Source organism: Oncorhynchus kisutch, linkage group LG10, assembly GCF_002021735.2.
Source record: "Oncorhynchus kisutch isolate 150728-3 linkage group LG10, Okis_V2, whole genome shotgun sequence".
NCBI classification, from domain to species: Eukaryota; Metazoa; Chordata; class Actinopteri; order Salmoniformes; family Salmonidae; genus Oncorhynchus; species Oncorhynchus kisutch.
The window spans coordinates 38,345,049-38,593,696 of record NC_034183.2 but is presented as its reverse complement, the minus strand read 5'-3'; the positions used below and the strand labels follow the sequence as shown (position 1 = coordinate 38,593,696).

Below are 248,648 nucleotides of genomic sequence, written 5' to 3'. Positions count from 1 at the left end.
AATGTACATGCAAAAACAGATATTGAAACAACCAAGTCTAAAAATCTAACTGCAATAGAGCATGCTGGGTAATTTGATAATGATGGGTGTGGTTTGACCATGCTGATCCACAATTCTTTTTTTTTTTAAAGGTTATTGAGGGATCTTTGTAAGAGTGAAATGCTTTGTAAGTGCGAAATGTGTAAAAAAAAAATAATAATTTGCATATCAGGAAGGATTCTTATGAAGAACCATCCTGTTCTTTCCTTCTCCACATTTTCCTTTTATGCCATAAAATGCTACACTGTTAAAACGTTCCTGTAATTTCATGGTACACTACAGGCTACTGGTTGCGGTTGAAAATAAGGTAAACAACAAGTTACTGAATTTTTCAGCTCAATTAAGTTGTTGTTGATGTAAAAGGACACCATACTGCTGAATGCTGGTTACTTGAGACTACAGTATAGCTCACTTGGGATTTTAACTCACAACCTCTTGGTTGCTAATGACCTGAATTTCCTGCTATGCCACCAGGTCTGTGGGCATGACTGCAATTGACACAGATTTAATGGCAAGAATCCAATTTCTGCACTTTGCTAAAAGTTGCCCAGAATCAAGTCAATAATACCAACATAAAAATAGCAGTGCTCAGGGACCTGGGGACTAATTTATGAACCTTGAGTAAAATGGCATTTATGAACCTTGCGTATATTGGCATGCGACATTTCATACATACACATGTTTCCTGTTATATATCAGACCCTCCATTCACCTTTTATCACGACAATAACAGACTGTGTCTGTTTTCAAAAGAGAAAACAATGGCAAACTGTTGTGGACCTGTCAGCAGAACATTTCAATTCAGCAATGTCTTGCATCAACTTTTCCCCCAACCTAAATATGATGGACTTCTCATGAATTCTGAAACATTGTCTAAGGCAGGCTACAAAAAAAATGATGCAATTAAACTTACAGTAGCTTACTTCAATGTAAATGATCAACTGTCCTACTGGGTTCAATTAAATGAGGGATGCGGATTATAATTTGTTGTAGCCTTTGGCTCCTTTGGGAATATGAACCTATCACGGCCAGAAAAGGTGAGGAAATAAAACAGATTTTCTCTCCTCAGTAATGGCAAATGGCCGCATTCTTGTTCATGTTGAGTTTTTTTACGAATACGCTTTTCACCATATCCCTGATTTGCTCAAAGTGCTTACTTGCCAGCTTTGAAATACAATTTTGCAACCACTAGCAGATGTGTGTACGCAAGTTAGCAGGGAGGTGAGCACATTCTCATGTCAAGTTACATTTGTTTATAAATGCCAACTTTTGTATGCACATTTTGGGGTATATTTTGTACATACGCACAGTTTATAAATGAGGCCCCGGGGCTGGGTAGGTTACTTTCTAAATGTAATCTATTACAGTTACTAGTCACCTGTCCAAAATTGTAATCAGTAATGTAACTTTTGTTAAATAAATGCTTTGGGGATTTGAACTTACAAGATTTTGGGTGGAAATGCATTAATGTTTCAGTGCCTCCAGGTACATCTTTATTACCAAGAACATATATCCACACTCATTTAGCATTTGACATTTTAGTCATTTAGCAGACACACTTATCCAGAGCGACTTACAGTTAGTGCAATCATCTTAAGATACCTAGGTGGGACAACCACATATCTCAGGCATAGTAAGTACACTTTTCCCCAAAGTAGTTATTAGCAAAGTCAGAGCAAGAAAGGGTGGGGTGGGGGGGGGTCATCAAGTGCAAATATTGGTTTAAGAAGGTTATGTAAAAATAAAAAATTGGAGGAGGAAGCCAAGAGACCAGAGGTGGCAGAACGGAGCGCTTGGGTTGGGTTGTAGGGTTTGAGCATAGCCTGAAGGTAGGGAGAGGCAGTTCCTCTTGTTGCTTCGTAGGCATGTACCATGGTGTTGTAGTGGATGCGAGCTTCGACTGGAAGCCAGTGGAGTGTGCGGAGGAGCGGGATGACATTGGAGAACTTGGGAAGGTTGAAAACCAAGTGGGCTGCAGCATTCTGATAAATTGCAGGAGTCTGATGGCACAAGCCGGGAGCCCGGCCAACATCGAGTTGCAGTAGTCCAGACGGGAGATGACAATCGCCTGGATTAGGACCTGTGCCGCTTCCTGTGTGAGATAGGGTCGTACTCTACGAATGTTGTACAGCATGAACATGCAGGAGCGAGTCACTGCTTTGATATTTGTAGAGAACTACAGGGTGTTCTCCAGGGTCACGCCAAGGTTCTTTGCACTCTGGGAGGGAGACAATAGAGTTGTCAACCATGATGGAAAGGTCTTTGAACAGGTGGTGGGCCAACATCAAGCTGAGACGTGTGTCGCCACCTGGTAGTCAGAATGGGGGAAGGAGAAAAGAAGTTGAGTGTCATCTGCATAGCAATGATAGGAGAGAGGATATGACTGAGCCGAGTGACTTGGTGTATAGAGAGAAAAGGAGGGGGATTTAGAACCAAGCCCTGGAGGACAACAGTAGTGAGAGTATGTGGCGCAGATACAGATCTTCTCCACGTCACCTGGTAGGGTACAGTTAGGGAACAGTGTAATTCCCTGGGGTACAAAAAGGACAAAGTTACGTACCTTCAGAGGAAGGCCTACACATAGGATGGTACATGTACTGATAATCTATACTGAACGTAAATATATGCAACATGCCACAATTTCTATGATTTTAATTAGTTACTTTCATACAAGGAAATCAGTTGATTTAAATAAATGAATTAGGCCTTAATCTATGGATTTCACATGATTGGGCAGGGGCACAGCCATGGGGAGGCGGGCCCAGCCAATCAGAATGAGTTTTTCCACACAAAAGGCCTTTATAACAGACAAAAACATCAGTTTCATCAGCTGTCCAGGTGCCGGGTCTCAGACGATCCCGCAGGTGAAGAAGCCGGATGTGGAGGTCCTGGGCTGGCGTATTTATACATGGTCTGTGGTTGTGAGGCAGGTTGGACGTACTACCAAATTCTCTAAAATGACATTGGAGGCGGATTATGGTAGAGATATTAACATTCAATTATCTGGCAACAGCTCTGTTGGACATTCCTGTAGTCAGCATGTGTCACGACTTCCGCCGAGGTTTGCTCTCCTGCCCGTTCGGGCGGTGCTCGGCGTTCGTCGTCACCGTCCTACTAGCCACTACCGATCCCTTTTCGTGTATCTGTTGGTTTTGTCTGATTGGTTTCACATGTGTGTTGTTTAGTTAATTAGTGTCTGTATTTAATGTAGGTTGTCCCACCCTTGTTTTGTGCGGGATTGTTTATTTTGTCATTCATTTTCGTCTGTCGTGGTTTTCTTATTCTCCGGTTTGTTTGTATTCCTATGTTGGATAATTTCACCCTGTGTTTGTTTGGGTTGACCGTGTTTGTTTGTCTACCGGAGAATAAACTTCAAGATCGCATTCTGCTCTCTGTGCCTGATTCCACCCACCTTGATTAGACGTGACAGCATGCCAATTGCACGCTCCCTCAAAGCTTGTTACATCTGTGGTATTTCGTTGTGTGACAAAGCTGCACATTTTAGAGTGGCCTTTTATTTTGCCAGCACAAGGTGCACCTGTGTAATGATCATGCTGTTCAATCAGCTTCTTGATATGCCACACCTGTCAGGTGGATGGATTACTTTGGCAAAGAAAAAATTCTCACTAACAGGGATGTAAACAAATGTGTGTACCACATTTTAGAGAAATAAGATTTTTGTGCATACAGATAATTTCTGGGATCTTTTATTTCAGCTTATGAAACATGGGAACAACACTTTACATGTTGCATTTTATATATTTGTTCAGTATAGTATAATGTTACATTTCTCATCAATATTTTGAATATTTTTGTCTCTGTCAATTTTGCTATTTTTATAAGTATGTGTGATATTAAGGAGATGCATTGTTAAAAGGTTACTGTGCATTTCATATTAACTTAATGGAAGTTAATTGTTTGGAAGTTACTGTGAATTTTGTTTGAATTTTGTTACTTAATTAACAACTACCTGTCATGAAGTTATTGTAAAATTCAGTTACTTTAAAGAACAACACAAAACGAACAAACATAACGTGATGCTAATATAATGCTCACAGGCAACTATACATAGACAAGATCCCACAAAGCACAATGGGAAACTGGCTACCTAAATATGATCCCCAATCAGAGACAACGATAAACAGCTGCCTCTGATTGGGGCCCATACGAGGCCAACATAGAAATACTATTCACCTAGATAACCCACCCTTAAATCACACCCTGACCTAACCAACATAGAGAATAAAAGCTCTCTATGGTCAGGGCCAGCTTAACTGGCAACCAGATGTCATTAAGTTATTGTAAAAACCTAGCGATAGGGAAATGACACTTCCTGAAGCATTGTTATTTCTTTTATCATCATTATTTTTCCTTTTTCTCCCCAATTGGTAGTTATAGTCTTGTCTCACCGCTGCAACTCCCTTACGGAATCAGGAGAAGCGAAGGTGGAGAGCCATGTGTCCTCTGAAACACCGCCCTTCTCAGGCACACTGCTTCTTGATACACTGCTCACTTAACCCAGAAGCCAGCTGAACCAATGTGGCAGAGGAAGCACCATCCAACTGACAACCAAAGTCAGATTGCAGCCGCCCGGCCAGCAACAAGGAAATCCTGGCCAGCCAAACACTCCCCTAACCCGGATGACGCTGGGCCAATTGTGCACCGTCTCATGGGTCTCCTGGTCACAGGCGGGCTGTTCTGATGCAGTGCCTTAGACTGCTGCGCCACTCGGGAGGCCCAAGCATTTATGTTTTAAAGACAATTGTATCAAATAGGTTCATTAACTAAGGATTTGATCAACAAAGTGTACTGTACACTAGTGGCGCTTGCTGGTGAAAAGATTTTAAAGCAGCCAAATTATTATAGATGACGTCCAACATGTCTTCTACTAAACCTATACCAAACCAATCAGGTGGTTGTTTGACGAAACGAAGCTTCGAACATCATTGATCACATGCTTCTGATAAAGTGATACAGGCATCGGCACATTGCTTCGAAGTACATTGCTTAGCGATTTCAGCGCATGCCTCGGAGCTCCGGTATCAAACGTAACCTAACTACTAGCTGCCAGTAGCTCACTGTCCGTCACACCTACTAGGCATTCCTTGTGGTAAGCACACTTGGGACCCAGCCTCACCTGGCCTCAATATCTCAGTTGGCAGCAAACAGACCTTCCTGCCACACCAGCAGGTCAGTGAGCATGACAGAGATCAGTCACAGTAAGTTATTGTGAATTTTACAATAACTGCTTGCAGCTAGCTGACAGTACGTTAGTGAAAATGTGAGCTATTTCTATGCTTCCCCGTCTTAAGTTTAGGTTTTGCGTCTTACTTTCCGTTTTGTACACCAGTTGTCATTTAAACACATCCGTCAGTGCTGCTGTGCGTCACAAGAGACTTGACAAATGGGACTTGTATAAAACATTTTTTACATCATTGATGCAATTTCAATGTTGATTTGTGTATCGCCAAATTTGCTTGATATGATATTATTGCAAAACTGCTCACTGCATCCAAGTTTCTTGACATATGCGTTTCAAAGAGCTGTCAGTCAAGGCAAGCTCATGGATATAAGCTTCTTGCCCACTCAGCCTGTCTTTTCAAACTACCTGGTATTTAGCCATGAGAGAAAGTACTTTTTCAAAGATGTTGAGCATTTTTATCCCCCTAAAGATATTATGGGTGCTATTTTAGTAACTTAAAAATCTATTTTAAATGGGAATCAGACTGACTTTTTCAGCACCTTCTTAAGTTACTAGAAAATGCACAGTAATCGCTTAACAGTGCAGCTCTCGACCACAACACGCTGTTACGAAGATTGTAGAACTGGGAGTAGACAAATTAGATGCTCAACTTTTGTCAACATAACGATTAAACCACCTCAACTGGTACAACACTTCAAGTAACGGTAGGCAAAATTCAACATATTAGACTTGGCCCTCAAATATGCTAAGGTGCCCCTGCAGGCACATTGCTCCCATCTACATTTCAAAGTTAAAGTTAGATAAATAAGTAATATTACAACAATAACACCTTAATTCAACTGTAAAAAATACTGTATTTGTACTGTCAAATTACAGGTAATTTTTAATAGTGTGTACATAAGCACGTCAGATGTGTTCTATAAGTATAACTGGAGACCTGTCATTGGTTCTACCTTGACCAGAGGGTTCTTCATGAAAGGGTTTTAAATGGAACTCAAACGGGTTCCCATACAGAGGGATTCCCCAAGGGGTGCACGTTTTGGGTTTTGTCCTAACACTACACAGCTGATTCAGATAATCAACTAAAATTATCAAAGCGAGATGATTAATCAGCTGTGTAGTGTTAGGGGGAAACCCAAAACGTGCACCCCTTGGCGTCCCGAGAACTGAGTTTGGAAAACGCTGCTCTACAGGGACAAATCAAAGGGTTCTTACGTGGCACCCAAAAGGGTTCCCCCATAGCGACAAATAACAGAATGTCTATTTGGGCAAATCTTTTAACAAGTCTTATCATACCGAGAGATCCTGTGGTGTAGCAGGAAATTAGCTTTGCAACCGAGAGGTTGTGAGTTCAAATCCCAAGTGAGGTTGACTCTCAAGTAATCAGAATTTTGCTGGTCTGCAAAATCTAGCCCATCATTATCATATTTCGCAGCATGCGTTATTGCGGTTAGATTTTTAGAATTGTTTGTTTCAATATCTGTGCTTTTACATGTACATTCATTGAATAATTCATCAATACATTTCGTATACTACACAAAGATAAATAACATTCTAATACAATCTGCTAGTTGGATTTATTGCACCCATTTACTGAAATGGTTGTTCCAGATTAGATGGTTTAGATAGTCTTATTCATTCATCTTTCTTACCCCGACAGTCATTTTGAATGCACATTGTGGGAATCGATTGGCTGGATTTGAATAGGACTTAAACATAATTTTGCAAGACAACATAATGTGACTTGATGCTGGTTTTTCTTTAGCTTGTGCTGATCACCAGTGTCCAAAACACAGCGAATGCTGGTCTGCCAGCTAGACCATGATGGTCAGCCAGCAGAACCAGTTAGACAATGCTGGTCAGACCAGCTTGATGCTGACTAGCAAAGACCAGCACAAAGCATCATAAACCATCTTGAAATATATGCTGGTCTAAACTGTGGAGTTGTTTTATTCCAGAAGGGTTATTAACCGTGTTAGACGATTATCCTGTGGGATTAGCTGACCTTTACACAGAAATACAAGTACACAGCATTAATTACTCCCACGCTAACAGTTTCACCGGAGATTTAGGAAGAACATGCCTGCCCTTTCAAACATTTCTCTCATGCCTCTCGTGAAATTAAACAGGGATTTTGAAGGAGGGGAATTTTAGTTAGCAAGCATAAAGGTTCTCTCTGTTCCAAGGCGAGCTCAGCTCCACACAGACTTTATGCTAGACAAATGATCTGCTTCAAAGATGAAAGTCAGGTCAAAGTCAGTTTCTGTTCTCAGTCTTGGTCATGCAGCTTCTACCACAGCTACTACACCTCTCCGTTCCTCTTCTCCACCCACAATTCATCACTGGGAAACAAAGCGTGTCCAGGGATATGTTGTAGAGTTATCCAACTACTTCACAGCCTAACTATAACTCTGGCCAGCTTTTCTCTATAAAGTCATTTTGTTTGAATTGTGGCAGGTACATCACTTGTGTTCGTGATGCATGAAAAGTCTGTCCTATTTTGGCTAACATAGTGATAGAATCGTACCATTACATTGCACTTTATTCAACCCATCTGGCATTAATTCAGATATATTGTATGTGCACCTGTGTTAAGATTCCCATATACAAAGCACAGCAACATTTCATTACGCTCTGGCTCCTTAGTCTCGAAAAGCCGACCCTAGGCTACACAGTGACTAGGGTCTGGTTTCAATGCTGGACTCTTTTGGCAGAGAGGAACTAGGTTACTCTCTACTTCACAACTTTATCCGCTTGAATAAAATACAAAATAGTAGCTAGCAAGATGGAGATCAGAGGTTATTTTTAACGAGTGCTAGTTTGCCTCAACTACAGTACCGTAACTATATAAAACATTTATATTTAACATTTTAGTAATTTAGCAGATGCTCTCATCAAGAGCGACTTACAGTTAGTGCATTCATTCTTGCTTTTTAGCCTTCATATTTTAAAAGCCTAGAGTCGATGCCCGCGTGAAAATCTAAATCCCCAGGAAAATCTGTCTGTTTAAGCTAAATAAATGTTTGTTTTTTGCATGGACTGCGTCTCAATCCACCACATCCTCCAATGTCGGCCTTCCACATTTGCGGTGGAAGGTTGCTGAGCTACAGCGGTGTTTGTCAGACCAGGAGACATCCCGTAAATTGGTCTTCGCACGAAAGGGTTTGGCCTAGAAACTAATTTGACAACTCTATGGAAAGATGAGACCCTCACTTCTGTCTGTAGCGTCCAAACAGTTTGGCTACACACTGTGACCCCTCTATAGAAAGGCCTCACAAGACTAGTCTGAAGGTAGTTCGCTACCCATTTAAAAAATGAATGGAAGTATACAGTGTATGGAGGTAGTTCGGTACCCGGTTAAAAAAATGAATGGAAGTATACAGTGTATGGAGGTAGTTTGGTACCCGTTTAAAAAATGAATGGAAGTATACAGTGTATGGAGGTAGTTCGCTACCCGTTTAAAAAATGAATGGAAGTATACAGTGTATGGAGGTAGTTCGCTACCCGTTTAAAAAATGAATGGAAGTATACAGTATATGGAGCTAGTTTGCTGCCAAAAAAGGGTTAAATATGGGTCAAATGTTTTTATAATAACTTCCTGATATTTCTTATGTCTCTCAGATATAGGACAGACACTTTAAAACAAACTTCCTTTGGATTTATTTTTTGACTCTCTGATTTTGCATGTATGAGTCTGTTATTCAGTGTGTTTCTATGGGCTAAAATCAGTAAGATGGGCAAATATAGTTTACATATACAGTGCCAGTCAGACGTTTGGACACACCTACTCATTCAAGGGTTTTTCTTAAAAAAACAACAACTATTTTCTACATTGTAGAATAATAGTGAAGACATCAAAACTATGTAATAACACATATGGAATCATGTCGTAACCACAAAAGTGTTAAACAAATCAAAATATATTTTAGATTCTTTAAAGTAGCCAACCTTTGTCTTGATGACAGCTTTGCACAATCTCTACTCCGACAATTAATCCGCAGATAAAAAGGGTAACCTAGTTAGTTTCTAGGAATCTCTCCCTGTTCAGTCTTCTTCTAATGTGGATTTTAAGGTAAGTGTACATATATTTTGCATCGCCTGCACACACAATGAGGCCGGTGTAGTCAACATGTTAGACTTTCAAACACAAAAGAAGAAAATTGACTACTTTAAAATGGAGATAGCCTCAATGGTGTTGTCCTGTCCATGCTGTCACCGATGCCATAATGGCACAGATACAAAGATGAGACCTCTTTCCATCTCTATGACTAAAACCTACTTCTGTCTCTTCCTCAGAACTTTCATGATCTACCTACATCCTTCCAGCGCTCACTGATTGTCAATTCTCCATATAAGTTTTGGCACCCTATTAGAGTTTGTATGATGGTCATAAGTACATACAGATGAAGACATCTATCTATCGCTGGACACATTTGGCACCCAGCAAGTGCATCAATAGACCTACTATACTAAATTATCCCCTCAGAAATACAGGGCATGTCTTCAGTTAAATTGTTGCAAAGAAAGGATGGCTGTAAAAGAGTGAATTTTCCTGGGTTGACATTGTTTATGTTGGAGAACACAGGTTTTTCCTCTCTCCTCCTCGGTAACAGAGAGAAGGGCATGTCATCAGTGAGGGTTTGGGGTGGGGGCCTCATTGAACACTATGTGATAGCAGAGAAAACCCACCAGGAAAAAGCACAGGAGGGAAATAAAAATGTGGAAAAAGTATTTCCAATTCAAATGGAAAGTGCACAGGGCAAAAAGTCTAATTTACTGACGGATTTGATTTCCCTTTCTCTTTTTTTCCCCCTTCCCTTTAGCTTTTTTTCTCAGGTAGACTACAGTTAAGTGTAAGCACAGACACATACAATGCTCTGTTCCCTGCTCTGTGTTTTCCAGAACTGCTAATTGAGCATGTTCAGGAAACCATAAATGTTCAACACCGGTCGTTGGCGGTCGGAGACGTGAATGTGATGGGGGAGGGTTGGGTATCAGTGTGTTCGGAAAGTTGACAGACTTGTTTTTCTGCACTACATGTGGAAAACAAATTATAGATGAAAAAGAAAAACACATTTAATTCACTTGTTTCAAAAGAGGTATCTCTCTCTCTCTGCCAGGTTGAACAATGACACTGTTCAGGGAACAAATAAATAGTGTTTTTATGTGACATTCAAATCCAGCCTGAAATCCATTTATGTAATCCAGTCCAAAATCATCCATTGAAAAAGATGAATAATGCTCTACTAGAGGTTTAAAGGCCCTTTCAACACAACCATTATCATTCCATTGTGGTTTTAGAAGTCAGAGGTGCATCCAGGGTTTAATTTGGCTACACAATCCAGGAGTGTCAATGTCTCCCTGTCTGTTTCTCTCTTTGGTCTGGGAATGTGTTGTCTCATGCTGCAAGTCCATTCTTACCTTCCAACAGCCCAAACCACCCCTCCACCACAGTGGACCCAAGAGGGTTACCTTCCCCTGTTCCCAAAATCCCTCTCTCCCTTTGGTCCCAGACACCCCCTTGTCCCTATGCTCCCCTAGTTCCTCTCTTCTGTTCCTTCTCTCCTTCTACCTCTTTTTTTCCTCCTCCCATGGTTCTTGTGGACTACACATCCATCTACCAGCCCCGGTACACTCTGACTACCCTCGTGTCTTGTTTCGGCTCTACGCGGCTCCCTAACCCAACTTCTCTACCCAACCATCTGTTCAACACTCCCCCAACTGTTGTTCACACTCTCCCTCGTCCCCGCTCAGTGAAATCCCAGGCCTGTGTGATGGGTAGCAACTCACAAAACTGGACAGAAATTACACAGCTTCTCTGCCTCTACCCCTCCTCTAATTGGAGACGGTGGAAAGTGTTGTGTCAGGTAGTAAGTGCTGTGTTCCAAATGGCACCCTATTCATTTTATAGTGCACTGCTTTTGACTGGCGACCATAGAGCTCTGTTCAAAAGTAGTGCACTATATATTGAATAGGGTGACATTTGGCACCCAGCCAAGGTAACGGTATCAGGTAGGTATAGGACTGTCTACCTGAACTTTCTACACATCACTTTCTCTGTCTGCTTGCCGACTACCGCTTGTCAGCCCAGTGACCGATAAGGTGTGAGGTCTGTTTATCTAATTATATAGTGTCCACAGATACGTCTTCATCATGATGTTTTGAAAAAATACGTTGCTTACATTTGAGGTTTCCTGGTAGTATGCTGTGTACATGCTTGTGGAATTCCACTCCAAATCAAAGTCAATCGAGTCCAATCTACTACTCTTTCCTCCTTTTTCTATTTACCCAGCCGGGATTGACTTTGGCTAGTCCTTTGAGGAAGAGAGAGTTTCCACACACACCACATTTACAAGCTTTTACAGTGAAATGTGCAGCTGAAAGAAAGACAATATGAGACTGACTGAACCACATGGTGTTTGGACCCAATCTGCAGTAGGAAGTCAACTTTCTGCTGTTCAGATTACAGTAGAAGGGTGGAGTGGTAGAGGAGAGTTGGAGGGGTTGGAGAGGGGGAAGACGCTAGAGCTGTGCTCGAATACCCATACTAACATACTGTATACTACATACTTAAATAAGCATGCCCCATTCAAAAAATGGAGAACCAGGAACAGATATATCCCTTAGTTCACTCCAAACCTGACTGCCCTTGACCAGCACAAAAACATCCTGTGGCGTACTGCATTAGCATCAAAAAGCCCCCGTGATATTCAACTTTTTAGGGAAATTAGGAACCAATATACACAAGCAGTTAGGAAAGCTAAGGCTAGCTTCTTCAAACAGAAATGTGCATCCTGTAGCACAAACTCAAAAATATTCTGGGACACTGGAGTATGGAGCAAGTCCATGGAGTATAAGAGCACCTCCTCCCAGCTGCCCACTGCACTGAGGCTAGGAAACACTGTCACCACTGATAAATCCATGATCATTGAGAATTTCAATAAGCATTTTTCTAAGGCTGGCCATGCTTTCCACCTGGCTACCCCTACTCCGGTCAACTGCCCTGCACCCCCCACAGCAACTTGCCCAAGCCTCCCCATTTGTCCTTCACCCAAATTCAGATAGCTGATGTTCTGAAATAGCTGCAAAATCTGGACCCCTACAAATGAGCCGGGCTAGACAATCTGGACCCTCTCTTTCTAAAATTATCTGACGAAATTGTTGCAACCCCAATTACTAGCCTGTTCAACCTCTCTTTTGTATCGTCTGAGATCCCCAAAGATTGCAAAGCTGCCGCGGTCATTCCCCTCTTCAAAGGGGGAGACACTATAGACCCAAACTTCTACAGACCTATATCTATCCTACCCTGCCTTTCTAAGATCTTCGAAAGCCAAGCTAACAAACAGATCACCGACCATTTCGAATCCCACCGTACCTTCTCCGCTATGCAATCGGGCTTACGATCTGGTCATGGGTGCACCTCAGCCATGCTCAAGGTCCTAAACCTTGAGCATATCATAACTGCCATCGATAAGAGACAATACTGTGCAGCCGTATTCATCGACCTGTCCAAGGCTTTCGACTCGCAATCACCACATTCTTATCAGCAGACTCAACCATCTTCGTTTCTCAAATGACTGCCTCGCCTGGTTCACCAACTACTTCTCTGATAGAGTTCATTGTGTCAAATCGGGGGGCCTGTTGTCCAGAACTCTGGCAGTCTCTATGGGGGTGCCACAGGGTTCAATTCTTGGGCCGACACTCTTCTCTGTATACATCAATGATGTCGCTCTTGCTGCTGCTGATTTTCCGATCCACCTCTACGCAGATGACACCATTCTGTATACTTATGGCCCTTCTTTGGACACTGTGCTAACTAACCTCCAGACAAGCTTCAATGCCATACAACTCTCCTTCCCTGGCCTCCAACTGCTCTTAAATGCAAGTAAAACTAAATGCATGCTCTTCAACCGATCGCTGCCCGCACCAGCCCGCCCTTCCAGCATCACTACTCTGGACGCTTCTGACCTAGGATATGTGGACAACTACAAATACATAGGTATCTTAGACTGTAAACTCTCCTTCCAGACCCACATTAAGCATCTCCAATCCAAAATTAAATCTAGAATCGGCTTCCTATATTGCAAAAAAAGCATCCTTCCCTCATGCTGCCAATCGTAAAACTGACTATCCTACCGATCCTCGACTTCGGCGATGTCATTTACAAAATAGCCTCCAACACTCTACTCAACAAATTGGATGCAGTCTATCACAGTGCCATCCGTTTTGTCACCATAGCCCCATATACTACCCATCACTGCGACCTGTACGCTCTCGTTGGCTCGCCCTCGCTTCATATTTGTCTCCAAACCCACCCGCTCCAGGTCATCTACAAGTTTTTGCTAGGTAAAGCCCCCCCTTATCTCAGTTCACTGGTCACCATAGCAGCACGCGCTCCAGCAGGTATATTTCACTGGTCACCCCCAAAGCCAATTACTGCTTTGTCCGCCTTTTCTTCCAGTTCTCTGCTGCCAATGACTGGAACGAACTACAAAAATCGCTGAAGCTGGAGACTCATATCTCCCTCGCTAGCTTCAAGCACCAGCTCTCAGAGCAGCTCACAGATCATTGCACCTGTACATAGCCCATCCAACTACCTCATCCCCATACTATATTTATTTATTTATTTTCCTCCTTTGCACCCCAGTATCTCTACTTGCACATTCATACTTCTGTACATCTATCACTCCAGTGTTTAATTGCTATATTGTAATTACCTCGCCACTATGGCCTATTTTATTGCCTTTACCTCCCTTATCTTACCTCATTTGCACACACTGTATATATACTTTTTTTCCTACTATATTATTGACTGTATGTTTGTTTATTCCACGTGTAACTCTGTGTTGTTGTATGTGTCAAACTGCTTTGCATTATCTTGGCCAGGTCGCAGTTGTAAATGAGAACTTGTTCTCAACTAGCCTACCTGGTTAAATAAAGGTTAAATAAAAATAAATAAATAAAAATGAGTATATGCTACAAACTATATACTATTAGTTAATTTTAGTATACTGTAAACAAACAGTATCCTTTAACATGAGCGTACTAGCCCTTCACCTGTCTACTGGAAGTTGATGCTGTTGCTATGCAACCTCTTGCTAGCTAGTTAGCATAACAAATTACTAGTTAGACATTTTATGACTTCGGGTGTGTTCTTAAATTCAACCTGGAGTGCCAGACTGCGCTCGTAAATTCAGAGCGTTGTCAGATTGTCCGTTTTGTGACAATAGGGACGCAGGTCTGTTGCGACATGCAGTGTGTGTGACGTTTGGTGTCGCGTTATTTTATGTTTTTAATTTGTACACTTAGCTTACAAACAATCTGCCAACCATGCATTTACAGTGGTGGAGTGTTGGACTGATCTTGTTGATCGTGTACATACCCGCTACGAACGGACTAAATTATGAAAACACTGCTGGCAGTGGAATCCAATACAGCAGGGAGTTCTTACTACAATGCAACACAAATACAAACGTGATGGATATCCCAATGGCCCATCTAATACCTGATTGTCTGCGAGTGGATTACAAACCCAAATGCAAACGTGGAAATGCGGGGGAATCAGACAAAGACTTACATTTTTTAAGAACATACTTCCCTTACCCACCACCTTGCTGATTAATGCCCAGTCACTGAGGGGGAAAGCGGATGAGTTGTCAGCGAATCTGCGCTTCCAACATGAATATCGGGAGGCCTGTTTGCTGGCATTTACTGAGACTTGGCTGGATGACAGAGTCCAGGACAGAGAAGTGGAGCCGGCTGGCTTCACTCTGGTCAGAGCGGACCGAGATCTGACAGTCACAGGGAAACATCATGGCGGGGGCGTCTGCCTGCTTGTCAGGGACCAGTGGTGTAAATCCTGGTAAGAGAGAGACTCTGTACCCTGTACATTGAACTGTTTTCTGTGTCACTGCGACCTTACTATCTGTCCCGTGAGTTCCCCCAATTGTTTGTTACCGTTGTGTACATTCAACCTAAAGCTAATATAACAAAGGCATCAGAGATGATTTATAATCTGTCACAGAAGCTGGAATCCATCTCCCCCGACGCACCCACATTTATTTGAGGGGATTTGAACAACTCTACCTTGCACAAAGTTTTGCGCACATACCATCAGTATGTGAAATTTCACACTAGGGAAAATAGGACTCTTGATTTGTGCTATGGGACAATACCAAAGGTGTTCTCTGTCACCACGAGACCTCCCCTGGGGACATCAGACCACAATGTGGTCTACCTCAGGCCAACCTACTGCTGGCTCCTGGAGAGGGAGAAACCCACAGTTAAAACTGTCCAGACCTGGAATGACAACAGTATCACTTGTCTCCAGGGGTGTTTTGACTGTACAATGTGGAAGGTATTTGGTCTCCAGGGGTGTTTTGACTGTACTATGTGGGAGGTATTTGAGGACAGCAGCTCTGATCTTGATGAACTCACAGATGTTATTTCAGACTATGTGAACTTATGTGTTGAGTCAGTTGTGCCTACTAAGTCCTGTAAAATCTTCCCTAACAACAAGCCTTGGGTATCAAAACATCTAAAATCACTACTTGATCGGAAGAAGGCAGTTTATACTGGGGGTGATAGACAGGCTTTGAGAGACGTACAACGTGAGCTCAAAAGACAGATACTGGTGGACAAGGAGGCATACAAGCAAAGGGTGGAGAGGACCCTCTCCTCAGGAAACGCAACGGTGGCCTGGCAAGGGATTAAATCCATGGCTAGCGCCCCCCACATAGGCAGGGGAAAAACCAGTGCTGACCTTGGGGGATATGAGGGCCAGAACATGGCTAATGAAATGAATGTTTTCTTCTCAAGATTTGAATCAGACAACTTCGTGTCGGAGGTAAAACAAATGGAAGCATCATTACAAATGTTTGAGAGAGTTGTTGTTCAACAGTCTGATGTTCTAAAGTTGTTCAGGGGAAAAAGCCCAGGCCCAGACAAAATAAGTGGACATGTGTTAAAGCACTGTGCTGAACAACTGGCTGGTGTTTTTCCAGACATTTTCCAATCCTCACTCAACCAGCAACACGTTCCAGTATTGTGGAAAAAATCTATAATTATACCAATTCCTAAAGCATCTAATCCCTCTGTGCTGAATGACTACCGCCCTGTCGCCTTGACATCCTTAGTAATGAAATGCCTTGAGAAAATTGTGAAAAGTCATATTCTCAGTGTCACCCAGAAGCTCCTCGACCCATTTCAGTTTGCCTATCAGCCTAGCAGAGGAGTTGATGATGCCATGCTTACCCTCCTTTACATGGTCTATAGACATCTAGAGGGTGCCAAATCCCATGTCAGGGTTCTGTTTGTTGACTTTTCTTCTGCCTTCAACACAATCCAGCCTTACATTCTGGCACAGAGACTCATTTGGGACTTCTCCTTAGATGGGGGGCTGGTTTTGTGGCTGTTGGACTTACTGAGCCAACGCTCACAGCGAGTCAAAATAGGTCCCCACGTGTCGGATATACGCAATACCAACACAGGCTCTCCTCAGGGATGTGTTTTGTCCCCACTTCTGTACATTAATAGTTGTACTAGTTCCCATAATGACAGACACCTCGTTAAGTTCGCTGATGACACTGCCTTGATCAGCCTGTTGCATGATGACGAGGAACATCATGGCCCGGTCCTAGATGACTTTGTAGAGGGGTGTGAGGAATCACACTTCGTCCTAAATACCAACAAGACCAAAGAGATGTGCATAGACTTCAGGAAGCGTACAACACCAACCTCTGCAACATCTATCAGAGGTCAGAATATAGAAATTGTAGAGGAATATAAATATCTGGGTGTCCTTTTGGACAATAAGATTCAGTGGAGTAAATGTACAGACCTGATCTACAAAAAGAGCCAACAGAGACTGTACTTTCTCAAAAGGTTGGGATCTTTTAATGTAGACTGTACTATATTGACTCTGTTTTACAAATCCTTTATTGAGAGTATTTTAACTTTTTGTAATGTTTGTTGGTTTGGCAATGCCACTGTCAGCCAGGGAAATATGCTGAGAAGGATTATTACCACAGCAAGCAAGGTACTTGGAGTCAAACAGACAGGCCTGGATGAGATCTTTAAGGTCAGGGCCATTCCGTAAGGCTAACAAAATAATTTTAGACCCCAAAAAAACGTTCTATTTCTTCTTCTTAATATTGGTACGTAACTGTTATGAAAGTTGTATTGTCAATTTTGTTTTGTATTTAAACGCCACTTTAAATGTGTACATGACACTGCAACAAAATTTCCCCATGGGAACAATAAAGTCAGTAAGTATGTAAGTTTGTAAATTCAGAGCGTTTCGCTCTCGGAGCACACACTGGAGGCTTGGGCCGAGGAGTATGGTTGATCTGAGTGTTCTGACCTTACAACGGCAGTCAAGCACCCAAACTAACGTTGGCTAGCTACTTCCAGACACAAATGAGACCACTCTGACCATTTTACTCGCCCTAGCAGAGCTGGTTAGGCAGTTTTCATGTTGGCGTTGGTGACTTTAACTTTGCTGCTGGAAACAATTTTATTATATATTTTTGCCAATGTTTACTGGTACCGGCCATTTTCAACGGGTGTTGAGCGCTCGTAAATTCATTATTCTGCGCTCTGGTACACTCAGACGAGAGTGCTCTGAAATTGGAGTAGATAGCCAGAGTGAATTTACGAAAGCACCAGAATGTTCATTGGGAACACACAACGACTATACCATTTAGCTAAGCTAAGAATGACGGGAAGAATCAAGTCAATAAATGTTGGGTAGTAAGCCTATAGTTAATGTACTGGCAAGTTTGATGTATAAGTAGCCAATTAATGTTAGGGAATGTTAGCTAGCTAACACCATACCGGTACATACTGCTGTTATGATATGCTAAGTGGTTCGTAAGGACAGCGTAGCTAACAAATTGTCAGCCAACATAACGTGTAAGGTAACTTATTTGAAAAGTCATTACTTTATTACATTTTCTTAATATTTGTCATAATTAGTTAAAGCAATGAATTTGTATCCGCTCTTGTTGTACTTCGGCTGCATATTTTCCATAATTTTCTTCAAATCTGAAGATGATGTGAAGCCACGCCCATTTCCTGACATCCTGGAACTTTTAGCATACTAACTATATCCATACTATGACCAATAAGCATACTATATACTCGATTCACGTCACAAATAGTATGGGTAGTGCGTTTAGTATGAGTATTCGAACACAGTTTAGGTCTTTGAGGTTTTGGACCATTGCCACCTCCTGCACACATATGTAGGATGCATTGACAAAATGTATTTATTGACAAAATGTATATACACAATACATCATCTTGATGCAAAAATCATGGAAGCATGAATCAAATAAGTGTAAAATGTATTTGAGAACTTAATCATCAGTTGAGATATGCATGTGTGTATCTCACTTAAATTAAGCAAGTGAGCGTATATAAAAGTTAGGATTATCGACGGGGGGATTTCTGATCATGTATCTTTGATGTTCTGTCAGGCTTTTGTCTTTTTTCTTTCTTTCTCACACACTCCACATGCTACTCTCATCAGCATCCCCGGGCCTGCATGTTCCTCCAGCTCTTCTTAGTCATTTTCCAGGAACACTGTCCCATTGACAGCCGTTGTGGCTCAATCTGGCTCAGTTTCGGCAGATGTATTATTTGTATAATGGATGAGTAATGAAACTGTAAGAAACGGCAACTCCGTATGTTTCAGAGGGGTCAATGAACAAGCGGAACAGACGTGGGTTCAAATACTATTTGAAATCATTGCAAACACTGAAGCTGTTTGTTTGAGCTTGCCTGGTTAAATGGAAAAGTCCCAAAACTTGTAAACCCCATCCATCTAGGCACTTCGGGTAGAATAAAGCAAACACTAAAAGCATTTGTACGATTCCAAATAGTATTTGAACCCTGGCCCTGTACTAACAAAGTCTGTGTCTGTCTGTGGAATGGATAGAGGAGGTATAATCGTCTGAGTAGTGGATACCACTTGGTCCTCTCTGCTGTTTCTCACTGCCTAAAATTGTATCGTTTTTTAATACACAATGGACTCATTAATACACATCTGGACATGTGAAAAAATTACACCGTCTGTTTTTTCCCGATTCAAAAGAAGACGTCGACTGCTGTTGATTTCTTAAGTGTCATAAGATCAAACTGAATAATCTGACAGGCCGCCTTCTTTCGAGGCCATACTTTGCATTCATAAATTCTACAGTACACAACAATAAGAAGTTTAAAGTGGAACTGACAGCATTTGAACTACTTTGCAGATATGAAACAAACAGACAAAACCAACTTCATAAGGTTTTAAAAATAGGTTATATTTAAGTCAACATTCAATGACGTACACTAAGGCATTGTTGGCAGAATAGATGGATGCAGTTCAAAACATGATTAATATAATTCATCAATATATTTCCTGGTAGTCTGAAAAATATTGCTATCAGATTGTAAATCACAGTTGGCCTGGTACATTGTTTGCTGCTTCCATTCGGAATGCTCTGTTTTAGTTTCAATGACTCAATATCTTGGACAAAAACAGTCAAGTGTAACTAAGGCTGGGAATGTCAGTACAATCCAACTAGCAAGGGCAGTGAACACAAGTCAATCATAATGTGACTAATATGCTAGCGTATCTATGTAGCAAGCTAAAAACACAGAGCCTAATGTTAGCTAGATAGCTAGCTAGCTAGTTACCTAGGAGGACGTCATGTCATTGGAGTAGTGGGTGAGTGACTGACTTTTTTCCCCCGGTGGCTATACAGCTAGAAATGCACGTGAATCGCCTTGCTAACTAGCTAGCTATGCTGAACGACTGTAATCCGCACATACATCTTGCGTTCGCAAATTCACTCTGGCTAGCTATCTACTCCAATTTCAGAGAACTCTTGTGTGCCAGACCGCAGAAGAATGGATGAATTTACGAAAGCGCAAGACCTGCTTAATATGACCGGTGAACGTAGGCAAAAAAAGTCAGTTAGTCACAAGCCTTCTATATAACATGTAAAAAGTCTAACCAGCTCTCCTAACGCGAGTAAAATAGTCGGTGAGGTGATCTCTAATTTGTCTGGAAGTAGCTAGCTTGCAAGCTAGCCAAATTTAGCCAGTTAGCTTGGGTGCATGGTTGGGACAACGCATGCAACGGCAGGCAAGCTGCAAAAGGACTAGCAGTACAATTTTAACGGCCAACTAGTTGAAAAAGTATCTAATGTTCCTTTTGTTAAATTTGAGCTCATCTTGCTCTGGCTAGCATTAGTTGTTGATCTTGTTGTTGTTGATGTGCGTTTACGGAAAGATAGCCTACCTTTATGGTTGTTTGATTAATAGGACTGTAAAATTCCCAAATGTAAGAGGACTCGCGTGTTATTTAGCTAAATATTTGAAGTGTATTTTGTGGCTTTTGCCAAATGCGTTCCAATGATCTAAAGTCGTGCTATTGCAACTACATGTAAACACACAGTCCAGTTCAAAGTGAATGATTGCAGGCCCTTGTGGCAAATGGCTTGTTTGCATATAGGCCTACTATACCTGATTGGCTATGGCGCACTGTTCTGTATCGACTCCGGACTTAGACAAGGTTTAATTTACTGCAGTGTCTATTAATTGTCCAAACGCACGGCCGCTTTCCCACTCTGTATTGCTATAGTTTTTACAAATGCCTTAGTATACGTAATTCCCAAACATTCTAATAATTTATGGAAATGTGAAAATGACCATATCTAAGTGCTCTCCTGTCAGAAAATGTTTTAAAAAAAAGTGTCATTCTTTCTGGGGGTGTATATGAACAGATTTGAATAAGATTTCATGTTGCTAAAATGCTGTGTGTTCCACTTTACCTATGTCCAAGTCATAGAGTGAATGAAAAAAGCTAATATTAAAGTAGCTCTTGCCATTCATAGTTGATGTTGGATAGGCAGCACTTCAACACTTGTTTTCATGGAGGTAGAAAGGAAAACATCTGGCAAAGGCATTACTATCCTGAGATCCTCACTGATGGCAAATACAGTCACATCCAAGTCCATGATCTTTTGTCCTCGGAGAGACTCCCTTTGATGGAGAAAGAGTGCTTGACTTGACCCACTGCTGCAGGATAGCTCCGGTTCGCTCCATGGTACAACGGCCATCAAACGCACCACAGTTCTTAAGGCTCCATAAGAATAATGTAATCCGCTATCATTAATAATGCCAATTGCTATGCCCAACAGACTCTAGTCTCGCAATTGATATGATCAAGAGCCATGTGCTGTTCTCAGTCGGTCCTAGATTGAAATTTTAACATGCTACACATTTTTAGATGGCGATGGCTAGATGTTTTGCATTTATGCTTCTTTCAAAGAGCCTGCCAGGCTCGCTGAGCTGCTCCCTCTGTTCCAACTGGGGATTTGAGGGAGAGAGAGAGAGGACGCTCAGCCCAGCCACAAATGTCAAATGAATCACTTATCACATATCACACTCAAGTTTAAAGTTTTATTGCTACGTTCTCCAGTATAGTGAAATGCCTTTTTTGCAAGCTCTATAAAGTAAAGTAGAACACAAACACATGAGAAATAGAAATAAGAGGAACAAGAGAAAGTAAGGAAGCTACAGTATATACAGGGTCATATTTACAATTTGCAGGGATACTGGAGTGGTGGATATGCGTTTTCTCTCTGGTGTTGTTTCTACATCCTTAGCTAAATAACATTCACTTTTTACTACCACTTCAAAGAGAGTCCCATACTGTAGCAGATTGACAGAACTCCCCTCTCATACTGTAAGACTCCCTCAATAGTGATGCTAAGTCTGTGGAGTCCAGAGATATTGTATAGTCCCTTCAGTTATTTAGACATAGAATAGACACATGCTCAGATTTCCCCTTTTTTTATTTTACCAGGATTGGAGTATATGTTGGTTTTTCCCTCTCCCTCCCTCCCCTCCAGTGGTCTTTGTTTGCAGGCTTGGTCTGTAAGTAATGTTACTATATGTCCGGATGAGCAGAAACCTTAGTTAATCTTTAGAGGAGTTGTCATCCCCACTAAGGTCTTCACTAAAACCTGATCGGGCACTAAAGCCTGTCGGGCTGACTATGTGCCATGGACATGAAGCTGGGTTCATCTACACCAGACTGGCCAAGGGTATGAGGAGATAATCTAATTAATTTATCTCCAGGTTTCTATAGAAGTAGTTGCATCACCTCAGTCCCTGCTTTGTCTGCTTCCTCCATTAAAATAGAAGCCATGGCATAGCCCATTCTATTCTTATGTTCCTAAGTAGAGGTAAGGAACGGTTAAAATATGACTGGGGGAGGGGTGGTCCAAAATAGGGGAGGGTTGTGTGGATTTTTACTGGGCACAGGGGAGGTTAGTGCATTTTTTTCCCTGGTTTACATTAGCTGTTTTGCAGGTTTTCCTATATAATTTATTCCATCTTAACCAACTTTCCCCATCTGCTTGCATGTACCTCCCCTATCACGGGGTTTGGTACTTTCCTTATACACTACATTCTTAAAATAGAAAGACTCAAAACACCATTGTGTAGTGAAACCATGAAAATTAGTGCACCTAAGATGATATCTGGGGTTTGGAGGGTGTTTGAATGTAAAGCCAATGTAAGTGCTTTGGTACACTGAATGTGTTTCAAAAAAATAGAGTGGAATTTCTCTGAAACACCCAAAGGGATCATTTAATCTAAATAAGTTTGCAGGGACCCCCCTGGGTGATGCACAAACTCAGACAGGTGAGAGCACTCCAAACGCTTAGGTGAAACTCTCCAAAACAATCCCAAAAAAGAATGTGTCAATTAAAATGTTATCACATTGAAGCAGGAAAGAGAAAAGTCATTGACTCAACAAGAACCTTTTGCTTTTTTTTGTAACATTTTTACATCTAATGGCCGCTACATCGTATGGTCCAAGTTTATGCTACATGACAATTTAGCCTGCTCTTCACTTTGGCCTACAATACCGCATGTTTGTGCATCCCACTTTTATTCATTTATTATTTTAATTTATTTAAAAACAGGGAATCATTGAGACCAAGGCCTCTTTTTCAAGGGAGCACTGCACACAATCTTACAAATTCACAATATTACATTTCCAATGCAATAAAAACATGCAATATTTACAAGCAATGCAGTTAAGAAAAATAACTTACAAAACACAAAAAACAAACTAATTCCTCAGTAAAAAAGTTATCAACCACATTGACATTTTCATGCACAGTGCCTTTGGGAAGTATTCAGACCCCTTTACTTTTTCTAAATTTTGTTAGGTTACAGCCTTACTCTAAAATTGATTCCCCAAAAAATAAATCCCCTTATCAATCTACACACAATACCTCATAATGACAAAGCAAAAATAGGTTTGAGAACATTTGCCAATTTATTAAATTAACACAGTGTCCAAAGAAGGGCCAGAAGTATACAGAATGGTGTCGTCTGCGTAGAGGTGGATCAGAGACTCACCAGCAGCAAGAGCGACATCATTGATGTATACAGAGAAGAGAATGTCCTGGTAGAAGGTAGAAGGTGAACCTTCTCCCCAGTCTGAGGTCCTGAGTGCTCTGGGGCAGGTTTTCATCAAGGACCTCTCTGCTCCGTTCAGCTTTGTCTCGATCCTGACTAGTCTCCCAGTCCCTGCCGCTGAAAAACATCCCCACGGCATGATGCTGCCACCACCATGCTTCATCGTAGGGATGGTGCCAGGTTTCCTCCAGAAGTGATGCTTGGCATTCAGGCCAAAGAGTTGGATCTTGGTTTCATCAGACCAGAGAATCTTGTTTCTCATGGACTGAGAGTCATTAGGTGACTTTTGGCAAGTAGCTTCCGTCTGGCCACTAACATAAAGGCCTAATTGGTGGAGTACTGCAGAGATTGTTGTCTTTCTGGAAGGTTCTCAAGAGTGTGCAAAACTGTCATCAAGGCAAAGGGTGGCTACTTTGAAGAATCTAAAATATATTTTGATTTGAACACTTTTTCGGGTTATGATTCCATATGTGTTATTTCATAGTTTATGTCTTTAACTATTATTCTACATTGTAGAAAATAGTACAAATAAAGAAAAACCCTTGAATGAGTAGGTGTGTCCAAACGTTTGACTGGTACTGTACATACATACTACATTACCCACCGGCTGGCCAATCCTAACCAAAGCCAATCAAGACAAGGATCACAGACTAAATGGCAACTGAACTGTCAATCATGTCATCTCAACTGTACTGTGATTCAATCGATCTGAACAACCTTCCATGCCATGTACCATAATCTAAGTATAAAGACTGAGATCAAATATATTAGCATAATGTATGACTGATCGATCACATTGAGCCCTCCCTCATGAAAACGTATTACTGAACTACTACTCATCAGTACTACACAAGATACACACAAAACCTACTGGTTTTACTACTTGATTGCTATTGAGCTGTTTAGTAAAAAAGTAGTAGTGATTTATGTCGTAATTTAAGTAGTAATGAGTGGTAAATTGGGACATTTCTGTGAACACTACATATTTCCAATTCGAATCACTACATAATTCTTCCTGAATGACAACTGTGTAACTACTGAGCTTTTGGGTCTATGTAAAATCTACAAATTCCTACAGTACATGTTCACTATTGAATTACTACACAATGCCTACTACACATTACTGCTGTATGCCTACTCAATCTCTACTGAATTAATACTGCAACCTGTGCATGTAGTGTTGTCACTACTGAATTGTTCCGAATCCTTTTTCATTTCCTACATAAACCATTTTGAAGTACTATTGAAAACTGACACATGTACTATTGTTTGCCTTTTCAAAATCACTATTGGCATCATATTTTCAGTACTATTACTACTAGACTAGTGCACATGTTATTTCTTCAAGTTTCTAACTGTACATATATCAAACAATTAATAAATCTTCATTCAACTTTTACTTCAGTATCTAAAGATCCTCATCTTTGTTGCAGCCACATTTCTCCACCGCATAACCTTTACCTTTTAGAAAATAAAGTCAAGCACAAGAGACAACCAATTATAAGCCATTATCAATCAGAGGTTGCCTTAAGTCATCACAGAAAAAAACATTTGATAAACAATTTTGATGTTACCTACAATGGCCTCCAGTCATCTTTTGTCAAGGGCCTCCTTGGCAACCACGTCAAAATAGGTATGTAGAATGGGTAAGTATACTAATATGAACATACTGTACAATTGGATGCAAACACACATACGCATTACCTACTGCAGCATGACGAAAACAAAGGCTACATAGTTACATTTCAATGGGGCTAGCAAACAGCTAGGCTAAACACAATACATCTCTATGACAATGGCGAAGACCATTTTGGCAAGCAATCTTTTTGATGTTGTAAAAAGTTATATAAGCGGATTAACAATGACATTAAAGTATTCATTAAACATAAAGAAAAGTTAAACGTACAGATGGTGCCAGCATAAGGGCTATGAAAGACAGGATGATGAAGGATGTAAAATGACTTCATTCGGGATAGTCAAACAGTAGCTTGCTAACAACAATCAACTACTTTCTGTTTTTGTCTTCTGCGGTCACGAGCACAGGAAGTGCAGCCACTAGATGCAATATAAATAACGTCCACTAGATGGGAGTAAAGCGTCTGGCTGAGGTTTTGCAGTTTGTTCGCTAACATTAGCAGTCATTACATTCATTTTTTCTTCTATGAATGTTAAATTGAAGGCCATATCTCACGTTATTTTTGAACTGTCTTACTTTATCAATATAAAATGTGAAAGATGTGTTAATGTCTTGTTGTCGTTAGATAATTTGCAAAGAAAAGATAAAGCATTTGAAGTAGGTTTGTACTCATGAATTATTATCTTGGACAAAACTTTATTTTCTTATGTCCTTTGATCGAGAATAAAGGCATACACAGGTTCGGTTTGCTCCTAGCAGAACTCGGCTAAGCGACGTGAACGTCTGCGCTCGCATACTCCCTTAAAATACCTTTGCTTGAAAAACGACAAGAAAGCAATATTACTGTTTGTCCCTCTTGAGACGCCGTAAGCCAGTACAAGTTCTCCAAATAGTCAGAATGAATCTATGATAATTCAAGATATATGTCATGTTTTTGTTGAGGTGGTCTTAATTGAGCAATTTTACATCTAAGATTTTGGGTGCAGTATTTCTGAAGTGAAAAAAATTTGTATGAAAACTAGTCATCTGTCATAGAATGACAACAAACACTTCATTGAAGAATCCCTATTGTTGACCAATCATCAAAGAAGGGGCTTCGGAACTTCATCAAGACTGTTTTTGATTGTTATTTTTATTTTGCTGGAACAGCTGAAAAAAAAAAGCATGCCGAATGCTACCGAACACCAAAATGAACAAAACAACACAAAATGTCATCATAATTGACGTGAAAACTGTTTTGACAGGGAAGCATACAGTAAACGTAATGTACATTTGACCTTTTGGAATAATCCATTTTTGTCAACACACCATATAAGAGCAGGGATTATAGGCCTACAATAAGAGGGACACCCATTTACAATATTTGGAAACTCCAAAAGAAGGGATGTAATTCTGCACTTAGACAGGATTGGAAACGACATAATAGTGTTTAGGCGCTTTAAAGAGAGGAAGCAACACCAAAAGAGAAGGGATCGAATTTTGCCCTACACAGAACTCGAAACACCATAATACTGTTTTCAACCTTTTCCGGGTAAATGTTTTTATTTTTTATTATTTCACCTTTATTTAACCAGCTAGGCTAGTAGAGATACTGGGGTGCAAAGGAGCAAAATAAATAACAGTATGGGGGATGAGGTAGTTGGATGGGCTATTTACAGATGGGATGGGCTATGTACAGGTGCAGTGATCTGTGAGCTGCTCTGACAGCTGGTGCTTAAAGTTAGTGAGGGAGATATGAGTCTCAAGCTTCAGTCATTTTTGCAGTTCGTTCCAGTCATTGGCAGCAGAGAACTGGACGGAAAGGTGGCCAAAGGAAGAATTGGCTTTGGGTGACCAGTGAGATATACCTGCTGGAGCGCGTGCTACGGTTGGGTGGTGCTATGGTGACCAGTGAGCTGAGATAAGGCAGGGCTTTACCTAGCAAAGACTTACAGATGACCTGGGGCTCCAGGTCATCCAGTTACAGTCTAACCAGACACCTAGGTATTTGTAGTTGTCCACATATTCTAGGTCCGAACCATCCAGAGTAGTTATGCTGGATGGGCGGGCAGCGATCGGTTGAAGAGCATGCATTTAGTTTTATTTGCATTTAAGAGCAGTTGGAGGCCACGGACGGAGAGTTGTATGTCATTGAAGCTCGTCTGGAGGTTAGTCATCCTGGGATAGGCCGGACGGTTGCTGTCTTGATGGGAGGTACTGGTGGCCCACTTTAGCTAAGGACGTGAGGAAGAAACTAAAATGGATTCTGATTATATAAAGCGATCTATAACCATGCTTCATCCGTGACGCTTTATGCTAGAATCGAAATGCACCAGAAAGACATCTCTAATGCAAATGGGGATATCTTTGGGTCGTCTCTATGACATTCAGAGGTTAAGCTATAAAGTTATATAGCCGAGAAGTTAAAAAATATATACTTTGCTTGGGAAGTAATCTAATAGGCCTACAATGTGTAACTCTGCTATCAATTGAGCTATTCACTTTCTGTAAAAGAGATGTTTAAAACCAGGCCACTTTTAGGAACGCACTCATAATATCAGTACAAAATATCAAATTCCCAGTTCATGCTACATAACCAACTTTAGGTTTTAAAAATGTGTTCTTTTTAACTCAAAATTCCATGACGCACAGTAAGGCCTCGTTGGCAGAATAGATGGATGCATTTCAATGCATAATTCATATTATTTCACAAATACATTTCTTAGTAGTCAAGAAATATTGCTTTCAGATTGTAAATCACAGCTGGCCTGGTACATCGTTTGCTGCCTCCACCCATTCAGAATGCTCTGTTATAGTTTCAATTACTCAATATTTTGGATCATAAACAGCTGAATATAACTAAGGCTGGAAATGTGAATACAGTCAAACTAGCAAGGGCAATGATCAGCAGTCAGTCATGTGGCAAATAGGCTAGCGTATCTTTATGTAACTATTAATTTAGCAAGATAAAAACACAGAGCCTAAAGTTAGCTAGCTGCTGGGAGGGTGACATGTCATTCAAGGAGTGGGTGACTGATCTACTTTTTGTGAATCGCTTTGCCAGATAGCTAGCTATGCATAACTTGAACGACTGTTATCCAGTTTTCATATTTTGTATTCGTAAATTCAGTCTGGCTATCTACTCCGATTTCAGAGCGCTCTCGTCTGTGTGCCAGAGCGCGCAATAAATGATACATGTACGAATGAGCAACACCCGCTGAATATGACCAGTGTCAGTAAATGTTGGCTAAAAAGTATCTAATTAAATTGTTGCCAGCAACACAGTTAGTCACTAATGCTCTAGATAAGCAGTCTAACCAGCTCTGCTTGGGCGAGTAAAATGGCCAGAGTGAGGTGTTCTCTCATTTGTGATTGGAAGTAGCTAGCAAGCTAGCTTGTGCGCTTGACTGCAGTTGTGAGGAACGCTCAGATCAACCCTACTCCTCAACCAGAGCGTCCAGTATCAACAGTGCAGTGTGCGCTCTGAATTTATGATTAGACAATCTGACAACAACGCTCTGAATGTACAAACACGCTCTGACACACTAGAGGCAATTTAGGACCGCACCCTTTGTGGTCAATCAAATGTATTTTGGCATCGATCAAATGGGTGGATAGGCAGGCAAGTTCCCATTCCGTTGTCAAAACGTGGGTTGGGACCAGCATGCATTGGCAGGCAAGCTGCAGATCGAGCAGGCTACTAATCCCCATCTTTATCAGTACAATTTTTGACGAACAACTAGTTGAAAAAGTTAGAGAAAGTTAGAGGGTTTATCTAATGTTCCCTCATTAGATTTGAGCTAATCTCGCTCTGGATAGCATTAGTTGTTGATCGTGTTGTTGTTGATGTGCATAACTGAAGGAGAGAACTTACCTTTTCATGTTTTTTTGATCAATAGGACCATGAAGATCCCAAATGTAAGAGGACTCCCGTGATAAATGTGTAGAAATCCATTCATGTGTATTTTGTGGCTTTTGGAGAATGCATTCTAATGGCTGTAAATACAGTACAGTTCAAATGAATGATGGCAAGCCCATGTAGCAAATGGCTTATTTGCATATAGGCCTACTGTAGCTCTGCTCTGCTACGGCACCCCGGTCAGAGTAGACTCTGGTCCTGGACAAGACAATGGTTTTATTAACTGCAGTGTCTATTCATTGTCCAAACGCACAGGCTTTTCCCCGCTCTACATTGCTATGTAATTTTCACAAATACCTTACTTTACATCATCATGAACGTGATATATGACCATATAATATGTACGTGAAAATGACCATATCTAGCTTAGCAGAACATGTACAAATAAATACAAATAAGTGAAATATTATTCCTATGGGTGTATATGAACGGATTTTAACAAGATTACACGCTGCTAAAATGCTGTCAGTTCCACTTAAAAATGTCCAGCATCGGGACTCTGGGGTGGAAGGGTACATTTTGAAAGTATGCTAATGATTAGAATCATATGTCTTAGGTTGAATTATTTGCAAATGGTGACCGTTTCGTTGCAAACAAGACACTGGGTTGGCATCCGAAAAATGTGGCAAGATGAACGCATAGGCCTCTCTCTCTCTGTCTGTTCTTCCCTGAAACGTATGTTTTCATTATCCGACTTTCTTTTGGGACTTTTTGAGAGCGACATTTTTCATTGGAAGGAAGCTGATTGTTTTGAGCTAATAAAATGTAGGGTACGCTTATCTGTTTTTCCCTAATCAACGCACAGAGAAATAGACATAGGCTACAAAACTAATTTACGAGCGACATTATGTTATTGTCATTGATTTGATTATGTACTACCAGATGTGTTAAAAAAGAATGTTCAAAATAGTGTAGATCTATGATTTAGGCAGCTATTATATTTGCTAGCCTATGTTCTGGCCACCCAATTATTAGCTTAGAAAAAGTGTGGTATTAAAAAGTATAATAATGTAATGTAGCCTTGTCACAATGTAATATCACAACTTCCACTTCACTTCAATATATACTAGTATTAAAGGTTGGCTTATCGCCTTTGTGAGAGCATAGAGTTTAAATTGCATTTGTGTTACATTTAGGCTCTAACATTGATCATCAATTACATAAATGGACGGGGCATTAATCAGATCTGTGATGTCACAAGTCAGTATTGGTGAAATCTAACACTAGCTGCTACTTGGGATGAATACGGACGGCTCCTCATGTATCAGTGCAAGTCAAGGCAAATGCAGAAACGACAGCCTGGAGGTTAATAAGAAGCTCTCTACTCTCTCTGTTAGTTGGAAACCACTCAATAGAAAACATCAGAATCGGAAAGCTCTTATGCGCACTGTAAATACCACATTTAATATTGTAATTATTTGGCGCACTGCTCTGCTCTTCATACATTGATTAACATTTACAGTCACTACCAGCGTGCGCACCTCTTTGGTAGGTGGAGAGGAAATAATAATTACTCTCCGCGAACCCCAAAGCAAAGGAGTTGGGAGAAACTTTGAGTGAGTGGGAAAGCCGTGCTTGCTCGTTGGACTACATACAATGAAGAAATTCTAAGGTGGCAGTCTTTGTTCATTTACGCTTCCTTTGGTTGTATGTAACCAAGGACTATCTCATGAACAGGTATCCTCTTGCGTGAAATTCTGTTTTCACTTAGAACTCTGCTTCCTGGACAAATGCATACAAATGCATTTAGGAGCCCAACGGACAAGGAGTGGACACGTTTCTCCCACAGCAATAACGTGAGTAAGAAATGAGCCTCACGGAAAAATGCATAGCCTAATGTAAAACTATTCGATTGTAAAATGCAAATAGAAATATAAGTAATGCAACATAAATGGATATGTAGTATGAAAAGTGCAAGTTAACCAATTATCCTTGACCAAACAGAGGTTACACTTGCCTGTTCTGACAGGTCTGTGAGAGGAATCAGCTGAGTTTATTTAGCTTGTTGGCATTTTTCCATAAACTGTAGAGAGTGCGCTGACCAGCACCAGCCTATAATAGCAAGTAGGCTTATGTGAAGCAGAGATTGTAACTTGGTCGACACAAAAGTGAAACAATCGTTTCGGCTCAATTGGTTGTTAAATCGAATCGTAGGCTACATTCATTAATTGGGTGATACATTCAGCGTTTATCTTGTTGCGAACTAGCATTCAGCCAGCAGTCGTGGCTTTGACCTCTCCAACAGTCATGTTGCATGCACAATTGATCTACCAGGTAATCCTGTAAACCCGGTTCTGGCTGCAACCCAGTTTCATCCTTCCCTCATTGCAAAGCGTAGTTTTGTTTGTTGGTCTTTTGTCACATAGGCTACAAGTAGTTTATTAACAGTTTTGTAAACTTTGGAGACCAAGTTGCCTTGCGCAACAATGATGGTGCGATTATCCGAGGCTTTTTTCAACAACCGGTCTTAACAAAAAGGTTGACCTCCTTGGTATGGGCTAAACAAACATAAGGACATAATGCTTTATTATGTTCATATTTACATATAGACATGCTGTTTTTGTAGTGCTGTATCATTTGTCTAGGACTGTGGAGTGGTGTAGAAATTCACATGCTCTTGGAAGACCACAGAGCATGCAGGACAGAGGAAGTAACGTTGGCAAGACGTCTGTTGCCAATGAGTCTTTTTTAAATTAAAATGGAACGCTATATGATTTAAAAGAGTAAAGCCAGATACAAAACACATTTACAAACAGTGAGTGTATGTGTATTGTTCATTTGCCTTTACAAAAGTATGTATGGTTCTTATTCTCCCTGAGACAAGTAAAGTGTAATTTATAGTAAGGTAATTATAGTTTTGTTTTATACTATTTGTTATTTCTCTTTGTTGTTCGATTTTTATTTTGAATTCAGTTAAGTTTTTGTTCGTTTTCAGACCTGATTTGCTAGTTTCTATTTAGTTTTTGGGAGATACCCGATATTTTCCTTGCCCCCCCAAAATACGATACACACACACACACACACACACACACACACACACACACACACACACACACACACACACACACACACACACACACACACACACACACACACACACACACACACAGTCTTGTACAGCTAACCTTGTGAGGACACAATTCAGTCCCATTCAAAATACTATTTTTTTCGAACCCCTAACCCTAACCCGTACTCTTACTCTTACCCTAACCTTAAACCTAACCCGTACTCTTTCCCTAACCTTAACCTAAACCATACTTTTTCCCTAACCTTAACCCTAAACTGTACTCTTACCCTAACCTTAACCCAGAAACCTTAACCTTAACCCTAAGCCTAGCTCCTAACCCTTAACGTAATTCTAATTCTAAACTTAACCCTAAACCCCCTAGAAACAGCATTTGACCTCGTGGGGACTAACAAAAGGTCCCCAGTAAGTCACATTTTTGTTTGTTTACTATTCTTGTGGTGACTTCAGGTCCCCACAATAATAGTAAAACATGTACACACACACACACACACACACACACACACGTCTAAGGCACTGCATTTCAGTGAAAGAGGCATCACTACAGTCCCTGGTTCGAATCCAGGCAGTATCACATACAGCCGTGATTGGTTGTCCCATGGGGAGGCGCACAATTGGCCGGGGTAGGCAGTCATCTTTACTGACTTGCCTAGGTAAATAAAGGTCACACACACACACACCACAAAGTTATTTTGTTGGAATTTAGTTATGTCCCCATATTTAAAACCTATTTCTTTAACTTGCTGTTTCATTGTTCATTTTTTTCAGTCCTTTCATTCTCAACCAGGATTTCATCTTACATTCAGCAGTGAGGTTTCAGCTCTGTCTGTCCGTGGCCTCTCTTCCTCGTTGCGCACTGTCACTGTGTCCATTTCCATCTTGTCCAGCTGTGTATGTAACATTTCACCTAAACCCTGTTTTTTGTCTGCATCGGAGTGGCGGTCCTTGTACCTAGCATCGAGCATGGTGGGGACACAATAAAGAGGCTCAGAGAGAATACCACCGAATCGCTTGTTTACATCCTCAAGTACATTTTTAAGTTAACCCCATGGTCTGTGTCGGCAATTTTGTTGAGCAGGCGTTTCAATGCCATGACAGAGGGTATCACGTCTGCTGCAGACGCAGTTGATGAACTTATTTCTCAAGTCAGTTGTTTGAATGGCGCTAGGAGTATGTTCATGTTTCAAACATGTTCTCAAATGCCATTGAAATGGCAGCAGCGGTATGAGAACCAGCACATTCTTGAGCATGCAATACGGCTTTCCTCAGTACGAAATCCTCGTCGACCCACTGTGCCATCATACAGTGCCTTGCGAAAGTATTCGGCCCCCTTGAACTTTGCGACCTTTTGCCACATTTCAGGCTTCAAACATAAAGATATAAAACTGTATTTTTTTGTGAAGAATCAACAACAAGTGGGACACAATCATGAAGTGGAACGACATTTATTGGATATTTCCAACTTTTTTAACAAATCAAAAACTGAAAAATTGGGCGTGCAAAATTATTCAGCCCCCTTAAGTTAATACTTTGTAGCGCCACCTTTTGCTGCGATTACAGCTGTAAGTCGCTTTGGGTATGTCTCTATCAGTTATGCACATCGAGAGACTGAAATTTTTTCCCATTCCTCCTTGCAAAACAGCTCGAGCTCAGTGAGGTTGGATGGAGAGCATTTGTGAACAGCAGTATTCAGTTCTTTCCACAGATTCTCGATTGGATTCAGGTCTGGACTTTGACTTGGCCATTCTAACACCTGGATATGTTTATTTTTGAAAAATTCCATTGTAGATTTTGCTTTATGTTTTGGATGATGTCTTGTTGGAAGACAAATCTCCGTCCCAGTCTGAGGTCTTTTGCAGACACCATCAGGTTTTCTTCCAGAATGGTCCTGTATTTTGCTCCTTCCATCTTCCCAGCAATTTTAACCATCTTCCCTGTCCCTGCTGAAGAAAAGCAGGCCCAAACCATGATGCTGCCACCACCATGTTTGACAGTGGGGATGGTGTGTTCAGGGTGATGCGCTGTGTTGCTTTTACGCCAAACATAACGTTTTGCATTGTTGCCAAAAAGTTCAATTTTGGTTTCATCTGACCAGAGCACCTTCTTCCACATGTTTGGTGTGTCTCCCAGGTGGCTTGTGGCAAACTTTAAACAACACTTTTTATGGATATCTTTAAGAAATGGCTTTCTTCTTGCCACTCTTCCATAAAGGCCAGATTTGTGCAATATACGACTGATTGTTGTCCTATGGACAGAGTCTCCCACCTCAGCTGTAGATCTCTGCAGTTCATCCAGAGTGATCATGGGCCTCTTGGCTGCATCTCTGATCAGTCTTCTCCTTGTATGAGCTGAAAGTTTAGAGGGACGGCCAGGTCTTGGTAGACTTGCAGTGGTCTGATACTCCTTCCATTTCAATATTATCGCTTGCACAGTGCTCCTTGGGATGTTTAAAGCTTGGGAAATCTTTTTGTATCCAAATCCGGCTTTAAACTTCACAACACCTGCCTGGTGTGTTCCTTGTTCTTCATGATGCTCTCTGCGCTTTTAACGGACCTCTGAGACTATCACAGTGCAGGTGCATTTATACGGAGACTTGATTACACACGGGTGGATTGTATTTATCATCATTAGTCATTTAGGTCAACATTGGATCATTCAGAGCTCCTCACTGAACTTCTGGAGAGAGTTTGCTGCACTGAAAGTAAAGGGGCTGAATAATTTTGCACGCCCAATTTAAGTTTTTGATTCGTTAAAAAAGTTTGAAATATCCAATAAATGTCGTTCCACTTCATGATTGTGCCCCACTTGTTGTTGATTCTTCACAAAAAAATACAGTTTTATATCTTTATGTTTGAAGCCTGAAATGTGGCAAAAGGTCGCAAAGTTCAAGGGGGCCGAATACTTTCGCAAGGCACTGTACTGAGCATGCTCATGGGGCTGACATCGCTGGTCCAAATGTCAGTCGTGACGCCCATAGCAAGTAGCGTAATGAATTCCATTATCTTGGCGTTATTGGATTTCGCTTTTGAGTTGTCTCGCTGAAATGTTCTTACTCTTTCAAATGACTGCTCAACTTTAACTTGTTTAGTTGATGGAAGTGTGCGCTTAGTATTTTTCCGCTTTTGTTCTGTGTAGCGCTGTATTTTTCATGGCGTCATTACATTATCTACTTATGTTAAATATGTATGCACGTCAGCTTTGACATCGGTTTTGCACATCAGCGTTAAACTAGACATCGGGCCAATGTTGCCACTTCTAGCTAATATTGGCCGATTCCGATATGCTCGCCGATATATTTTGCGTCCCTAGTTTTTTTTGTGCTTTTGGGATGTCACTAGCCTTTCTTATGACTCCACACCCTTTTTGATTAGCTGAGGTGATTTGGTCAAGAGTGAGATTCTCTATCTAGAAACAATTTATCCTTGATTGGGATTGGAAGTATTGGAAACCTTGAACACTCAACTTAATTATCATCCCCAAAAATGTCTCAAACACATTTTCTTGAAGAACAGTGTAGATGATGCAACGTTTGGTAATTGAACGACAGTTTGTGCTGTGTGTGCTGAAATTCTGTTACCAAACTTTGCATCTGCACTGTTCTTCAAGTAAATGTGTTTTTGTAAAGATTTCAGTGAAAATTGTTAAAAGTAGACCGTATGCATAGAGTTGTGTGGTTTGTTTAACTTTGCAATTATTGGTTTTTGTTTGACATCCATTTTAAGATAAAATCGAAGTCTCAGCATCACTTTATCGCTCACTCTATTACTGTGGAATTGCCCAAATACAAAATATACACTTACAGTTAGGTCCGTTATGGAATAAACAGATGGTTTTACATGTGGAAAATTGCATGTGAAAATGTGTTTTTGAAACACTTCACATGACATTTCTAACTAGCTCTCACAGTCTCACGTCAGAATTAGACATTCATCCATGTTTCTCTTTAGTCCAATTTCGAAGTTGTTGTAAACGCGTTTAAGGTTAAGGCATTAACTCAGAAAGGTTAAGGTTTGGGATAAGCTTAAAACAAAAATCGAGAAAACAACTTTCGGTCAGTGGACTTGAACATGTACCCTTTGAAATCAGAGGCAGATGCTCACGTGAAGTATGTGGCTCTGGAACACTACACGGAAACAAAAATAGTGTTTTCAACATTGCGTATGTTTAGTATGTTTTATTTCAACGTGTCCTCACCTGGAGTTTGAACGCACAACCTCTTGGTTCACAGCGTTCCGATCTTTCACCACCTTGCCTCTGTTAATACATTATTTCAGCTGGATCCTTACACTTTGGACTTCAAAGTGAAACTCAGCTTTGTGAAAAATAAACTCAAGAAAAACGATTATATTCATCATAGCTATTCAGGAGTAACATGGAAACAGAATAATATGGCCCACCGACATTAGACAACTACACAGGAAAACCTAAAATTGCTGAAATAAGTATATTAAAATCAATAATGAGAGAATAGTCAGATGAATGGATACTTAAAATAGCAGTGCAGGTGGCACACTCTTTTGCTAAGTGCAGAGATGTATTATAGGTGATGAATGTGTATGCAAATGCTACATACAGTGCATTCGGAAAGTATTCAGACCCTTTGACTTTTTCCACAATTTGTTACGTTACCACCTTTAAAAAAAAGATCAATCTACACACAATCTACACCCCATAATGACAAAGCAAACACAGGTTTTTAGAAATCTTACATTTACATTCAGTCCCTATACTCAATACTTTGTTGAAGCACCTTTGGCAGTGATTACAGAATCTAGTCTTCTTGAGTATGGCACTACAAGCTTGGCACACCTGTATTTGGGAAGGTTTTCACATTCTTCTGTGCAGAGCTTCTCAAGCTCTGTCAGGTTGGATGGGGCGCATCGCTGCACAGATATTTTCAGGTTTCTCCAGAGATGTTGAATCAGGTTCAATTCCAGGCTCTGGCTGGGCTACTCAAAGACTTTCAGAGACTTTTCCCGAAGCCACTCCTGCATTGCTTTGGCTGTGTGCTTAGGGTCGTTGTCCTGTTGGAAGGAGAACCTTTGCCGCAGTCTGCGGTCCTGAGTGCTCTGGAGCAGGTTTTCATCAAGGATCTCTCTCTACTTTGCTCTGTTCATCTTTCCCTCGATCTTGACTAGTCTCCCTGCCGCTGAAAACATCCCCACAGCATGATGCTGCCACCACCATGCTTCACCGTAGGTATTAGAGGTCGACCGATTAATCGGAATGGCCGATTTCAAGTTTTCATAACAAATTGGAAATCGGTATTTTTGGACGCCTTTTTTGCCGATAAAAAAAAAAAGTATTTTACTTTACATTTTACACACCTTTATTTAACTAGGCAAGTCAGTTAAGAACACATTCTTATTTTCAATGACTGCCTAGGAACGGTGGGTTAACTGCCTTGTTCAGGGGCAGAACGACAGATTTTTACCTTGTCAGCTCAGGGATTCAATCTTGCAACCTTACAGTTAACTAGTCCAACGCCCTAACCACCTGCCTCACGAGGATTCTGCCTGTTACGCGAATGCAGTAAGAAGCCAAGGTAAGTTGCTAACTAGCATTAAACTTATCTTATAAAAAACAATAAATTAATCAATCATAATCACTAGTTATAACTACACATGGTTGATAATATTACTAGTTTATTTAGCGTGTCCTGCTTTGCATTTATTCGATGTGGTGCGCATTCGCGAAAAAGGACTGTCGTTGCTCCAACGTGTACCTAACCATAAACATCAATGCCTTTCTTAAAATCAATACACAGAAGTATATATTTTTAAACCTGCATATTTAGCTAAAAGAAATCCAGGTTAGCAGGCAATATTAACCAGGTGAAATTGTGTCACTTCTCTTGCTTTCATTGCACGCAGAGTCAGGGTATATGCAACAGTTTGGGCCGACTGGCTCATTGCGATCTAATTTGCCAGAATTCTTCGTAATAATGACATAACATTGAAGGTTGTGCAATGTAACAGGAATATTTAGACTTATGGATGCCACCCGTTAGATAAAATACGGAACGGTTCGGTATTTCACTGAAAGAATAAACGTTTTGTTTTCGAGATGATAGTTTCCGGATTCGACCATATTAATGACCTAAGGCTCGTATTTCTGTGTCTATGATTTGATAGAGCAGTCTGACTGAGCGATGGTATGCACCAGCAGGCTCGTAAGCATTCATTCAAACAGCACTTTCGTGCGTTTTGCCAGCAGCTCTTCGCAATGCTCCAAGCATTGCGATGTTCATGACTTCAAGCCTATCAACTCCCGAGATTAGGCTGGTATAACCGATGTGAAATGGCTAGCTAGTTAGCGGGGTGCGCGCTAATAGCGTTTCAAACGTCACTCGCTCTGAGACTTGGAGGAGTAGTTCCCCTTGCTCTGCATGGGTAACGCTGCTTCGAGGGTGGCTGTTGTCAATGTGTTCCTGGTTCGAGCCCAGGTAGGAGCGAGGAGAGGGACGGAAGCTATACTATTACACTGGCAATACTAAAGTGCCTATAAGAACATCCAATAGTCAAAGGTATATGAAATCAAATCAAATATATTTGTCACATACACATGGTTAGCAGATGTTAATGCGAGTGTAGCGAAATGCTTGTGCTTCTAGTTCCGACATTGCAGTAATAACCAACGAGTAATCTAACCTAACAATTCCAAAACTACTACCTTATACACACAAGTGTAAAGGGATAAAGAATATGTACATAAAGATATATGAATGAGTGATGGTACAGAGCGGCATAGGCAAGATGCAGTAGATGGTATCGAGTACAGTATATACATATGAGATAAGTATGTAAACAAAGTGGCATAGTTTAAAGTGGCTAGTGATACATGTATTACATAAAGATGCAGTAGATGATAGAGTACAGTAAACATTATATTATATATAGAGTACAGTAAACATTATATTAAGTAGCATTGTTTAAAGTGGATAGTGATATATTTTACATCAATTCCCATTATTAAAGTGGTTGGAGTTGAGTCAGTGTGTTGGCAGCAGCCACTCAATGTTAGTCGTGGCTGTTTAACAGTCTGATGGCCTTGAGATAGAAGCTGTTTTTCAGTCTCTCGGTCCCAGCTTTGATGCACCTGTACTCACCTCGCCTTCTGGATGATAGCGGGGTGAACAGGCAGTGGCTTGGGTGGTTGTTGTCCTTGATGATCTTTATGGCCTTCCTGTGACATCGGGTGGTGTAGGTGTCCTGGAGGGCAGGTAGTTTGCCCCCGGTGATACGTTGTGCAGACCTCACTACCCTCTGGAGAGCCTTACGGTTGTGGGCGGAGCAGTTGCCGTACCAGGCGGTGATACAGCCCGACAGGATGCTCTCGATTGTGCATCTGTAAAAGTTTGTGAGTGCTTTTGGTGACAAGCCGAATTTCTTCAGCCTCCTGAGGTTGAAGAGGCGCTGCTGCGCCTTCTTCACGATGCTGTCTGTGTGGGTGGACCAATTCAGTTTGTCTGTGATGTGTATGCCGAGGAACTTAAAACTTACTACCCTCTCCACTACTGTCCCATCGGTGTGGATAGGGGGGTGTTCCCTCTGCTGTTTCCTGAAGTCCACAATCATCTCCTCAGTTTTGTTGACGTTGAGTGTGAGGTAATTTTCCTGACACCACACTCCGAGGGCCCTCACCTCCTCCCTGTAGGCCGTCTTGTCGTTGTTGGTAATCAAGCCTACCACTGTTGTGTCGTCTGCAAACTTGATGATTGAGTTGGAGGCGTGCGTGGCCACGCAGTAGTGGGTGAACAGGGAGTACAGGAGAGGGCTCAGAAGAGGGCTCAGAAATACAAATCGTATAGAGAGAAATAGTCCTATAATTCCTATAATATCTAAAACTTAAAACTTCTTACCTGGGAATATTGAAGACTCATGTTAAAAGGATCCACCAGCTTTCATATGTTCTCATGTTCTGAGCAAGGAACTTAAACGTTAGCTTTCTTACATGGCACATATTGCCCTTTCTTCTCCAACACTTTGTTTTTGCATTATTTAAACCAAATTGAACATGTTTCATAATTTTTTTAGGCTAAATTGATTTTATTGATGTATTATATTAAGTTAAAATAAGTGTTCATTCAGTATTGTTGTAATTGTCATTATTACATGAACCATTTTTTATTTGTAAAATATTTTTTATATAGAAATCGGCCGATTAATCGGTATCGGCTTTTTTTTGGTCCTCCAATAATCGGTCGACCTCTAGTAGGGATGGAATTGGCCAGGTGATGAGCGGTGCCGGGTTTCCTCCAGACGTGACGCTTGGCATTCAGGTCAAAGAGTTCAGTCTTGGTTTCATCAGACCAGAGAATCTTGTTTCTCATGGTTAGAGTCCTTTAGGTGCATATTGGCAAACTCCAAGCGGGCTGCCATGTGCCTTTTAATGAGGAGTGGCTTCCGTCTGACCACTCTACCATAAAGGCCTGATTGGTGAGTGCTCCAAAGATGGTTAGCCTTCTGGAAGGTTCTCACATCTCCACAGAGGAAGTCTGGAGCTCTGTCAGTGTGACCATTGGGTTCTTGATCATCTCCCTGACCAAGTCCTTTCTCCCCTGATTGCTCAGTTTGGCCGGGCGGCCAGCTCTAGGAAGAGTCTTGGTCGTTCCACATTTCTTCCAATTAATAATGATAGAGGCCACTATGTTCTTGGGGACTTTCAATGCTGCAGCAATTTTTCTGTACCTCAACACAATCCTGTCTCTGAGTTTTTGGTCTGGAGTGCATTAATTAATATCCGAGTAGTGCCAACATATACTTATTTTCTCCCAAGAACATATCCACACACTCAAAAATAAGAGTATGTATGTTGTGCCCTGGTTTACAAAAAGTTAAAAGGTACACATAAGGTACCTTTAGAGGTACACAGGAATTCACATGGTACTGGTCAGTGCCTTTTAGGGTACATGTGCAGACAATCTATTTTATGCCATGGCATTGTTGAAGACTTTCTGATTGACTTGTAGGGCATTCTAAAGCATTAACTCTTTCCCTATAAAGCATGGTATATTTGTACGGTAGAATTCAATGGCTATAGTTCATCCTTACATGTTCTATGTTTGTGCTGCTTTTGAAAGCAAAAGTCTAATTGAAAACATTATTGAATTTGATTTTCATAATGGCAAGCTGGTTTGATAACCTAGTACTTCTGTTTGGTTACCACAGCAAATACTGTAGTTACAGTGCCTTGTGAAAGTATTTGGCCCCCTTGAACTTTGCGACCTTTTGCCACATTTCAGGCTTCAAACATAAAGATATAAAACTGTATTTTTTTGTGAAGAATCAACAACAAGTGGGACACAATCATGAAGACATTTATTGGATATTTCAAACTTTTTTAACAAATCAAAAACTGAAAAATTGAGAGTGCAAAATTATTCAGCCCCCTTAAGTTAATACTTTGTAGCGCCACCTTTTGCTGCGATTACAGCTGTAAGTCGCTTGGGGTATGTCTATCAGTTTTGCACATCGAGAGACTGAAATTATACATTTATTTAAATTGTACCTTTATTTAACTAGGCAAGTCAGTTAAGAACAAATTCTTATTTTCAATGACGGCCTAGGAACAGTGGGTTAACTGCCTGTTCAGGGGCAGAACGACAGATTTGTACCTTGTCAGCTAAGGGATTTGAACTTGCAACCTTCCGGTTACTAGTCCAACACTCTAACCACTAGGCTACCCTAAATATTATGTCTCTTTGGTATCACATGTGCTTATGTCAGCCTTTAACAAGGCTGGAGAACTGACAGTGTACAAGTGTATGCTGATTTTAGATGAGGGATACAAAAACCATCATACCATCAGTCGGCATAGCGGGACAAGAAAGCAAGAAAGATGGTGACGCCAACAACAACCCAGCACTGTGGTATGCATTGCTATGGTGATTTCAGTAAACAAACGGTGCAACTCAACATCCAGTAGAAAACAACACTACGGCAGATAGTTTAAATATTTGAACTCTGTCAGCAAGTTCCGTCTAATGTGGGGTGATGACATTCACCGTTTTGCACTCATTGAAAACAATGACATCCGGTTTACCGTCTACCATCTACCTCATACCATGTAAACACAGCATTAGCGTTAATGAACAGAATACAACAGAGCATATTTGCTAGGATGACATTGCCTCTCGTTGGAGACCAAAAAGAGCTTGCTGAAAGCCACGCCTCCAATATTCTGATAGGCTGCCGTGGCTACAGTATGCTGCCAATTAACAAGTAATGTTTGTCAACAGAAGAGTCAGCGAAGCCATAGTACGTTACTAGCATGCATTGCTAGTGGCAGCCAGTTGCCTGTAAGTTGTGTGAATTTTACAATAACTTACAGTTAAGGAAATACAAATTCACAGCAACAAGTTGCCCTTAAATTACCAGAGAATTCACTTCTTACAGTGCAACCTATTAATGACACATGCTCTAACAATGTTGACACAACAGACGGCATCAAGAGGTGCTCAACTTGCATCGTCATAACCATCAAACACTTAAACTGCTACAACACTTCCACAAATACACATATATTTGACCATGTCCCCAAATATGCTAATGAGGCCCACCAGTACATTGCCCCCACCTGTGAGGGTGGGCCTTATATTGTACTCCACGGGAAAACACTATCCTAGCCATACACTTATTTTTTTAGAGTGTGTTAAAACCTGTTCCAAGCAAACCTGGTGGCGCTGCAGATACACTGATGCACTCAACCAAGAGGCTGCAAATCCAAATCCCTGAAGCATGTGTATACTCTGTCAAGTGAGCACTGCTAGTTTTACATTGACGTAATGTTGGTGGTGATAATTGGACAATTATTTACTTGATTCTGGGCAGCTTTTAGCTAAATGCAGGAATGTATTCCTGTCAATAAGTCTAAATCCATATTGTTATGTCTGCCTCCAACTCACACTGTCAAACACGTAGATCCCCTGAACGCGGCTCACTTTCCAGCCCACTCCCCAGCTCACACTCTCAAACACATAGATCCCCTGAATGCAGCTCACTCTCCAGATCCCAATCACCAGAATTCTGATCACCTGTTCACACACCTGTATGTCATTATCACACACTATTTAGTTCTGTTCTTCGCACCCCATCATTGTGAGGTATTGTTTGTTTTGTTGTTTTTATATTCGTAATTTAATCCTCCCGTGTATGATAGTTTTTGACTATTACCTGCCTGTACTTTAGCCTATCGGATATCCTGTTATCAACCTATTGCCTGATCTCCCGGATGACGTTACTAGCCTTTTCCCTGCCACTACTTTTCCCTTGTTGGTGTATGACCTTCTGCCTGCCAGCTACCTGCCTCCTCCTGCAGTCCTTTACAAATGAACACCTCTGCCCTTGAAACCAGCTCTTTGTCTCCCATCGTGTTCATAACACATATCTCCATATGCTCTCAGACCTGGTGTTGTAGCAGGATATGTGGCAGGACATTTCAGGTTGCTAGCGACCAAGAGGTTTTAAATCAAAATCCTAGATAAGGCTGAGGTCACAGTATGAAATAATATATATATATATATATATATATATATATATATATATATATATATTAACAGTAATTGAAATCAGAATAATTTTGCATACTGTCATTTAAAAAGAAATGACACAAAGTTATTGTAAACAGTATACATTGCAAAATGCAACAAAAATAAATGCAACATGCAACAATTTCAACGATTTTACTGAGTTACAGTTCATATAAGGAAACCGGTCAATTAAAATAATTCAATTAGGTCCTACTCTAGGGATTAAACATGACTGGGCAGGGGCGCAGCCATGGGCGTGCCTGGGAGGGCATAGGCCCACCCACTTGGGAGCCGGGGCCACCTACTGCGGAGCAATGCCTGCCAATCAGAATTAGTTTTTCCCCACAAATGGGCTTTATTACAGACAGAAATACTCCTCAGTTTCATCAGCTGTCCAGGTGGCTGGTCTCGGATGATCCTGCAGGTGAAGAAGACAGATGTGGAGGTCCTGGGCTGGCGTGGTTACACATGGTCTGCGGTTGTGAGGCCGATTGGACATATTGCCAAATTCTATAAAACAACATTGGAGGTGGCTTATGGTAGAGAAATTAACATTACATTCTCTGGCAACAGCTCTGGGTGACATTCCTGCCGTCAGCATGCAAATTGCACACTCCCTCAAAACTTGAGACATCTGTGGCGTTGTGTGCCAAAACTGCACATTTTAGAGTAACCTTTTGTCCCCCAGCACAAGGTACACCTGTGCAATGGTCATGCTGTTTAATCAGCTTCTTGATATGCCACACCTGGTCAGGTGGATGGATTATCTTGGCAAAGGAGAAATGCTCACTAACAGGGATGAAAACAAATTGGTGCACACAATTGGAGAGAAATAAGCTTTTTGTGCTTATGGAAAATGCCTGAGCTCTTTTATTTCAGCTCACGAAACATGGTACCAACACTTTACATGTTGCGCTTATATTTTTGTTCACTATAACCAGTTTTTGTATTGCCCTTGCTATAGCATCCATGTCTTACCTGAGGTGATTACCCTGCCATAGTAGATGACCACTACACTGTGTCTGTGATGGTTGAAGTGAAGTCTGAGAGTTTGTGAGAATAATGAAGTTACACCTTGGGTCATTTCATGCACTTCATGCACTTCATTCATCCATAGCTCCTCTTTGGTAATCAGCCTTCCTCAAAGGAATCTACTGTATGGTCAGCTAATGTCTATCCTAACACATTCCTAATATTGAGTTGCACCCCCTTTTGCCCTCAAGTCAGTTAAGCACAAATTCTTATTTTCAATGATGGCCTAGGAACAGTGGGTTAACTGCTTTGTTCAGGGGCAGAATCTTTACCTTGTCAGCTCAGGACAACTGGGTGAAAGTGTTGTGGTCAGATGAGACCAAAATGGAGCTCTTTGGCATCAACTCAACTCGCCGTGTTTGGAGGAGGAGGAATGCTGCCTATGAGCCCAAGAACACCATCCCCACCCGTCAAACATGGAGGTGGAAACATATTAGCTAATTTGTCCTGGGATATAAACATTGAGTTGTTATTTTACCTGAAATGCACAAGGACCGCTACTCCGACAATTAATCCACACATAAAACGGCCATCCGAATCGTTTCTAGTCATCTCTCCTCCTTCCAGGCCTTTTCATCATTGAACTCATATGGTGATCGCATCTAAACTTTCATTGTATTACCTCGACAACAGGCAACAATGTTCGTCTTTCAATCAACCGCGTGGGTATAACCAATGAGGAGATGGCACGTGGGTACCTGCTTCTATAAACCAATGAGGAGATGGGAGAGACAGGACTTGCAGCGCGTCTGCGTCACAAATAGGAATGACTTCTATTTTTGCTCTTGGCATTGCAGACGCTCGTTGGCGCTCGTGAGCAGTGTGGGTGCAATAATTGAATAACATGGATTTCTAAATGTATTTTGCGACGCACGCGACGTGTCTGGTCTGGTCAGCATGTTAGCGCTATGACAGACACAGTTAGTGATCCCTTCTAAATTCTGGAAAACTGTTAATTCAGTAAAGCGGGATCTAAGCAAGTATTTTAGACTCCGACATCATTACTGGAGAAGTTTATATTTGTGATGCCTTCAATCAGCATTTTATCTCAGCTGGTTTCAAATTTGAAATAAATCGTGGTCCTACTGTTCTTCCCACATTTGCCAGTTGCCTCGATGACTTTGGAAATGGTAGTCAGGGTTCATATTTTTGGAAACTCACAGAAACAGAAGTTATTGCTGCCTTTATCAGCTATTTACACCAAGAAGTCATTGGGGGGTGACAATTTGGACCCGTCTTTGCTTGCAGCGCCCCTCAATGCTAGCTCAGTAACTCTATTTAACTTTAGTATCAGGAAAAAAAGAGCAGCTTTTGTGCTGCAACTCAATAAGGGCAGGGATAGTAGTGACCTCAATAATTATCAACCAATTTCCAGCCTCCATTGTCTTGTAAATATCCTTGAATCATTGGTCAACAAACAGCTACGTTATTTTATATCTGTAAATAGTATTCTTAATGTTAATCAATCCAGATTCAGATCTAAACATAGTACCACTATGGCTACCATGCTTGTTATAAATTATATTTCAAATGCCTTAAATTATAGAAAGAATTGTGCTGCCATGTTTGTAGACTAGTCAAAAGCTTTTGTTACTGTAGACCATGTTATTCTGTTGAATAAGCTGTCCCCGATAGGGTTGGGTACTGATACTTGCCGATGGTTTCATAATTATCTCAATGACAGAAATCAGGCCATCAAGGTAGATGGAAGTCAAATCTGAGTTCCTTGAGTTGCATAAAGGGGTGCCCCAAGGTTCGATACTTAGGCCAATTCTGTTTACAATCTATATAAATAAAATTGGTAATGCTGTAATATATATACAATTGAAGTAGGATGTTTACATACACCTTAGCCAAATACATTTAAACTCAGTTTTTCACAATTCCTGACATTTAATCCAAGTACAAATTCCCTGTCTTAGGTCAGTTAGGATCACCACTTTATTTTAAGAATGTGAAATGTCAGAATTATAGTAGAGAGAATGATTTATTTCAGCTTTTATTTTCATCACATTCCCAGTGGGTCAGAAGTTTACATACACTCAATTAGTATTTGGTAGCATTGCCTTTAAATTGTTTAACTTGGGTCAAACGTTTCAAGTAGCCTTCCACAAGCATCCCACAATAAGTTGGGTGAATTTTGTCCCATTCCCCCTGACAGAGCAGGTGTCACTGAGTCAGGTTTGTAGGCCTTCTTGCTCGCACACACTTTTTCAGTTCTGCCCACAAATTTTCTATAGGATTGAAGTCAGGACTTTGTGATGGTCACTCCAATACCTTGACTTTGTTGTTCTTAAGCCATTTTGCCACAACTTTGGAAGTATGCTTGGGGTCATTGTCCATTTGGAAGACCCATTTGCGACCAAGCTTTAACTTCCTGGCTGAAGTCTTGAGATGTTGCTTCAATATATCCACATCATTTACCTCCCTCATGATGCCATCTATTTTGTGAAGTGCACCAGTCCCTCCTGCAGAAAAGCACCCACACAACATGATGCTGCCACCCCCGTGCTTCACGGTTGGGATGGTGTTCTTCGGCTTGCAAGCCTCCCCCTTTTTCCTCCAAACATAACGATGGTCATTATGGAGAAACAGTTCTATTTTTGTTTCATCAGACCAGAGGACATTTCTCCAAAAACGATGATCTTTGTCCCCATGTGCAGTTGCAAACCATAGTCTGGATTTTTTTTGTCGGTTTTGGAGCAGTGGTTTCTTCCTTGCTGAGTGGCCTTTCGGGTTATGTCGATATAGGACTCGTTTTACTGTGGATATAGACACTTTTGTACCGGTTTCCTCCAGCATCTTCACAGGGTCCTTTGCTGTTGTTCTGGGATTGATTTGCACTTTTCACTCCAAAGTACGTTCATCTCTAGGAGACAGAATGCAACTCCTTCCTGAGCGGTATGATGGCTGCTTGGTCCCATGTTGTTTATACTTGCGTACTATTGTTTGTACAGATGAATGTGGTACCTTCAGGCGTTTGGAAATTGCGCCCAAGGATGAACCAGACTTGTGGAGGTCTTCCATTTTTTTCTGAGGTACTGAGTTAGAAGGTAGGCCTTGAAATACATCCACAGGTACACCTCCAATTGACTCAAATTATGTCAATTAGCCTATCAGAAGCTTCTAAAGCCATTACATCATTTTTTAAAGGCACAGTCAACGTGTTTTTAAACTTCTGACCCACTGGAATTGTGATCCAGTGAATTATAAGTGAAATAATCTGTCTGTAAACAATTGTTGGAAAAATTACTTGTGTCATGCACAAAGTAGATGTCCTAACCGACTTGCTAAAACTATAGTTTGTTAATTAACAAGACATTAGTGGAGTGGCTGAAAATCAAGTTTGAATGACTCCAACCTAAGCGTATGTAAACTTCAAACTTCAACTGTATCATTCAGAGGATTTTCTTCCTTTTTAGCATAATGCTAGATAATAAAGGACAACGAAAGAAGGGATTTACTATTTTTCTCGAGTGTTGCCTATACACTGACTGGTCTTATGGCTGGCTGTTTCCCTATGTTGTATGTTTTCAGTTTGACATAAAGTACCATCCACTTTGGTACTCAACAAGGCTTTATAGTCTATAGCACGGGGTCAAGTCCCAGCATTAAACCCATTCACCTCTTTCCCTACTGAGCACAGATACATATGTTATACAGTGCAATTTATTTTTAATACATTTGCAAAAATGTCTAAACAGTTTTTGCTTTGTTTTTATGGGGTATTGTGTTTAGATTGATAAGCAATTTACTCAATTTTAGAATAAGGCTGTAATGTAACAAAATGTGGAAAAAGTCAAAAGGGTCGGAATACTTTCCGAATGCACTGTAGCTGCCAGTCATGTCCAGAAGACTAGAGGATGGCATCTCAGGCCACAGGTCCATAAAATGCTTCCAGGTCAAAGGTCAATAGAACATTTACTGAAAAATGTGCAGTTGTTTTGCTGGCTCACATTTGCCTGATGACTCCCACTTAATTTTTCCGCTGCTCTATCGATCACTATATACTTCTGTCTGAATCGTTCGTGGTAACAAGAGGCATTGTACAAAACCATGTAAGCAGTGATTGGATCGTCTATAAACAATAAAAGTATCAAAGGCAATGACACATTTTCTAAACGTTGCTTTACCCACGTGTGTTCGTTCTGGTTCTGGGCCAACCTATCGGTTTCTGGGACCAATCAGACGACCTGAATGTGTTCGCATTCTAGAACGGTCGGGGTGGGAGTCAAATCCAGACTCATTGCAGAGAATAAACCAACATTTGTGGGTGGGGTGTGGCGTTTGGCCCGGAGCAATGAGTCTATGTAGCCAGGCTTGGTTTACATGGTTTAGTCTTGATTTGTTATTATGTGTTAACAATAGACACTTTAGACAATGAAACTATCAAACTGACAGTCTACCTTTGTCTGTGCTTTTGTGATTTGTCTGCAGGCTTTTGGCGATTTGCTTTGTGTTGTTTTTCTACAGTAAGATCGTGATTTGTAAGGATCCAAATAGGCGTGGCACAATTACTGTATAACCATGTAAGCGATGGTTATGGAGGAAGTCCGACAGGAAAATAAAATAACCGTCATAACTGTTTAGATTTTTAACATTTAGATTTTTAACATTTATTTTGAATTTATTTGTGGAATGAACAGCTGACTGAAGTTGGGACTGCACGGCAAGGTGTTCAAATCAAATACCAGCACATGTGTTTAGCAGATGTTATTATGGGTGTAGTGAAATGCTTGTGTTTCTAGCTCTAGCTGTGCAGTAATATCTAACAGTAATATCTAACAATTTCACAACAATATACACAAATCAAAGTAAAGGAATTAAGAATATGCAAATATTTAGGCGAGCATTTGCGCGAGTAGGATAGAATACAGTATATACTTATGAGATGAGTAATGCAAAATATGTAAATATTATTAAAGCGACTAGTGTTCCATTATTAAAGTGTGTCTATGTCCAAGTCTATGTATATAGGGCAGCAGCCTCTTAGGTGCTAGTGATGGCTATTTAACATCATTTAACAGTCTGATGGCCTTGAGATAGAAGCTGTTCTTCAGTCTCACAGTCCCAGCTTTGATGCGCCTGTACTGACCTTGCCTTCCGGATGATAGCGGGGTGAACAGGCAGTGGCTCAGGTGGTTGTTGTCCTTGATGTCCTTCCTATAACATTGGGTGCTGTAGGTGTTCTGTAGGGCAGGTAGTTTGCTCCTGGTGATGCGTTGGGCAGACCACCTTCTGGAGAGCCCTGCGGTTGCGGGCGGTGCTGTTTCCATACAAGGCGGTGATATAGCCCAACAGGATGCCCTCTATTGTGCATCTGTAAAAGTTTGTGAGGGTTTTAGGTGCCAAGCCAAGTTTCTTCAGACTCCTGAGGTTGAAGAGGCACTGTTGCGAGATCTTCACCACACTGTCTGTGTGTGTGGACCATTTCAGTTTGTCATTGATGTGTACGCTGAGGAACTTCAAGCTGTCCACCTTCTCCACTGCTGTCCTGTCAATGTGGATAGGGGGGTGCTCCCTCTGCTGTTTCCTGAAGTCCACAATCAGCTCCTTTGTTTTGTTGACGTTGGGTGACAGGTTATTTTCCTGGCACCAAACTCCCAGGGCCCTCACCTCTTCACTGTAGGCTGTGTCATCATTGTTGGTAATCAGGCCTACTACTGTTGTGAGTGGCCACACAGTCATAGGCGAACAGGGAGTACAGGATGGGGTTGAGCACGCATCCTTCTGGGGCCCCAGTTTTGATTATCAGCTAAGTGGAGGTGTATTTTCCTACCTTCACCACCTGGGGGCGGCCCATCAGGAAGTCCAGGACCCAGTTGCACAGGGCGGGGTTCAGACCCAGAGCCTCAAGCTTAATAATGAGCGTGGAGGGTACTATGGTGTTGGATGCTGAGCTCTAGTCAATGAACAGCATTCTTACATATGTGTTCCTCTTGTCCAGGTGGGATAGGGCAGTGTGCTGTGCAATGGCGATTGCATCGTCTGTGGATCTATTGGGGCGGTAAGCAAATTGAAGTGGGTCTAGAGTATCAGGTAAGGTAGAGGTGATATGATCCTTGACTAGTCTCTCAAAGCACTTCATGATGACTGAAGTGAGTGCTATGGGGCGATAATCATTTAGTTCAGTTACCTTTGCTTTCTTGGGTACAGGAACAATGGTGGCCATCTTGAAGCATGTGGGAACAGTAGACTGACCATGACCATCACAGCCCTAGATTCAAAGCCTTAGCAGTCGTCATACCTTAGCAGTTGATACCAATGTATGATATGTTGTCAAATACATTTGTTCAGTTGTACTAGAGCCATTGGATTACCATGTTTGCACTGTGGTTGAGTTCAGTGTAGCCTATAGGAGGGAACATGATGCCAGGGTTGTTATGGAGGATCAACAGATTGAATAGATGCCTAAGACTGCGCCTGAAATGGCACCCAATTCAATATATAGTGCACTACTATACCTGTGGGCAGGGTTGGGTAGGTTACTTTCTAAATGTAATCCATTATAGTTACTAGTTACCTGTCCAAAATTGTAATCAGTAATGTAATCTGATTACTTTTCCCTTAAAAATGTATGTTACCAATTGAACGACATCTATTACAGGATAAATCAATGTTAAAGTTTACATAGCTGGCCATATATGGATGTTACATTTTACTTTATGGGTTGGTTATGTAGGCTTCTTCTAACCCATCGTTTTCTACTACATATAATAATACGATTAAATGATATCTTTACATTAAAAACCAAAGTCTATCAGAATTCCAGTCATTCCAATAAATGTTATAGCCCTTGATCTACATGAATAGGACTGGAAAAGTATAGCTAAGCCAAATTGTTTTACCTAAGAATGACCTTAGCCAGCCCTACTCTGTTGTTTATGATTTTGTTGTCATGGAGGACTGATTGGGCTCATTGATTAGAGTTGAAAATAAATGCTGCGCTCATGAAATGGCATGCTTAGAGCACTATTGAAAAGTGCTATTTACATGGGAAAAATGAAAGCCATATGCTGCATTTGCTATAGGCCTATTGTTTACCTTTTTGTTGGTGACACTTTGATATCTTGATAGTATGCAGCTGTTTAAAGGGCAAATCCACAGATGAAACAATAACAAAACGGTTTCCCCGTTTTTGTAAAAAGCTGAGGGATGGGTCTGGAGAAATGTAACCACTCTCAGATTAATAGACAGAGCTATGGATGCAAGGACTGACCATCCATGACATAAAGATTATTGTTTGTTTACATTTATAATATTTACAAATATTGAAGTAAAACAAACTTATATTTTGGGTTCTGAACTAACTTCATGAGTTACATTATTCTAGAATCCACGGATGTATAAATATATATAATTTATTAATCCAAAAATGGATGTAGCAACTACAGATTTAATTTAATTCTTTAATTCTATCAAAAGTGTGCAAGTTTGAGCATGTGTCCAATAGGCATATGGATTCATTTTTTTTATCAGCATGAATTGGATTGAGCAATAAAAGCCCCACTTTTATTCCATAGGCTTGGATCTGCACTACGAAGCTGTCCAAGAGCAGATTTTTCTCTGGCTGTCTACTGGTTTCAAAAACAATGATTGACAGGCAGTTAAAATTTATTGAATTCAAACATTGTTGTGTTCAAATACACATTTAAATTTGTGAACAGCCGTCCACAACAACCACAATCCGTAAAGCGCCAATAACTAAATGAGAGAGCAGCAGTGTGATTCACATCAATGCTCGATGTCGTTAACAAAAAATAAGTGATATCCGTATTGCCGTAGACGAAGAAGCATGATGAGCGAGTGCCTGTTTTTTTTTTTTCTCAAAATGTTTTCATGTGTGAGTTTTGTAAATAGTAGATCCTTGCTATGTTAGTCTTTAGGAATACACTGTTTGTACATATTTATAAATATTTCTTATTTTTTTCTTAATATTTCTTCAAACATGATTGTGCACAAAAGAACATTGGGTCAACTGACTGAAAATGAGAACTGATGAAAAACACGAACCACTGCTATCATCCTTTCCTCCAAGAATTTATTCAAGTTTGATAATCTTTGGATGCAGTCGCACCATTGGAAGACATGGCTTAGACTGTAGCCTACAAGAGCCTATTCCTGCTCTTTTCCCATGATCCATCAAACACATTTGGTGTGTCATCATAGTGGTCTCTGACTTGTGGTCAGACTCGCTCAGGTTGAACAAACTTACACTTGCACCTTTTTTCAATGCTGATTTGAATGTCGTTGTGAAAACAAAGTGTCCAAGATTTTATTTCTTAATTTAAAAGTAATCATCGAAGTAATCATCTAGTTTTACTTTTTTTTTTTACAACGAATTGAGGCTGTTCTGAGGGCAAAGGGGGGTGTAACTCAATATTAGGAATGTGTTCCTAAAGTTTTGTACACTCAGTGGAAGTGTTATATAATTTTCCACTTGCCAAGATGGCCTTATAAATGACAGATTAATAATTGTTTGCATATAGCCTATATGTTCCCCCTCTTTTTCAGTTTCTCGAGTGTGTGTGTGTGTGGGGGGGGGGGGGGGGGGGGGTTGTGTCTGTATTGCCAGTAGTGGAATGTTACTTCCAAGATGGCGTAGCAGTCAGACGTCTTTGTCCTGTCGTGTCCCTTGTATATATCTTTTTACATCTTTTTATTCGCATATCTTTGTAAAATATTTTCCTAAACCTCAACTTCAAAATACTCTCCTGCAACCCGCCTCACCCAATGTGGCGTGGATCTGCTTTTTTTCGAAAGTATTTCTATTTACTTCGGATGTGGAATCCCTCAACTGAAGCTAGCCGGCTAACTACCTACCAGCTATCAGTCAGCAAACCATTGCTAGTTGTCATCAGCTAAACTTTAGCTCGGAAAGCTCTCGCCAGTTCGAACAACGTGACTCAAACCAGAGCATAACGGACCTATTTCTCTCCATATCCCCAGATTCCTACCGCAAACTCTGAACATCTGGATCTTCGCAACTAGCTAACCGCAATCCCGGGTGACCACTCCTGGCTAGCGTTTCCATCCCGGAGCAAGCACCAATTAGCCTGAAGCTAGCCCGGCCAGCTCACTTCTGGGCTACAATATCCGGACCCCTTCTACTGCCGGTACGGGGCACGGAACCCCACTGATCCTCTACGACTGGAATACCGACATAATCTGCCCGAGGATTCCAACAGGCCCCTTAGGCGTGACGCCCGCTGAAGGCCCATTCTGCTAACCTGCTAGGCCTGCTAGCTACCTAGAGCTACTTGGAACCCTACTAATTCCACGACTGGTCTATCGACGTCACCGCACAGAGGCAAAAACAGACTTACCCCCCATCGCGACGTCCCCCAAAGGCTAACTTGCTAGCCCCGGTCTGCTAACTGCTAGCTTGCCTTCCCCGGTCTGCTAACTGCTAGCTTGCCTTCCCCGGTCTGCTAACTGCTAGCTTGCCTTCCCCGGTCTGCTAACTGCTAGTCCCTGCTAACTGCTTGCTTGCTAACCCGGTCTGCTAGCTTGCCAGCCCCGGTCTGCTAACTGCTAGCTTGTTTAGCCCCGCCTACTAACTGTTAGCCCGTTAGTATCAGCCTGCTAACTGTCTGAATTGCCGTGTCCCCAGTCAGCCCAACCACCCACTGGACCCACATGTTCACTTGGCTACGCATGCCTCTCTCTAATATCAGTTTGCCTCGTCCATTACTGTCCTGGTTAGTGATTACTATCTTATTTCACTGGAGAGCTTCTAGCCCTGCTCAGTATGCCTTAATCAACCACGTTGTCCCACCTCCTACATATATGATGACATCACCTGGTTTAAACGTCTCTCTATATCTCTCTCATCATTACTCAATGCCTAGGTTTACCTCCAATGTACTCACATCCTACCTTACCTTTGTCTGTACACTATGCCTCGAATCTATGCTATCATGCCCAGAAACCTGCTCTTTTTACTCTCTGTTCCCGAACATGCTAGACGGCCAGGTCGTATAGCATTTAGCCGTACCCTTATCCTACTTCTCCTGTGTTCCTCTGGTGATGTAGAGGTTAATCCAGGTCCTGCGGTGCCTAGCTCCACTCCCACTCCCTAGGTGCTCTCATTTGTTTACTTCTGTAACCGTAAAAGCCTTTGTTTCATGCATGTTAACATTTGAAGACTACTCCCTAAGTTTGTTTTACTTACTGCTTTAGCACACTCTGCCAATGTCTTAGTCGTGTCTGAATCCTGGCTTAGGAAAACCACCAAAAACCTTGAAATCTCCATCCCTAACTATAACATTTTCCGCCAAGATAGAACTGCCAAAGGGGGCAGTGTTGCAATCTACTGCAAAGATAGCCTGCAGAGTTCTGTATTACTATCCAAGTCTGTACCCAAACAATTCGAGCTTCTACTTCTAAAAATGCACCTTTCCATAAACAATTCTCTCACTGTTGCCGCTTGCTATAGACCCCTCTGTCCCCAGCTGTGCCCTCGATACCATATTTGAATGTATTGCCCCCATCTATCTTCTGAGCTCGTACTACTAGGTGACCTAAACTGGAACATGCTTAACACCCCGGCCATCCTACAATCCAAACTTGATGCCCTCAATCTCACACAAATTATCAATGAACCAACCAGGTACAACTCCAAATCCATAAACACGGGCACCCTCAGATGTCATCCTAACTAACTCACCCTCCAAATACACCTCTGCTGCTTTCAATCAAGATCTCAGCGATCACTGCCTCATTGCCTGCATCCGTAATGGGTCTGCGAACAAACGACCACCCCTCATCACTGTCAAACGCTCCCTAAAACACTTCTGCGAGCAGGCCTTTCTAATTGACCTGGCCGGGGTATCCTGTAATGACATTGACCTCATCCCCGTCAGTAGATGATGCCTGGCTATTCTTTAAAAGTGCCTTCCTCACCATCTTAAATAGGCATGCCCCATTCAAAAAATGTAGAACTAGGAATAGATATAATCCTTGGTTTACTCCAGACCTGTCTGCCCTTGACCAGCACAAAAACATCCTGTGGCGCTCTGCATTAGCATCGAATAGCCTCCGTGATATGCAACTTTCAGAGAAGTTGGGAACAAATATACACAGGCAGTTAGGAAAGCTAAGGCTAGCTTTTTCAAACAGAAATTTGCATCCTGTAGTACCAACTCATAAAAGTTCTGGGACACTGTAAAGTCCATGGAGAATAAAAGCACCTCCTCCCAGCTGCCCACCGCTCTGAGGCTAGGAAACACTGTCACCACCGATAAATCCAATATAATTGAGAATTTCAATAAGCATTTCTCTACGGCTGGCTATGCTTTCCACCTGGCTACCCCTACCCCGGTCAACTGCCCGGCACCCTCCAAGGCAACCCGGCAAAGCCCCCACCATTTCTCCTTTACCCAAATCCAGATAGCTGATGTTCTGAAAGAGCTGCAAAATCTGGACCCCTAAAATAATCAGCTGGGCTAGACAATCTGGACCCTCTCTGTTCAACCTCTCTTTCGTATCGTCTGAGATTCCCATAGATTGGAAAGCTCCTGCGGTCATCCCCCTCTTCAAAAGGGGGTGACACTCTAGACCCAAACTGCTACAGACCTATATCTATCCTACCCTGTCTTTTTATTAAGGTCTTCGAAAGCCAAGTTAACAAACAGATTACCGACCATTTTGAATCCCACCATACCTTCTCCGCTATGCAATCTGGTTTCAGAGCTGGTCATGGGTGCACCTCAGCCACACTCAAGGTCCTTAACGGCATCATAACCGCCATCGATAAGAGACATTACTGTGTAGCCGTATTCATCGACCTGGCCAAGGCTTTCGACTCTGTCAATCACCACATTCTTATTGGCAGACTCGACAGCCTTGGTTTCTAAAATTATTGCCTCGCCTGGTTTACCACCTACTTCTCTGATAGAGCTCAGTGTGTCAAATCGGAGGGCCTGTTGTCCGGACCTCTGGCAGTCTCTATGGGGGTGCCACAGGGTTCAATCCTCGGGCCGACTCTTCTCTGTATACATCAATGATGTTGCTCTTGCTGCTGGTGATTCTCTGGTACACCTCTACGCAGACGACACCATTCTGTATACTTATGGCCCCTCTTTGGACATTGTTAACTGACCTCCAGACAAGCTTCAATGCCATACAACTCTTCTTCCGTGGCCTCCAACTGCTCTTAAACGCAAGTAAAACTAAATGCATGCTATTCAACCGATCACTGCCCGCACCTGCTCGCCCGTCCAGCATCACTACTTTGGACGGCTCTGACTTAGAATACGTGGACAACTACAAATACCTAGTTGTCTGGCTAGACTGTAAACTCTCCTTCCAGACTCACATTAAGCATCTCCAATCCACAATTAAATCTAGAATTGGCTTCCTGTATCGCATTAAAGCATCCTTCACTCATGCTGCCAGACATACCCTCGGTGATGTCATCTATAAAATAGCCTCCAACACTCTACTCAACAAACTGGATGCAGTCTATCACAGTGCCATCGTTTTTTTTCACCAAATCCCCATACACTACCCACCATTGCGGCCTGAACACTCTCGTATGGTTGGCCCTCGCTTCATACTCGTCGCCAAACCCACTGGCTACAGGTTATCTACAAGTCTCTGCTAGGTAAAGCCCTGCCTTATCTCAGCTCACTGGTCACCATAGCAGCACCCACTCGTAGCACGCGCTCCAGCAGGTATATATCACTGGTCACCCCGAAAGCCAATTCCTCCTTTGGTCGTCTTTCCTTCCAGTTCTCTGCTGCCAACAGCCCATCTATCTACCTACCTCATCCCCATACTGAATTAATTAATTTATCTTTGCTCCTTTGCACCCTAGTATCTCTACTTGCACATTCATATTCTGCACATCTACCATTCCAGTGTTTAATTGCTATATTGTAATTACTTTGCCACCATGGCATATTTATTGCCTTAACTCTACCTCATTCGCACTCACTGTATATATATCTTTTGTTCTACTGTATTATTGACTATGTTTTGTTTATTCCATGTGTAACTCTGTTGTTGTATGTGTCGAATTGCTATGCTTTATCTTGGCCAGGTTGCAGTTGCAAATGAGAACTTGTTCTCAACTAGCCTACCTGGTTAAATAAAGGTGAAATAAGAAATAAAAAAACACCGGTATCTCGATGGGGAACAGGTGACAGGGTCTATTGGGTGTTCCTTCTATTTCCTCTCCCCTCACTCTCTCTTTCTTCTTTCACTCTTTTATTTATCCCTCTGTCTGTCTATCACTTTGTCTCTCTTTCTCTCTCTATGGTATTTATACAGTAATGTTGTGTATTATCAACAGTAAATGACTCTGAAATGTTTAACTGCAGCATACTGTAAATGGTGCATTGTGGGAAAATGTTTTGGCTGGGGAAAGAATTTCTGTATTTTGAATGGTACTGTAATTCCACCCCACAGAATACAGTTCCGTATTTTTGGAGCGCCAAAAACTTTTTGACCACTAGTGGGTTCAGGGTATTGTTGTTTCTGTCTCATTAACATATGTTGAGGCGTGCCTTTTCAGAGACTGTATTTGTTTCACCCGTGAGTGAGAATTCTGTACCAATTGAACTGCTATATGGTTATAGGTCTCCATTAATTTCTACAAGGAACAGATTGGAGTTACAGCTAATCTTAAACCTTAAATGGTTGAGCATTTGCCATGTCCTTTAGGTCTGTTTTGCCCAGTAGTTGCTGCCATTTTGGAAGCCTTTGTTAATTAAGGATCTTACCCGTATTTGACATTTTTGCCTGAAATGACATACCCAAATCTTAACTGCCTGTAGCTCAGGACCTGAAGCAAGGATAAGCATTTTCTTTATACCGTTTGAAAGGAAAGACTTTGACGTTTGTGGAAATTTGAAATTAATGTAGGAGAATATAACACATTAGATCTGGTAAAAGATACTACAAAGTAAAACATGCGTTTTCATTTTTTTGTCCCATCATCTTTGAAACGCAAGAGAAATTCCATAATGTACTATTCCAGGTTAGGTGCAATTTAGATTTAGGCCACTAGATGGCATCAGTGTATGTGCAATGTTTTAGACAGATTCAATGAACCATTGCTTTTCTGTTCAAAATGTTGTATCAAGACTGCCCAAATGTGTCTAATTGGTTTTATTAATACATTTTCAAGCTCATAACTGTGCACTCTCCTCAAACAATAGAATGGTATTCTTTCACTGTAATAGCTACTGTAAATTGGACAGTGCAGTTAGACTAACAAGAATGTAAGCTTTCTGCCCATATCAGATATGTCTGTGTCCTGTGAAATGTTCTTGTTACTTACAACCTCATGCTAATCATATTAACCTACGCGTTAGCTCAACCGGGGGGATCCCGTAGAGGTTAACAGCTTCTACCCCCCCCCAAGCCATAAGACGGCAGAACAATTAATCAAATTGCCATCTGTACTTTGTACATTGACCCCCCCCCCCAGTAAGCATTTCACAGTAAGGTCTACACCTTTATTTGTCACATGCGGTCTAAACGGCGCATGTGACAAATACAATTAGATTTTTGTTTGAACAATAGTTAAGATGGGGAGAGGTTTGTCCATAAATAAAGTGTTGCTCTGCCATCTTAACAACGCTGTAAACAGGGCATGTCCTACAGGGCAGGGCATGTCCTACAGGGCAGGGCATGTCCTACAGGGCAGGGCATGTCCTACAGGGCAGCGCATGTCCTACAAGTGAAGAGGGAGTTAGGAAAATTACAATTGACCCAGAACAGGGCAGCACGGCTGGCTCTTAGATGTGCATGGAGAGCTAACATTAAAAATATGCTTGTCAATCTCTCTTGGCTCAAAGTAGAGGAGAGATTGACTTCGTCACTACTTGTATTGACATGTTGAATGCACTGATCTGTCTGTTTAAACTACTAGCACACAGCTCAGACACCCATGCATAACCCACAAGACATGCCACCAGAGGTCTCTTCACAGTCCCCAAGTCAAGAACAGACGATGGGAGGTGCACAGTACTACATAAAGCCATGAATACATGGAACACTATTTCACATCAAGTAACTCATGAAAGCAGTAAAATCATATTTAAAAACAATTTGGATAAAAATACACCTAATTGTACAGCAGGGACTGTGAAGAGACACACAGGAACAGAAGTGCATACACACACATGATAACATACGCACTTTACACACACATGCACATAGATTTTGTGATGTAGATATGCGGTGTGAGATTTATTGTAATGTTTTTATGATTGTATATATATCTACCTTAATTTTGCTGGACCCCAGGAAGAATGGGGATCTATAATAAATACAAATACAATTAAATTACAATTACCAAAGAATGATGTAACAACATGCTAATAAAATGTTGCTCCAAAAGTAATGGCAGTTTTATTACACGGGCACAAGAACAGTTTAATGTTAAGTGTTGATAATGCTAACGGTAACAAAACTGTAACGGTAACAAAACATGGCTATTAAGTGTTGAAAGGAAACTAAATATCTAAAAACTGCCTTCTGGAATCAACTACAGCCAAGGTAGGTGAAAAATCATGTTAGTTTCTATTCCCGAAAAAACGACCCCTTTAAATATCTTATAGTGTGTGTTTGAAACCAGAACACTGGACAAAGAAGTTTGAAGTCGTTTTTTGCTAAGCATCCAACTTTTTTGTTGTTGTTTGCAAATGGCTTTGAATTCCTCTGCAATATTTTCAGGTATGATAAAATGAATAGCAGCTTTCAACCTTTTCAGTGGCATGCTGAAAGTGTCGTACAGTAGTTGAGCATTACCTTATGTATACCTAGCAGTACACAATTTCATTCAGGAGAATGGACATTTACAGAATGTTCAGATATACTGTAAATGTATAGGGTAGATCAATTACGACAGTCAGATAGATTGTAATAGTATAGGGGTTCTGTTCATTTCTATCTTTAACATGCAGTTCCAGATACAACCCCACCATTAGTTGAAGGCAGCTAATCATATAGTTTATGAAAACAGATCTGTATTCTAATAGTTAAATTGTTTTGTTACTTTTGGAGATCTTTATTCAAATAGTTTTAACAAGTAGTCATTTTTGGGGTATCTGTATTAAAATAGTTGTAGTCGCGTCCAAACTAACAATTTGGTCCCCTACCCACCAAAAAATACACAAAGCATAATTGAAACTATAGTTACCTCAGGTCTGGTACTTTCCCTTAGTTTCTTTCCCACAATTTCTCCAGCCAAATAGTATTCCCACAGTGCAGAGTATATCAGCTGTGACGGAACCATAATGTCCTCAATGTCAGTTGCATGAAATGTTTCGTTTGTTGCTGATTTATGACTTACGGTCTGATTGCAGTGTGGACAGACACTGCTTCCCAGTGGCCATAGCAGCACTGCAGATTGTGACCTATAGACTAACTATGATTAGATGTTTGGGTCGTAATGAAGACTCCGAGCGCAGTATCCATGCTGTATGGTTAGTATCTTACTTGGCTCTTTAGGTATGATTTGCGACTTGGATCCATTGACTCAAATCAAGGATATCTCGTATTTGTTTCCCATGTTCCTTTCCTTGACTAACTGTGTTGTTTGTCCCTGTAGGGGAACCCTCCTCCTGCTTCTGTCAATATGCACATTGTCTGCAGAAGAAGACTACCGAGCACAAGGTAAGCAGCCTCCACCTCCCCATCTCAACTCCATCTCTACATTGTAACAGTCTACACCAAACCTATGTCTCACTCGCATCCATTAGCCATTTCTGTTGCCATATATTTGTCGTCTGTTGTGGATGAGAGAGTGACCTTCTCTAGCTTTAAAGGGATGTCACTTTACAAAAGCCTGGTTTACGATGGCCTGTTCTTTCTTCCAAATGGAAACAGTTCAGCCATTCAACGTGTTGAGTGTTACAGGGGCCTTGTGTGGGTGTGATAGGCATGGGTCTTAGTTAGACCAAGTGACATTTCACTTGTTGGCACCAGGCAGTATCTGAGAGGGAGGGTGAATACTGACTCCTGGTTGTAGAGTTTGAGAATGCCAGCACTTCTAATTTGTTGTTGCCATTGCTTTAGGGTTCAAACTTGCCCAGAGAATGATACTACGTAAAATACGTGATTTATGACATTATTCTATCATCAAGGACAGGAAATCTTCTTTGTTATGTGTTATTATTGGTATGTGGAGCTACTCTCCTCTTCCCATTCTTTTTAAAAACCCTTCTTTACATGCTCTTGGTCCTCAGGTCCTAGAATACTGGCAGAGACAGCCTAAATAGTCAGTCTCTCTCTCTCGCTCCCTCTCAAAGGTTACAAAAGAATGACACATTTCACATATATTATTTGCAAATAGTTAAAGTACAAAAGGGAAAATAAAGAGACAAATATGGGTTGTATTTGTGGCAACAGGTCACAAATCTTGCTGCTGTGATGGGACACTGTGGTATTTCACCCAATAGATATGGGAGTTTATCACATATTTCGAATTCTTTATGGGTCTGTGTAATCTAAGGGAAATATGTGTCTCTGATATGGTCATACATTTGGCTCAGTTTCCATCTCATTTTGTGGGCAGTGTGCGCATATCCTGTCTTCTCTTGATAGCTAGGTCTGCCTATGGTGGCCTTTCTCAATGTTAATTTGTAATAATTTTTTAGGTCTCTCATGATTTGGTTGGGTCTAATTGTGTTGCTGTCCTGGGGCTCTGTGGGGTCTGTTTGTGTTTGTGAACAGAGCCCCAGAACCATCTTGTTTAGGGGACTCATCTCTCTGTAGGTGATGGCATTGTTATGAAAGGTTTGAAAATCTCTTCCTTTTTGGTGGTGGAAGAATTTAATGGCTCTTTTCTGGATTTTGACCATTAGTGGTTATCGGCCTAATTCTGCTCTGCATGCATTATTTGGTGTTTTACGTTGTACACTGAGGATATTTTTGCAGAATTCTGCATGCATAGTCTCAATTTGGTGTTTGTCCCGTTTAGTAAATTCTTGGTTGGTGAGCGGACTCCAGACCTCACAACCGTAAAGGGTAATGGGTTCTATAATTGATTAAAGTATTTTTAGCCAGATCTTAATTGGGATGTTGATTTTTATGTTCCTTTTGATGGCATAGAAGGCCCTTCTTGCCTTGTCTCGCAGATCGTTCACAGCTTTGTGGAAGTTACCTGTGGCGCTGGTGTTTAGGCCGAGGTATGTGTAGTTTTTTGTGTGCTCTAGGGCATGTAGTCCCAAACTGGGGTACCCCAGGTGTGCGCGCAATGCCGTCGGGGGTACGCAAAATTAAAATGTGATTCACATTTATTTTTTATAACTACATTTAATTGACTTTTTTTATTTTTATTCTTCACATTTTCAAACAGTCCATTTAGTAAGGCACGCATCCATTGAGACACATACCAGCTCAACTGGTAGTACCGCTGAAATACAGTTGAATTCAGAAGTTTACATACACTTAGGTTGGAGTCATTAAAACTAATTTTTCAACCACTCCACAAATGTCTTGTTAACAAACTATAGTTTTGGCAAGTTGGTTAGGACATCTACTTTGTGAATAATATTTCCAACAATTGTTTACAGACAGATTATTTCCCTGTATCACAATTCCAGTGGGTCAGAAGTTTACATACACTAAGTTGACTGTGCTTTTAAACAGCTTGGACAATTATGTCATGGCTTTAGAAGCTTCTGATAGGCTAATTGACATCATTTGAGTCAATTGGAGGTGTACCTGTGGATGTATTTCAAGGCCTACCTTCAAACTCAATGCCTCTTTGCTTGACATCATGGAAAAATCTAAAGAAATCAGACAAGACCTCAGAAAAGAATTGTAGACCTCCACAAGTCCGGTTCATCCTTTGGAGCAATTTCCTAATGCCTGAAGGTACCACGTTCATCTGTACAAACAATAGTATGCAAGTATAAACACTATGGGACCAGGCAGCCGTCATACCGCTCAGGAAGGAGGCGCGTTCTGGCTCCTAGAGATTAACGTACTTTGGTGCAAATAGTGCAAATCAATCCCAGAACAACAACCTTGTGAAGATGCTGGAGGAAACAGGTACAAAAGTATCTATATCCATAGTAAAACGAGTCCTATATCGACATAACATGAAAGGCCACTCAGCAATGAAGAAGCCACTGCTCCAAAACCTCCGTAAAAAAGCCAGACTACGGTTTGCAACTGCACATGGGGACAAAGATCGTACTTTGAGAAATGTCCTCTGGTCTGATGAAACAAAAATGAACTGTTTGGCCATAATGACCATCGTTATGTTAGGAGTAAAAAGTGGGAGGCTTGCAAGTCAAAGAACACCATCCCAACCGTGAAGCACGGGGGTGGCAGCAATTTGTTGTGTGGGTGCTTTGCTGCAGGAGGGACTGGTGCACTTCACAAAATAGATGGCATCGTGAGGAGAAGAATTATGTGGATATATTGAAGCAACATCTCAGACATCAGTTAAAGCTAAAGCTTGGTCGCCGAGGTATGTATAAAGCTAAAGTTAAAGCTTGGTCGCAAATGGATCTTCCAAATGGACAATGACCCTAAGCATACTTCCAAAGTTGTGGCAAAATGGCTTAAGGACAGTAAAGTCAAGGTATTGAAGTGGCCATCACAAAGCCCTGACCTCAATCCTATAGAATATTTATGGGCAGAACTGATAAAGCATGTGCGAGCAAGGAGGCCTACAGACCTGACTCAGTTACACCAGCTCTGTCAGGAGGAATGGGACATTCACATAACTTATTTTGGGAAGCTTGTGGAAGGCTACCCAAAAGGTTTAACCCAAGTTATTAAACAATTTAAAGGCAATGCTACCAAATACTAATTGAGTATGTAAACTTCTGACCCACTGGGAATGTGATGAAAGAAATAAAAGCTGAAATAAATAATTCTCTCTACTATTATTCTGACATTTCACATTCTTAAAATAAAGTGGTGATCCTAACTGACCTAAGACATACTTTTTTTTACTAGGATTACATATTAGGAATTGTGAAAAACTGAGTTTAAATATATTTGGCTGAGGTGTATGTAAACTTCCAACTTCAACTGTAGATAATAAACAAAAGTGTTAAGTCTGCTCCTGCCACGCCCCCTACTGCTCATCCTGTGTCTCCTTGACCTGCCGCCACTCCCCCAGTGCTCTCTCCCTCTGTGTGTGTGATTGTGTGGGTGGAGACAGGTGTGCTGGAGTTAGAGCCGATCCCCACCAGCTGCAACCTGTTCCATAATCAAGACCTCTACAAATACTCAGTCATGCCACTTCCAAACTGCCAAATCATAATCTCTGCTCACTCAGTCTACGTTTATAGTCATGTGTCACTATTTAGATCCTGTCCCAACCTCTCTCGCTCCAGCCTCAGCACCTGGTTTCCTGCAACTTGCCTGAGCTTCCATTGGCCTGCACTCCATCTTCCCCCTGTGTTTCAATAAATACCTTGGTTACTTCATCCCAGTCTCCTCGTCTGAGTCTGCTCTTGGATTTCCCTGTTCCACTCCACGTAACAAAAAGTGAAATAAGCAATACAAAAAAATAACAGTAAACATTGCTGTGAGACAGAGAGAGAATGTAGTTGTACTCCCAGGTCAGGCCCTTGTTTCCAGTACCACTGAAGGACAGTCTTTAGTCAGGCAGCTTGAATATGTGTTGCCATCCAGGCCCATGCCACAGCATGCAGTGGCCTGATAGGGAGATGACAACAAATGCATTGCATACTTTTCCTCACCAAAGCCATATTAGCATGTACTGCACATGTTGCTAAACAAGTCAACCATTTTGTTAGTTTAGCTGATAAATGGAAATTCATATGCAATATTCAGTTCATAAGCATTTACTAATACCTCTAAGGCAGGGTTTCCCAAACTTGGTCCCCCCCTCGGTGCACATTTCGTTTTTTGCCCTAGCACTTCACAGCTAATTCAATTAACCAACTCTTCATCAAGCTTTGATTATTTGAATTAGCTGTGTAGTGCTAGGGCAAAAAACTAAACATGCACAGGGGCGGGGGACCCTGCGCTAGGGCACAGGTAGGCATCCCTGGTCCGGGAGTGTCGCAGGCACGTCACATTTTTTATTTAACCAACCTGGAAGACCAGGTATGTTGAATTTAGGCAATCACTGATCAGTTGATCAGGGCTGCGTTCAGTACATAAAAACGTTATAGAATGTTCCATAGAACGGAAATGGTTTTCTACAGAATGACTAGTTGAAAAATAGGGAGGGGTTGGTTTGTGGTTTCAAAATGTACTGCTGCCCTTTAAATTCTTCACTCATTGCTTCAAGCCACACCGCGCACCCACCGAACAGAGCAAACACATTTTAAAGTATGTTTAAGAACATACAAGAATGTTTTGGGAAAACATGGCGTTCGGTACAAACCATTCCGAAATGTAGCAAACATTCAAGCGAACTGAATGCACCCCTGGTCTGATGCATGGTTTAAACAAAATCCTGCAATGCCTGTGGCACTCCAGGAACAGGGTTGCCTACCCCTGCTCTAGGGTCCAGTGGTGAAAGGACTGCTGTGCAAGGAATATGACAACAGCTTTCTTCCAGGGCCCATATTTACAAAGCGTCTCAGAGTAGGGCTAGTGATCTAGGATAACCTCCTCCTTGTAATTGTACTCGGTGTGAAACCTCTGTGTTGTGATAAGTATGTTGTTTGCTCTATAACCTGTTAATTCATATTCCTTGCGACCGTGATATATAGGCCAAAAAGACAGACAATCAGAATAAAATCTACCACACCTTTGTTTTATCACAAAATTAGATCGCAACCTCTGTCCAGTGAAGTCCACAAAGCATATTGCATGTACAGTAACAGACAGTTACATGACCTACAGCATGGTCAAGTAAGTTAATATTGCTGACATTTTCAGACCACTAAACAACTATTGATTTTGAACCACAGAGTTACCGCAAGTTGTAAAGAAAACAGGAGCTGCCTCCACTGTTCCAGCACCATTTCAACTTCAACATTTCAAAATCATCAAATCACCTCTGCTTAGTCTAATACAGTGACAACTAAAAGATACCAAAACAATTTAGTCCAATCAACATACAGTGGGGCAAAAAAAGTATTTAGTCAGCCACCAATTGTGCAAGTTCTCCCACTTAAAAAGATGAGAGAGGCCTGTAATTTATCATAGGTACACTTCAACTATGACAGACGAAATGAGAAAAAAATCCAGAAAATCACATCGTAGGATTTTTAATGAATTTATTTGCAAATTATGGTGGAAAATATGTATTTGGTCAATAACAAAAGTTTCTCAATACTTTGTTATATACCCTTTGTTGGCAATGATAGAGGTCAAACGTTTTCTGTAAGTCTTCACAAGGTTTTCACACTGTTGCTGGTATTTTGGCCCATTCCTCCATGCAGATCTCCTCTAGAGCAGTGATGTTTTGGGGCTGTTGCTGGGCAACACGGACTTTCAACTCCCTCCAAAGATTTTCTATGGGGTTGAGAACTAGAGACTGACAAGGCCACTCCAGGACCTTGAAATGCTTCTTACGAAGCCACTCCTTCGTTGCCCGGGTGGTGTGTTTGGGATCATTGTCATGCTGAAAGACCCAGCCACGGTTCATCTTCAATGCCCTTGCTGATGGAAGGAGGTTTTCACTCAAAATCTCACGATACATGGCCCCATTCATTCTTTCCTTTACACGGATCAGTCGTCCTGGTCCCTTTGCAGAAAAACCGCCCCAAAGCATGATGTTTCCACCCCCATGCTTCACAGTAGGTATGCTGTTCTTTGGATGCAACTCAGCATTCTTTGTCAACTAAACACGACGAATTGAGTTTTTACCAAAAAGTTCTAATTTGGTTTCATCTGACCATATGACATTCTCCCAATCTTCTTCTGGATCATCCAAATGCTCTCTAGCAAACTTCAGACGGGCCTGGACATGTACTGGCTTAAGCAGAGGGACATGTCCGGCACTGTAGGATTTGAGTCCCTGGCGGCATGTTACTGATGGTAGGCTTTGTTACTTTGGTCCCAGCTCTCTGCAGGTCATTCACTAGGTCCCCCCGTGTGGTTCTGGGATTTTTGCTCACCGTTCTTGTGATCATTTTGACCCCACGGGGTGAGATCTTACGTGGAGCCCCAGATCAAGGGAGATTATCAATGGTCTTGTATGTCTTCCATTTCCTAATAATTGCTCCCACGGTTGATTTCTTCAAACCAAGCTGCTTACCTACTGCAGATTCAGTCTTCCCAGCCTGGTGCAGGTCTACAATTTTGTTTCTGTTGCCCTTTGACAGCTCTTTGGTCTTGGCCATAGTGGAGTTTGGAGTGTGACTGTTTGAGGTTGTGGACAGGTGTCTTTTATACTGATAACAAGTTCAAACAGGTGTCATTAATACAGGTAATTAGTGGAGGACAGAGGAGCCTCTTAAAGAAGAAGTTACAGGTCTGTGAGAGCCAGAAATCTAGCTTGTTTGTAGGTGACCAAATACTTATTTTCCACCATAATTTGCAAATAAATTCATTAAAAATCCTACAATGTGATTTTCTGGATTTTTTTTCTTCTCATTTTGTCTGTCATAGTTGAAGTGTACCTATGATGATAATTACAGGCCTCTCTCATCTTTTTAAGTGGGAGAACTTGCACAATTGGTGGCTGACTAAATACTTTTTTGCCCCACTGTACATGTATTATACACCATTTTAAAGATAAACTTCTTGTTAATCCAACCACAATGTCAGATTTCAAAAAGGCTTTACGGCGAAAGCACACCATGCGATTATGTTAGGACGGCGCCTAGCCACAAAAAAAATACATACATTTTCCAGCCAAGGAGAGGTGTCACAAAATTCAGAAATAGCTTTAAAATTTAATCACTTACCTTTGATGATCTTCATCTGGTGGCACTCCCAGGACTCCATGTTACACAATACATGTTTGTTTTGTTCAATAAAGTTAATCTTTACGTCCAAAAACCTCCTTTTTGTTTGCGCGTTATGTTCAGTAATCCATATGCAGAAAGCATCTAGACGAAAAGTTAAAAAAGTTCCAATAAAGTTCGTAGAAACATGTCATATGATGTTTCTAATCAATCCTTACGGTGTTTTTATCATAAATACTCAATAATGTTTCAACCGGACAATACTGTTTTCATTAGAAAGGAAAGGGAACAAACGTCGCGCTCATGGCCACGCGCCATAAACAACTCATGGCTTTCAGCTGAGCCACTTACTCTGAGTGCTCTTATTCACTCCCCTTCACAATAGAAGCCTGAAACAACAACAATCTACTGGAAGCCTTGGGAAGTGCAATCTGACCCCACAGACACTGGATATTCGATAGGCATTCACTTGAAGACTACAAACCTCAGAATTCCCACTTCCTGGTTGGATTTTTCTCAGGTTTTCACCTGCCATATGAGTTCTGTTATACTCACAGACATTATTTTAACAGTTTTGAAAACTTTAGAGTGTTTAATTAACTTATTATATGCATATTCTAGCTTCTGGGCCTGAGTAATAGGCAGTTTACTCTGGGCACGCTTTTCATTCAAACCTCCCAATGCTGCCCCAAATCCCAAAGAGGTTTTAAGGGCTTGTGAGTAATCACAGTTGCATTCGGTGCATTTGACAAATATAATATGATTTGATTTGACCTATGTGTCCCTTATAGCGTCTAGCCGACCTAAGTCTTGGATGCATGCCTCCACACGAAAAAGCCAGAAATCAGTAGATACGTCATTTTCAACAGTGACCAGCACTGTATGTGAAGCTAGCCACAATAGTGGAATTTGCGGTTCGCCTTCAAAATAAAGGTCCCACATTGAAACAGATACAAATACTGTAATCATGTCATATTTGCACTAGATGATGCTTAACAAGTTTGGAATGTTGTTATATAAATTCAACAAAATAAATAATTTGTTAATTTGACAAGGGACAAATGAGTTTAAATCGCACTGTGGATGTATTAGACTTCATAATTGCATTGGGGGGCATACATATATTTCACTGTATAGCCTTGCCTATGGATTGTGAATCAATTAAATGGGGTATCAGCCAATTCAGTGACACCCACAGAACACAACTGTGAAGACTTTACACACATTATCATAGCAGCTCTTATTGGAGGACTTTGACAGTGGGAAATCACCTCCCCAGTCAGTCTATTGTGCGTGTTAGACATTCATATTGCAATGTACATTCTTACCTATGGGTCAATGAAATGGGGTATCAGCCTACTCAGTGACATCCACAGAAGACTTCACACCAGCGTTTCCCAAACTCGGTCCTGGGGACCCTAAGGGGTGCATGTTTAGTTTTTTGCCTGAGCAATAAATAGCTGATTCAAATAATCAAAACTTGATGATGATGAGTTATTTGAATCAGCTGTGTAGAGCTAGGGCAAAAAGCTAAATGTGCAACCAAAGGGGGCCCCAGGACTGAATTTAGGAAACGTTGGTTAACACAAATATTAACATCATAGCTCTTATTGCAGGACTTGTGAAATGAGCCACATTAGCTCACCAGTGAAACTACTATGTGTATCGAACATTTATATTCCAATGTACAGCCTTACCTACGGATCTTGGGTCCTTGAAATGTGGTATCAGCCTACTCAGTGACATCTAAAGAACACAACCGTGAAGAGTTTACACATAATAACATCATAGCTCTTATTGCAGGACTTTGACTGTGGGAAACTACTTCACTATTCAGCCTATTGACTGGTGAGCTAATGTCGCTCATTAAACAACATTTTTCGGAATACGTACAATGTTATGCTGTTTACAGTTCAGGCATAGATCTATTTCCAAAGATAATGGTCTCCAATGTCACTCTGTTTGAATATTCTCTGATCGCTGAATCCATAAGGCTTTTTGCTAAGTGTTTCCATGTGTACGTTTAGATTATACAAATTGGACTAAGGTAAATGTCAGCCACCATCTGTTACCCCTTCCTCCCCAAATTTCTGCTGTTAACATTTATACTACGCTTTTCTAAATAACTTATTAGCTGTTCCATTTGACCCGTTACCAAGATGAAAGGTCGCAAGGTCATATATGTGCAACTCGTTCTAAAATAGCTTACCGCTTTGATGTCTGATTATTTACCAGTCTCCATTCTTGACTCTTTTTTTTTTAACTGTGGTGAGTGAGGGTTTTGCATGCCCCCCAAAGAAGCTATTTCCTTTGCCATATATCTTATGCGTGCGTGCATGCAAACTGCTGGTTAAGTTCTCTTCACTCCTGTTCTGCCAAATCAATAAAACAGTCTTTGAAAAGCTCCCTGAGCAGCTCAATGAGCTTGGGGGGGATGAGCTGTTTCAAAGGAAACTAGTGTCTCTGGATTAGTAATGAAAATACCTTCCACTGCTCCTTCTCCTCCAACTCCTCCTCCTCCCTCCTACCCCTCCTCCTTCTTCTCCTCTCCTACTCTTCCCGGGATCTCCCCACTGACATTCTCCTATTTCCTGGATTCCACTGAGTGTACACATCAGTCTGCCAGTTTGTCCTCCCTCCCACACACACACACACACACACACACACACACAGAGTTGTGTCTTCTGTAAAGCCGCTGAGTTTTGATTCCTTTTGCTTCTTACGTCCATAATATATTTAATACCTATTTTTTTCTCATTTGTCATATCATATGCTTTTTCAAAAATATTGTGCCATGCTGTTGACATTTGTAATGCTTCCCTTTAGTCATGTTATACCCTGATTCAAAGCTTAGACAGCTACCGTGCTGAGAAAACGCTTCAGTACTTTTTAAACTACTTTGTAAACACGGTTCTCTTGCTGAACTTCAATTAAAGCAGGTCTGACCTGTCGTTCGAGGAATCACCTGGGAGAGAGGGAAATTCATGACTCAGCAGGAGATAACATCATGAATCTCTGGTGGCAGATTGATTCAAACAAGCTGTTTGAATCATACACACACACATATATTGCTGTGTGGTAGTACTGTACTGTATCTCTCTATAGTCTCCTGTCTGGAGATGATTGTGGACTACAGGAATAAGAGGACCGAGCACGCCCCCATTCTGCTGCAGTGGAGTAGGTTGAGAGCTTCATGTTCCTTGGTGTCCACATCACCAACAAACTAACATTGTCCAAGCACACCAATACAGTCGTGAAAAGACTGACTGAAAAGATTCGGCATGGGTCCTCAGATCTTTAAAAGGTTCTACAGCAGCACCATTGAGAGCACTGGTTGCATCACTTCCTGGTATGGCAACTGCTCGGCCTCCGACCGTAAGGCACTACAGAGGGTAGTGCGTATGGCCCAGTGCATCACTGGGGCCAAACGTCCTGCCATCCAAGATGGCACCACACCAGGTGGTGTCAGAGGAAGGCACAAAAAATTGTCAAAGACTCCAGCCACCCTAGCCATAGACTGTTCTCTCTGCTTCCGCACGGCAAGCGGTAACGGAGCGCCAAGTCTAGGTACAAAAGGCTTCTACACAGATTCTACCCCCAAGCCATGAGACTCCTGAACATCTAGTCAAATGGCTACCCAGACTATTTGCATTGCCCCCCCCCCCCATCCACACCACTGCCACTCTCTGTTGTCATCTTATGTATAGTCTCTTTAATAACTCTATCGACATGTAAATACTACCTCAACTAACCGGTGCCCCCGCACATTGATTCTGTACCCAGCACCCCCCTTTATATATTGTTAATTTAACTGCTACTCTTTAATTACTTGTTACTTTTATCTCTTATTCTTATCCGTATTTTTTTTTAAACTGCACTTTTGGTTAGGGGCTCGTAAGTAAGCAGTTAACTGGCCACAATGCCACGTCAAGTGTGTATTTGGCGCATGTGACTAATAAAATTGGATTTGATTTGGAACCCAGCTGCATGGCTCACTTGCCTGGCTGTCTGAGGAGGACTATGGGTAATCTGTGATGTCAGTGCGGCCGAGCCTTGATCAGACCTTCCACCTATATATTCACTTCATGGTCCTCTTCTACTTGCTTTCCTTTCTTTATTCATAATTTTCTTTCTTCTTCTTCCTTCATCTCCTTTCCTACCTCCTTTTCCACTAGCATTTGTATATACAGTGCATTGAGTAATCCCCTACTACCACCATGTTTCACTGGAGGTAGTGATGATGCTATTACTGTTTGTAAGATTTTAAGATGTTGCACGGGTCTGACTGTCTAACTTACAGCTCTCTCCTCCGCAGGTGTCGATATCCTCCATCAGCTGGGCCTCACCGGCAGCAGAGAGACTCTCTCCTCTGGGATCAGCTCGCCCTCTCCTCCATCCTCACCCCCAAGAGCCGGGGTCCTACTCAGCCTGGATGCCCACATTGAAGCCCCCACGGGAAGCCTGTTCCCGCCGGAGCTCGGTGAGGAGTTTTCTGTTGTGGTGAGCCTAAGCTCCTGGCGAGCGAACAATGCTTTCCTTTTCAGCGTGCGTGACAGCAGGAACAAGCTGCAGTTTGGTATCCAGCTGCTGCCCGGGAAGGTGGTCGTGTACACTGCCGAGAAGACCTCCGTCTACTTCACCTATGACGTGCATGACGGGCTCCAGCACTCTTTCGCAGTGGGCGTGAGGCCACGCTCTGTGTCGTTCCATGCGGACTGCGGGGCGGTGCAGCAGAGAGAGCAGACGCTGACCCGGTCACAGACCCTGGGGTCAGGATCCGGAGGCCTGCTCACCTTAGGAAGGATGAACTCCAAAGCAGCCCAATTCCAGGGCCTCATATGCCAGCTGGATATCTACCCCCTGGCCCAGGCTGCTGCGCGCTACTGCGACTACCTTAAAAGACAATGCCGGCTGGCCGACACTTTCCGATGGTCCCCCATCTCGGATATGGAGGTTTCCAGCTCCCTGGCTTTCTCTCCTATTCCTCTTTCTCTGGAGTCCCAGATGGTGGTGCCCCCATTGTTGACTGTAGACTCCCACACCCAGCAGACGTCCACCTCGGCCGGATCAGCCCCCATCCCCTCTCTGGAGAGGTCCGGAACAATGTATTTAAGCCCCTCAGAGCAGCCTCACCTGGGGGTCAGGATCCAGACCCAGAGCTCCCTGCTAGAGCATCTCAACTCCATCCATACCCCCGTCACTGCTGGCCACAACAGCCTGTCCTCAGGCACCCTCAGTGGGCTGGGAGCCCTGGGAATCACCCACAGAAGTACCACCCCCAGTTACAGATCCAGCCCAACAAGGGGCTCAACCAGGCACTCTCCCCAGTCTGAGAATGACATGGAGGAGAGGAGCCCCAGGAGGCCCCAACGGGTCACCATAGACACCCCAGGTATAAACTCTCCTGTCAAGCAGACTCACTTGAAGGATGGCTTGAGGAACAGCTCCAGCTCCAGGCCTAGGGACTCTAACCCCCAGCTCCAGCCCATTGACCACCTCCTGGACACCCAGTTCAGACCCAATGGCACCACCCTGTACCGGGAGAACCAGGTGGAAACCTCAGAGGAGCATGGCCAGGAAGAGGCCTACGATGTGGACATGGGAGGCTACGACTATGGTTATGAGGATCCAGACTACTTCTACGGAGACTATGACGAAGCTTTCCCCGGACCCAAAGGAGAACCAGGTCCTCCGGTAAGTGTTTGGAAATCATAAATAGATTGAGAGAATGTTGGAAACATTTCTTTAAAGTGTGTTTCCCGCAAGTCAGAGCAGAGGTGTGCATGAGCAATGGGGGACCATTAACAATTAAGCCTAATTTATTGTAATTATGCATTGAGTGTTCTATTGGCCCTCTTTCTCAAACACACTCAATAAAGCCCCCCCAAAAGAAAAAAAAAAGTAAATAATTTGGCAGGCCTTTGTATTGATTTAGAGGCAAGGTGATGGTGTCGAAGCACCTTTTTTCATGTATCAACAGGTGGTTAAAATAACATGTCATTCCTCTTGAAATACTGCCAGTGACTTGTCCTCACTCTTGTGAGAGTGGGGAGGGGTGTAATTTATAACTGGCGGTTGCTCCTATAGCCTACCGACAAAAGAGCATCCAACAGGCTGACATCCGCTAGCTAGCTGTAGAGGTATTTTTTCTTCTCTTCAGTGAGAACAACATTCTGACATTCTGTCATATCGGTGATGCCGATCTAATGCTTATGGCCCCATGGCAGCCTCAGAGGGACACAGCTGATTGAGGTGTTTCCAAGTCAGTGGTGTTGCTGCTCAACCTTTCTCCTCAAGGACTTAAAGCCACAATCTGTCATTTTTTTGATAATTGAAAAGCAGTCGCTATAATTATTACAGATTGCACCTTTACCGAGAGTAAGTCCGAGCCTAACTTCTGTTTCTCTAATTCAACTCCATGAGCCTAGAGCTGGTAGACAAATGTTTTTGGAGGCCAACCAAACCTGGTTACCAGGAGGTAATAAGTCAAGGAGTCAGATATCGACTTGTTTTTCCATCCTCCTTGACTAAGCTACTGTATGTGTTGTGAAAATGCAGCCATTTTCTTTAGCAACAGTCTCTGACAGGCTCCATATTTAGGATGTCAGGTCAGCGCAAGGACAATGGGTCAGTGTGTGATTGTGATGTCACCACATCCCATCCTGCACTCAGAGCTACAGATTGAGGATATTATTATTTATTTTTTTAACCTTTATTTTACTAGGCAAGTCAGTTAAGAACAAATTCTTATTTACAATGACAGCCTAGGAACCTTTGGGTGTTGAACTGCCTGTTCAGGGGCAGAACGACAGATTTGTACCTTGTCAGCTTGGGGGTTTGAACTTGCAACCTTCCGGTTACTAGTCCAACGCTCTAACCACTAGGCTATGCTGGCTATGTTCTGTTCAGCGTTCTCCTGTGCTCCATACTCTCCCATGTTCAGTGCTCCCTGCTCCGTGTTTCATTTGCCTGCTCCGGAGCATGGAAGTACAGTGAATGGAACACTGATTGTATCTCATCCTCACATTGGTTTTGGCTCTGGCTCCAGATAGTCAGTAGAGAAGCATACATTAAACACAGGGGATGCATATGAATAACCCTTTAAACCCTTTGTTTTACAGCCCATTATTTAGCAGATACCTAGCTAGCACATAACGTTCTGAGAACCATATGTTTCTTTGAGCTTGGTGAGCACCTGGTTGTCCTATGTTTATTTTGTATACAACCTTCCCACAACTTTCTGGGAACGTTGCAGGATAGATGCTTGGCTTTGGAACGTTCTCAGCTCATTTACGGAACTTGACAAAAACACGTTATTTTCTTGGAATTTCATTAGTCTAATAGAACGTTTCCTAAAAGTTCAGACATGGTAACATTTAATTGCAATTTTGGTAATGTTCAAGGAATGTTCTCCAATGGGTTTGACATTTGGAATGTTTTCAAATTGTTCTGAAAACATTAAGAAACAACGTTTTTCTGTGGGAATTTCAGTACTTCACCACAATGTTTCCTACAGGTTTCCTCATGGTTCTATTTAAAGTCATGTCCTCAAATTGTTCTGTACGTTAAGAAACAACTTTCTTCTGTAGGAATTTAAGTACTTCTACAGAAAATTACACACAAGTTCCCATGTGGATCTATTTAATGTCATATTTTTACTACATTCTGGGAAAGTTCTCAAAAATGGTGTGACTTAAGAGATGTTTTCCAAATATTCAGATAATGTATGGTTCTCTTTTATATCAGTTCTTGGCAATATTCTGTGAATGTATTTTTTAAAATTGTACACAACATCAGTAAGCTCAGTTACGTTCTCAGAAAATGAAGAAAACTTTCCATAAAAAAAACAATAAAATGTTTATACGTTCTAAGAATGTTATTTAAAAACATATACATACTGCTTTTAATCAACAAAACTCTATATCCTCTCTTGTTAAGTGTGTTCAGGTGTGTTGGCCATTGCAATTACCTACTACTTGGTGCATTAACATTTTTCTATTTTGTTTGAGAATTGTTGAGAATTGAGATCCAGTTTGACTCAATGCTGGGATGTGAGAAGAATGTACAGACACTTCAAATGCACTTTAAGAGGGAGGAAGTACAGATGACTCAATCGTCACCTTCATGATTTACTTCCTCTCTCTGAAATACCTTTCACTGCTGGTACTATTAGTGCTACCTAGACAGGTTCGACCATACTGAACAATAGTGAGTGCAGCGCTAAGTCTGGTTTATCCAGGCTAAGTGTTACCATTAGTAGACAGCAAATTAAAATATATAGTATGAAACATACTGTACAATAAATAGTTTTAAGGTTTTGTTGGGCCCAACACGCAGCCAGCAGCACAGCTGTCATGCTGCTAATATTATCAACAGATCTTTGTTTTTTTTTGCGTGAAGAAGCCTCATGGTCTCAATTGGCCCTGTTGTTATGGCGAGGAGAAGGCGGTAGTAGTGCACTCACTGTTTCCATCACTGTGTCTGTGTTGGAGTGTGGCTCCATGAGCAAGCAGCTGTTTCTGTCACTGAGACGTTCTCTCTTTGTCCCATTGATATCGACGGAGAGGAATAGAATGTGCAGGATTTCCCCATAACTGCTCGTACGCACACGTACAGTTGAAGTCGGAAGTTCACATACATCTTATCCAAATACATTTAAACTCAGTTTTTCACAATTCCTGACATTTAATCCTGGTAAAGATTCCCTGTCTTAGGTCAGTTAGGATCACCACTTTATTTTAAGAATGTGAAATGTCTGAATAATAATAGAGAGAATGATTTATTTCAGCTTTTATTTCTTTCATCACATTCCCAGTGGGTCAGAAATGTACCTACACTCAATTAGTATTTGGTAGCATTGCCTTTAAATTGCTTACCTTGGGTCAAACGTTTCAAGTGGCCTTTCACAAAAAGTTGGATGAAATTTGGCCCATTCCTCCTGACAGAGCTAGAGTAACTGAGTCAGGTTTGTAGGCATCCTTGCTCGCACACACCTTTTCAGTTCTGCCCATACATTTTCTATAGGATTAAGGTCAGGGCTTTATGATGGCCATTCCAATACCTTGACTTTGTTGTCCTTAAGCCATTTTGCCACAAATTTGGAAGTATGCTTGGGGTCATTGTCCATTTGGAAGACCCATTTGAGACCAAGCTTTAACTTCCTGACTGATGTCTGAGAAGTTTCTTCAATATATCCACATACATTTCTTCCCTCATGATGCCATCTATTTTGTGAAGTGCACCAGTCCCTCCTGCAGCAAAGCACCCCCACAATATGATGCTGACATCCCCGTGCTTCACGGCTGGGATTGTGTTTTTCGGCTTGCAAGCCTCCCCCTTTTCCAACATAACGATGGTCATTATGGCCAAACAGTTCTATTTTTGTTTCATCAGACCAGAGGACATTTCTCCAAAAATTATGATCTTTGGCCCCATATGCAGTTGCAAACCGTAGTCTGGCTTTTCTTATGGTGGTTTTGAAGCAGTGGCTTCTTCCTTGCTGAGCGGCCTTTCAAGTTATATTGATATAGGACTTGTTTTACTGTGGATATAGATACTTTTGTACCTGTTTCCTCCAGCATCTTCACAAGGTCCTTTGCTGTTGTTCAGGGATTGATTTGCACTTTTGGCACCAAAGTACGTTCATCTCTAGGAGACAGAATGCATCTCCTTCCTGAGCGGTATGACGGCTTCATGGTCCCATGGTGTTTATACTTGCGTACTATTGGTTGTACAGATGAACTGGTACCTTCAGGTGTTTGGAAATGTCTTTTTCTTCCATTTTTCTTTCTCAGGTCTTGGCTGATTTATTTTTCTTTTCCCATGATGTCAAGCAAATAGGCTCTGAGTTTGAAGGTAGGCCAAGAAATATATCCACAGGTACACCTCCAATTGACTCAAAGGATGTCCATAAGCCTTTCAGAAGCTTCTAAAGCCATGACATCATTTTGGGGAACTTTCCAAGCTGTTTAAAAGCACAGTCAACTTAGTGTATGCAAACTTCTGACCAACTGGAATTGTGATAGAGTTAATTATATGTGAAATAATCTGCCTGTAAACATTTGTTAAAAAAGTTACTTGTGTCATGCACAAAGTAGATGTCCTAACCGACTTGCCAAAACGTTAATTTGTTAACAAGAGATTTGTGGAGTGGTTTTAATGTCTCCAACCTAAGTGGATGTAAGCTTCTGACTTCAACTGTACACGCACATACAGACAAACATACACACATGTTTTTGTATCCCTTTGTTTATTATTGTGTATCATTCCAAAATAGTTTTTCCATGACTCTGTGTGTGTGTGCATTATGTCCTGACCGTCATACTATTTCATGCTGCTGTATAGCAGCTTGCTACATTGTGAACACAGTGTCATGGGAGTGTGATTCCTCACAAAACAAGGTTTTAGATTTTCATGACATTTATCCATAAAAGGATCCTTTGAAGGAAAGTGTTTTGACATATTTTTTAAAATTTTGAGTTGGAATATTTGTGACGTTTATATTTGGGATATTCTTTTTGATTTCAATAACAATTTTCTTACCTTAATTTATGAATCTTGAAAAATGTTAACATTGAATATTGATAATGTACCCTTTTTGATAAGGCAACGTTTTTGATATATTGTTGAACATAATATACTCTACGGGAATATCAAAGTTCCAGACTGGGATCTGTGCTACTTTTAGATCCAATTTGTAAGCATTACTAACAGAGTGAATGTGAAAATGGTTCAAAATGGTCACTGTTTGCTGTTGATTTGCAGGGTGATACAATGGAACAAGTAAAGGGAGGACTGTGATTGCTTACGTTGTCTACTACTGCAATTTGTATGTATGAAATGGGTAATAACTTTAAAACTAGCAAAGATCCCACTCTGGAACGTATTATATATATATATATATGTGTGTATTATGTTAACAACATATACAAATATTTGCCAAATACATTCTTTCTTTTTGTATATATTGATGTTTATACTTTTCAATATTGTGTGTATCAATTTGTCCTATTGGCAGAGGCTGGTGCTCTTGCCTTAGTTGAATTTTAAGTGGCAGCTGTGCAGAATTTTACGATTAATGATTGAGAAATGAAAACGTAATTATTGAAATGAAAATGTGCCTATATATCATGGCTTTCACTCAGATGGGTAGAAATGGTAGGATAAATTGTAAGCTTCCCCAAACTTGAAACTTACGAGCTGCTTATAGTCTTTACTATAACACCCATTAATGTTGTAAATGACTATTGTTGCTGGAAATGGCAGATTTTTTAATGGAATATCTACATATGCGTACAGAGGCCCATTATCAACAACCATAGCTCCTGTGTTCCAATGTTAGCTAATCCAAGTTTATCATTTTAAAAGGCAAATTGATCATTAGAAAACCATTTTGAAATTATGTTAGCACAGCTGAAAACTATTTGTCCTGATTAAAGAAGCAGTACAACTGTCCTTCTTTAGACTAGTTGAGTATCTGGAGCATCAGCATTTGTGGGTTCGATTACAGGCTCAAAATGGCCAGAAACAAAGAACTTTCTTCTGGAACTCATCAGTCTATTCTTGTTCTGAGAAATTAAGGCTAGTCCTTGTGAAAAATTGCCAAGAAACTGAAGTTCTCGTACAACGCTGTGTACTACTCCCTTCACAGAACAGTGCAAACAGACTCTAACTAGAATAGAAAGAGGAGTGGGAGGCCCCAGTGCACATCTGAGCAAGAGAACAAGTATATTAGTCTAGTTTGAGAAACAGATACCTCACAAGTTCTCAACTGGCAGCTTCATTAAATAGTACCCATAAAACACCAGTCTTAACGTCAACAGTGAAGAGGCGACTCAGATCCAGTCCAATTTTTGAAATGGACTGGATCTTTATATACACTATTCTTGCCTTGTAACTCTTAAAGGAGGCCTGGGTGAGGCCAACATATATTCATGATCCAACTTAAGGTAATTTCTTCTCAATTATGATTTAATATAAAGTATAAATATCAAATATATGTCAACAATCCTTCCTCGAAAGTACCCTTCTATGGATGAAATGCGGTGAAAATCCCCTAAATCATGGTCTAGTTTCGTGAGGAATCACCCAGCAGTTATATTGCTGTCAGTATTACTACTAGCATCCCATCCACAGCCAAGACACTCAGTGAAACCTCTTTCTGTAAGTCTCTCCAGTGATCCTCTCTTTCTTTTTGTTTGCCTTGGATTAGCACATCAGTCCATAGAGGATACATGATAACTGTTACTTTGAAAAGCCTCCAATTGTCAATCATACTTTAAAAGGTGCAATATGCAGAAATCGCTCAGCCTTTTCCTGGTTGCTAAAATTCTAATAGTTCACATAATTTCAGTTTGTGACAAAACAATCAGTCATTGTGTAGAGAATCATTGTACCATCTAAACCGCTGTGAAATATATTTCCCATAACCAAAAATATTGCATTTTCAGCTGTTTGAAGCTGGTGTACAAAACCGAAAGTAAAAGACGCAAAGTAAAAGACGCAAAGTAAAAGACCCACTGTAGCAAACTGGCTCAAATTAAGATCCTACATCTGTATCCCGTTTGAGAGAGCCAAGCTGAATTCTTACTTGTTTGCCAGTTAGCTCCTTACTCCACACCTCTGTGGATGTGTGCATTTGTGTAAGTTTGTTATTAATGCCTGGGATGGGGAAAAAAGCTACCACATAACATACCAGGTTTAATGTAATCAAAGTCACGTTTTACAAGTACTGTACTAGAGTCTTCAGTTCCAACTCTGGAATTTTATATGTTGGGTCGAAAAGAACATGAAGTGGAATCGTACCATGCTTTTCCTCCATGGTTGTTTTGCCATGACAAAGAGTTTATCTTAATCCCAGAACTGGTTTGAGGCATAGTACTTCACACTCATCCAGACAATGTAACATGATATCACCATCCTCTCAAAGCTTTGCTATTAGCGATTTGGAGTTTGTTGTTGCCTCCTTTGATTTGAAATTGTTTAGGCCTCTTACATAAATACAGTATCCACCTACCCACATCTAACTGTACATTAAACCGCATGATATCACTTCTCAATTAGCAAGTTATTTGTGTGTCTGTAACATCCCTCTCTCTCTCTATAACAGGGTCCTCCTGGTCCCCCTGGTCTACCTGGTCCTGCTGGGAAGAGAGGAGCTCGGGTGAGTACTGTAAACCATGTCACACCCATGGTCATGTGATGCCATTGTGCTTACACCCCTCCTTGAGGTGACACTGTAAACGGATTGAAAGGAGATCCCTTTCCCCAGATTTGTTTTAACCCTAACAGTCTCGTACAGTGCTATATGGTGCTATGAAAAGTGTTTTTTTAGAGGATCTTACAAGGTCGTGCTGGCTTTTGAAAAGGATTCTTCAGAGTTTATTTCAGGACAGGTCATGAAGTAGCTAGTTCTGGTCCTCCGTAAGTTGGGGTCAGGTTTATTGGTCTGATGAGGCACGTTCATACCCGAGAGTACTGATACACACAACGCTGACACACACACTCACAACACTGACACACACTTTGTGACTGAAAACACATCACTTACACGTACACTTTTCAAAGCACTCTCACTCCATCAACACACCCAACAGACATAGCAATGACACACGGTCTGCGAGTCGATACACTTCTCAATGCACTTCATCACCATTAATCCACAGACACAAGCTAGACACAAGCCAGTTGTCAAGACCAGTGACCCAGCACCATTACAGAGCTCCTGACATTCCAAAAAGAACCAGGGATGAGCTGTAATGGTGCGTAGGAATGAGATAGTCCTGTGAGAGGATAATGCATGCGTTTACTTTACTGTAGGGTTGGGCGGTATAAAGATTTTCATATTATCATACCGTCCTTCTCTCATTCCGGGATTTATAGTAGCCGGCTTAGTACACAAGGGGGCCTAGCACAAGTACTAGCGGATTTCCATAGTATTAGCTAAATATGCTAACGAGCACAATCTAAAATAAACTAATTGCAAAGACAGGCAATCCAGCTCATAAAGTTCTACCTCTATTAGGTAGCAGGTACAGAATGCAGTTTTTGGGGTGAGTTTGGACATTTACAACCAAATGTGAACGAGAGATATAGTGCAAATGAACAATGTTTGGATGCATGGTGGTCTGAACAGCACTGACTCTGGAGCAGCATGTATACATGCTGTGTCTGTGTGGTGTCTGGAGTCACTAGGGCAACGGGGCCTGCTTTCTCTGCTCTGAGAAGAGGGGCAGAGGAGCAGACTCAGGTGCCGAGAACCGAAAGGATATTTTTTGGGGGGATATCAAGATAGCAGTGGCAGCTGTACAGATAACTCTTCCAAAGCCCTTTGACTTCTCAAACATGGCAGAAAGCTAAGAATATACGATGCCCCATCTCCTCATTAATTCAGCCACATACCTAGCTAACTAGCAAGTTAAACCGAATACACATCTGGACTCACCGGCTCCCGCTTTCTCCCATTGTGCTCTTTACAAGCAAACGTGACTCGCTCAACTGTTCTGGGGTCTAGGGAACTACGCTAAGCTTCATAATGTAAAATAATGTGACAAGTGAAATGAAGAACGTCATCTCTTTTGTCTCCTATCGTACTGCACAACTTGGCTGCATGTATTCACTTAAATTGGCTACATATATTCAAATGTACCGTTTCAACGGTATTGAAAGTATTGAAAAACCATCCCGGTGCTATTTCCAAATACCCCAGTATACAGTATACAGTATATACTGTATACTGCCCAAGCCTTCTTTACTGGCTCTTGGAGCATCAAGAAATCAGCCCTTGCTGCTACAGCAGTAGAGTGCTGTTCAGTGCTGTTCAGTGCGTGTCTCTGTTCTGATGTTGTTGAGACTAAACTGTACCATAGTAGAGTTTGATCTCTGAAAGCTACCCTCTGATCACTGACCACACTGAGATCATTTAAATCAAATCACATCAAATTGTGTTGGTCACATGCGCCGAATGCAACAGGTGTAGTCTTTACCGTGAAGTGCTTCAAAAAAAGTGTGTGTTTTGTGTGTGAGCATATGTAGTGTGTGTGTGTGTGAGTGTCTAATGAGTGTGCATAGAGCCAGTGCAAGAGAATCACTGCAAAAAAAAGAAGAAAAAAAAGAATAATAAACGGGGAAAATGTAAATAGTCCAGGTGGCCATTTTATGAACTGTTCAGCAGTCTTATGGCTTGGGGGTAGATGCTGTTCAGGAGCTATTTGGTCCCAGACTTGGCACTCTGGTACTGCTTTCCGTGTGGTAGCAGAGAGAACAGTCTATGACTTGGGTGGCTGGAGTCTTAAAAAAAATGTTGGGCCTTCCTCTGGTATCGAGGTCCTGGATGGCAGGGAGTTTGGCCCCAGAGATGTACTGGGCCAAACGCACTACCCTCTGTACTGCCTTTTGGTTGGATGCCAAGCAGTTGCCATACCAAGAAGCAGTGATGCAGCCAGCAAGATTTTTTATTTATTCTTTATTCTGCCGGTGCGGCAGGGTAGCCTATTGGTTAGAGCGTTGGACTAGTAACTGGAAGGTTGACAAGGTACAAATCTGTTGTTCTGCCCCTGAACAGGCAGTTAACCCACTGTTCCTAGGCCGTCATTGAAAATAAGAATTTGTTCTTAACTGACTTGCCTGGTTAAATAAAGGTAAAAAAAAAAAAAAAAAAATCACCTTTATTTAACCAGGTAGGCCAATTGAGAACAAGCTTTCATTTACAACTGCGACCTGGCCGAGATAAAGCAAAGCAGTGCGACAAAAACAACAACACAGAGTTACACAAACAAAAGTACAGCCAATAACACAACAGAAAAATCTATGTACAGTGTGTGCAAATGTAGAAGAGTAGGGAGTAGGCAATAAATAGGCCATAGAGGCAGAAAAATTTCAATTTAGCATTAACACTGGAGTGATAGATGTGCAGATGATGATGTGCAAGTAGAGATACTGGGGTGCAAAAGAGGATAAGAGCAAGAGGACAAATAACAATATGGGGATGAGGTAGTTGGGTGTGCTATTTACAGATTGGCTGTGTACAGGTACAGTGATCGGTGAGCTGCTCTGACAGCTCATACTTAAAGTTAGAGAAGGAGATGTAAGACTCCAGCTTCAGTGAATTTTGCAGTTCGTTCCAGTCATCGGCGCAGCTGTAGAACTTTTTGAGCATCTTCAACATCACTAGACATGTTTTGCTCTTAATGTTCTGGCATTTCTGAACATTTTGCTATAGAGAATGATATATATATATATATATTTTATTTTTTATTTTATTTAACTAGGCAAGTCAGTTAAGAACAAATTCTCATTTACAATGACGGCCTACACCGACCAAATCCTAACCAAGACGACGCTGGGCCAATTGTGCGCCGCCCTATGGGACTCCCGATGACGGCCGGTTGTGATACAGCCTGGAATCGAACCAGGGTCTGTAGTGACGCTTCTAGCACTGAGATGCAGTGCCTATCACAGTTAGCCAGCTATACTCGGGAAGACCACAGGTGCACCTCTCTCTGTTTTTATCTTTGTAAAGTCTTCTTTATAACACATCAAGCCTCTTGGTTACGCGTGTTTAGTGTGTGTCAGACAGACAGGGACCCTCCAGCAGCCAGCCAGACAGGCAGTAAAAATTGTCTACAGGTAAACTACTGTATAATGGTAAACCCTCGTGGGACCCAACTGTGGAGACATATGGTTTACATACTGTGCGGTGACCTATAGAGGCATAGACAGAGGGAGGCTTTGTTATGGGGTGGAAAATGACTGTAATGGGGGGTTGTGTCTGTGTGGGCTGCGAACTCTGCTGCCTCAGCAAGATACAAACCTCCAGACCTCACTGTACTGTACTCACCTGTATTGTACCTTAGCTAAACCCCACACTCCACAGGTGGCAGCATTTTATACACACAGAACAGACCCCCACTTTAAATAATCTGCTCTGGGAGATAGGAGAGAAGGAAGCGATAGAGAAAGCGACTGAGAGAAGAAGGCTATAGAGAGAGATAGGAGGAGGGTGGGAGGAGAGAGTTGCAGAGATAGGGGGAGAGAGCGAGACGGGTAGTTAGATAAATGGGGAGAGGAGGGAGGGCGGGAGGCAGAGGGGGAGAGAGATCCTTTGTTATGGGGTTTTACTGGAGTCGCGGAAAGTAGAGCGCCAGGGGGAGAGGTTGGGGGCTGGGTGGTAGAACAAGACTGTGACACCACAACACAACCCAGTGTCAAGAGGACACACAGACACCTTTAAAACTAGGCGTGGGTCATCATTACCCCTACGTTAAGTCTCTGTCATCTCCTGATCACAGCCATTTATGGTGACTGATTACTGTTATGGGAGAGAGCAGAGTCTTACCTCATAGCTTTAGTTTGTAGTGGGTGTTATAGAGAGAATGCAGGTTAAGCCAGGCAACAGCAGGGGTGCAGATGTGTGTGTGTGTGTGTGTGTGTGTGTGTACATGAGCATGCACGTGTGGTTGTTCCCACGTGTGAGTTGTACTCAAAGTGAGTGCATGTATGTTATATGGTGTTCCCTTGAAAGTGCACTCTTGGACGGTTTAAAGGTAGGACATAGCTTGGCACATGAAGAAAAATGTGACATAAAATATGTGTAACTCAGAAAAGGTCTCACTATATCTCATCACAGCCTATAATCATTGACTCATTCAGCAGATGTATCTACCTTTAATCTTTGTGGCTAAAAGATGGGAACTGTTGCTGACATACAGTATGACTAATTCACTGTACCGTTTACACCTTCTGTAGAGACCCATCCACTTAGCAATAATGCTATGCTGTCGTTGTGATGTAGTAGATCTACAGTAAATTAATCTCTCTCTATCTCTCGCTGTCTCTCTAGGGTCCTACTGGTCCACATGGAAACCCCGGCCTGCCTGGTCTTCCTGGTCCCAAGGTGAGTGCCCTAATCCTGGGTTGGGGGGCACAGACATCCCCCTTGAGCTCCAGAGAGAGTCTTTTTAATGTTGTGGGATGTGGAGGCCCCCAGGGGTCAGCCAGGACCAGTTTTATTGTCAGGGCCCTGGCTGTAATGTTCAATGTCATACTCTGACTCCCAGACTCCTTGGCTGGGAGGGTACCAAAGGGTAAGGTCTAATCCTAGTGAGAGGGAAGCAGTACCTAACTAGCCTCGGAAATCCCAGACCTAGGGCAGCAACAGCACTCTGGGATTAATGACAGATTCTCATGGCAACTTCAAAAAGGGACAACAATTGTTCTGGGGAGGGTCCTCTTCAGACAGAAGACTACAGACAGAACGCTCTCAACAAATCACGAGGCAGACATGCCAGAACATCGTAATGCGAAACCTAAGTTTGCCGGCAAAATGTTAGCAGTGGTTTTTAGCAAAGGTAGTTAATGCAAACTAGCCACTTGGGAAATGTACTCCTTAAAAATATATTCAGTGATCTTCATCTTGACAGCTACTATTTTGTGTCCGGGGATGTTTACGCTTTTGGGCATCAAACGGTTAGTGCAGTGACGTAGGAAAGACGGATGTCCCAACTCTGCCCTTTCCTCTACACTGTAAAAATAGACTCAAAACACCACGATAGTGTAACGAAACCATGGAAAGTGGTGCTTCTAACCTGAGATCTGGTGGTGGAATGTAAAACCCCAATGTAAGTGTTATGATACACAGACAGTGTTATAAAACAATACAAGTACTCAAAAAGACACAAAGTGCTTTTTCAATCTGAATATGAGTGTTTTCAAGAAAGTGTTGTCAAAACACTGTTGGGGTTTCTCGGGGCATGTAAAAGGTGGGACAGGCGGAAGCTGTAATTGAATCCCACTTCCTATCTTGCCACGTGGCTCTGTTTTTAGAGGATTGTGGGTAATTCAAACATTTTTACACAATGTTATATGCATGTTTGAAGAAAGACAAGTATACTTCTACATTAGTATTAAGCAGCTTGTTGTACCACGAGGTGTAATGGTGAACAAATATCGAAATCCTCAGGCAAAAGGACATCAGTGATGAGACAACCCATTCCCACATATCCAACTTTTAATGACAGAGGCAAGTACGGAATCCTGCAATGCTTGCAGTAAAACCTCTAGTTACTACTGTGCTCAAAAATGCCTGTCAAAATGGATTAAACTGGCAAATGATCAGATACATAAATCAATGTTAAACAAAGTTCTCCAGAAGAAGTGATCTAATTTTGCAACAGACAGGATTTGAAACACCACAATAGTTTTAGAGGAAACGACACCAAAAGGAGAAGGTATCCAATTCTGCACTAAACAGAACTCTAAACATCATACTTGTGTTTTCAACCTTTTCCATTAGTGCTCCCAGTCCCTGGCAAGGTGTTGCGTAACACTTGACTAAATGACGCTACGACCCACCATGTAATGTTTCAAAACATCTCAGGATGATGTGTTTCAATACTCTAGTAAAGTTGAGGTTGTCTCCTACGCATTGGTGGCAGCTCAGTTGCCACTAGTTTTGGTGTTACAAAGCACTTTTAACAGTGTATACCAAACTGATGTTGGACACGTACAGAAGTGTTAAGCTGGTACATTGTGGGAGGCAACCCGTCTGTCTAGAGAAACTAGTATCTTACTCATCTTGGGGTTCAACGTTATGATTTTTGTTTCACTTCTGAGGAATAGTACTTAATTTCATATATTTTCATTATGGTTGGCAATTATGAATTATAAGCAACATTTACTCTCCCACAGAGTGGGTGGTAGGTGCTCAATATTGAGATAAATACGTATATCTCTATGGTGCTCAGATCAACGTGTCTTTGGAAGGGATAGACTCTTCTCAGGCTCCCGATGTAGCGCAGCTGTCTAAGGCACTGCATCTCAGTGCAAGAGGTGTCACTACATTCCCTGGTTCAAATCCAGGCTGCATCACAACTGGCTGTGATTGGGAGTCCCAATTGGCACAGTGTCTTCCGGCTTTGGCCGGGGTATGCCGTCATTGAAATAAGAATTTGTTCTTAACTGACTTGTCTAGTTAATTAAAGGTTACTTTTCCCAGCTATTGCCGTGGTGAATAGCAGCAGCAGAGTTTTTGGGTGGAAAGTGCCCCGTGGGCATGACAGAGGCCTTTGATTGGTTGTTATTTGCTGATGGAGGAGGGGAAAATACCTGTGTCTGTCATTTGATTGAGTAGGCAGTTAAAGGGGAGGGGTGGGACGAGACAAGAAGGGATGGTGGTTAAATAGATGCATGTAAAAAAAACAAACAGCTGTTGGTGAGGAGGAAGGAGTGTTGATTAATTTCATCTTGAAAGAGAAGGATACACATGTATTTTCCGAAAGAAAAAGATAACCTTGCTGTAATGTGAAGTCTCTGATGACTTTTAATGCAAGGGGTTGACTTGACCTCTGTCCTGAACTGGTGGGTCCTTAGTAACATTACATTGACTGGCTCAGGTTCACTCATACCGAATGAGGCTTACTAACAGTGATAGCATTGCATTAAAGGCTGACATCGGCAATATTTTCTGGATTATGTTTTAGTGATGGTAGCTTGATGTACCGGCTCTGTTGATAACTAATGTAGGAACAATTCTGAACCCTCTGATTGTAGATCTGTGCCTTCAGAGCAGTTTCCATATTTTCAAATTGAAATGTGGAGAATTGACTGCATATGCAAGACGTTGATATGTTTAAGACAATTTACCGTCGAAAATTCCCTTTCTACACTGAATTCGAATTGCTCCTGTAGCAAATGCTCTTCTCAGAAAACCTCTTTCCTGGACAGAGGAACAAAAGGTACCCAATTGTCATACTTGTGTAAAGATAATAGAAAATGACTCAAGTAAAAGTGAAAGTCAACCAGGAAAATACGACTTGAGTAAAAGTAACTGCTCAAATCTACTTAAATTAAATCTACTTATATTAAGCAAACCAGACTGCACCATTTTCTTGTTTTAATTTTTTTTAATGGATAGCCATGGGCACTCCAACACACATCATTTACAAATGAGTACTTTTGTGTGTCAGGAAAAATGTATGGAGTTAAAAGTACACCATTTAAAATGAGGAATGTAGTGAAGTAAAAGTAAAAGTTGTAAACAATATAAATAGTAAAGTACACCACTGCTATTTGCCATATATTTTTCAACTGTGCTGTTTCAAAAAAAGTTCTGAACCTTTCTATTCAGGTTCAAAAGATTGTAAATTAGCAAAAATATTTATCCATAAGAGTATTATTATATTATTGATCGATTTGACTATGACTTTTCAAATCACCCAGCAGTGCTATTTGCAGAATTAGCTTCAGGTAAATGTTGAAATTCTTCAGCCATTCCTGAACATGCGACCAAATACAAAATACATATGGACACTACCAAAACAAATGATTTAATAAATCTGTCTCTTGCAGCAAAATCTGCAGAGCTGGGATGGTTGTATCCCTATATATCCGAATGAAAAAAATATGGGCTGGCACACACCCAGAGATAATCATTTTATGTAGAGGTGCTGACTAACGGCGAATAAACTATAAGCTATAACAATAGACAGTCACACACTCCATATACAGTTGAAATGGGAGGTTTACATACACCTTAGCCAAATACATTTAAACTCAGTTTTTCATCATTCCTGACATTTATTCCTAGTAAGTATTCCCTGCCTTAGGTCAGTTAGGATCATCACTTTATTTTAAGAATGTGTAATGTCAGAATAATAGTAGAGAGAATGATTTATTTCAGCTTTTATTTCTTTCATCACATTCTCAGTGGGTCAGAAGTTTACATACACTCAATTAGTATTTGATAGCATTGCTTTTACATTGTTTAACCTGAGTCAAACTCTTCCGGTAGCCACAAGCTTCCCACAATAAGTTGGGTGAATTTTGGCCCATTCCTCCTCCTTTGGCCCATTCCTCCTCGGCCTCCTTGCTTGCACCCGCTTTTTCAGTTCTGCCCACACATTTTCTATGGGATTGAGGTCAGGGCTTTGTGATGACCACTCCAGTACCTTGACTTTGTTGTCCTCAAGCCATTTTGCCACAACTTTGGAAGTATGCTTGGGGTCATTGTCCATTGGGAAGACCCATTTGCAAACAAGCTTTAACTTCCTGACTGATGTCTGAGATGTTGCTTCAATATATCCACATAATTTTCCATCCTCATGATGCCATCTATTTTGTGAAGTGCACCAGTCCCTCCTGCAGCAAAGCACCCCCACAACATGATGCTGCCACCCCTCTGCTTCACGGTTGGGATGGTGTTCTTCGGGTTGCAAGCCTCCCCCCTTTTCCTCCAAACATAATGATGGTCATTATGGCCAAACAGTAATTCTATTTTTGCTTCATCAGACCAGAGGACATTTCTCCAAAAATTACGATCTTTGGCACCATGTACCGTTGCAAACCGTAGTCTGGCTTTTTTTTATGGCAGTTTTGGAGCAGTGGCTTCTTCCTTGCTGAGCGGCCTTTCAGGTTATGTCGATATAGGACTCAATTTAATGTGGATATAGATACTTTTGTACCTGTTTTCTCCAGCATCTTCACAAGGTCCTTTGCTGTTGTTCTGGGATTGATTTGCACTTTTGTCAAAAAGTACGTTCATCTCTAGGAGACAGAACACGTCGTCTTACTGAGTGGTATGGCGGCTGCGTCATCCCATGGTGTTTACACTTGCGTTCTATTGTTTGTACAGATGAACGTGGTAGCTTCAGGCATTTGAAAATTGCTCCCAAGGATGAACCAGAATTGCGGAGGTCTACCATTTTTGTATGAGTTCTTAGCTGATTTCTTTAGATTTTCCCATGATGTCAAGCAAAGAGGTACTGAGTTTGAAGGTAGGCCTTGAAATACATCCACAGGTACACCTCCAATTGACTCAAATTATGCAAATTAGCCTATCAGAAGCTTCTAAAGCCATGACATCATTTTCAGAAATTTTGAATTATAAGTGAAGTAATCTATCTATCTGTAAACAATTGTTGGAAAAATTAAAGTAGAACCGACTTCCCAAAACTGTAGTGTGTTAACAAGAAGTTTGTGGAGTGGTTGAAAAATTAGTTTTAATTTCTCCAATTTAGGTGTATGTAAACTTCCGACTTCAACTGTATCAACTCCCAGTAATTTATTAGGTGATTTACACAATCAATTACTAGGTGTTTATATATGGAGTGTGCGACTCTTTATTTTCATAAGCTTATTGTATATGCCCATATATAACATTCTATTGGTTGCAAGATTTTTGTATAATAATTTAAATTGAAAAAGTTTTGAAAAGGGCATTGTTTTGTGTATCAGTGAAATTGGTACATAAAAATTCTCTACCCGCTCTCCCTCTCCGCCAGGCTACCCTTCATTACGCACACCTGTCACAATCATTACGTTTATCAGGGCTCACTGGACTCACCTGGACTCCATCACTGTTGATTGCTCCATTTATCGGTCTGTTCTTCCATTGGTTCCCCGTGTCAGCATTAATGTATTCATGTCCAGATGCTGTCCTGTTCCTTGTCCATTGTTAATTAAATGTTCACTCCCTGTACTTGCTTCCTGTCTACCAGCGTTGGTCCTTACAATTTTATAATCTATATAGCACAGCTGTCAATTTTTTGGTCCTTAAATTAAACTGGTTCACAATTTTCCTTAACCAATTTTGGTCTTTAATTCAGGGCCGACAGACAAGTTCCTTACTTTCTCCCCCTTCCACTTTTGGGTAGAGCAGACATTTCCATATATTTTTGTTAGCCACATGTGTGACGTAACTCCACCAGTCCTATTTATGATCTAATTTACAAAGATTTTTTATTTTTTTATTCTCAATGAGTATATTTGAGTTTAACAATAATATTATATTTATTTAATGTTGGATCTGACATTTCGATGGCCATAATAAATAGACATTCCGATAGTGGACAACCTTGTTTTTCTTCACCACAGTATAATACTTTGAGATGTAGCCATTATTTACTATTTTACACCTAGGATTACTATACATAACTTTGACCAATTGTATAAGAGATTCTCCAAAACTGAAATATTCCAGGCATTTACATATAAATTCCAGTCGTACTTTATCAAAGCCTTTTCAAAGTCAGCTATGAATACCAGGCCTGGTTTCCCAGATTTTTCATAGTGTTCTATTGTTTCCAGTCCTTATCTTATATTATCTCCAATGTATCGTCCATGTAAAAACCTGTCTTATTAGGATGTATAATATCCAACAATACCTTTTAAATTCTATGTGCTATGCATTTTGCTCAAGTTTTTGCATCACAACACTGAAGTGTAAGGGGCCTCGACATTTTTTTCAATGGGCTGGATCTTTATATTTACCACTTGTGTCCTGTTTCAGTAATAATGAAATTAGACCTTCTGGTTGAGTATCTGATAATCTACCCTTTTTATATGAGTGGTTAAAACATGCTAGTAACGGTCCTCTGAGTACATCAAAAAAGGTTTGTTTTATCTCAACTGGTTTTCCAACCAGCCCTGGAGTTTTCCCAGACTTAAAGGCTTTAATTGCATCAAGAAGTTCCTCCTCTGAAAATGCCCATTTGGCAATGTCTGGTTGCCTTAACTCACCACGTCCACCACTAATAAGCTGAGCTTCTCAGTCATTTTTTCTTTGCCTCACACATTGTAAACAATGTCAGTTTTTTTCATACATCCATTGCAAATTATAGTTCCTCAGCATTTGAAAAATCTTTCCAACAGTCACGGCCTCGATAATCACCAAGCATCTGTGTGAATTAGTAAACTATCATGATCCGATGTTCCCATATATCCAGTGGAAACGTCCTTAAAAACAGCTGTCTGTCCCGAGCTCACTGGCGTGGGAAACTCTGAGAGCCTGGAATAGGATAGTTGATGCAATGTTGCAAGTGTGCTAGCAACGGCTTTGGGCCGATCCAGTTGATGATTTGATACAATGTTGCACTTCACTAGCAATAGCTCAAGTCAAGACAGATCGAAAGGGAGGCAGGAATTTTCATCAGGATATTTTCTACTGTTTTTATTTCTCGGCTTTAGGCCTATGTATTTTACTTAGTTAACGATGGAAGTTATAGGCTTACTGCTGCATTGGAATTTAGGTTCTATGCGCTAATTTCTTTAGCCGCCAATGGACCACAGTGTATCAATGTTTTCTAATGGCAGAGGCTGGCGCGCTCGCCTTAAAATTCAACTAACTTTCAGATATTTATCATTTTACTTCAGATTTTATGATTAACCATGTGACAATGATTCTGAGAAATTAAAAACGTAATTGTTGAAATGAAAATGTGCATATATCATAACTTTCACTCAGATAGGTAGAAATGGTAGGATAAATTGTAAGCCTCCCCAAACTTAAAACTCACGAGCTGCTTATGGTCTTTACTATAACACCCGTAAAAAAAATGTGAATGGACAAGCGCCTGCATGTGAAAAAACGTGCCAGCCCTATGGATATCAAAGGACCGTTGAACTGGTTTGTGCTGGTTCCGGCCATAAAAGGTTTACTGTTTCATGTAGGGGGTATGTGATTGTTTTGTTCTTTACCTGAAAATGACGATTGTGATAGATTTTTCCAAGAATATTGTGTAACTGTATAAGTGGTAGAACACACCTGCTTCCCAGGCCGCCTTCCCCAAACCTCTGGAATCCTGATGGTTAGGGGTTTATTTCTGTTGGTTCGCCTCATATGGGAATTGTATTGTGCTTGTCCTATTCAATGGGTATATAGAGACAGGACAGGGAGACTCGTTTAATGTTTTACATGAGATAATTTCTTTATTTATTAGCAATTTAATTACTTTAATAGCTTAAATTGCTATTCTTGTGTGACTTTCAAGATGGCCATCAATGTGGATGGATACATTGTAGGCTCGTCACCTTTCTCATCTGTATCACGAGTCGTCATATAAACCAGTAAAACAGCTGGAGTTTTTCAGACTCAGCTACCTCTGACAGGGATGTGGGATGTGGGCTGTGCTGTGCAGACGGCTGTGGGGTAGTGGCTGTGGCCAGGTCGTTTAACTAAGCTTGTCTGTGGTGAGAGTTGGTTGGGAGTTGGCACCAGACACCCCTGTAGTTGGTGGGTAAGCTCCAATTCAAACCCTATCCATTCACAATTTGGGAGTGTAAACAAAAACATTATACAATTTCATTATGCTGCCCCTTGTCAATTTAACTATCATTCTGATGTGAAAATTGTATTTATTTAAGTGGATAAGTGTAGGTTTCAGTTGTTTGTGCATAGTCGGACAGAAAATTGTACTTTATGTAAATCTCCCTTACTGAAAAACCACACGATTGGAGCAATTAATGTGAAATTTCACATGTGAAAATGTTCTTTAGGAACATTACACATCACATGTGAAAACAAAAATGAGTCATTATGATACACAGTGCTTTTAACAGTGTTTACAATTGACATGTTTGCATTCGGAAAGTATTCAGACCCCTTCCCCTTTTCCACATTGTTACATTACAGCCTTATTTTGAATCTAGTCAATATACACACACTACCCAATAATGACAAAGTGAAAACAGGTTTTTTAGAAAGTCACTCCTCAGTAAAAAGGCACATGACAGCCTGCTTGGAGTTTGCCAAAAGGCACCTAAAGGACTCTCAGACCATGAGAAATAAGATTCTCTGGTCTGGTGAAACCAAGATTGAATACTTTGGACTGAATGCCTTGACACAATCCTGTCTCGGAGCTCTACGGTCCATTCCTTTCACCTCATGGCTTGGTTTTTGCTCTGACATGCACTGTCAACTGTGGGACCTTATGTAGACAGTTGTGTGCCTTTCCAGATCATGTCCGATCAATTGAATTTATCACAGGTGGACTCCAATCAAGTTGTAGAAACATCTCAAGGATGATCAATGGGAACACCATGCACCTGAGCTCAATTTCGAGTCTCATCCGAAAGCACTGTAGTACACAAGATCATGTTTTCACATGTTCACATGTTGTCGCGTGTAGTTTCATGTTAGCACATGTGGAAATGTTGCATCCCCATGTTGTCACATTTATTTCACATGAGATCATGTTTTCACATGCTCACATGTTGTCACACGTTATCACATTAACTTCACATAAAATCACATGGATCATGTGAAATTCATGTGGTTTTTCCGTAAGGGCTTCCGGACCGCACACAGAGACAGCAATGTCCTGTTTTCCTCTCTGATTTGTCAGAAAGAGGGCTCAGACATTGATGGATGTGTTCTGGTGTGCCCTTTGACCCTGTTGTGGACACCATGGGAGGCCAGCGATGGCCCTTGAGGCTTCCCCATTGGGTTATTTTGAAACATCCTAAATCACTATAGCTAACACCACATACACACAATGACTCATCCTCAGACCCACACTGGAGGCGGGGTCGGAGAGAGGGGAACTCTTTGTCTTTGTTTGTAAATTGTGTTGTGAAGTCTAAGGGATGAAGGGAAGAAACAGAGGGATGAGAAAAGAAGAAAAAACAAGCAAACCTGTGTCTGTCTGAGGTCCCTGGTTGATGTGCCGAAAACTGAAAAGCTTCAGTTGACGGTTGTTTGAGCGCAGCATGAAATGTTATGACGAATGGCTCATGGGATCTGATAGAGGCTTTAAATGAACGCCATGCACTGTTGACATTTTTCAAACAGAGGAGAGAAGGAATCAAGGTTTCACTGCCAGTAACTTCTGCTGCGGTACAACACACACACACACACCCCTCCCTGCCCTTAACAGCTGAATGCTTGAATGGGCTGTCAGTCAAAACCAGTGAAATGTAATGCTTCAACCCCCGGAGAGAAATACCTGTTGAGAGCAGGTAATCAGTAGTGATGAACAGGTATTGTAGTATAGGCCTCTGAGGTGTCACCTGTACTCAGGCAGAGCATCCCTTGATCAGACAGGAGGACCCAAGTCTAAACGTAGACTTCTGTTAAGAGGGTACATAAAACACTGGCTTAACATTTGTCTCAGGCCCAGAAAATGTGGATTGAATGTAATGTCATGTTTAGGCGTACTGAAGTAAGAGTACTCAATGGCCTGGGAAATGTTTGGACTTTCATTGAGTGGAGGGTATAGAATAAACTTGAATTACTATGACATGTTATGGTTAAAAAGGGGAAAGTAGGTGTCTACAAAGCAGTCATCCTTTTGTAGCATTTTGTCCCTTTGTTAGTGTGTGTACGTTTCCACTGTCTGTATCTCCTCATCTGTGGGGTGGCTTTGTAACTCAAGAGAAGCTTAGGACCCGTTCCCCACCAATCACAGTTGTCAATAACTGAGTCAGGTCTCCAGTCATTGGCTGAGACTTGAAAGACACTTTGCAGAGAAAGCCATGTCAACCTTAACGGAGGAACAGCACAGATCTCTCAGTCATAAAGGAGATAAGACTCCGATAAGACTCCGATAAGAATGAGTCACTTTGTTGTTATTGGAAAAGACGGTACTGTTGAAACGGGTGGCGAACTTTGCCACAGTAAAGAGCATCACAGATTATTTTTTTTAACCTTTGCACTTTGATCTCCCCTGTACAGTATGTAGTGGAGGGGGTTCTGGCTGCTATAAATAAGTGCTGACCCTGACTCTCTGTGTCACTGTCAGGGCTCTAAGGGCGATCCAGGACTGTCCCCAGGTCAGGCCCCGCCAGGAGACAAGGTAAAGAATGATCTGACCTAGTCTACTCTGGCCAGCAGACAGGCAGACAGACAGACAGCATGGCTTTGTCTCTCTGTTTCTCTCTCTGTTTCTCTATCTCTCTCTCAACATCTAACTGTCCCTCAATCCCTCGCTACTGGTTTCTATTTCTGCTTTCCATCTTCTGCTCTCACTCTCAATCTCTTGCCTTTCCTGATTCTCCCGTTCAAAAACGAATACTTCACTCAACCACTCTTGCCCCATATCTTTCAACTTCACTTTAGCAACATCTGTTCTGACATCTGACTCCACAACTACACGTTTAGAGGTTTTCTAACCCTTCTTTCTGATCGGTATTTCCTCCTCTCCTCTCTCACTCTCAATTCAACTTCCTTTTATTATTCTCTTCATCTCTAATCACATCCTGTATTCCTCTGATATTTATCTTCTGATATCTTAGTGTCTCTCTGCAAAGCTTTGGCACAGTTGCTACCTATTATCAGTCAGTGAAACTTCCGTTGGCCTGTGTTCTAACCATTGCCAGCTGCAGCTCCCTGTTTCGTCTCTTTTAATCTGCCTTCTTATCCTTATCTGATATCTCTTAATAGTTGCAGTTCATTGACTTGCTAATAACTTATTTGATCAAGTCTAATGTTGTCATGGTTTTCTCCTTTTGTTTCCAGGGTGACAGAGGTCCACAAGGTCTTCCAGGTCCAGAAGGGTTTGCGGGTCCAACGGTAAGAGTTTAACGGTTATAACATCGGGGCTTTTTTTAACCTCTGGCTCTGACATACTGTAGACATATTATCTAAAGCAACTGTCATTCCATTGGCTCTTTGAAGGCATGAATGATGAGAACTGATCCGGATCCAATTAGATTATCATATTGTCATTTAATGAGTTCCCTGCATGAGCTTCTGTTCTGAATCTGAGCTATTTCTGCTCGTCTCACACATGATGTTCCCGCTGCATAAGCTTCATAAGTATTAGCCACACCTTAAGCAGAGGCCTCCAGTGGGCCCTGGCTATGTTCAGGAATCAGGATAATGTTACCCATTCACAGAGAGGGTCTGTCTCTCAGACAGGGGCCGGGGAGCTCCTAGTCCTAAGCCACCTCAGCCCACCCTGCTGTCGCTCCATAGGGCTGGACACACACGCACACAGATACACACGCACGCATGCACACACACACTCATGCGTGCGTCGCCCCGGGACCCGTCTGCGGCCAGGCTCCGGGACTCCTTGCCTGAATCTTTAAGAGTAAAGGCATTCTGAGGGAGGTTATGGCCCCTGATGACAGGCACACCATCCGATGCCTCTTCAAACGAGAAAATGGCATGAGGAAGCAGAGAAGGAAACCAATTAAATTCATACATCAGCACGCACAGCTCACACAACTCTCCTCAGTTTAGTCTCAGAGATGAGAGCCCTTATCTGTCTCCACATGCAGCAGCTGGCTGTGGACTGCTCCTTTAAGCCGCTAGCCCTCATCTTGTCTGAGGGAACTGGGTTCAAATACTATAATTTCAAATAATGTTGCTGTGCTTGATAGAGCTTGCCTGTTGCATGGAACCAATAGAAAACTCCAGTCAGGCTAAAGCAAACGCTCAATATATTTTAAAGATTTCAAATAGTATTTGTACCCAGGTCTGATCTCCGAAGGTTGGCCTTTACCTTGCCTCCCAGGAGGACACAGACCAATGTTTGCAGTAGCTGAACCTAATACCCAGGCCATCAACTGTGCCCTGGGAAGGTATTTTCAGAGGAAATGACTTCAGCCTAAGCCCCTTACCCCCGAGTGGGCTTTTTATTGAGTGTGAAGGTTCCTGTGTCACAACCTAGGAAACGGTGGAGGAGAGGAGCTACACGGAACGCAGGCCTGTTAAAAATGTTTTCGCTCTACTGTCCCCCCAAAATATGAGTTAGCTAACCTACTTTTAGCAACAACATTTGTTGTTGTTATGGCCGTCAATGACAAATTATAAAGTTGAAGATAAAAACAACAGGGTTTTAAATGAACTAAAAACTCATTACAGTTAGAAGGATTTGTTGTTTGTTAAACTTAGGATACTCTTTGATTGTACTACTGGTCTGCCCAATTCCGAAACATGCTAACGTGGATCACAAACAGACAAGATTCAATGTGGATTCAGATAGAAGCCCAATCCTGTGGTTCATTGCCTCTAAGCTCAATTATATTCATTAATAACTTTAGTGAAGTGGGCAACATAGCCAAAACCTTTGTGATTTACAGCACCCTACTAGCATGGAGGGATTGTAAGAAATACCTGGGCATTTCCTCCCAAATATGTTCTCACTCGCCTATAGTATGCAACCCAGACTTGCCAAAAGCCCTGAGTGATGCCAACTTTAATCTTTGGCATACTCTAGGGATCAGGACCTTTTCAGACCTGTTTCATCAGAGAACCACTATACTGAAATGTGCCGAGATCCATTTATTTTTATTTTTAATATCTACAAATTAGGCACGTCATTTCCTCATTTACTTCCAAGGGGAGGTTTAGAGCTCAGCTGAATGAAATTGAGTCCCTTCTTGCTACAGCACAATCCATCAAAGGCAAAATCTCATATATCTGTAGACTTCTTTCTGAGAAAGGAGGCTCCTCCTTTACTCCTTTGAAAATAATCTGGGAAAGGGACCTTTGTTTGACTATCAGTGATGAGTTATGGGTGGATGTTTGCGACAGAGTATACTGCACCTCTACTAATGTAAAAATGAAAGAATCGAATTAAATTTATTTTTTTTACAAATTGTATTACACCCCAGTGAGACTCCATAGAATGAATACATACATTTCTCCTGACCGTGAAAGGTGTACCTCTGAAAGTGGAACCGATATGAATGTATTTTGGAGTTGTAGAGAGATTACCAGATTTTGGCACTCTATACATACTGGGGCACAGAAAATACTAGATGTACAGTTTGGTATGACCCTGTGTATCAATCTTCTTAATGCCCAGCAGGACTTTGTTATTGATCATGACAGAGAAAATGTGTTTATGACTATCACATACTTTGCTAAGAAATGTATTCTTCTATTGTGGGCTTCCAATACTTTTCCTACATTTAAAATGTGGATTGACCAGATTGTTGACTTTCTTTCTCTTGGAAAGCTCACTTATGACCTCCACAAGAGACAGCCCAAGTTTGATAGACACTGGTCTCCACTATTCAACTATATTTCAAATGGACAGAGTGAAGGGGGGTGATTAGGGAAATGGATACATGTTGTGTAAGGTGCTGTAAATACTAATTCTTTGCTTGTCGTCTCAGCTAAGGCTGGAAATAGATCATAGGAACGCTGATAGTGCTGCTGGAAGTTTACTAGTTTTATTTTGTATTTTCTTTTCTTATATTATTTATGTCTTCCATGTCTGTGAATGTGGAATGGGTTTTGTTGGTTGATTGAAAACAAGTAAACTTAATAAAATGTTAAATTGAAAGAAAAAGCTGAGGCTAAGCACTAGTTTACCTAAATGCAGGATCTGGCTGTAATACAAAGACTGAGGATTATAAGCAAGCTGTCTAGGCTTTGAAGGAAATATCTCCTTTTTATTGAACCGTTTATACATTTTATATTAAATTATTACTTACGATTTCTCTCGTAATCCAGTTGTTTTCTGCCTTAGATGTTTCTCATCATGTTTTATGGTAAAGACTAGGAATACTCAGTTTCATGAAGCATCCATAAAGTTGTGTTTACGCTCATAGAATGTATCCTGGTTTGACTCTACCAGAGTACTTTTTTGGGCTACAGTGTCAAGGAATACTGATCACAGTCACTTGTATTATACATCCAACTGACCTACATTTAGACACAGTTTAGCATCAACTGTTCATTTATTTGACATCTGAAAGTTTTCTGACCAGTACAAAACCTTTCTTGACACTATCAAGTATGGTTGAATGGTGGGAACCCGGTTACCGAGATTTACAAAGATTTACCACCCACAACCACTCCATTTTCCTGGGATAAATAGCTGCGAGAAACCTGTAAATTATAATTCATTATTTATATCAACAGCATGACGTGAAATGGAACTGTTCAATTATATGCAATGTCTATATCTGGTTTCTCTAAGGCTTTCTTTCTGCTCTCTGCATCAGACAGTCCATCTCAGTATGGAGTGCAGTTCACAATGCATGTAGACCTATCATCTCATGGTAACTTTTTTTCTTGTGACAGGTAGGCCTACATTTGCTGCACCATAGCCTATGCTACAGTGATATAAGGACTGCATGCGCGTCTAATTTACACATCTCCATCTGTCTTTCGGGGGTCACCATATTTTAAATGTAAAGATATATTTTTTTGATTGCAGCTTTAGTGTTTTAAAACAGCCTATCACTTGAATATCGTTGCTTTAAATCAGAGCACGCACAAGCAGTCTCTGTCTCTACATCGATTCCATTCAAATTGCATCCAAAATAGATAATCCTGTTCAAGATATCCTAGTCTACGACTTTCAGGTAATGCATTCAATGCAGTATTAGCCTTATATATAACCTATAGCCTCTGTCTCTTGCGCAATACACACTCACCTGTGCTCAGCTGCCCTCTCTCCCTAAGAAAACGCTCCTTAGCCCTTGGAGACCCATGCAGGAAAAGCAAGACTAGAATAGTTTCCTGGATCGTTTTTTTCTTTCTTTTCTCATACCAATAGTGTATTCGAAGAGGGAAGCAAGATCTTGTTTACCGCGATGGCGGTAGGCTATAGCAGTTATTTATTCAGACCCATAACCATTCAATCTACGTGAAGAGAAGTGAAAGCCATCTGCATCTAAATCTAGTCCTATCTTATTTAAGCATGTCATTCGAATCTTTAAAATAAGGAAAACAAAAGTTATTTCATTTAGCCTAACTGTTAAAATAGCGAGGAAGTAATGAAGCAACAATAGAGATAGAAAGAGGAGTTAGGCAAAATAACACTAAGGGAAATATTATGAAAGGTATATATGCGTCAGCCTACTAATTATACAAATAGACCATATTATATTTTAAAATTAAATTCGCTAGACTATACATGTTGTAATGTGTACGCTGGGAGTTGGGAAGTAAGTGCAGGGAGTGCAAATGTAATAATAAATAGAACATAGTACAAACCAAGAAACACAAAAAGCATACAGACATGAAACAGAAACAGAGTCAATAACGCCTGGGGAAAGAACCAAAGGGAGTGACAGATATAAGGGAGGTAATCAGGAAGGTGATGGAGTCCAGGAGTCTCATGAGGCGCAGGTGCGCATACCGATGGTGGCAGGTTTGCGTAATAACGAATAAATTGTCGACGTTGAGCGCCAGAGAGGGGGAGCGGGGGTAGATGTGACAGTCCCCCTCCCTGGTGCGCTGCTCCAGCCACAGAACGCCGACCAGTCGCTTCTGCTGAGGCGCGGGAACCTGTAGAGCCGGCTGAGGCGCGGGAACCTGTAGGGCCGGCTGAGTCGCGGGAACCTGTAGAGCCGGCTGAGGCGAGGGAACCTGTAGAACCGGCTGAATCGAGGGAACCTGTAGAACCGGCTGAATCGAGGGAACCTGTAGAGCCGGCGGAGGCGCGGGAACCTGTAGAGCCGGCTGAGGCGCGGGAACCTGTAGAGCCGGCTGAGGCGCGGGAACCTGTAGAGCCGGCTGAGGCGCGGGAACCTGTAGAGCCGGCTGAGGCGAGGGAACCTGTAGAGCCGGCTGAGGCGCGGGAACCTGTAGAGCCGGCTGAGGCGCGGGAACCTGTAGAGCCGGCTGAGGCGCGGGAACCTGTAGAGCCGGCTGAGGCGCGGGAATCTGTCACTCCAGCTAAGGCATGGAAGCCTGACGAGCCAACTGAGGCATCCCCGGTTGCTTCGGCATCGGCACTTGGACCCGACGTCACCAGTAAATTCCTTTTGCTTCCCCTTGGTGAGGCGTGATTCTGTTCCTGTGTTAAATGTCTGTACACTTACTCGTGTTTGTTGTTTTGTTCCATGTTTCATTTATTTTTAAATTCACTCCCTGTACTTGCTTCCCTTCAAGTCAACACATCTGTCAGTGCTGCTGTGCATCACAAGAGACATCATTGATGCAATTTCAATATTCAAGTTGCTTTGTGCTAGTAATGCGGAACAAAGCTTCCTGAAGCATTGATGCTTTCCAGCCAATTGTGTTGAAAATAGGATCATTACCTGAGGCTTTGAACAACACAGTGTACACTAGTGGCACCTGCTGGTCAAAAGATCTTAGAGCAACCAAATTATGAAAGATTATATCCCACACGCTGTAGCGCATGCGCGGAGTAAACTTTTGGTCTTCTACCAAACCAATACCAAACCAATCAGGTGGTTGTTCGACGAAACAAAGATTCTGACATCATTGATCACCTGCTTCTGATAAAGTGGTACAGGCATCGGTACACTGCTTTGAAGTAAACTGCTTAAAGATTTTGACGCATGACTCTGAGCTCCGGTATCATACTTTGCGTATCACCAAATTTGCTTGAGATGATTTTACTGCAACACTGCTCACTGCATCCAAGTTGCTTGACATAGGCTTTTAAAAGAGCTGTCAGTCAAGGTGAGCTCATGAATATACAGTGCTTTCGGGAAGTATTCAGACCCATTGACCTTTTCCACATTTTGTTACGTTACAGCCTTATTCCATAATGTTTTAAATAAATGTTTTTCCTCAGTCTACACACAATACTCTGTAACGACAAAGCGAAAACAGTTTATTTGAATTTTTTGCAAATGTATTAAAATAAAAAAAATAAGAAAAACCTTATTTACATAAGTATTCAGACCCTTTGCTATGAGACTCGAAATTGAGCTCAGGTGCAACCTGTTTCCATTGATCATCCTTGAGATGTTTCTACAACTTGATTGGAGTCCACTTGTGATAAATTAAATTGATTGGACATGGTTTGGAAAGGCACACGCCTGTCTAGATAAGGTCCCACAGTTGACAGTGCATGTCAGAGCAAAAACCAAACCATGAGGTCAAATGAATTGTCTGTAGAGCTCTGAGAAAGGATTGTGTCGAAGCACAGATCTGGGGAAGGCTAACAAAACATTTCTGCAGCATTGAAGGTCCCCAAGAACATAGTGGCCTCCATCATTCTTAAATGGATGAAGTTTGGAACCACCAAGGCTCTTCCTAGAGCTGGCCGCCCGGCCAAACTGAGCAATTCGGGAGAAGGGCCTTGGTCAGGGAGGTGACCAAGAACCCGATGGTCACTCTGACAGAGCTCCAGAGTTCCTCTGTGGAGATTGGTTGTCCTTCTGGAAGGTTCTCCACTCAGGCCTTTATGGTAGAGTGGCCAGATGGAAGCCACTCCTCAGTAAAAAGCACATGAAAGCCCTCTTTGAGTTTGCCAAAAGGCATCTAAAGGACTCAGACCATGAGAAACAAGATTCTCTGGTCTGATGAAACCAAGATTGAACTATTTGGCCTGAATGCCAAGCGTCACGTCTGGAGGAAACCTGGCACCATCTCTACGGTGAAGCATGGTGGAGGCAGCATCATGCTGTGGGGATTTTATTCAGCAGTAGAAACTGGGAGACTAGTCAGGATTGAGGGAAAGATGAATGGAGCAAAGTACAGGGAGATCCTCAGACTGGGGCGAAGGTTCTCCCTTCCAACAGGACAACAACCCTAAGCACACAGCTAAGACAACGCAGGACTGGCTTCGGGACAGGTCTCTGAATACTTATGTAAAAAACTAAAATGTGGAAAAAATCAAGGTGTCTGAATACTTTCCGAATGCACTGCATCTCCATTCTTGTGTATTTTATTTTATTCCTCATGTTACTATTTTATTTGTATAATTTAAAAAGAGCTTGTAATCAAGCATTTCACAGTAAAGTCTACACCATTTGTATTCGGCGCATGTGATAAATACAATTTGATTTGATTTGACTGCCGGGTGCTGGGAAGGAGGAAGGAAGCTCTGGAATGTTCTAGAATCCGTAGACAACCCTGGGCATCCTGTCCTCAGTGGTCCTGTATTTTTTTATGATTGCGTGGCTGAAATGCACACAGACAGACCTTTGGCTACCTGGCTATGTATTCCGCCTCCTACTGACAGGATCACAACAGAAATTATCTCTCTCTTTCCCTCTTTCTCTCTCTCTTTTCCCCTCTTTCCCTCCTTTCCTACCTCCGCTGACCCAGTTCAGATATCACTGTGCATAACTCAGTCAGTCAGAGGCCCTGTATTGGGAAGTAACGATTCACCGATACACTGTAAGCATCGGTCCCGAATTCCAATGTTTAAGATAAAAGTGCATCGGTCCGCGGTCAGAAAATGTATTCAAATACTATGAATCGAATTGCCTTAGATTTTTATTTTGATTGTTGAGGTTCACCATCAGCAATAGTTTTGGTAGTTTTGCTTTGAACAATCTGCGTATATGGTAATTTTTAGATATACAGGGTAAAGTTGAAAATGTCATAACAAGGACACCAATCACTATTGCGAGGCGCACCCCATGGCCGAAGCGAGAGGAGAAGATCACTCCGTAAAAACTTCCAAACGGTCAAAACCTTTTCGATTTTGAGATGGGGTGGAATTTGTGAACGATAAATATTTATACTACTAGCTCAAACACTTAATCTGCAAGTTAATTAGTGGGTAATGGTGATTTCAGAACCAATCTGATAGTGGTACAGTAGATGCCTAATCTCTCTTATGGCTCAGCTCAGTTGCCTACATAGTACATACACCATAGTCATACATAATTTACACATATGCACGCACACACACACACACACACACACACACACACACACACACACACACACACACACACACACACACACACACACACACACACACACACACACACACACACACACACACACGTCAGCTCAGACAGATCCAGTTCAGAGACGTGCCCAGCTCATGAGCCCCATCAGCAGCAGATTTGAGTTAAGAATGGAATAGTGAATGTGTTTACACAACAAATGCTAATGCATTGAATCGTATCGTATCGCATCAAACCAAATTAAATCGATTTGTTCTGTAATGAAACCGAATCGCACCGAATCATTTCAATCTGAAACTGATTTTTCCTGAGCCCATGTGTCTAGATACAGTGCCTTGCGAAAGTATTCGGCCCCCTTGAACTTTGCGACCTTTTGCCACATTTCAGGCTTCAAACATAAAGATATAAAACTGTATTTTTTTGTGAAGAATCAACAACAAGTGGGACACAATCATGAAGTGGAACGACATTTCTTGGATATTTCAAACTTTTTTAACAAATCAAAAACTGAAAAATTGGGCGTGCAAAATTATTCAGCCCCCTTAAGTTAATACTTTGTAGCGCCACCTTTTGCTGCGATTACAGCTGTAAGTCGCTTGGGGTATGTCTCTATCAGTTTTGCACATCGAGAGACTGACATTTTTTTCCATTCCTCCTTGCAAAACAGCTCGAGCTCAGTGAGGTTGGATGGAGAGCATTTGTGAACAGCAGTTTTCAGTTCTTTACACAGATTCTCGATTGGATTCAGGTCTGGACTTTGACTTGGCCATTCTAACACCTGTATATGTTTATTTTTGAACCATTCCATTGTAGATTTTGCTTTATGTTTTGGATCATTGTCTTGTTGGAAGACAAATCTCCGTCCCAGTCTCAGGTCTTTTGCAGACTCCATCAGGTTTTCTTCCAGAATGGTCCTGTATTTGGCTCCATCCATCTTCCTATCAATTTTAAGAATTTTCCCTGTCCCTGCTTAAGAAAAGCAGGCCCAAACCATGATGCTGCCACCACCATGTTTGACAGTGGGGATGGGGTGTTCAGGGTGATGAGCTGTGTTTCTTTTACGCCAAACATAACGTTTTGCATTGTTGCCAAAAAAGTTCAATTTTGGTTTCATCTGACCAGAGCACGTTCTTCCAGATGTTTGGTGGGTCTCCCAGGTGGCTTGTGGCAAACTTTAAACGACACTTTTTATGGATATCTTTAAGAAATGGCTTTCTTCTTGCCACTCTTCCGTAAAGGCCAGATTTGTGCAATATATGACTGATTGTTGTCCTATGGACAGAGTCTCCCACCTCAGCTGTAGATCTCTGCAGTTCATCCAGAGTGATCATGGGCCTCTTGGCTGCATCTCTGATCAGTCTTCTCCTTGTATGAGCTGAAAGTTTAGAGGGACGGCCAGGTCTTGGTAGATTTGCAGTGGTCTGATACTCCTTCCATTTCAATATTATCGCTTGCACAGTGCTCCTTGGGATGTTTAAAGCTTGGGAAATATTTTTGTATCCAAATCCGGCTTTAAACTTCTTCACAACAGTTTCTCGGACCTGCCTGGTGTGTTCCTTGTTCTTCATGATGCTCTCTGCGCTTTTAACGGACCTCTGAGACTATCACAGTGCAGGTGCATTTATACGGAGACTTGATTACACACAGGTGGATTGTATTTATCATCATTAGTCATTTAGGTCAACATTGGATCATTCAGAGATCCTCACTGAACTTCTGGAGAGAGTTTGCTGCACTGAAAGTAAAGGGGCTGAATAATTTTGCACGCCCAATTTTTCAGTTTTTGATTTGTTAAAAAAGTTTGAAATATCCAAGAAATGTCGTTCCACTTCATGATTGTGTCCCACTTGTTGTTGATTCTTCACAAAAAAATACAGTTTTATATCTTTATGTTTGAAACCTGAAATGTGGCAAAAGGTCGCAAAGTTCAAGGGGGCCGAATACTTTCGCAAGGCACTGTACATGTCGAATCGTCTTGAAAGGGAAAGATGCACATCCCTAACACTTAATGTAGAGCAGGTGATATTCTCCTCTGTCTCATTTAAGATGTTTTCTTTCTCTACCTGCAGGGTTCTAAGGGCTATCCAGGGCCACAAGGACAGCCTGGAGAACAGGTGAGTCTTTAGCGTTCATTGGGTCAAACTTGTCCCTTTTTTATTTTAGTAAAACGCCAGGTCACTGATCTCATTATGGACCATTTTTGGGGCTAGAGCATGACACACCCACACGCACGCACGCACAGTGAGAGAAAGAGACAGGCAGCTGTAGCCTGGAAGACATTTGGTATAGTCACTCTTCAGCTGTCTCTGTGTTCTCAGCCATTTCTCAGCCACTCAAGGAGCTAACAATTAACATGTTTCCCCTTTCAACACAAAACGTCCTAAAACGGAGTGCACTCACGCAGCACACTTACAAAGTAAATCATTTAAGGTGTTGAGATGACTTCAGCACCAGGTGCCACTCTGTTCCCCCGAGGTGATTGTTCAGGCTGGAACTGGAAGGGGAGGAGCCAGAGAGAGAGTGTGTTCTGCTACAGTTTGGCTGTAGGGGATGGGTGAGGGCAAACAGTGCCTGTTTTATTCCTGAGTTGGCAGCATTGGTGAGGGCCAATGTTTATCTTCTTTCATCCCTCTCTTTCATCTCTTTTTTCTCTCTTTCTCTCTCTCCATCACTCTCTCTTTGTCTCTTTCTCTCTCCCCCCCCCCCCCCCCCCCCCCTCTGCAGGGCATACCGGGACTTCCAGGAGTGACTGGGGATGCAGGTTACCCTGGCAGGCAGGTGCAGTGAATATGCTCCAGATTCCTCCATCCATCCTCTCGGCTTGTCTACATTGCACAGAATTCTACATCACTACCTGTGTACTATCATATTGCTGTACTCAGAAATGAACATCATGTCCTCCTGTCTCTCCCCTAACTACAGTAGTGACACACTCCTCAGTCTCTTTAGTGAAAAAACTGTCAACTAGTGACCTTTTTTGCTTGACATTTTTATTGAAATAGCTAATACTTGACTCCTTATCATTTTGATTTCAACTATATATTGAATAACAATTATTTTGAAGAAAGGTGTTGTATAAGTATGTCGACGACAAATGTTTGAACTAAAAGTGTGTGCACAACAATGATAATAAGGAAGTGTAATGTAGCTGAGAGTATGACTGGCATGTTTCCTCATTCCTTTTTACTTAAACAATTAGTCTATGCAATCACATTTTTTATTTCCCTACCTGTCTAAAATGTACAATTTAGTGTTTTATGTGTGGAAGTGTGTATTGCCCCCCTGTGTAACAGACACACACACACACACACACACACACACACACACACACACTATTGTGTGACAATGGCCTCTCCTTATGCTGCTCTCCTTTGTTGCAGGGTTTGGCTGGGCCAGAAGGTAACCCAGGTCCTAAAGGTGTACGTGTAAGTACAGCTCCCTACTACCCTCCCCTCCACTTTACTCGGCTCTATTAGAGGGAATACTTAATTTCCTGAAGGGATTACCTGTCTGCTCCACTGGGAACGGCTGATCTGTTAGAGGGCCTGTGTTGTGTTAACAAGGTGCTGGCTCCCACTGCAGCAGATTCCTCTGGGAGCAGGTCTGGGATCTGTTTTCGCTCAGTCGAGCTTCTGCTCTGTTGCGAGAGCAGCTCATTCCTTTCCTCAGGAAGCACAGGCATGCTCTCCCTCCACTAGAGAACAGAGGGAGGGAAAAGAGCGCGGGCTGGAGCATAGATAGAAAGGTTGGGAGGAGGGTATGAAGAGGTGGATAAATGAAAAGTAAAAAAAATAAAATAATTAAATGTAAGGAGAATCCCTCAGTTTGTCATTTTTGTTTATGCCAACATGTTGTCAGAGACAGAATGACATATCAGCCTATTAGGGAAAACTACAGGGCTCAAAGAGTTTGAGACGTCTCTGGTAGTTTTCCATTGCTGAAGAATGTAGAAAAAGAAAGAGAGAGAGAGTCTTGCATCCATGTTGTATTATGTTTAAGTGAAGGTAGAATCCAAAACATAGCAGATAAGCTGCCAGACCGCCACTATCCCAGACTGCTGTCTGCTCTTATTATTGTAACGGCTCTCTCGAAGGAGAGGCGGACCAAAACGCAGCGTGGTTATTATTCATGGTTCTTTAATAAAGAAACTATACATGAATAGACTAACAAAACCAAGAAATGTGAAAAACCAAAACAGCCCTATCTGGTGCAAACACAGAGACAGGAACAATCACCCACAAAACCCAACACCAAACAGGCTACCTAAATATGGTTCCCAATCAGAGACAATGACTAACACCTGCCTCTGATTGAGAACCATATCAGGCCAAACACAGAAACAGACAAACTAGACACACAACATAGAATGCCCACTCAGATCACACCCTGACCAAACAAAACATAGAAACATACAAAGCAAACTATGGTCAGGGTGTGACAATTATAGAAGTCTCCTGTCCCCCACACTGGACTCGACTCTGCCTCTTCATGTGTCCACTCCTCTCCCTTTTAGCTAGTCAGAATAAAAGCAAAAGCTTGCCTTCCATATTTCCCTCTCATTTTCTGTGGTGATTTGTGAGGTAGTGGTGATGAGGCGTTTTTTGCTATTGCCAGATGAGTATTATGTTCCATACTGATGAAATGTGGACATGCCTGATCTCCTCTCTCTGAAGTGGTCAGCAGATTGTAGCCTGTCAGCAAAGAGGGATGAGTAATTATACATGTAAATGTTTTGAAAGATGCACCGCTAGTTACTTTTTTATTTAATTTTTTACAACAGAGTGGAAAAATGGCCGCATGTAACTTTTCTTCTCTCGGGTGGTCAGCAGCTCTTAGCCTGTCAGCTAAGAAACATATATTGAAGGTAGCACCGCATGTCACTTTTCAATCGAGCATGGATAATTGGCCACTTGAAACGTTTCTATTTGGCTCTTAGCCTGTCAGCTAAGACAGTTTTTTCCATAGTTGTAACTTTTCTAGTGAGCCGCATGGATACAGGACCAGTTGACCTGCTTCCCTAGCCATGAAACACTTCTATTTCACGGACGGAACTGTTTCAGCCGAGTGAGACCTGGGTGAAGAGTTCCTCTGACAGAAAGATGGAATGGTAGAATGAGAGAAAGGAGAGGCGGAAAGATGGAGATTTATCCCTCTCATATCTGTCCATGAAGCCAGACAATGTATCATTAGACTGATAGCTTGGCTTCAGTTTCAATTTTTTTTTTTTTAAGTTAGTGTGTGTGCTTGCATATTGCATTTTTGTATTTTACCTTTATTTATCTAGGCAAGTCAGTTAAGAACATATTCTTATTTACAATGACGGCCTACCAAAAGGCAAAAGGCCTCCTGCGTGGACAGGCTAGGGTTAAAAAAAAAAATATATATATATATATATATAGGACATATGTCAGCATGCCAGCACTAAAGTATGGGGTATATCATCATCACTGATCTCTGATCTGGCTACAATCAAGACCGCTACATACGTTTACATACCTGACACGCAGAATTCCCAGAACTCAATGAGTTCAGAGACACTATTGCTTTGATGGGCTTAGGATAAACCTGTTCAGGCATTCAACAGTCTGCTCGATGTCACAGTGGTTTATCTGTATCAAATCAAATTGTATTTGTCAAATGTGCCGAATACAACAGGTGTATTACCTTACCGTGAAATGCTTACTTACAAGCCCTTAACCAACAATGCAGTTTTAAAAAAATATATAAGAATGTATTTACCAAATAAAACTAAAGTAAAAATATGGACTAAAAAGTAACACAATAAAATAACAATAACAAGGCTATATACAGAGGGTACTGGTACCGAGTCAATGTGCAGGGGTACCAGGTTAGAAATGTATGTACTATACCATCAGAGAGAGATGATGATTTATCTCTATGCATATACTGTACTGTAGGTCCAACAGCCTGCCTGTTCCACTTCCATTGTCTGAGTGTGACTGATGAATCTTCAGTTCAGTAATGCCCCACCGTCCTATCCATCAGTAGACCAAGTAAAGATATGTTGTTCCGTACATTCTGTCCAAACAACGTCTTCCATTAGATGTTGAGGATGGTTTTAAAGACTTTATTACGTGGTCAGACACGCTCATGACAAGTCTTACTTTGCATTATACCTCCAGGCAAAGTGTTACAAACGGGTTCACATGTACTGTATGTGTGCTTTGGTTTTCAGGGTTTCATTGGGCCTCCTGGTATAGCTGGTTCAGCCGGGCAGGAAGGGGAGAGAGTAAGTATCACCTTGATTTATGCAGTATGTGCACCTAATTAAGGGTCTGTCAGGTAGGAGACATTGTCCTCTTTGTTTGCTATAGGTGTAGGATATAACCAAGGCTACTGGCTAACTCATCCTATCAGATGTACTCCTCTTGAACCTTCCATGTGACAACATGGACAGGACGAGGGTCGTCAATATCAGTAAACTCGGATCTAACCAAAGGCAATTCATGTTGCGTTTCATCTATTTCGGAGCTATTAAGCAACAGGAAAATATGTGGTTAGCCCTGTTAATTGTATGGTTTTATTTATAGATCCAAATGAATGTTTGCTGATACTAACAAAGCAGCTACAGCGATCTCTCCTCACAGAGTTCTTATAAGGACAATAAAATGTCTAATAAGTACATTTTCCACAATGCAATGCCATGTTGTGTCAGTGGAAAATATGCTTCTTCATCATGAAATAAATCATACGTCCCCTGGACCGTACTACAGTGTTTATCTTCCCTTAATAACTTACCCTGGCAGTAAAGTCCTGTAAAACAATAAAAAAAACCTGTATGATTCATTCTGGGAGGGAGGTCTTGACTACGATTTTGTCATAGACGAATTACACAGCAAACGGCAGTCACCTTTCCTCATCTGAGAGTTTCCATGTGTTTTTTTCCCCCCAGGGTATTCCCGGTCCTGTTGGGAAGACCGGTCCCAAAGGAAAACAGGTAATGGACTACACAACACCACACAGCTTTGAAACCCGTGATATTCCTGGACAGTGGGGGAAAACTACAATGGTCCGCATGCATCCTGGGTCAATAACTGTGGTCCAATTTGTGGAAATTGTCATGCGCTATCAAGAGGGCGGAACGGGGAGATAAGAAGAGAGGATAGGATAAGGAGAGAGTAGAGGAGAGGAGGTGGGAAGAATAGAGGTCAGAAAGAAGTGTTACACAACCCATAATGGTGTACATCTGCTACTCCCACAGAAGTAATCATTTACCCTCAACACAGGAAGCCCTAAGGAATTTTAAAGCCAAAGCTTGCCTTCATCTGTATTCTGTGAGTGTTCATTGCTAATGTGCAAATGCACTCGGCACATTCGGTGCCAAAAGTAACAATTCACACACAGCCAAAAATAGATTACCCGTGATATAAAAACAACCTATGGACAGGTTGCCAACAACATGAGGATATGCATACCTTGGCATTCAACTTGCCATTTGAGTGAGTCTCTCTCAGTGCCAGTTAGGTTGGCATAGGAAAACAGTGTCTCACATACAGAGATAGAGTAACTAAAGGCATGACATAGCGAAAAACGCTATACAAACACAAGTGTCAGTGAGCAAGGCATCTGACAGCTTCTCTGTGCTGTGGCCAGCTGGGATACCAAGTGGGCCAATGGCCCAGACCAGGCACACCAGCATATGTCTGTGAGTGAGTGGAGAGGGGTTATCAAAGCCTCCTTCTCTCTCTGGAACTGGAACGCTGGGGATGGAACACTCAGAGCTGGAAGTTCTGGAACACAGGGGAGAGAATGGAGAACATCAGAACATCCCACAATATGCAAATAGGCAGGTGTAGGCAGGCAAGGAGGGCCAGCACCCTTTGCCCTGTTTGATCTGATAGGCCCACAATGAGGAGATTATACCCAGGAGCGTCGGAATATCTTAAGGAGCCCCATAACTCCTAACTGAACTGCCAACATTGTGTAAATGAAAACTTTTGTTGTTCTTTTGCGTGCAGGGAGTTGTTGGAGATGTTGGTGAAAGGGGTCCTCCTGGTCCTGATGGCGACGAGGTAAGATCTACGTCCCTCCTCCTCTTAAAGGGAGGTCCATTTTTTAAGTCCATTTTCTACTTACCCAGAGTCAGATGAACTCGTAGATACAATGTTGATGTCTCTGCGTGCATTTGAAGCAAGTCGAAGGTAGTTTCGCGAGTCATTGCTAACTAGCGTTAGCGCAATGACTGGGAGTCTACAGGTTTATCCCAGTCGCTGAGCTAACGTCACTTAGCAGTTTCCTTCCTACTGCACGCAGAGACCTAGAAATGGTATCCATCAGTTCAGCCGACTCTGTGTAAATAGTTGCCAAAATCTCACACTATCCCTTTAAGTCAAATCAAATGTGTCACACGCGCCGAATATCACTGGTGTAGACTTTAAGCTTGCTTACAAGCCTTTCCCAATGATGCAGGGTCTACAAATAATAATAGTAATGTAAAATAAAATAGTAGCACAAGAGGATTTAAATAAGATACACAAGTACCAGATCCATGTGCAGCGGTAGGAGCTATCTGAGGTCGATAGTACGTGACAGCAGGGGGAAGTTACTAGGCATCAGGATGGATAATAATAAGAGTCACATAAAGAACAGAGTAGCAGCAGCAAATGATGAGTTTAAAAGTGTGTAAGTGTGTTTGTGTAATGTGTATGTATGTGTGTGTGTGTTTTTGCATGTAGTGTTTGTGAATGTATGTGGGAGTGTCAATGTAGGGTGTGTGAGTGAGTGTGTATATGGTGTGTATATATAGTCTAGTGTGTGCGCGTATGGTCAGTGCAAAATAGAGTCCGTGCAGATAGTTTGGGTACCATTCATTTACTTTTTAGAAGTCTGGCTATTAAGCAGTCTTATGGCTTGGGAGTAGAAGCTGTCTCAGAGCCTATTAGTCCGGGAGCCGATGCTGTGGTACCCTTTGCCTGTTTCCGGTTGCCATGTTTGTATACTCTATTCAGTCTCTAGCAAAAAATCACACTCCAGGAACAATGTTGTGCACCCCTGCCCTATGTCTTGTGCCCTGCTCTATGACCTTTAGGAGATTAGCTCTGCTGAGCTGAGTTGTGCCATGCACAGTATATAGACAGAGCAATTGTTCTCGTTTGGCCTCCGAAACGCCAGGGTTGACTCAACCGCATGGCTTAGATTAGAACACACTCTCTGGACTGTTTCTCGACGTCTGTAGCTCTGGATGAATGAGCTCAGCCCAGGCCAGGCAGTCTGTAATGTTTTAGAGCTCAACGTGTTGAGATGATCTGCAATCAGTTACAATTTCGCAGGGCTGTCTGTGTTGGGCAGATTCCAACAGAACAGCAGGTTACAGGGAATCATTTTATTGAGCTGGCAAAGTATACTGCAGATGAGCAAATCGGGAAACTGATTGTTTTTTTTATTGATTTAAAAAGTTCTGTAAAAGCACTGTTTAATGTATGTAGATTGATAAGCAACAAAGAAGCGAGTGTGGTTCACAGCAAAACATGGTTTGTGTTATGATTAGCTGTGTCTGGGTGTGCCAGACTGCATGATACTGTAATTTGGAGAAAAGCTTTACTATCCTGTGTGTGGCCTGGGCGTGTGTGTATGTCTCTGTGTGTGTGTGTGTGTGCCTGGGTGCATGCGCGTGTTTATGTTCACATGTGTGTCCATTGCTACCCTGTACTCATGATGTTCCTGTGCTCTCCTATAAGGGGCCTGCTGGTGGGACTGGCATGGGTGGCTTCCCAGGTCTGAGGGTGAGTGTTACACAACATTACACATCAGCCTTTCTAGGGATTTTTTCATCGGCATTGCTTCCTCTCTGGGGTTTTAGGCTCGATTTCTGTGATAACTCTGTGATAACTGCTGTTCTAAAAAAATAGCTCTATAAATACATTTGATTAATATCTTTATTCATCTGTCGTGTTCTGGTCAAGGTCTAATGTTTTTTATCTTTATGTCGTAAATTAAGATCCTACATCTGTACAGTGTATTATATCCACATCAAGCCCAACTCCACATTTGTCTGTAGGTTAGATCAGATGTTTTTGTATAACTGTTTGGTATACTGGAAGAGTAAAAATTCTGATGAATGGGGAATCTGCTCTGACATACTCTGATAAATGGGAATCTCTAACTAGTACCCTTCGTTTCTTGGAGAGGTACTGTGCCAATACTCCAACCAAGGTCATTTGTTTTGAATGGTAACAATATATTCTCCACCCTGCCTACTGTGAAACGCTTAGTACTGTGCTCTGCAGGTCATGACTGCCCTGCCAAAGGTAGATTACCGATATTTGATTCACTTTAAAGACATGGCGGCCTGTCAAGCCCTGAGCTGAGTGAGGGAGAGGGAGAGAGAGAGAGAGAGAGAAGACCAAAAGAGGTCCCACTTTAAATTACGTTCAGTTTATAAAGGCTCCTTCGTAATGCCTTCAGAAGCACTACATAAGTGTTACAAAGCATCTTTAACCATATGTCATGTTTTTATAAAGAGTTCATAGATGTGGCACAACTGTGTGTAATTATCACTAATGTCAAATGTGACTGTGAGACGTGAATATGAGACGTGGCTGTATCTAGGGGATTTGTATTTAGCTGAGCCTGCTAGCTACATTTAGGCTAGCTAGCATTTTTTGTGAAGTCACTGAAATTATCGGAAACAACCATTGAGGTAGCTACAGTATAGAATCTAATTTAACACTTAACTACTACAAATTATAAACAAATTTAAATGGCAATAAATAAAGATTAACTTATTTGTTTTTCGCTGTCCAGGGGCAGCACAAATGGGCATTTGATTTGTTAACTCATCACATGATCAGCGTCTCGTCAGCAACACTAAGAAAGTACTTCCGGGACACTTACATGTGTCAATAACTATTAATGATATATACAAATAATGATCTAAACATTAACAATGATTCATATTTGTTCATATTTAAGTGACATTTGCATTAAATGTGGATTTAGAAACATGTACCAATGTCAAATAAATGCCCTCAATACAAATAACTGTATAAAGAGTTGAAGTCGGAAGTTTACATACACCTTAGCCAAATACATTTAAACTCAGTTTTTCACAATTCCTGACGTTTAATCCTAGTAAAAATTCCCTGTTTTAGGTCAGTTAGGATCACCACTTTATTTTTCAGAATGAGAAATGTCAGAATAATTGTAGAGAGAATTATTTATTTCAGCACCCCCACAACATGATGCTGCCACCCCCGTGCTTCATGGTTGGGATGGTGTTCTTCTGCTTGCAAGCATCCCCCTTTTTCATCCAAACATAACGATGGTCATTATGGCCAAACAGTTCTATTTTTGTTTCATCAGACCAGAGGACATTTCTCCAAAAAGTACGATCTTTGTCCCCATGTGCAATTGCAAACCGTAGTCTGGCTTTATTTATGGCAGTTTTGGAGTAGTGGCTTCTTCCTTGCTGAGCGGCCTTTCAGGTTATGTCGATATAGGACTTGTTTTACTGTGGATATAGATACTTTTGTACCTGTATCCTCCAGCATCTTCTCAAGGTCCTTTGCTGTTGTTCTGGGATTGATTTGCACTTTTCGCACAAGTACGTTCATCTCTAGGAGACAGAACGCGTCTCCTTCCTGAGCGGTATGACGGCTGTGTGGTCCCATGGTGTTTATACTTGCATACTATTGTTTGTACAGATCAACATGGTACCTACAGGCATTTGGAAATTGCTCCCAAGGATGAACCAGACTTGTAGAGGTCTACAGTGTTTTTTTCTGAGGTCTTGGCTGATTTCTTCTGATTTTCCCATGATGTTAAGAGTTTGAAGGTAGGCCTTGAAATATATCCACATGTACACCTCCAATTGACTCAAATTATGTCAGTTAGCCTATCAGAAGCTTCTAAAGCCATGACATTATTTTCTGGAATTTTCCAAGCTGTTTATACTTAGAGTATGTAAACTTCTGACCCACTGGAATTGTGATACAGTGAATTATAAGTTAAATAATCTGTCTGTAAACAATTGTTGGAAAAATGACTTGTGTCTTGCACGAACTAGATGTCCTAACCGACTTGCCAAAACTATAGTTTGTTAACAAGAAACGTGTGCAGTGGTGGTAAACTCCCGACTTCAACTGTATGGAATACATATTGTCTTAGAGCAAGAACTATTCTCGGTGCCACAGTAAAAGTATAGCAGGGAATACTGTAGGGTCTGTAGAATGTATATATGGTGTCATTTCAAGGGGCTCTGAATAATACAGAGTTTTGCTGACCTTTTAGTCCACCCATTCCATTGGTGGCTGAATCACATCACATGTGTGCTTACTACAGAAAACCTGCTAACCAAACAACAGTACATGGGCATTCTCACTGAATTAAAGGGCAACTACACGCAAAAGTGTTCTTAGATTTTACTGTTCTAAGCATTACTGTGAACACAGAAAATCCAATTTTGTTGTTTATCTATTTAAAATATTGTAAAGAATCTGGGGTAATCCAGAATTTTTTTCAGGAAATCCAAAACCTGGAAGTAGGCAATAAAACCTGGAAGTAGGCAATAAAATGTAACAGATTTTAAATGGCCCTGCCAACATTTTTTGGTACTTTAGTGTGTGTGTCATCCTGCATCACACCATTTTGGGGTAAGTTGAGGTCAGGTCCAATACTGACTAGGCACCCAAGAGGTTAGGCCGTCCAATAAATGTTTTTGTAAAATATAATATAATTTATAACATTTTGCAGACATTTTATCCAAAGCGACTTACAGTACAGTCATTTGTGAATACATTTTTACGTATGGGTGGTCCCGGGAATCGAACCCAATATCCTGGGGTTGCAATGCTCTACCAAGATGCATGACAGGGTTATCAATGCTTTGTGAAGCCTCAATTTAATATGATTTATAAGGCCTTTATTAAACGGTGCTTATGTCACCCTTTATAAAGCACAGAATTATGTCATATTTGACGTAGTGGGTCATGTCACATTTGACATTGGTGGTTATGTCACACTTTTATGTGACATTTATTAACCCTTTAAAGCATGACATATGGTTAGATGATTTGTAACACATTTATGTAGTATTTATGAAGGCTTTATGAGGGCTTACCAAGCCTTTACAGGCCTGGGCAACTCCAGTCCTCGGGGGCCTGATTGGTGTCACACTTTTCCCCGATCCCTAGCAAAGACATCTGATTTAAACTAATTGCATTCTTAACTTGAAGATCAGGATTAGTTGATTATTGGAGTCAGCAGTGTTAGCTGGGGCTGGGGGTAAAGTGTGACACCAATCAGGCCACAGATGACTGGAGATGCCCAGGCCTGCTATAAGCTGCACATTATTTAAAGCTGGAGAGCGAGAGAGAGAGAGATAAAGAGAGAGATGGAAGGAGGGGGGAGGGTTAGAGAGCCTGTCCTAGTGCTGTCTCCTGAGAGGGAGAGAGAGTGGGATGAGTGAAAAAAATCCATAGCAGCTCTTCTCTAAACTCATACATACTCCCATGCCATTTTAAGTCATCAAAACATGTCAAAGTGTCCATCCAGGCCATATAAACAGTATAGTGTTGCACCGTAATGATAGATACTGTATTACCTCCACCCATGACCTAGCCCGTACCCCATCTCTCATACCCCCATGACCTCCATAACCCATTCCTCCCCACGGGGCTGCTGAGGTGAAGTGAGGTTTGGTCCCTGACCCTGGCCCCGCCGGGAAAGCTGTGTTGGCCAGAGCATGGGAGGTTGGGAACCCTCTCTCTCCATCAGACAGATTTACGGGGTCACCACGAGCGGCGCTCAGAGGGATGGAGATTCCTCAACGGTTGCCACGGCATCCGGCCATAACTCAACCGCTACACCTTAACTCAACCGTAACTCAACTGCCACGCCAAGATCCACACAGAGTCTGACTTGCCTGAACTACTGTTACAAGATGGCACCCAGGCAGCATGACTTACGTACCCCGGGAATTTGATCTGACTCAGATGGAGGGCTCTGACCCATCCCTACAAATCAAGCTGTTCTCTGGACAGGACGTAGCATGGACATGGTCAGGTCAGGATACTGGAAGTTAGGCCTACCAGGGAAACACAGCCAGCTCTATTCCAGCCGTGACAAAAAGTTGAGGCAAAACTTGTAGGATATAGATCATCCTGCTCTTATTGCTATTCAACATCACACATATTCTCTTGCATTTTCTATTCCCGGTGTACTGTATGTCTATGACAAAAACTGTTGATGAGTGATCATCTTTGAGAAATAGTTCATGTAAAGTACCTACATTTAGGATAAAGTATTTAAGTGTAATGTATAATCCAGGAAGGGACACATGATGACAGGTCTCGATTTGTTAAACTGAATGGCTGGCTGGTAAAGTTGCCAATTGGATCAATTCGGTTCATGTAGTTACATACTGTGCTCACATATTTATAGGCCATGTTATGTTTTACAGTCACTAATGTATTTTCAATTCAGTACAACATTATTGTAAGTGCAGGTACTTTATATGAAATATTACTCAAACGTGATCATTTTGAACAGCAGCTCTTCGTCCACAATGTCTCCCTATCTGAAAAGCATCTATGTGGTGTTTACAAAGACTTCGCGAATGCTTTGTCAAGTCTTTAGAAGTAGTGGTTTGTTTAAAGTGAGACCGAAGTGGGCCTACATTAATGGCTGCCTACAGTATACAGGGCTCTGTCATGTCAGACATTTCGCCCCAGAGGAGAGGCGGTCCCACAGCAGATCCCCATTCAACCCATCCCAACTCTACGAACCCGGGACACTTCCATCATGCTGGAATTAGAATCACATGTCTTCCAGCCATTTGTTACGTGAGAGGAAGCCCAACTAGTGTGGCGACTGATTCCTCATGTCACTCTGCCTCCGCCCCGTGAAGAAGTCTTTCAGTCTCCTCTGCTGATTGATCCACATCTAACTCTCTAGCCCACACTATCACCCCTGCCGTCCTTATGCAGGAGACAGACATGCAGGCCCTCTCCACCACTATTCCTTAATCGTCTCCGTCTGTCCTCCAAAACTCATCTTGTTGCTTCATTTTTCTCCCTTGACTTTTTCCTTGAAGCATCACATTCTGGAGAGCTTCGTTTTAAACAAATTCGTGGCCGTGAGCCTCGACGCTGTTAGATCCTATAGCATGTTCCCACAGTACAGCCATGATGGATCAGATCTGCTTGGCGTATGCCATTTTGACTGACAGACTGGGTTGTATTGTGTGGTTGGTCCTATCCATCATTGTTATTTCTGTGTGGTTGGGTTTCGTGTGTCTTGTCATTAAACAAAACCTCAGAACACAACCAGTACTGTGGTTGAATGGCTTTCTGCACTGATGCTCATCACCCTGTTTACATACTGTATATGTGAATGCCTGAGTTCCCTTCCCAAATGATGGTGGAATGGGAATCTCTGATTGAGCTTGTGCTGTATGTTTGACACAAAGCCAATCTGTCTATTTTAAACCACACATATAAAACCAAATAGGAAAAAGGGTTTTACCTTTTCTTCCATTGACGTTTCTCGCCAGGAAAAAGAGAGAGAGAGAGTGGTGTGTGAAGCTTTGCATTCAGAGCCAAAGGGTAATAAACTCTTAAATGTACACACTCTAATGGGGCCAACACGCACACATATCATTTAATGGTACACATTCCATAGGTCTGATGTGTGCAACATATATGATCCTCTGTTACTGTGGCGTTGTGTTCGATTGTTTTAAAGGAATACAGGAATTCACCAATGTGGTTTTCCTGACGTTTCTCATGTGGGGAGGGAGAGAGAGAGGGAGAGGGGGGGAGCTATAGAGGGCAGGGAGGGAGAAAGAGAGAGGGAGAGGTAGAGGGGGGAGGAGAGAGCTATAGAGGGCAGGGAGGGAGAGGTAGAGGGGGGGAGGAGGGGAGGGAGAGAGAGAGCTATAGAGGGCAGGGAGCGAGAAAGAGAGATGGAGAGGTGGAGGGGAGGGAGAGAGAGAGAGCTATAGAGGGCAGGGAGCGAGAAAGAGAGAGGGAGAGGTCGAGGGGGGGAGAGAGAGCTATAGAGGGCAGGGAGGGAGAAAGAGAGAGGGAGAGGTAGAGGGGGGGAGAGAGAGCTATAGAGGGCAGGGAGGGAGAAAGAGAGAGGGAGAGGTAGAGGGGGGAGGAGGGGAGGGAGAGAGAGAGCTATAGAGGGCAGGGAGCGAGAAAGAGAGAGGGAGAGGTCGAGGGGGGGAGAGAGAGCTATAGAGGGCAGGGAGGGAGAAAGAGAGAGGGAGAGGTAGAGGGGGGGAGAGAGAGATATAGAGGGCAGGGAGGGAGAAAGAGAGAGGGAGAGGTAGAGGGGGAGGGGAGAGCTATAGAGGGCAGGGAGGGAGAAAGAGAGAGGGATAGGTAGAGGGGGGGGGAGAGAGAGCTATAGAGGGCAGGGAGGGAGAAAGAGAGAGGGAGAGGTAGAGGGGGGGAGAGAGAGCTATAGAGGGCAGGGAGGGAGAAAGAGAGAGGGAGATTAAACCCTCCCGCAGGCAGCAGGTGGTGTCCATCTTATCTGTCGTTCCCCCGTATTGTAGCTGTGTGTGGGATATTGGAGTTTGAGTCGCTGGATCAATTGGTTGGCCCTGAGAGGAGAGTGGTGGGGTATCGCCTTACGCCAATTGTCTGTTTTCAGCCCGTAACTTTCATATGCCCTCAGTTGAAAGCATTCTTTATGAAGTGCGTGCGATTTGTCTTCATCCCGCCGTGCCATTAGCCAGGGAGGTTGAGCATCAAACACAAAGTCATACTGAGACCAGATGGACCTCTGCTTTTAAGCCACATGTCCTTAATGACATCGCATTAAGCTCTTTGAGGGGCGCTGGATGCTCGCCGGATGGAGTTTCCTCAACCGTTGCCAAGGCAGCTTTGTGAAGCCTCACAAAAAAACGGAACTCATCATGAGGGGCCCGCAGTGCCTCGTGGGTCTGCGTACCCACATCCATACCCCCAATTCTTCACATTTTTCCATGGGGCGGAGAGAAGATTTTGCGATTTTATAACTAATTTCATGCAATTATACTAATTTTGCCATAGAGTGGAGGTCAATGTTTGCAGTTTTTAATATGATAGCTGATGATCAATGGGCCCCACCCCGGTCGGTAATTCAACCATGCTTACTACAAGTTTAGATAACTGGCCGCTTGACTACCTTAACAAACTAAACAATGTTTGCTGACATGGGCTAATTGAGTGACTGCTGATGCACTACCAAATTTAGAAATTGCACCTTGTGAATTCTATTATTTTAACTCTCGACAGCAAGTTGAGGCCCGGACTGATTTCACCCCTGCAAGAGTGCAAGAGGTGTCATTGCAGTACCTGGTTCAAATCCAGGCTGCATCCCATCTGGCTGTGATTGGGAGTCCCATAGGGCGGCCCAGCATTGGCCGGGGTAGGCTGTCATTGTAAATAAGAATTTGTTCTTAACTGACTTGCCTAGTTAAATGAAGGTAAAATAAAAATGAGAACAAAGGACAACTGTTTTCAGTTATTAATCCTCAGCTGCTCTTACCTCTTACCTCTTCTACTAAAGCCTCCAGGGAGCCCCTAATACAACTGATTATTTACCAAACCACTCTGTGTTTTACAACTGCATTCACTTATTCATTCTCAGCTGCTCTTATAGTACCTTTTTCTCTGAAGTCCTCATGAATCATAATTTACCACGGTACTTCTCACGTTTTAGAATGTGAAGAAGCCTTACTGGTTTCTGTGACAGCGGCTAAAAGTAGGAGGAAGCAAAGGTATCTGTCCAAGTGTACAGGCTGGCTCTGATGAAGAGGAGCCGTATCTGTGTGTGTGCGCGTATGCATTGCTGTGTGTTTGTGCGTGTACTTTATCAGTCCCTGCTGTGTTTGCTGGAGCTGCATTTCTCTCCAGATCTGATGACAATCCCCTCAAAGCACAGCATTGGGAAACTGAGCCACACTGGTAGGCCAGTAGGCCTGGAACGCATAGAATCACTTACAGAACTGGCCTTTGGTCCCACACCCTTGGTCAGTGTAATTACAATGATTAGAACGATAATTCAGACCCTTTTCCAGCAGCACAGTGTCCGGTCACTCCTACCCTGTCCATGTCACAGCTGGTTAGATGTCATGTTGCAGTTGTGCGTCCGCTATGTTCCAGCCATGCGTCGGCTCGTGTGGACGGCCCAACTCCGAACGGATGCTTTATTGTCAGCACAGGCACAGCTTGGAAGTCATCATAGGCATTGACTTACAGGAATGTAGTGTTTAGGCCCAGGCGGTAACCGCATGTGTCAAAATAATGGGCTGCGAGTGGGAAACGGATGTATTGGATGTTTCCTGTGGAACATGTCCTTCATTGTCTTGCGCCGTAAATCTGAGCCAGTATAATACATACTGTACACTTGATGAAGTGTGTGTGTTTGTGTGTGTGCTGCGCGCATGCGTGCTGTATCTTACCCTGCTCCCCCTTCTCTCCACAGGGAGACCAAGGACCTGAGGGACAGCGAGGACTGACTGGCATAGTGGGAACTATGGTAACTACCCACCCTGTCTTCTCTTTTCCGTTCTCTTCCTCTCTTCCGTTTTCCAGTCAGTCTCTCTGCATCTACCGGTCTCTGTATCGTCCTCTGTTCTCTTTTTCAAAATGGCTGCCACTGAGGACTCCCTCTCCTGTTCCTTCTCTCTATTAGGGCCTGACTGGAAATGCGGGGCTGCCTGGATTGAAAGGTGATAAGGTGATCTAAATATTTATATTATTGTGAATGATCTATCCCAGTGTGTGGATGAGGAGAGTGTGTTTTACATTCAAGTACACAGTGAAGGGAACGGGATGGGAGTAACAGAAGAGAGGAATGAGGATTTGATATGCAGTACAGAACCTAGAGCCTAAGAGAGTGAATCGGCTGTCCCCATAGGAGAACCCTTTAAGACAAACATTTTGGTTCCAGGTAGAACCCTTTTGGGTTCCATGTAGAACCCTTTCCACAGAGAGTTCAACATGAAACATAAAAGGGTTCTACCTAGAAGCAAAACGTTATCCTATGGGGACAGCCGAATAACCCTTTGCGAACCCTTTTTTTCTAAGAGTGTACATCTCGGTACAGTATAAACTTGAGAAATAGAGATGTGTTTTTTAAACGTCTTCCCCCTTTCTGGGTCTGTTGTACCCCTGACTATGATTGTTTCCCCCTTTCTAATGATTATACAGTTCATCAATAAAACTCTTGATCTTAATTGCTGCTTGACTTTGGTAGGATGTATCTCCTATAGGATGGTTTAGATAGACACCTGAACATGGATGGGGAAGCAGTGTGTCCCTCCCTGTGTTGTTAACACTGTTCTCTCCGAGGAGCAAGTTGTTTGTATTATATCTCTGTGTGATGCTGTAACATTCAGGGCGAACCTGGACTAAGGGGGGAACCAGGAAAGATTGGTTACCAAGGTGACAAGGTAGGTTTCCCATCCATCTGAATATGTTTATTGATTTTAAACTATGCTGGGTCCCTTGCGACACACACACACACACACACACACACACACACACACACACACAGACATACATAGAAGAAAAAAAAGTAAAAGAGAGGGAGTCAGATAATGAGTGATGGAGGGAATAGGAGCATAAACAAGTGTTGTGTGTTTGTTTGTGCCCCCAGGGTGCTGTTGGCTTACCTGGACCTCCTGGACTCCTTGGGAAAACAGGCCCACCTGTACGTTGTGTGTGTGTGTGTGTGTGTGCGTGCGTCACTTAATTAATGTAACGACCCCAGTAAACACCCTGTACCTTTTTTAGAGACCTTCACTTTGTTACAGACAGACCATGTAACTGTCCGAAACTTTAAACTCTCTGCCTGAAAACGATGATGACAAATTCACGCAACATATTTAGACCATCTGTTGGGTCCTGCATGAGTCGATGACAGGCAACCAGGGAGTATGTTCTATAGTCCTGGCATAGTTGTATTTTTTTTATTTTTTTACACTGAATTAGTATGTTTAACATAGAAAAAAAAAAAAAAACCTGCACAGTTTGGCATAGTATTAAGTGAATACACCGCCAAGACTCTCCCATCCTATTACGGGGGGGGGGGGGCGTTACTGCAGATCCAGGAATACCCGCATGGAGGAACGCCCCGAATTGCGGCCCGCAATCACACACCATTGGTCACGGTGGCGTCACAGAGAGACCATATTAATATTTGATAAAACAATACACACCGTGCCTTCCTTCTCAGAAACATTGGCAACTGTCAAATAGAGTGATGGCGAAGACTTACTACAGAGAAACAGAGATTTTGAGTGCCAAGCTTTTATATGCCTTTTATATGTTTTTGTTCAAAATATACGTTATGCATGTGTGGGTGTCTGTGTGTGAAAGAGAAGAAGAGAGAATGTTGCTTGGCATTCGTTAAGTAAAAGGTTAAAAAAAACTACGTTTTGATGTTTCCAGTATTTGTGTTCATGTTTTCACGTTTCTCTGTTTGACAGGGTAAGATGGGTGACATCGGACCACAGGGACCTCCCGGCCCACCAGGACCTGAGGTAAGACAACAAACACTGATATCATTAAAGCCGAACTCTGTTAGATGTGTGATATTACAGTCTGTAGCATGCTAATTGAGCTACTGATAATGCTCAGTATTCTATCATAAACATCTTTCATATAGTGCTATAAATGGTAAAAAAAAGCAAACCAAGCAAACTGAACCAATCATAAAAACATATTATCCTGATATAAATGTCTGTTCCTTACATAGTGTTGTTTTAGGCAAGTTCAAATTCTTGATCTGCTGGGACCTTATCGTGCACCTGTCCTATTACCTGTCAGAGATGAGATTGTTTCAAGTTCCAGTTTCAACTTTAGTGTCCCAGAGGGAAATTGGTGGCAGAGATGAGACAGCAGAGATGGGACAGAGAAACGGCCCCTGCTCTATTACCTGTGTTCTGTCCAGAGGACAGGTTGCAAACAGATACACTGGGAAAAATACAACGGGACAGGATGGAAGTTACTGATCCTCCAGACTAAACACAAACATGACCATAAAACACTATAACTACACGAACACCATAAAACCCTACCAGCCCCACGTCTCGCTCTGTGTCTTTACTCTCTAATTAGACTGTGTGTAATAGCAACTTGGGCACAGGTCCATATTAACTCTAGTTATTGCCTGATAGTGCCTTTGTTTGGCGTCTATCACTATGGTTACTCCCAGGTTGTGTCAGCTGAACATACACAAAGAGAGTTACGTCGACACACACACAGATAAGACAGTGTGTAGAAGCGATGGGCACAGGTCCAGTGTAGTGATTTTTTTAATGATATCTACAGTACCAGTACCATTCAAGGGTTTTTCTTTATTTTTACTATTTTCTACACTGTAGAATAATAGTGGAGACATAAAAACTGGAAAAAAAACACACAGAATCATTTAGTAACCAAAAGAAAGTGTTAAACAAATCGAAATATAATTTATATTTGAGATTCTTCAAAGTAGCCAGCCTTTTCCTTGATGACAGTGTTGAGCACTCTTGGCATTATCTCAACCAGCTTCATGAGGTAGTCACCTGGAATGCATTTCAATTAACAGGTGTGCCTTGTTAAAAGAAATGTCTTTCCTTCTTAATGCATTTAAGCAAATCAGTTGTGTTGTGACAAGGCAGGGGTGGTATGCTGAAGATAGCCCTATTTGGTAAAAGACCAAGCCCATATTATGGCAAGAACAGCTCAAATAAGCAAAGAGAAATGACAGTCCATCATTACTTTAAGACATAAAGGTCAGTCAATCCAGAAAATGTCAAGAACTTTGAAAGTTTCTTCAAGTGCAGTCGCAAAACCCATCAAGCACAATGGTGAAACTTGCTCTCTTGAGGACCACCACAGGAAAGGAAGACCCAGAGTTACCTTTGCTGCAGAGGATAAGTTCATTAGTTACCAGCCTCTGAAATTTCTGCCCAAATAAATGCTTCACAGAGTTCAAGTAACAGACAAACTAACAGACATCAAAACATCACCTGTTCAGAGGAGACTGCGTGAATCAGACCTTTACGGTCAAATTAATGCAAAGAAACCATTACTAAAGGACACCAATAAGAAGAAGAGACTTGCTTAGGCCAAGAAACATGGGCAATGTGAGACGCAGAGTAGGTGAACAGATGATCTCCGCATGTGTGGTTCCCACCGTGAAGCATGGAGGAGGAGGTGGGGGTGCTTTGCTGGTGACACTGTTAGTGATTTATTTAGAATTCAAGGCAGCAATACGCCACCCAAGTTTAACATGTGCTCTTTATGACTGATTGTAAAAATGAGGTGAATTCAAACATTTTATACTTCTCAAAAGGCACTGAATTGATGGAACAACCCATCTATTGTTTAAATTTTCCCATCCCAAGAGGTTAAATAAAAATAATGACTATGGTAAGTGCCTATTAAGTAACAGGGTTGACCGTAACCGGTTTGACAATTTCAACTTAAATCAGCTGTAAATCCCCTCGTGAAAGGGGGAATGGTAGCTTATGTGCAACAGGGAGTGGCAATTGAATGCAAGCTTCACCCAAAAAAAAAGAACACCACAAAACACCAGAAAATGGCCAAAAAGAGTAGAACCAGCTCACCTACTTTTACGCTGTGATTTGTCGAGTAGATGTTCAATGTTTCTTTTGAAATAAATATTTGAAAAGGAAAATATTAAAATGAGAGTTCAGTTCACTTAACCCAGGTTGGCATTTATTGGAATGGCTCATGTACTGGAGGCAGCGCTGCAGGGTATTCACTAGCTGGCACAGCCACAAAGTCATAAAATCTCATTTTAAACACAATCCTAACCTTAAGCACACGCTAACCTTATGCCTAACCCTAACCTTAAGGCGGCAATCAGCAGTTCAAACAATAACAAAGTGAATTCCCTGGCTCTGTTTTGGTAAAAAAGCTGAGGGATGTGGCTAGAGAAATGTAACCCCTTTCAAATTAAATGACAGAGCTATGGATGCAAGGAATGACCGTCCATGATATGAAAATAGTTTAAACCGTATAGTGTTTGTTTCCATTGACTTTGTTTAAAAACATTGGAGTAAAACATGTTCATATTTTGGTTTCTGGTGGGGTACGGCAGTTGAATTGAGCTTATAAGGTAAGTTATATTCTTCAATAATCAATGGGTTCATATCATTCATTTATGAGTCTAAAAATATATGTAGCAACTGCAGATTGACACTTGACATTTTTTATTTAACTAGGCAGGTCAGTGAAGAACAAAATCTTAATTACAATGGCGGACTACCCCGGACCAATTGTGCGCTGCCCTATGGGGACTCCAGATTACGGCCAGTTGTGATACAGCCCAGGATCTGTAGTGACACCTCCAGCACTGCAATGTTGTGCCTTGGACTGCTGCGCCACTCAGGAACCTGAAGACCAAAGGGCACATTTTTGTTTTCATAAATTTGTATAAGTATAGTCAAATGTTTTTTTTTTACCTTTATTTAACTAGGCAAGTCAGTTAAGAACAAATTCTTATTTACAATGACGGCCTACCCCGGCCAAACCCAGACGACGCTGGGCCAATTATGCACCGCCCTATGGGATTCCCAATCACAGCCGGATGTGATACAGCCTGGATTCAAACCAGGGTCTTTAGCGATGACTCTTGCGCTGAGATGCAGTGCCTTAGACCGCTGCACCACTCGGGAGCCCTTTTGACTTGGCCCAGAGAGATTCATCCCAATAAACGTCCAAGTGCTCGGGCAAACAAGGTTGGCAGACGTAAATGAATCACTAATCACATGAAATAAATAATAATCTTCAGAAATGACTTTGTCAAAACAACTAAATAACTAGGGCTTTACAATGATGGAAAAAAACTTGGAGAAATGTTGGGGTTAAGTTGCTTTGTAGACGTCACAGAGGGTGCATGGAGGGACATGTCAAAATTATGAATTTTACACTTTAGAAAGTTTCTTTCAAATAAAAAAAATCTGATTGATTAAATTCTCCATGTGGTCTATATTAAAGGACACTATTTAATATAGGCTTTTAAAATTCATCATTGTTGCACAATTTCTACTTAAAATATGAAATGGATGCAAAAAAACACTCATTTCGTGGAACGACCCAGATAAGCAAACAGATAAGACATAGTATTGAACTTGGGGGACAGAGTCCAACCTGGGAGGACAGGATACACTCGCCAAGCCAACTGAACCATCTGAGAAATACAGTTGTAGCACTCCTTAAATCCATTACAGAAATAGGTCAAGTAAGCTTTCCTTATTCCCTGTGTCACATTGGTTTTGATTTACTCTGTCTAGCATATCTAACAGAGAGGAGATTAGGAAATCACCATTGAAGGGAATAAACAGATCATCTTGATGTGTGCATGTCATGTGAAACACGTGTTTTTATCAAACTGAATCCAACAATGGCTCACTTTTTTTATTGTCCATCCTAGAAACGTTAGAACTCTACTTTATGGGTCGTTGTGTTTCACTGTTTGTTGCCTCGTCAAGATCAAAGAGTCCAGAAAGGTTCACTCCATTTAACCCTATTAAAATGCCACACCTGTAAATCTGATGGGTCTCCATCCATTACTCCCTCTCCCCCTCTCCTCCATCAACTCTCCCCCCCACCGCTCCCCCCACATGTTTTAAATGAGCCAGCCATGCCGTACTGAGGCAGGTGTGTTTGACAGTCTTCACCAAACATCGCTATCCATCACCTCCTTTACAGCATGTTCCGATAAGTCAGTTAAGCCCTGACTCTCTATAAATAAGTATTTATTACTGTTACCAACTGTGGCTTACAAAGTGGCTGTGTGCTCTCTGTTCTTATAATTGAGAATCCGTAAATTAAGTAGTCTATTTAAAAAAAAAGAGGGTCAGTGGATCCAAATGCATCCCTCTCCCATGACCCTTATCCTGCCACAAATGGCAGTGCACATGCATGTAGTCACGCTATGTGAAGCTGGAGACTCATATCTCCCTCACTAGCTTTAAGCACCAGCTGTCAGAGCAGCTCACAGATCACTGCACCTGTACATAGCCCATCTGTAAAAATCCCATCCAACTACCTCATCCCCATACTGTATTTATTTATTGATCTTGCTCCTCTGCATCCCAGTATCTCTACTTGCACATTCATCTTCTGCACATCTACCATTCCAGTGTTTAATTGCTATATTGTAATTACTTCGCCACCATGGCCTATTTATTGCCTTATCCTACTTCATTTGCACACACTGTATATAGACTTTTTCTACTGTATTATTGACTGTATGTTTGTTTGTGTAACTCTGTGTTGTTGTAACGGTTCTCTTGTGGTGAAGGAGAGTCGGACCAAAATGCGGCGTGTAGATTGCGATCCATGTTTAATAAACAAACATAAAAACACGAATCAATACAAACACTACAAAACAAAGAACGTAACGAAAACCGAAACAGCCCTATCTGGTGCAAACACAGAGACAGGGACAATCACCCAACAAACACACAGTGAAACCCAGGCTACCTAAATATGGTTCCCAATCAGAGACAATGACTAACACCTGCCTCTGATTGAGAACCATATCAGGCCAGACATAGAAATAGACAAACTAGACAATGAAACAGAATGCCCACTCAGCTCACACCCTGACCAACCAAAACATAGAAATATACAAAGTAAACTATGGTCAGGGTGTGACAGTTGTTGTATGTGTCGAACTGTTTGCTTTATCTTGGCCAATGTCGAACTTGTTCTCAGCTAGCCTACCTGGTTAAATAAAGGTGTAATAAATAAATAAAATAAAATATGTGGAAATCCTACACTCTCTTTCTGTATGCAGACATACAGAAATGATGATGTTATAGAATGGAATATAAAGTAATTGTATACATGTAGGTGTGTTCAGGAGTTCAGGTGTGTTGTGCTAGAAAAAAGGTGCGGCTGTCAAATTTACACGATCACATCAGTCATGTGACTTATAATGTCAGTCAAAGAACTAGGTGGCTCCTTTTGAACTCTTTCTTTGTACTCTTGTCTTGTTTTCTCAGGGTTTTCCTGGAGACATCGGTGTGCCAGGTCTCAATGGCCCCCCTGGACCCAAGGTAAATCAAATCAAAAAGACGCATGAACTGTTTTCTCAACTCAACTCTATCCCACCAAAAAAAGACTTAATCCTCAGTGTGTTTTTTTTTCTCATGAGGGGTTAATGTGTGTGTTTTCACTAATATCCTGTTCTGGTTCAGGGTCTCCAAGGTGCCAGAGGGCCGCAGAGACCACCAGGGCCAAAAGGAATAGAGGTAATAGATTTGGATTTTTAAAAATACTGCACAGACACAACTAAACAAGTAGGTAGCAATCCTGATCATTTGCGTAAAATGAGTTCAATCAAGATAACGTGTTTTGCATTTGATTATGAAACAGATGCGAGTTCATGGAGTCTGTTCATACTCGGCATTTGAACCTGCCACCAGTACTGAGGCAAACGTTACTAGTTTCAGGCTGCGCTGCCAGGCTCAGGTTGTGTGGAGTGGTCCCAGGGCATGTTCCACTGTACTGTATGATGTCATGATTCATCACAGGGTGCTAATAAAAACAAGGCAGGCCAAGTCCAGGAGTTTTCCAGGCAGTAGTGGAAAATAAGAACAGAATTCTTGGCCGTGTGTACAGTACGTACAGTGTTAGTTTTGGCATCCAACTCAACTGTGGTACAGAGTTGGGAGGTCCCGCGCCCTCTCTCTCTCTCTCTCTCTTTCCTGGCACAGAGTATTATTGTATAGCCCGGCAAGAATGCTGTGTAGTTCAATCACTATGGCACTGATGTAATTTCACTTAAACTGATCCGAGAAAATGCTTCAAAGCAGAACATGGTTCGTAGTAGAGACAGAAATCAGGGATGCTTAACATTGGATTTATCAAATGCTCCTTCGGGTAGTGAACATGGAGAGAAACATCCAGGTGACTTTGATAGAGGGAACAGAATGATTGATGGTTGTACGCACACAGACACACACACACACACACACACACACAGGCCGTTGCATGACCTACAGTATGTGGCATGAACATTGGTCGATCTGTGCACATGGGATGAGATGGGACGAGAAATTGGGATTGTTATTCAGCCAGTGTTACTGCCAGTGCCAAGTGACATTACCATATCTCCATATCCAGCTGTATGCAATGTATTGCACTGTGTTTAACAGTTTTACTGTGTTTTCAGGGGGATGAGGGGCCCCTTGGCCTTCCTGGCGGTCCTGGCCCCACTGTAAGTGTCTCCAGCCTGCCATCCTATCACATTATAAATAAACCACTGTGCATGTTTTCCTGTTGGCCCCAACCTCCACCCTTCTCCAGGTGTTTCACATGTATTCGTTATTGCACAGGAATATAGATGAGATGTGATTCAAAACAAGCGTGAGTACCCTGTAATCAACAGTATTTGTTTTCATTTTCTCAGGGTAGACCTGGAAGGAAAGGCTACATTGGCGAACCTGGCCCAGAGGGACTGAAGGTAAGAAGTGACTATCAGCTTGAATACTGTACATAACAGAGGAGGCTGGTGGGATGCGCTATAGGAGGACGGGCTCATTGTTTTGGCTGGAATGGAATAAATGTAATGGAGTCAAACTTGTGGTTTCCATATGTTTTGATGTGTTTGATACCCGTTCCATAATTCCATTCCAGCCTGTGAGTCTGTCCTCGTATAGCTCCTGCCATTAACCTCCTCTGGTACACACAGTATTGGTCTGTTTAGACAAACCACCAGCCTCCCAGACAACGTAATGTGAGTTGATCAAGTCCATTTGCTGATACAATCGAGTGTGTGTTTGTCTAACAATCTCTTTCCATTGGCCTTCCACCCGTGTTAAGTGTCTAATCGTAAGCTAGCTTTCCAGAATGATTACAGAACAGTGAGCAATAACCAGCGATAACCATATCTAATCGACATGTCTTGGTTCAGTTTTTTCTTTAAGTTAACGAAGGGTAGAATTCCAGACTTGTTTCTCATGTTACTTCATTAGAGCTAATTGTTGTGTACCAATGACTGTTTAGACTGAGTGTACAAAACATTAGGAACAACTTAATATTAATATAACTTAATTAATTAATAACTTCATTAAACAACTTAATATAACTTAACTTAATACAACAACCTAAAATTGAGTTGCACCCCATTTTGCCCTCAGAACAGCCTCAATTCGTCGCGGTATGGACTCTACAAGGTGTCGAAAGCGTTCCACAGGGATGCTGGCCCCTGTTGACTCCAATGCTTCCCAAAGTTGTGTCAGGTTGGCTGGGGTGTCCTTCGGGTCGTGCACCATTCTTGATTCACACATACATACAAACCGTGTTACAGTTCTTAACACACTCAACCGGTGTGCCTGGCACCTACTACCATAATCCATTCAAAGGCACTTCAGTTGTCTTGCCCATTCACCCTCTAAATGGCACACATACACAATCTATGTCTCAATTGTTTCAAGGCTTAAAAATCCTTCTTTAAACTGTCTCCTCCCTTCCATCTACACTGATTGAAGTGGATTTAACAGGTCACGTCAATACGGGATAATAGCTTTCACCTGGATAAACCACGGTCAGTCTGAGTCGCGGTTCCTGATGTTTTGTACACTCAAAACCATTGATCACGTGACACCATTCATTCTTATGTGAAGACTCAACAGTGCATTGAAGCCAGATTAAGTCGGTTAAGATGGCTTCTCATGCAGACATGACATGCACAGTTTGAGCTACTCCAGGAAGTGACGTTGCAGGCTAGCTCAGTGTTGCCCACTCTCATTGAGTAAATCGAGTTGAAGGCTGACCGGGGTATTGCAGGTTGCCATTAGCAACTAAATATCCTTATAATTTCTTCTGTGTGCAATTTAAAATAATCAGTTCAAGGACATATTGTACTGTACATCTGGTGTATTAGAAGCAATTATTGGTACTGTGATTAAAAATAATAATATATATATATATATATATATATATAACCACAAAGATTGCCATTTTTCCATTCACTATAATGGGGGAATCCTGTTTTCTACTAACAATGCCTGCAGTACTGATATCAGCGTTGAACTTCCGGGGCTACAATGAAAGGAGCAGTCGGTTTCCCCTGGTGTGTACCCTGCACAATGCCTTGTGCCGTCGTCTTCACTGCCACACAATGTAGCAGAGGTTTATCAGTAGGAATTCCCCTTCAGTGTTTTCCTCAAAATGCCATGCAGTAAGTCAGTGTCTCTGCGTTGGGTACTTGGGTTAGTTCAAGGTGGGGCTGGTTGGTTGTCTAATAGATGTGTTGCGCCTCATTATTAAGACGGAGAAGGAATTCTCCCTGGGCTGTCATTAAAGCATAATGACAACCCACAGGAGTGAAAGAAACAGAAACAGAGGAAATCAAGAGTGTCGCCATGTGTGCTTTAATCATTTGTTTATTAACCCTGTGCAAGCTGTTGATCATGTGAAAGTGCAACCAACAGCTGGATCTTTAATGCACACAGAAAGCTAGCTAACTAATGTTCTGTTTTGATGTTCTGGTTTTCAGGGGGAGACGGGGGAACTTGGCGGCCTTGGAAAAAATGGACCGCAAGTGAGTCTGGTGTTTTGAGCTGACAATGCACACATGAAAACACCGCAGCGCTAGCGGCAAGATGAGATGCTTCGAATTCGTTAATGTACAGCAATTGGAATAAGTAATTAAGCCACTACTTCCTGCCGAGAACATGAAGGTTTTCATGACGTTTTTCCCTATCCCCATAGTATAGGAAGAACGTTGATGTAGAGTGGTTGGCTTTCGTTAGTCTGAGTGCAGTGATGGAGATGTAAAGGTCCTTAAGGGATTTTGTAGGGTAGGGAGATGGAGGAGTGAAAGGATAGGAAAGGAGGTGATGGTGGTAGAGGAGGAGAAGGCAGGGAGGAAGAGGTCGAGGATGAGGGGTAGGGAGGTAGAGGATAAATAGAGAATAAGAGGAGTAGGAGGCAGGAGCATTGAGGAAACTACATTAGTATTTTTGATGTCTTGCTGTGAGGAATTTTCTCCATGCCTAAAATGAGTGTGTTTCTATCCAGAAATTGGCAGACCACCACTGTAGAGTATAAGGAGCTCCAGTCAGTGATGTTCTCTGGAAGTGACCTCATTTTGGACTTGCGTTCTTTTGTTTGTGCGAGACTCAATTGTTTGGGGAGTAAAAATGTCTCTTCAAGGAAACTAACTGCATAACTGGAATTGTGTTGTTGCCCTTAGCAACATACACAAACTGTACATGTATACAGTACACATGCACTACAACAACAACAAAATTGACTATCCAGATGTTTGGCCAGTGTCTTAATCAATCTATGATAATCAATCTTCATTCATCAATAACAAGTATTTTAATGGCTCCACCACTGATGGAACAAAAACATCAGTGGCCCAGCTAGTTTTTAAAACATCTGTGGAATAATACAATCACTTTGGATTGGTCTAATTAACTGTAAAACGGCAATGTTTCAAAAGTCTGTCTGTTGTTTTATGGTCCGGATAGTCTTCTGATACTCAATACAAACACAGCAACATGTTTTCCCATGCAAGAAATCTACACACAAGCCCCCCTAACATCTCATATCTTAATGCATTATGCCTCTCTGTGTTCATCAGGCCCCGTGATGCTTATATTTGCAGTATGCGCGTTGTGGAACCCGCTGCCACCAAACACGCCTTGTGTGCGTCTGATTGTTTGCATCCCAAATGACACCCAGAGCCCTGGTCAAAAGTAGTGCACTATGTAGGAAATAGGGTGCCATTTGGGACATACTCTTTTTTTGTTGCATAGAAGAGCACATATCAGAGGTATTAACCACCCACCACAGACTGTTGCTAGCGAGCTAGGGCCCTTTGAAGCCAAGGAGCCTCAGGCTCCATGTAAAAAATATATATATCTGCTCGGGAAACACATGGAGGCTCTAATGAAGGCCATTACATCACTTTCCAAATAAATATCATCTGGAAGGTTTGAAGAGAGACTGTTGACAGGTTGGCTAACTGCGGGTTAGCACTGGGTCAGCATATTCCTGGGCTGTTTGTGATTGTGTTCACTAAGGCTTCATTGTGTCACCTAGAGAGCCCTTACAGCAACATGTTGCCCATAAAGTGTTTGAACCGATCATTTATTGGGAGTTTGTAGGATGTGCTGTATTTTGGGCCAAGTTAGATTGGGTCGTCAAGTGTTCCATTTCAGTGTGACCCCCCCCAATCAAATCACAGTAATAAAAAAATGAAATGCCTCTGAATTGAATTACTGCTGAGGGAATTGACAGATTCGTGCTTTGCTTTGAAACATGTGGGTGAGAGACTAGTAGCACTTGACAACAGAGAAGGTTCTCTTCTATAGTACCTACAAAGGTGATTTCAGTCTCTCTCCTTGGCTGCTGCTCTGCTCTACTTATAACCTTCACTGTGACACACATCTTAACCCAGGGCTAAGGAAGCTGACAGACACACACACACCTGAGAAAGCAGATCGCTGCAGACTGCAATTCGAAAACTGAAAGCCCTATCTGAAGAGGCCCTGTCATAGAGAGAAAGCCCTTGAACCAGTTTTCTACTGTTAAATGATACAGGATACTAGGCTTGGGGGGTATGCAGATTGTCATACCTTCATGCCGACCTTGTGCCATACCCTGGATATTTGGTAATGCAGGCACTGAACACAAGGGGCACTATTTTCTAACCCCACTGCCTCTGTTATCCGAATGTTAGCAATGCTAACAAGTACATGTCAAAACCCATAGAGAATACTAAGTTAATGCTAAACAGCCTCTGACCAAAACTATTTAAAGGAAAGACATCCCAGTTCATAAAATTATACAAGTAACTAAAAAATGTGACTCGCAGTTTGCTGCAAAAACTGTAAGACTGGCCAATAGCTACTACCCCCAGACCATCAAGCTGCTGAATAGCCACCACTAGTCAGCTACCTGCTCCCCCGTCCTCGTCCTGCCCTTCCAGACTATCCTACCCACCCAGGTGAAATGAAGATAGGTGAAAAGAAGAACACTATCTTCTTTATCCCCTAACGTACTGCAGAAGTCGACTGAGGGTATTAACTTAAAAAAGTAGCAACAAATATTAACGTCTTAAAAAACTTAAAGGAAATAGTTTCAATAGTGTTGGAATATACGGTATACCGCCATGTTGTCCCAATTCATGCCTCAATTAAGGGATTTTGTATGGATCTGGAGACACTAGTGTTCCCATGTTTCCCAAGGCTGCCTGTCTTTGCCTTTACTCACAGACACTACAGTACAAATCAGTTGCCTGCATGCCTGGGGCTACGCTGGGACTTATACCTTACAGTAGAGATGTGTTCTGCGGTTGCCTACTGTGTTTTCACAAGTTAGTTTGTTGTTTAATATATACATTAGAACAGACAGGAATGTACCCACTAGCTATCTGGTTTGCACCCGCTCTTATCACAACATCTGTGGATGATTAAGACTCCCATCCACACACAGAAACAGGAGACTCTCAACTGTCACACGCGGGAGTGTTCAGAGGACCCAGTGTAATGTACAGCACTGCAGTGTCTGTCTGCGTGCGTCTTTCACACCTCTGGCCATATTGCCCCAGCCCCAGTGGCCTCTCTGTTTCGCAACTGCCAGACGGCATTGGCTTTAGATGTTCCAGGAAAATCTCCCTTCTTCCTCCCCCCTTTTTTCCTCCCATCCTATTTTCCCCACTTCCTTCCATCGCATCAACGACTAATGGAGTCCAGAAGTGTGGTCACAATTCTGGCTCTGTGTACGGCTCTGTCTGTCCCGATCCCCACTCTATACATCCCTCTTCTCCAACGGGAGTTCTACAGGCTACGTCTAACCTGCCACAGATGTGTTCTGTCTCTGTCAAACACACCACATATTGAGGAACTAAGAGCTGATGGGGGGGAAAGATAGAAAATACATTTTGAAAAAGACAAGAAACGTAGCCACAGAAACACACGTTGAAGTACGGTACGTCTCTTGTGCAACAATGACATTTTGGTCATGCATATTTGCCTCGTACATAGTAAGACAACCACAGTGACCACACTGGGTTTAGTGGTTGGCCAGACTGGGGACGTTTTCACCAGCCTTTCAGGATTCACTGGGGCAAGAGACATTGCTCCTATCGTCTACTATCCACTCCTCTCCTTACCGTCGACACTGGCGCTGGGCCAAACCTCAGCCCTTTATCCAGCCCTTCATTCTCATGTTTACATCAGCCCGCATTCTCTTTGTTAGCCAGCGTTTTAGGCGCAGGACAGTAGGATGTGGCAACACTCTTCTAGTGAGAGTAGAACTGCTGCTGTAGACCTACTACAAAGGGCTGGGTGGCAGAATCAGCCCAGGTTGAATCAAAATCAAATCACTTTTGATTTGTCACATGTGCCGAATACAACAGGTGTAGTTCACCTTACCGGGAACTGCTTACTTACAAGCCCTTAACCAACAATGCAGTTCAAGAAATAGAGTTAAGAAAATATTTACTAAATAAACTAAAGTAAAACATTTAAAGTAACACAAAATAACAACAGGGGCTACCGGTACTGAGTCAATGTGTGGGGGTACAGGTTAGTCGAGGTAATTTGTACATGTAGGTAGGGGTAAAGTGACTATGCAAGATAACACACAGCGAGTAGCAGCAGTGTAAAAACAAAGGGCAGGGTGTCAATGTAAATAGGTCCGGGTGGCCATTTGATTAGCTGTTCAGCAGTCTTATGGCTTGGGGGTAGAAGCTGTTAAGGAGCCTTTTGGTCCTAGACTTGGTGCTCTGGTACCACTTGCTGTACGGTAGCAGAGAAAACTCTCTATGACTTGGGTGACTGGAGTCTTTGACAATTTTTTGGGCCTTCCTCAGACACCGCCCCGAGTATATAGGTCCTGGATCGCAGGAAACTTGACCCCAGTGATGTACTGGGCCGTGTGCATTACCCTCTGCAGCGCCTTACGGTCAGATGCCAAGCAATGGCCATACCAGGGGTATGCGCAATGCTGTCGGGGGTACAACAAAATAAAAATGTGATTCACATAAAGAATAAAGAATCACATAAGAATTGTCTTCACATTTTCAAACAGTCAATTTAGTAAAAACCCGCGTCCATAGAGACATATACCTACTGGTAGTACTGCTACTTCCAGCAGTACTACACCTGCACCTGTCGACGACACAAGTTGTTCTGCTTCCATGAGAACATCCAATGCTAGCATCAGTAATTCTACATTTGTTGTTAGCCCAGCTAGCATGGACACTGACAGTTGTGAATCTGATGCAGCCCGGGAAAGCAACGAACAACAGACTGGGATGTTGGACCATCGAAGAGGCGTAAATATAATGAGAACTACATTGATTTGGGGTTCACTTTCATTGGGAGTAGTGCCTTTCCCCAGTCACAGTGCGTTATCTGTGTAAAAGTACTATCTCACAACTTGATGAAACCTTCACTCTTGCACAGACATTTAGAAACAAAACAAGCCAATTTGAAAAATAAGCCACAGGAGTTTTTTGTAGCGAGAATTAAGATAACCTTTGAGTAGGTAGACATGTATAAAATCAACAGATACCATTAATAAGAAGGGGCTAGAAGTGTCTTATATGGTGAGCTACCGAGTGGCTTAGGACAGGCAAGCCCTATACCATTGTGGAGGACTTCATTATTCCTGCTGCCGCAGATATGGCTGGGACATTACAATACATTTGATTTGATTTGAGTTTTGATTGCTGGGGGGAAAGGCCAAAAAAACTATACAGACAATTTGACAACGGAACCAGTGACATGAGATGTTTTGAAACAATTACTGCTTCGCATACAAGCCAGTGAATTCTATGGATTACAGCTGGATGAGTCAACAGACGTGGCGTGGCGGGCCTGGAACAGCTCCTGCTATACAGTTGAAGTCGGAAGTTTACATTACACTTAAGTTGGAGTCATTAAAACTCGTTTTTCAACCACTCCACAAATTTCTTGTTAACAAACTATAGTTTTGGCCAGCGTTTTACGACGTCTACATTGTGCATGACACAAGTAGTTTTTACAATAATTGTTTACAGACAGATTATTTCACTTACAATTCACTGTATCACAATTCCAGTGGGTCAGAAGTTTACATACACCAAGTTGACTATGACTTCTGACAGTTTGGAAAATTCCAGAAAATGATGTCATGGCTTTAGAAGCTTCTGATAGGCTAATTGACATCATTTGAGTCAATTGGAGGTGTACCTGTGGATGTATTTCAAGGCCTACCTTCAAACTTAATACCTCTTTGCTTGACATCATGGGAAAATCAAAAGAAATCAGCCAAGAACTCAGAAATTGTAGACCTCCACATGTCTGGTTCATCCTTGGGAGCAATTTCCAAATGCCTGAAGGTACCACGTTCATCTGTACAAACAATGGTACGCAAGTATAAACACCATGGGACCACGCAGCCATCATACCACTCAGGAAGGAGACTCATTCTGTCTCCTAAAGATGAAAGTACTTTGGTACGAAAAGTGCAAATCAATCCCAGAACAACAGCAAAGGACCTTGTGAAGATGCTGGAGGAAACGGGTACAAAAGTATCTATATCCATAGTAAAACGAGTCCTATATCAACTTAACCTGAAAGGCAGCTCAGCAAGGAAGAAAACCACCATAAAAAAGCCAGACTACGGTTTGCAACTGCACATGGGGACAAAGATTGTGCTTTTTGGAGAAATATCCTCTGGTCTGATGAAACAAAAATAGAACTGCTTGGCCATAATGACCATTGTTATGTTTGGAGGAAAAAGGAGGAGGCTTGCAAGCAGAAGAACACCATCCAAACAGTGAAGCACGGGGGTGGCAGCATCATGTTGTGGAGGTGCTTTGCTGCAGGAGGGACTGGTGCACTTCACAAAATAGATGGCATCACGAGGTAGGAAATTATGTGGATATATTGAAGCAACATCTCAAGACATCATCCAGGAAGTTGAAGCTTGGTCGCAAATGGGTTTTCCAAATGGACAATGACCCCAAGCATACTTCCAAAGTTGTGGCAAAATGGCTTAAGGACAACAAAGTCAGTGTATTGGAGTGGCCATCACAAAGCCCTGACCTCAATTCTATAGAAACTTTGTGGGCAGAACTGAAGAAGCGTGTGTGAGCAAGGAGGCCTGCAAACCTGACTCCGTTACACCAGCTCTATCAGGAGGAATGGGCCAAAATTCACCCAATTTATTATGGGAAACTTGTGGAAGGCTACCTGAAATGTTTGACCCAAGTTAAATAATGTAAAGGCAATGCTATCAAATACTAATTGAGTGTATGTAAGCTTCTGACCCACTGGAAATGTGATGAAATAAATAAAAGCTGAAATAAATCGTTCTTTCTACTATTATTCTGACATTTCACATTCTTAAAATAAAGTGGTGATCCTAACTGACCTAAGACAGGAAATTTGTACTAGGATTAAATGTCAGAAATTGTGAAACTGAGTTTAAATGTATTTGGCTAAGGTGTATGAAAACTTCCGACGTATATAGTGTACGTGGTATATTATTGCGGGAGCATATTGCGTTTACGGGCCTAAGATCACCATGCTCAATGCCAAGTGTCAGCTGGAGTGGCGTGAAGCTCGCCGCCATTGTACTCTGGAGAGGTGGAAACGCGTTCTCTGGAGTGATGAATCACGCTTCACCATCTGTCAGTCTGACGGATGATTCTGGGTTTGGCGGATGTCAGGAGAATGCCACCTGCCTGAGTACATCGTGCCAACTGTAAACTTTGTTGGAGGAGAAATAATGGTCTGGAGCTACATCATACATTCGAGACGATTCTGTGCTTCCAACTTTGTGGCAACAGTTTGGGGAAGGCCCTTTCCTGTTTCAGCATGACAATGCCCCCGTGCATAAAGCGAAGTCCATACAAAAATGGTTTGTCGAGATTGGTGTGGAAGAACGTGACTGGCCTGCACAGAGCCCTGACCTCAACCCCACTGAACACCTTTGGTGTGAATTGGAATGCCATCTGTGAGCCGGGCCTAATCGGGCAACATCAGTGCTCGACCTCACTAATGCTCGTGTGGCTGAAAGGAAGCAAGCCCCCACAGCAATGTTCCAACATCTAGTGGAAAGCCTTCCCAGAAGTGTGGAATTTGAAATAGCAGCAAAGATGGGCCCAACTCCATATTGATGCCCATGCTTTTGGAATGAGATTTTTCCATGAGCAGGTGTCCATATACGTTTGGTCACGTAGTGTATATGCCTCTCATTTCTTTATCCACAGCAGTGTGTAGCCTTGGAATATGGCTTGTGAATACTGTGAAAAGAATGTCTGTTTTTATTGCCTTGTTCATACAACACCAAATTAGCATTTGACATGATTTGCATTGCCTCATTACTTTTTAACAACATAAAACATTGCATATACTAATTAATTACATTTGTTCAGTTTCATGTGCTCAAATTTCATTGAGGGATTTTCCCTGGTTCCTTCATGTAATTTCCTTTTACAAGCATGTGATTGCAGTTCTTTCCCCATCCTTACATCACCATTACATAGTTATCTATGACCTCTATGAACATACTGATGGGTGGGGATCATGTCTCCTCTAATAGACATACTTTACCCGGATGTTTGTATACTATTGATCTCTCTCTCTCTCTCTCTCTCTCCTTGCAGGGTCCAGCGGGCCTGATCGGGATGTCAGGGGGAGTAGGAGAAGCCGGTGAAAAGGTAGCATGTTTTTTTTTAGGGCCATTAGGCTGTCAAAGTACATTGCTGTGTTCCTACTGTCTAGATTTCAACCTTCCCAAGTTCTCTCTCATGTCACCCTGCTCCTCCGCACACTCCACTGGCTTCCAGTCGAAGCTCGTATCCACTACAAGACCATGGTCCTTACCTACGGAACAGAAAGAGGAACTGCCCTTCCCTGCCTTCAGGCTATGTTCAAACCCTACACCCCCAACCCGAGCCACCTCTAGTCTCTTGGCAAAAAGAAAATAGATAAATAACCTGAACTGGCACTTGCACTTTCTAGTTCCAACTCTACTGATAGCTACTTTATTTCAGAAAAAAAATATTTCTATGTCTGTGATACAGTATGTCTTTGTCCCACCTAGCTATTTTAAGATGAATGCACTAACTGTAAATCGCTCTGGATTAGAGCGTCTGCTAAATGTAAAATATAGATTTCAGTAAACCAGCCATGTCAATGTCACACATTGAACTATAACTTGCAATGTAAAGTGGTCTTTTCCACTTTGTTGCAAAGCAAAAGCAAACGTGCACACACACACTCACACACATACTACACACACAGGGCTGGGTCATAAGTGAGTCATTTTAAGTGCTGATGCTGTATGACGAGAAAGACACCCTGGAGGCTGTTTCCCAACTAGTTCCTGTGCTGAAAACCAGTGGTGGTCGGTGCCTTTTAAGATGAGGGAGGATGATTTTGTTTTCATGAGCATGGTCTTATTTCTTTTACAGCATGTTGGATGACTGTCATTCATATTCCATTCACCCAGTTCAATGTAACATCGATAGGTTTAGGCTATTACGTGATACTCAAATTTTCCCTGTACCCATCATGAGGTTGCTACAACCTAACCAATGAATGAAAGTTTACTTTCATCGAGAGATCTTTGAGTAATCAAGGTTTACAGACAGTGACACATTCAATGCCACCTCGCACATATCTAGCTGATCTAGGGTGTAATCATTAGTCAACCAGTTGCAAATGAGAGTTTATATTTGGACAAATGCAGGTATGTTTATCCCCGTTTCATTCTGCTTCAGTTTAAGAAAAGTTTTTTAACGGAATCGGCGGAATGAATACACTCCCAAATCACACGCTAGCACACTTTCATAGCAGCCAGATAAAAACGGCATGATCACTTTGCTCGTTGTGTATATAACTCCTTCTTGCAACTATCTATGCTCTCTCCTCCTTTCACCTTTTCCCTTCGATTGTGGACTTCAGTGCACAACACATCAGCTGTCTGTGACAAGGTGAAAAATAACTTTCCAAGCCAAACCTTCATATCATGACTGCTAACCGCTACACGCAGCCTACATCGTTGTCACCTACATACTGTAGCTACTAGAACTAATGCGTTAGTAAACCAGCTACAATCATGCAGTACAGTCTACAGTCAGAAAGCTGTTTAGCAATACATAAAGCAAAAGCGTACCGTGACTTGGAAGAGTTCCAGAGTTGGATAGGCATAACCAGCTAGCTAACTTACTGTAGTATCCTTCTCTGTTTGATCATATAATGCAAACTGAAAGTATTTTGACAGTTGCATAGCTTCAAAACTTGATTGCTGACAAGCAAAACATTTTGGGTCTATGTCAAGAATGGACTGATGAAATAAATACCAAAATATCGTTTTTGGGTGGAGTTTTCCCATCGATTCAAGGCCTGGGTTTAGGAGCTGTAAGTGCAGCGGTAGGTGGTGGGGTTTGGGGGTTTGATGTATGAAGGTTGATAATAATACTTATACTTGTCTGAGTTATAAATGTTTTTTTTTTGCATTTCCCAACACTCCCTGAGAGTGGGGTCACAGCCTGGGTCTGCTATTGGGGCGGCAGGTAGCCTAGTGGTTAGAGTGTTTGGCCAGTAAGCGAAAGGTTGCTAGATCGTCAATCCCCGAGCTGACAAGGTACAAATCTGTCCTTCTGCCCCTGAAGGCAGTTAACCCACTGTTCCTAGGCAGTCATTGTAAATAAGAATTTGTTCATAACTGACTTGTCTAGTTAAATAATCATTTAAAAAAAGATCAACGGTGACCCTGGCACAGTTAGTGTTAAGTGCCTTGCTCAAGGACACGTCAACTGATCTTTTTACCTTGTCGGCTCAGGGATTCGAACTTTGGCTACTGGCCTAACGCTCTAACCGTTAAACTACCTGCTGCCCCGTTGAGGTTGGTTCAGGGGTTAATGATCCCTCTCCTTTCCTGTGTCTTCTGTTTCTCAGGGAGGTCGTGGTCCTGCAGGTCCATTGGGTCCTCCTGGCGAGAAGGGGTCCGGGGTAGGTACAGAACGTCTATGTATACACCACTTAGCGAGGGTGTCTGGAACTGTTGCGCTAGTGGCATTGCAGGTCTGTGAATGATGTAGTTGTGGTCCATCTGAGTAGGAATGCTATTTCATATCTTTGGCTTTCAGGCCTGAGTAGCTGTCTTAGTGTTCCGTATACTGTCATTGAGTGATTCCTCACGAAAGCAGGACACTGAAAAAGCATGATTTGGGGGATATTCACGAAATTTAAACTATAGAATTGCCATTTGGGAGGAAGGATTGTTGACATATATTTGACATTTGTAATTAAAAGTACCAGTCAAACGTTTGTACACGCCTACTAATTGTTTTTCTTTATTTTTACTATTTTCTACATTGTAGAATAATAGTGAAGACATCAAAACTATGAAATAGCATTTATGGAATCATGTAGTAACCAAAAAAGTGTAAAACAAATCAAAATATATATAGCCACCCGTTGCTTTGATGACAGCTTTGCACACTCTTGGCATTCTCTCAACCAGCTTAATGAGGTAGTCACCTGGAATGCCTTTCAATTAACAGCCTTGTTAAAAGTTAATTTGTGGAATTTTTATTTTCTTCTTAATGCATTTGAGCAAAGAGAAATGACAGTCCTTCCTTACTTTAAAACATGAAGGTCAGTCAATCCAGAAAATGTCATGAACTTTGAAAGTTTCTTCAAGTGCAGTTGCAAGAAACATCAAGCAGTATAATGAAACTCGCTCTGATGAGGACCGCCACAGGAAAGGAAGACCCAGAGTTATCTCTGCTGCAGAGGATAATTCATTAGTTACCAGCCTCAGAAATTGCAGCCCAAAAAAATGCTTCACAGAGTTCAAGTAACAGACACATCTCAACATCAACTGTTCAGAGGAGACTGCTTTAATCAGGCCTTCATGGTCGAATTGCTGCAAAGAAACCACTACTAAAGGACACCAATAAGAAGAAGAGACTTGCTTGGGCCAAGAAACATGGACATTAGACCTGTGGAAATCTGTCCTTTGGACTGATGAGTCCAAATTTGAGATTTTTGGTTCCAACTGCTGTGTCTTTGTGAGACGCAGCGTAGGTGAATGGATGATCTCGACATGTGTGGTTCCCACCGTGAAGCATGGAGGAGGAGGTGTGAGGGTGTTGTGGTACTTTGCTGGTGAATCTGTCAGTGATTTATTTAGAATTCAATGTACACTTAACCAGCATGGCCTACCACAGCATTCTGCAGCGATACGCCATCCCATCTGGTTTGCGCTTAGTAGGACTATCATTTGTTTTTAAACAGGACAATGACCCAACACACCTCCAGGCTGTGTAAAGGCTATTTGACCATGAAGGAGAGTGATGGAGTACTGCATCAGATGACCTGGCCTCCACTTTCACTTGACCTGTGTTATTTCATAGTTTTGATATCTTCTCTATGATTCTACAAAAATAAAGAAAAACCTTGAATGAGTAGGTGTGTCCAAAATGTTGACTGGTACTGTATATATGAATATTGAAATATATGAACATAGCTATTGGAACATTTTTTTAAATTTATTTATCTAATTTCTCAATATTAATGTTGAACATAATATACTATTTGAGCATATCAAAGTTTCAGAGTAGGTTCTCTGCTAGTTTTAAAGTTATGGCCAATTTTATACAGAGCAATTGGCATTGGAGGAAATGTAAACAATCACACTGCTCTCCTGTCACTTGTATCATTGCACATCCTGCAAATTACTAGAATGCGTGCAAATTGGATCATAAAATAGATCCAACTGAAACGTTGACATTCCCCTAGAGTATATAATGTTGAACAATTTGCCAAATCAACAATCTTTTTTTTTCAATATTCATGTTTATATTTTTCAATGTTCAGAAATGAACTTGATTTAATTGAAATAAAAAGAATACATATTACAAGGCCACCCGTAATGCTTAATTTGACACCAATTGTTGTTTTGTAGCACCTACAGATGAATCAAGATGTTGTCTTAAAGGAGGCCTGAGTAAGGCCAAAATGTTACAAATATGCCGACACTGATCAATTCGTTCTCAATTATGTTTTTAAATACAAATTTCAAATGTGTCAACAATCCTTCCTCCAAAGGATCACTTCCTTGATAAAATGTTGTGAAAATCCCCAAAAGCTTTGTCTTTTTTTTGTCCTGGTTTCGTGATGAATCACTCAATTGGAGCATCCAGGTTCTTAGTCAGTCCTGTATATTGTTAGTATGAATGCTGTGTTCCAGCTCTTCCCCTTGGGGGCTCTGTGAATGATCTTCTCTTCTGTCGCTCTGACCTGTAGCTCTCTGTCTGTGAATACTCTTCTCTGTCTGTGACCTGTGTCTCTGTCTCCCTTTGGTTATGTCCTGTCTGTCTGTGAACGCTGTAGTGTAGCTGAGCTCTTTGAGTGCTGTACTGTTCTGTTGTGTATGTCTGGTAAAAGAGACAGAGAGAGAGTTTGGCCCCATGTCATGTCCCCAGCTGGCCTACAGCCTGTGGTGGACAGGTAGACAGACAGGTCCAGGTTTGTGGATTTGGCCCCCTTTCCTGTGCTCCCTGGCTGGAAGATGGAATGGATCCCTGGCTGGCTGGCTCCCTGGCTGGCTGGCTCCCTGGCTGGCTGGCTGGCTGGCTGGCTCCCTGGCTGGCTGTCCGTCGGATAAGTGATGGTGGCCCTGGCCAAATCTTCCTGTCCTGTCACACAGCCACACTTCAGAGGAGCAGAACCACAAAGTCAAGGGCTTCGGGAATAATTCAGTGTTGATGTCAACCTCTTTTTCTAACATTGTTTTGTTTTGAGAAGATGGGGAGGGAGTTTCTCTTTAAAGATTTTCTTGCTGAGCTCTGCAATTCTCCGTTAGTTGACTGTTGCCATACTTCTGTACAACGTTGGACACACACTGCTCCCTGTACGAACCAGAAGTCGTGGTCATGTTCTTTTCTCTTGTTGTGACGCTCTCTGACCTTAGTTTGAGCTTAGTGCGCTGAAGGGGAGACGCTTCTCAATAAATCAAGGAAAAATTACATGGCCCCAGTCCACTAGAATTAACATCTTAATTTGCATATGTATTTCTGCACGTACAGTTGAAGTCAGAAGTTTACATACACCTTAGCCAAATACATTTAAACTTAGTTTTTCACAATTCCTGACATTTAATCCTAGTAAAAATTCCCTGTCTTAGGTCAGTTGGGATCACCACTTAATTTAAGAATGTGAAATGTCAGAATAATAGTAGAGAGAATGATTTATTTCAGTTTTTATTTATTTCGTCACATTCTCAGTGGGTCAGAAGTTTACAAACACTCAATTAGTATTTGGTAGCATTGCCTTTAAATTGTTTAACTTGGGTCAAACGTTTCAGGTAGCCTTCCAGAAGCTTCCCACAATAAGTTGGGTGAATTTTGGCCCATTCCTCCTGACAGAGCTGGTGTAACTGAGTCAGGTTTTTAGGCCTCCTTGCTCACACACGGTTTTTCAGCTCTGCCCACAAATGTTCTATAGGATTGAGGTCAGGGCTTTGTGATGGCTACTCCAATACCTTGACTTTATTGTCCTTAAATTATTTTTCCACAACTTTGGAAGTATTTTTGGGGTCATTGTCCACTTGGAGGACCCATTTGCGACCAAGCTTTAACTTCCTGACTGATGTCTTGAGATTTTTCTTCAATATATCCACATAATTTTCCTCCCTCATGATGTCATTTATTTTGTGAAGTGCACCAGTCCCTCCTGCAGCAAAGCCCCCCACAACATGATGCTGCCACCCCCGTGCTTCACAGTTTGGATGGTGTTCTTCTGCTTGCAAGCCTCCCCCTTTTTCATCCAAACATAACGATGTTCATTATGGCCAAATAGTTATATTTTTGTTTCATCAGACCAGAGGACATTTCTCCAAAAGTACGATCTTTGTCCCCATGTGCAGTTGCAAACCATAGTCTGGCTTTTTTTTATGGCGGTTTTGGAGCAGTGGCTTCTTCCTTGCTGAGCGGCCTTTCAGGTTATGTCGATATAGGACTCGTTTTATTGTGGATATAGATACTTTTGTACCTGTTTCCTTTAGCATCTTCACAAGGTCCTTTGCTGTTGTTCTGGGATTGATTTGCACTTTTTGCACCAAAGTACTTTCATCTCTTGGAGACAGAATGCGTCTCCTTCCTGAGCAGTATGGCGGCTGCGTGGTCCAATGGTGTTTATAATTGCGTACTATTGTTTGTACAGATGAACATGGTAACTTCAGGCATTTGGAAATTGCTCCCAAGGATGAACCAGACTTGTGGAGGTCTACCATTTTTTTCTGAGGTCTTGGCTGATTTCTTTTGATTTTCCCATGATGTCAAGCAAAGAGGCATTGAGTTTGAAGGTAGGCCTTGAAATACATCCACAGGTACACCTCAAATTGACTCAAATTATGTCAATTAGTCTATCAGAAGCATCTAAAGCCTTGACATCATTTTCTGGAATTTTCCAAGCTGTTTAAAGGCACAGTCAACTTAGTGTGTTTAAACTTCTGACCCACTGGAATTGTGATACAATTAATTATAAGTGAAATAATCAGTCTGTAAACAATTGTTGGGAAAATTACTTGAGTCATGCACAAAGTAGATGTCCTAACCGACTTGCCAAAACTATAACAAGACATTTGTGGAGTGGTTGAAAATTAGTTTTAATGACTCCAACTTAAGTGTATGTAAACTTCCGACTTCAACCGTACTTCACTTTTCTTTCTAATTGTCTGTCCTTTATTGTGGTTTCTCTTTTGGTCCAAGGGGTATCCAGGCTTACCCGGAGGTCCCGGTGACGTCGGTCTGCAAGGCCCACTTGTAAGTGTTCATCAACTTAACTAGGATATGAATTGTGTTTGGATCCAACTTTATAGAATGTTAGGATGGTTTATTCTATCCTCCTCATCCCCTCAGGCGCTCTCTCTCTGTCTCTCTTTGTCTCTGTCTCTCTCTTTCTCTCTCTTGGTCTGTCTTCCTCCCTCTCTGTGAGTGCTCACTTGTAGGAGAAGAGTAGTTATATTTTCCTCCTCCCAGTTGGGCTTGTGACACATAAGTGATGAACTTAATTGAGTGAAGGGATGAAATACATTGACTCCCCTGATTCCCATTTTATGTCTGGTCTAAGCTATCGTAAACACTTTAATTGCGGGATTAATACGAATACTTAAATCGAGTGGGAAGATTTGTCATGAATTATATTTTTTCCTTCTCCTTGATTTGCACTCTTAACACTTGACATTTCACTGGGTAATTCAATATCAATTATCCTCTTTCCCCACATGATTGTCTGTTCTTCTGCAAAGGCAGTACTTCACTAGACTGATTGTGAAACAGCACTGAATAGCAGCTAATTTCCTCTTGCTCATTTGGACTGTCTGTAGGCGACCGGGTAGGGTTGATAGATTTTATATACAGTAGATAGACAATGCTCATTTAGCCTCATTTAGTCCGTATAAACACTCTGACTTAATACAACATCCTCTGCAGCGTACACATCCATAGCTGGACGATCAGATCACACACCGTGTAGATGATCTTCTGTTCCATTTCAAACAGAAACAGTCTGAATGTCTATGTAATTGATTGGATAACGTCTCATCTGTGACCGTACAACTGAATTGAACGGTCATGAATTCTCTTGAAGACATTCCATAACAAACTCTCGCTCTCCAACTCTCCCCATCTCTCTCTCTCTCTCTGTCTCTCTGTCCACTCTCCCCCTGCCTCCCTCTTCCATCCCTCTCTTCATCCCAGGGTCCTCGGGGGCAGAGGGGTACACCTGGGATCCCTGGGTCAAAGGGCAGAAGGGTAAGAGAGCTTTTGTTTTTCCCCCATCCCCTCTGTTACACCACTCTGTTCAGTTCTACCTGATGAGTCATCTGCAACGATGTGAGATATGATGGACAACTGGAGCCTAACCGTGATTTAACCATAAACCATAACCCTGAGTTTCCTTCATCAAACACCAGTGTAACGTTTCATCCCAGAACAGTTCATCTGAGGATGAGAGGTGAGGGTGATTTAAACAGCGTGTGTTTATTCTTCACTGGGACTATGATCACATTATTAGATGCTGACAATTGTTTTACGAGTACCGTAAAGAAGTGAGCCAGAGATGACAGGGCTCAGGCGTTAATGTCGAGCTGGTGAGACATCTTGTGGCCTGAAAGGAGTATGGCACTTACAGTACACTGATACAGTACTGTACATAGCAACCACGGATTTGACATATTTGACATGATCAAAGCTAATGGAATCTTATGATCTGTTGTGTGAGACTGCATAAGAGTAGTAGTATCAGCAGTAGTATCACTGTTGTTGACTCTAAATCAGTTGACTGAGGGCTTTTCACTATACTGTAACCCTACGTGGGCAGGGACAGAAGATTACTGTGTCTGTACTGGTCTGTGGGTAGAGATTTATTAAAATGGGATGTTGTAGACGTCTCCCTTGTAGAGTCCTACATTTACTGTAAATCCTTTCACAAGTGATGATGGTTTAGACCAGTGTTTCCTAACCCTGGTCCTCCAGTACCCCCAACTTTACTCACTTTTGTTGTAGCCCTGGACAAACACACCTCATTCAGCTCATTGAGGGCTTGATGATTAGTTGACAAGTTGAATCAGGTGTGCTTGTCCAGGGTTACAATATAAATGTGTGCTGCTGTCTATAAATTTAAGAGTGGTTACAGTTCTCCAGGCCCATTCCTCGGCTTTCACCAAAACAGAGGGGTGTGGAATTGCAGAACATTAGCTTGAAAATGGCTAAATGTTCTATCTGATGCCAAGAAGTGGACCTTTAAAACCTTTGCCAGAAAGTCAGAGAACCCCTGACAGCCTATACCAAGCCCAACACAGGCTAACCCACACCACCCAGTTTGAGGCAGAATAGAATATTTGTGGTATTGCATTTGACTATTTAGCAGACACTCTTATCCAGGTAGACTTACAGGAGCAATTAGCGTTAATTGCTTTGCTCAAGGGCACATCGACAGATTTTTCACCTAGTCAGCTTTAGGGATTCAAACCAGCAGGCTTTCGGTTACTGGCAAAACACTCTTAACCCACAACGCTGCCTGCCGCCAGTTCTTTTGTGCAACCTACCGAGAGTGTCGTTCCGGTTGAAGTGTTCTGTTTGCGTGATGTTAAAATTTGTTATGATTTTGTACACTGCCAATTATTAAGTCTTTAAAAATACTTAAATAAGTGCATATGACATATGAGAACTGTAGCCCTTTGCACTCAATGGCAGATATGGGCACTAATAAACACCTAAATTGGAACGTTGTGGCTTTACAATAACATGCTTTACATGACGTCAGAGCTCTGGCTCTGCGCTTCACAGCGCTGTATGGGTTTGACTGACAGCTGTACTGAACTTGAGCACCTACTGCGACAAGAAGTTGTCCAATCCCTCCCACTAATTGGGCAAGTTTAGCAAAAGTTTTGTTGTCAGACTGATGGAAATGCTGTAAATGAAGAGGACTCGATGTATTTTGAAAGATGAGATGTAGAGGAGTATAATAAATACCGTCATACAAAGCAAGCCAAACACCCATGAGTCCAAATGTGCACTTGTCAGTGTCAACGTTTATGATCACTATGTCAGTTACAATATGACATGGCGTCATACCGTGGGTTGTTCTGAACAGCATGAGCCTATGTTTGTCTATTGAGAAGAGAATTCGTAAGAAACCTTTCGATTTAGCCCTATCCATATAGTCCAAATCCCACAAGTGTAAAAGGTTAATAGTTTCTATAAAAAATAACATATCTAGTGTATGTAACAACTTGGTTGTCTATCTGAAACGGTTTAGCACATTCCCTAAATACCTTCAAGGCTTAAAGAATATGCCATATGTGCATCACATTAAATTGTAATAAATACATTATAGATAAATCAATTCCTATTAAATATGGCTCATCTGCTCAATGTGGAAAGCCTAAATGGGGCAAATATTTTAGCCTGCGTTTGGCTCACACCGTGCCAATGTGGGCATGTTTGCTAGGAAATGAAGGGCTTATTTCAGACAAAGTGAGGGCTGCCCTCACCAAATATGGGCTGGCCACTCTGGGCAAATGCCTTGGGGGCCAACGTGGAGCGAATGAACAAACGAGCTTGGGGCAAATATTTTAGCCCGCATTTTGCCCACATTGTGCTAATGTGAGCATGTTAGCTTGGTACAAACATTCCTATGATTCCCACAAATGTTTCTCTGCTGACACACACTCATAACACATGACACACACACATCCCATGGACTGTATGCTCAGTGTTTACTATAAACCACACTTGCGTCGCCATGCGGTTGGTAGCATTTCTTGTTTTGTTAAGCCATACTTTAGTTCTCCTCAATCACCCTTCCTAAACAGACATGGCTAATAGACATATCTGATCTTTCCGCTGAATCACAACACACGCTACATCTAGATCACCACAGAACTTGTAGAACCAGAACACCAGAGTGTTTCGTTACAGTAAATGAGGAAATCGTAGTGTTGGTAAGGATTTGAATGCCCTCTGGTATTTGGGGAACATCTGTTCTGATATAAACATACATGACTGTATACTCCAGTGTTTATCGCTCGTGTACTACAGGCTAAAGTACTGTACAGCAGGAAAGCGAAACGGCTCAGGTCGTTGCCGGTCTACGCCGCCACGGGGCCAATCTCACAGTTGTTATCTTAACCCTGGCCTTCTCTTATGGTTCACCCTCCGAGCTACAAAGACATAAAGTCTGGGTGATACAATGTTACGTTTACAATGCATTATGTCACAGTGTACGGTAGGACAAAGAGACAGTGCATTCTAGGAATAGTATGTGACCCAGTAGTAACTACAGGCTGGGAGCATACAGAGGATCTCTGTCTGTTCCTAGACTACAGGTAACTGCCAAAATAAAGGAAACGCCAACAGGAATATTTTACTTTCACCCCTCTTATCTCTTTCTCTCTGATTTATTATCCCTGAGAGCAATTCAGTCTGGAAAGATGGCACGCTTGGTCTCAGGAAGTTATTTTTTATTGCTCCGTTTGATGATCTTACATAACTATACAAGATATTACCTGCAGTCAAATAGTAGATATGACCCAGTAGTAACTACATGTAACTGCCAAAATAAAGGAAGCCACGCAACATAAAGTGTCTTAATAGGGCATTGGGGCACCACGAGTCACCAGAACAGCTTCAATGCACCTTGGCATACAGGTGTCTGGAACTCTATTGGAGGGTTACGGCGCCATTCTTCTATGAGAAATTTAATAATTTGGTGTTTTGTTGATGGTGGTGGAAAACGCTGTCTCAGGCCCAGCTCCAGAATCTCCCATAAGTGTTAAATTGGGTTGAGATCTGATGACTGAGACACTCACGCACACACACACACACACACACACACACACACACACACACACACACACACACACACACACACACACACACACACACACAACCCTTTAGCTCCTTTGAGACCCCTCTTTCAAAGTCACTGAGATCTCTTCTAGCCATGGTAACCACAATAATGGGCAACTGGACATTTTATACTTGACCCTAAGCATGATGGGATGTTAATTGCTTAATCAACTCTGGAACCATATTATAAAATACTGTATCCCTCCAGAGCCGCCCCTAGCCGTTTTAGGCCCATTAGCAAGATTTGGTTGGAGGGAAAATCTTAAAATTGTGTAACTTACTTCATGCAATTCTACACATTTTGCAATGACTTATGCCTTGCTAATATGATATCTGAGTGAGCGTGACTAACAAAATCAATGGGATCCCCCTGGTGGTCAGGGCACGTGCCCTTTGTGCCCGCTCAGTAATTTGCCCATTATTGCTCAATTTAGATAGCTGGCTAGATTAATTTACCAATATAAAGAATTGTATCAGACATGTGCTAATTGCGGTCTCAACTGACTTTTGAGAGTCAGAATAGTAGAATACACTAGGTGCAGGTTCTACATGTTCTAGAACCTGCACCTAGTGTATTCTACTATTCTGACTCTCAAAAGTCAGTTGAGACCGCAACTGAGTTCCTAAAAAAAACTGGTCAGGGGGGCCCTTAGGGGCCAGAGGCCCTAAGCAACCACTTATGTCGCTTATGCCAAGGCCAGCCCTGTAAGTGTTTCCTTTATTTTGGCAGTTAACTGGATATGTGGACTATGAACTACAGTAGTACTATAAACTATTACCTGCAGACAGACAATAGCTAGGGACCAATAATTCAGTCTGACGCATAATCTTTTACCTCTTGACCTACTGTCTTTGTGTCTTTCAGTTGTCCTCATTGACCTCTCGGCTATCTCTGGATTTGATATCTCACTTTGCTCACTCAATTGACCAATTCAAACCGGGATAGAATTTGAGTAAGATTTTGTATAAATGATAAGTGTGTGTGAACTTGAACAGAGGCTTCTGTGCTAAGCCATATAACTGACTGGACGAGGCGTTTGCAATAGTGCTTGTAAACTAACCTGAATGAGCCATTCACCCAACTGTAGCCTACAGCTTTAGGATCAAGTTTTTAAAAAGTTGCAATTTCCAATTCAGCTATTCAATTTATCCTTGCATTTCTTTCTTTTGATTTGGCCTGACTAGCGGTGGCTCTGCTATCATTTTGCTTGGCCTTGAAAGCCAGGTGGACATCGGAGACCCATACAATGTATCCACTCACTCACATAGCTGTGTTGAATAGTTTTATGAGTAAGAAAACACATATTTTGACTCTGTTTGACTTATTTTCCCGCTGTGTATCTTTGGCCTGAACCAAGGTAAATGTCGTGTGAAGCTTAGCAGAGTCCACTATAAGCAGACAGAGCAGCACAGTCCAGTAAAGCACACACACACACACTTCTTAAGACTGAATGTGGCTTTTTAGAGAGAGAGAGAGAGAGAGAGAGAGAGAGAGAGAGAGAGAAAAAATCCCTACCTGTGAGGCAGGAGAGGAATGTTAGAACCTCAGGGAGTGACACAAAGAGGAACGGACACAACAGTCCAATCAGACAGAACAGGAAGAGCACAGCATCAAAGCAGCCTGGAGGGGCCTTATTTAAAGATGGCTATCTCCATGGGGGGGGGGGGGGGGGATATTAAGTGATCCATCTGTTTTGTCTCTATGGAACTCCATGTGTTCAAAGAAAGAAAAAAAAGGCCTTCACACTACACTGCTCCCATATGCTGCTCTCAACACCAATGCCCCCATATCCCATATTGTACACTACTAAGTAGCTGTGAGTGGGTGTGTTGCCTGTATATACGAGTGCCGTTGTGTGATGTGATGGTTGAGTGGTTTGTGAACAGAGATGGTTACAGAGAGGACTAAGCTGTTTCTGTGTCATAGAGACCCGGGACACACACACACACAGACATGGCTAAGCAGCTGTGTTTCTGTGTCATAGGGGCCGAGGGGTGCAGAGGGTCCACTTGGGGAACCAGGGCCCGAGGGCACCAAGGTAAACACTCTTTTAAACATATTTTCACCCTCCAAAGAATAATATAATGTATGTCCTCATTTAACCTACCTGAAAACCTTGTTCTGTGCACTCTGACCTGATTAAAAGTATCTTATTGCTGCCTCACTGAGATGTCTCTCTCTTTCTTTCTATCGCTCTGTCTCCCTCTCGATGTCTCTCCCCCTCTCCTTTGCAGGGAGAGCAGGGTGAAGGAGGAAAGAAAGGGGAGCCTGGGTTCATTGTGAGTACGCTGAATTATTTTGGGGGTCACCTGTCTGACTTGAAGGAGTGAAGCTTTTACTTTCTGTCACATTTTCTTGTCCCCAGACCCAGCACAGCAATGTGTACACAATGTGTGTGTGTGTGTGTGTGTGTGTGCGCGCCAGTTTGTTCCTGTGTGTCACTGAGCGTGTTTCTGCAGATGCCTCTGTCCTTATACTGACTAGAGTGCACATGGAAAAGGCTCCAGGAGACCACTAAAAATAATTGAATCTCAACAGCAAGTCCTTTCTGGTTCTCCTGGACTAATGACAGGCCAGAATGAGGCACGGCTACTTCCTGTCACCCCTGCTCCTGAAATCATTCTACAGAACAGACCCCACTGACCCCACCGGTGTTAAATAACACTGAAGAACAATGTTTTTTGTGAACAAATGTTTAATTTTGGCGTTGTAATGAGGTTGGTAGCAACATGGAAAATTGTTGTGGAAATCTGTTGCAGCTCAAGTAGACCACAAAAATCCACAATGCAATGGTCAGCTGGTTAGCAAACACTACTACACACAATAATACCAAAGACAATATCAGCATGTAACGTAGCTAGTTAGCTGTGAAATCAACTAAACACAATACATTTAGAAGTCTACATCTCACCATGTTCAACCTGCAAATTGATGAGTCTGACATTCGCAACGGCAGATATACTTTTGAGGAGATGGGGAAACGTTGCCCGTGCTACTGTACGTCAATGGGCTGCGCGGTGCATTCTGGGCGATTCCGGGACAAGGATCGCTCTCCTCCAAGGAGTAAATGGGAGTCTGTTGGGCTATAAGTACAATAAGTTAACAATAAGTACAACATTACAAATATTTTCCAAGATAGTTAGCCATGTTAGCACACTGGAGTAAAGAGGCAGACAAATAGGGAAAAATGTGCTAGACCCTCCGTTAAATTACACATTTCTCAAGGCAGGAATATCGCAGAAAACATGGTCAATGGCCCATTTGTGTAGGTGCCGTTGAAACCCCCCAATATACTAAACATATGTCATGCCTACATTTGAATAAAAAGGTTACCCATGGGACGCCATGAGCTAAGGTTGAGCGTGCCGTTAAGATCTGTGTGGGAGGTCGTTTTTATTTGCGGCATGTGCCATTCTTCTGAAGGCTGTATCGCGTTATCGTCAAATAAACAACCTCCTCCAGCTCACAGTGATGAAACCTGAGCTAAAGACATAAAACACCCAACCCCTGGCTTTATATTTGCTAGTGTCATTGTCTCCAATTAGGTTGGGGGATTTCATTAAAAACACATCCTGTATATTGGGTAGAGCCATTGGCTAAAACGGCAGACCCAAAGGTCGAACGGAGAGTCAGGGGAGGTACTTGGATGAATCTAGATGAGTGTCGTGGTTCCTAACATAACGGACCAGTGCACTTGCAACATCGCTGACTCTTTGATGTCCTATGTCATAGTATTATGACCGGAAAAGGATACATTTCTGTTGAAAGTTGGACAATAAAGCATCTCCTCTAATCTAGCTTTAATACCTTCAGTGGCATTTCCTTTAACAGAGGACAGTTCAGTTAGGAGCAGTAATGTTAACAGGTGAACTATAGTACCTCCACTAAGTTGTGGATATCCTGGAACAATGGAAGACATCTCTAAGACTTACATAACACCAACAGGTGCATTTAGTCCACTAGGGATGGTACTGGTACATTCATCATGCAATTATCGTCCCTGACCCATCTATTCCATACCTTTTCCTCTTGCAGGGGAAAGCTGGCGGTCCAGGGGAAAGAGGTCTACCAGGGAAACCTGTGAGTATCTTGCATTACATTCACCTGTAGTATCTCCGTTTCCTTTGACGGGTTTGATTGAAAGGTTCTATAAGGTAAAGATACCTATGACTGTGTACAACAACACCACAGCTACATGAGACATAATTAAAGTCCTGGCCCTATAAAGAATGTCCACTACAGCTTCCTACCTGTAATATAAGCCCTCGTTAAAAAGGTGCACTGAAACAACAAGGTGTGTGTGAAAGACACATTTGATTGATTAAAACAACCGAGAGTCAAAGGGATAAATTGAAGGGTGTGCGCGTGTGTGTGTGTGTGTGTGTGTGTGTGTGTGTGTGTGTGTGCGTGTGTGTGCGTGTGTGTGCGTGTGCGTGTGGGCTCTTTCATGTGTGTGCGTGCAGGCACATGTGACAGACTGTCTCATAGTGCCCAGACCTTGAGGCCTGCCTGGCTGCGGTGTGCTTCTACTCTCCTGTGTCCCTGGTGGCGGTAAACGGAGACTGAGATGTTTTAATGTACAAACGGTCTTTGCAACGAGGGGAAAGATCTGCGTTTGTGCTTAGTTAATGATGGATTGCAGAGTTGTAATATAATCCCTGAACTATATAGCAGTTCCCCACTGAAGGGAAATTAATTAAAGAAACACGCATACCAAAGGACTTCGCATTAACAGTGAGCCTCACATAAATGTTGGTGTTGGCTGCTGTCAGCCCAGTACACACACACATTTCTCTCTGTGTCTTTCTTTATCTCTGTGTGGCCAGAGGTGATGATTCTCAATGTTGTGCTCCCGAGTGGCGCAGCGGTTTAAGGCACTGCATCTCAGTGCTTGAGGCGTCACTACAGACACCCTGGTTGGAATCCAAGCTGCATCACAAACCAGCCGTGATTGGGAGTCCCACAGGGCGGCAGACAATTGGCCCAGCGTCGTCCGTTGTAGGCCGTCATTGTAAAGAAGAATTTTGTTCTTAACTGACTTGCCTGGTTAAATAAAGAATGCATAAAATAATAATGCCGAATAGAACCTGCTGCATGCTCAATGAATCTTGGATCCATTCACAGATGCTTGGCCGGTTCATTTAGTTTGATAAATGACCTCTTTTCCAGCTCTCTTAAGTCACACTTTGGTGTACGACTTGACAAGCGATGTTTGTAATTGTTTATAACTGATGCGCCGCTGCGCACACACACACACACTAGCAGCGACCTGTCCTGCTCAGTGTCTAAATGCCATAATTTGTATAAAGCGAGGTCTATGAACACGGATCAGTTTGTGTGTGTCAGGTGGAATGGGTGTAGTTACCGTGGGTGTTAAAACAGGTCATTTTTCCTCAGCGGTAAAACACACAATAATGCAACTGGAAATCCCCACTGTTATGACATGGTGAGCCCACGAAGTCCCTATCCTCATGAACCATCTCTAATGTACATTGATGTAGAGAAGAGTGGGGTTTTAGATTGGGGGTGCGGGTTCCGTTCCGTTGAGCAGAGTTTGACGCTCTTACAACTCTAATCCTCAATATTAAAGTCTTTAAAACTACAAGGAAAGATTTTCCATCCAACAGTATGTTTTATCCAGTATCTAACAGTATGTCTACTGCCGTTCGTATCTAACAGTATGTTTTCTCCAGTATCTAACAGTATGTCTACTCCCGTCAGTATCTAACAGTATGTTTTCTCCAGTATCTAACAGTATGTCTACTCCCGTCAGTATCTAACAGTATGTCTACTCCCGTCAGTATCTAACAGTATGTCTACTGCCGTCAGTATCTAACAGTATGTCTACTGCCGTCAGTAAACGACTAAAGTAAACATAGATCTGACAGGCAGTGCAGAGGAGCTCTGTATTCTCCCCAGTGACAGTGCCACACTGCCATCTTGTGTTCAGTGTTACAAAATACATATTTGAGGAACAGTGAGACTGCAAGTGTGGTACTGTACTTAAGTCATCTGCTCTGTCATACAGTATATATCTCTCTATCAATCTTCATTAAAACTAAGCTGCGGTTGAATAAAATATTTATGAATTAGAGGATGATTGCACGCACTTTACGATAGTGACATTGACAAATGGCTTCCTTAACCTCCACCATGCTTAGATCAACAGGCTGGATGTTCTTTTCAGTCCTCTCTGACACATTTTAGGAACATTTGTGCAAACAAAGCTTTGATTTACACTTTTAATGAAATATGTTCCCGTCTTATGTTGACTCTTATGATTTACAATGTTTTCAGCACTCTCTCTCTCAGGGCCTTTGTAAGAGTTCTGAAAATGACCATTCCCCTTTCTTTCTTTTTTCAAATCTCTTTGTTATGTGCTGTTGTACAGACATATTTAATTTGGTTATTATGTTATTAGGGGATTTTGAGTAATGCTTTACACTCACCGTTACAACAGGGGTTGTAAATAGTAGAGCACGTAGAGGTCCCTTACTGGAACTTCATGTGAAAGAGTTACAGTACTACAGAGAGAGTTATGTCATAGCCCCAACTTTAACGTCCTGACGTTGCACTTCTATACTAAGTGTACGTGGAATTTGTAACTGTTGTTCTGAACGATGTGGAATTTATTTCGGGGACAAAGGAATATGACACTGACGCTGAGATGGCTGCGCACTGTGTCGTTTGTCTCGAACATCGTGCAACTTTGTCACCACAATGGCCAAGCGATGTGTGTAGAATATCACACCGATCACAGATGAAGTCAGCGACATAATATTTCAGATCAGATAGTAATACCTTTGATACCCTTTTGAAAGACTTTATACCGTCGACACGCCGCTGAAAGCCACAGTCAATAGCTTCTTTCCCCAGTTGTAACAGAAACTGTTCCCCGGTGTTTGTGTTCAGGATGCTATGGATCAGGTTCAGGAGTCAAGTTTATTGGCTTGTCCCTTCCCTTCTCAACGGGGACGTCTCCATTCCTGGAATATTATAACCCCCGCCCCCTCCTTTTTTTCTGCATGACTTACTGGTCTGTATGTTTGCTTCTCTAGTCTAATCAGATCCATGGGTAGTCCCTCTGGTAGGCTCTGTATCTGGTTCATCTTGTAGTGGGACTATATGTTGGTGACCTCTGACCTGTCTCTCTCAGGGGAAAGCTGGGATCCCTGGCAGCACTGGAGAGAGGGGAGCCCATGGTGAACCAGTGAGTATCAGTCAATCAATCAATCGAACAGTTGTCACAGTGCTTTACAGTGACCCTGCCTAAAACCCTAAACATATTGGCTGCTTGCACACTAGAAGGAATTTAGCTGACCTCCCTTACAACCTGATGAGGGAAAAATCTGTGACATACTGTGACTGTGATTGTTCTGTGCAAAAAAAAGTCTGACTATCATTGTGAAGTGGACATTGATTGGTAAAACGATTAAGCCTCTCTTTCTCCTGAGGGATATCCTGTCAGGGTAAAACATGTCAGGCCGTCGCTCGAAATGTTTTTTTTCCCCACCCAGTCTAAACATTTAATCAGATCTGGTATTACTCAACCCCCAGTTAATCAGTTGTTCCAGTGCTCTGTAAAAAACAATCAGGGAGGAGCTGGGTGATTTTCATGTGGCTGATGGGATGTGTGTGTGACTACTTTTTCCAGCCTTTGATACTGCCTATGCACGCGCTCACAAACACATTAGACACACACACAAAGGGAAGGAAACACACATGCGTGCACGCACGCACGACACACACATACACACACTTTACCCCCATATTAGCCCTCTCAAGAATAAGTCCCCAAATGCTCATATTTCATGGAGAACAGTGGAGAACCCCTCAAGAACATCAAAAATGTCAAACAACAAATATTTTACTAAGTTATTTCAATAACCCCCATAGCCATGGTTTATGTTATGTTCAGTTTTTGCCTTGCACTCAATCAAGCCATGATCCGCCACATCACATGATATCACAGTAACCCCTGAGACCACTGATTGGCTGATTCTCTCCTCTAGGGGCCCAAAGGACCCACGGGGGATGCAGGACCTGATGGAGAGCAAGGACCTGAAGTAACTATTGTTTAATTTAAATACTGGTTAGCTGTGAATTTCACTATACATCTGGATACACTCGCTGACTCTTTCTCACACACACACACTTTTTGTCTTACTCCTCTTCTCTTTTCCGCACAGGGTGCTCCTGGCGGAGAGGGGGAACCGGGTCCAGTTGGAGAACCTGGGATAAAGGTCAGTGTTCTGGAGAACAACTGATTGTGGTTTTAAACCTCACAAAACAAAATGACAGCCAGACACATCCAAGGCCCATCAGTCTTACTACAGCTCAGACTACAGCTTCTTAGATGTTACACGTCTTATTTAGGGTAGTTTGAGCAATTCTTGACCTTTTCTGATGGACATTTTGGTGTACAAAGCATTCTGTGAACGTCGCAGGGTCAAGTGCCTTCTGGTGCCAGAAAGCCCCATCTGTCTGCCTTCCGCTACCACTCTGTCAGCGGAGCTGACTGAAGTGTCAGGTTTCACATACCATATTTGATTAAGGAGTGATGTGTCACATTTTTTGGCTGAACCAGACAAATAATCAATTTACTCTCCCTCTGAGCGACGGAGCCCAGACTAGGAGACTGCATATTAAAGGGGACAGTCTAGCAATTTCAGCAATCGTGTCGTGACCGGAAGTTCGGCTCTTTTTACTGAATCTGATCTTTTCAACTCGCTCAGTCAAAAGAACAAATCTTTCGTTAATTTGAGTCAGCAATGCCCAGAGTACGCAGGACCCCCTACCAGCGAACGATGAACTTAAAACTCTAAACAATCACAATACTGCCATCTTGTTCACCATAGGGGGCTTATTGGAGCGGTCATTTGTGACTGAGACTCATAAAAGTCTGCTTCAAACAATGTACATTTGTGATTGTTAGGCATACAAATACAATCATTTATTGATACCTTTGAAAAGAGGTCTATTTGCAGCCACAACCGGACTAGACTAGGAACGACTCTTGGCGGAACGCAATTGCTTGTCTGCCGCCAGGTCAGGGAGATTATTTAGCACCGTATCGTTTGCGCACTGCAGCAGCACCCTCTGTCAGGACCGACACTGGAGTAGAGAAGCAGGTACGGGGAGTCAAACATCTAATCGGAACAGACATGGAACAAGACATGAACAGCGTCAGCACACGGGTATACCACATATGACAATCAATGTTGAGGCGGGGAACAGAGCGGGGGAACAGACAGATATAATGGAGGTAATGACAGAGTCCAATAATCGCTGATGCGGGGGAAGACAGGTGTGCGTAATGATGGTGGCAGGAGTGCGTAATGCTGGGGAGCCCGGTGCCCTTGAGCGCCTGTGGGGCAGAGCGGGAGCAGGCGTGATACCCTCAAGCGATTTGTTTTCTCGAGGTGTCTTGAGCAGAGGAAGGCTGTGTATGTTTTGGTTCTTCAAAGCTGTGTCCATAACATTCAATAATCAAATAATTGCATTCATTCTTGCACCGTGTGAACAATTATCCATTAGGTCAAACAAGTGACTAAAATGAACGAGTCACTAGGAAAAACGAATCGTGACTCTCAAGACAGTCAAAAGAGTTGTTAATAATTAATCAATTGCAAACTGTACATTACTACCGTCATGGTTTCCTCTCACTGTGATATTCTCGGACGGATTTAGAGCTCTCAATATGAAAAAATACTCAACACATTGGTAGAATTGAAACACGTTCTCTGTGTCACAGAGGCATGAAATCACGTTGTGTGTACAGCTGAAGTTATCATGAGTCTGCGAACATTCAAGTGGTGTCTCTGTGTTGCTCAGAGGAGGCTTGGCAGAAAGTGCTATGTCGTCAGTTTAATGAAATGGGCCCAAAATTGTACTATCACTGAATCAAATCATATTTATTTTACAGTTATAAGAAAGGTGAAATCTTATTGTAATTCATTTATAATTTGATTGTTACTACATTTAGAAAGCCTTTCAGTCATTTGTTCTATTTGAACATTTTCCTGATATTTGTACTATGTACTTGAGCTCGTGTCCTCAAAAGTAAGTACACCTCAGCAAAGTATAACCATTTTTAACAGAAAGGTGAGTTCCAGACCTTTCTCGAACTATGCAGCATTACTAGTTAATGGTTATGGCCATTTCATGAAAAATTACTTTTGGGTATGTCTATTTAGGCAGAAATCGACATTTTGCCATAACGTCTAGTTTACCGCCTAGCCTACTCCCCAATTAAACTTGTATGGTTGATCTACCTCAACATGATTAAAGTTGCCTTAGGAAAGAGGGAAATATGTCAATGTTAAGATGTGAGCGGCCCCAGGTCCCATTAGTAGGCTACCCACAATCCTCAGGGAGGGTTATGGCTTCTGTTCTGTGAACTCCTGATCACCCCTGTGGGGCTGTTAGTGTCCCTCTGAGAGGTAGATGACCTCCTTGTATGAAAAAAGGCGGTCAACACTCGTAAATAAAATACTTAAAAATGTCAGCAATACTTTATTTTCAAGTCGGTTTACTCTTGGGATCCAGCACCTAAAGACTCAAATACATAACTTAGAGTTTAGCTTGTCTTATAGTCTTATTTTTGTATATACTCCTGAGCACCTCTGCTGTTGTGTCCCTGCAGGGCGATGTGGGGCCGTTTGGAGGAGAGGGGGAACAAGGACAGCAGGGAATGAGAGTGAGTCCTGAGTACTTCAGAATACCTTTTAATCACAGTCTATGATTCTAATCCTGCTCTGCTTGTGTTTGGGAGAATCCGATATGCCAGTATATTTACTCTGCCCTCATTTGATGGAGGCGTGTAATCCTCGGGCCAGACACGGCCAGGGCAGCGTTGCGACTGATTTGTTCTTTGTCTTTTGGACTGTATCAACAACCTTTAGGGATGTTTCTCTCTCTCTCTTTGGGCAAGAGGAAAGCCCCACGGAGACTTAGAAAATCCCTGTAGAGAAAGAGAGGGTCCTTTGTGTCCAAGCTTAAACTCAGAGATCCTGTTTATGATTATTCAAATAATCACACTGTTTTTATTGTACATTCTTATTGACACTAATAACTAAATTCTCCAGACATGTTGGATTATTGGAGTACGCAATAGAGAAAACAGCAAGCATTTTTCCGTTAACCCCAATGGCTTACATATACTGGAAGGAAAATATAATCGTCATCACAGTCAGGCTCTTTCCAGTCTACAAGAACACACATGTTACACATGTTCCATGCCCTGTGGGTCTGAGTGTACATACATATGAGTCGTCTATACGTACTGCCCAATAAATTCATTCCATAGGAACATTTAGCATGCTATTACTTGTAACAATATGTGTTGCTATGGTTTTGGTAATGTGTGATTCTTTGTTTATAGAGTCTTCCAGGTCCTGCTGGTGAGGACGGGCCCCTGGGAAAAGATGGTCCAAAGGTAAACATACTGAATGTTCAGCCAAATTAGAGTGTTTGTGTTCTCTATTACACATTTGACCTCAACAGCATAATATTTTGCTGAATGCTATCTTTTGCCGTCCCTATCTTTGCCTCAGGGAGAGCCAGGTGACCGTGGGCCAATGGGCGAGGCAGGGGACAGGGGGATAGAGGGAGACCCTGGGCTTCCTGGGGCCACCGGACTGGCTGGAAAAAGTGGTTTCCCTGTAAGTTTTTCTGACAAACAATAATTATAACAATAGAGCCAAACGCGATGATGCCTATGGGTCCCAGTAGGGGGCAGTCTTCACTTTAACAAAGCCTTGTAGTCCCTGGGGCATTCAAGGTGGTGTGGGCACACTGCAACAAAGGAGGTGTGACAAAGGTCAGTAGTCTAGACAAGTCCATAGATTGTTTCTAATGAGTTTGACTCTCTACCAGGGACCGGAGGGGAAACAGGGTCCCCTGGGGAACCGTGGCAGGCATGGCAAGAAGGTAACCATTCAGATGTTTTACTAGCATGTGTTGATACAGTGCCTTCAGAAAGTATTCATACTCCATGACTTATTCCACATTTTGTTGTGTTACAGCCTGAATTCAAAATGGATTAAATTGGTCATTTGTTTTCAACCGTCTATGCACAATACCCCATAATGGCAAAGTGGAAACATGTTTTTAGAAATGTTTCCAAATGTATTGAAAATGAAATACAGAAATAGGCCATTTACATAAGTATTCACACCCCTGAGTCAATACTTTGTAGAAGCACCTTTGGCAGTGATTACTGTCTTTCTGGGTCTCTAAGAGCTTTCCACACCTGGACTATGCAACATTTGCCCATTTATAATTTTCTAAATTCTTCAAGCACTGTCAAATTTGTTGTTGATCCTTGCTAAAAACAAACATTTCAGGTCTTGCCATATATTTTCAAGTAGATTTAAGCCAAAAGTTTAATTAGGCCACTGGTAAGCAACTCCAGTGTAGTTTTGGCCTTGTGTTTTAGGTATTGTCCTGCTGAAAGGTGAATTCATTTATCCTGATAAACTCCCCAGTCCTTGACAATTACAAGCATAACCATAAAATTATGCAGCCATCACTATGCTTGAAAATATGGAGAGTAGTACTCAGTGATGTGTGGTATTGGATTTACCCCAAACATAACACTTTGTATTCAGGACAAAAAGTGAGTTACTTTGCCATATATTTTTCAGCATTTCTTTAGTGCCTCGTTGCAAACAGGATGTTTTGGATTATTTGTATTTCTTTTCACTCTGTCAATTAGGTTAGTATTGTGGTGTAAATACAATGTTGTTGATCCATCCTCAGTTTTCTCCTATCACAACCATGAAACTCTGTAACTATTTTATAGTCACCATTGGCCTCATGGTGAAATCCCTGGGCGGTTTCCTTCTTCTCCAGCAACCGAGTTAGGAAAGACGCCTGTATCTTTGTAGTGACTGACTGGATGTATTGATATACCATCTAAAGTGCAATTAATAACTTCACCAATCTAAAAGAGATATTTAATTATTGTCTACTTTTTTACATTTTTACCCATCTACCAATAGGTGCCCTTCTTTTTGAGGCATTGGAAAACCTCCGAGGTCTTTGTGGTTGAAACTCACTGCTCGACTAAGGGACAATTTGTAAACATTTCAAAAAACATAATTCCACTTTGTCATTATGGGGTATTGTGTGTAGATCAGTGACACAAATCTAAATGGAATCTGTTTTCATTTCAGGCTGTACCACAACAAAATGTGGAAAAAGTCAAGGGGTGTGAATACTTTTTGAAGGCTCTGCACATCACTTGGATCCTCATCATCAGCGATACATCAGTGTCCATGCTGCACACACACACACCTTTGTTGTTGTTTTGTGTTCAGGGAGAGGCAGGCAAACCAGGTCATATCGGTGAGACAGGGGACATCGGGGACATCGGCCAGAAAGGGGGCACAGGACTGAAAGGCGCCAGAGGAACCAGAGGCCCTGCAGTCAGTACCCACTTTCCTTTTATTCCAGTATAGTCTGTGACCTAACTTCCTGTGTGGGAACCTAACACTTCTATTTAAATCTGTTTAACAAAGTGTCCCTCATTAGTACTGAAGGGCGTAAATCTGTTTTTTAGTTTTTTCTAGGTCTTCCAGTTTTATGTACATTAAAGAGCGAGCGATCCAAAAGTAAGCTCATACTGATAGTCACTGAAGGATCAAGGCTTTGTAATAAAAAATGATCTGGCCAGGAGGACAGCATCCATGAAGCTATAGTCTCAACAATAAACACTTGAAATGGGACTGTTTTAGTGTCCTCGTTGATTGAGATGAGCTAACACGCTCAGCATCCTACCACCCAGTAGAAATGGTTATTGGTTATTGACACTCACAAACACTCACAATTGACTTATTACATATATTGAACAAAAATATAAACGCAACATGTAAAGTGTTGGTCCAATGTTTCATGAGCTGAAATAAAATGTCCCTGAAATGTTCCATATGCACAAGAAGCATATTTATCTAAAATGTTGTGTTTACATCCCTGTTAGTGAGCATTTACCTTTTGACAAGATAATCCATCCACCTGACAGATGTGGCATATCAAGAAGATGATTAAATAGCATGATTATTACACAGATGCACCTTGTGCTGGGGACAATAAAAGGCCACTCTAAAATGTGCAGTTTTGTCACACAACACAATGCCACAGATGTCTCAAGTTTTGAAGGAGCTTCCAATTACCATTCTGACTGCAGGAATGTCTAGCAGAGCCGTTGCCAGAGAATTGAATGTTAATTTCACTACCATATGCTGCCTCCAATGTTGTTTTAGAGAAATTGGCAGTACGTTCAACCAGCCTCACAACCGCAGACCACATGTAACCACACCAACCCAAGACCTCCACATCCGGCTTCTTCACCTGCAGGGAACGTCTGAAACCAGCCACCCGGACAGCTGATTCAACTTTGTGTTTGCACAACCAAAGAATTTCTGCACAAACTGTCAGAAACCGTCTCAGGGAAGCTCATCTCAGTGCTCATCGTTCTCACCTGAGCGGTTTCACTGCAGTTCGGCGTAGCAATCGACATCTGTGGGAAAATGCTCAACTTCGATGGCCACTAGCACGCTGGAGAAGTGTGCTCTTCACCGATGAATGCTGGCTTCAACTGTACAGGGCAGATGGCAGACAACGTGTATGGCATCGTGTAGGCGAGTGGTTTGCTGATGTCAACTTTGGGAACACGGTGGGGTTATGGTATGGGGAAGTACGGGCAGGCATAAGCTACAGACAACGAACACAATGGCATTTTATTGATGTCAATTTGAATGCATCAAGATACGGTGACGAGATCCATGTTGCAAGGGTCTGTACACAATTCCTGGAAGCTGAAAATGTTTTAGTTCCTCCATGGCCTGCATATTCACCCGATGAGCTTTGAGATGCTCTGGTTCGATGTGTAGGACAGCGTTTCCAGTTCCCGTCAATATCCAGAAACTTCGCACAGCCAGTGAAGAGGAGCCTTTTTTTAAAGCATCTGTGACCAACAGATGCATATCTGTATTCCCAGTCATGTGAAATCCCTATATTAGGGCCTAATTCATTTCTTTCTACTGACAGATATCCTTATATAGTGTGACTGAGTAAAATATTTTAAATTGTTGCAAGTTGCGTTTATATTTTTGTTCAGTGTAGTCCCTATCTCATTGGCAGGTCTGTGATATTCCATTAATAAGACTAACTAATTTCCATGAGTGTCTCTGGAGAATAACCAACTGTAAGTAACCAACTGTAAAAACATCTGAAACAGTAAAAGCAGAAAGCAGAGTAACCTAAACATGACTTTGTTCAAACCTGGCCAAGCCTCGGTCGGCTCAGTAGCTTAAAACTAATGCAAAGTGATCAGAGTCTTTTCCTATGTCATTCCATTATAAGCTCGGAAGCTAATCTTTCTTTGTTCCCTTTCAGTCGGTCAACTCAGTACAACACAAGCTATGGGGGGAGTTCACGCGCTACCGCCCTCTGCTCAAGAACATTAGAACACGTGCCTCTCCGGAAGCCCTGTGTTCCACATGATAAACCTGAGGCACGGATTCACTCCTTCAATTCTTCTGCTTTTCACCTCGAGCTGAGCAGAACAATTCAGGCATTTTCTTAAAAATAAGCTAAATGTATCAGGCTTAAGGAGGGGATGCACACACGTTGTGTTTGTTAAAGTTTGGTAACCTCGTTTTGTGAAGTTCCCTACCAATTCTTCTGCCTGTTTAGACTGGCTGAGTATGATTGCAAACACAACCAAAATGATCAAGGCTAACAAGACAGATTCGGGTTTAAGACCATGCCCAAATAAATAAAAGATACTCACGTTAAAAATAAATAAAAATAACTCCCTCCAACGATACTCTTATGGCTTCTTCTCACAAGTGCCCGTACCTTGACTGGGTCTGAGTTACGGAACCCGGGGATGAATTGGGACTTGTCCTGTCTGTCTGAGGCGTGCGAAAGCAGCCCTAGCTCAATCCATTTTCTGTGCGCTCTGTCGCCGGCTAAGCGAGGTAACTTTAAGTGAGAGGGTGGCCGGGTCGGTGTGTACTCCATACATACCTCTCTTCCCAGACTTGGCCGATGATCTGGTTTAATGTGGACGGGGTCAGGCTAGCTCAACAGCACTGCATAGTGTGCCAGTCAGGTTAGCGAGCTAGCTAGCGTACTGCCACAGGCAATCCCTGTCTCACATGGTGGAACTGTTTTTGTAGCTCTCTCGTTTAGCATATGCATTGTTCAGTCCCTTGGTTATTCTAAACAGACCGTGCTGTGGTCAGAGAGATTCTCGAGACCGAAAGAAGATGCCACGCGGTGTTCTTTGGCTAGCTCTGTGCTGGCAGCGGGCTTGGCTAGCACTAGCCCGTGGGGATCATGCCAGGGAGCTGGCTACTGGCTTAGCAAAACTACATTTGGGTGTATAATAAACGATTATGGCTCCAATTTAGCTGTCCCAGACAAGTTTTTGAGATCTGAGACAAAAAACCCAAGTACTTGCATACTTGAGGTACGCGGCCGTCTCCGACGCTCGTTAAATATGAGCAGGTCAGAGATGTAATCTGAGGGCTACCGATGCCGTCTTTGAGCCGTCCCAGACATCCTGATATTTTGTATTGTGAGATGTGCAACGACACGTTTTGAGAACATGATCAGCAATAGCCAATGACAGTTTGCCAGAGATGAAGCCAGTGAGATTATGATGTTGTATCGCATCACCCTAAAAGTGTAGACTTGAGCAGGGGTGATGACTACTGCTAGTATGCATTTGTACTTGCCAAAGAGTTAAATCTTTACAGCTCTGAAGTTCGCGAGCAAAGTTATTCAATTCAAAAATGTATTGGCTGAACATTTCAACTCTGTATGGCAAGCATGAAAGTCTGACTGCCCCGTTTTGAGGCTGTTTTGAGCCACAGCCCGTTGTAGCTATGTTAACAAACTAAACACATCATCACTTCATTACTTTCACGAGACAGCGTGCTGGCCCCACACTGTGCCAAGTCATTTGCACCACTACTTTGACAAGACAAAATAATAGGCTACAGAAAAGACGGTTGTTTAATGTGAAAGGCTCAGCGATGTTTCGATTTTTAAATTATTGTAGTGTACGCCTGGCATAAGAAGCCGTATGGCTGACGTAGGCTATCATATGTGTCCGTAGCAACATTTTAAATTTTAAATTTATTTTTTACATTGGATAAAAGTAGAGACTCAGAGCTACAAAATGGTATATCATACACTACAGTTGAGGAACAATGGGAAAGGAATTCTGCTTTGAACGTTGATAAACTTGAAACCACACTTTTGAGATCATTCGCCCTTGAATGTTTTGGTAAACCTACTGGAGAGCTCCTCTTTTTCAACACCCATTCAGCATCGCTCACACCCTCTTAAGCCTTGTGGCAAACACATGCTATATCAAATAAAAGTTTATTTGTCACATGCACAGGATACAGAAGGTGTAAACGGTACAGTGAAAGTACTTGCATACTTGCATAGTATCAATGGCAAAAACAGAAAGTGTCCAGATAAAAATATTTTATAAATATTTAATCATTATTAAATGATACTTACCCGACACACTTGTCTAAATTGATCGGTCATGTGAAGGAAATGCTATAACCAACCCTCACCCACATCTAGCTAATTGGATGGGTCACTATTGTCTAGACATGTGAACATTTTCATGAAATACAATCGATGGCCGTTATCACCCCCAGACACACCTGCTAATTCGATGGGTCGTGAAATAATCATGATAATAATATTTTGTTTAGACATGTAGCTAACTAGCTAAACAATTAACCGGCTTAACCCCAACTCATGTTACTACCAATACAAACATTGTCATATCTGCAGATAGCTAAAGCTAACAAACTAGGTTCAATGTTAACTAGCTAACATTAGGCTATAACAAGCAATGCAAATGGCTTTCTGATTCAAATAATATTACTACACAGATCATACACGTAATGTTAGCTAGTGAGCCAGCAAGCTACCGTTTGCTAGCTAACTAACAGTATGCTTTAACTTGCAATAAAAATGAATTTCTGACTAAATTAGAAACTTATATCTTTAAAATGTAGCTACTCTTATCTGTATACATGAATGAACGCTTCACGGCAGACGAACATTTCAACTACATTTTTTGTTTGGCCTGCGTTGTCAAGTCACCCCAGTTCACACTGACCATGGCGTGTGCAGAAAGCTAATCACTTATTCCTACTGATCTGTTGATAGCGCCGGCTAAATTCAGGGCATCAATGTTGTTAAGAAAAGTAGCAAAATCGTTGTAGTTCTCAATGGCTAACGTTATATCGTTCAAAAACGGTGTGGGAGAAAGGACTGTCAACACATACTGAACAGCTCATGTTATAGACATAAGTGTGCTACATGGCAGACAAATCCAAACTCATCTCCTGGCATGTCCAGCCCATACATTATCTCAACCAATCATGGCTAGTGGGAAGGTTCCTGACTTTTTCCCTGGCTAAACCAACTAGGCTCGTAATTTAACAATTGTATTTGTATTTATGGATGGAATACAAGTTTGTGAAGATACGTGAAAGTTCACATGTTCCAGAAGGCATATCTGCCCCAAAAATACGCTTTTTGAAAAAAAATGTATATTTACGTTCAAATGCTGTTCCTGTGAGGTACTGAGGTGCGATATACACCTAGTTTTCTGAAATGAGTCACATATGGTACTGTGATAACAATCAAACATTGCTGGAGCTCCTGTGCCTATTAAAGGGCCTGGCTGCAGGCGGGATATACGGTGTCAGGCACTCTATTTCCACAAGGGGGCATCCCTCCCCATAGTTAGCTTATTACTGGGATTCATTGCTGATTCCTCCCTCTAGCTCACTGGTCCCTATGAGGTGCTTAGTGATACAGGTTATGGACTCGGTAGGCAGTTGGCAATCATGCTGTTATCCCAAACCCAGTCTCTGTGGTTCATACTGTATGAACTCCAAGATAAGCAGTCTGTCTCCTGCTCAATACGTTTTGTTCCTGGGAATTGGATTCGATTACGAATCACCCTGTCTGTTATCACAGATGGGGTCAGTTTTTCAGAGCTTTTCGAGCGGAGTTACGGTGTCACTGGTACCTATGACTGCTGGGCCTGATAACTTCCATGATATTTTTTTATGTGTGCACCTAACTTGGTGAGAGGGGAGATGGCACAGGCTGGGGTCTCCCCTTCAAATCAAATCCAAATGAATTTGTCATATGCTCCGAATACAACCTGTGGAGACATTACAGTGAAATTCTTACTTACAAGCCCTTAACCAACAATGCAGTTTTAAGAAAATAAGTGTTAGCTATTTTTTACTTAAGTAAAAAATAATAGCTAAGTAAAAATAATAGCTAAGTAAAAATAATAGCTAAGTAAAAATAAAAGTAACAAATAATTAAACAGCGGCAGTAAAATAACAATAGCGAGGCTATATACAGGGTGATCCGGTACCAAGTCAATGTGTGGGGGCACTAGTTAGTTGAGGTAATATGTACATGTTGTTAGAGTTAAAGTGACTATGCCTAGATAATCAACAGAGTAGCAGCATTGTAAATGACGGGTCTGGGTAGCCCTTTGATTAGCTGTTCAGGAGTCTTATGGCTTGGGGGTAGAAGCTGTTAAGAAGCCTTTTGGACCTAGACTTGGTGCTCCAGTACCACTTGCCTTGCGGTACCAGAGAGAACAGTCTAGAACTAGGGTGGCTGGAGTCTAACCATTTTTAGGGCCTTCCTCTGACACAGCCTGGTATAGAGGTCCTGGATGGCAGGAAGCTTGGCTGGGCCATACACACTGGGCCATACACACTACTCTCTGTAGTGCCTTGCGGTCGGATGCCGAGCAGTTGCCATACCAGGCAGTGATGCAACCAGTCAAGATGCTCTAGATGGTGCAGCTGTACAACCTTTTGAGGATCTGAGGACCCATGACAAATGTTTTCAATTTCCTGAGGGGGAATAGGCCCGACTTTTTTAGTGTGTTTGGACCATGATAGTATGTTGGTTATGTGGACAACAAGGAACTTGAAGCTCTTAACTCCACTACAGCTGGTGAGATTCCTCCTTTTCCTGTAGTCCACAATCATCTCCTTTGTCTTCATCACGTTGAGGGAGAGGTTGTTGTCCTGGCACCACACGGCCAGGTCTCTGACCTCCTCCCTGTAGGCTGTCTCATCATTATCAGTGAACAGGCCTACCACTGTTGTCATCTGCAAACTTGATAATAGTGTTGGAGTCATCCCTGGCCATGCAGTCATGAGTGAACAGGGAGTACAGGATGGGACTGAGCACACACCCCTGAGGTGCCCCCGTGTTGAGGATCAGTATGGCGGATGTGTTGTTACCTACCCTTACCACCTGGAGGGCGGCCCGTCAGGAAGTCCAGGATCCAGTTGCAGAGGGAGGTGTTTAGTCCCAGGGTACTTAGCTTGCCTAACTCCCCAGATGTTCGCTGTGACAACGGTACCCCCCAAGTGGCACAACCAATCGGGTATGAAGCCCTCAAATCCGGAGTTGACTGGGGTTCAGGCAAACATTGGCACTTAAACATATTGTTTCTACCCCAAGTTCCACAGTGTTTCAAGAGTTGAGTCCTCCAAATGTCAGCTGAATAAAGAGTCATTTCCCCACAGTCAGACACTGAAAATTGTGTAAATGGAAAAATGTACAGGTGATGTTCCACCCCTTCAGATGGCACTATTTTGGGAGACTCTCTGTCTGTGTCACCCAACTGCCCTGGATTATGTGAGCAGCGAAGTCGGGGTACAGGCTACAATTTGTTGTGCATCCCTGTGCAGTGAAATGGGGCTCAGGATATTGGACTACCTGGATAATTGGCTGGTGGTAGCCAAGGGTGTTGTTACCTGCATTCATGCTGGTTTCGTATGTTCAGCCTCTGGGTTTCATAGTGGATCAAGAATAGCTATTTGGCTCCATCTCAGTGCATTCCGTCTCGAGTTGGACACAATCGAGGATCGTGGGTTCTTGTCCCCCTATTGGGAGGCCGGTTTTCGTGCTGATTGCCCCAATTTTGTCTGTCGTTTTTGCCAGTGCCTATTAGGGATGATGGTTTCTATAATAGCCATGGTCACCCCCCTGTTGCTGATGCAACCTTTCCAGCGGTAGATAATAGACACTCGCTTGGACGCACCGTGCCAATTAAACCGGTCACTCCGCGTGTCCCCATCATGTCTACGGCTCTGGCTCGGTGGAGGGACCCGTTCTGTTCTGGACCCCCGTGGGTCGAGTTATATCCCGCAGAGTGATCACGACAGACTCATCCTCCCAAGGGTGGAGTGCGCTGTGCAAGGGCAGCTCAATTTGGGAGTTGCGGACAATGTTGCAGAGCGTGCTACACATCAATTAGCTGGGGCTTTTGACGGTGTACATAGTACTCAGGCGCTTTTTCCCATTCTTGCCAGGCCATTATGAGGACCAACAGCGGGACAGTGATGGCATACATCAACAGACAGGGAGTGTTGCGGTCTCGGTTCCTATTGTCCCAGTGTGGACTTTCACTCACTCCCTAGGTGCCTAACAGGTACGGATATCCGGGGGGGTGATCTCTTGTACGCATGTACATTGAGCAGACCAGGGGTGTCCATTTGTGTGACCAACTTTGTCTGTTTTGCTAATCCGGCTCATGGCTGAGCGTTTTCGAATTATAGTTTCTACAACTGAATTGTGGAGGCTATTTCTCTGGCATATGTCAGAAAAAGGCAGGGATTGCCTAACAGTGCACATGCCCACTCCACCAGGGGTCTGGTGGCATCTCGGGCGTTGTTTAAAGGGTTGCCTGTTGGAGATATTTTTGGTGTGGTGCATTGGGTATCACCACACACAGTTTTCTCAGGTTTTATCTCTTGGATGTCACTGCCGCCAGTGTAGCCCACAGTGTGAATACGGCTGTGGCAGGATAGGATCATTAGGCAGCGCACAGTGGGCAATTTCAATTGGTGTTCGCTGGGGTTGACTTCATGTCTCCGTAGCTCTGTTGTACCGACTTGACCGACTCAAAGGGGATGTACAGTTATGACTATAAGTACTGTTCTCTGAAGGAGGGAAACAAGGTACAACACCTGTTCGGGCCCCACGCCGCCCAGTTCCAGGCTCGGTGAAGAGTGGTTCTGAATTGAAGGAATTAATCGGCGCCTCGAGTTTATCACCTGTGGAAGGTGGGGCTTCCGTTGAGGCACGGTGTTCATTGGCCTTGTCACGCCAAGTGCTCAAACTCCCCCCTAGCACTCAAACTCCCCCCATAGCTGTGTTGTACCTTGCTTCCCTCCTTCAGGGAACAGTAGTTATAGTTCTAACTGTAAGTTTTGTATAGCAATTAGCAGCTTGCTAATCTGGTAGTATTTGCGGACAAGCAATATCCCTATTAGGTTCTGTTCTGAGTTGTAAAAGCCTGATGTCAGAAACAGAGCAGAGGATATGAATAATCGTTTTCCCCCTGCAGCACGGGATCACACAGGAAAATGAAGAAAAAGCCAGGATGTTCCTTTCAGTTGAGAACAGAACTCCTTTTCCAGTGTTAGGCCTTGAAAACTCTGTTGTGATAGCCGGTGAAGGAAAATATGTATGCCTTAGTGACATACAACTCCTCAGTTCCATGGATTCAGACGCCAAGGTTATATTTAGCATTACCACATAGTACAGATAGAATATCAAAACAAAAACTAATGTGTGGCTGTTTTCTGCATCATTTTCAGGGTCGTCCGGGATTTATGGGGCCTGGGGGGATGCCTGGAATGGCAGGATACACAGTGAGTTACTCCTGTCTGGCTATAATAACAACATACACACACTTTTCTTTCTCTCAGTCTTTCTCTTTCTCTCCATCACTCCCTCTGTCTCTCTCGATCGTTCTTTCTCTCCTTAAGTCAATGCCTCACTTGGTCTCATACACACACACACACACACACACAAACAACAAAATAGGTGTGAATCTAAGTCCTGATCTGGTGACATGTCACTCACACCAAATCATGACTCCAGAGTGTCCTTATCAGATTCGTCTCTATTCACCTCAAAGCAGTGCTTGACTTGGACAGGAGCTCACCAGAGCTGAATACCTGCACCTCAAAATGTTCTACTGCTTGAGCTCCTGTTCCTCTTATAGAATATTAGATCGTAGTATTGTGGAGCTACTGCACCTAAATATAAACAGTTCCGGCACCCAAAATGAGCACTGGCACTTATTTCAGTCCAAGTCAAGCACTGCCTCAGAGAGATTCACCCCAAAGGACCTGAGAGGATCTGACATGGCCTTTGTTCTGTTCCTACACATCCCACTGAACGCAACACGCCCTCAGGTCATCTCTAAGTCTCTTTAAGCCCATTCCAGAGTTCCTTAAAGAGGTGGCATCCATTGCCAACTCCCCTGGCTGTCTCTTTCTGTGTATTTTTGCATTGGCTTTGAACCTTCACTCTTGAAGTGAAATAATGTGTGGATTGGAACCATCTTTTCCTCTGACAAGCAAGGTGTGGCCGTGGCCGCTGCCTCGCCTTCTGGCTTCTCTCTAGTCCAACACAAGACAACAGAACACCTGGTGTCGAATCGCTACCAAGCTTGCACACACACACCCATACACCAACAGTGCTCTGCAGCCAAATACAACTAGACAACAGGACACCTGTGTCGTATCAATACCAAAGCAAACAAAATGTCAAGCCAGAACAGAGAAGAAAGCTATACTGGAAATGGTAAAGCCCAACCCCAAACCCTTAAAACCAAATTCTTTGGCACCTCAACAGCCAGGTCATTGCCAGTTTTCATTCTGTTTTTGAGTCAAACACAACTAGACAACAGAATGTATCAATAATACCACAGCAACACACACCTAGCCAAACAGGAACAAAGAAGAAAGGTAAATTGGATATGGTCAACCTCAAACCCTTATACCCAAATCCTCTGGCAACTCCGGAGGACGCCAGGTCATTGCCAGTCTAATTCTGTTTTTTAGTTAGATAACGATGTAGGGCACCACAAGTTCACCCTGTATCTATTTAGTCAGTTTGTATTGTACACTCACTCTCAGCTTGCTCACACACCCCACCCAAGTTTTTGAGTGATTTCTGAGGGCCTGCCAAAGAAGTAATTATACCAGGGAAATATCTCTCTCCTTTGCTGTCCTTAGTGTGTTTATTATAAAGGCATCATGATTATACACTGTTAACACATGTTGACAATCTACGCCATGTCAAGTTCTGTGTTATTGTACTGTCTGTCTACAGTGAGTTGCTGTGTATGACTTGTCAGGTGAATAATCATGGGTTTGGTTATTCTTAGGGCCACGCTGGTAAGCCAGGATCCATTGGACCTCCTGGGCCCAAAGGTGAAAAGGTAACGTGAGCATTTGCATGTTTTTTTTTGTCCTCCTTCTGCACACAGTATTAAGTTTTTAGCCTTTTGAAAATATACGCCATGTACAATGCCTTCAGAAAGTATTCATACCCTTTGACTTTAAGTTTAAATGGATTAAATCGTTTGTTTTTTCTCTCTCACCCATCTACACACAATAACCCTATAATGACCAAGTGAAAACATGTTTTTAGAAAAAATTGAAAATGTATTGAAAATAAAACACAGAAATATCTCATTTAGATTAGTATTCACACTCGATACTTTGCAGATGCACCTTTGGCAGCTATTGAAGCCGTGAGTCTTTCTGGGCAAGTCTCTAAGAGCTTTCCACACCTGGATTGTGCAACACTTTCCCATTATTCTTTTCAAAATTCTTCAAGCTCTGTCAAATTGGTTGTTGATCATTGTAAAAAAAATAAAAAAAGATTTCCAGGGCTTGCCATAGACTTTCAAATAGATTTAAGTCAAAACAAGCGGCAGTTGGTGCCGTTTAAGATGAGGGAGGATGATAGATTTTTTTATGAGCATGGCCTTATTTCTATTATAGCATATATATATATATATATATATATATATATATATATATATATATATATAATTTTTTGGCCTTTATTTATACAGGTTTTTCTCATTGAGTTAAAATTTTCAAGAGAGACCTGTTCCAACAGCAGCAGGGGGAACAAAGTTTCAGGCAAAACAACTTACACACACTAACATAACATTGACACACATACAGTACAACAATTACATATTACGTCAAGAAAAAAAGAAAAACAATAAAGCTGACCTAAAGACAATTACACTCTTCTATGATATTTACATCGACCAAGTGTTTAAAACACCAACGTGACTAATGTTCAGGAGAGAATCCCAGGACCACGGAGCTGAGTAACTAAAATGATTTCTACCATAACCTGTTCTAAGTCTTGGTACTGTTAAAAGCAAATGAGAATGGGACCGTAATTGATATTTATTTACTGATCTGATAAAAAATTAACAGAGATAAAGTGGCATTTTACCCAATATGGCCTTACAAATCTGTGTATACCAGAGCTTAAGCCTACACAAGGTCAATGACTCCCAGCCAACGGCGCTGTAGAGATCACAATGATGTGTTAGACATTTTTGATTGATAATGAACCTGAGGGCCACATGATATACTGAATCAAGTTCTCTCAGGGTAGTGGTTGAGCCCTGCATATACAGCTCTGGAAAAAAATTAAAAGACCACTACAAAATGATCAGTTTCTCTGGTTTAACTATTTATAGGTATGTGTTTGGGTCAAATTAACATTTTTGTTTTATTCTATAAACTACTGACAACATTTCTCCCAAATTCCAAATACAAATATTGTCATTTAGAGCGTTTATTTGCAGAAAATGACAACTGGAGGACCACCAGATCAAGACCCTGTCATGGGCCAGCCCATGAGGAAGATGGATGGTCATAAGCCATCAAACAAAGCTGAGCTGCTTGAATTTTTGTGCCAGTAATGGCATAAAGTCACCCAACATCAATGTGAAAGACTGGTGGAGAGCAGGCCAAGGCGCATGAACGCTGTGATTGAAAATCAGGGTTATTCCACCAAATATTGATTTCTGAACTCTTCCTAAGTTAAAACATTGGTATTGTGTTGTTTAAAAATGATTATGAACTTATTTTCTTTGCATTATTCAAGGTCTGACAACACTGCATCTTTTTAGTTTTTTTGACCAGTTGTCATTTTTTGACAATATTTTTATTTGGAATTTGGAAGAAATGTTGTCAGTAGTTTATAGAATAAAGCAACATTTTTCATTTTACCCAAACACATACCTATAAATAGTAAAATCAGAGAAACTGATAATTTTGCAGTGGTCTCTTCATTTTTTCCAGAGCTGTAAATAACATCACTAAAATCTATGTTCTCTACATGAACAGTGAAGCTCAGCTTGTCATCCACCCACACTCCCAAATATTTGCCCTGATCTGATTAGTTACATAGTATGTCCATCCAATGTAGCAATGACATGATTAGGCATTAGAAAATACCATTAGAAAATACCATGCATTTTGTTTGAACCGAATTCACCTTCAAATCATACAGATTCTGTCGTGCTCTTTGGGAATTTTCAAATGCTAAACTAGATAAAGTACTACCACTTGAATAAAGAACAGTGTCATCTGCATACAATTAACATCTGTTGTTTTAATATGGTCCCAAATGTTGATGATATACAAAATGAACAACAGTGGGCCCAAAATAGAATCTTGCGGAACACCTGAGCACAACTCTATGGACTCAGATTTACAACCATCCGCCATTATACATTTTGTACGATTCGAAAGTTAATTTATAAACCAATCTAGAGCATGACCAGCAATTCAATAACATTTTAACCTTTTCACCAGCACAGCATGGTCCACGGTGTCAAATGCCTTCAACAAATCAATAAAGACACACAATGTAACTTCTTGTCAAGGGCACAATGGATGTCATTTAAAACCTTCAATGATGCTGAAACAATGCTGTGGCCAGACCTAAAACGTGATTGCATTCCATTTAAGATGTTGTTTTCTTGGAGGTAGTCCTTCAGCTGCCTACTAACTAAGGATTCCAGTACCTTAGACAGTACAGACAATTTTGATATGGGTCGATAGTTGTCAAGTAGCGAAGAATCTCCACCTTTCAGGAGAGGCAGTACAAAAGCAGATTTCCATAACTTTGGGATTTCCTTAATGTCAAGCGTGAGGTTAAAAATACGTGTTTTTTTATTTTTTTTATTTTTTTATTTCACCTTTATTTAACCAGGTAGGCTAGTTGAGAACAAGTTCTCATTTGCAACTGCAACCTGGCCAAGATAAAGCATAGCAGTGTGAACAGACAACACAGAGTTACACATGGAGTAAACAATTAACAAGTCAATAACACAGTAGAAACCAAAGGGGGAGTCTATATACAATGTGTGCAAAAGGCATGAGGAGGTAGGCGAATAATTACAATTTTGCAGATTAACACTGGAGTGATAAATGATCAGATGGTCATGTACAGGTAGAGATATTGGTGTGCAAGAGAGCAGAAAAGTAAATAAATAAAAACAGTATGGGGATGAGGTAGGTGAAAATGGGTGGGCTATTTGCCAATAGACTATGTACAGCTGCAGCGATCGGTTAGCTGCTCAGATAGCAGATGTTTGAAGTTGGTGAGGGAGATAAAAGTCTCCAACTTCAGCGATTTTTGCAATTCGTTCCAGTCACAGGCAGCAGAGTACTGGAACGAAAGGCGGCCAAATGAGGTGTTGGCTTTAGGGATGATCAGTGAGATACACCTGCTGGAGCGCGTGCTACGGATGGGTGTTGCCATCGTGACCAGTGAACTGAGATAAGGCGGAGCTTTGAGGGGGAGCAATGATTTCTTCAGCTAGGTGTAGGAGGCGGGGCTCAAGATCATCAGGGCCAGGCGATTTCTTTCTATCTATTTCTTTCAGGGCTTTACGCACTTCTGAAAGAGAGAAGGATGAGAATGGATGAGAAACAATTAACAAGTCAATAACACAGTAGAAACCAAAGGGGGAGTCTATATACAATGTGTGCAAAAGGCATGAGGAGGTAGGCGAATAATTACAATTTTGCAGATTAACACTGGAGTGATAAATGATCAGATGGTCATGTACAGGTAGAGATATTGGTGTGCAAGAGAGCAGAAAAGTAAATAAATAAAAACAGTATGGGGATGAGGTAGGTGAAAATGGGTGGGCTATTTGCCAATAGACTATGTACAGCTGCAGCGATCGGTTAGCTGCTCAGATAGCAGATGTTTGAAGTTGGTGAGGGAGATAAAAGTCTCCAACTTCAGCGATTTTTGCAATTCGTTCCAGTCACAGGCAGCAGAGTACTGGAACGAAAGGCGGCCAAATGAGGTGTTGGCTTTAGTGATGATCAGTGAGATACACCTGCTGGAGCGCGTGCTACGGATGGGTGTTGCCATCGTGACCAGTGAACTGAGATAAGGCGGAGCTTTGAGGGGGAGCAATGATTTCTTCAGCTAGGTGTAGGAGGCGGGGCTCAAGATCATCAGGGCCAGGCGATTTCTTTCTATCTATTTCTTTCAGGGCTTTACGCACTTCTGAAAGAGAGAAGGATGAGAATGAGAACATAAACTGCCTGCATATATAAAATGCTGATTCAAGGCTTTTAGAATAGAGGTTCTCTCAGTTACAATCTGTGTGTCTACCAACAATTTTTTGGGAAGCTGTGTATCTTTTTTGCACTCCAAACCTTTCACTACTTGTCAAAATTGGGAGGGATGATTTAAATTATATGAGGTAGATTTAAGGTAGTGGTCTGCTTACAGTTTTCAGGTCATAGCCACACCCAGATTTCGAAGACGTTTAAAAGCCATCCAACCATCCGCCGAACCAGACCCTATTGCTTTAGCCCACATGGCATTTTGTTCCCTTATGATTTTAGTAAATTCATCAGTAAACCAAGGGTTCTCTCTGCCCTTAATCCTGATTTTTTTTAAGGGGCATGCCTATTACATACACCCTGGAATGCGTTGTAGAAGTAAGAAAAGGCTAATTCGACAACAGGGATTCATTCAAAACTATTCCATTCAATGCTAAATACTTAATGTAAAAAAACTTGAATATCAAACTGCTTCCAGTTTCTTTTCGTAATGACACGTGGAGATCACTAAGGAATTTTACCATCTCTCACACAGGCAATAGCAGAGTGATGACGTATGTAATTTGTCAAAAATACCAGATGCATTAAAACGATGAGAAGTGTTGGTTAAGATCAAATCAATCAGATGTTTTCAGATGATACTTTACATTCAACCTAGTTACACTGTTGACAATCTGAGTGAGATTATAGGTATTGCATAGAATTTTGAGTTGATCAGAGCTAGATGTTAACCAATCCTTATTCAGATCCCCCATCAAGACAAACTCAGAGTTGACATGCTGTGATAACAATTTGAAAATGCAATCCAATACAACCCCTGCCGACTACTGAATTCGGCAGGGGTAAGAATTTCAGGACCTGGGTTAGATTGCACATTTCCAGACAGTAGAAGCAGCAAGATAATGGCATGTCTCGATCGGGGGTTACAACATTTGGATTTACAGACAGCACTTGAACAACAATCCACAGTCACCAGAGACTTTTAATTTCAGGAGATGTGTAAAGTTCAGAGACGTGGTTAAGTACCAAGAGAATAATCCTGACATGTAAACGCAAAAGTCCGATATCTCACATGTTGTTTGGGAGAAATGTGCAGAGTTCTCGCATGCATTCACAGAACAAGAGTGTGGTTTTTCCCAAGGCACAAGGGAGAAACAGTAATCCCTCATTCACAGAGCAACGGGCTCTAAAAGTATCGCCAACCTTGTAAAAGCCAAGGGTAGACAACAGCAAAACGAGCAACAGCAGCATGTTTGTTTATTGCCCTATCAATTAACATGAGAGAGAAAATGCAGCGCTAAGCACGTACAAAGTTAACAGAACACTCTAAGATATGTAGCCAACACCACGCTGAACACTAATGTTAAATGAGCTACGACTTCATACAAAAAGCATTCCTTAATAATAATACAAACATAGCAAGAATCACTAATCAAATCGTCCAACAGCAGATCAGTAAAAACTCTGCGGTGTACGCTAATGATGTGGGCGAGCAAAGCTCCGGGAGAGAGAGGGAGAGAGAGAGAAAGTGGCGGGGGGCCCCTGTACCAGATGGGGAGAGACAGACCATGGCAGGCGGGGAGCAGTGCAGCAGGTAATAGGAGGAGGCTGAAGAGAGGCCCTCAACTAGGCAGGTCAAACACAAAACCATGACGGTGATACAATCGCTAACCAAAACCGAAATAAAATCGCTAAATTCCAGACCAGAATGGATGGTCATGTAAATGCAGGGAGCGGAATGTTTGGTGGGAGCCTCCTCCAAGTACAGCTAATGTGAGGCAACTCTACGAAAAGCATGCATATTAGATGACTGTCATTCATATTCCATTCACCCAGCTCAATGTAACATCAATAGGTTTAGGCTAGGTTACATGAGGTTACTACAACCCAGACTATGAATGAAAATGTTAAATGTATACAATTTTGAGTAATCATGGTGACACATTTAATACAGCTGCATACTCTTGCCTGCATCTAGCTGATCTAGGGAGCAATCATTAGTTCAACAGTTGCCAATGTGAATTTCTATTGGACAAATTCATTTTTTTATCCCAGTTTAATTTATTTTGCTTTTGTTTAAGAAACGTTTTTCAACAGAATCAGTGGAATGAATACACCCCATGATCAAACGTAAACACAATTTTGAGTAATCAATGTGACAGAGAGTGACACGTTCAATACCACTCTTGCCTGCATCTAGATGATCTAGGGAGTAATCGTTAGTCCAACAGTTGCAATTGTGAATATCTATTGGACAAATTCAGGCATTTTTATCCCAGTTTCATTTAGTTTGCTACTGTTTAAGATTTTTTTTAACAGAATAGGTGGAATGAATACACCCTTGATCACACGCAAACGCAGTTCACTTTTATAGGTGCTACATAACAACAGCATGATCACTTTGCTCGTTGTATATATAATTCCTTCTCGCAACTATCTACGTGTGCACCTCCTCTCACCTTTTCTCTTCGCGTGTGGACTTCAGTGCACAACACATCAGCTGTCTGTGACCAGGTGACAAGCCAAACCTTCATATCATAACCGCTATAACGACTACACACAGACAACTATAATCGATACACACAGCCTGTATTCAAAAAATATCTTCATCAAACTGACACAATACCTCATAATGACAAAGCGAAAACACGTTTTTATTCATCTTTGCAAATGTAATGCAAATAAAATAAAATCATTCTTAATTGCATAACTATTCAGTCCCTTTTCCATGAGACTCTTAATTGAGCTCAGGACCATCATGTTTCCATTGATCACCCTTGAGGTGTTTCCACAACTTGATTGGAGTTCAGCTGTGGTAAATTCAATTGATTGGACATGATTTGGAAAGGCACACACCTGTCTACATAAGGTCCCACAGTTGACAGTGCATGTCAAAACAAAAACCAAGCCATGAGGTCAAAATAATTGTCCGTAGAGCTCTGAGACAGGATTGTGTCGAGGCACAGATCTGGGGAAGGGGAACAAAATAATTATGCCTCATTGAAGGTCCCCAAGAACACAGTGGCCTCCATCATTCTTAAATGGAAGAAGTTTGCAACCACCAAGGCTCTTCCTGCTGGCAGACCAGCCAAACTGAGCAATCAGGGGAGAAGGGCCTTGGCCAGGTAGGTGATCAAGAACCCAGAGTTCCTCTGTTGAGATGGAAGAACCTTCCAGAAGGACAACTATCTCTGCAGCACTCCACCAATCAGACCTTTATGGTAGAGTGGCCAGACGGAAGCCTCTCCTCAGTAAAAGGCACACGACAGCCCACTTGGAGTTTGACAAAAGGCACCTAAAGACTCTCAGACAATGAGAACCAAGATTTAACTCTTTGGCCTGAAGGCCAAGCGTCTTGTCTGGAGGAAACATGGCACCATGCCTACGGTGAAGCATGGTGGTGGCAGCATCATGCAGTGGGGATGTTTGTCATTGGCAGGGGCTGGGAGACTAGTCAAGATTGATGGAAAGATGAACGGAGCAAAGTACAGAGAGATCCTTGATGAAAACCTGCTCCAGAGCGCTCAGGACCTCATACTGGGGCGAAGGTTCACCTTCCAACAGGACAACAACCCTAAGCACACAGCCAAGACAATGCAGGAGTAGCTTCGGGACAAGTCTCTGAATGTCCTTGAATGGCCCAGACAGGGTCCGCACTTGAACCCGATTGAACATCTCTGGAGAGACCTGAAAATAGCTGTGCAGCAACGCTCCTCATCCAACCTGACAGAGCTTGAGGATCTGCAGAGAAGGTGGCAGGTGTGCCAAGTTTGTAGAGTCATACCCACGAAGACTCGATGCTGTAATCGCTGCCAAAGGTACTTCAACAAAGTACTGAGCAGTGTGTGAATACTTTATGTAAATGTAATATTTCATTTTTTTATTTTTAATAAATTAGCAAACATTTCTAAACCTGTTTTTGCTTTGTCATTACGGGGTATTGTGTGGGGCTCCCGAGTGGCACAGCGGTCTAAGGCATTGCATCTCAGTGTAAGAGGTGTCACTACAGTCCCTGGTTCGAATCGAGGCTGTATCACATCTGGCCGTGATTGTGTGTCCCATAGGGCGGCGCACAATTGGCCCAGCATCGCCGGGATAGGCCGTCATTCTAAATAATAATTTGTTCTTAACTGACTTGCCTAGTTAAATAAAGATTAAATAAAGATTGATGAAAATAACAAGTTAATCCATTTTAGGATAAGGCTGGAATGTAACAAAATGTGGAGAAAGTCAAGGGGTCTGAATTCTTTCCGAAGGCACTTTATTTAGTATAGTTTTATTGAAAAAGGATAATGTTTTTTTATGTTTTACTATTTTAATTTGAATGAAATTCACTGAGGACAATGGTCCTCTCCTTCCTCCTCTGAGGATCCTCCACTGGTCACTGGTAACTCAGAAATTCACTGAGGACAATGGTCCTCTCCTTCCTCCTCTGAGGATCCTCCACTGGTCACTGGTAACTCAGAAATTCACTGAGGACAATGGTCCTCTCCTTCCTCCTCTGAGGATCCTCCACTGGTCACTGGTAACTCAGAAATTCACTGAGGACAATGGTCCTCTCCTTCCTCCTCTGAGGATCCTCCACTGGTCACTGGTAACTCAGAAATTCACTGAGGACAATGGTCCTCTCCTTCCTCCTCTGAGGATCCTCCACTGGTCACTGGTAACTCAGAAATTCACTGAGGACAATGGTCCTCTCCTTCCTCCTCTGAGGATCCTCCACTGGTCACTGGTAACTCAGAAATTCACTGAGGACAATGGTCCTCTCCTTCCTCCTCTGAGGATCCTCCACTGGTCACTGGTAACTCAGAAATTCACTGAGGACAATGGTCCTCTCCTTCCTCCTCTGAGGATCCTCCACTGGTCACTGGTAACTCAGAAATTCACTGAGGACAATGGTCCTCTCCTTCCTCCTCTGAGGATCCTCCACTGGTCACTGGTAACTCAGAAATTCACTGAGGACAATGGTCCTCTCCTTCCTCCTCTGAGGATCCTCCACTGGTCACTGGTAACTCAGAAATTCACTGAGGACAATGGTCCTCTCCTTCCTCCTCTGAGGATCCTCCACTGGTCACTGGTAACTCAGAAATTCACTGAGGACAATGGTCCTCTCCTTCCTCCTCTGAGGATCCTCCACTGGTCACTGGTAACTCAGAAATTCACTGAGGACAATGGTCCTCTCCTTCCTCCTCTGAGGATCCTCCACTGGTCACTGGTAACTCAGAAATTCACTGAGGACAATGGTCCTCTCCTTCCTCCTCTGAGGATCCTCCACTGGTCACTGGTAACTCAGAAATTCACTGAGGACAATGGTCCTCTCCTTCCTCCTCTGAGGATCCTCCACTGGTCACTGGTAACTCAGAAATTCACTGAAAGGTGAATTAATCTCCATAGCAGTGGGAAGTAAGGGTGCTGAGTGTTCTGCAGCACCCCCGGAAGAATAGTCATACAAAACAAAATATGCAGACTGTATATATGCAGTACCAGTCCAAAGTTTGGACAAACCTACCATTTTTTTTTTGTACTATTTTCTATATTGTAGAATAATAGTGAATCCATTAAAACTATGAAATAACACATATGGAATCATGAAACCAGAAAAGTGTTAAACAAATCCAAATATATCAAAATAACCAACTTTGTGAATCCATTGGTGTTTAATAGGATACATATTATTTCACTGAATAAATGTTCTGAAAATATCTGATTTTCCTTGGTGTTTTAGTACCCTTATGGCACAGTGTCGCCCCAAAAATGTATTTTATTTAAATGTGGGGGATAAAAGTGATTATTATCAGAAAGCCCAAATCTTCCAAGGAATAGGATGCAATATTTTTTGTGGGGAAAACCAAAATGTGTGCAGCAAAGGGCTAATCAAGATTGGCATTTTTTTCAATTAACTCTGCAACTCAATTAACTCTGCAACTCAACTGCCACCAGTTTGATGCCAAAACACACATATTGACATAGTAAAATAAATAGTGTCAAACAATATATATATAAAGGCGATTTCATGCTGAAACCATCCCATCCTATTTACTGCTTTGTCATCCAAAATATCTATATTTTTTATCATATATTTTACATGTTTATTTTTGTTTTTTTAATTTTTTATTTCACCTTTATTTAACCAGGTAGGCTAGTTGAGTGCAAGTTCTCATTTGCAACTGCGACCTGGCCAAGATAAAGCATAGCAGTGTGAGCATACAACAAAGAGTTACACATGGAGTAAACAATTAACAAGTCAATAACACAGTAGAAAACAAAGGGGGGGTCTATATACAATGTGTGCAAAAGGCATGAGGAGGTAGGCAAATAATTACAATTTTGCAGATTAACACTGGAGTGATAAATGATCAGATGGTCATGTACAGGTAGAGATATTGGTGTGCAGAAGAGCAGAAAAGTAAATAAATAAAAACAGTATGGGGATGAGGTAGGTGAAAAGGGTGGGCTATTTACCAATAGACTATGTACAGCTGCAGCGATCGGTTAGCTGCTCAGATAGCTGATGTTTGAAGTTGGTGAGGGAGATAAAAGTCTCCAACTTCAGCGATTTTTGCAATTTGTTCCAGTCACAGGCAGCAGAGTACTGGAACGAAAGGCGGCCAAATGAGGTGTTGGCTTTAGGGATGATCAGTGAGATACACCTGCTGGAGCGCGTGCTACGGATGGGTGTTGCCATCGTGACCAGTGAGCTGTGATAAGGCGGAGCTTTACCTAGCATAGACTTGTAGATGACCTGGAGCCAGTGGGTCTGGCGACGAATATGTAGCGAGGGCCAGCCGACTAGCGCATACAAGTCGCAGTGGTGGGTGGTATAAGGTGCTTTAGTGACAAAACGGATGGCACTGTGATAGCCTGCATCCAGTTTGCTGAGTAGAGTGTTGGAAGCCATTTTGTAGATGACATCGCCGAAGTCGAGGATCGGTAGGATAGTCAGTTTTACTAGGGTAAGCTTGGCGGCGTGAGTGAAGTATTTGGCCTTTACGCATCGCACTTCTCCTCAAATAAAAAAAGACTGCTTCCTGTGCCACACAGAGGGACAGATATGACACCTGTGATAATCTGAAGTACGCAAAAAGGACCACTAGATGTCATGTGATAGATTACATCAAATCCTTGAAAGCAGACATCCCATTTTTTATATATGTGGGCTATTACATTATTTTAACGTGCTCCTGTTATTATTTTGGATGTGCATTAAAAAAAAACATGGAACGAGAGATAATCTAGTGAAACTCGTACTTAGAAACATGTATAACTTGCTTATTGAGAACGTGCCTCACACATGCAATACAATTTACAGGAAGCAGTCTTTTTTTATTTGAGGAGAAGTGCGATGCGTAAAGGCCAAATACTCGTTACAGCCAATTACAACAATGTTGACTGTCAACACTACGAACATATTGAGCAAAACACTGGATGTTTTTCTTCTTCTGTTGCTATCACTCATTACTGTAGCCTATGCTATTTAATAAGCTGTAGTATCAAGCCTTAATGGACTAGGATATTCCATGCCCCTAGCCGAGTCGGAGTTGAAGACAGCGCAAAGACCTTCAATAACCTGCAGAACTTGAGACATGTAGTGTTAAGCCATGGAATGTCTTGATTGGCCAGTGAGTGGTCAAACCCTCGTTACACGTACAACTCGTTTATTCATCAAAAACCACCATCTTGTGTCACCGCCAGCTATTGAGCTCATAATAACAGCTGTGGAAATATTGAGGACGCACTCCTGGACCTAGTGCGTTACCACCAGAGCTTAGATGTACCATTGCATTAGGCTTATTCAAATAGAGCTCGACAAATCTTAGATCTCCGTGTTCAGCATATTTTAGGCCAAATGTCCTGAGTTATGAGCTGATTAAGTTTGTTGTGTCAGAGTGTGATACTTTGGCGTGTTGTGTTTCAGGGTTACCCCGGAGAAGACAGTAAGACATCAGGACCTGCCGGGCCACTAGGTGAACCAGTAGGTCTTGCCTTCCTTCAACTTATCCTTCCTTTTCCTATGAGTGTGTGTCTTAGGGGTGAGTCAGAATGTCACCCTATTAAAGCATTATACAAGAATTTTCTAATAGTGGTGTTGCTTGAGGTATAGCTGTCCAACCATGCTGAACAGAGGTCCAAGAGAGTGGATGTCCAAAGTGGTATAGTAGTAGTATAGTACAGATTGTAAGTAGTGTAACCTTTGAGAAAGACGGTATTGTGGCTAAAGCCCATACTATGACAGAAACACTGGTCCTTAGTGTTTCACTCCAGCCTAAACTAAGATGATCCATGGCAGAGTGTTTAAGGTGAAATACAGCTGTTCCTCAACATATTCAGAGCCCTAAATGTACACTTTGTCACAAAGTGGTCGCCCTACTCATCTGATGGTGTGTGTGTTTTGGCAGGGTCCCCCGGGCGAGCGAGGAGATCGCGGAGAGCCTGGAGATGAGGGATATCAGGTAAAACCAGCGTAAAAACCACAACATCAAATGTATCACAAAATCACATTTCAGGTTGTTTTTCTGTTCTGCTTCCTTTCTTTTTTTTGGTGCTGGGTTGAAAAGCAGGCCTGTTGAGACCACACATGCATATCTGAGACACAGAGCATCCCGGATTACTGAATTCCTAGCGATAAGCCAGGAGGAAATCTGGTGCTATTGGCATAGACACTGAAAACTCACACTGATGAAACACACACAAACAGTTCAAGTCAGATGTGAAGTTAGCAGTACAAGATGAAAGTCGTGGAGAGTGGAATCCCAGAATCCCCAGTGGGACATTTGCCAGACTTCTCCCCTCCTATAAATAGTTTCCCAAAACGCAGCCCTCCTCAGACAGTCTGCCAGAGAGAGAGAGAGAGAGATAGCTTTAAAGGCCCAATGCAATGAGTAACAATTAAGTAGCTAACTGTGATTGTTTTCAATCAAAATTGCCAAAAGGAAGAAAATTAAATGCTTCTTAGCAAGAGCAATTTCTCAAGCAAGAATTTTGCTAGGACTGTCTGACATTGGTCTAATTGGGGAGGGGAAGACTGACACATAGCTGTTATTGGTAGAGAACTCGCTTTCCTATTGGTCTATTAACTAATTTACCGCCTGGTGATGTCACCAGGCAGGCCAAAACTCCATCCCACCAAAACAGGCTGAAATTTCAGGCAGTCTTTTCAACCAGCTCTTACATTTAAAGGGCATTATCATAATTTTCACAATTTCACAGTATTATTCCAACCTCGTTTGGAAATATATAAAAGACAGGAAAGTGTTTTGAGTGCACTGGGCCATTAAGCATTTATAAGCATTTTTCTGCTGAACTGGATCTGGGTTCAAAGTCACAGTGGCTAATCTTTATTTGGCACTTGTTGAGAGGCTTGAGTGACTTTCAGGATTCCATTAAACTAAAGGTCCATAACTCTACCTGTGTGTGTGTGTGTGTGTGTGTGTGTGTGTGTGTGTGTGTGTGTGTGTGTGTGTGTGTGTGTGTGTGTGTGTGTGTGTGTGTGTGTGTGTGTGCGCGCTCGTGCCTCCACGGCGGGTCGACCTATGGGGCTTCCCCCCACTTAGTGGTAAATTTATAGAGCCCATTTAGTCTGAGCCACCTACAGCCCACTGTAATAAAAGAAGTACCTACACAGCTTGGCCTGGGAACTACAGTACTATGTGGGTTTGTTATTCATATGGTATGCACCTTAGAGGACCATATGGTGTTTACTGCTGTTGAAAGAAATATCGATACTTGCACACTGTTTAACACTCCCACATTGTTATTGTGAAACATTTCAACCTGAAGGACCAGGCTTACCTCTGATAACCTTGTGTAGCACATAGTGGAACAAGACACAGTTGACTGTCCCCTGACCCCTAGCTGTCACTAAATGACCTGACTTAATCTCCTCGTTTATATACCCAGTTGAAGTGACTTTGTGGCTGTAGTGTTTCACCCGAATATAATGTGTTTGTCTCGTTGTTGTTTTCAGGGTCATATGGGTACCACTGGACATCGTGGGGCTGTTGGAGCGCCAGGCCTTCCTGTAAGTCCAATACAATACTCTGTGTAGGTCTTATCAGCATTGATTTCTGTGTCACATTTTGCACATTGACATAAGAATAAATCAAATAAGTGCAATTTTGTTGTCTAGGGAACACCAGGGGAACCTGGAGAACAGGGCCCAAAAGGAGAAATGGGAACTCAGGTGCGTGTGTGTGATTAATGCTGCTCCAGGCTTGGGGAAAGGAAAGGACAGAGTTTGTTAAATCATGTTTCCCTAGATCTCTAGATGAACTGTTACAGTACACTGTAGATGGTCAAGAAAGTGTTATCACCAGGCTACTGTAGAAGCCTTGCTACAGGCTTCCTTGGCTCTGAACACAATGAGGGTTAGGTTTAATAAGCAATCACCTGTCCGTACTATGATAGAAGAGGAGACACTCACTTCCAAACTGCAACTCCTAGCATGATAGCTGTTAGATAATCGGAGAGATAACTGGTTTTCACCTATCCCTCTGTTTGCTCTCGATCAACGATCTGAAGTGCCAGCGTGTAAGCATTCTCTCGCCTTTGCTTGGTTCTGCTACCTCCTCATAACAGAAAACTTGAAGGGAGAGACAAAAACGATTTTACTGCCATGAAATCAGACTGGGCCAAAACAATGCAGACAGGGTTGAACATCGGTGCCTTTGATATTAGAGAAAGAGGAATGAGGAATGAAGGGAAATGGGGGGGGGGGGGGGGGGGTGAAAGAAGATAATTGTTTGTTTGGCCACCCACTGTGCACTTCATGCTTCAACTCTTCATTTTCTTATTTTATTCTCTGAACACGAAAGGCAAGCTTGAGAATATATACTGGAATGCAAAACGTTGGCATCAGTTAAACTTTTGGGAAAAATGAATTACTTCACTTCAAGTCTGAATTACTTCACCTCAAATCAGAATATTTTTGTTTCAAGTCTGAATTATTTCACTTGAAGTCTGAATGATTTTAACTGCAGCTTAATAATGTGAATATACATTTTCAGCTGTGAAAATGATTATTTCTTACATAACGTTGCTCTTCATGGAATGTAGCTCTTTATGTATATTATTCTTTGATCTACATATTTCCTAACACAAACTGGGTTATCTACATACTGTACCTAGTTCTAAACACATTTGACTTGTTAAGACATGGCCTATTTATTCAGATTGAGTGGATACTGTATAGAGATAGGATTCCTGTGAATGTATTCACCTTGGCGTGGAGTTTTGAATAGAGCCTGAATGTGGTCTTCACATATTGCATGCACGTTAGGCCTTCTTAGAAATATATACCTTACTAGAGTAACACAAGACTAGAGGTCCATGAGTTAAACATGCACTACACAGAACTCTATATGTATACGTCCATTTAGTTTATAGTAAAGAACTAAGCCTAAAGTAATCACACACGATACAAATAATATATTCTTTAAGGATTTATTGTCTGTCTGTCTGTCTGTGTATCTGTCTGTATCTATGTCTATCTGTCTGTATTTATGTGTATCTGTCTGTATCTGTCTTTATCTATGTGTATCTGTCTGTATCTATGTGTATATGTCTGTATCTATGTGTATCTGTCTGTATCTATGTGTATCTGTCTGTCTGTGTGTCTGTCTGTCTGTCTGTGTATCTGTCTGTATCTGTCTTTATCTATGTGTATCTGTCTGTATCTATGTCTATCTGTCTGTATCTATGTCTATCTGTCTGTATCTATGTGTATCTGTCTGTCTGTCTGTGTATCTGTCTGTATCTATGTGTATCTGTCTGTATCTATGTGTATCTGTCTTTATCTATGTGTATCTGTCTGTATCTATGTGAATCTGTCTGTATCTATGTGTATATGTCTGTATCTATGTGTATCTGTCTGTATCTATGTGTATCTATGTGTATCTGTCTTTATCTATGTGTATCTGTCTGCATCTATGTGTATCTGTCTGTATCTATGTGTATCTGTCTGTATCTATGTGTATATGTCTGTATCTATGTGTATCTGTCTGTATCTATGTGTATCTGTCTGTATCTGTCTTTATCTATGTGTATCTGTCTTTATCTATGTGTATCTGTCTGCATCTATGTGTATCTGTCTGTATCTATGTGTATCTGTCTGTATCTATGTGTATCTGTCTGTATCTATGTGTATCTGTCTGTATCTATGTGTATCTGTCTGTATCTGTCTTTATCTATGTGTATATGTCTGTATCTATGTCTATCTGTCTGTATCTATGTCTATCTGTCTGTATCTATGTCTATCTGTCTGTATCTATGTGTATCTGTCTGTATCTATGTGTATCTGTCTGTATCTGTCTTTATCTATGTTTATCTGTCTGTATCTATGTCTATCTGTCTGTATCTATGTGTATATGTCTGTATCTATGTGTATCTGTCTGTATCTATGTGTATCTATGTGTATCTGTCTTTATCTATGTGTATCTGTCTGCATCTATGTGTATCTGTCTGTATCTATGTGTATCTGTCTGTATCTATGTGTATATGTCTGTATCTATGTGTATCTGTCTGTATCTATGTGTATCTGTCTGTATCTGTCTTTATCTATGTGTATCTGTCTTTATCTATGTGTATCTGTCTGCATCTATGTGTATCTGTCTGTATCTATGTGTATCTGTCTGTATCTATGTGTATCTGTCTGTATCTATGTGTATCTGTCTGTATCTATGTGTATCTGTCTTTATCTATGTGTATCTGTCTGTATCTATGTGTATCTGTCTGCATCTATGTGTATCTATGTGTATCTGTCTGTATCTATGTGTATCTATGTGTATCTGTCTGTATCTATGTGTATCTGTCTGCATCTATGTGTATCTGTCTGTATCTATGTGTATCTATGTGTATCTGTCTGTATCTATGTGTATCTGTCTGTATCTATGTGTATCTGTCTGTATCTATGTGTATCTGTCTGTATCTATGTGTATCTGTCTTTATCTATGTGTATCTGTCTTTATCTATGTGTATCTGTCTTTATCTATGTGTATCTGTCTGCATCTATGTGTATCTGTCTGTATCTATGTGTATATGTCTGTATCTATGTGTATCTGTCTGTATCTATGTCTATCTGTCTGTATCTATGTGTATCTGTCTGTATCTATGTCTATCTGTCTGTATCTATGTGTATCTGTCTGTATCTATGTGTATCTGTCTGTATCTATGTGTATCTGTCTGTATCTATGTCTATCTGTCTGTATCTATGTGTATCTGTCTGTATCTATGTGTATCTGTCTGTATCTATGTGTATCTGTCTGTATCTATGTGTATCTGTCTGTATCTATGTGTATCTGTCTGTATCTATGTGTATCTGTCTGTATCTATGTGTATCTGTCTTTATCTATGTGTATCTGTCTGTATCTATGTGTATATGTCTGTATCTATGTCTATCTGTCTGTATCTATGTGTATCTGTCTGTATCTATGTGTATCTGTCTGTATCTATGTGTATCTGTCTGTATCTGTCTTTATCTATGTTTATCTGTCTGTATCTATGTGTATCTGTCTGTATCTATGTGTATCTGTCTGTATCTATGTGTATCTGTCTGCATCTATGTGTATCTGTCTGTATCTATGTGTATCTGTCTGTATCTATGTGTATCTGTCTGTATCTGTCTTTATCTATGTGTATATGTCTGTATCTATGTCTATCTGTCTGTATCTATGTCTATCTGTCTGTATCTATGTCTATCTGTCTGTATCTATGTGTATCTGTCTGTATCTATGTGTATCTGTCTGTATCTGTCTTTATCTATGTTTATCTGTCTGTATCTATGTCTATCTGTCTGTATCTATGTGTATCTGTCTGTATCTATGTGTATCTATGTGTATCTATGTGTATCTGTCTGTATCTATGTGTATCTGTCTGTATCTGTCTTTATCTATGTGTATCTGTCTATGTGAATGTGTATATTATTAGATTGTGTGTCTGTGTGCATTTTTACAGGGCTTAGAAGGAAAGAAAGGAGTGAGGGGCCTGACTGGGACCGCTGGTGTTGAAGTAAGTATCGCATCACCACAATGCAGAGTGGACATAGAGTGAAGACTGAAGGAGATGAGCGAGATGTAGAGAGGTACAGAGGGAGGAAAGAGATATACTCAACCGTACATTCTGTACTACAGTACTACAATAAACAAACCCCATGCAATACGTTTCTTGGAGAGGACATTTACATCTTTATGGACTGGTTTTTATGGGGGAGAAACAGGGTGAGAGAAGTGGAGAGGGTGAGAGAGAAACAGGGAAGGAGAGATGGGGGGAGGTCATGGAGTGATGGAAACAACACAGAAAGAGTTATTGAGGAGAGCATGCTGAGTGATGGTATTTACAGAGCACTCCATAACTATGTCCAGAACATACACTACCGTTCACAAGTTTGGGGTCACTTAGAAATGTTCTTGTTTTTGGAAGAAACCCTTTTTTTTTGTCCATTAAAATAACATAAAATTCGTCAGAAAAAACAGTGTAGACATTGTTATTGTTGTCAATGACTATTTTAGCTGGAAACGGCAGATTTTTTATGGGATATCTACGAAAGCGTACAGAGGCCCATTATCAGCAACCATCACTCCTGTGTTCCAATGGCACGTTGTGTTAGCCAATCGAAGTGTATAATTTTAAAAGGCTAATTGATCATTAGCCTTTTTGCAATTATGTTAGCACAGCTGAAAACTGTTTGAGCTGATTAAAGAAGCAATACAACTGGCCTTCTATAGACTAGTTGAGTATCTGGCGCATCAGCATTTGTGGATTCGATTACAGGCTCAAAATGGCCAGAAATTTCTTCTGAAATTCATCAGTCTATTCTTGTTCTGAGAAACATAACAGCGCAAACTGACTCTAACCAGAATAGAAAGAGGAGTGGGAGGCCCCGGGGCACAACTGAGCAAGAGGACAAGTACATTAGAGCGTCTAATTTGAGAAACAGACGCCTTAAAAGTCCTCAACTGGCAGCTTCATTAAATAGTTACCCGCAAAACACCAGTCTCAACGTCAACAGCGACTCTGGGATGCTGTTTCTCAAACTAGACACTCTAATGTACTCGTCCTCTTGCTCAGTTGTGCACTGGGGCCTCTCACTCCTCTTTCTATTCTGGTTAGAGTTTGTGCTGTACTGTGAATGGAGTAGTACGCATTGTTGTACCAGATCTTCAGTTTCTTGGCCTTTTCTCACATGAAATAGCCTTCATTTCTCAGAACAAGTATAGAGTGATGAGTTTCAGAAGAAAAATCTTTGTTTCTGGACATTTTGAACCTGTAATCGAACCCACAAATACTGATGCTCCAGACACTCAACTAGTCTAAAGAAGGCCAGTTTTATTGCTTCTTTAATCAGCTCAAACAGTTTTCAGCTGTGCTAACATAATTGGAAAAGTGTTTTCTAATGATCAATTAGCCTTTTAAAATGATAAACTTGGATTAGCTAACACAACGTGCCATTGGAACATAGGAGTGATGGTTGCTGATGTAATGGATGTGAAACGGCTAGCTTAGTTAGCGGTGGTGCGCGCTAAATAGCGTTTCAATCGGTGATGTCACTTGCTCTGAGACCTTGAAGTAGTAGTTCCCCTTGCTCTGCAAGGGCCGCGGCTTTTGTGGAGCGATGGGTGACGATGCTTCGAGGGTGACTGTTGTTGATGTGTGCAGAGGGTCCCTGGTTTGCACCCGGGTATGGGCGAGGGGACGGTCTAAAATTGTACTGTTACATTGATGCTGTTGACCCGGATCACTGGTTGCTGCGGAAAAGGAGGAGGTCAAAAGGGGGGTGAGTGTAACGGATGTGAAATGGCTAGCTAGTGTTGTTGATGTGTGCAGAGGGTCCCTGGTCAGCCGGATATGGGCGAGGGGACGGTCTAAAGTTATACTGTTACACTGATAATGGGCCTCTGTACGCCTATCTAGATATATCATTAAAAATCAACCGTTTCCAGCTACAATTGTCATTTCCAACGTTATCAATGTCTACACTGTATTTCTGATCAATTTAATGTTATTTTAATGGACAAAACAAAATGCTTTTCTTTCAAAAACAAGAACATTTCTAAGTGACCACAAACTTTTGAACGGTAGTGTATACTCTCCATGAAGTGACATTTCATTGGGTTTGTTTTGTTGAAGTAGCAAGACAGAATGTTCAGTGCAGTATACAGAATAGTCTGTCTTTACAACATTAGAACATAGCAATAGGTTGAGGTCAAAATGAACTTCCCTTTATTTTCCATAAAACAGTTTTAGATCCCAGTCCATCACTGCCAGTCAGGAATGCATCTCTTAATTCCAGATGTCTCTGAAGGTAGATGTATATACAGCCAATTAATGGGGGAGGAGGCACTGGGGGGGACTGGAAAAGGTTGGGAGATGAGAGTGTTAGTGAATCGTAGCGTAGCTGGTTGGATCAACTGCACTAGCGATAAGTGACCTTGTCTGGCTGAGACCTGAACATTCAGGTTAGCTCCCATAGCTAATGCCTTTACAAGTATTTCCATGGAGACTTGACAGATTGAGTCTGATATTGTTATTTTGTATTTCCCAGGGGGCCATTGGTTTACCCGGACCCAGAGGCATGGAGGGATACGCTGGGCCTGACGGCCTCCCAGGAATAGTTGGGTTACCAGGTTTACCAGGGAAGGCTGGGCGACAGGTAGGCATCATATCCCAAAAAGATCACAGTCTATTTTTGACGCATTCATTCCGCATGGTTACAGAGTTAATTCCGCATGGTTACAGGGTTAATCATGCGTGGTTACAGGGTTAAAACAGAAACAACTCAAAGGGTTAAGTTTAATTTCAAGTGGTTAAGATTAGGGCTATGGTTTGGGGAAGGTTTAAAACAAAATTACCACCAGGTATCATCAATATTCTCATGTATTCTCACGGCTTGCTAGAACATTGTGAACTGCCGTGGCGCAGGGGTCTGAGCGGCGCAGGGGTCTAAGCAGCGCACACTGGCTCCACACATCTAGAGTGTGCTCCCTGTGCTGGGCAACCATTTTTTACGGTGAGCGCAGAGGAATGCATATATCGACATTCTCGGGACCTTTTCAAACGTCCGAAATCGCAGTGATCAGTCAACTTATCCTGTCCCACACACACACACACACACACACACACACAAACACACCAGTGGAAGCTGGTGGGAGGAGCTATAGAAGAACGGGCTCATTGTAGTGGCTGGAATGGAATCAATGGAACGGAGTCAAACATGTGGCTTCCATATGTTTGATGTGTTTAATACCGTTCCATTGATTCCATTCCAACCATCACAATGAGTACGTCTTTCTATAGCTCGTCCCACCAGCCTCCTCTGACACACACACACAGTCACAAAAACAATCAAGCGCTTTGATGAAACTGGCTCTCATGACTACCGACACAGGAAAGGAAGACCCAGAGTTATCTCTGCTTCAGAGGGTAAGATCATTAGAGTTAACTGCACCTGAGATTGCAGCCCAAATAAATGCTTCACAGAGTTCAAATAACAGACGCATCTCAACATCAACTGTTCCGAGGAGACTGCATGAATCAGGCCTTCATGGTCGAAATGCTGCAAAGAAACCACTACTTAAGAACACCAATAATTAGAAGAGACTTGCTTTGGCAAAGAAACACCAGCAATGGTCATTAGAATGGTGGAAATCTGTCTTTGGTCTGATGAGTCCAAACTTTTTTGGTTCCAACAGCTGTCTTTTCGTGAGACGCAGCATAGGTGAACAGATTATCTCCGCATGTGTGGTTCCCAACGTGAAGCATGGAGGAGGAGGTGTGATGGTGTGGCGGTGCTTTGCTGGTGACACTGTCCAGGATTTATTTAGAATTCAAGGCACTCTTAACCAGCATGGCTACCACAGCATTCTGCAGCGATACGCCATCCCATCTGGTTTGTGCTTAGTGGGACTATCCTTTGTTTTTCAACAGGACAATGACTCAAAACACATCTTCAGGCTGTGTAATGGCTATTTGACCAAGAAGGAGAGTGATGGAGTGCTGCATCAGATGACCTGGCCTCCGCAATTACCCGACCTCAACCCAATTGAGATGGTTTGGGATGAGTTAGACCGCAGAGTGAAGGAAAAGCAGCCAAACAAGTGCTCAGAATATGTGGGAACTGATTCAAGAGTGTTGGAAAAGTATTCTTCATGAAGCTGGTTGAGAGAATGCCAAGAGTGTGCAAAGCTGTCATAAAGGAAAAGGGTGGCTATATATATTTTGAATTAACACTTTTTTGGTTACTACATGATTCCATATGTGTTATTTCATAGTTTTGATGTCTTCACTATTATTCTACAATGTAGAAAATAGTAAACATAAAGAAAAACCCTTGAATGTGTCCAAACTTTTGACTGGTTGTGTGTGTGTGTGTGTGTGTGTGTGTATGTATGTGTATATATATATATATATCAGTTTTTCAAACTTAATATTGTCAAAATACGTTCAGTACTTACCATAGGAGGGAGTTTTGCTATCTTCATTCCTGCCATTACGGCCGGTATGTACTTCCAAATAATGTGTAAATAACGAGTTACATGCATCTGAAAAAATGCCTTGTCTGGAAAGAATCCATGTATTGTTTTTGACCAAGTGGGCATGCACAAAATCCAACTCTTCTGCACCTCCAATAAAATCACTCATTACTGCCACGCACAGGTCGGCTGATCCAGCAGCACGAAAGTAGACAATATAGGGTATGTTTTTACAGTGATTGTATATTTCTAGATAGGTTTTATTTGGTGTATTTTATTTCCATTACTAATATTGCAGAAGAGGTACGCAAAAACACTATTTAGATTATTTTCAGGCAAAGCCTTTCTTTCAGTTGCATGTACCATTTTATTTAGACCTTGTTTGGAAGTACATACTGGCCGTAATGGCAGTAATGAAAATAGTTGCTCATCGAAGCTCCACTCTTTGGTTAGTACCAAACATTATTAAGCTTGGAAAGCTGGTGAATGGGAAGTTGAATGGGTACTTCCTGAGTTTAAAGGAGAATCGCCATATTCAGTGTCTCCTGTAAACCCAAATTCTGGTTCAATCTATCCCTATATTAACTCTTGCCCTTTCCATGCTATACAGTAGGTCACAGTAAATCAGGGGATTTATTGCATTGAGTAATTGAATTTTTAAGAGCCATTCTCTCAGCATGGTTAAATCTCTGTGGGTGACAGTCTGACACGCTGTCTGAATCCGAGTGATTTTTACGATCCACCTTTTTAATTAATTTTTACCTTTTCAAAACCTCTTAAGGACAGGACCCTTTCTTAAAATTTCCGCCTAAAGTGACAACCAAATCTACCTGCCTGTAGCTCAGGACCTGAAGCAAGGATACATATTTGGGGCTCCCAAGCGGCGGAGCGGTCTAAGGCACTGCATCTTAGTGATAGTGAACCTTGCTTAGTGATGTGTCACTACAGACCCTGGTTTGATTCCAGGCTGGATCACAACTGGTGATTGGGCGGCACACAATCGGCCCAGCGTCGTCTGGATTAGGGTTTGGCCGGGGTAGGCCGTCATCGTAAATAAGAATATGTTCTTAACTGACTTGCCTAGTTAAATAAAGGTGAAATAAAATACCATTTGAAAGGAAACACTTTGAAGTTTGTTGGAAATATGAAATTAATGTAGGAGAATATAACACATTAGATATGGTAAAAGATAATACAAACCAAAAAAATGCATTTTCTATTTACATTGTTTTGCATCAAATTTGAAATGCAACAGAAAGGCCATTCATTCAGATAGGAGTCTAGGTGTAATGTAGATTTTGGCTACCAGATGGCAGCAGTGTGTGTGCAAAGTTTCAGCCTGATCCAGGGAAGAATTACATCACTACACAATATTTTGTATCAAGTCTGCCAGTAGGTTGCCCAAATGTTTCCCGAATTGGTCAATTGATACATTTTCAGGTACATACCTATAGAGAACATGCAAAAATGCTATGGTAATACAACATTTAAGTTTACACACTCCCAGGAATGAAAAGACACTCAACTCCACACATCTAGATGGCCGGGCGGGGTGGACGAGGGGCCAGAGACAGCAGGGGTTCAAACTGTAGAACCCAGTTCCTACATTTGAATATAGAAATAGATTTTTTATCAAACATAACTATGCTACATGTTATCTCTGGGACCCTCAGGATGACAAATCAGAGCAAGATTACTGAGTGTAAATTCATTATTTACCTTCAGAGGTGAATGTATCAAACCAGTTGCCGTGATAAAAGAGTTTTGTTGTTGTGGACTCTCCTCAGACAATAGCATGGTATTTTTTCCATGCCTCCTTGCTCAAAAACCTCACTCGTCTATTTCTCCTGCCACGTAACACGTAATCACAACAGCTATGTCACAGGAAATCTCCAACAAAGGACAAACTAAAGAATGTACCGAATAAAGTTATGAGATTATCCCATTACTAAGTAGATTAAGACAACACATTATAAATGTGAGTGTGGCTAGACTGCGATCAGGATGAAAGACTTCTGTAATCCATTAAATCCACATATCACCGGATAAATTGAGCTTTTAATGGATTCAATATGGCTCCCATTCCCATCTCCCTCTCCTTCTGGACCCGCATTCTTATAGTGTCTCAGAGTAGGAGCACTGATCTAGGATCAGGTCCCCCCTGTCCAGTAATTATAATCTAAAAGGCAAAACGAATCCTAGTTCAACACTCCTACTATCTGAGATGCTTTATGAATACGGGCCCTGCTCCACCAGCTGTGTTTAAAGTGCTGAAGGATATTCGGCGGAAAATGACTGGTCATTAAATGGCTTATTTGATTTGTTTGGGTTTCTGTGGTCAGAGCTCAATGGGATTCTTTCTACTGAAGTCTGCAGCCCCAGCGGCCCTGAGTATGCAGGGATTTTATGCATGATGTCCTTTCCCCTGCTCCCCAGACAGCCAGACCGGCAGTGTAGGGACTTCAGTATTAGCCACCCTGTCTGTCCGTTACATAAGAAGCAGGTCTGGTAGCACAGAGGCAGTTAGGGAGGGAGGTGTTTACGGTGAAAACACACAGACTCTCTCACACGGAGAGGGAGATCCTAGCAGGAAACAGCCATGGTGATTTTACACACATAGCTACAATACTGTACACGACTGCTTCCGCTACCCTGGAGGGACAGACTTTTACAGTACACTCTGTCCCCTTCCTCCTCCTCTACTTGTTCAACTCTTTGTCACCATCATCCCCATCTTCGTCATCCTCCTCCTCTTCTTTCTTCCTTTTCTTCTCCACCTCTTCCTCTCCCTCCATGTCCATGTTTAGAATTGAAATGCATAACCAGTGAAAGGTTACCCTCCTGGTCAGCGGCTGTTTTCGTTGGAGCCTGCTCTCTGTGGGTCTAACCTGTGTCAGACAGAGTCAGAGGAGCCCTTGTTATTAGTGAAAAATAAGCAGGAGACTGATGAGCACCATAGCATAGACCAGCCTCTGTGTCCCCCTGAATGGACCACCATCCCCCAGACCTAGTATCTTCTTACTGACAAAACAGTATGACCACTAGCTGTCTATCACTCTGTCTTTCACTGTCTCCTTCTGTCTGTCTCTCTCTCCTCTCTGCCACTCTGTCTCTCTCGCTCCGTCTCCCATGCCTCCTTGCTCAGAAACCTCTCACATCGTCTCACCCTCGTTAATTCCATTGGGTGCAGGCAGGACATTAGTTGCTCAAGCCTCTTAGCCAGAGTAGTAATGCTAAAAACAAAGAGGTTTATGTGTATTACATTTATTTGACTTTTGACCTAATGTTAACATGTCTGGTTAAGAAAGAACAATGTGGTTCTCAGACCAAAGCCCTTACTGTGTAGTAGGATGGGACATTATTGCCTATTAGTTCCACTTGAGTGGGTAGTGTACGAATAAGTGTGTATGGGCATGCCGTGTCCTGAGTATCCAAGCCAGAGTTAATTAAACCCCTCGCTGATTTGATGAACAAGACAATTACATTACCCGTCCTTATGCAAGACCAGGGATTGAGGTTCTACCAACAAAACCTAGACCTCTGTAATTCCCAACCACTTTCTCCTGCCGTTTTGGAGGGATCCTTTTCTCTCAGCGTTTGGCGGTGTCACGAGTTATCCTCGCGCCTCACAGCCGGCGATCGAGCCAGGAACAGTAGCTGCTGTACGTGCAGCTGGCCCACCGCTGGCCTGCAGTTGGAACGGGGAACGACTGTGGTTGCCGGCGGCTCAGTGCGCTATAACAGTTCAACAACAGTCAGTCATTTTGATGGACGTTTTTGAAGCAAATTGTCAGGAAAGATTATGAGTCAGGAAAGACCTACTTAAGTGCTACTGTTTAGAGACCTGACTGTCAATGTCTGACTGTCAAATTCAATGTCTCACTGTCAAAGCGTAGTCAACTTACACACACTTACACACACTTACCCCACCAGACATGCCACCAGGGGTCTTTTCACAGTCCCCAGGTCCAGAACAAATTCAAGAAAGCGTACAGTATTATAGAGAGACATTATTGCTAAAATAAAGAGCAAACCTGGTTTCAGAAAACCGATAAAGCAACACCTCACGGGCACAACGCCTCTCCCTTATTTGACCTAGATAGTTTGTGTGTACGTGTGGATATGTCTGTTCTTGTCTATTAATGTTCTGTATTACGTCATGTTTTATGTTTTGTTTGGACCCCAGGAAGAGTAGCTGCTGCTTTTCCAACATCTAATAGGGATCCTAATAAAATACCAACAAAAAAAAGCCCGTGGCTGACTGTCAAATAAATGTCTGACTGTCAACGCCAATGTCTCTTTTCAGACACAGACAGACAAGTTGATCAATATCATATTCATTAGGTATTTATTAGACTTTTCAAATACAGAACCTGGCCCATGAATCAGTGCTGATTTAAATGTCACTTTTACTTAGTCACTGGCTACACATACCATTTGTTTAGCAGGCTTTTTTTTGACTGTGTCTCTGTGCTTTCTTTCCTCAGGGTCAGCGGGGCACCGTGGGGCAAGAGGGGGTAGCAGGACTACCTGGTCCCAGGGGGGAACTTAGTCTGCCTGGGTTGGTCGGAGAGAGGGGGCCCGCTGGAGAGAAGGTACCAGTACCATCGTATCAGTACCATCGTACCACCATCAACCTTAGTCTTACTCTAGCCTCAGATCTGTACTATATAACCAACTCCTATGGTGTTTGGCATGACAATGACTAATGGATTTGGCAGGACAGCACAAACAGATCTGGGACCAGGCCTACCTTCTACCCTATAACCTCTGACCCCTGACCTCTATGTGCTGTTTCCAGGGGGAGCCTGGCTTGGCAGGAGAGAGGGGAACCCCAGGAATCAAAGGCATGGAGGGGTCGTCCGGAGACCAAGGCAGAATAGGTGACCCAGGACTCAAAGGACAACCAGTGAGTGCTCCCCATCCATCCAGTCATTTTAGAATATCGCCAACTGCCTTCTAACTGGTCACAGTTTGTTAAAAGATTCATATATTTGACATCAACAGCTCACCAAAGGTTTAAGCAATGTGTTGAGGTACTATATTTACTTGCACGTCCACTTGCACATCCTCATCTGCACATCTATCACTCCAATGTTAATTGCTAAGTTGTAGTTTTTTCGCCACTATTGGCCTATTTATCGCCTTACCTCCTTACTTCATTTGCACACACTGTATACAGATTTTCTATTGTGTTGTTGACTGTACGTTTGGTTTATCCCATGTTTAACTGTGTTGTCTGTGTCACACGGCTTTGCTTTATCTTGGCCAGGTCGCAGTTGTAAATGAGAACTTGTTCTCGACTGGCCTACCTGGTTAAAAAATAAATAAATAAAAAATAAATAAAAATAGATATATATCATAGAGCGTTGGTTTGTTATGTACTGCTTTGACACTAATTCAAAGATGAGCTCATAATAAGGCGTTTAGTTCTTCTCTCTGCTCTGTTGCCCTGGGTTAATAACCCTATCACATACATTCTTTATTACCTGGAAGCTCTATATATAGCCGTAGGGGCTCTGTGCTGGGGTCAAAAATGTGCGTCGCTCACAGTTTTCCACCCGAGTCGACGAGTTACAAATGATCTAGGTGAGACAAGGAATGGAAACATTCCACTTGGCAAGGCCGGCTTATGTGAGACTTACCCGACTCTCACTTCAGGGACCAAAAAACAAGGTGCTCCATTTTTCTTATATCACTCGCCCCAAAAAAACACCCTCCATCCCTCCACTTTCCCTCCATCCCTCCCGACATCTCTCTTTCGCACCACCACCTCCATTGCTGCTGGTGAAATAGAGACCTGGTTCAAGTCCCTACGGTTGGATCACCTTACCGTGCGTATTTCAGGGGAGAGAGTTTCAAGGCCAAACCTCTTGGTTAGAGAAAATGGACCCGGCTGAAGGATGTGAATGATTGAACTGTGCAAACACGTAGCTTTTTTTGTGTTACTGCTGAGGAAAGATAGACAGACAGACAGACAGACCTAAGGGTTGCTCAGACAGTTAGGCCCCAATGTGCTACGGTCTACAGTAAGACCGTCCTTGAGCCGCAGTTTTTGTGTGAGGGATCTGCAGGTTCCTTGGAGTTATACAGGGTAATGGATGAGAGGGCAACCAGAGACCAAACCAGAGACCAAACCCCTGTCTGGAACACATACTGTAGCAGGGAGGGGGATTGGGATGAGGGGAAACAAACTAGGTTAAATGGTTTCATAACATAGCTTACAAACTTTACAGTGCACACTCCATTTTTGAGGCAGCAAGAGGTTTTTTCAGTTGTCAGAGCATTTTGTGGTTCAGTGAGAGTGTATTTGTTTTTTGCTTCTATGTTGCAATTGTGGTTCAGTTATATCAGAGTGTCTTTGTCTTGTGGTTGAGTTGTGTGTTTAATTTGTGGTTCAGTTATATCAGAGTGTCTTTGCCTTGTGGTTGAGTTGCGTGTTTCATTTGTGGTCCAGTTGCATCAGAGTGTGTGTGTGTGTGTGTGTGTGTGTGTGTGTGTGTGTGTGTGTGTGTGTGTGTGTGTGTGTGTGTGTGTGTGTGTGTGTGTGTGTGTGTGTTTGTTTGTGTGCGCGTGTGCGTGTGTCTCTGGCTTGCAGGGGGAGTCGGGAGACCTAGGGATGGTTGGCTTCACTGGTTTTCCAGGACCTAAGGTGAGTCAGAGGCTCTGAGAGATCACCACAGACATTGATCACCCTCGCCTGCTCTCAATGAGCTATTCTATTCCCTCCACTGGCAAATAAAAAGGGTTGTTAATAACAAAAGACTGTGTTCTGGGTTTTTCATAGGGACCAGATGGAGATTTGGGTTTCAAAGGCATACCTGGTCCTAAAGGTCCTCTTGGCATTCTGGTAAGTATTGCATTAGCACTTACTGTTGCAATACATTATGTATATACGTGGTGTGTGTGCTGATCTCTCCTCTATGTGTCTGTTTCAGGGTTTCAGTGGACCTGTTGGTCCAGAAGGGATGATTGGCCCAATGGGGAAACCTGTAGGTCCAGTGTGTGTGAGCACGTGTCCATGTGTGTGCTTGTGCAATGTCTATCTGCCAATTTGACTCTATACACAGTGACTGCACGCATGTGAGAGACAGGTTAAATGATCCATTCTAAGATTTGGCACTAATCCTTTCTCTGTGTTGATGTGTTGCTATTTTTTTTAACGGTAACCTTTATTTAACTAGGCAAGTCAGTTAAAGAACAAATTCTTATTTACCATGACGGCCTACTGGGGAACAGTGGGTTCTGGGCAGAACTACAGATTTTCTACCTTGTCATCTCAGGGATTTGATCCAGCAACCTTACTGGCCCAACGCTCTAACCACTAGGCTACCTCCCGCTTAAACTGTCCGTAACTGTCAGGCCAAAATATACCAAAATGAATTGATAATCCGCTCTGTTGTCAAAGTCAGACATCTTTCTAGACTAGAGAGAGAGAGAGAGCGTGTGAATTCATGACTCCTCAGCCATAAACTATAAATCAATCAAGGTCAAACCTCAGGTGTTCGTTTCCATCATTTTTATGTGATCTGTCCAATCTAGTCACACTTACCTGGTGGTGTGTTACAGGTCTGTTTACTTGTGTTTATATGAGGGGCATTATACTACAGGAACAAAAGAGTTAAAAGAGCCGAGGGCACCTGTACTTTTGAAAATAAACCACTGTATTCAAAAGTCATATTCTCTCTTTCAAAGGGACCGAGGGGGCCAAAGGGAAGCCACGGGGAAATGGTGAGAAGTCTGCATAGTCATATAATCCATTACACTCAGTAAGCATTAGGAAAACCACAAGTTGATGGGTAGGTGTTTAAATGGTCAACTAAAGATGACACCTCCTGCACGGTGCGCGTGTGTAGACAAATGATCCCATTAATTCCGTGACCTTGTTTGCTTTGCGTGAACTTGCGTGACGGTCAGTGTATTCCGAGGTTAAAAGCAGACGGCCACAGTGCCTGGGCAGGATCATGAGGAAGGTAGCTGTTGCAGAGTGATTTCCAGTGCACAGCGAGCCACGCATGGGGCCTTACTGTACTTTCTGCCTCTCATGTAAACAGTGTGCAGGAAATGCTGTGTCATAGTGTTAGCTCTGGGATCTCCTGTGGGGGTTATTGTATATACTGTCCTCTATTACGGCTCCCACTCTGCCAAGTGAACTGTTTTAAGCTTCTCAGACTCATAGACAGTCGCACACACAGTAGAGAGAGACACACACTAATAAGAAGCAGCTGCCCTGCCGAAGGCTGCTGCCGCTGCTGCTGTTGTAGTAGTGTGGTGTCAGTTCCCTCCTCAGCCAGTGGGGGCGATAGAGCTCCATTACAGAAACACAAGCAGAGCCCCAGATACTGACTGCAGCTCTTCAACTCTTCTGACTGTACTTCATGATTATGTAATGATAGGATTTGTTTAAAACAGGTATATATCAAAAGTATCATGTTTATATCAACACATATTCAATCTTTGTGTGAAGTTGATAGAGTACTGCAGGTGCATCAGATATGCTAAACATTGTGTTGTCATTGCTTGGACGCCATTGTAACACCATGATGTTGTGTTTGTTTCTCAGGGACCCCAGGGACCACAGGGATATCCAGGTCCCAGAGTAAGTGTTCCCCTTCCAATACTACATTATGTCCTAACCTCTCTTAGTGAGGCGGTAGCCTTGAGGTTAGAGAGGTGGGCCGGTAGCTGTAGGGCTGCCGGTTTAAACTCCCAAGCTGCCTGTGGGGAAGTCTGTAGGGAGTGATCCAGCAGCCAGTGGGTTACCAGCTTCAATATCCCTTTATACTACCTACCGGAGTTGTGTTTGCTTGACAGTTCTGTTTATTTTGTGTTTCTGTCCAAATACGGTCTGTGTTCTCTCTCCCAGGGTCTCCCAGGTGCTCCTGGCCTGGCTGTAAGTATCCTGTCTGACTCACCGATGGTCAATCAATTACATCATCTTAATAGATCATTTCTCTTTGTCTGGAACCCACTGTTTAGCCATTGTATATCTTACATCCATTATGTAAGCTATTTATGTAGGTGATTTATAGTCAGTTAGAAGCACTCAGGCCAACGTTTCTATATTGACGTTAATTCACCTAAACGAAACTGTTCCTGTTGGTTACGAGTGCACTTGTCACGTAGAGATTAGAGGAGAGGTCAGGTATGGGTGTGGGGGCAGTTGCACTGAAGTTGCCAGACCTCATTGCCAGAAAGACTGGCGGAGGTGTTTAGCTGGCTTAGAGAGAATAGCAGGAAGACAGGATAGGGTAAGGGCAAGGTATCTCGCTGAGTTTCACACAAAATCTGGCCATAAGAAATCTGGAGCGTGTCAAATATGCTCGCCCTAAGGCATCTCTCTCTCTCTCTTTCTCTTTCTCTCTCTCTCTTTCTCTGTCTCTCTCTGTCTCTCTCTCTCTCTGTCTCTCTCTCTGTCTCTCTCTGTCTCTCTCTCTCTGTCTCTCTCTCTCTGTATCTTCCTCTCTCTCTCTCTCTGTCTCTCTCCTTCTCTGTCTCTCTCTGTCTGTCTGTCTCTCTCTTTCTCTGTCTCTCTCTGTCTGTCTGTCTGTTTCTCTCTCTCTCTCTGTCTCTCTCTCTCGGTGTATCTCTCTACCCCCCCCCCCCCCCCCACACACACACACTCTCTCAGTCTCTGTCCTAGGCTTGGTGCCAGCCTAAGCTTAGATAAGGCTTTTGAAGGAATGGGAAGAAGCAACAGTCTCATGGCTGCAGGGCCAGCGGTAGCATAGTAGCAGAGCATTATCTGTGTGGCCTTTCCTTCCCTGTCTGAGCTGCTTTCAACAGCCATTTAGAACTATAACCATGAAATTAAAACAGCAAAGCTGAAATGTCATTGCATTTCTGTTTAAGCAATATGTACACTACGTGGTAATCAGGGAGGGACTTTTAATAACATTGATTAATATTCCCCCCACTACTTTGAAGAATTTGTAGATTTGTTGATACAGGTCCTGGTGTACTGCTCTTCTATGCGACTAAACTGCATATGTTGGTGTTGTGTCCTCAGAGACGAATCGAGTATAACTCTCCGTTGGAGTCCAATGGTGCCTTAAGGACAGAGGTAAAGCACTCAACCTATTGCACATTTTAAAATGAGATAACTGTAGTCAACATCCACTGTAAATACAGTCACTGTTAAGTGTTGATTTTACAATAAAAAAATTATTAACAAAAATCTTTCTGTTCTTTTTTTTTGCTATTTTATACTCTGCCTTTCCACATGTGTGGGAACATGCCTCCAAATAAACCTCATTTAATTGATTGGTACACATGTACAAAAAAAAACACTTTGCTTGGCACACATCCTAAAAACATCAATGCAACTTTTCCAAAACATCGTATGTCATGGGGTTTCTGTGGATGAGTACGAGTTGTGCTTCTGTGCATGCACACTTGTGTTTCTGTGCATGCACACTTGTGTTTCTGTGCATGCACACTTGTGTATCTGTGCATGCACACTTGTGTATGCATGTGTCTGCATGTATTCATGTTTGATCCACTACATGCGTGTTCCATCCATGTGTCCATGCTTTGGTTTGGCTGTCTCTATGGCTTTGTCCTCTAACCTCTTCCTTTGCTGCAACACTATGGCCTGTGTGAACTATGCTAACCCTGCTAACCTAGACCTACCAGAACACCGAGATGTCCCTCCCAGACCACAACGCAGAGATCTTTAAGACCCTGCGCTACCTGAGCGGTGTGATCGAGAGCATGAAGAAGCCGTTGGGAACCCGGGAGAACCCAGCACGGTTCTGTAAGGACCTGTTGGACTGCCAACACCAGCTCTCTGATGGTGAAAACCTCCTAAAACTGCTTCACAGAACTTATCCAGATGTCATGGACACTTTGTCCCAATCTCCATCAATCAACGTTCTATGAATAATCTACAGACGTCTATTTAGTTAGAATAGCAAGTATTTGTTATCCGTATGACTGTGTTCTTTCTCTCTGGGGTTGGATGTTGTGGTGCCTATAGGACTGTTCTGGATCGACCCTAACCTGGGATGTCAGTCAGACGCCATTGTGGTCTTTTGTAACTTCACTGCAGGCGGGCAGACTTGTCTCCACCCAGTAGCTTCTAACAAGGTAATCTAGCGCTGCACTCCCAATACTGCACTCCATGATCACAGGGCCTCCAGCAGATCCATAGCCGTATTCATTCAAAAGACCAACTTTAAAAATAAAATAAATATTCTCCTAGATTTTAAAGTTGAACACATTTACATGTGCCTGGTTGCAATGGCACAACCACAGAGGCACAGGGGCATTTCCACTAACACATCTGTCCTTCTTTTCCTCTGCAAACCTCAGCAGTATTGTACAAGTTTTTTTTGTTGTTGGTCAATTGTTATTGCCACTTTCATGCGAAATGGCCATGAATTTCAAGCTGGTGCCGTCACCGTTTCCTTGATTCCTGTCACATCTGCACAAACACACATTGATGTTGACAACCTGCGGTGTGTGTGTGTGTTTGTGTGTGAGTATGTATGTGTGTTTACATATTAAATGACCACACGCGGAAACGGTTTGTGGGTTTATGAAATGCACGTCCCTTTATTGAATGTAATATGTGTATGATGCCTTGTCCTTCGATGTTGCTGATGTAGCCTGGAAACGAGAGAAACGCCGGTGGAGAGTTCGCCGAATTTACCGTTTCTTATCATGCCTTCTGTTATCAATGTCACTATTCAAGTGAGGTTTCTGTAATCGCTGTGTAAAGTTAAAAGAATTGTTTGCAAACGTAGCCTCCTGCTGCGACGGGAGGTTATCCATTATGTCAACCAGATACTCAAGTGGCCCCTCTAACAATCAAAAGAAAAGTCTTCAAAAAATGGAAGGCAGCTGGGAGGAGGCAAGATCAGGTGGGACCATTCTAGCCAATGAGAGGGCAGACATGCGTGTGAACAACAGGCACAACTCTGATATAAAGTATTTTTTTCTAAAAGTTGCTGGGAGGTGTACAGTTTTCCGCCTGCATCACCTCACCGCCGTAAATAATCACCCTCATTCTGAGTTTGCACCGTATCAAAGTGTCTGCCTCTTCACTGGAACCTCCACCCCTAGAGCAGCCTCTGTTACTGTGTGTGTGTGATAAAAATAATCACTGAAAGTTCTTTTGTCTGTGCACTCGATATGGTAAATTTCTCCCCAGACACAGTAGATTTTCAGCATCATTTTGGAAAGCTGAGCTAACACACTGCTTGATGTGTACCAATGGTCATCATAGCCATACTGTAACGGTTTTCTTCTATGGACGAAGGATCGGACCAAAGCGCAGCGTGGTTAGAAATCAACATGTTTAATAAAGCGTGAACATTACAAAAACAAATGTGAAACCACAAAACAGTCCAATCTGGTGCAAAGACAGAAGACAACCACCCACAAAACCCAACACAAAACAGGCTACCTAAATATGGTTCCCAATCAGAGACAATGACTAACACCTGCCTCTGATTGAGAACCATCAGGCCAAACATAGAAATGGGAAAACTAGACACACAACATAGAATGCCCACTCAGCTAACGTCCTGACCAACGCTAAAACAAAGAAAACACAAAAGAACTATGGTCAGAACGTGACACATACATACCAATGTCTTCTTTTTCCATGAATAAAGTCAGTCATGTCCAGCAGTAGTTTCCTAACCTTGTCTGTCTTGAAACCCATTACAGAGGCTTAGATGAATGGAAAGAAACCGTTGAATCATTAAGTATTCTTCTACTACAGCCAAATGTTTGACTCATAACACAGACGGGAACATTCCTCATTGTAAAATGGAATTGTGACAGAGAGCGATACATTAGCAGATACTCCCCGTCCATTCTCCATCCCCTAACCTTCTTTTGCTTGCCCCACAGCTTTCGTTCGGGGTACATAAGGTCCAAATGAAGTTCCTCCACCTTCTGAGCACAGAGGCCAGTCAGGACATCACCTTCCACTGTCTGAGTGATCTGCCCCTCAGCCCCACAGACACCTACAGCGCTAACGGCCCAGGACAGGAGTACCGTGACAGACCACCGAGGTTCAGGGGATGGAACGGACAGATGTTTGAGGCAGACACACTACTTGAACCTCTACCAGACGAGTGCAAGGTAAGGAGCCGGAGGGAGGAAGAGATATCAAAATAAAGTCAAATGTTATTTATCACATGCGCCGAACACAACAGGTGTAGACCTTACAGTGGAATGCTTACTTACAAGCCCTTAACGAACAATGCATTTTTTTTAAAGTGTGAGTTAAGAAAGTATTTAGTAAATAAACTAAAGTGAGGGGGGAAAAAAGTAACACAGTAAAATAACAATAATGAGGGGAGGTATATACCAAGTCAATGTGCGGGGGTTAGTCAAGGTCATTTGTACATGTACTGTAGGTAGGGGTAAAGTGACTATGCATAGATAATAAACAGCGAGTAGCAGCAGTGTAAAAACAAAGGGGGGTCAATGCAAATAGTCTGGGTGGCCATTTGATTCATTGTTCAGCAGTCTTATGGCTTGGGGGTAGAAGCTGCTAAGGACCTAGACATGATGCTCTGGTACCGCTTGCCATGCGGTACCAGAGAGAACATTCTATGGATTGGGTGACTGGAGTCTTTGACGAGTTTTTGGGCCTTCCTCTGACACCGCCTAGTATACAGGTCCTGGATGGCAGGAAGCTTGGTACGCACTGCCCTCTGTATGTTTCTTTCACCTCAGAACTGGGTGTGTATTCATAAAGCATCTCAAAGTAGCATTGCTGATCTAGGATCAGGTCCTCCCTTACCATGTAATCTTATTAATTATAATCTAAAACAGATCCTAGATCAGCATTAACCATTGTGTGTCAATTGCTTCATGTTGTATATTTTCCCTTCTAGATCCAAGATGGCAGCTGGCACCAGTCACGCTTCTTCTTCCATACTCAGGACAGCTACGAGCTCCCCATCGTAGACATACAGGAACCACCATTGTCACAGCCCAATCACCTGCTACACCTCGAGGTGGGACCTGTCTGCTTTCTGTGAGGTCATCCATCGCCAGCCTGCCTGTCCAAAATATGAACTATGAACAAACCAAGCATGCATTAAGCAACCCAAAATGTCTGCTCCCCAAACCAAAGAGAATGTAATCCCAAGCGGAGTTGGTCAGGTCTACTCCCCCATATGGTGACAAACACCCTGTTCAATCAATGGTAGACATTTGCGGAGGAACTCAATCCATAGGGAACTAGGCCATCTTAGTGTCATATGGCTGCAGGAGAGCAGTGTATACAAATATCTGTCAAATAAATGTATAACGTGTGTCTGTTTTTTTTGTTTTGTTTTTCAAAAGTTGCTTGGGTTCATTGGAAAGTTGGTCCCTGCCCTCAAGATAGGACTCATCCACACGACACCCTCCAAAAACAAACTCAAATCCTGTACCTCCCACCCCTTTCCTCGTTCTCCCCCATATACACCCTTTCATCCATCCTCAGAAGGGGCCTTGCTATCCGAAGGAAAGCTCCATGGCCTTTGTGACAGGAACACTGTCCAACCAAAACTTTCTAAGAGTGCAATAGCTTGTGGATTAAGCGTGAGAGATTTCATATTGCAACATCAATCGAAGGTCAACCACCAGTTCGGGCGGCCATTTTTTATTTTTTTTATTCACGTTTGAATCATGTTTGAATCTGTTGAACAACAAGGCTGGACGTTTACACCTTGGGTGTGTCCAAAATGGCACCCTATTCTCTATGTAGTGCATTTGGTTTAACTTAGGGCCCATAGAGCTCAAACAGTGCACTACTATATATAGGGAATAGACTTCTATTTTCGGACACAGCCCTAGACAGATGGTGCTCTACCTCCTGCTTGTATGCCCTCTAAGTATAGGTGCTCGTGTCAAGTTATTTTTTGTCTTTACAAGTTGTATGTACCGGTTACATCAAGATCTGTATCGGTTGTAAGAGTACTTATTTGAAATTTGGTCATTTCTACAGTAATTTATATGAATTCCATATTGTTTTGCTTAAACTTGTCATTTCTATTTGGTAGGTGGTAACTTATCATTGGTGCTGCAACAGAAACAAGAGCTTGAGACATCAGTGAGTTGCGAGACAATTTTCCGGTGTATATTTTGACATTATATGGTTGGTTATTTATATCCTTTTGTTTTTGTTCACATTACTGTACCCCAATAAATTATACTCTCGGAGATCTATTTGGTCAACTCCAAACTCAGTCCAAATAACTATTTATGTAAAAATGTGTACTTGTATACTATGTACACACATTATGTCTATGTTCATTGTATGCGTTCATGTTCACTACAGTGGTGGTTGATAGGTCATACTGGCAGCTAGCATAGGCCAGAGCCAGAAGACATATGAAAAAGCAATGATCTTGTTCTTTATGCTACATTAAACATAGTGTAATTAAAAAAGTAAACATTGAAAATGTGTAAACATGAAATATGTTGACATTAAATACATGAAAAGGCCCAGTACAGTAAAAAACTAGATCTTCCTATGTTTTATATGTATGTTTCCACTCTGAGGTTGGAGAAATGCTGTGAAATTCTGAAAATGATTATTGATAATGCCCCTTTAATGTAAGAGCTGTTTGGCAAGACCGCCCGAAATGTCTGGCTGTTTTAAGTGGGGATGGAGTTTTGGCCTTCCATGGTGGCATCACCATGTGGTAAATTAGTTAATAGATTAATCAGAAAGAGAGTTACAAACCTCTCTGCCAATAACATCTTATTTTCAGTTTTCCCCTCTCCACTCAAACCAATTCCAGACAGTTCTAGCAACATTACTGCTTGGAAAATTGCCCTTTGCTTAGAAGCTATTTTTTTCTTCTTCTTTTTTCGCCATTTTAATTTAGAGTAAGGTATTCTGGGTATATTTCATTGTTACCCAGAAATGATTTGACATTGAGATAAAAACAGTTGCGTTGAACCTTTAATACATAAATACCTTCTTGATATTTTGTTGATGTTCACAACAGGGTTGTTCCACGAAAAGTGCTTTTTGTGTCCCTTTGATATTTTAGGTAGAAATTGTGCACAACTATTGAATTGTAAAAGCCTGTTATTTTAAATAAAGTACACTTTAATTTAGACAACATGGATACTTCAATACATCTGAAAGTTGAATATGAATAAATGCTTGCTAAAGTGCCAAAACTCTGCATTTTGACATGTACCTCCATCAACCCCATGTTATTTCTATGAAGAATTCAACCCATTTAATCCCAAAAAATGACACCATAATTCTAACACCTTAGTTATTTTGTTGCTTTGACAAAGTCATTTCTGAAGATTCAAATGTATTCATGTGATTGATTAGTGATTCATTTACGTGTGACCCTCATTTTAAGGTCAACCCTGTTACTGAACTAAATATATAATATATATAAAAATATATAAAAAAGAAACATGGAACATTTAATAGTCCTAGTTTAAAAGCAGGTTCTACTCTTTTTGGACATTTTCTGTTTTGTGGTGGAAAACTGAGTGGGTTGAGCATTACACCCTGTTACCCGTAGATAGACAGGCCAGAAATGTTTTAGCAATGTCATTTTGTTTGGTGAAGCTTGCATTCAATTGCCACTCCCTTTTGCACACAAGCTTCCATTCCCCTTATCACCTTAAATTCTGATTTAAGATGAAATCGTCAAGCCTTTTACTTAATTTGACACTTACTATAGTCATCTTTTTACTTAACCTATTGAGATAGGAATAACTGTTTTTTTTAATTACGTTGAACATGTGCTCTTTATGACAATGTTAAAATGAGGTGAAAATGTTTTTGGGACCAATTGTTAGAATGACCCAACAGTATATATGTATTATGAAGTCCAACAGTGACCTGGTTAAAAACTAGCCTCGAACGAACCATCCTCATCTCGCGAGCTCCCATTCTGTTTCGATACACGAATACCGTGCCTTAGACCAATACACTGGTCTAAGGCACTGCATCGCTAGCTGTGCCACCAGAGACTCTGGGTTCGAGCCCAGGCTCTGTCGCAACCGGCCACAACCGGGAGGACCGGGAGGTCCATGGGGCGACGCACAATTGGCCTAGCGTCGTCCGGGTTAGGGAGAGTTTGGCCGGTAGGGATATCCTTGTCTCATCACGCACTAGCGACTCCTGTGGCAGGCCGGGCGCAGTGCACGCTGATCAGGTCGCTAGGTGTACGGTGTTTCTGACACATTGGTGTGGCTGGCTTCCGGGTTGGAAGTGTTAAGAAGCAGTGCGGCTTGGTTGGGTTGTGTTTCGGAGGACACATGGCTCTTGACCTTCGTCTCTCCCGAGCCCGTACGGGAGTTGTAGCGATGAGACAAGACAGTAACTACTAACAATTGGATACCACAATTTTGGTAATAAAAAATAAAAAACTGCAACTGGAGAAAACTGCTTATCTATCATAAACAGTGCAACTTCAAACTTCCCATACTCATAAAGTTAGTATTATTTTTTCAGAGTCCAACACACCCCACTGTTATCGAATTACTAAATCAGTTTTTCATTGGAATAGTTTGAATTCTTGACACCATCTCTCCCAGTTCCAGTAACAGTGAAACCTTGCTGGAAGCTGTATGCTGCAGATGCTGGTAACAAGGAGAGTCACTGTTCAAGGAAACCTCTTTTTCTGGGGGTTCTGCCCGGGAAACTGATGACTAACGTGTGTGTGACTGAACAGAGAGAGAGAGTGTGTGTGTGTGTGTGTGTGTGTGTGTGTGTGTGTGATCCTTTCAGCAGGGGACACTCGGCACCATGTTACCCGCTATCCTTACAATAGCTGAATGGTCATCTGCAACTTTACAATAGTTTGAAACTCTGAAACTCGTCTTTGGAAATCTATCTTGGTTAGCCTGCTTTGTTCATATAATATTTTGTATTTACATAAAATATTATATTTTCCATTTGACCAATAATTAGTTTATTCAACAAAAGTAGGCTATGTAGAAGGAGAATGTGTGTATAATGTTTTAGTCAATATCTTTCCCTGCTTTCGCTAAGTGACATGCAATCAGAGCACATTTTAGAACACATAAATGAACTGTACTAATCTCAAATCGGGTGGTCATTGAAGGGACCCTTTTTTATTATAATGGGCACATCTTCACTGATTTATCAGATATCTGCTCACCGGGCTCCTTCTATATTGTTACATTTCCTATTCAAAATCATGCACGTAATCTGTACATCACCAAGTCTAATCACTTGGGCTTTTCTTCCATTACAAATGTGATGTTTTCTAAGACACAAAAGCTGATGTTCCTTTAAAAAAAAATATATTACACTAGCAGGGACAACACAAAACTGTTGAGGACCTCCACAAACCCTGTGTTACCATGGATAGGGGACGAAGCAAATAAACCACGAGAAACAAAATGCCAGACTTCTCTTGAGCTAGAGAGTGAGAACATTTTCGATTCAGATGTTGGATCTTGTTTGACCCACCTTCGTTGGAGATTGTTGCACTTGTCTCCTCCTTACTAAGATACAAGAAAAACAATGCATCTTTTGTTATTGTATTTCCATTCGACATCAGTTCATCTCCCCTGGTGCAAGTCAATGTTTCTTGTAAAGGCTTTAGTTTTATAGTCAGCCTTAGTCCTCAGAACAACACATCTCTTATTGGAATCCATCGGTCCGCATGCATGCATGCACGCACGCAGACACGCATGCACGCTGGTTGACAGACTAATATGCAGCATATTCAGAGAGAGAGAGAGAGAGATCTTCCACACATACCAACACCAGGGGGCCCTATTGTGCAATGTCAAGCCAAACCGGAAAGACGGTATGGTACGGTTCAGATTGTTTTGAGAGAGACAGAGCTGCGAGAGAGCAACTTATAGAAATCCTTAGCAACCCAAGTGCTGTGATGTCCACACCCACTTTGGCTCCTATCATACAAATGATTGAACTTTGAGTCTGATGAACAAATCAAATCAAAGTTGATTTGTCACGTGCGCTGAATACAACAGGTGAAATGCCTTACAGTGAAAGGCTTACTTGCAGGCTCTAACCAATAGTGCAAAAAAAGGTATTAGGTGAACAGTAGGTAAGTAAAGAAATAAAACAGTAAAGACAGGCTGTTTACATAGCGAGGCTATAAAAGTAGCGAGGCTACAAACAGACACCGGTTAGTCAGGCTGATTGAGGTAGTATGTACATGTAGATATAGCTAAAGTGACTATGCATATATGATGAACAGAGAGTAGCAGTAGCATAAAAGAGGGGTTGGCGGGTGGTGGTGGAGGGACACAATGCAGATAGCCCGGTTAGCCAATGTGCGGGAGCACTGGTTGGTCGGGAATATGCTTTGTCGTGCCCTCACGCCTGTCTTGGTGTGTTTGGACCATTCTAGTTTGTTGTTGATGTGGACACCGAGGAACTTGAAGCTCTCAACCTGCTCCACTACAGCCCCGTCGATGAGAATGGGGGTGTGCTCGGCCCTCCTTTTCCTGTAGTCCACAATTATCTCCTTAGTCTTGGTTACGTTGACGGATAGGTTGTTTTTCTGGCACCACCTGGCCAGGTCTTTGACCTCCTCCCTATAGGCTGTCTCGTCGTTGTCGGTGATCAGGACTACCACTGTTGTGTCGTATGCTAAATGAATGATGGTTTTGGAGTCGTGCCTGGCCATGCAGTCGTGGTGAACAGGGAGTACAGAAGGGGACTGAGCACGCACCCCTGGGGAGCTCCATTGTTGAGGATCAGCGTGGCAGATGTGTTGCTACCTACCCTCACCACCTGGGGGCGGACCGTCAGGAAGTCCAGGATCCAGTTGCAGAGGGTTGTGTTTAGTCCCAGGATCCTTAGCTTAGTGATGAGCTTTGAGGGTACTATGGTGTTGAACGCTGAGCTGTAGTCAATGAATAGCATTCTTACATAAGTGTTCCTTTTGTCCAGGTGGGAAAGGGCAGTGTGGAGTGCAATAGAGATCATCTGTGGATCTGTTTAGGTGGTATGCAAATTGGAGTTTCTGGGATAATGGTGTTGATGTGAGCCATTGATGTGAGCCATTGCCAACCTTTCAAAGCACTATGGACATGAGTGCTACGGGTCTGTAGTCATTTAGACAGGTTGCCTTTGTTTTCTTGGGCACAGGGACTATGGTGATCTGCTTGAAACATGTTGGTATTGCAGATTCAAATCAAGGACATGTTGAAAATGTCAGTGAAGACACCTGCCAGTTGGTCAGCACATGCCCAGAGCACACATCATGGTAATCTGTCTGGCCCCGCAGCCTTGTGTATGTTACTCACATCGGCTACGGAGAGCGTGATCACACAGTCGTCTGGAACAGCTGATGCTCTCATGCATGCCTCAATGTTGCTTGCCGCGAAGCGAGAATAGAAGTGATTTAGCTCGTCTGGTAGGCTCGTGTTACTGGGCAACTCGCAGCTTTGCTTCCCTTTGTAGTCTGTAATAGTTTGCCAGCCCTGCCACATAAGACGAGCGTCGGAGCCGGTGGAGAATGATTCCATCTTAGTCCTGTAAAGACACTTTGCCTGTTTGTTTTAAAAAGTTTTAAAATAGAGCCCAAATAGAGCCCATAACTTTGGATAAAAGTAGAGACTCGGAACTAGAAAATGGCATATCATACACTACACTACAGTTGAGGAACAATGGGAAAGTAATTCTTGTAACCCAGCTTTTGAGAAAATGGCCCGTGAATGTTTTGGTACACCTACTGGGGAGCTCCTCTTTGTCTACCCTCATTCAGCATCGTTCACACCCTCTTAAGCCTTAGTCCCACCCATCTCTTTAAGGATTCACAAGTGAGGCCATGTGATAAACACACACGATATCAAATCATATCTAAGTTTATTTGTCACATGCACAAGATACAGATGGTGTAAATGGTACAGTGAATGTACAGTATTTGAATACTTGCGTAGTAGCAACATCAAAAACAAAGTGTCCAGATAAAAATATTTTATAAATATTTGATCATTATTAAATTATACTTACCTGACACACTTATTTAAATTGATTGGTCATGTGAAGGAAATGCTATAACCACCCCTCACCCACATCTAGCTAATTGGATGGGTCACAATTGTCTAGACATGAAATGCAATCAATGGCTGTAATGATCCCCAGACACACCTGCTAATTTGATGGGTCAGAAATAATCCGGCCAAAGTGGAGTCTTTTGTTTAGACATGTAGTTAGCTAGTTAAATAATTAACTGGCGTAACCCCAACTCATACTACTACCAATACAAACATTGGCATAGCTGTAGTATGAATCTGCAGATAGCTAAAGCTAGCAAACTAGGTTCAATGTTAACTAGCTAACTTTAGGCTATAACTAGCTATGTCAATGGATTTCTGATTCAAATAATATTACAACAGAGATCATACATGTAACGTTAGCTAGTGAACCAGCAAGCCACCATTTGTTAGCTAACTAACAGTATGCTTTAACTTGACTTTTGGACAAAATTTTTAACATATATCTGGAAAATGTAGCTAGACTCTTAGCTGTATACATAGATGAACGATTCACGGCAGACTGGAACCATTTAACTCTGTTTTGTTTGTAGCTACATCTTGTTTGGCCAGCTTTGTGTCAAGTCACTCCAGTTCACACTGACCGTGGCGTGTGCAGAAAGTAGTCCATCATTTTTTCCTACTGAGCTGTTGATGGTGCTTACTACATTCAGGGCATCAATGTTGTTGAGAAAAGTAGCAAAACGTTTGTAGTTCTCGATGGTTAATGTTATATCTTTCAGAAACGGTGCGGTAGAAAGGACTGTCAACACATACTGAACAGCTCACGTTATAGACAGAAGCGTGCTACATGGCAGACCAATCTAAACTCATCTCCTGGCATGTCCAGCCCATACATTATCTCAGCCAAGGTTGTTAGTTTAGATACATTTTAGGTGTAGTTTCAAATGAGCCATTATCAGATCGCCAGCCAACTCAGGTGAAGGAAGGGCAGGGGAAAATTGTATGTCCTCCTAAAACTGCTTATAACAAAGCCTGTGATATCGAAATTTGAACAATGTTAATGTGTTAAACAGACTTATTTAGGAAAAGTCAATGACAGAGGGGGACATCACTTTTGAAATGGAAGAGATATACATTTTTTAAACTCATATGATGTCAAAATGAAGCTCTCAGCGCTTCTAGTTTTAACAACCTTTCTACCTTTTTTATATCAAGATGGAACCAATTTCTCTTCAGGGTTTTATAACGTAGCAGATTCAGTGATTTAAAGATATGGGAGTGGGGTAGACTGCACCACCTCCCAAGGTCAGAAATGATTGGGTAACCCTTCTACAGCCAAAACATCAGTAAAGCTGGAAATCCTTAGATTATGTAAAAAGAAAAGTATGAAAGTAGTTTATTCTTGTACACTGTCCGTGTAGGTATGTGTAGTGTGAAGGTACACTATATATACAAAAGTATGTGGACACATCTTCAAATTAGTGGATTCGGCCATTTCAGCCACACCTGACAGGTGTATATAATCGAGCACGCAGCCATGGAATCTCCATAGACAAACATTTCAGTAAGGCCATTCTACTGCCAGAGCTCAGTGACTTTCAACGTAGCACATGGCACCGTCAAAGGATGCCACCTTTCCAACAAGTCAGTTTGTCAAATTTCTGTCCTGCTAGAGCTGCACCGGTCAACTGTAAGTGCTGTTATTGTGAAGTGGAAACATCTAGGAGCAATAACGGCTCAGCCAAGAAGTGCTAGGCCACACAAGCTCACAGAAGGGACTGCCGAGTGCTGGAAGGTGTAAAATTGTCTGTCCTCAATTGCAACATTCACTACCGAGTTCCAAACTGCCTTTGGAAGCAACGTCAGCACTAGAACTGTTCGTTGGGAGCTTCATGAAATGGGTTTCCATGGCCAAGCAGCCACACACAAGTCTAAGATCACAAAAATGAAAAATGTTGGATGATAGATGGAGATGTCCAGGTGATTCTTCTCATCAGTGGTATGAGCTTTCAAATCCAAGTCCCAAAAAGCAAATGAAGCCTACTTAAAATACCTTTCAGCTTTCAATCTCAATTTGAATGGCACTATCAAAATTGCACCTGCACAGAGCTCAATAATACGATTTGAAGAGGTAATTTGCACATTTCTCACATGGCTCTATTGTTTTGGGCACCCATTGACATTCCTCAGATATAGTTTGTGGAGATCCAGTCTACAAGAGACCCCGGCCAAATACCGCTCTCAGCAAGTATCTGAATTGGATTGTGATTTGTGAATTATGTCTTTGTGTTTGGATCATGTCCCAACTGTTAATTTAAAAAACTAGGCCCTGGAGTAAACCACTTCAAGATCCCTTGACATTATTATGGAGGTTTTAATGTTTTCTTTCAGATTCCGCAATCTTACTATGGATGAAGGGGCCCATTTGTGGTAGTTGAAATGAATGATCATTTAAGCCTTGAAAATAATGTGACTGCCTGCAAAACACCTTTCACACATGCGTTTGAAGTATGATGTCAAAAATGACCTACTGTATTTACTGTCATCAATCCAGAAGAGGGTTTTTAAACATATTACTGCACTGTTGTATCTATTGCCCTGATCACCAGAAGTATTGCATGGACTAGTCTAGGTCAAATAATGGAAATAAACCTTTGTGGACCTAGGGGTTAGCTAATAATATAAACTAGCTAGTCTAAAATAGTTATAGGCCTAACCTTTTACCTTCTCCATCAGGTGTTGGAACCAACATTTTTTTCCAATAGTTTCATTCTGAACTACTTTTCTTTTGTTTCTTCCCACTGTTCCGACCAGCAAAATAAAGTTCTGAACCGGTTCGAACCTACCAAAAAGTACCGGTTTATATTGTTCCTTTGTCTTCCTTTTTTAACCTGTGAAATCAACAGTTTTTTACATTTAGCTCATTAAATTACTTCCCCAATCAGTGCGGATAGAGCAGGCAAAATAGTTATTTACATGCATAATGGATAGACAAGTGTAGCATATGGCGCATGATGTGATAGAAGCTATTTTTCAGTCTCTCTGTCCCAGCTTTGATGCACCTGTACTGGTGGCTCTGGCTGCTCTGGCTGCTCCATGTAGACGGACAGCTCTGGCTGATCCATGCAGACTGGCAGCTCTGGCAGCTCCATGCAGACTGACAGCTCTGGCAGCTCCATGCAGACTGGCATCTCTGGCTGCTCCATGCAGACTGGCATCTCTGGCTGCTCCATGCAGACTGGCAGCTCTGGCTGCTCCATGCAGACTGGCAGCTCTGGCTGCTCCATGCAGACTGGCAGCTCTGGCTGCTCCAAGCAGACTGACAGCTCTGGCTGATCCATGCAGACTGGCAGCTCTGGCAGCTCCATGCAGACTGGCAGCTCTGGCTGCTCCATGCAGACTGGCAGCTCTGGCTGCTCTATGCAGACTGGCAGCTCTGGCTGCTTCATGCAGATTAGCATCTCTGGCTGCGCTGAACAGGCAGGAGACTCTGGCAGCGCTGGAGAGGAGGAAGGCTCTGGCAGCGCTAAACAGGCGGGAGACTCCGGCAGCGCTGGAGAGGAGGAAGACTCTGATAGCGCTAGGAAGGCGGGAGACTCCGGCAGCGCTGGAGAGGAGGAAGACTCTGATAGCGCTAGACAGGCGGGAGACTCCGGCAGCGCTGTAGAGGAGGAAGGCTCTGGCTGCGCTGAACAGGCGGGAGACTCCGGCAGCGCTGGAGAGGAGGAAGGCTCTGGCAGCGCTAAACAGGCGGGAGACTCCGGCAGCACTGGAGAGGAGAAAGGCTCTGGCAGCGCTGAACAGGCGAGGCGCACTGAAGGCCTGGTGCGTGGTGCTGGCACTGGTGGTACTGGGCCGAGGACATGCACAGGAAGCCTGGTGCGGGTCGCTGCCACCGGAGGACTGGTGTGTGGAGGTGGCACTGGATAGACCGGACCGTGCAGGCGCACTGGAGCTCTTGAGCACCGAGCCTGCCCAACCTCACCTGGCTCGATGCCCACTCTAGCCCGGCCAATACGAAGAGCTGGTATGTACCGCACTGGGCTATGCACCCGCACTGGAGACACCGTGCACTCCACAGCATAACACGGTGCCTCCCCGGTCTCTTTAGCCCCCCGGTAAGCACAGGAAGTTTGCGCAGGTCTCCTACCTGGTGTAGCCATACTCCCTGTGAGCCCCCCCCCCAATACATTTTTGGGGCTGACTCTCATGCTTCCATCCGCGTCGCCGTGCTGCCTCTTCATACCAGCGCTTTGGGGCGTCGATATTCACCAGGCTGTGCCCAGGGTCCTTTTCCGTCCAATATTTCCTCCCAAGTCCAGAAGTCCTGTGATCGCTGCTCCTCACGATAAACAGGGGGAGTTGGCTCAGGTCTGAACCCTGACTCTGCCACACTCTCCCTGAGCCCCCCCCCCAATAAATTTTTGGGGCTGACTTTCGGGCTTCCTTGCCAACCGTGTTCCCTCATATCGTCGGCTCCTCTCTTCCGGCTGCCTCTGCTCTCCTAAGTGCCTCCACCTGTTCCCATGGGAGGCGATCTCTTCCAGCCAGTATCTCCTCCCAAGTGTAACAACCCTTGCCATCCAAAACGTCTTCCCATGTCCATTCCTCCTTTCGCTGCTTCTGCTGTCGCTGCCTGTCACCACGCTGCTTGGTCCTGGTGTGGTGGGTGATTCTGTAACGACGTTCGTCTGTAGAAGGAGAAGCGGACCAAATTGCAGCGTGGTGGTTACTCATGTTCTTTAATGAAAAATGAACTATACATGAAATAACTAAATATACAAAACAACAAACGGAACGTGAAAACCTATACAGCCTATCTTGTGACAACAAACACAGAGACAGGAACAATCACCCACAAACACACAGTGAAACCCGGGCTACCTAAATATGGTTCCCAATCAGAGACAACGATAATCACCTGACTCTGATTGAGAACCGCCTCAGGCAGCCATAGACTTTCCTAGACAACCCTACTCAGCCACAATCCCAATACCTACTAAAACCCCAATACAAAAACACACCACAAAATAAACCCATGTCACACCCTGGCCTGACCAAATAAATAAAGAAAACACAAAATACTAAGACCAAGGCGTGACACTTATGTTATACCAGACGGCACAATTTTTGAAAGCATTTTTATTGATGGATAGCCAGGGGTACACTCCAACACTCAGACATAATTTACAAATTAAGCATTTGTGTTTAGTGAGTCTGCCAGATCAGATGCAGTCGGAATGACCAGGGATGTTCTCTTGATAAGTGAGGGAATTTAACAAGTCCTGTTCGGTGTCAGGGAAAATGTATGGAGTAAAAAGTACATTATTTTATTTTGGATTGTAGTGAAGTAAAAGTAAAATTTGCCAAAATATAAATAGTAAAGTAATGTACAGATACCCCCCAAAAATATTTTAGTGTTTAAAGTATTTTTACTGAAGTACTTTACCCCACTACCCAGTAATTAAAGTTACAATTTAAATGAAGTAAACATTTCAATGGTGTACCAGCTAAATTGCAGGGGTTGAAAGAGAAGTTTTTAAAGCTTTTTTTGTAAGCTTTGAAATGAAGTCAAACTCAACCATTTATCTTTTCCAGTGATGAAGCATGGGTGTCTCATGAGATGGAGGAGTATGCAAAATGAGTCAACTTGGAACACCTTTTATTTCCTGAATGTTTTGGCATTCAGGCCCAAAAAGTCACTTTCTGTCATCTTCTTCCATGGGCAAATATATATGAAAAGTTTTGTTTAAATAAAAAGGGATGCTGTCAAAGTGATTGAATTCGAATGGATTTACCCATTTTCAAGGTAGGTTATTACAATTTTTTGGGTGGAGGGAAGTGGCACACGGGGAGTGTGGCAGAGTCAGGATTCAGACCTGAGCCAACTCCCATGCTTACCGTAAGGAGCCAAGGATGGAACCAGAGCCAGTCAGGGCGAAATTGAAGGTGAGCGACGGAAGCAAGGCAGAGACAGTGAAAGAGTTGATGGGAAGATTGGAGGAGAGAGTAATGAGGGAGTTGCTATGTTGGTGCATGAGGCACGACATCCGCCCCGACGGAGCGTGTCCTGGATTTGATGTCACCTGAGTCAGCTCTCCATACTCATCCTGATGTGTGTGCCAGCTGTCTGGCGAAGACTGTGCCAGCCCCACGCACTAGGCCTCCTGTGCGCCTCCCCAGCCCTGCACGTCTTGTGCCAGCTTGGTGCTACAGATCTCCAGTACGCATTCTGAGCCTGGTGTGCTACATTCCAGCTACCCGCATCTGCCGGGCTAGGGTGAGGATCCAGCCAGGACGGATGGTGCCAGCCCTGCTCTCCAGACCTCCAGTGCGTCTCCTCGGGCCAGGATATCCCGCACCGGCTCTTGGCAGGGTTTCCCCAGTTCGCCAAGAGATCCCAGTGCGGCCTGTTCCAGCTCGCCGCACGTGCCGGGCTAGAGTGGGCACTCAGCCTGGAAGAGTGGTATCAAGGCTACGCACCAGATATCCAGTGCTCCCCCACAGCCCGGTCTATCCTGTGCCTCCTCCACGGACCATGCCTCCAGTAGGTCTCCCCAGCCTGGTGAGTCCTGTGCCTGTTCCCAGAACCAGGTCTCCTGTGTGTCTCCCCAGCCCGGCAAGTCCTGAGTTGCCCTCCTGCTCGGAGCCGCCCTCCTGCCCGGAGCTGCCAGAGTCGCCCTCCTGCCCGGGGCAGCCAGAGTCGCCCTCCTGCCCGGAGCTGCCAGAGTCGCCCTCCTGCCCGGAGCTGCCCTCCTGTCCAGGCCCGTTGCGAGGGTCCCCAGTCCGGGGTCGGCGGCGAGGGTCCACCTAAGTGGGCCGAGGTGGAGCTGGGTCCACGTCCCGCACCAGAGCCGCCGCCGTAAAGAAGGCCCACCTGATCCCTCCCCTTTAGAGTCAGGTTTTGCGGGTGTCCGCACATTTGGGGGGTGGTACTGTCACGCCCTGGCCATAGAGAGGCTTTTATTCTCTATTTTGGTTAGGCCAGGGTGTGACTAGGGTTGGCATTCTATGTTCATTTTCTATGTTTTGTATTTCTTTGTTGTTTGTCCGGGTGTGGTTCTCAATCAGAGGCCGCTGTCTATCGTTGTCTCTGATTGAGAACCATACTTAGGTAGCTTTTCCCCACATGGTTTTTGGTGGGTAGTTTTCTGTTTTTGTGTCTGCACTAGACAGAACTGTTTCGGTCATTCTCTTTGTTGTTTTGTTATTCAGTGTTCAGTTAAAATAAAAAGATGAACACGTACCACGCTGCACCTTGGTCCTCACCTTCTTCCACCAACAGCCGGTACAATCCACCTATTTTTTTAATCAATTATACAGCCTAGATTAAAAATAGCATTATTACAATATTTATTTCAATGGCGGACCTCTGACAAAGCCTCCCCTGTATTTCGAGCATAGTCACTGTAACGGTAAAGCAGGAACAGCACCAACCAGTGGTCAAAACCTGGTACTTTCACACTACTTTATGGTAATTAATGCAAGTGACTTCAAATACTAATTTCTCTGAACAGAGGGGGAAAAACATCAACCGAATCACTTCTACATAGTATGTAGAAGCAATACTCCAAGCTGTAGTTTCATACTACTTGTCAAACATAGAGAACTGATATTGTATACTGGTTGTTGGGGTGGGATTCGCATGGGTGTGGGGGGTCCATGGATTCCTCACATCTTACTCATTGGAAGGAAGAGGTGGGGTCCAAATCCAATGTTGCCTAATATATTAATTGAATATTATCTGAATCCTATAAATTAAAATGGCCAATTTTAATTTAGGAAAAAGGGGGAGGCTTGCAAGCTGAAGAACACCATCCCAACCGTGAAGCACGGGAGTGGCAGCATCATGTTGTGGGGGTGCTTTGCTGCAGGAGGGACTGGTGCACGTTACAAAATAGATGGCGTCATGAGGAAGGAAAATTATGTGGATATGTTGAAGACACATCTCAAGATATCAGTCAGGAAGTTAAAGCTTGGTCGCAAATGGGTCTTCCAAATGGACAGTGACCCCAAGCATACTTCTAAAGTTGTGGCAAAATGGCTTAAGGACAACAAAGTCAAGGTATTGGAGTGGCCATCACAAAGCTCTGACCTCAATCCCATAGAAAATATGTGGGCAAAACTGAAAAAGTGTGTGCGAGCAAAGAGGCCTACAAACCTGACTCAGTTACACCAACGTTTGACCCAAGTTAAACAATTTAAAGGAAATGCTACCACTGGGAATGTCATGAAGGAATTAAAGGCTGAAATAAATCATTCTCTCTCCTAGTATTTCACATTCTTAAAATAAAGTGGTGATCCTAACTGACCCACGACAGGGAATTTTAACTGGGATTAAATGTCAGGAATTGTGAAAAACTGAGTTTAAATGTATTTGGCTAAGGTGTATGTAATCTTCCGACTTCAACTGTAGTTCTGGTGCTAACTAGAAATGTGTACTTTGATCAAATTGTATCTCATTAGCTAGGTTTCTGTAATGTTTACGCTGGGAGTCAGGAAGCAAGACAGGGAGTGTTTTTAATAAATAAATGAACAAAGAACAAAACAAGAAACACGAGTAGCGTACAGACATGGAACACAAACAGAGTCAATAACGCCTAGAGAAAGAACCAAAGGGAGTGACAGATATAAGTAAAGTAATCAGGAAGGTGATGGAGTCCAGGTGAGTCGGATGAGAAGCTGTTAAGATGTTGACAGGTGTGCGTAATAATAAGCAGACTGACGACCTCGAGCGCTGGACAGGGAGTATACAAACATAACAGTTTCCATCCAATTTGTGTCATATTTTCTTGCAAATATTCAAAACTCTGCATAAAACAATATGTACATTTTCCTACCAGATATGTGTTTCCATCAAATTGACTTGTCGCAGAAGATGAGACAATGAGGCATTGTCCTAAACTCTTCCAGACTATCTCTATCTCTGGTCACACACACCAAATCTTGTCCATGGAATGCCAGCGTTTAGGTTTTTAGTCATTGTCAGCTCAAACCATCTCTAGCAGACTAACTGCAGGAAGCTAGAGCGGAAGGCATCTCTTTACAGAAACACAGATTTTAAACAGAACAAATCAAATCAAATGTATTTATATTGCCCTTCGTACATCAGCTGATATCTCAAAGTGCTGTACAGAAACCCAGCCTTAAACCCCAAACAGCAAGCAATGCAGGTGTAGAAGCACGGTGGCTAGGAAAAACTCCCTAGAAAGGCAAAAAACCTAGGAAGAAACCTAGAGAGGAACCAGGCTATGTGGGGTGGCCAGTCCTCTTCTGGCTGTGCCGGGTGGAGATTATAACAGAACATGGCCAAGATGTTCAAATGTTCATAAATGATCAGCATGGTCAAATAATAATAATCACAGGCAGAACAGTTGAAACTGGAGCAGCAGCACGGCCAGGTGGACTGGGGACAACAAGGAGTCATCATGTCAGGTAGTCCTGAGGCATGGTCCTAGGGCTCAGGTCCTCCGAGAGAGAGAAAGAAAGAAAGAGAGAAAGAGAGAATTAGAGAGAGCATACTTAAATTCACACAGGACACCGGATAGGACAGGAGAAGTACTCCAGATATAACAAACTGACCCTAGCCCCCCGACACATAAACTACTGCAGCATAAATACTGGAGGCTGAGACAGGAGGGGTCAGGAGACACTGTGGCCCCATCAGATGACACCCCCGGACAGGGCCAAACAGGAAGGATATAACCCCACCCACTTTGCCAAAGCACAGCCCCCACACCACTAGAGGGATATCTTCAACCACTAACTTACCATCCTGAGACAAGGCCGAGTATAGCCCACAAAGATCTCCGCCACGGCACAACCCAAGGGGGGGGGCGCCAACCCAGACAGACAGGGCGCCAACAGAAATGTCCTATTTGTTAAGTATTAATTGCTAACCATTAATATCAAACAAACCAGGTAAACATGTAATTTGTCTATCACAGACCACACAACATATCATTGTGTGACTCCAAGTTTACTTCTATATGAAGTGGATGAAACCTGGTTACTTACAGTATGCCCTCTTTTCTGTTCCCTGGCTGTGTGAAGAAGCACAAAGAGGAGTCATGATTCAGTGGAGTTTGAGACAAGGCGGCATTCGGAGTCCTCTCCAAGATGAAGGAGATTAACCTATTCTGTTGTGAGACACCATACCTGCTATCTTTCAAAAATAGTGTGTTCCTGTGTCACAATCAAAGGTGTGTGAATCCCAGGACTACATGTCAAGCAGTGATGATGGTCACTGAGTGAATGGACTATCCCAGGTAAACAAATATTAATTGAATTAAGTGTAACTGTGGTCTCCTGTGCGCCCCTGGTAGACAACAGGTTCTGGGAAGACACAGGGAGGATGGCAGACAGCTCCAACAGAGATGCCCTGGTCCGTGGCCCTCCTATTCATTTAAGAGTACGTTATTCATCCCCCACCTCTCATTTAATTGATTGGATTTATAATGCGCCCAGGCACATCGCATAGTGAGACATTGAAACAGAATTGAGGTGAGTAAATTGTATTTTAATGATTACTTTATTGGCAACGTGGGCAAACTTAGGCAGGAAATGCAAACAATGAACAGTGAGCCATCGTATTCATGCATTAAAAAAAAATAATGAAAGAAAATAATTGCAAGTTTACATTTTGTAGTTAGTGTGGGAGAGGTGGAAAATGTATTGTTAACAATCAATGATGACAAATCTCCTGGCATTGACAACTTAGATGGAAAGCTACTGAGGATGGTAGCTGTCTCTATAGTCACTCCTATCTGTCATATCTTTAATTTGAGCATAGAGGAAAGTATGCCAGCACTAAGCAGCTCGTTTGGAAATAATTGTGTTTGACCAAATACAATGCTATTTCTCTGTAAACAAATTAACAAATGACTTTCAGGATGCTTATAGAGAAGGGCACTCAAATGACTGGTGATTGGTTGAAAGAAATTGCTAATGTTTTATTTTTATTTCACCTTTATTTAACCAGGTAAACTAGTTGAGAACAAGTTCTTATTTGCAACTGCGACCTGGCCTAGATTAAGCATAGCAGTTCGACACATACAACAACACAGAGTTACACATGGAATGAAGAAAACATACAGTCAATAATACAGTAGAAAATAAGAAAACCAAGTAAGGGAGTTAAGGCAATAAATAGGCCATGGTGGCGAAGTAATTACAATATGGCAATTAAACACTGGAATGGTAGATGTGCAAAAGATGGATGTGCAAGTAGAGATACTGTGGTGCAAAAGGAGCTAAATAAATCAATACAGTATGGGGATGAGGTAGATAGATGGGCTGTATACAGATGGGCTATGAACAGGTGCAGTGATATGTTTATTTATTTGATTTATTTCACCTTTCACAAGTAAAACACTGGAATGGTAGTTTTGCAATGGAAGAATGTGCAAGGTAGAAATAATAATAATGGGGTGCAAAGGAGCAAAATAAATAAATTAATTAAATACAGTTGGGAAAGAGGTAGTTGTTTGGGCTAAATTATAGGTGGGCTATGTACAGGTGCAGTAATCTGTGAGCTGCTCTGACAGATGGTTCTTAAAGCTAGTGAGGGAGATGGGAATCTCCAGCTTCAGTGATTTTTGCAGTTCGTTCCAGGCAGTGGCAGCAGAGCACTGGAAGGAAAGGTGACCAAAGGGGGAATTGGCTTTGGGGGTGACCAGTGAGATATACCTGCTGGAACACATGCTACGGGTGGGTGCTTCTATGGTGACCAGCGAGCTGAGATAAGGCGGGGCTTTACCTAGCAGAGACTTGTAGATAACCTGTAGCCAGTGGGTTTGGCGACGAGTATGAAGCGAGGGCCAGCCAACGAGAGCGTACAGGTAGCAGTGGTGGGTAGTATATGGGGCTTTGGTGACAAAATGGATGGCACTGTGATAGACTACATCCAGTTTGCTGAGTAGAGTGTTGGAGGCTATTTTATAGATGACAATGCCGAAGTCAAGGATCGGTAGGATGGTCAGTTTTACGAGGGTATGTTTGGCAGCATGAGTGAAGGAAGCTTTGCTGCGAAATAGGAAGCCGATTCTAGATAACATTTTTGATTGGAGATGCTTAATGTGAGTCTGGAAGGAGAGTTTACAGTCTAGCCAGACACCTAGGTATTTGTAGTTATCCACGTATTCTAAGTCAGAGCCGTCCAGAGTAGTGATGCTGGATGGGCGGGCAGGTGCGGGCAATGATCGGTTGAATAGCATGCATTTAGTTTTATTTGCGTTTAAGACCAGTTGGAGGCCACGGAAGGAGAGTTGTATGGCATTGAAGCTCGTCTGGAGGTTAGTTAACACAGTGTCCAAAGAAGGGCCAGAAGTATACAGAATGGTGTCGTCTGCGTAGAGGTGGATTAGAGAATCAGCAGCAGCAAGAGCGACATCATTGATGTATACAGAGAAGAGTGTCGGCCCGAGAATTGAACCCTGTGGCACCCCCATAGAGACTGCCAGAGGTCCGGACAACAGGCCCTCCGATTTGACACACTGAGCTCTATTAAAGAAGTAGTTGGTGAACCAGGCGAGGCAATCATTTGAGAAACCAAGGCTGATGAGTCTGACAATAAGAATGTGGTGATTGACAGAGTCGAAAGCCTTGGCCAGGTCGATGAATACAGCTGCACAGTAATGTCTCTTATCGATGGCGGTTATGATATCGTTAAGGACCTTGAGCGTGGCTGAGGTGCACCCATGACCAGCTCGGAAACCAGATTGCATAGCGGAGAAGGTACGATGTGATTCAAAATGGTCGGTTTGTTAACTTGGCTTTCGAAGGCCTTAGAGATGCAGGGTAGGATAGATATAGGCCTGTAGCAGTTTGGGCCTAGAGTGTCTCCCCCTTTGAAGAAGGGGATGACCGAGGCAGCTTTCCAATCTTTGGGAATCTCAGACGATACGAAAGAGAGGTTGAACAGGCTAGTAATAGGGGCTGCAACAATTTTGACAGATAATTTAAGAAAGAGAGGGTCCAGATTGTCTAACCCGGCTGATTTGTAGGGGTCCAGATTTTGCAGCTCTTTCAGAACATCAGCTATCTGGATATGGTTGAAGGAGAAATGGTGGGGGCTTGGGCGGGTTGCTGTGGAGGGTGCTGGGCAGTTGACCGGGGTAGGGGTAGCCAGGTGGAAAGCATGGCCAGCCGTAGAGAAATGCTTATTGAAATTCTCAATTATAGTGGATTTATCGGTGGTGACAGTGTTTCCTAGCCTCAGAGCAGTGTGTAGCTGGGATGAGGTGCTCTTATTCTCCATGGACTTTACAGTGTCCCAGAACTTTTTTGAGTTTGTACTGCAGGATGCAAATTTCCGTTTAAAAAAAGCCTTAGCTTTCCTAACTGCCTGTGTATATTGGTTCCTAACTTCCCTGAAAAGTTGCATATCACGGCAGCTATTCGATGCTAATGCAGAACGCCACAGGATGTTTTTGTGCTGGTCAAGGGCAGACAGGTCTGGAGTGAACCAAGGGCTATATCTATTCCTGGTTCTACATTTTTTGAATGGGGCATGCCTATTTTTAATGGTGAGGAAGGCACTTTTAAAGAATAACCAGGCATCCTCTATTGTCGGGATGAGGTCAATGTCGTTCCAGGATACCCCGGCCAGGTCGATTAGAAAGGCCTGCTCGCAGAAGTGTTTTAGGCAGCGTTTGACAGTGATGAGGGGTGGTCGTTTGCTCGCAGACCCATTACGGATGCAGGCAATGAGGCAGTGATCGCTGAGATCTTGGTTGAAAACAGCAGAGGTGCATTTGGAGGGTGAGTTAGTTAGGATTATGTCTGTGAGGGTGCCCGTGTTTACGGATTTGGGGTTATATCTGGTAGGTTCATTGATAAATTGTGTGAGATTGAGGGCATCAAGCTCAGATTGTAGGATGGCCGGGGTGTTAAGCATGTCCCAGTTTAGGTCACCTAGCAGCACGAGCTCGAGATAGATGTCTATCTCGAGATAGCACGAGATAGATGGGGGGCAATCAAATCACATATGGTGTCGAGGGCATAGCTGGGGGCAGAGGGTGGTCTATAGCAAGCGGCAACGGTGAGAGACTTGTTACTGGAAAGGTGCATTTTTAGAAGTAGAAGCTCAAATTGTTTGGGTACAGACCTAATAAGAAGATTGTGGGAGCTGTACTGTTAGATTTCAGTGCAGCCTTTAATATTATTGACCATAACCTATTGTTGAAAAATCAAATGTGTTATGGCTGTTCAAACTCTGCCATATCGTTTATTCAGAGTTATCTATCTAATAAAACTCAAAATGTTGGATTGTGCATGCTGGACTGCGGAGAAAAATATTGGGAACCCCTGCTATATACAGTTGAAGTCGGAAGTTTACATACACCTCAGCCAAATATATTTAAACTCAGTTATTCACAATTCCTGACATTTAATCCTAGTAAAAATTCCCTGTCTTAGGTCAGTCAGGATCACCACTTTATTTTTAAGAATGTGAAATGTCAGAATAATAGTAGAGAGAATGATTTATTTCAGCTTTTATTTCTTTCATGACATTCCCAGTGGGTCAGAAGTTTACATACACTCAATTAGTATTTGGTAGTATTTCCTTTAAATTGTTTAACTTGGGTCAAATGTTTCGGGTAGGCTTCCACAAATATACAACAATCCTAGTAAGGACAGATTATATATATACAACAATCCTAGTAAGGACAGATTATATATATACAACAATCCTAGTAAGGACAGGTTATATATATACAACAATCCTAGTAAGGACAGGTTATATATACAACAATCCTAGTAAGGACAGGTTATAGGAGATATATACAACAATCCTAGTAAGGACAGGTTAAAAATAAATTTTCCACAATAAGTTGGATGAATTTTGGCACATTCCTCTAGACAGAGCTGGTGTAACTGAGTCAGGTTTGTAGGCCTCCTTGCTTGCACATGCTTTTTCAGTTCTGCCCACAAATTTTCTATAGGATGAGGTCAGGGCTTTGTTATGGCCACTCCGATACCTTGACTTTGTTGTCCTTAAGCCATTTTCCATAACTTTGGAAGTATACTTGGTTGTCTATTTGAAAGACCCATTTGCGACCAATCTATTTTGGAAAGTGCACCAGTCCCTCCTGCACAAAACACACCCACAACATGATTCTGCCACCCCCGTGCTTCACGGTTGGGATGGTGTTCTTCGGCTTGCAAGCCTCCCCCTTTTTCCTCCAAACATAACGATGGTCATTATAGCCAAACAGTTCTATTTTTGTTTCATCAGACCAGAGGACATTTCCCCAAAAAGTACGATCTTTGTCCCCATGTGCAGTTGCAAACCGCAGTCTGGCTTTTTTTTATGGCGGTTTTGGAGCAGTGGCTTCTTCCTTGCTGAGCAGCCTTTCAGGTTATGTCGATATGGGACTCGTTTTACTGTGGATATAGATACTTTTGTACATATTTCCTCCAGCATCTTCTCAGGGTCCTTTGCTGTTGTTCTGGGATTGATTTGCACTTTTCGCACCAAAGTACGTTCATCTTTAGGAGACAGAACGCGTCTCCTTCCTGAGCAGTATGACTGCTGTGTGGTCCCATGGTGTTTATACTTGCATACTATTGTTTGTATAGATGAACGTGGTACCTTCAGGCATTTGGAAATTGCTCCCATGGATGAACCAGACTTGTGGAGGTCTACAATTTATTGCTGATGTATTTAGCTTTTTCCATGATGTCAAGCAGAGGCACTGAGTTTGAAGGTAGGCCTTGAAATACATCCACACGTACACATCCAATTGACTCAAATGATGTTAATTAACCTATCAGACGCTACTAAAGCCATGACATAATTTTGGGGAATTTTCCAAGCTATTTAAAGGCACAGGTCAACTGAGTGTATGTAAACGTCTGACCCACTGGAATTGTGATGTAGTGAATTATAAGTAGAATAATCTGTCTGTAAACAATTATTGGAAAAAGTACTTCTGTCATGCACAAAGTAGATGTCCTGACTGACTTGCCAGAAATTTGTGGAGTGGTTGAAAAATGAGTTTTAATGACTCCAACCTAAGTGTATGTAAACTTCTGACTTCAACTGTAGGACCAAGCCATTCAAATCATCAGACAGCATCCTTGTGCTGTGCCCCCTAATCATAGTAGGTAGGCCTTGTTACTTTGGTTGTATTCGTTATTTCAATTTAATTCAATGAAGGGGGAAGTGAAAGCTGTTTCTTTCATGTACAGGGAGGGACGGTGGTGCTTTTTTGTTTTTATGACACCTTGAGTTGGACCCCCACCCCCATTCATTTTCGAAGGATCCCTAAGCTGGTGATTAGTTCTATCGGCTCTCGCCAGAAAAAACTTTGAGAGTGTGACGGATGAATTCACCGCAACATCGATTGATGTTTTCGTAATTTCCAAGACGTTTCTTGGAGCACACTTGCCTACACAGCTCTCTTTCTTGGAAAAGGATTGGAATAATTGGAATATGAGCAAATTCTTTATGACTAAATGATGTGGTTTTGGCTTTGCTCTCTCTCCATGGCGCTTCAGGTAACTAGTTTGTGCTGAGCTGAAGCCCATAACAACAGACAGACATTCATTTAAAATTGCACTTTAAGAGAGCTACTCAGTCTGCCAGCCCAGTCCCTTACCTGGATTAATGTAACATGCAGAGTTTTATATAGTGGTGCGAGGTAATTTGTTTTGCTTCGGTATGGTTCAGTGGTCACAAATCTATCAATAAAATGAGACTGATTCTTCGAAAAGAAAGAAGTCTGGCTGGCAGGTAATGTGAATGTCTGTGGCTTTCTTCCAGAACATTCCAGATGTAATAGTATAATATGATGAAAAGAGACAGCGGGAGGGAGCCTGGTGGTTACTGATGGGGTACCTGAATGGCTAGCTACCTGTCAGTAAATCTGTTCTTTAACTGTCTCTCTCCAGCTACTCACAGTCTTTACTATCTATTGCATCTTAGTCGCTCTGTTATTGCTCATCCATATATTTTATACTAATATTCTCATCCCATTCCTTCACTAGATTGTGTGTATTGGGTTTTGTTGTGGAATTTGTTAGATATTAGCTTTTGTTGTTGCCACGTGTGCTCCCTCTCCGGCCTCTAGGTCACCAGGCTGCTCGTGATGGCGCACATCTGTCACCATCGTTATGCGTCATCACTCACCTGGAATCCATCACTCCCCTGATTACCTTCCCTATATATGTCACCCCCTTTGTTTCCTTCCCCAGGCGTCAATGTTTCTGCTTCTGTGTCATGGCTGTGCGTTGTCCATGTTTCTTAGTTTGTATTGTGTTTATTTATTAAAACACTCACTCCCTGAACTTGCTTCCCGACTCTCAGCGCACATCATTACAGTTGTGGAATTGTTAAATATTAGGTTTTGTTGTGGAATTGTTAGATATTACCTATTAGATAATGCTGCACTGTCAGATCTAGAAGCATAAGAATTTTGCTTCACTCGCAATAACATCTGCTAACCATGTGTATGTGATCAATAAAATTTGATTTGATTTGCTGGTTACAAACTTCTTCCATTTAAGGTTGATAGAAGCCACTATGTTCTTGGGGACCTTCAATGCTGCAGACATTTTTTGGTACCCTTCCCCAGATCTGTGCCTTCACACAGTACTGTCTTGAAGCTCTCCGGACAATTCCTTTGACCTTGGCTTGGTTTTTGCTCTGACAACTGTCAACTGTAGGGCCTTATATAGACAGGTGTATGCCTTTCCAAATCATATCCAATCAATTGAATTTACCACAGGTGGTCTCCAATCAAGTTGTAAAAACACCTAAACAAAATACACCTGAGCTCAATTTCGAGTCTCATATTCGAGTCTCATATCTGAATGATTTCTGTTTTTTTTGTGGGTTTTTTTCCGCAAACATTTCTAAAAACCTGTTTTATCTTTGTCAATATGGGGTATTGTGTGTAGATTTAATCAATTTTAGAATAAGGTTGTAACGTAACAAAATGTGGAAAAAGGGATGGGGTCTGAATACTTCCCGAATGCCCTGTATATTTGATACAAAGTTATAAGTTGACATGGTTTACCTACCCAGGGTTATTCTAAACAAAATTAGCCTATGTTTGTCTACTGTTCAGAAAATTAGCCGTGGCACATGCACCTTAATGCACTCATGACTCTTTTCTATGAGCACCAAAAGGAAGATCTATTTCTCTGAACTGCTTTGTGAAAGCCTAACACTGTAATACTGTATTTTATAACTTACCTAGTCATATTGGAAATAGAACAATCTTTCAAATCATGCCCAACTGACCCAGATGGCCATTTATTGGACTGCTTTTTGGATTGTGTAAACACCAGTAATTGTGTGAGGACGGGGATGCAGGGTTGTGTTCCAAACGAAACAACTACAAGTGAGCTTGCTCTAGCTCCTCGACTGCACAGCTAGGAGAGCTAAACAAAAAGCACCTTATAGTTGAAGACTCTTCTTTGTGCATTGAAATTACTCAGGAAATGTGCACACTTTGGAGAGGTGTGTGGCCACTTGAAGACACCAACGTCTTATTATGTTGCAACCACAACACATTTTCCAGGAATATTTGTATCATGTTACTGAATGTATCCAGAGTATTTTCAGATTTGGTGATCAACAAATGTGGCTAAAAGTAACTGTAAAATGCACATAAAATCAACAGTGTATTATTTGGATTCAGTCTTGTGTGAGGTGAACTGTTGCCCTCACCCTTGGTCTAATCATTTCCCCATCATCTCCAAACTGTTCCCTTTCAATTGCTTCCATGGTTATGCATATGCTTTTCATATTTGTTCAATTGAACCATATCCATATATGTTTGTTTATGCAATGTCCTCTCTCTCTCTTTCCCTCACTCTCTCTCACTTTATAATGTATTCTCTCTTCCTCTATCTCTTCCTCCTTCCTATGTCACTCCTCTCTCCCTTCTTCTGTCTTCCTCAATCTCTCTCTCCCTCCCTCGTTTGGGCTCCCGAGTGGTGCAGTGGTCTGAGGCTCTGCATCTCAGTGCAAGAGATGTCACTACAGTTCCTGGTTTGAATCCAGGCTCTATCACATCCAGCCGTGATTGGGAGTCACATAGTGTGGCGCACAATTGGCCCAGTGTCATTCAGGTTTGGCCGGGGTAGGCCGTCATTGTAAATAAGCATTTGTTCTTAACTGGCTTGCCTAGTTAAATAAAGGTTCAATTCCCCTCTCCCTCTTTCTCTATCTCTGTCTCTAGGCTAAGGGACTGACAGCCCAGGTGAGGAGGATGAACATCACATTGAGGTTCATCCCCCAACACATTCACAAAGGGCAGAGAGAACTCCACCATCTGTCTCAAGAAGTAGGTTCCGCCCAGACAACAGGTCCATTTACAATAGTGCACATCATAGAAAAACGTTTTGTAATGGAAAACAAAATCTCACTGGACAGGTTCAGGTAGTACAACCCGATTTCGTCCTGACCTAGGTTGTTTGTGGCTCAGCGAAAATAAGACAGTGTTTGCTTCCCCCTCTGTAAGACGACCACTGATTGTACAGGTGGCTCTTTCACCTATATCCGAAACCAATACTAGCACTCTATTTATAGCAAAGTGATAAAAAAATAAAAACACTTCTATATTCAGTCAGGTGGATGAGGATCCTCATGTTTTCAGGAGATCAGAGAAGTGAGTGTTTTTCTTTGCCACGGGATGGCGCTCTTGTTAAGTATTCACCACTCCTGTCATGCAACAACGTGTGTGTATGTGTGTGTGTGTGTGTGTGTGTGTGTGTGTGTGTGTGTGTGTGTGTGTGTGTGTGTGTGTGTGTGTGTGTGTGTGTGTGTGTGTGTGTGTGTGTGTGTGTGTGTGTGTGTGTGTGTGTGTGTGTGTGTGTGTGTGTGTGTGTGTGCATGCGTGTGTGAGCGAATGAGAGTGTGGAAGCCAAAGCATCTGTGGTATTAGCATGCTCTCAGAGGGATTCAAATGGCTGCTCAGTGTTTTAGAGGTTACTTCTGGTCAGCTCAGGCAGACCGCAGGCTACTCAGGCAGATTTAAGCCATGTGAAAGGCTTGACAGGTAATATAACAAAGTGAGCTCTAGGGAGAGAGACTTGCAGCAACATTTGATAAGTTACTGGTGTCGAGTAATGTATTGCTGCCTGTAGCCGTCTGACCGGCTATGTAGGCTAAACCAACCTTGTCCATATGTCTAGGTCTCTCTGGGTGCATTATGTGAACTTCCAACTTGTGATATTTCTCTGGACTTGATGTTGTGTTTCTATAGCAACCTATTACCCCTCCATAGCCCTAAGCCCAGTAGTTTTTTCACTTGAAATGTTTTCCTTCTTTCTGACATTCCCTCCATCATTTCCGTTTCCTTTTCTATTTTCCTGGATTTCCTGTTCTGCTGCAGGTGTTCCCGTCTTTCCATGTCGGACACCTTTTCCTGAAGGGATATTGTTCTGCCACTTCACTGCTATTTCCACTGTAACCCTCTCCATTTCCCTGCTACCCGCATGGAAGGAAACATAAACATTTGACCCACACGCTTACTAGAAAAATAAACATTTTTGTAAAACGTTTGTAATGTCTCGATGTTGTAAGATGTCATTCAAAACTGTAATTGATTGAACCTTATGTTAGCCAGTCCACTCTTTTCCATTCTTAATATATTGGCTCTGGCACAGTCCAGTCTCCCTGGTGTTGTGCAGTTTTAATGTGAGCATTGTTGCCAGAAGGTGAGGCAACATTATGTAAGGAGAGGAGCAGAGTAGCAAGCCTCCTCCTTCTCCTGGAAGTTAGCCAGCTACCAGATTTGGTTGATTGTACCATTTATTTTCAGGTTTTACATGAAAATGCAACACTGGGGGTATTACATTTAAAATAAAATAAATATTTGTGTCAATTATATTGCTTAGAGTGTGCATGCAGTCCTCCTGTTGCATCTTGGGAGTTTCCAAGAAAGAGACAGACCAGAAGAGGATTCTTTAGGGCAGTGTTTCCCAAGTCCAGTCCTCTAGTACCCCCAACAGTATACATTTTTGTTGTAGTCCAGGACAAGCACACATGATTAAACTTATCAACTAATCATCAAGCCCTTAGTGAGTTGAATCAGCTGAGTTTGACAGGGGCTTCAACAAAAATGTGTGCTGTTGGGGGAACTCGAGGACTGGAGTTGGGAAACACTGCTCTAGGGATAGGAAATAAATCCCATTCCTCTAGCAGGCAAGCAGCATTCTAGAACTATTCCAGTTCCAGGGTAGAATCCTCATCTCAGCAAGCTGTGTGGCTGACTGTGTGGAAGCAGCAGCCCTTTTTACAATGGGAATCTCAGTAAACAACAGTTTCACCATTTGAGGTCTTCTTGCACTCTGTGTGCTGTTTACACAACACAACCAAATGCACACAGGCAGGGACAAAACAGCAGCAGGAGGAGAAAATGGGTTTGAGAATGTACTTAGTACATTATATAAAAAGCAGATGTTTGAGCAGTGTGACTGCAGATGGTTAGCAACATATTCATGCTACGTACTCACACTGCCAGTGAGGCAATCATTACACACACTGCCATTTAGAGGCAATCATTATACACACACAGTCAAAGAGAGGGAATCATTATTGGCGGCTTGCTTTAGAGGCTTTCATGCTTGGCTGAGGTGTGTGCGCATCCACATGCACTGGTGCGAGTGTGTGTGCCTGCATGTGTTTGTGTGCCCGCCTCTCCCTGGTGACTGATGTCAAAAACAGGGCACATTATAAAGAGTTTAATCACAGGCCTGCTCTAGCTTTTCGAACCAAACCAACGAGTTACAGATATGTAATAGTTGGCAGAGCGTGTGGAGTATTTGTTAGGATGAAAGGAAGAGGCGCATTCTGTAGCCCTGCATGACAGGAAACTTTCCCTTGTGCGGATGAAATATCACCCTATTCCCTATATATTACTGCATTACTTTTGACCAGGACCCACAGAGCGCTATTTTGACACGCACTCTGTCAACTCGCCCTGTTTTCTAGGTCAAAGGTCAGGTGATTCTTTGTGGCTTCACTGGGCTCGCAAACAGAAAAACGTGTGGTTTGGAAATGTTTCGTGGCCTCCTGTTAGCAATGTTTTGTCCTCTTCAAGAAGAAGCTTGTCAACTGTTTTTCATTAAAACAACTGTTCGCTTTTGTTCTACTTTATTGGATGGAAGACAGCACTGCTGTTACTTACTAGCAATCAATACCCTGGTACAGTACAAGTCACTGGAGATATGAAGGGCACAAACACACACACGTGTCTGATAATTACTTTTAGTATGTAAGTGAATCCTCAACGTACTGCTATTAGTGCCTTTAGGTAATCACCCCTCCACACATGTACAACATAAACCTGAAACATAATGGGACCCAGCCAGAGTATGATCTGCTTATCTTAGTATACAGGCAACACCCAAATTACAACAATTGTAAAAAGTATGCGTGTCATCAACACGCACAGACACACACTACTGTCATCCACACACAACACACACAGTACTTCACCATCACCCCATTACTTGTCCTTCTCAGTGGGCTGGTCTAGTCAAGCTGTGTGGCCTGTCCGTCCTCCACCATGTCTCAAACTCTTTCCCTGTCTGGTCAGTCTCCTTGAGGCCTGGTACCACTGGAAGTACAGTCCATTCCCCCCACATCACAGTGTTGTGAGAGCGCAGAGCAGAGGAAGGATACAGTACACATCAAGCCCATGGTGTAATTTAGGAATTAACTCAGCCACTGAGCCCCACGCCAGCTCCTACAGAGGGAAGCTTAAGACACATCTGCCTGTAATCTTTCTATCTGCATCTCCCCACAATGCCTGTCTGAGTTATGTTGTTCCAGCCAGAGCATCTGGACGGGAACTTCCCAAGCTGTGGTGAAGGACGTTGGAGAAGGAGGGCATCCAGGTCCTGTCATCTCTTTCCCAAATTCACCCAGAAACACCCACATACCTCCCGCACCCCTAAACCCTGGCATAGGCTCCTGTCCTCAGGCACAGATGTGTGGAGGAATACGGGGTGGTGGTATGGACTCCTTGTCAGGCCTGTTATGTTCTCTTGTCTCGATGCCCCCAGCAGCTTCCATTACTCATTTAATCAGTACAACTAGTCCAGTCTAATTTATACAGCTGTCACCGTCTCAGTGATATTGACAGGGCTTGCCTGCTGTCTAGTTTCACTTAGTTTCTTTGCGGGAGCTGAGGGCACCTTCCTAAAAGGCAATGCAATTATAATATGCACTGTGGCTGCCTCTGTCTGTGATGGCTGTGCTTATGCATGTAGAACATGTTATATTGCTATTGCTAACCCATGCCCCCCAGAACATTGAAAACTATTTCATGGGAGGGGGTAGTAGCCATATACATAATTGGTAGCAGCTCCCTGTCTGATACTCAGCTACCAAGCCAGCCATTAGGTAACTTGTTTAAATGCAACCCACATGTTTGATAACCACCATATTGTTGTTGGAGGTGTCCTTGTTGGCAGTTTGTTTGGCACATATTGACACTGAATTCTATCAGTTGGATAATGTGTTTCTATCTGCATCAGAGATGTATTTTTGTATGAGGTCACTGCGTTGGTGGATATGTTATTTGTCACGCGTCAGGGCCTCAAGGCTAAAATATGTTTTCATATCACATATTTTCAGTTGTTGTGCCCTTGTTTCTTATACAGTACTAAAAATAGAACCTTAATGATAAAGTTTGTCATGGCAACAGAACAGAGACAAAGAAACCTTAGAACTGTGGTTGCCATGGGTTTGTGGTTGATAAGGGTGGTCATAATGCTGCCCAGTGATACATTATATATTCAAATGTATGTGGACATCCCTTCAAATTAGTGGATTCGGCTATTTCAGCCACACCTGTTGCTGACAGGTGTATAAAATCGAGCACACAGCCATGCAATCTACATAGACAAACATTGGCAGTAGATTGGCCTTACTGAAGAGCTCAGTGACTTTCAATGTGGCATTGTCATAGGATGCCAACTTTCCCAAAAGTCAGTTTGTCAAATCTCTGCCCTGCTAGAGCTGCCCCGGTGCTTTTATTGTGAAGTGCTATTATTGTGAAGTGAAAACGTCTAGTGGCAACAGCGGCTCAGCCGTGAAGAAGTAGGCCACACAAGCTCACAGAACAGGACCACCAAGTGCTGTAGCGGGTAGCACTCACTACCGAGTTTCAAGCTGCCTTTGGAAGCAACTTCAGCACAAGAACTGTTCGTTGGGAGCTTCATGAAATGGGTTTCCATGGCCGAGCAGCCGCAAACAATCCTAACATCACCATGCGCAATCCCAAGCGTCGGCTGGAGTAGTGTAAAGCTCGCCGCCACTGAGCAGTTGAAACATGTTCTCTTCAGTGATGAATCCCACTCTCTCATCTGGCAGTCCGACGGACGAATCTGGGTTTGGCGAATGCCAGAAGAACGCTACCTGCCTCAATGCATAGTATTAACTGTAAAGTTTGGTGGAGGAGGAATAATGGTCTGTGGCTGTTTATCAGGGTTTGGGCTAGGCCCCTTACCTCCAGTGAAGGGAAATCTTAATGCTACAGCATACAATGTCATTCTGGACGATTCTGTGCTTCCAACTTTGTGGCAACAGTTTGGGGAAGGCCATGTCCTGTTTCAGCATGACAATGCCCCATGCACAAACCACGGTCCATACAGAAATGGTTTGTCGAGATCAGTGTGGAAGAACTTGACTGACTTGCACAGCGCCCTTACCGCAACCATCGAAAACCTTTGGGATGAATTGGAACGCCGACTGCAAGCCAGCCCTGATCGCCCAAAATCAGTCAAGTCCCCGCAGCAATGTTCCAACATCTAGTGGAAAGCCTTCCCAGAAGAGTGGAGAATGTTATAGCAGCAAAGGAGGAGTCCAACTCCATATTAATGCCCATGATTTTGGAAAGAGATGTTTGACAAGCAAGTGTCCACATACTTTTGGTCATGTAGTATATGAGTGGTGAGAAGGCTGGCCACTTGAGTCGTGATGAGAGATTACTTCTTGCATCCTCCTGATAGGAACCCACTGCTACACTAGGCTACACACACACACTGTTTCAAGCACAATGTTATTGCCAGTGCTCAGAGATTTTAGGCTGTCGAGTTCAACATTTTGTCCTCTAAAAACAAGAAAAATAAACAAAAAATGAATGTAGAGCACACAATATTACTTCCAGAGACTTCAAAAAACCACACTGATCACAAGCTGTTCTGCTGCCTTGTGAGGAATTCAGATATCTGGTGTTTGTTTGATTCCTCTCCTTCTAACCCCATTCCCTACTGGGTTGTTGAAAGCAACAATATATTTGTAGGAACCAGGATTTGACCTTAGCAACAACAAGTCCAACTAGCATGTTTGTTTTTTGGTCGTTCAGTAGCTGAGATAAAATTGCGAAACTTGTTTGTTTTTTCTATGTGTCTCCAGTGTGGGCCGCTTGCAGGTTAATTTTCAT

The 248,648-nt window shown here is 42.3% G+C and overlaps 1 protein-coding gene across 1 annotated transcript; it reads left to right on the top strand.

Moving 5' to 3' along the window:
* Positions 1-30,548: 30,548 nt before the first annotated feature.
* On the top strand, positions 30,549-218,384 carry LOC109897213 (collagen alpha-1(XXIV) chain-like). Its single transcript, XM_020491764.2, has 60 exons — positions 30,549-31,058; positions 61,414-61,478; positions 72,975-74,353; positions 81,768-81,821; positions 86,499-86,552; positions 97,171-97,224; positions 97,887-97,940; positions 108,025-108,069; positions 108,680-108,733; positions 109,336-109,380; positions 112,152-112,205; positions 112,869-112,913; positions 113,935-113,988; positions 115,654-115,698; positions 124,394-124,447; positions 124,604-124,648; positions 125,310-125,363; positions 125,570-125,623; positions 126,402-126,455; positions 131,940-131,993; positions 132,135-132,188; positions 133,112-133,156; positions 133,349-133,402; positions 135,440-135,484; positions 143,558-143,611; positions 145,857-145,910; positions 150,677-150,730; positions 151,667-151,720; positions 157,306-157,359; positions 157,556-157,600; positions 159,357-159,401; positions 162,478-162,531; positions 163,334-163,387; positions 163,511-163,564; positions 165,967-166,020; positions 166,705-166,758; positions 166,877-166,984; positions 167,199-167,252; positions 168,644-168,751; positions 178,019-178,072; positions 179,599-179,652; positions 191,757-191,813; positions 192,238-192,291; positions 193,806-193,859; positions 193,968-194,021; positions 197,789-197,842; positions 200,376-200,483; positions 206,790-206,897; positions 207,104-207,211; positions 208,901-208,954; positions 209,090-209,152; positions 209,241-209,294; positions 209,998-210,033; positions 210,866-210,901; positions 211,169-211,195; positions 212,312-212,365; positions 212,929-213,097; positions 213,281-213,390; positions 215,164-215,397; positions 216,159-218,384. Exons 1-60 carry the CDS (start codon positions 31,003-31,005, stop codon positions 216,303-216,305), a joined length of 5,160 nt encoding a protein of 1,719 aa, XP_020347353.2. The 5' UTR covers positions 30,549-31,002; the 3' UTR covers positions 216,306-218,384.
* Positions 218,385-248,648: the final 30,264 nt, after the last annotated feature.

Excerpts from the sequence above, each read along its gene's own strand:
- LOC109897213 (XM_020491764.2), top strand. The coding sequence starts at position 31,003 with ATGCATTTAGGAGCCCAACGGACAAGGAGTGGACACGTTTCTCCCACA. Across the intron at positions 135,485-143,557 it reads TTGGAAAAAATGGACCGCAA|GGTCCAGCGGGCCTGATCGG; the intron begins GTGAGTCTGGTG and ends CTCTCCTTGCAG. Across the intron at positions 150,731-151,666 it reads TCGGTCTGCAAGGCCCACTT|GGTCCTCGGGGGCAGAGGGG; the intron begins GTAAGTGTTCAT and ends TCTTCATCCCAG.